The sequence below is a fragment of the Paramisgurnus dabryanus genome, chromosome 8 (genome assembly GCF_030506205.2).
Source record: "Paramisgurnus dabryanus chromosome 8, PD_genome_1.1, whole genome shotgun sequence".
Lineage (NCBI taxonomy): Eukaryota > Metazoa > Chordata > Actinopteri > Cypriniformes > Cobitidae > Paramisgurnus > Paramisgurnus dabryanus.
The window spans coordinates 29,387,577-29,641,166 of NC_133344.1; the positions used below are offsets into that span (position 1 = coordinate 29,387,577).

General features: G+C 37.5%; 14 protein-coding genes and 2 long non-coding RNA genes across 19 annotated transcripts; 11 read left to right on the forward strand and 5 right to left on the reverse strand.

The window, feature by feature from the left end:
* Positions 1-30,310: 30,310 nt before the first annotated feature.
* Positions 30,311-42,812, reverse strand: galnt17 (polypeptide N-acetylgalactosaminyltransferase 17). Its single transcript, XM_065281434.2, has 12 exons — positions 42,260-42,812; positions 41,636-41,897; positions 38,715-38,898; positions 38,228-38,394; positions 37,466-37,640; positions 37,057-37,254; positions 33,736-33,853; positions 33,417-33,602; positions 33,195-33,332; positions 31,179-31,274; positions 30,763-30,924; positions 30,311-30,663 (listed from the first exon to the last, which is right to left on the reverse strand). Exons 1-12 carry the CDS (start codon positions 42,260-42,262, stop codon positions 30,514-30,516), a joined length of 1,839 nt encoding a protein of 612 aa, XP_065137506.1. The 5' UTR covers positions 42,263-42,812; the 3' UTR covers positions 30,311-30,513.
* Positions 42,813-50,100: 7,288 nt separating this feature from the next.
* flot2b (flotillin 2b) lies at positions 50,101-61,162 on the reverse strand. Its single transcript, XM_065281436.1, has 11 exons — positions 60,946-61,162; positions 59,550-59,631; positions 59,083-59,173; positions 57,916-58,039; positions 57,700-57,818; positions 56,395-56,508; positions 56,193-56,312; positions 55,796-56,010; positions 55,413-55,596; positions 55,128-55,277; positions 50,101-51,868 (listed from the first exon to the last, which is right to left on the reverse strand). Exons 1-11 carry the CDS (start codon positions 60,992-60,994, stop codon positions 51,830-51,832), a joined length of 1,287 nt encoding a protein of 428 aa, XP_065137508.1. The 5' UTR covers positions 60,995-61,162; the 3' UTR covers positions 50,101-51,829.
* Positions 61,163-63,425: 2,263 nt separating this feature from the next.
* Positions 63,426-80,655, forward strand: fam222bb (family with sequence similarity 222 member Bb). The gene is made up of 3 exons (XM_065281435.2): positions 63,426-63,562; positions 65,205-65,329; positions 75,609-80,655. The coding sequence occupies exons 2-3, from the start codon at positions 65,251-65,253 to the stop codon at positions 77,315-77,317; spliced, it is 1,788 nt and encodes a 595-aa protein (XP_065137507.1). The 5' UTR covers positions 63,426-63,562; positions 65,205-65,250; the 3' UTR covers positions 77,318-80,655.
* Positions 80,656-85,060: 4,405 nt separating this feature from the next.
* Positions 85,061-90,959, reverse strand: p2rx8 (purinergic receptor P2X, ligand-gated ion channel, 8). Its single transcript, XM_065281438.2, has 12 exons — positions 90,271-90,959; positions 89,927-90,077; positions 89,752-89,823; positions 89,541-89,616; positions 89,138-89,234; positions 87,079-87,159; positions 86,835-86,976; positions 86,593-86,729; positions 86,420-86,513; positions 86,180-86,245; positions 86,009-86,094; positions 85,061-85,215 (listed from the first exon to the last, which is right to left on the reverse strand). The coding sequence occupies exons 1-12, from the start codon at positions 90,384-90,386 to the stop codon at positions 85,134-85,136; spliced, it is 1,200 nt and encodes a 399-aa protein (XP_065137510.1). The 5' UTR covers positions 90,387-90,959; the 3' UTR covers positions 85,061-85,133.
* Positions 90,960-91,120: 161 nt separating this feature from the next.
* On the reverse strand, positions 91,121-105,045 carry LOC135771270 (P2X purinoceptor 5-like). 2 transcript variants are annotated; one of them, XM_065281456.1, is made up of 12 exons: positions 104,891-105,045; positions 104,448-104,598; positions 104,086-104,157; positions 103,508-103,577; positions 100,681-100,780; positions 99,784-99,864; positions 96,321-96,459; positions 95,883-96,001; positions 94,671-94,764; positions 94,526-94,591; positions 93,226-93,311; positions 91,121-93,102 (listed from the first exon to the last, which is right to left on the reverse strand). In XM_065281456.1, exons 1-12 carry the CDS (start codon positions 105,007-105,009, stop codon positions 93,072-93,074), a joined length of 1,128 nt encoding a protein of 375 aa, XP_065137528.1. In that variant the 5' UTR covers positions 105,010-105,045; the 3' UTR covers positions 91,121-93,071. The 2 variants fall into 2 exon arrangements, with proteins under 2 accessions (XP_065137528.1, XP_065137529.1); XM_065281457.1 differs by having other exon boundaries at positions 93,218-93,311.
* Positions 105,046-106,948: 1,903 nt separating this feature from the next.
* On the forward strand, positions 106,949-108,373 carry txndc17 (thioredoxin domain containing 17). Its single transcript, XM_065280160.2, has 4 exons — positions 106,949-107,240; positions 107,339-107,420; positions 107,666-107,741; positions 107,856-108,373. The coding sequence occupies exons 1-4, from the start codon at positions 107,096-107,098 to the stop codon at positions 107,922-107,924; spliced, it is 372 nt and encodes a 123-aa protein (XP_065136232.1). The 5' UTR covers positions 106,949-107,095; the 3' UTR covers positions 107,925-108,373.
* An 829-nt stretch (positions 108,374-109,202) lies between these two features.
* nxn (nucleoredoxin) lies at positions 109,203-172,469 on the forward strand. The gene is made up of 8 exons (XM_065281458.2): positions 109,203-109,805; positions 159,423-159,540; positions 162,280-162,413; positions 163,767-163,867; positions 165,989-166,095; positions 168,146-168,325; positions 168,427-168,551; positions 171,535-172,469. The coding sequence occupies exons 1-8, from the start codon at positions 109,497-109,499 to the stop codon at positions 171,715-171,717; spliced, it is 1,257 nt and encodes a 418-aa protein (XP_065137530.1). The 5' UTR covers positions 109,203-109,496; the 3' UTR covers positions 171,718-172,469.
* Positions 172,470-173,217: 748 nt separating this feature from the next.
* On the reverse strand, positions 173,218-176,479 carry mrm3a (mitochondrial rRNA methyltransferase 3a). The gene is made up of 4 exons (XM_065281459.2): positions 176,041-176,479; positions 175,302-175,546; positions 174,720-174,887; positions 173,218-174,221 (listed from the first exon to the last, which is right to left on the reverse strand). The coding sequence occupies exons 1-4, from the start codon at positions 176,442-176,444 to the stop codon at positions 173,710-173,712; spliced, it is 1,329 nt and encodes a 442-aa protein (XP_065137531.1). The 5' UTR covers positions 176,445-176,479; the 3' UTR covers positions 173,218-173,709.
* Positions 176,480-176,651: 172 nt separating this feature from the next.
* Positions 176,652-179,742, forward strand: glod4 (glyoxalase domain containing 4). The gene is made up of 9 exons (XM_065281460.2): positions 176,652-176,841; positions 177,577-177,626; positions 178,032-178,152; positions 178,278-178,422; positions 178,513-178,649; positions 178,805-178,891; positions 178,995-179,108; positions 179,188-179,274; positions 179,369-179,742. The coding sequence occupies exons 1-9, from the start codon at positions 176,749-176,751 to the stop codon at positions 179,432-179,434; spliced, it is 900 nt and encodes a 299-aa protein (XP_065137532.1). The 5' UTR covers positions 176,652-176,748; the 3' UTR covers positions 179,435-179,742.
* A 387-nt stretch (positions 179,743-180,129) lies between these two features.
* LOC135771276 (bridge-like lipid transfer protein family member 2) lies at positions 180,130-214,859 on the forward strand. Of its 3 annotated transcripts, none has more exons than XM_065281462.1 (40): positions 180,132-180,409; positions 180,837-180,992; positions 181,105-181,231; positions 181,369-181,418; positions 181,718-181,859; positions 181,936-182,054; positions 182,163-182,223; positions 183,090-183,282; positions 183,365-183,488; positions 183,563-183,687; positions 183,960-184,027; positions 184,118-184,254; positions 184,349-184,467; positions 185,788-185,981; positions 186,073-186,337; positions 186,478-186,683; positions 188,382-189,420; positions 189,543-189,734; positions 189,819-190,021; positions 190,210-190,328; positions 190,422-190,639; positions 192,126-192,316; positions 192,407-192,506; positions 192,586-192,785; positions 193,429-193,726; positions 193,935-194,092; positions 194,163-194,369; positions 194,457-194,556; positions 194,626-194,808; positions 194,887-195,008; positions 195,084-195,239; positions 195,323-195,444; positions 195,827-196,007; positions 196,883-196,969; positions 200,016-200,126; positions 200,211-200,346; positions 213,429-213,550; positions 213,990-214,091; positions 214,165-214,299; positions 214,390-214,859. In XM_065281462.1, exons 2-40 carry the CDS (start codon positions 180,925-180,927, stop codon positions 214,573-214,575), a joined length of 6,666 nt encoding a protein of 2,221 aa, XP_065137534.1. In that variant the 5' UTR covers positions 180,132-180,409; positions 180,837-180,924; the 3' UTR covers positions 214,576-214,859. The 3 variants fall into 3 exon arrangements, with proteins under 3 accessions (XP_065137536.1, XP_065137534.1, XP_065137535.1); XM_065281463.1 differs by having other exon boundaries at positions 183,093-183,282; XM_065281464.2 differs by lacking the exons at positions 200,016-200,126; positions 200,211-200,346; positions 213,429-213,550; ... (1 more) ...; positions 214,165-214,299; positions 214,390-214,859 and adding an exon at positions 199,337-199,996 and having other exon boundaries at positions 180,130-180,409.
* LOC135771275 (uncharacterized) lies at positions 203,994-207,656 on the forward strand. Its single transcript, XR_010542877.2, has 5 exons — positions 203,994-204,335; positions 204,539-204,623; positions 205,023-205,097; positions 206,541-206,597; positions 206,719-207,656. It is a non-coding gene; the product is annotated as an uncharacterized lncRNA (long non-coding RNA).
* On the forward strand, positions 208,580-210,253 carry LOC135770474 (uncharacterized). Its single transcript, XR_010542638.2, has 3 exons — positions 208,580-208,759; positions 208,889-209,036; positions 209,758-210,253. It is a non-coding gene; the product is annotated as an uncharacterized lncRNA (long non-coding RNA).
* A 2,102-nt stretch (positions 214,860-216,961) lies between the features above and the next one.
* On the forward strand, positions 216,962-225,162 carry LOC135771277 (ribosomal protein S6 kinase-related protein). Its single transcript, XM_065281465.2, has 12 exons — positions 216,962-217,162; positions 217,413-217,622; positions 217,776-217,859; positions 217,948-218,016; positions 218,247-218,316; positions 219,691-219,798; positions 219,883-219,923; positions 220,018-220,045; positions 222,301-222,390; positions 222,510-222,598; positions 223,230-223,340; positions 223,731-225,162. The coding sequence occupies exons 1-12, from the start codon at positions 217,136-217,138 to the stop codon at positions 223,959-223,961; spliced, it is 1,158 nt and encodes a 385-aa protein (XP_065137537.1). The 5' UTR covers positions 216,962-217,135; the 3' UTR covers positions 223,962-225,162.
* Positions 225,163-227,905: 2,743 nt separating this feature from the next.
* aldoca (aldolase C, fructose-bisphosphate, a) lies at positions 227,906-231,743 on the forward strand. Its single transcript, XM_065281466.1, has 9 exons — positions 227,906-228,015; positions 228,749-228,870; positions 228,975-229,186; positions 229,306-229,360; positions 230,197-230,357; positions 230,439-230,522; positions 230,598-230,772; positions 230,851-231,050; positions 231,145-231,743. The coding sequence occupies exons 2-9, from the start codon at positions 228,759-228,761 to the stop codon at positions 231,238-231,240; spliced, it is 1,095 nt and encodes a 364-aa protein (XP_065137538.1). The 5' UTR covers positions 227,906-228,015; positions 228,749-228,758; the 3' UTR covers positions 231,241-231,743.
* Positions 231,744-233,597: 1,854 nt separating this feature from the next.
* srsf1a (serine and arginine rich splicing factor 1a) lies at positions 233,598-236,938 on the forward strand. Its single transcript, XM_065281467.1, has 5 exons — positions 233,598-233,733; positions 233,846-234,074; positions 234,668-234,903; positions 234,980-235,152; positions 235,532-236,938. Exons 2-5 carry the CDS (start codon positions 233,881-233,883, stop codon positions 235,724-235,726), a joined length of 798 nt encoding a protein of 265 aa, XP_065137539.1. The 5' UTR covers positions 233,598-233,733; positions 233,846-233,880; the 3' UTR covers positions 235,727-236,938.
* Positions 236,939-237,390: 452 nt separating this feature from the next.
* dynll2a (dynein, light chain, LC8-type 2a) lies at positions 237,391-239,389 on the forward strand. The gene is made up of 3 exons (XM_065281468.2): positions 237,391-237,588; positions 238,467-238,603; positions 238,703-239,389. The coding sequence occupies exons 2-3, from the start codon at positions 238,472-238,474 to the stop codon at positions 238,838-238,840; spliced, it is 270 nt and encodes an 89-aa protein (XP_065137540.1). The 5' UTR covers positions 237,391-237,588; positions 238,467-238,471; the 3' UTR covers positions 238,841-239,389.
* Positions 239,390-253,590: the final 14,201 nt, after the last annotated feature.

Genomic DNA, 253,590 nt, shown 5'->3' on the forward strand with positions numbered 1-253,590 from the left:
GAGGAAATAAAAGGAAAGAAAAACGAATGAAGGTAAACTGATACAACTTTTGTATACCTTTTTTATTTGTTATACCCAATCTCTCTTTCTCTCTCTTAGAGAAATATAAATGTGAGATTCTGGAAATGAGATCACGTTATTTTATGGTATCCGTCGGGAAACAATGCTGTCATAAGAGTTTGAGCATGTGTACTTCTAAAACACAATCGATTAAACAGAGGTATGACTTTATGAATTATCTGCAAATACCTCGCAAATACGTGAAGACGTTCAACTCTGTGATATCACAAATGAAAAGTGTGACGACTTCAGTGATTAACTCGTTATCTCTGAGTTGCAGGGGTGTGGCTGAAGTGAGTGGTTGTACACCTGAATGTAATCATGTGGCCTTATAAAAGACTGAGACAGAGATGAGAGGACGGCGGGCTGAGTTTGTGCAGATCTTGGGCTGGTTTCGTTTGTGCTGTAGCCTACATTGGAGTCCTGTTGGCTTGGAGAACTCATGAGATATGTGAGATATGGGAGATCACCGCCACCTTTTGATCCATCTTCTATGGGATGGTTGGATTGTTGACTGTCATAAGTGATATACATTTGCACATAATTACTGACACACTGTTTGTCATTTATACTGATTCTTAATGTTATTTCCTACATGTTATATTCTACTAATAAAATTCTCCCATTAATTGGAAGTGGTGTGTGGTGACTCCCTTATTCTGTTGTGACTCAGTAAAGATCATAACAAAATGGGGGCTCGTCTTAAAGTGAAATTATATCAAATGAAATTTGATTAATAGTCGGTATGATTTAGGTTTTGAGCTTCTGGTATTGTATTTTTTTTGAGACACTTAGATATTGTGTTTAAACCATCTCGTGAGTTTGAAAATAGTCATTAAAGGTAAGTGCATTTTTTTTTTCTTTTTTTTTTACAGGTGATGTATTGTTCATTTTCTCCCGGTAGGAATAAGCAACGCTTGGCGTTGATTTTGTTATTTTGCCTTTTTTATTTTTGTGCAGGCTTTTGGGTGAAGTACACCGCCGTGGTTTCTGATTGGACAATTTGTTCAGTTTGTAAACCATCGGTATTTTGGTGTTTCAAGTCGCTTTGCTCTTGGAAGCTGCATGAAGACTAGGTATATGTTAGTTTAGTGGGTCGGTAGGCAGTTTAGAAGGGGGAGAGTGAATGATTGTTTCACCTGTTTTGTTCTGAAAGGGAAATAAATGCACTTGCTTTTGGTTTTCGTGTAATAATTTGTAAGAACAGAATGGCGTCTATAGAAGAGTTTATTAAAGCTCCATCAGAGGAGAAATTAAATTCTTTTGTAAAACAACAATTATGGGACCTTGTAGAGCATTTTAAAATCAGTGAGGTCGATAAGAAAACACGGAAAAAGGAATTGCGATCTGTTGTGAAAAATTGGTTATGTAAAAATAGCCTTATGGTGGTTTCTCCACAGGAAACAAGAGGCAGTGATGCGAAAGGTTCTTCTGATATTTTTTCCGGGTTATCTTTTGAGGAAAGAAAAGAGATTTTACTAATGCAGCAGCTTCACGATAGAGAGTTGATAAAAGAAACTAAACAGTATGAATTGGAGATTGAAAAAATGAGAAATGAGAAAGTGCGCAGACAAAATGAGCTTGATTTTGAAAAAGTTAAAATAGAGGCTGAGAAATCTACACGAGATTATGAACTGCAGGTGGAGCGATTGAGATTAGAAAAAGAAGGGAGAATGTCAGATGTTGGGGAGAGAGGTTTAGGTTTATCTGAAGGGTTTGACTTGGCAAGTAATCTGAGACTGCTTCCCAAATTTAATGACCATGACCCTGATATCTTCTTTTCTCTGTTCGAGACTATGTCCGAAGAAAGAAATTGGCCGAGGTCTATCCGAGTTGTCATGCTTCAGACCGTAATCACAGGCAAGGCACAGGAAGCATTTGCAGCGCTCACAATGGAAGACAGAAAGGATTATGATAAGGTAAAAGTTGCTATTTTGAAGGCATATGAACTAGTTCCTGAAGCCTATCGCCAGCGATTTCGAAGCTGGAGAAAAGGTGATCGTCAAACTCACTCTGAGGTAGCAAGGGATCTGGTTTCTTATTTTGATCGTTGGTGCGTTGCGTCCGCTGTTGATGATTTTGAAAAACTGCGTGATTTGGTCATTTTGGAACAATTTAAAAATATTGTGCCTGATGACATTGCTACATACATAAATGAAAAGAAGCCAAGGGATGCAATGGAAGCGGCAGTTTTGGCAGATGATTATGTATTAACGCATAGAAAGGTATATAGAGAGGACAGATCAGGTCACCAGAGTGGTAATTTTAATGAAAACCGAGTTGGAGTAAAGAAATTTGAACAAATGTATCCTTCAAAGTCAGAGAACAGTGGTCGAATGAAATCTGACAGAGACTTGGTGTGTAATTATTGTTTTAATCTGGGCCATTGGAAAAATAAGTGCCCTGTTTTGGCTGCTAAGGGGAAGCTGGGGAAAAAGAGATCAGTAGTTATAGTGGTACGGCATTCGTCAAACTTTTATGACCCCCTCCCCCACCCGGTGACAGTTGCTGTCTGACAGGTTGTTTTTATGACCCTTTGACAGGGGGGCGGGACCATCAATCAAAATCTGTACAAGTTGTCAACTTTAGACAGAAAGTATTTAATGGGTTTATGACGGGTCATTTAGAGTGATTGTTTTTCCTGAGTGTGTTTTATGTCAAGCGTATGCTGTTATGTTTAATGACGGCTCGTGTTTCGACATTTGCTGTTTATTGACATTTGATGTCAGCTCTCACCCTTCCTCCCTCCTTTCGCACAAGACCTGCATTCTTTCACAGGGGTGCGTGTTGTAAAGCGATTAAAGATTTCTAAAACTCAATGTTGGTAAAACAATCCCCCATTACGGTGTCAAAAAAGTAAAATGTTTATTTTAGATTTAGACAAATCATGAACAATGCTACGATTAAAACTTTTGATTGTAACATCACAAGTTATTTAATTAAATATTCCGTATACGGGTATAGTTTAAGCAATGACCTGAGCCATTACCTTCGGAGCCGTCAATACTACAATCTTTAGACGATAGTCTAAACTAAATAAATTTTTAAACGGTTCAGGAATTCCGTGAATCTTTTCATAACCTGCACTATAGTTTCACGCGTATTAAAGATCCGGCGGTGCCTGACAAAGTACCGGGTGAGCGTTCATATCTGCCATTTTTAAAATAATGTTAATAAATGTAATTCTGTCCACTATGGCAAAATAGGATTTTATTTTAGATTTAGGGGAGTCTTTAACCAAGTCTCTGACTAAGACATGTGTATACGTGCACAGATGGTGACAGAGAAACTTATATATGACGTTAATAAACTTTTAAATGTTTTTAAGACGTATTCACCCCATTTTGGGGTTTTATTTTTAATTAAAGGCTTCTTAAAACATGTGTGAATATGTGTATATTATACAAAGAGTCTTATATTGTCTGCTCTGACAAAAATAAAGTATTTTTTTAGATTTAGGGGAATTGACTGCGTGTGTCTTATAAATACAACTTGATAATACGTTTGTTTTGTAAAGAGACTTCTTTAAAGTCACGCAAGAATAAAATATTTTAGTTGTAACTGGTTAAACTTAAATCTGTTATTATCTATTTAACTATAAGCTGTATTTTTCTGATAAGACACAAAGTTTTTGATGCTGAACTTATGACCGTGTGTGATAGATATTTCACAGCAGGGTCGGTTTGTAATCTAGGTAGAGTCTTTTAAAACTGTAGTGGTAAAACGTAATATGGTAACTCTGTCAAAAAAAGTAAAAGGTTTATTTTAGATCATAATCTATTTATGGCAAACATTACTGTATCTAAAAGTTTTTAACAACACAATTTATTTAATGAAATACGCAGTACGTGTATAGCAAGGAATTGTACCAAAACCCCCGTAGGTCGACATTTCTTTAGACTAAATCCTATTTATTTTAAACTATATAAAAGCTGATTCGCTTCACGAGATCTGTGAAGCATTTCAAGCAGGGGGTTCTGTTCAAGCCATTAAAGATCGGGGGCTCCGGTGTTTACAATAGAACATACACGGATGCGGGGACATATGGGCCATTAAGAAACTTTTAAACGATTAAAAACATATTCATATCATCTTCTGGGTTTTGTTTTAAATTAATGACATCTTAAAACCAACTGGGAATATGTGTTTATTACACAATAAAATGTAATTATGGCCGCTCTGACAAAATGAGGGTTAATATAGATTTAGGCAATTCTTTAACCAGCCTCTGATTAAAACACGGGAATGCGTGCACCAAAGTTGTCAGATAACGTAGGATGATGCGCACATATATCTGGCGTTAAGAGCCTTTTAAACGTTTTAAGACATTTCACACCCTATGTTGAGTTTAATTCATTAATGTCATCTAATATCGAAGTGTGTACATGTCTATTTACGATAAATGTAACACGGTAAACATTGTCAAAATAAAAGGGTTCTTGAACATGTTATTCCAGTGGGTGTTTTTTGTTTTGCGAGTGTTCGACATATTTATTGATGTGGAAAAAAGGCCCCATTGACAAAAAGTAATAGTTTTATTTTAGATTTCAGGCTTCATTACTCAGATACAGATTAAAGCATGTTATTTCTTATTCGTAATTTAAAGAAACTTAGAAGTTTTAAGACATTTCATCACACATCCTATGATGACATAAACCCTTGTGTTAGCCCTTAGAGGACAACAAAACGGGTGCAAATATTATTTATCAACGTTTGATGTCGTTATAAACCAGGTTGTCACATACGTGACAACAATCATTGCTTTAAAGACAAAACATTTAACAAATTTGACATTTTGTTAAACATGGTTGTGCGTCCATAAACACAACAACAGTTAGCAGTTAGGACATGGCTCTACATAATATTAAAATCACGGGCTTACGTTAAATAGGTAAACCTTAATTTTTACTAAATAAAATAAAAATAAACTATTTGAACATATTATCTGATATTAGGTAAGGTTTAAGATGAATTAGTGTCTATAGATTTACGAATTACATCGTAAAACCCCCAGCGGATATGGTGCGTGTGTGTGTGTGTGTGTGTGTGTGTGTGTGTGTGTGTGTGTGTGTGCGCAATGGCTGTTATCACGTGGTGCGGACCAAACGACCAACGCTGCGGGGGTTGTGAAGCGAAGAATGTTCTGTATAGATGAGAAGTTTTTCCTTCTGAACACAGAACCTTTACCAAAAACGTAACCCCGGATTAACACATCACAGAACAATTTGAACAACCGTGTCGGATTCGTACACACCAGAGGACTGTTTTATGTTTTGCAGAAACTGTGGAAACTTTTGATGCTGCAAAGGTGTCCGAATTCGCAAACAAACTATCAAACGCAACGCGGCGGAAACAGTGGACACGAGCCTTTTGTTGCTGAGAAGGCGATTGAACTCAGAAACAAACAAGCAAGCAAAGTTGTCTACGAAACTACAGATTCTTGAAAAAGATGGCACAAAGATCATTCGAACGACTACGCAATGGCCAGATGGGGTATGTGTACGGGACCGACCTTTTTAAAGATATGCTTAAAAAGAACTACAAGCGCGAGATGTCCAATCTACTATGTACTGTGATATACAAAGAGGCCAATGTGTGCATGCCTCCAAACTATTGCGAAGCTAACGCCGAGTGTGTAACCAGACTCAAGGAAAAAACAGATGTTGTGAAAAGTATAGATGACACGCTCAATAGCATGGTGCAGACGGTGGTACAGGCCCAAGAGGAACCCAGTGTGATTATTAGAAAGGCCCTAGAGATATTTTATGAATGTGACGAGGTCGAGTTTTACGTTGTCAATATCATAATAATGATAGCATTTGTAATTGATGTATGCATTGATATGCTTGTAAAGAAACGAGAAATTAATGTGTGGGAAATCATAGAAAATGCCGTAGATTTCATGTTTTGAAAAGGGTCTTGGTTCATGCATGCACGTTCTATGGTATCTAGACAATATCATAACTTTAATAATGATGATGCCTAAAAACCAATCGTGTGAGCCAGTGGCATATCTTACGCAAGTTTTTACAGTTGTTTTTTAGTTTTACCAAAAGTTTTAATCTGATTTTATTTTTTACTCAACATTATGATTGATAATCCATGTCCGTCAACAAATGTATACTTTAACAAAAACTACGTTCTAGTAGTTTCAATGTATGGTAACTGTTGTTTTTTCATCATTGATTTTGTATACTGCTTATGTTTTTGTATGTTTTGCTGTACCGGTTTCATAAAAACAAAATATACAAGGATTTTTTTGGTCTTAATGTCTGTTGCTACCATAAGATACAAACATTAGAACATTTAGACATCTTGTTCAGACAACGTGTGACATTGCTCATTCTTCATATGTTTTTGCAACACCACACAGAGAAACGTGAAAGATTAATAGAAATTACATGTGACTACATCACATGTCTTTCAGAGGCGTAAATAAAGTCACCAATGTTAGTATGGGATGCTAAAACAGCACAGGCACAAGCTGATCCTAATTTTGATACCTGACGTCTGTCACATAGTCAAAGCTCATATACTTCATGTCTCTACGAATCCTGACAGAGTTTTAGTTTCATATACACAACACATCAAATGTAAACCACGGTAAACTAAATACATTTGACAGCAAAGATCTCTAATTTTCTGACAACCCCAAAAAAGATGATGGGGTCATCATCAAACATCACTCACTTTTTAGGTAGCGAAAGGTTTTTGTTTATTTTAGTTTAACTCGACACTGAAATTTTAGTTAAGCACACAGAAATGCACAGATTTTACGTTTTAAGTATACATGTGTACATCACATTGCGATTTCAGTCTCAACTAGATCGATGATCTATCAATATTAGCTACAAATGTTGTTAGTATGCTTGCTCTGATTTCACAAAACATCCATATACATTCAAAACCTAGGGGTTCAACGCCTTAAAGTCATCAATTTTATTTCGTTCACATCAAACGCACCAAAATTTTGAATGTGCAAACTGTTTTACTTCGTTTTAAACATGTTTGTGCGTTTTCGGTCTAGATTTTTATAGAAAACTTCAGAACATGACACCATTTTAACATTTACAAAATGATGAAACATTTTACTTTTAAGTGGCTCCCATGAGTATGTGTTGCTGTGACAAATACCTTTGATTGTTTGGAAATTATATGAATGCAGAGAAACAACGCAAAAGTTTTGAACTTTAACATAATTTATATGCGTCCTGATTTTTAAAAACAGTAAGCTGTAATGTTTCTTACACACAGATCTAAACACATCACAAGTCTCAATGTTTAATAACATAAAAACCTGTATGCAAAGGTTTGCTGGCGTATTTTTAGACACAAGCTGTTTATTTTCATCTTTAAACAAATGTGTATGACAAAAGTTGTCCTGCCTGAACTGACACTAAGGATCGAAGCCGAAATGTTAAATCTAAGTATTTGCAAAACAACCTTCACCGTCATATAGATGTTTTCAATCTAATGGTACCTGTTTAAATGTGACCATGCTATTTCAAACATTACCAAGTTGTAGATGGTTGTGACTCAATTTACAAAGGTTTTAACACACATTACTGTTTGTCACGATGTGTTTCAACGCATTGCTGTGGCATGCAACAGACTCTCAAGTTTTATGTTAAAAGGATTACTAAATAAAAACCTAAGCATTCTGTATTATGTTGTCACTGATGATTTTACAAGTTTTACAGTTTCAAACATTTTTTGCTATATTCGCTGTGAAAGATTTAGTAAATAAATCTAAAACATAAACAGTGTTGAAGCGTTACCTTAATCTTCTAGCAACAATTTTCAAGAGATTACCAACATGTATGATGTACTAACTGTCAGGGGATCTGTGATATTATTTTCTGAAGTAATTAGCTATCTAATGGCTACTGCACAATAACTTATGCGATAAAGAGTTTGTTACATAACCTATAGAAACGAAACAAGATAAATTACAAAGTCACTGGCATGAGGTTTACACTTCAACAAATCACGCAGATGTTTAAAGTGAAGTTGTTACCCCCAGAGAGGAATGTCCCTAACTCCAGGACTCCTATCTCCGCCTATCCATTACAGTCATTAAATCGGCGCCAGTATGATTCATTCAAACACAATCGCCTAACAAGTTTCAAGAAACTATGGACCAACACATTCGCGCTACCCCACCCCAGAGCAATATGTATATGAGAGAACCTACAGCTGGACCTGTGCACTCAATAAGTCCACCATAGTATCTGATGGCGGACCATCAACCTACAACAACAACACAACCCTTTGTACGACTCAAGTAATGTCTGATGATGTTCCAATGGACCGGAGCCCCCAAGAAGGATCCGACAAAGCCTGATGAATCGATACACATTGCGTGTATCGATTCCACAGACTGTTTGGTTTCAAGATCATGAAATAGTCGTAGTGATACATCTGTTACAAACTTGATGACAAAAAGCTAATTGCTTTCTATAGAATCTTTAGAGACTATTACCTGTGTGGTTTGTGTGTATTTACAATATCAAATAATAATCAAATTGCTGTTGGTGAAATTATTGAACCGATCGTGAAAAACGTTGTTATATTTTTACACTACAATGATAACATATGATGTATTTCTTTTACTTGATGAGAAATAAAAAATATGTACCACTTTAAACATCTGCGTGATTTGTTTAAGTGTAAACCTCATGCCAGTGACTTTGTAATTTATCTTGTTTCGTTTCTATAGGTTATGTAACAAACTCTTTATCGCATAAGTTATTGTGCAGTAGCCATTAGATAGCTAATTACTTCAGAAAATAATATCACAGATCCCCTGACAGTTAGTACATCATACATGTTGGTAATCTCTTGAAAATTGTTGCTAGAAGATTAAGGTAACGCTTCAACACTGTTTATGTTTTAGATTTATTTACTAAATCTTTCACAGCGAATATAGCAAAAAATGTTTGAAACTGTAAAACTTGTAAAATCATCAGTGACAACATAATACAGAATGCTTAGGTTTTTATTTAGTAATCCTTTTAACATAAAACTTGAGAGTCTGTTGCATGCCACAGCAATGCGTTGAAACACATCGTGACAAACAGTAATGTGTGTTAAAACCTTTGTAAATTGAGTCACAACCATCTACAACTTGGTAATGTTTGAAATAGTATGGTCACATTTAAACAGGTACCATTAGATTGAAAACATCTATATGACGGTGAAGGTTGTTTTGCAAATACTTAGATTTAACATTTCGGCTTCGATCCTTAGTGTCAGTTCAGGCAGGACAACTTTTGTCATACACATTTGTTTAAAGATGAAAATAAACAGCTTGTGTCTAAAAATACGCCAGCAAACCTTTGCATACAGGTTTTTATGTTATTAAACATTGAGACTTGTGATGTGTTTAGATCTGTGTGTAAGAAACATTACAGCTTACTGTTTTTAAAAATCAGGACGCATATAAATTATGTTAAAGTTCAAAACTTTTGCGTTGTTTCTCTGCATTCATATAATTTCCAAACAATCAAAGGTATTTGTCACAGCAACACATACTCATGGGAGCCACTTAAAAGTAAAATGTTTCATCATTTTGTAAATGTTAAAATGGTGTCATGTTCTGAAGTTTTCTATAAAAATCTAGACCGAAAACGCACAAACATGTTTAAAACGAAGTAAAACAGTTTGCACATTCAAAATTTTGGTGCGTTTGATGTGAACGAAATAAAATTGATGACTTTAAGGCGTTGAACCCCTAGGTTTTGAATGTATATGGATGTTTTGTGAAATCAGAGCAAGCATACTAACAACATTTGTAGCTAATATTGATAGATCATCGATCTAGTTGAGACTGAAATCGCAATGTGATGTACACATGTATACTTAAAACGTAAAATCTGTGCATTTCTGTGTGCTTAACTAAAATTTCAGTGTCGAGTTAAACTAAAATAAACAAAAACCTTTCGCTACCTAAAAAGTGAGTGATGTTTGATGATGACCCCATCATCTTTTTTGGGGTTGTCAGAAAATTAGAGATCTTTGCTGTCAAATGTATTTAGTTTACCGTGGTTTACATTTGATGTGTTGTGTATATGAAACTAAAACTCTGTCAGGATTCGTAGAGACATGAAGTATATGAGCTTTGACTATGTGACAGACGTCAGGTATCAAAATTAGGATCAGCTTGTGCCTGTGCTGTTTTAGCATCCCATACTAACATTGGTGACTTTATTTACGCCTCTGAAAGACATGTGATGTAGTCACATGTAATTTCTATTAATCTTTCACGTTTCTCTGTGTGGTGTTGCAAAAACATATGAAGAATGAGCAATGTCACACGTTGTCTGAACAAGATGTCTAAATGTTCTAATGTTTGTATCTTATGGTAGCAACAGACATTAAGACCAAAAAAATCCTTGTATATTTTGTTTTTATGAAACCGGTACAGCAAAACATACAAAAACATAAGCAGTATACAAAATCAATGATGAAAAAACAACAGTTACCATACATTGAAACTACTAGAACGTAGTTTTTGTTAAAGTATACATTTGTTGACGGACATGGATTATCAATCATAATGTTGAGTAAAAAATAAAATCAGATTAAAACTTTTGGTAAAACTAAAAAACAACTGTAAAAACTTGCGTAAGATATGCCACTGGCTCACACGATTGGTTTTTAGGCATCATCATTATTAAAGTTATGATATTGTCTAGATACCATAGAACGTGCATGCATGAACCAAGACCCTTTTCAAAACATGAAATCTACGGCATTTTCTATGATTTCCCACACATTAATTTCTCGTTTCTTTACAAGCATATCAATGCATACATCAATTACAAATGCTATCATTATTATGATATTGACAACGTAAAACTCGACCTCGTCACATTCATAAAATATCTCTAGGGCCTTTCTAATAATCACACTGGGTTCCTCTTGGGCCTGTACCACCGTCTGCACCATGCTATTGAGCGTGTCATCTATACTTTTCACAACATCTGTTTTTTCCTTGAGTCTGGTTACACACTCGGCGTTAGCTTCGCAATAGTTTGGAGGCATGCACACATTGGCCTCTTTGTATATCACAGTACATAGTAGATTGGACATCTCGCGCTTGTAGTTCTTTTTAAGCATATCTTTAAAAAGGTCGGTCCCGTACACATACCCCATCTGGCCATTGCGTAGTCGTTCGAATGATCTTTGTGCCATCTTTTTCAAGAATCTGTAGTTTCGTAGACAACTTTGCTTGCTTGTTTGTTTCTGAGTTCAATCGCCTTCTCAGCAACAAAAGGCTCGTGTCCACTGTTTCCGCCGCGTTGCGTTTGATAGTTTGTTTGCGAATTCGGACACCTTTGCAGCATCAAAAGTTTCCACAGTTTCTGCAAAACATAAAACAGTCCTCTGGTGTGTACGAATCCGACACGGTTGTTCAAATTGTTCTGTGATGTGTTAATCCGGGGTTACGTTTTTGGTAAAGGTTCTGTGTTCAGAAGGAAAAACTTCTCATCTATACAGAACATTCTTCGCTTCACAACCCCCGCAGCGTTGGTCGTTTGGTCCGCACCACGTGATAACAGCCATTGCGCACACACACACACACACACACACACACACACACACACACACACACACACACACACGCACCATATCCGCTGGGGGTTTTACGATGTAATTCGTAAATCTATAGACACTAATTCATCTTAAACCTTACCTAATATCAGATAATATGTTCAAATAGTTTATTTTTATTTTATTTAGTAAAAATTAAGGTTTACCTATTTAACGTAAGCCCGTGATTTTAATATTATGTAGAGCCATGTCCTAACTGCTAACTGTTGTTGTGTTTATGGACGCACAACCATGTTTAACAAAATGTCAAATTTGTTAAATGTTTTGTCTTTAAAGCAATGATTGTTGTCACGTATGTGACAACCTGGTTTATAACGACATCAAACGTTGATAAATAATATTTGCACCCGTTTTGTTGTCCTCTAAGGGCTAACACAAGGGTTTATGTCATCATAGGATGTGTGATGAAATGTCTTAAAACTTCTAAGTTTCTTTAAATTACGAATAAGAAATAACATGCTTTAATCTGTATCTGAGTAATGAAGCCTGAAATCTAAAATAAAACTATTACTTTTTGTCAATGGGGCCTTTTTTCCACATCAATAAATATGTCGAACACTCGCAAAACAAAAAACACCCACTGGAATAACATGTTCAAGAACCCTTTTATTTTGACAATGTTTACCGTGTTACATTTATCGTAAATAGACATGTACACACTTCGATATTAGATGACATTAATGAATTAAACTCAACATAGGGTGTGAAATGTCTTAAAACGTTTAAAAGGCTCTTAACGCCAGATATATGTGCGCATCATCCTACGTTATCTGACAACTTTGGTGCACGCATTCCCGTGTTTTAATCAGAGGCTGGTTAAAGAATTGCCTAAATCTATATTAACCCTCATTTTGTCAGAGCGGCCATAATTACATTTTATTGTGTAATAAACACATATTCCCAGTTGGTTTTAAGATGTCATTAATTTAAAACAAAACCCAGAAGATGATATGAATATGTTTTTAATCGTTTAAAAGTTTCTTAATGGCCCATATGTCCCCGCATCCGTGTATGTTCTATTGTAAACACCGGAGCCCCCGATCTTTAATGGCTTGAACAGAACCCCCTGCTTGAAATGCTTCACAGATCTCGTGAAGCGAATCAGCTTTTATATAGTTTAAAATAAATAGGATTTAGTCTAAAGAAATGTCGACCTACGGGGGTTTTGGTACAATTCCTTGCTATACACGTACTGCGTATTTCATTAAATAAATTGTGTTGTTAAAAACTTTTAGATACAGTAATGTTTGCCATAAATAGATTATGATCTAAAATAAACCTTTTACTTTTTTTGACAGAGTTACCATATTACGTTTTACCACTACAGTTTTAAAAGACTCTACCTAGATTACAAACCGACCCTGCTGTGAAATATCTATCACACACGGTCATAAGTTCAGCATCAAAAACTTTGTGTCTTATCAGAAAAATACAGCTTATAGTTAAATAGATAATAACAGATTTAAGTTTAACCAGTTACAACTAAAATATTTTATTCTTGCGTGACTTTAAAGAAGTCTCTTTACAAAACAAACGTATTATCAAGTTGTATTTATAAGACACACGCAGTCAATTCCCCTAAATCTAAAAAAATACTTTATTTTTGTCAGAGCAGACAATATAAGACTCTTTGTATAATATACACATATTCACACATGTTTTAAGAAGCCTTTAATTAAAAATAAAACCCCAAAATGGGGTGAATACGTCTTAAAAACATTTAAAAGTTTATTAACGTCATATATAAGTTTCTCTGTCACCATCTGTGCACGTATACACATGTCTTAGTCAGAGACTTGGTTAAAGACTCCCCTAAATCTAAAATAAAATCCTATTTTGCCATAGTGGACAGAATTACATTTATTAACATTATTTTAAAAATGGCAGATATGAACGCTCACCCGGTACTTTGTCAGGCACCGCCGGATCTTTAATACGCGTGAAACTATAGTGCAGGTTATGAAAAGATTCACGGAATTCCTGAACCGTTTAAAAATTTATTTAGTTTAGACTATCGTCTAAAGATTGTAGTATTGACGGCTCCGAAGGTAATGGCTCAGGTCATTGCTTAAACTATACCCGTATACGGAATATTTAATTAAATAACTTGTGATGTTACAATCAAAAGTTTTAATCGTAGCATTGTTCATGATTTGTCTAAATCTAAAATAAACATTTTACTTTTTTGACACCGTAATGGGGGATTGTTTTACCAACATTGAGTTTTAGAAATCTTTAATCGCTTTACAACACGCACCCCTGTGAAAGAATGCAGGTCTTGTGCGAAAGGAGGGAGGAAGGGTGAGAGCTGACATCAAATGTCAATAAACAGCAAATGTCGAAACACGAGCCGTCATTAAACATAACAGCATACGCTTGACATAAAACACACTCAGGAAAAACAATCACTCTAAATGACCCGTCATAAACCCATTAAATACTTTCTGTCTAAAGTTGACAACTTGTACAGATTTTGATTGATGGTCCCGCCCCCCTGTCAAAGGGTCATAAAAACGACCTGTCAGACAGCAACTGTCACCGGGTGGGGGAGGGGGTCATAAAAGTTTGACGAATGCCGTACCACTATAACTACTGAGATCACATATTAGTCCTGTGTTAGTGACTGACATTTCTGAAACTACCAATGACCTTGATCCTAGTACTTCCATAGAGGTGGGAAAGGAAGTATGTGACTCCAAATTGATAGCCATGGAAAACTTTGTACCGTTTATTACAGACGGTTGTGTGTCATTGCCAAACTCTGAGATTAAAATACCAGTTAAAATTTTGAGAGATACAGGTTCATCAGAATCTTTTATTATTGAATCTGTTTTGCCCTTTTCCCAGGTATCAGGTGAAGGGAGGAGTGTTCTAATTAGGGGAATTGGATTAAACACTCTTTCTGTTCCTCTACATAGAGTACACTTGACCTCCGACCTGATTTCTGGAGAGGTATCTTTGGGAGTTCGTCCATCTTTGCCAGTGGATGGGGTTGCTGTCATCCTGGGTAACAATTTGGCTGGAGGTAGAGTCTGGCGAGAGGTGATTCCTCCTCCTGAGGTAGTACATATTCCAGTTACTGAGAACTCTGATGTTCTGAATCAAAATTTTCCTGAAGTATTTAAAGCTTGTGTTGTGACTCGTGCAAGGAGTCGTGAGATGGCATTGGAGAAACAAGAAGTGTCAAAATATGTGGTGCCTGGTTTATCTACCCTTTCACCAATTTCTCATAGGGAGTTGGTAGATGCGCAGCAGGAGGACCTGGAGTTGCAGAAGTTGTTTGATGCTGTTATTTCGCCTCAGGAGGTAAGAAGTGCTGTGAGTGGATGTTTTATCCAAGATGAGGTGCTTGTAAGGAAGTACGTTCCCTGTAAAGAGACTTTAATGGAGGAGTGTATCATTCAAGTGGTGGTGCCAAAAAAATTTAGAGATGTAGTGTTACAACAAGCTCATGGTGAAGTGGCTGGACACTTAGGAGTAAGGAAGACCTATGATCGAATTTTACGACAGTTTTATTGGCCCCGTTTGAAAAAGGATATATCGTCTTTCATTAGAACATGTCACACGTGCCAGTTGACTGGGAAGCCTAATCAGTTGTTGAGACCAGTGCCTTTGAGTCCTATTGTTGTTACAAGTAAACCATTTGAGCACTTAATAATTGATTGCGTGGGACCATTGCCTCCATCAAAATCAGGGAATGCATATTTGTTGACCATTATGTGTCAGGCAACTCGCTATCCAGCAGCTTATGCTCTCCGGAGTATTACCACCAAAGCGGTTGTCAAGGCCCTAACTCAGTTTATATCTATCTTTGGGATACCGAAGATTATTCAAAGTGATAACGGTACAAATTTTACATCGCGTATGTTTGCTGAGGTTTTGAGGGTGCTTAAAGTGAAACACAATCAGTCAAGTGTATATCATCCTCAAAGCCAGGGTGTGATAGAAAGATTCCACCAGACTTTAAAGTCACTTTTGCGTGCTTACTGTGTGGAGCTAAGCCGTGACTGGGAGGAGGGTCTACCCTGGCTGTTACTGGCTGCCAGGGAATTACAGCAAGAGAGCTTAGGATTTAGCCCAAATCACTTTTAACGTTTGAAAGGAACCACATTTAGTGCTGTGTTAATTATCATTAAAAGCAAAACGGGAGTCTCTGTGCCTCCGCGACAGACGCAATTCTTCTGGCATCTCTCCTCATCATCTCCTCCTTTTTTCTTCTGTGTCTTGAACTTGGAGCTCGAGTCTGACCTAAGGTTCGAGCTGCCTTTAAGAACAGCAAGCTAAGTTCGTTTACCGTTAATTATTAAGACTAAATGGGCAGGCAAACTCGTGAAACAATGAAAGTAAAATAATCCGCTATAATATGGTTTTACACGTCTATAGAAAATATACTATAAATAAAGCAGTTATTAATTTTCCTAATGCATGGTTGTTTGACATTTACTTCTGTTTAAAACGTTATACATTTGGCAAAGGAGGTTTTTCAGCACTTTGTTCGAACAGCAACTCAGCGTCCACTCACCCCTGCGAAATATGTTTAAAAGCTGAAACGGGTCCGCGGTGTAAAAAAAGCAAAGGTTAGGGATCCCTGCTCTAGTTGAATGGATTTTGACTAACAGCGCTTTGATAAGTGAACAGACAAATGCGCTAAATTAGAGAAAAAGTGGGTGGGTCCATTATCATTGGTCTTAAAAAGTGGGTGGGTCCTGTCCCACCCACGTATAATGGTTCCGACGCCCATGGCCAATGGGATTTTTTGGGTGGTTTTTCGCGCCCCTTTTTGAAATCCTGCACCAATTGCTTATAAAAGTCTAGCACCCCATTCCTCAATAAACGGGTCTATTTGGGTCTACGTTAAACGGTGTGTTGCGAGTTACGCGCTGAAATTTTGTGCAGAAAAAGAAGAAGAATATCCCTGAGCAATAATAATAGTGATGCTTTGGGTTACTGACATTCGATGATTGCCCAGAAAATTATTGGACATGAAAGACATAATTTCGGAGTGTGATAAGAGAACTCAATTTAACTGCCAGTGAGGAGTTAGAGCTGCTCGTAAAGTGGTTCGGGCCAGAATCATCACAATAAGTCAAAAGAATCAGGTCAGAACATGTCCATAATAGGTGTTCAGATGTCGTGGCAGAGAATCAAATAATCCTATGGTAGCACTGAGGTTATTGAGGATGCTTTGTTAAAAAAAACTGGGAAATTTTCCTAAAATACCTATTAAAGACAATGTAAAGTTGCGAGAGCTAGGAGACCTTTTGTTAGAAATGAATTCAGCAAAGTCAGTAGGCCATTTACCAGGGCTGACTTATCTAGACACTGCCCGTGGAGTGAACCATTCATCGAAAAGCTGGCTCCAAACCAGCCCATAGAGTGCCACGTTTGGAGTTATTTTTTCATTTCAAAGATATGAATACCAGAATTTTTGTGACCTTGTGGGGACATGTTGAGGTCCCCATGATGAAACAAGGTTATTAATCAAACAGAATGATGTTTCTCGAAAATTTGAAGTAGCAGAAAGTTTTCTGTGATAGTTGAGATTAGGGTTTGGATTAGACTAGAGGAAGGGAATAGAATATACAGTTCGTATGGTATAAAATGCATTGCATCTATGGAATGTCCCCACAAAACCTTGAAACCAGAATGTGTGTGTGTGTATCTGGATGCTGTAATATAAACCTTGAAAAACATTTGTTCTAGCAGGTTGGAAGCAGTTTCTCCCATTAGATCAAAGAGATGACATGAAAAACCATCAGCACCACCATGGTATGACCATTAAATCGCAGTCCTTAAAAAGGTAGCTAGGAAAATGGAGCGTAATTTTAGGAGCACAGAGTTAGGGGTATGGCATGCAGCATGGAAAGGGAGTGTTCAACACAACAGATATAAAACCTGCCAGATCTACCTATCTCAACAAGCTCATAGAAGAATCGTTACCATAAAATACAGTTAATAAATATTGTATTACCCGGTATTAAATACCGCCAACTCATCACTAGAACTACGTTCCAATAGCTTTCAAACTAGCAATTATTAGACCACTCATTAAAAAGCCACACCTCGACCAGGGAGAGCTTAATAAGTTTAGACAGATCTCAAATCTCCCTTTTCTTTCTAAAATACTAGAAAAAGTAGTGGAAGCCAATTATGCACTTAATGAATAATAGTACATATAAAAAGTTCCAATCAGGAGTCAGGTCCCACCATAGCACAGAGACAGCACTGCTTAGAAGTTACAAATGACCTACTTTTAACATCTGATCGTGGTGAAATCTCAATTCTTATATTACTAGAACTTAGTGTAGCCTTTGACACACTAGATCACACAACCTTACTCCACAGACTAGAAAACTATGTTGGCATAAGTGGTCAGACGTTAGGTTTAGATCGTATTTAACCAACCGCTATCACTATGTTTATTTAATAAAGGAAAAGTTGTGTCACTCTCCTGTTAAATATGGTGTACCGCAGGGATCAGTTCAAGGTCCTTTCCTTTTCTCGCTATATATGTTACCTCTAGGAGACATTATCAGGAAACATAAGATAGTTTATACTGCTATGCGGATGATACCCAGCTGTACATCGCCTTACATCCTAGCGAAACACACCAGTTTTCTAAGCTAACGATATTTGTGACTGGATGGTAAATTATTTCCATATTCTAAACTCTGATAAGACAGAGATACTTATTATTGAACCGAATTGCTCCAAACAAAATATTACAATAAGATTACAATTTGCCCATAGACGGCTGCACTGTTGTACCATCTTCCACAGTCAAGAACCTAGGTGTGATGTTCGACAGCAATCTATCTTTCAAAAGTCATATCTCCAACATCTGCCGCATAGCATTCTTCCAAAAATACGCAAAAGTGCTTACTCAATCTAAAAAGTATGATCACATAAGTCCAATTTTGGCATCTTAACACTTTGTAAACTACTATCAGAATACAATCCATCGCATACACTGCGGTCGCAAATTTCTGGTTACTTAATTATTGCTAGAATATCAAAAGTGTCTGAAGGTGGTCAATCCTTTTAATACTTAGCCCCTAAGCTCTGGAATGATTTACCAAAGCTTGTCCGGAATAAAGCATTCACATAATTTGTCTGGGAAATATACTTATGCTACTATAGATAGCCTGTCCGAGACTGAGCAGATATTCAACCATTATACACTTGCATAACATTTTTATGTTTTAATTCCCATAAAATTTTATAAAATAGTATCTAATATATAGTATATCCTCTATAAAATCAACCATGTCTGTCTCTCTCTCAAGTTTTTTTCTTCTTTTTCTCCTGATTTAATTTTTTGCTTCTTATGTTGTCCACCGATTTTCCTGTGTTTTCTCCTGCTTTTTTAATGTAAAGCTGCTTTGAAACAATGAAAAAATTGTGAAAAAAGCGCTATATAAATCAAATAAAATTGTTTACCAAATGCAATCATCTTCTATAAGAATGACATTGTCTTATTTGAGGCTCTTTTTGTGGATAATTAGATATTTAGAACACTGAGCACCAGAACACAACGCTCTTTTTACCATTTTATTCATATCCATCAAGACAGTACATTTAAAGAAACTGTACATCTGCAGTTCATGACTCATTAACAGTGTTCTTATGTAACAAATCCCTGTCCATCATTATCACATATTCCCTTCACCTACAAACTGGCCATGTGTTGCTTCAGAGGTTCATTTCTACAATATGATCATTTAATAGCAGCTCAATATGGTTACCATAGTTACTGTTACATTGTTTCCTGCACACGTATCATAATGTTGTTATCTGTGCACATAATGCAGAAAGAATGTATTCAATAAATGACCAGCTTATTTAAATGTGCACTTAGTAATCTCTCTATTATTATTATGAACCATATGTTTAAATCATATGCAGAGTAATGTCACATACAGTAAAAAAAGCTTTATTTTGAAAAAATAACTGAAAACCGTTGCATGAAGCTACATTCACTTTAGCCTGACAACTAAGTGCACCTTTATAAGTAAACTAAGAATCTTAAAAATAGAACAGAATAAATAAAACGTAATAATGCACAAAAAATATTTACCAGCATTTGATTTGTTTGTCCCATGATAGTAACAAAATTTGTATATTTTCTACATTTAAAAATATACTCAAATTATGCAAACATTGATTTACAGCAGTGCTTCTCAAACTGGGGGGGGGGGGGGCATGGGGGGCCCTAGTTGTATGACTTTTTATAAAATACATTAATTTATCATAAATTCTGTGTAAATAATTCTCAGAAAAATAAGGCTAATAACCATTAGCACTAAATTGTAGCACTAAATAGTTTTTTTACTCAAACTGTTTCATTCAAAGTTTCAGATCGTTTAATGTCATGAATTTTCTTTAGGGGTGCTACAGGGGTGGGGGATCATACGCCGAAATGTCTGAGAACCACTCATGTAGAACATAGTGCAGTGGTAGGCAACGACGTCCTGCAGATTTTAGCTCCAACCCTGATAAAACCTTGCCTACCTGTAGTTTTCAGGTGACTCTTCAGACCCTGATTAGTTGTTCAGGTGTGTTTGATTAGAGATGGAGCTAAACTCTGCAGGACATCGGCACTCCAGCACCGACATTGCCTACCCCTAGTATAGTGCATGGATCCACAACACTGTTCCTGGAGGGCACCTGTCCTGCAGATTTCTCCGTTCCAACCAAATCAAACACAACTGAACTTGCTAATCAAGTTGTTCAGGGCTACCAAAAAATTAGAGGCAGGTGTGTTGGAGTAGTTTTGGAACTAAAATATGCAGGACAGTTGCCCTCCAGGATGATGGAAATGGAGACCCATGATACAGTGCATGGTAACTGATAGCAATACAGTATCGATAATCTATAGCGTTTAATTGTTATTTTGATTTCAGCAGTCATGGTCCCTTAAAAAAAGACAGTTGACTAATGCCGTTTACACACTTGACTTTTCAATCTGACTTCCATTCATACACATGCAAATGTGGCAGACCGGAAACACAAGCTTATGTAAAATATTGCACTTTGGCGCGTTTTTTAAAGTTGCTAAGTCGTGTCACGTGAACGTGTGACCAAAAGAATGACATTTTCAGGTTGAGGATAAACTGAAAATAACAGTATTGAATAATCCTGTTTTGTTCAATAGCAATGCAAGCATGTCAGTATCCACAATGTGTAAATTATAAAAACAAGACTTTAGTGGATGATATCATGTCTGGTTGCTGCCCATGCACAGGTTTGCGTAGAAATTTTACGTGCTTAAAGTCTAGTGTGTGATTACGGCATAAGCCATAATGTAATATGGAGTACACTCTAAAAAACAAACGGTGCTATATAGCACCAAAACTGTTGATTTGAATCGTAACCATAGAAGAACCGTTTTTAGTGCCATATAGCACCGGTGAAGAACCGGTGAAGCACCTGTGTAGAACCATATAGGGGCCATATAGCACCACATTTGGTTCTACATAGCACTATATGGTTCTACACAGGTGCTTCACCGGTGCTTCACCGGTGCTATATGGCACTAAAAACGGTTCTTCTATGATTACGAGCAAAGAACCACTTTTGGTGCTACAGATGTGGCCTTTAAAAATGCGCGTCTCTGAGAGCAGAATGCCGCGGAGACTTCCGAAATTCTGCGAGATCCCGCAGAAGGGGAGTTCGGTGGGGGACGCAGGAAATATAAAAACCTGTAGAGGGCAGGCGTGTTTCATGTAGGCCATACTGACGACAATGTGTGTGCTCGACTTCATGCTTAGCGTATACTGTATGATATTGAAGTAACATGACACGGATTATCAATGTTTAGGCGATAGACTTTGATGTCATACAAATGCATGCTTTTTGGCAAACATTTTGTTGGCGAAGTTTTCTTTTGCCAGTTACATAAACAGTCACATATTCTTCATAAAAATCGGACTCAAACGCGCATCATTTGTCTTATTTTTTTCAGTGTACTTACAGTAGAAGAGACGTGATGTATGATAATCGAGTCTTATAACAAAATAATTCGCGAAGACCTTTGAAGAGACCGAGCGCATTTACGCAATATCATTAACTAGTTTATCTAATTTTACATTTAGTTCATTTTTGCATCTGAACGTTTTAATAGCTTTAACATGGTTGTGTTGCACTTTTCTGCATTACTGAACAGTAGGCTACTTTTTATATTATCATGTTTCCCTTTACATGGTATGAAACACGATAAAAAGTATGTAATGGTGTTTAATACATTTCACTGAGAATTTGTATAATATGTTATACTTTTGTACTAAGGAAATAAAATCATATTGTGAGTGTAAATATTCATAAATTGGAGGAGTTTCTGAGGTGTTTGTCATCGGCAAAATTTGCAGTTTCTTTGTTGCTGATTAAAAACCGTTGGCTATGTGATTGTTTAAAATTGACATTTTTTCTACTTATTATTAATTTATTTTTTGCCTACATTTACTCAAATAATATCAATGTGAAAATATAAGTAATTCATACTTCAAGTTAGGCGTAAAACTTACACATTTTTGATGTCAAATAGAAATAATAATAATTTGAAATATGCAATTATTAGTTTAAAAAACTTAAATATATTACTCTGACCTTTTTAAATATATTGACTAAAATAATCTGTAAATGTAATACTTATATTATTAAGGCGTATACATCAAATAATATATGTACATTTTACACAAAATATCTGTTCTATTTTAAGTAATTTATTTTCCAACTAAAAAAATCGCATAACTGCATTAAGAGATTTTATTAAGTTACTTTAATCATTTATTTTAGAGATATTTACAAAGCCACTGAATCATTTTTAACAGTGTGTACATTATGACCTTACGGTAGACTATTATTAAATGCATATAAATAAAAATATGTAAAACTAAATAAAAAATATATCATACACGGACTGTATGTAAGCATACGTTTTCTTGTTCGGTGCACGTGGGTTTAAATGCCGTTTTTCTAAAGAAGAATTTTAAAACTTTATTGGTGGTAGTTGAGAAGAATTCCTTTTTCCATTTCTAAATCATTTTGAGCGCAATATAAATATATCATATTTTTATTCTTATTATATAAGAATACGCAATTTTTACAACATTTTTAACATATGGAAAATATACGTTAAGCATGTTGTGTGAATTTCCTAATTACAAGCTTTTGATGAAATTGCACCAAAACTAAACGTGCATAAAAACATAAAAAAGTAATTTAAATAAGCGAAAAATCTTTTTTATGAGCTCAAAATGTTGAATATAATGTGCTATTGCTGAAAATTGCCCATCTCTAAAGGAGAATATTCATCTTTAAAGTTGAGGAAACAAAAAAGTACTGATAAGCATTCTCAAATATATATATTCTGCAAGCACTCAGTTGAGAAGAATTCCTTTTTCCATTTCTAAATCATTTTGAGCGCAATATAAATGTATCATATTGTTATTCTTATTATATAAGAATACGCAATTTTTACAACATTTTTAACATATAGAAAATATACGTTAAGCGTGTTGTGTGTATTTCCTAATTATAAGCTTTTGATGAAATTGCACCAAAACTAAACGTGCATAAAAACATAAAAAAGTAATTTAAATAAGCGAAAAATCTTTTTTATGAGCTCAAAATGTTGAATATAATGTGCTATTGCTGAAAATTGCCCATCTCTAAAGGAGAATATTCATCTTTAAAGTTGAAGAAACAAAAAAGTACTGATAAGCATTCTCAAATATATATATTCTGCAAGCACTCAGTTGAGAAGAATTCCTTTTTCCATTTCTAAATCATTTTGAGCGCAATATAAATGTATCATATTGTTATTCTTATTATATAAGAATACGCAATTTTTACAACATTTTTAACATATAGAAAATATACGTTAAGCGTGTTGTGTGTATTTCCTAATTATAAGCTTTTGATGAAATTGCACCAAAACTAAACGTGCATAAAAACATAAAAAAATCATTTAAATAAGCGAAAAATCTTTTTTATGAGCTCAAAATGTTGAATATAATGTGCTATTGCTGAAAATTGCCCATATCTAAAGAAGAATATTCATCTTTAAAGTTAAAGAAACAAAAAAGTACTGATAAGCATTCTCAAATATATATATTCTGCAAGCACTCATTTATCCATAATGATGTAATTTATTTTTTAATAACATATTGTCGCTGTCGGGCAAAGATACTCTCTGGACACCAAGACCATGTCTATGGGTTCAAGAATAACAAAATATTGGCCATTTGAAACTCGAAAGTCATCACTTTATTTTGTCCCATTGTTTTCCATTTTGCGGGTGATAAAACTCCTGTGCGCGTCGTTCAAATTCATTGAAATTTTGTTCACTTGTAGTTTAGCAAGTATGTATAATACAATTTCAATAATGTTTTTACACTGCACATCGTCTGAGGAAATCCGAAGTTGCGTCGAGGGGAACCAAGCTGACAGCCGCGACAGCAGAGATTGTCACGTACCTACAAAAGGGTACCTGCAGCGATATCATTCTGGCTTGGTGGGATGTCAGCCAGCGAGAGTCCTCTGATTCTGACCTTGTTCTTTTACTCCTCAGAGTCTAAAACCAGGAGGGCATATTAAGTATTCATTGTATTTTCATTTTAACAGAGCAGCTATGGTTGCGCGTTTCACACACCTCTCCAAACCACGTTGTTAACACTATGCTTGTTCGACTTCATGCGGCGCCACAAGAACCGACAGCCGGATGACGTCAGAGTACCGCGAGAATGATTCAAGAAATCATATTTCGCCTCGCTCTCGCGATACTGTGACGTCTTCCGGCTGTCGATTCTCGGGGCGCCGCATGAAGTCGAACAAACCTATTGACAGCAGCAAAAGCTACGCATGCGCTTTTAACTTGTAAAACTCAAAGGTGTATGGGTAATGTAGTCTCTGCTCTCGGTGGGACGAATTAGGTAGCTTGCATTGTGAAGGGCGCTTTGAAAAGCGGCAGCGCAGCCAAAGGATTAAATTAAGCCTCTGATTTAAACAGATGTGCAAATGAGCGTTCTGGTACGCTAGAAGTACGTTCTGGGCGCAGGGAGAGGTGGTGGTACGCAAGAGCTATATTTGGAAGTGGCGGTACTGAGTACTGGCGCCTACCGGCCCACATTAAAGCACTGGCGGTAGCAAAGGTAGACGGCCCTTTGAAAAGCAAAAGAAAGCTAATAAAAATGAGAAACCCACACTGAAATAAATTGGAGTATTAGGCTACTTAACAAAATCTAAACATTTTTCACTCAGAAAAGGCTAGTAAATATAAACAAAATTATCAGCAGCTTTAACTTTATTACTTTTTTAATTTTAATTCACTCTTTGTTTCAGCGATGTTTATAAATATACTATATTTTTGCATTTTGATTACAAACTGTTCTACACTGAAAAGAAACTAATGTAATCTTCATGATTTAATCACGTAAAACACAAGTCTAAACACAAGCACCACTTTTCTGAATGATGATAATCACAAACATCCCAGAGTTTGTAAACCAATTGTTTGTAAACATATTTAATGCTAACTACTTAAAAATTCAGAAAATATTTTTTACAGTGTATAAATAAAAAGACATGAAGGAAGTTAATTCCAAAATGTAATTAATTGTACATGGTTTTGCTGCTTGTTTTAGCAGCTACCAGTGACACAGAGTCAAGAAATTAAAAACCACCCACCCCTAGGTCTGCCAATTCTTTGCCAACCCCCAATGCTAATCGATCACCTCATCATCAGGGAATCAAAAGAAAACCGGTTTATCCAGTTTTCACCAGCGTGTTGGGTTTTAATTTCAACCCTTGCAGTTTCTTTTTTAAAATGCAATTTAAGCAAATAGGCCTAATACATACGCTGTATGTTATTTTAAATGAATGTTTATAACTTATAAAATTAAGTGGATATCAGGTAACTTAATTTGACATATGTTGATATAACCTAGGCTCTCAAGTCCCACGCATTCACTATGAGACAGACGCATTTCTGTCAGTTCACACGCTCACACACCAAACCTTGTAAGCTATTTATCACGCTGAGAAGTAAAATAGAACTTTTCCTGCTATACAAGTAATAAAGGAGGTGCTGGTATACAGAGCATTTCTGTCGAGTTTAGCAGTACATTTTTTAGGTGTGGTCAACTTTACGCAGCGCCACAAGAACCGACAAGCAGATGACATCAGAGTACCGCGAGAAATAAAGCGGAGGAGGTTGGTTTTAAATCGCCCTCGCGGTACTCTGATGTCATCCACTCATGTTTGAGTCTGTATCAGATGAAAATACAGATTTTGAGGAACAACTTATTGTTTGGAGATTGTCAATGGACGTTTCTGAGTGGTATGTTTGTTTTTTCAGTGTGGACCTGCAAAACGCCAAATGCATAAAAATAAATTAATATTGTAATGTCTTAGCATGATATGTTTTCTAAAATGTTTAAAAATGAACAAATCAGTTGTGCGAAACTACACAGAATTTTTTTTTGTTATGAAACATGTTCAATGGTTACAGTGCCTCATGGTGGGGTTGAACCCCTGGTTCAGTTTACCCCATCTGGTTCACTTTGCCCCACAGCCACCGTTTTGGGAAACTGCCTAGCTTAGTAATTCAGGCTAATCTTTAGCTAAATCATTCACATGGTTTTATACATTAGCCTATCACCAATATTTATGGTATAAATATTTAGACCTGGATAAATCTACTCTGACATAACAGCCATTATACCTGGTATGTATACATTTTACTTTGATAGGATAAAAACTGTTTTTTTTTTTTTTAAATCATACTTTAATCATAACTCTTTAATTTGTCCTTCTCTTTAACATAGCCAAATATAAATGATGGTTGCTACCTGTATTTGTGGTCACACGGCTACAAATCTGTATGGTTGCCTAGATAAAGGGGGTGGGTCAACTTACCCACTGGCTCACTTTGCCCCACTCTCCCCTACTTGGTATTGAGAAACGGGCATTGTTTATCGAAGCCGGAGCGCGAGCTACAAACTACAGAGCGAGTGCGCGGGTGCACAATGGTGAAAGAGCAACTCACGATGTAAATAACTAAACCAGTGCTCGCAGTACAGACACTTTATATTTTAGCGTACTGCGTACCTTCACTTTCTTTTGCGTGCCACCACTTCTCATGTTGCTGGTACTTTGCCTTAAAGAGTCAAAGGGCGTTTCTATGTGGCGCTGCGCAGACAGTTCGGCAACGAAGACATCAAAGTACCGCGAGAGCAAGTCGAAATGTTACAAATGGTCCGACTTTACCTTTGCTCTCGCGGTACTCTGATGTCATACGCCGACCAGTCAGCGCCGCACCATTTAAAGTCGAACACACAAAGCGTCAAGGCAGGGCCGCTGGAAGTCATTTTGAACAGGGGGTGCTGTGAATTTTTTTAACCAAAAAACCTATGAGCCTATAGGCCTATTTAAAATACATTTTAAAAATAAATACATTGAGATTTACTACTTTATTGTCATACACTTCAGGGCACACAGCCAGGGTCTGAAACACACAGACATCATCAGTTCTCAGATGAATATGCGCTATTAATCAGAAGCAAAAATACTTATCCCAGGGGGAATTACTTTCGTTACAATTTACATACAACATATAATATTATAACAACATATAATATTAATTAAACTTCACAGTTTTCAATGTCCATGCGGACGAACATATTTTACTTTCGTTTTTAAGTTAAGATCACACGTCGATTAACAGATGTAAAATATTCTCACATTAACATACCTAGTATATTTTTATATAGATCTTTTTTTACTAAATAGTACTATTACTGTCTTTTTTAAACATATAAATAATTCATAATTTGAACAAAAATAATAATGGGTTTAGTTCTGATATTGTATACTTTTATAAAGAAAAACATGGTGTATAATTACATTTTTAGAATAGGCTTTATATAAGGTTTGTACTGTAAAAATACTTTATTTGTTACAAACAAAAGATAAAGAATTTACAAACGTGTGGAGAGCCATTTCAGCACTTGGACAGCGAAATGTTTTTTTTTAAAAGCATTACTTAAAATGTTTTCTCATCTCACCATATCTACAGGTGCAGAGTCATTATATACAATAAATCCGTTGGGTAGCATTTAAAAAAAAAAACATTTAAAAGTAGATGCATTTGTTTAAAGCAAAGCATTTATTTACTTAGCTACAGATGAAGCAGCTCTTTGCGCCTTCTAACGTCTCATAATTGGTCATCATTTATGTCCAAGAGACTCAATAATAATCTGTTACATTTTAATCCTTTAATTTTTCATATTAAAAAGCGTTTTTGTGCTGCTGCGCATCCATGTAATAAACAAACCCGCGTTGTCATTCCGTTAATACGCATATTATCAAAGCGCTCTTTACTCGAACAGAAAAAACTCGCCTCGCGAATTGCGCCGGTTGTATAATAGAGATTCCAAAGTCTCTCATGAGCTAGAGGACTAATATCCAGGGAGTTCAGTATTTCTGTGTGGGCATGCATCAGGGAAAGGTGTGTGAGTCTTTTCTGGGTCATGGTGCTGCATACCAATGTCTTCAAAAGATGCAAGGCGGAGAAAGTGCGCTCGGATGAGGCCACGGATAGGCACAGTAATGAAATTAAAATCCAAAATACACGTAATAACCTACGTGTGTCAAAAATAATTTCCTAAAATATTTATAAGTAATATATCAATTGTGCAAAATATTTTAACTTAAAAAAATATATTTCTCGCCTTCCCGCGACCATGCGTCAAGGTCTGGAGGAAAATGATACCTGCCCGGATCCCACGCACGCATCTGCAGTTATATACATTTTACAAAACCAGTATTCATTAGATTTTAAGAACTTTTTTGCCACTTTTAAAACTGTAAAACTAAATAAAAAAGATATCATATGCCGAATAAGCATGTAAGCATATGTTTTCTTGTTCGCTCCACGCAACACGGGTTTAAACGCCGTTTTTTTTCTAAAGAATAATGTTTACACTTTATTGGTGGTGGTTGAGAATAATTTATATTGCTTGCAGAATAATGTATATTGCATTTTAGCGCAATATAAATGTATCATATTGTTATTCTTAAATTAAAGAATACTAATATATTTTTTACAACATTTTTAACTTTAAAACATACATATAAAGATGCTTTGTACAATAGCTTTGCTTCTGACAACAATTTTCTGTAATAAATCAGTAAATGAATCACAAAATGTGTTGAAAGTGGCGAATAAAATGCTTGTCAATTCAAACAAAGGTGTATAAAACCGCTTTAATTAACAATAACTAAACTGTGCTCTTTTGCATACCTCTACTTTTCTCATGTCTTTCTTTATACCACCTTTTTCTTTTTAAAATCTTGCCACTTTTAGAAATAATTTGTTTGCATTTTTTGTATACTGCACACTTTATTTGCATCAACTATACCCATAATAACATTTTCTACGTTTTTCTTTCAATAAAAATAAACATATTTATTATTGTCTTAACTTAAAACTTTGTTTTTTAATTTATAAATTAGATTTTATATAAAAAAGTTTTAAAAGTGTTGACTGCGAACGTCTGAGATAAGATATCTGGAAGGACAATAATAACAAGGATAATATACGCCTATAATATATGTACATTTTTAATTAAAATGACTGTTCTATTTCTAGCCATTTATTTTGTTTTGACCAACTAAAAAATACATAAGTGACATTAAGAGATTTTATAAAGTTACTTTAATCCATTATTTTAGTAATATATTTACAAAGCCACTGAAAAATATTTTTATTGTTATGAATAACGGCTGAAAGGATTAAAAAAAAATCATAACACTGACTGCCTATATGCGCAAGAAAGGTATTATTAAAGTTTTAAATATGTAAAACTAAATAAAGATATCATATGCCCACTGTACAGTATGTAAGCATAGGCCCATGTTTTCTTGTTCGCTCTGCGTGGGTTTAAACGCCGTTTTTCTAAAGAATATTTTTTTAACTTTATTGGTGGTGGTTGAGAAGAATTCCTCTTTCCATATGTATAGCATTTTAGCGCAATATACATGTGTCATATTATTGTTCTTAATATATTAAGAACAATAATACTAATATATTTTTACAACATTTTTAACTTTAAAACATGTATTTTTATACCACATGAATCTCTTTAAAATATTAATACTTTTAGAAAAACGGACATAATTATTAATATTATAAACAAACAATGAAACGGTGTCAAAATTCGACAACACAAATAATTAAGATATTCATTGTAAATAGAGTTAAGGGTATTAGGCTCACACTAAATTCTTTGTTGCACTAAGTATAAATGCCCATTGCACGTACAGTCATCTTAATATATGTATGCGCTGTTATGCTGGCAAGAAGGGGTTGACGTCACTTTGCTGTTTTAATAGAAATATTAAATATTCAGCAATGCCCTTATTAACTTCTGGAAACAACCGCAATGACAACGCATATAAAAATGTAGTTTTTTATGCGCCACCTGGTGGATTTTCTGTGAAGCGAAACACATTAAGGGAAAAGGGAAAGTAGCCCCCCCGAAAACACTTGCAGAATTCTGCGTGACTCCGCGAGACGATTTGGCGAATGCCGCGGGAGAAAACGCGCGTTTTTAAAGGCCACATCTGTATATAGCACTGTTTGTTTTTAGAGTGTAGTAAAAAAAAACTCCTGAGACCAACTACCAACTTATACACAATCAGCACCCCTTTGGCTAAAGTTGGACATGTGGGAGTCCACACTGGATCCTACTTCAAGTTCCTAAACATTTAATGAATGCCGAAAGTCCAAATATTCAGCATGTTGAAGTCTTACCGAGGGCCATTGGCTCACTCGCCTTATTCGAGATCTACTGTATTCTTAATGTTCCACTTCTGGCCAGTGCAGGAGCGCAGAACCAAGTCATAGCCGAAGTAGAACGTTAACCGAAAGTTAACTGGCACTACTTCGAGACATCGTCCTGTGGCTCGGTTGACTAATGACCCATTCTTCAGGGCAGAAATAAAAACATGTTATAGACCAAAGGGTAAACAGACCTTTTAAACTGTGTACTACTGTATATAAAAAAATAAACTACAGTACTTCACCTGTACAAAGTTCCAAGTTTTCTGGCTTACGCTGGAGACCGTTTCGCAGTTGAGGAGCTGAGGGTGGCTGTTCATTGTATCATCCACCATACAGCGAGTCTCTTCAATGCTGCTTCCCAGAGCACCCAGGTAAAGATATCCCTCCTTAGTGTAGCGGCTCAGCTATAAAACAGGCCACTTGGATCTTCATTCATAGCACAACTTCTGATTTCATCAAACACACTATATAAACTGCAAATATTGAGCTTTTCTTATTTCACAGTCACTCTATGATGTTTCTGAAACGTACAAAACTGTGTGACGAAAAATGTGTCCCTGTAGACTTAACCTATTCTGTCTGCAGACTGATCTGAGGTTTAGTAGAGTACTGAGCTTAAGTCTGTGAAGATGTGCAGCTGAGAGTTGTGTAGCTTTACCTGAGGCATCCAGCCGTGGCAGGGGTATAATATTGCTGAATTGTTTTCCTTTGTGCCCTGGTCCACACACAGATGGGTCATATTGGCATTGCGTAACTAGCACAAATTAAAACAAAAGGGTTAAACAAGTTGTAGTACTTCAGCCTGCTATTTGTTTCAGAAGTTCTGATCAGAAGGGTAAGTTCCTAGCTGAAAATAAACTTGATCCAAATTGTTATCATTTAGTTAACTTCTTGTTGTTCCAAAGACATAACAAGTCCTCCAACTCATATGACCATAACATATTAGCATTTACTAAATTACACACCCATACTCTAATATAAATGTTTTAATCATAGGGGAACCATTTTAGTGCTACAGGGATCCTACTGTACCTCTGTAGAACCATAAGTGGTGCTAAAGTATGACTATAACCACTCATGGTTCAATCTAGAACAATATGGTGCTTCACAGGTTCTACATAGGTGCTGTTTAGCATTTAAAATGGTTCCCCTTTTATTACGAGCCAGTGCGTGATAGCTTAGTTGGTAGATCATCGCATTAGCAGCGCAAATATCATGGATTCGATCCCAGGGACCACACATGCTGATACAAAGTAAACCTTAAATGCACTGTTATTTGTTTAATCCAAACCATCTGCTGTAAAAGCAAATTTTGTGAACTAAAATATTGAGAAAATGGTGGGTAAGGGACCATGTGCAAAGTTCACACATTACATATAAACTAACTCACATTTTGGTTGATAGCGATTGTCAAACGACAATGCATGCAACATGTCAATGTTGTTTATTATGCCGGGGGCCCTGAACTATAGGTAACTATAGACATTTTGCGTGTTTGCAAACAGAGATGACGTTTTTTGTGGGCGGAACCCAACTGGTGGCAGGAAGTGACAGCTCCGCAGTAGCGGTGTGAAGTGTTTTAGCGTTAAACTGTGATTTTTATGGATCCAGTGTTCTGTCAAAGCTTGTTCCTCCTATATTTTTCTTTAGTGTAGTGTTTCTTATAGCGTTTTCATAAAGTTACATTTATTTTTTAGATAAATTAAAAGTTTAAATGACTTGGCTACTGATATGTGTGCATGTATGTTATGTATATCTATTGTTCTTTATTGGTAAATAATAATTTTTTACACTATGAATCGCTAATATACATATAAAAGCAATACTATCATGTATTCTACATAATACCATTTATTAAACATTTAATAATTTTCCTCCCTATAAACCGGAAGTCGCGATCGATTTCCATGTTGTGACATATTTCCGAGTGAAATTGAATATCATGTGAGCAAAATTGGCTTGTGCTTTAATTGGATAAAGAAAAGTAGGTGTTTCATCCGAAATGGAACTGGCAGCAGACTGACAGTTGGAGGAGGCGGAGTTAACGTTTGCTCCCGCCCAAGCCGTCTAGCTGACCTCATCAGTGAAGGATTAGCAAAAGAGGGTGGATTTCATTGAAGTTTTTAAAAAAAACTCATAAACAGAATTTTTTTTATAAAAACACTGCAGTATAACATAAAAAAGTATTGTCAATTTTATTGGGACTTTAAAGTGAAATGTATCTGGTTTGGTTCTTTTTTTAAATGAGATTTATGGAAGCTACTATGGATTTCAATAAAAAATGTATATTTCAATTTACTCCTTGTAATACAGACTCATTTAAAATACTTTTAAGATGTTTTTCGATATTGTCCCCGTTCATTACAATTATATTTACATTTCGGCATTTGGCAGATGCTTTAATACCAAACAACTTAGTGCATTATAAGAGGTACACATTTTATTAGTATGCACCTTTTGTGCTACTGACCCAATGATCTATCAGTTGGGCTACATGCACACTATTCACTTTCATTTTATGGTAAATTCTTTTTTTATTTTGCTATTAGACATTCATAATGGGATGACATGAGGTTGAATAAACACTGACAGAATATTAATTTTGTGTAAACTAGCCCTTATACGTTAACTAATCAGATAATGTTGTTCCAGACAAACTTTCTGATCCACTTACTTCTCCATAAAACAGAGTGTCGTTGTATATCTTCATTTGTGGATAGATATTGTTGAGGTACCAGTCAAAGCTTTTACACTGAAGTCTTTCCCTGAGCGCTACTCTCTGGGAAATGTCTCCGTAATGAATCCCATGATTCTGCAAGAATGAAGAAAGTTTTGGTATTGTATTTGAAAATGGATACATTGTTACAGTATTGTAACCACTGTTGATCTTCAGTACCTTCATTGGGAGATTCCATGCCATATAGACACTGGATTTATGTTGGTCCATCCAGACCTCGGCAACACGAAGGGCGTTTCGTCTGGCATGGAAAAAGATTTTACTGTCGTAAGGCTTTTTTGATCTTGTCATGTGGGCCACTCTGGAACAGGGTAAAACCTCCATGCTGCCCCCACATGTCCAGACCTGGGATTTAGATACACAACTTCAGTCTTGATATAAATAATACTTTTGTGAAGTCATATTTTAAAGTAAGGCTGAGTTTCTGGAGACTCAAATATGAGTGCTCTACTTTAGTTGCAGCATACGGCACACTAACCCTGATTCCCAGCTCTACATTTTCACCTCCGTACACATCCATGCCCTCATCCAGCAGTCCCAGTTCCTCAAAGTATTCCCGGTTTACCACGAACGAACAGCCTATCATTGCGGGTGTCCTGAAAAACAGCTTTCCACACTTGGTATATATGCAGTGCTCTTCTTTATCTAAATACTGACAATCTGAGACATTAAATATTGTCCTTTTGTTATAAGTCCAAAATGTGCTGCCATGTCATGGAGATGCTGTGTTTTTGGTTGCTAAAGGCAAACTACTTTACTTGCTTGGCATTCCAAAAGAGGACACAAGAAGAAATCAATGGTTAAGTTTTATTTGCAACACTGTTTCAGAACAGTAACAACCCAAATGTTCGAGTGTGTGCAGTGTATTTTAAAGAGGACTGTTGCCTGAACCTTGGAGAAGTCTGGTTCACAAAGGCTTTTTCTAAAAATGGGGCAATTCCAACTTTCCAAGTAGTTCTCTTCTGATTTACAGCCTGTACGTAGCCTTTGTTTTTATATTTAAAGAATTTCCTGACGATTCAAACTCGAGTTTTGAGCAGTGCAAAGAAGCGCTTGTTGTTTGTCGTTTGGGTCATTCTATGAAAATGGTGGCTTTTTGAACAGACAACTTTTTATAAATGTAATTCTTTTTTTATACCAAAACTTATAGTCAAATAATAGTTAACCTCTTAACATTATAAATCAGCTTAAATGACAGCTTAATGTATTTTTATATTTTTACTACATTACATTAAAAAATGCTTGTACTGCTTTTTTGTCACTGATGTTACCTATATTTTAGATGACAATTCCGGCTTCCCAGAATGTAATTTGACCATTTAATTTGCATACATAATCAAAGACAGAAAAAGTTAATGTAATATTGAGAAATTGTCTTGATTAATAATAATTTACTGTAAATAGGCATACGTAAAGTTCTAATGTGTGACCTTTTTCTAATTCTACCATTGTGTTTTTTGTTGTAACAGTAGAAATAATTGAGGTTGAGTGATGAAAATTGAATGATGATATCCTTAAAATGCTTACTAATGAATGCAGCAACAGTTGGGAAGATACAAAAACCATATTCTATGAAACCAATATGCCATGCGGTAACACCGGTGACGCAATGTAACACCATTGACGCAAAGTGAAACCAATGACAAAAGGAAAGCAATATTATGTGTTTACACTATTAAAACAGTAATGAAATGCAAACAAGTCTTTATTAATATAATTTTTGAGGCTTTTATGAACTCTTTCCCCGCCATTGACGAGATATCTCGTCAATTAAGAGAAAACGCTTCCCCGCCAATGACGAGATTTTCCGTCTTTCCGCAATACCGCTATTATCCACCGCAACTTTTTAAACCCGGAAGTATTGCCCTATGGCAAGCTGCTGCATGTCCGTGTCTGTTTTAAAGATCGCTCTGAATGGGATCTCTATGAAAAGTCCATCACTAAAATGGAATTATTTCTGCTTTTTGATCAAAATATGGTGTTTTTGCAAAAACCTACCCATATTCAAAACTGATTGCAAAAGAACCACTAAAGGTAGGATGAAACGGTTTTTTTTGTTTGAAAGCAGAGGGTCTGATCTTTCATTTAGTATATTGTATGTTTATATATTTAAAGAAGAACATTTTCTGGAAGACATTAAACTTTGGTGAAAATCATGAAAAACGCTGGCGCTGGCTGGCAACTTTTTTTAAAAATGCTGGCGGTGAAAGAGTTAAACCTTATGTTGATAAAAAGTTAGTGGTGTTATTGATTGTCACTGGTGTTATCGTCATGTCACTGGTGTTACCAGCAGCAACACCAGTGACGATAACACCAGTGACAAATCTGCAGACAAAATGGCATATCTAAGATTGCGGCCAGAGTAGCTCAAACCACACTTCTTAAATTGTAAATAAATCACTTAATCATGCAATTTGAAAAATTAAATTAATAAAATTTACTTTCCCCTTACTATAAACTGTAGTAACACCAGTGACACATCTTAAGTCACACATCTTCAACAGCCATGCCTACAATGAACCTTTGACCCAGGAAGAAGTTGGCAAGGATGTTGATTTTTTTCAAAGTGATGCTTTTATAAATTGTAACACCAGTGACATGAAATTGAGGGACAGGTATTCCCTGTAAATTATTTCTAATATTTAGTTGATATTTTAGTTTTTTAAGTAGTCCACTAAATAACTGTACTACTTCCCTTTGTATTATGACATTTAAAGGGGGAGAATAATATATTTTTTAACTAAAAATATGTCACTAAACCACAACTCCTGACCCGAGGGACAAGCCAATTTCATGGTACTGACCGTGTTCTACAATATATATAAAAAATGGTTTGCAATATAGATGTCTTACATACGTTTTTTTTTTATAATAAAACACTTAAATTAAAACAAAAAACATATATTTTGTGTCACTATCTGACAATTTTAAGTGTTTTCCTGGTGGTTGGGACTGGGACAGGAAAGCCACCATTTTCATAGAATGACCCGTTTCTATGATCACAAATGCAGACATGGTTTTATGTTTTAGTATCCTCACCATACCAATCTGTTACGTCCTGCTCAAGCCGCGCTGGCAAAGTTAAGCGATCAGCTTAGTCAACTGCATTTTTTACCTTTTTTGATAAGGTAATAAGATGATATTATCTCCTTTCACCAGGGTTGCCAGGTCCGTGGCCTTTCGGGATAGTTCTAAATTACTTTTAAACTGTTTCTGCAGATTAATGTTTTTCTGCTGGTTAGAGATGGAAGGATTTTGTTCATTATTTGGGCTGTGAATAGTCATTGGGTTGCTTTTGGATTAATTTTGAATGGCCATTGGGCTGTTTTTGATACACAGATCTGGCAACCCTGCCTTTCACTATTGTTTTAGGAGTTGATCTTTCAAATATGGTAAGAAACGTCACATTTCCTTTTTTACGCGCTTGAGGTATTCAGCCATTCAAAATGCACTGGATAGCTGGCCAATTGGATCACACCGAACTTTCTCAGAACAATGAGCTTTTTACAAATGGGCAGGTTTCAGAGAGGCGGGGCATAGATAAGCAACGATTATGTACAGTATGTGAAAATTTTTTAGTTTTTTAACCATAAACCATGCAAACACATTGAATTACACATAATAATGTGCTTTTAAACAACATCATATGGGATCTTTAACCCAAACGTACAGGGTAAAATCACAAACCTAGCAACGCAGGATTATTTTCAATGGTAAAGTATAAACAGTAAGAAACGATCCACCAGAATAACGTTAATACAGGATTAGAGTACCAATGAAATACCCAGTAGGATCATACCTGATAGGTGCACAAGGGTCTCCTTCATTCCACCACTGTTTGTGTGGACTAATATACAAACACCAGAGCTCCCAGTTAAAGCCATGGGCGGAGTTCTCATAGTGTTCCAGCTCAAATGTGTCATAATTGATGTTATCTACAGATGGCAGAATGATCCTCTTACGGTCCTCCTTGATTCTAGACAGAGCTGGTTCAGCCCTGTAGTTGTAGAGGTTAAATCATTATAAACAAACTGAGTTTCACATTTTTATCTATAGTGACTTCAAGTGCATCCAAAGTATACATTATTCATCTGGCCTGAAATGTACTCATTCTCCTCACATTAGACAATTGCATGAAGATATGAACTAAGAAGACTTCTTGTTTATAAACCGAGTTGAGAGTAGGAGCACCTATGCCCATTTCTCACCATAAAGGCGTGAATTCAACATGGGCATCAAAGATCCCGATCACCTCCCCAGTGGCCACTTTCCAGCCCTCGAGGCGAGCACGGATGAGCCCTTCTCTCTTCTGGTTGCGCACTATTTTGATAAGACCCGGGTAGCGCTTGTTGATGTACTCTTCTAGCGGTCCTTTCAGCTGTTCTGCAAAGACACAAATACAACCACAATCAACATAAAGAGAGAAATCTTGGTGCACGATTGCTCTCTCGCTGTGTTTAAACCACACCGGAGGGAGGGCGTATCCGATGCCAAAACGTACGCGTTCCTTTGATGTGCGATACAGGGTACCATCTACTTTATTGAAAAGTGCTTGCTTTCCCCAAGTTAAACAATGTCATCAGCTTGCTAAGAAACAACTGGTGATTCACTGACATTAGGACAGAAATGGGTGTGTTAGCTCTTAGCTGTCTGACCCCTCATTTTAGCAAGTCTCTTGCGCTGATGATGGGTAGCTTGGCATGCCCCACATACTGTACTCATGCCAACAATGTGATTGCAACTGTCTTTCTAACAAAGCTTGAAGACATATTCTGATATAACAAACAGCATGGCCATGAATGACATAAGCAAGGGGTGCCTTTTGGCGAGCTGCACCAGGTTATCTGTTTTGACACCCATGGTCAACCCTGTAAGGTTTATTTGACCTTTATTCTCTTTTTCGTTTGCTGCATTTTACATCGTAAGCTTATTTTGGTTAATAAAAACATAGTCAATTGAATATTTCTCACCGTCGTCACTATTGTCATCCACCAAGATGATTTCCTTTAAGAGATGGACTGGAGTGTGATTGACCGCAGAATGGACAGAACGCAGTATGACAGACAACGCCTCATTTACAAAAATGAAGATGATGGAGATCTGCGGTAAGTCATGAGAATAAACGATGTCTCTGCATCTACAAAAACACAGATACAGTACATGGATACACGGAATAGCTTTTCATTATTAGTGAAATGAATCAACAGACTCCTGTAAGAGTGGTGTAGTAAAGGTATGACACCGTTCTTTTCGTAACAGATGAGAGGTCATTTCTTGCTATCTTGCACATTTTAAGTGTATCAATTACAAAGCTTAGACATAACACTTATTTATATTACCTTTCAGGTTGAATTTAGTAACAGTAAATGTCACTTTCCTCTCCTACACTAAATATACCGTTAGTTCAGATTATAAGAAGACTATCAGAAGAAGCAAAACAATATATATGTTTCTTACTTTCTGGGCCGAAAGTCTGGTATAGTCCTATCCAGAGAGATTTTGTCACTTAGAAATGCATTGTAGCCATATTTCTCCTTTAATGTTTTGGCCGTCTCTTCTTCTGTTGGCAAAAGTGTTGCTGGTACTCCTCTTCTACCTCGACCTCCAAAACCCTCAATAAGTCCAAGAGACCTGGACAAACCTGTTGAACATATTTGGGTCAATATATTTATTGTAGCTATTAACTGTCTTTCAAACTACAACTTTTATTAAAAAACTACATTGCTAGTTTGATCTATCATTCAGCATGATCCTTCAACTGATCATTCAATCTATTTCAGTGTGCCGATTAAAGTTTATTTTCACATATAGTAATGATAATGAATAATATTAATGATTTTCACAAAAGTTTAATGCCTTCTAGAAAATGTTTTTCTTTGATATATAAACATACAATATATCCAATGAAAGAATAGACACTCTGCTTTCAAAATAAAATAAAAAAGTTTCATCCTATCTTAATTTGTTTTCTTTTTATCACCTCTCAAATATGGGTAGGTCTCTTCAAAAATACCAAATTTTGACCAAAAAGCTGAAATAATTGCATTTTTGTAAAGGACTTGTCTTAGAGATCAGATTCAAAACGATGATCAAAACATACACAGAGTTTTTACTGTTTTGGATTAGTGGATGCTTCAGTGTTTTGTAAGTTGGGTAAGAGCGCCACCTAATGGATAATAGCAGAAATATGGATTGCCTTAAAAACTCAGCATTTTCTTTAAATTGAAGAGATAACTTGTCAATGGCAGGGAAGAACTTAAGTTAAATCCTGGAGAACCCAAGAACCCTTTTATTAGTATCAATTATCATTGGCCAAATTTTAACCCATGGGTTCTCCAGGGTTAAGCATTCCCACATGAAAACATATATTGTAGTATAAAATAGTATTAACTAGGGATGCACCGATATAACAGTCAGTAATAAGTATTGGCATATAAAAGCATTTTCCCACTTTTGGACATCTGCCGATTGTTTAAGACAGCCAACGTCTTGGGTACCAATATATGGTGTAAAAACATCTGAGTGCTGCCCTCTTCAGGTTGAACGGTGCCCACTGCAGATGAATTTTCCTATTGGATGTTGTGGTACCGCGTGACGTAAGCAGGTTCAAGCTTCCCACGCCCTTGTAATGATCTCACCACACCCAAGCTCAGTTCTTCCCCTCTACCTCCTTTGGGGTCTGCACACTTTTCTTGCATTTTTCAAATATTGCCCGTGGGTGGAGTCAGGCTCTGACCAGGGGTTTAGTTACGTTTAAAGGAACAGCATGTAGGATTGTGGCCAAAACTGGTATTGCAATCACAAAACTTGTGGCTAAAACTGGTACTGCAATCACACAGCTGGTGGCCAATACACAAAATGACAACATAAACATCAGTTGAGGGCTGCAACTCCACTTTTTAAATGAAAATATCCTGGCCAGACCACTGTTGTCAGTGATATAAGTATTTGAAATAAAAATGATTTCTGTATGTCTAGTGACATATCAGGGCCATTTTATGATTCATTGATATGATTTTCTTACATACTGTTACTTTAAGTAATCGAATATCGGTACCAGTACAGAAATGTTCGTCCCTACTATTAATTGTAGTATAGTATTTGTTCTTTAGTATAATATAATTACTTTAGTACACTATAGTAGCCTATTCTGTATTACTGACTAAAGTAAAATGATAAACTGTAGTAGGCTATACTTAAAGTTGCAGTGTGTAAATTCAAGGAGGGTCTCTTGACACAAATTCAATATAATCTACATAACTATATTATCAGGGGTGTATAAAGACCTTACATATGCCATGGGTCCCCTTACATGAAAATCGACCTTTTTTGCCGCCATGTTTCTACAGTTCCTTAAAGGGACACTTCACCCATTTGCATTAAGCTTTGAACCCCAGTCATGTATTTGAATGGTCATGCATCATTTCCTCAGTTGCCGCTGAGACAGGAGAAATACAGATTTTAGTGTAGCACTTCCTTCTTTCAATGATGTAAAAATCATCATTTTGCACCATTGAAAGAAGGAAGTCCAATATCTTTGTTGAGGGGGTGTACAAACACCCCTTTTTTTGGTCAAATAGCCACCAAATTCTAAAAGTATGTTACATTTCGACTACAAATATTAGATACTTTCAATAAAGATGAATGTTTCTATGGGTGAAATGCTCCTTTAACAAAAGTTTTTTTTTACTAACACCCAATTTAGACAGCCAGCGACCAGCAATAGCAGAGCGACGCAATCTCATTCATTTCAATGGAAACCTGTTGACTTCTGGCGGTGCCAGCAAAATTGACCAGTGGCGACCATGTGGGCGTGTCCAGCAACGCGAGAAAGTTAAGAAAAGTTTAACTTTATGCAAATGTTGAGCGAATTTCGGGAGCGAATACCAAAGAGAACGAAGCAGTGGAGTTCACGTCACCCTTCTCTCGTCAGTTACTGGAGTAAATGGTACTCATTTGTTTATGACAAGCAGATTTAGAAAAGCCTCATTGAAAGAGACGGGCGACACACAGTGATTACATCGCCGGCTGTCTGAATGGGGCGTAAGTTGTCTCAGACAATGACGTGTTTGTCCTGTGGCGGTTACCGTAACTTCTCTATGCATTTCAAAAGCGAAGGGTGAGCAGTAGACTGAGCCGTTGGTTGCAATTTGCAAATTCACCACTAGATGCCGCTAAAATGTACACACTGTACCTTTAAATATTTATTAAGGTTCAAAAACACTATTACACTTTGAATTTGCTTAATTTAGTAACTAAATATTATAAGCTATTTTTCATCTGGGTTTGGCTATAGTGATGGGCTACAGTAAGCTTTGTAACCACTAAAATACTTAAACATGAAATTTCTTTGGTTACAAAATACTTTGGGTAGTTACCGTTGAGTTGCCTGTACACTACATCTTCCAGTGATCCCAGTCTCTTTAAGAGGACATCATGAGAGATGCCGGTCCTCTGAGCAGATCTGATGACCGACTGCATTCTCGTATCGGCTGCTGGTTGGTGAGCTTTGGTTACGTGCAAATTGCACCTGCCCCAAAAAGTGATGAACCCGACCATCGTAAACACATTTATCACCAGCAGGATTTTCCATCTTCTCATCACAAAGGCCATAACATATTTTGATGTCCTGAATCGCATCTTCAAAGACACAGAGATTTAACTCATGTTGCATATGGAAACTGATAAAAACACGAGATGCCGACATGCAGCGTGTTTGGGTATTTAAGCGGCATGCCAATCAAATGCCGCTCCCAACGCTCTTGCAGCACATAGGTTTTACGAGACTGGATTTTAAACTTAAAGACTACTATAGAAAAAACAAACCAGAAAAATATCAGAAAATCCCATTAACTAGCATATAGCACAGTTACGGTAAGCTATTACGCAAAACACAACTGCTTTTGTCAGTAATTAAGTTATACGTCATTTATCGATAGCCTACACAGATATTTGATTATAGATATGGTATAGTTTATTCAACGAAAGCCATAAACACCTACCATTTCGAATTATTGAAATACATTCCGCTTTTTAACATAGTTAAGTCAGTCCGTCCGTGTGATTTCATCCGTATTAGTTCAATAAAATCCACATAGAGAAATATACTAATATAGGCTACTTTGAAGAGCAACGGATCGTAAACTGCTGTCATTTATCGTGAGGGCACCTGCCATTTCAATCAAAAACGTCTTCAATGAAAAACAGTCTGAAAATGATTTAGGAGGTCAAGTTGAAGCAACGATCTTCTCTTGCTTTAGGAAACGTGCGTGTATGTGCCCTGGATAAGCAGAAGTAGTCTATGTAAGTATGATGCTCAGCTATGAGACTCCGCAGACGCAACATCTCCAACAGCATTTAGTCCTCACATCACACCCAACATTTATCAACGCTGTTACCTAACCCTCCTGTATGGGATCGTTTCAAATTAAATCGTTGATGTAATAGCATCTCCTGACGTCCACAGTTATTTTTTTGTAGTTCAGGTTCTCTTCTCAAATCGTTTTGACCAAATAATGCTGGATAGTGCACCAGAGGAGACTGATGACAAAACGCGGAGTGGATGGCGTAAGCGGAGTGGAGTCTCTCGTGCACACTTAAAGGGGTCATATTATGAGATTTTTTTTGAGATGTAAAATAAGTCTTTGGTGTCCCCAGAGTGCCTATGTTAAGTTTAATCTAAAAATACCCCACAGTTCATTTATTATAACATGTTAAAATTGCCGTTTTGTAGTTATGAGCAAAATGTGCCATTTTGGGGTGTGTCCATTAAAATGCAAATGAGCTGATGAAATGCAAACACTGATCCCAATGATGGTGGTTTGTTAAAAATTGAAACTCAATTGTGCTGTCAAATATTTTTTCTCTTTCTGTCTCCACTAAATGGCAGTGCCTTGGTTGGGTAGTTCAGATTAAGGTGCGGTATTATTGTAATTGGACTTGCTACCTACGTCACAAAACAGGCAAAATCTGACTGACCTATTTTTTCACATGTTTGCAGAGAATGATTTACCAAAACAAAGTTCCTGTGTTGATCTTTTTCACGTTTTTTAAGTTGACAGAAGCACTGGGGACCCAATTATAGCACTTAAACATGGAAAATTCAGATTTTCACGCTATGACCCTTTAACTCTTTTTCAGATTGTAAACATTGTGACTTTTTAGTAGGCGGAGTTTAGGTGGAGGTAGAAATACCACTTTCCTAACGCTAGCTAGTTAAGTTTTGTTCGTTCTTTTGGTAAAACTTTACAAAAAAAAAAAAAATGTACGTAGTGTCTGTGACGTCACCCATAGGTTTCTGAAGATCGTTTTTGAAGCCTAAAGTAGACGGTGCCTGCCGTTGCCATCTTGACCACGCGTCACCGGGCATCACTCGTGGAAATACGAAAATGGTTAAAGAGGTAGGACGTGGGTGAAGCTGAGGTGGTTGGTTGCTGAAACCACGCCCCCCTAGCTCGACTCTCGTGACATCAGTGGCTGTTTAACCATCACTCAAGTGGCCACGCCCTTAATTATGCAGAACTTTAAGACTTAGTATAATTTAAGCGGATGAGTTACAAAAAAATTCACCCCCCTCACAGTTGTCATTTAGCTGTACAGACCAAAAACTATTTTTGTACCAGGCTGTAAACATATTATTCTCTACTGTAAAGTTGGGTATTTTAAGATGGGGGTCTATGAGAATTGACTTCCTTTTGGAGTCAGCCTCTAGCGGCCAGTCGATGAACTGCAGTTTAAATCACTTCCGTATTGGCTTCATTAGAGAGATCGGAAGGTTGTGCCTTCTGTTTTTCCTTTTGTTTTGCCTCCAGGCCAGCTAGCACAGTAAAGTGATCGTGATGCTGGCTCTATAACGGTCTAGGACACCAAATAATAAAAATGTTTACTTACCCTCCCAAGGTGAAATGTTGTTAAACACCTGAAAAAGACAGTAGCGTCCTAGAAGGCAAACACTTTTAATAGAAAGCAAATGTCAATGTAGTTTATCCAGTCCGCATGTGCCAAACATTTAATGGGACAATGTGTTAAACACAAAATTAAAAATTAAATTGAATGATAAATCCACTGAGAAAGTGTCAGGAAATTGTGTATACTATGCCACCACTTATGAGTTTAATCCTTTAAGACTTCTTTTTCATATTTACCAGATATGAGTAGAAATATAAAATAAACAAATATAAATATAAGCAAATAAATAGTTTGAAAAGCACTGTGTTTACAAGCAGTTCCTTTGTGTAAATCTAAAAATATTTGTTTTTAATACTCCAACAGTAGCAGAAATATTTGTTATTTGCTTTAACAAAATTTGACACTGATGGAAAACACGGAACGGATCATCCACGCAGACAGAGTTGATATTCACTTCAGCTATGAGGGTGGAAAAAGCTTTCTCACACACGCCACATAAAGCTTCCCACACACTTGAAGATTTTAAGTCCAAATCTGATCCTGTTTTGCACCACCAGGCCCCAGCCATCCTTGGAGGGGTATATGGGTGGCCAGATTCAAGGATATGGGTTTCACATAACATTAAACTTAAGTCACACAAACTCTGAATTAATGTTGATTCTCAATTCAGAGTTGTTAAAACTTTAAAGTAATGACTAGAAAGCTAATGAAATAATTGTATGCATGTTATGTAAAGTCAAATATGGTCTTGCTATGTAGGTCGTGTATTGATTACTACAATAATTTATGTATTTAAAAGGTCTTTCTGTCTCTCTAAATGTACGTTGTTAATATAAGAGTGAAAATCCTCTCTGTTGAATCTTTAAGTTTGTGAGAAAATAGGTCACCCAGATAGCCTGAGGTGCTAATGTGCCTGGCTGCATAGATCTCAGTACACTAATGCATATCCACTCCACACTAAATTGCATCATGCATGCAACCTGTGAGTCTTTCCCATTACTGATATTCCTCTGTCTGATGACTTCATAAACAGGAAGTGGCATAATGAGGCTGAGATAAACTGAGACAAACGTGTAAGCAACAAAGATGCAGAAGCCAAAACATGAAACTGCACTAAAAATAATGCAGTGAGCCACACCCATAACATCATCATCATCCTTTAACTCAGATCAATTCATGTTTAGCATTTCATGAAAGTGTAGCAAATCAGACCAAATACAGTACAAATAAAGCTTAAATCATTTTGTTGCCTCAGAAATGGATTTTCTTTTCAAGTAACTCTGATAAATACTTGTATGTTTTTAATTATGCATTTGTCAGATGCTTTCATGACAATGTATATATAACTTTCATCAGTAACTTATAACTTTTAACTTAGCTACAGAGCATTTTAATTTCTCTCCTCCATTCACATTGCTTCACTGTATTATGTAATTCCCAATTCTAATAAACAGATGGATAAATTCATAACCTGGACAGCCCAAGCAGGAAGAATTTCTGCATCTATGGTATACTGTTCAACATGTTAAACAACACTGTTAAAATGGTTAAAAAGTTTTTAGTGATGTTGTCCATGTTTTCGTTATCAGCGGTGGTGGGTCCACAAATGATTTCTGTTGCCTTGGTTTTTCCTCTTGTTGAGCACAGAGTACTGAGACTAAACATTGTTTTACCCCAACACAACTCATTAGCCTGAATTGTTGATTGCTGCTACTTTGTTCTTAAAGTAGGTGTTGAGATAAGTGGTAACAACACAAGTGTGTAGGGGCGGATGTAGGGAAATAAGAAGACGTAAAAACGTATGCATGGGATGGAGAAGCTAGTGTTGATTTGGGAAAGGAAATGCAAAAATAGTGCTGACTGATATCAGAAAAGGCATCCAAAAAGTTTTGTGCCCTATGATGTTATCTGCTTGTAGCTTGGTGTCCACAGAGATTTATGAACAGCACAATGATTTTTTTTATGTTGTGTTATATGCCATATGCCATGTCATGTAAGGAATAATGTATAGGCAGACGGTTGTTATCGCAGAAATAAGCCCCGACAGTGTGATCAGGACCCAGAGCGTAGAGGAGGACAAGACACTCAAATGTCACAAACATTTTGGTTTAATTATTTGTAAAAATAACTTCAAATATGTTATTAGAAGACATATTCACATTTAATTATTGTGTAATATAAAATTGTACCTTTCAAAATTATTTGCAGCATCCAGGTTACTGTGTTTTATGTATGTTATGTTATGTTTATAGTCTTATGACATATAATGCTCACATTGATGTTCAATATTAAAATTATGTATTTATTTTATAAATAAAAGACATAACAATAAAAACAAACAAAATGAATAAACAAACAAACAACCCTTCATCATTTTTAGGTTTAATACAAATTTGTATTTGTTATTAGTAAATGCATTAGATATTTACAGTAGTTTCTCAGTATTTATTAATCTTTGTTAATGTTAATATGCTAATGCTAATACTGTTGTTCATGTTCAGTGAAAAAAAGGATTCATTACATTTGCTCAATGTTTTTATGGTAAGTGCATATCGTGTGTTTTAAATCAACCTATGTTGACTCATTTAAGTTGGGACTATATAAATAATTTGTGTTGTATAAAAGCAATATTTCCAGTTCCCAGCATGCTTTGCATGAGACTAAATAATGAGAGTAAATCTTAAAATAAAGGGTTATTTTATGGATTTTTAATTAAGATAAGAAAAGAACACACTGTATTGAACACAGACATATGAGATTATCTAAAGTGCTGCAAGGTTATTTAAATATTTTGCAGGACTGCTGTTCAAACAATGGGAACATAGGATTATTGTTAAACGAGTCTTCAAAAGTTGTTGAAATAAAAGTTTTGTTTCATAGCATTTATGACAAAAACTGAGAACAGTGGGTTCATGCACTTCATTTGCTTTGTAACACAATTATTTTAGTATATTATACGTGACACTGTTTGTGAAAGTCTAGTTATAATTTACAGTTTTTCTGAATTGCTAAAACACTAAACCCCAATCTCTGAACCAAATGCATAGTGGCCTAAACACATTTGTCAAATCATGCACTCTTTTTGCAAAATTCTAAACACAAACTTCTCACTAAAACACACATTTCACACTGCAATGCACTTGTTTTATAAATGCTAAACACAGGCAGGCAAAAGTTGAACACAACTACAACACTGTTATCATCGAGTAAACACAACAACTCAAAATTCTTCACACTTTTATCTAATGGTGTTTTTTTACCAATTGTGTGGATCGGAAACAGTCTGAGAGGCAGATGAAGAGTATGAGGAAGAAAAGGACACCAGAGACGATGCAATTGGCAAAATTTGCAGTTGGATTGTTGAGTTTTTACAAAATACAAGTGCTGCTTACAGTAATATTGAAAACTTACTATTACTTGCAGTACTTACAGTAAAGTATTCACTATATTCACTGAACTAAACTTGTGATTACAGTAATATAGATTTTTAACAGTATTTGTCAAGTGTGTTGTTATGGACAGTAAACATGTATTTTTCTGTAAACAGATCTCCTGGATGTTGTGTTTTCCATTTTTTAAGTTAGTGTCTAATGGATGCTTGTAGTGTTTTATATTATAGACTTATGTGTGTATGATTTGAAAGCTTATTTTGATTTTGAGTACAAGTGAAATGGTTTTGAAGCAATTGTTTGATTTTGCTGGAAGAGTCAAGGGTTCTGTAAATTTTGTTTGAAATTGTGATTTGTGTTTAAGGTTTTGAGAAAATGAGTGATGGTTTCTAAAAATGTGTTTTAGCATTTCAGAAAAACTGTAATTAGAGGAGCATCAAAGTTTGATTTCAATCATTGATTTCACGTAGATTTTTTATCTTTAACATGACCTTACTCAGTCAATATTAAATATATCAAGGTTATATTAAAGAGATACGTGCAGGGTCCCAGAAGGATAAGCCTGATGTCGATAATGATATCTACATCAGATTCTCCAGAAATGTCTAGTTGTGCCACACTAGCTCATCTCTGCTATAGGCTTACACAATTCAAACATGAGAGGATATACATTTTTAATAATGATATGGATAATGACAAAGGATTTTTTTATCCACTTTGCATTAAGTAATTGCATAGAGGTATGATTATAAAATGTAACATGCTTGGATCCTGAAGAAACTTGTATTAGCTTTCTCTCTATTTATTAGCAATATTTTTCAATGTTTTACAGCATTAATAAACCTAAAGTCTGTTTTAACAAAACTTGCTTAGTAAAAAATTCAAATATAAACCACACCTACATACTTAAGATGTGCTGTTTGTCCTGCATGGTCAAATTGAATTCGAAAATTACATCTTGTGCAAGACTTGGAAAATCCTTAAAGGGGCCATGTAAAATAAATCTTTGGTGTCCCCAGAGCACATATGTGAAGTTTTGCCTCAAATATCATTTAGATAATTTATAATAACATGTTAAAATTGCCACTTTGCTTTGTAGGTGTGTGCAAAAATGTGCCGTTTTGGGTGTATCCTTTAAAATGCAAATGAGTGGATGAAGGGCAAACACTGATCACAATGATGGTGGTTTGATGCATTTCAAACTAAATGGCAGTGCTGTGGTTGGATAGTGCAGATTAAGGGGTGATATTATTATAATAAAAGCTCCTTATGACATCATAAGGAGAGCCAAATTTCAATGACTTAATTTTTCACACGCTTGTGAAGAATAGTTTGCCAAAACTAAGTTACTGGGTTGATCTTTTTCAAATTTTCCAGGTTGATTGAAGCACTGGGACCCAATCATAGCACTTAAACATGGAAAAAGTCAGATTTTCACGCCATGGCCCCTTTAACCCCCCAGTCACATTAGCTACAAGCGACAGAGACAGAGCGACAGGCTACCATTCATTTTCAATGGAAGTGGCCGTTTGCCTGCGACAAGCGACGAGCTCGGCGCTGCGCGAGCAAGGCAGGGCCAAAATAGACAAGCAGGCTATTTTATGCAAATGCTGAGCGATGCGACAAAGCGACTGCCAATCGGAGTGAAGGAGCAGCGTGACGTAGGTCTGTGGTCGAGTCTGAGAAAATAATTCAAGATGGCGGAAAATGCGCATTTATGTATATATCTGATAAGTTTGGCATTTTATCTCATATATTTTGTTACTTTTATCGAGAAATAAATACTTTTAAATCCAAAAACACCGTTATTGAAACTTAACAATACCTCTAAAGTGACTTTTGATACCGCTTTTGGAAACTAACCAAGGAACGCCCATCAAGCGAGTGCGTGTCGCTCGGTGTCGTTCACTTTTGTAGCTAATGTGACTGTAGGGTAAGTATAGCTCATGATAGCAACTCTAGGGGCATTTTCCCGAACAGGGTTTAGATCAGGGGGCTGGGGCCAACAGGGGGGCCTCAAGATGACTTAAAATTATTAAAAACTGGACAAAACAAGCATTAAAATAAGAATCAAGATGTTTCTTATTTTTTTGGCCATTTTAGTAGCTAATATACATATGTACAACATTTGAGTGAGTGTGGGGCCTTCAAATATTGTTGTGGGTACCTAAGGGGCCTTGAAGTGAAAAAGGTTGGGAACCACTGGTTTAGATGGATCCAAAGGCCTTAGTTATATTAGGACAATTAAACAGTTTTTACAAACGTCCCTCACAAAAAACAATACTGGTATGCATCTTGAAACAAAACAATGGTGATATATTTTGAGATTCAATGCAAGCTGTTTTCAATTAAGTGAGCTTTAAAGGAACTACACTTGAGCCCTGTCCCGGAAACACCCCTTGTGTTTTATAATAGAGTAACTCTGCAGTGCATATTGTAACCACCAGGTGACAGTATAAAACAATAAAGATCTCACCTGTGAGATTAGTCATAGTTACATAGTTTTACATGAGCACTTGATTAAAATGAAAGAATATGGACAGAACCATGTTCACATTACATTTATTGTATTTGGAGGTACATGCACCATAAACATGCTGACATTTGTGTAAATTATGTATAAAACTTCTCCCCCTGCATTGTCAATGGCATTTGGATTAGTGTGTTTATTAAATAACCCACAAAAGCTTTGCTTTGTCCTCTTAATCAGTTTTAAGATTCCTATGTTTATCCAATACACAGCAATACAGTACATTTATAGCAATGCTATACAAAGCACAATAACGGAACAGTCTCTGGTGCTCTAATGCTAAATGGTTAAATGTGACATGGCTTTAACAGGTCTGAATAAGTCGAACATAAAACTGGGTTTTAAAAAAATTGAGGTTTTATACTTTAAGTCAGAAAACTCAGAACTCCTTGTTTGATTTAAACTGTTTCGTCAGGAAAATAAGGGGCTTATTATTCACTTTAAAATAAAATAAAAAACAATAAAACATACATTTTTACCACAAATAAAAAAATAAAAAAGACAACAACCTCCCGGCTTTGTCAACTGGTGCGTATGTTAGTGTATGAAAAATAAACGGAAGGAAAAGTAACAGCCCCATAACAACACAAAACACATACAATACACCGTAAAAGTACAAACATATTAAAATCTCTATTGCAAATTGTCACTCACTCTCAAAAAGTAGAAGAAAAGAGGTAATGTTAACTTTCACAGTGTACACAAACTAGATAAACTATACAGAAAAGGATGGTATCATCCATAAAAGGTCAATTCAATTTCTCTGATGATGACAGATATTAACAATTACTGTATCAAGTGTAATTTGTGTTAATATCTTTAAAAGGTTTCACTATGCATATCGACTGTCATCGGAGATTAAAAAAAAATGGCTCAAAAGCATCAAACTGATCAGATATCCAGACAGTCTGTTAACAATAAATGATAATATTTCATAACTCAATTTAACCTAACAAATTTTGTCCAAATTATTTAACAAAAATAAAACACATATAGATTGTAAAAATGTATAGGCAAAGTAGTGCCACAGAGTGATGAGCTCTGAAAACCTATGTAAAAATGTTGTCACTGAATCAGTTTCTAAAGGGCATGTGAAACATTTTAAAGTAAAAAACTACTTAGCTATTCTAAGTTGACACCGATATTTACCCGTAAGGCAGTGCTACTGCCAGACAGCTCTACTGTAAAATGCTACTCTACAGCTTACATCTTCCTGAATGTTTGTTATAAATCATGGCAGGATTAGTAAAATAAACTGCTTTTTTGTTAAATAGATGTCCTACAACAAATTAAAATAATGAAAGACTTTTAACCAACAAACTATTTGATTGTAATCTAAAGCTAAATCACCGTAGGAAGTGCTGAAGTGTCACTCTAGTCTAGTGTATAAAAAAGTATGACAGGTTAGATTTTATTAAATAAATGTGATGATACCACAAAGAAAATATAAAACATACTACAAAACAAAAAACAATATTGCATGGTCTCTGACTTGCTGTCTCCAGCAGATGCATGCAAAGGCAAATGAATAAAAAATAACTATGAATTGTGGAATATGGAAGCAGCAGTGCATGCAGATATTCTGGTCCTATAAAACATTAAGGCACCAGAGGTATCAAAAATCTGTTTTTGTTTTGTTTTCGTTTGATGTTTTTCCAGTAAAAACAAAAGATCTTCCAAGTATTCTAAAGGCAGTTTCAGTGAGTGCATACAACAGATCACGGAGGAGATGGGACGAATTGCCTTCATGCTTGAGCACCTGTTAACTTCTGCAACAGAGGAACCTGTGAAGGCAGAAGATCTCATTTTAAACGGTTTGTGGAGATAAACTGCAGAGACGGCAGGAGACAATGAAAAGATGAAGACTGATAATAGTGCAGACACGTAAATATGAAGAGCTGAGACGCAAAAGCCGCTAAATACCACCTCCGTCAAAAATGAGATGATGATATAAACCGAATGCTCTTGGCACATATTATACGTTCATAAAATACTTTTGCTCCAAATTCGCTTAATCCCAGCCTCAGGTCATTCAGAAATAAGTATAAACGAGTCGGATAAATGAAAACATGTCAGATGCACTTAAAGGGTTTTGCATCAGAGTTCTTTATATTTATTTTATTTTTAGGGGGGCTCAGATAAACACCGATATACACTAATAATACGTGGCTGATACCTATTCTGAATCGCACAGCCAATCTTATTCACAGCTATTTCATGTACTACAGGATCAGTAAGTCCTTATCGATCAAAAATCACTGTTAGTTTGACTCGTTTAAAACATTTGCATTTGAAAAAGCAATGGTCGTCAAACATAATCATTATACATATTCTTTACTATCATGAAAATACCTGAAAAGCTTTAAAGAACAGCAATATAAATATATCCTTAAGCCATTTCCTTGAGCTGCGTGTCATAGCTGCGTGTGTATGATTCTTCATCTGCAGCGCATATTAAGTTTCTGCACGAGAGCGCCCTCTGGCTTTTGGATGTAGCAACATTTCACCGTAATTCATTGGCCCTGTCCCAAATGGCACAATCCGGATTTGTGGACCTCTTCAGAGTCCACACTTTGATGACGTAATGCAGACCTTAGGGACCGTTGACGCGAGTCCAAGATGGCGCACCGGAGTTGTATTTTGGGACAGACTCGAGCGTCACGCCAGAAATAGGAAGAGAAGTTGGCCATCAATGTGAACTCCTCCTTTCTGTTGTCTGATTGCTTTGTCGCAAGGACTTCTGGGTTGGTAAAGTGCGTGAAGCCTGCTGCAGTGCGGGATTCGCTGAAGACTGCATCAAGGGGGTGCAGATGAGCACACTTCGGAGCTTAAAAATGACAGATGGGACACCCTATGGACTCGTAGGCTAAGCAAGCACGCGCAATTTACGGCCACGAGACCGAAAGTCCACATGAAGTGCGCAATTTGGGACAAGGCCATTGAGAAGCATAGCAAGCATCACTGGCTGATCGATCGAAGGATCCCCATTTATTTTATTGGTTTATTTGATACGGTCCATAAAATACACCATGTAAATATGCCAAAATTAGTAAACTTACTACTTTTCATCTGTAGTCCCTTGGTATTTGTAGTTTATCTTTTGATTTTTGTTATGATTAATTTAGTCACAGACTTTTAGACCCCAATATACACTCTCGGAAAGAATTAAGAGACCACTCCAGTTTTGTCTTAAAAATACACCTTTTGTCTGATTCACATTTTTACATGTCATTTGGTGTTTAAGTGCGTGTTAGTACATGTTAACAATATGCAGAAGTACAGTAAGTAAACAATGACGCAAGTTATTCTCTCCAATGTAAATCTCTTTTCAACATTATTTTCCACATACCGTACATTTTTGTAGCTCCAGATTTCACTCTCTTCCTAAACGCACGGATTTGAAAAGCTCTGTGTCCGATTTGCCATCTAATCTGTACGTTGTGATTGGTCTGAATACCTCTGACATCAGCCGGAAATGTGACGCTCCTTACCATGTTTGAAAGATTCGTTGCTAACAGGTGTTAACTTACAGGCTGTGAGACCGAAGTGTGAGGAATTATGATAATGTCGGTCTTGTCTACATCACCAATCCCAGGAAGTAAACTGTTGCCTACAATCCATGTGTTTGTTGTAGTCCAAGAAAAGAGATTTATGTTGGAGACAATAACTCACACCATTGTTTACTTAGGGGTTTATACATTTTACATATTAATAACATGTACTAATACCACTGATCTATATTAATGACTGGATTGCGCATGACGTCACACTTGTGAAGCCACCGCGCCGCCATGTTGGTATACCCAAACGTTCTATTAAATCAATGGACGTTATCAGATTTTAATGATAAAACATCACTTTACTCGTCTTCGGTTTTATATCTGAAGTTACCCTGTACATTATTACAACACAAACGTTCAAAGCATGTAAACAGTTATTTACTGAAAGTTGTACATTTTGCGTTTTAAACAGTTATTATACATTCATCTTTATTACAGTATCAGATCAGCAGACAGACCGCAGCATATTTAGTATTAATGACAATAAACGTGCTCATTCTGAAATCTAAATAAATAATCATGCTTTGTACCGTATGGGCATGCAATAATTTGCTAGTTTTGTAATTATGTTATCTAAACTTACAAGTTACCTAAACTTATTTAGAGTAATAACGCTGACCGTGTAGCTGAATGTCAAACAAAAACTTTATATAAACCCGTGTCATTAACAAATGCAGCAGACACACTCACCTTAACGTTTTTTTATAAATCCATTATCCTGCCCGATTAAAACATAAACATTGCAAATAACACCAGAATTAACAAATAATTAATGTACACATATCCTAAAAATTAACCTTGTGTAACTGATACGCTGTAAAGGGGGTAAATTTTGAAAGGAAGTCAATGACGCCCTCTGCCGGGTGGGTATACCAAGATGGCTGCTCGAACTCTGCGCTAGCTTCACCTCACGCAGTTACGTCAAGCGTTCTATGCGCAATCCAGTCATTTATATAGATCAGTGACTAATACACACTTACACACCAAAGGATTTTTAAAAACGTGAATCTGACAATAGGTGCTCTTTAAACACATACCTATAAATAGTAAATAAAATTAAAAAACTAAAAATATTTTTTTCTGAGGCTGTATCACTTTGGAGATGTTTCTCAAAATATTACACTTTCCCCACTCAGGCAGATAGGAGCATGACTATAGCAGCTGTAGACACTACCAAGATGGCTGCCAAAGGAGCTGACTTCTTTTAAATGAACATTAAGTGTCTATTTTTGGTTATTTACCAGTTACGCTTAAAGCCTGGAGTATAGTCTGTTTTTTACATGTATGCAAATGTACGCACACAGTAAAAATCTGGCAGTGGGCATACAGTAAGCACGCACCCTTGTGGTGACAAAAAATGTGTAACATGTGCTGTATGCGTACCCTAGCGTATGTGTAAAAAATTCACTATTCTTTGGCATTAAGTGAATGTTACCTCCTACAAAACAGCATCTCATTAAACAGACTCTTTTCAGACTCTTACCTTTGACAGGTCCACACCCGTGAGAGCATTAATGGACACGGGAAGTTCAGCAAGCAGACGGTTGACCTCGCCGGTCACGCGGCCGCCCTCCCCACTTAGAATAACAATCTCATTGGTCCTGGCCAGAGGAGCCGCCACCTTGCTAGCGATCTGTGGGTGGACAAAGGGTAAAAATTCAAAATGTGCTGACCCTGCAATGAGAATATCTATCAGGATAAGCAAATGTTTAATCTCTACTATCAGTAAGTAATCTAAGCGGTCTGTGTAACAAGTGTAACAAATTACCTTGGGCAGTGCTTCTAGGACGAGGGCCGTTTTGGCAGCTTCACCGTACTGCTGGTAGGCCTCGGCCTTCAGCCTCATTCTCTCTGCCTCAGCTTTTCCTATAGCTGAGATGGAGAAGGCCTCTGCCTCACCGATCTTCTTGATCTTCTCGGCCTCTGCCTGGGCAATCAGCACTTTCTTCAACCTGTTCAGTGCCACAAATGTATTGCAGTTCAATTCACAAATCAGATGCATGATAACTATTTAATCAGATACAATTTTTGTGATTAAACCCAAAACTGTACTAAATTGGGTTTACTTCGGAGTATAATAGCAAAGACAACTAAGATGAACAAATATAATTCCCTAGCAATCTTATCAGAGATCAATGCATGCACACTGACTTCTCTCCTTCGGCCAGCTGCTGCATCTTGTAAGCTTCTGCCTCAGCAGGACGCTTGACCGTAGCAGCCAGCTCCATCTCTGTTCTCTCAATCTCTTTCTCCTCGATCGTAATCTGCTTTTTCCTTTGCACCACCTCAATTTCGATCTCTTCCAACCGGATCTTCTGCTGTTCTTTAGCTGCCTGCAGTTCATAGGCCAGCTGAGACTCTGCTTTCTGTGCGAGAGAGAAACGTGCCACATGGCCACATTCATGAATCAGATTAGCAGGGTATGTGGTTTGTCAATGTTTCCGGACCATCAATAACATACATCATATACTTCAATGTTTAAGGTCACGTTCAACCGGCTAAAAAAACTGCTGTGAAAAGACGATAATTTTTTTTTACTGAATCAGACCTTTGTGTTCACTTCTTGATTGAAAGAGGCTTTCTGCAGTTCTAGCTCTCGCTTAGAGTCGGCCATTTTAGTGTCTGCCAAGAACTTCACATCCATCATTTCTTTCTTGCACTCTGATTCCTAGGGAAATGGGAGAACATGGAAGTTAATGAATGACTAAGTGCATCAGCTCTATTAAAAAGCCAAGCTAAAAGTCTCTTACTCTAATCCCAGCATCTCTCTCCGCCTCGGCCACGCCGATGTCTGCGTCCCTTTGGACGGCTGCGGTTTGTGTCTTTCCAAGTGAGCTCAGGTAGTCCAGTTTATCATAGACGTCCTTTGAAGAAAAACAAGGTTTAAAAAAAATTTGTTTGGTTTTTGATTATTGCAGATGGGAAGTAGCTTTTGCTAACTCTGGTACAAAACATGTTTTCGTAAGATTAATGTATATTGTACATCGTACCTGACAAATAAACTAATTAAATAAAATACATTTCAGTGATTAAGTCGTTATAATCATATTTAACAATATTAATATGTTTTCCTGTTGCTTCACAAAACTGTAGTGATCAATAATCAATAAATCTAAATTTACATTTATGCTTTTATCCAAAGTCACTTACAGTGCATTACAAGCCAAACGTTTTATCAGTATGTGCCTTCCCTGGGGATCAATCCAACAATCTTTTTGCTGCTAATGCAATGCTCTGCCACTTTCGCAACATGAACACTAATCTGAATTCATGACTACTGGATAGGGATCGACCGATATGGATTTTTCAGTGCCGATGCAGATACCGATTTTTGTTTCATCAGCCTTAGCCGATGACCGATACAGGCCGCCGATTTTCTTGAACCGATATTTGGAGGCGATACTGCTTTTGCTCACTCAATTTACATCATAAAAATGACACGATGATGCCAAATGTTACAAGTCTCAATTTTAAAAAAGTTACATTTATTGAACTTAAAAAAATCTATATTTAACAAATAGTAAAAACAGGTGAGGGTACTATGGAACTATCTTTCGATGTTGTCATGGAAAGGTTGGTTGTTTTTAGTCACATGAACTGCAATCGCTTGCGGCTTCCAGCACTCTGTCTGTAAATAATGCCGGAAAAAAATCGGCCAATACGGCAGCCACATATCATCCGATGCCGATACACATAAAACTCGCAAATATTTGCGAGTTTTATGTGTAGTCTATCACTACTACTGGATAGCTTTAATTACATTATTAAAAAACACATTGTAATTTTCATTGAAAATATAAATAGCCTGTATATTTTCCCAAGTATCACTGTTGCAGGAAGAAGGTCCCCGGTTCGAGCTTTAGAGTTTCTGTGTAGAGTTTGAATTTTCTCCTTGTGTAAGCGTGGTTTTACTCAAACAATCAAGCAAGTTAAGTAAATTAGAGATGCCTGTCCTTTCCCCAACTTGTGTATAGATTAACTGGTTCTCGCCATGAATACACCCTTGGATGCTGAAATGGCATTAAAAGATAAATAAGCAAACAAACATTACTCACTTTTATGGTGAAGCTGAGAATCTCGATGCCCATCCGACCCACATCAGGAGCTGCCACCTCCCGTACAAGCTGGGCAAACTGGTCTCTGTCCTGGTAGATCTGCTCCACTGTTAAGGTGCCTGTTATTGTGAAAACAACACAACGTTAGCTTTATACAGTCACATGTGATCAAATGACATTTTTGGAGGTTATTATAATACTCAGTAATCTATTAACCTAAGATTGACCGTAAATGTCCCTCCAGAGTTTGGAGAACAACACCCTTGATTTCCATGACAGACTTTCCAAGAAATTGTTCACAGGCAACAGCCAGCAAGTCTTGGTCAGTCATAACCTTGATCTGACAAAACACAAAGCAATCATGAATAATCAAAATGTCTTATATTTTAACATAATGTTAGATATTAAAGGGCACCTTTAATGCAAAATCCACTTTTCGAAGGTGTTTGAAAATAATGTGTGTTGGCAGTGTGTGAACACAACCACCCTAGGAGGAAGAAATTCAACCCGCTACTTGTTTTTTAATCCCCATTAAACCAAAGCAGTCTCATTAGACATGCTGATTTGATTCTCTCATCAAAGTGAGGTCACATTGATAAAGGCCGCCCACTTACAGTCCTGCATTACTATAGTTTCCACCCTAAGCGAGCTGTACTCTGTCCACTAGATACTATTGTCTCAGTCTGTATTAATCAGATCTATTTTAACTGAAAGTGCTCACTGTCTGTTTGTAAGGGAGTGAGGAGCTGTAGCTCATTTGCATTTAAACAGCGCGTTTTTGCTCCCTCCCAAATAGGACATGATATAATAAATCATCTGTAGGATATTTTGAGCTAAAACTTCACAGACACATTCTTGGCACACCAGAGACTTATATTACATGTTGTATAAAGGCCATAGGTGCCCTTTAAAGTATACTTTATAAACTCTAAGCTTTCTACAGAGATCAAGCAGATTTAGCGTTGATTGGTTTTCGACAGTGAAATATGACGTGGTAATTTAAACAAGCTTTTATTGAAGCATGAGTGCAAACTATATTGTACTTAACGGTCAACCTGCAACCATTAGCAAGCATTATTACTTGTTTCAGTCACAAAGAAATCAGCCAATCATTACAGAGCATTTAAGTTAAAAGTCTTAGATGTACAGATTTAAATGGCTCGCTTTATGTTTATGTCAGAGAGAATATGAGGATATTAGAAAACTTTATTATGAGCGTTTTTGGTACAAGGAACCTTAAAAAGGGAGTTAAAAATGTATATTTCCATGAGTGAAACGAATCACCCTGACATATAAATGTGCATTTTTTATTTAAATCAAAAAGACAGAAATGCACATTTGAAAACACTAAAAATAAATGAGCTGAGGGTGGGCTGTGAATACCTGAGCACATCCTGTGACTGTGATGGCGACTCCCTCCGCTGTCTCCACTTCTTCACACTTGGGCTGTAGTGTCATAATTTCTAGTGTAATTCTGGACAAAAATACCAGAGGACAAACATGACCTTCAAGCAAAAATAAACTATTGCTAAAGACTTTTCAGGCATTGTTCAAACAATGTGGAAAACTGCCAAAAGCAACAATTAAGCTTACAGGAACTATGCAATGAGAAAGTTGTATAAAAGAAAATCTTAAAGCAAATGTTGAATAGAAAAACATGACCGTGACGGATCAGCTCACAGATTGGCCAAATCACGTTATCTCTGAAGGTTTGCACAACCAAACTGGTTTGACAAACACACCCGACAAGGTTGAAAACACGCATTGTTGTACTGAACTTTTGACAACTTTTACTGTAACACACAGTGAAATGTAACTCTGTGATCCACGATTTCATTGGCTGACATTACCTTTGAGTGTCTGTTATACACCACCATGCCCACGCCCAGCCTCCCACCACATATTTCTTCTCATCTGATCCACAACAGGCACCTGGAAAACAAAGACATTGAAAACAATGTTTTAAAACTTCACAAAATTGTTAAGCTTGCAAGAGTATGATCTGTTTAAATTGAGTTCGGTCGTGACTTATTTCTTTCTTTTTAAATGAATTCTTATTATATAAAGTAAGACTAGAAAAGATGTTAAAATCGTAGAACTATGTTTTGATTAAAAACTTTTTCAAAGGTACCTAGTGGTGACTTGAACACAGATGATGATATATGTTTTGATGCTAGGTGTTCCTATAACTCAAATGGTACTGTAACTTATACAACGGGCCTGTTGAATGTTTTAATCTGATTGGCTAAGAAATGTTGCACGGGTGTTGATTATTTTTCTGTAAACCGCACACACCTAACCTGTTAAATGTCTTAAAAATAGGCACTAACGCAATGTTTGTGGTAACCGTGGTATAAGAGGAATAATTTACTCTGGTCCTTTGAATTATTTGAAAATAATGCACACATGTGGTGTAACGGTACTCTGTGCATTACCACCTTGGGTGTGCATTATTTTCCAATAACTCAATGGCCCGTCATCAATTATTCCTTACTTAATAGAGTTAACGACACAAATGTCATGGGTTTGATCCTCAAGCAACACAAATTCTGCATACACAAATGTTTCGTTTGAATAAAAGTGTCTGCCAAAATGCATAAATACGTAAATAAATGTACTGTAAATTTTCCCTAAAAATCGTGGTTTATTTTGATACTTTAATCATGGTAGACTGTAGTTCCAGGTACCTTAAAGATGATCAAAATAAATGTAATGTAAGTGTCATTTCTCAAAAAGGGATTTTGAAAAAAATCTGTAAAAAATTATCATAATAAGCATAAAAGAAAGTGTTTATTAAATGTATGTGAGATTTGATAATAATTAGTAATAATAAATCTATTTCTGATTAATATTTAATAAATGCCATTAAATATTAAACCACAATACAGTGTAACGGGACGTACCCAGAGATTTATACATGAAAAATAATAGATCTCATTATTTCATATTTTAACACAATAGAAGTAAATAAAAATATTAAAATATGTTTTATAAAACCTACACAAATGCTGAATGTGAAAAATGGGTATGTTTGGGTCTCATGCGAAAGCGGAAGAGATGTGCTAACGTGACTAGCTAAAACACGACTGTTTGACATTTAACTTATACCAGTTATTCTCAACACATTTAAAGCAAACACTGATACAAAAACTTTAATTTGAATAGAATGCAAAAACATATGTTTTTAAATGTAAAGGCCCTACTCATTTCTAGCTATAGCAAACCCACAAGCATTTATCACGTTACCTGATACAACGAGCGCTTCATTCGGTCCAACAGTCAGGCAGCAACCCATATTTGCATTTAATACTGATGTTTAATCCTTCCTGATGTATTCCTATATCTTTAAGCAAGCTGTAACAATTTATTTATCGTTCTTTTTGCCTCGTAAATATAAAATGTCCCGCGCCCTAGTAGAGAGAACGAATGTTAGTCAACACAAGCGACCCTGCCCACCACAGGAAGGGAGGGAGCGAGGTGCGTGACACTATATGGGCTGTGTCTTAAAACCTACTGAACGGCTGCCTACTAGACAGCATTTGTGATGCGCTTACGCTCCCAACATGTTGTCTAGGTAGGAAGCGTACTATTTTATAGACACAGACAGTGTGTTGTCATGATTACGGTAAATACTGACTATAAATTATATATTTATGTCTCACGTTATTTGCGAAATTTTGTATATGACATCAATCATATCATGTTTTATTAGCTCTCAAAAAAAATTCATCGTGTTTTCGTTTTAAAGGACAAGGCATGAATGGAAAGCCATCGTTCATTTACATACTTTGAGTAACGTTATTTCTATAATTTAAAAACATATATACATACATGCTTTTTCTACAAACACTGTAGTATGTAGTAATCAAGTATTTTAATAACTGTATTTACAGCAGTAATACTGCGTGCCCCAACTGGTGCTCGTGCTCTCATCTCTGTCCTATGAAAATAGTCACGTGATCCAGTAAGCTATTTTGCCAGCTAGCTAATACAGCCGGTTTTTTAATCGAGGCATGTAAGGTAACTGCAACAACAAAAATTGTATTATTCTCAAAATGTGCATAATAAATTGCTAATCAAATCTGTTGTAAATCAAGTCTAACCATGTAATTTTAATTAATTCCAAAATAAATAGCATTATCATTAAAGTTTTAAGTATTCTGAAACAAAAAGTTAGGGTGGGGCATATTGAATCACCCCTCCTCTTTTCAAAAAGCTAAAAGGGTTTAGTTTACCTCAAAGCCTAAAAAAAAAAAAAATTCATATTCATAAAGCCAGATCCATTCATTCTAAACCTAACTTTAGAATGTTTGCTACAGACATTAAGTCCCTACACAAAACTTTTGACAATATGACAAAGCCTTTGAATTCAAAAGCTCAAAAAACTTTTAATATACTTAACTCTGTTATAAAGTATATTTGATAAAATAAAAAAAATAAAATAAAAAAACAACCTCACAGCCTGGATTTTTTTAATGCTTAAAGAAGACATATCATGAAAATCTTACTTTTTCCATGTTTAAGTGCTATAAATGGGTCGCCAATGCTTCTATCAAGCTAGGAAATGTGAAAAAAGAACAACCCAGTAATGGTAAACCATTCTCCGGAAGCATGTGAAAAAATAGGTTATTGAAATTTGGATTCCCCTTGTGATTTCAGAAGGGGATAATACCGCCCCTTAATCTGCACTATCCAACCACGGCACTGCCATTAAGTGCAGAAATCAGCTCATTTGCAGTTAAAAATACATTTTTACTCACACCTAAGTGGCACTTTTATCATTCTATAATAAATTATCTATATGGTATTTTGAGCTAGAACTTCACATACCGGTATGTACTCTGTAGAGAGTAAAGATTTATTTGACATCTTAAAAAAGTCTAGTGAAATGTCCCCTTTAAACAAAATAATAAAACATACAAAATGGCAAAAGAAAAAATGCATATATTCACATAGACATATATTTACACAAACACATAAGGCACATGACCCTTGAATTATTAGTTAATTAATCTGACTGCAGACACACCTCTTAAAAAATACTATCTCTCTCTCTTAACAGGTACTGTCTCGGAAATAGTGAAAACTTGTAACTGGGTATAAGCACTTCTGGTGGTATCATTGCTTCTGTATGACAAATCGCTTTATTGTTTCCTAATCTTAGTCGCTTTGGATAAAAGCGTCTGCTAAATGCCTAAATGTAAATTACTCAAAACATTTGATTATAGAGAATATGTATGCTTTCTATAGTATTTTCTATTCGTACTAGTTATATTTTCTCACATTCTTTAAAAACTACCAATCAAACTAGTATACTAATAAAAAGACAACTATTTCTTTGAAAACTTACATTTATCAATGTAAATATAAATTATAAATAAATAACTTGATTAAATAGCTTAACGTTACTTTTTAACAATGCTATCAAACTTAAAATCCCCTTAAAAGTCCAAAAATCATATCATGGAATCTGATCATTTTGTCAGTGTTTTGAAGCACACGACATAACGTAATTACTGATTCACATTAAAGCAAAATAATTACATTTTGTTGTTGTTGAATTCAAAGAGTATGTAAATAATATCATGGTGTTCAGATTATATTAGAAAAATTCTCGACGCAATACATTTCCATTCCAGCAGGTAGCGCGTGCAACCCTAGTTCCCTTCGCGTATCCCCGACCTCAGCGAGGAAGACACGTGGGAAAACCTCAGTGCGCATGCGCGGACAGGCTGCAGCAGTGGGCACTGGGCAGCAGCGGTGACTAGACAAGCGCTTTATCGACACAACAAGAGCACAGGTGCCGAATAACCCAGCAAAATGCTATTTTAAACCATCGCACGTCTCATCCCGAAGCCAGAGAGTAAGTTTCGCTTTTGACACCTCCAATCTGATCATTTTTACGTGATTTTAGGAAACTGTGAGCTTAACGCCGGGCAGTGGCTCGCACAAAGAAGACAGAGGCTATATGCTAGTGGCAGTAGCAAGTGTAGAGCAGTGATCTGAAGACAAGCTGAAATCTCACACCATTTACCCTTTACTTTAGCTTTAGCCTGTTGGCTAGTTAGCTATCAAGCGGATAAACACAAGAATCTTCGATCAAGTACTAGCATCCTGTCTAATAGAGTAGATGTGTGTCCAGTGACCCATATAATCTGTGTGTTAATCTGTTTAGAGATTATTTATATGCACGTAGCTTATGGCTAAGCAAAGTTTGGTGGCTAACAGATTTATTTAGGGTGGCTGATACAGCAAAATAAATGCCTTAAGCATACTTTAAACTTAAAGTGTTTCAGTTTCATACTTGGCTTGTTGTGTTGATGAAATGCTGTGTTTTCACTGTGTAGTAGTTAAGTCTGTATTTCATGAAGAAAGTAGATTTTAATGTGTAAATGTAAGCCAAATATGTTGCTAGCCATACAGCAATATTATGACTGTAAGAGCTGTAAATGTGTTTTTGTTTGATATTAGGCCCATGTCAAAGGTAAAGATCACCACCTAAATAAATACCCCCTTCATCTATTGACACTTTTTAAGGATGTTGTGAGAAACATGGCTCGTCCCTCCGAATCTTTAAAGATCCAATGTGTCACAGTTTTAAAGGTATTGCGGGTCTTAGCTTCAGCTGATAACACCATCATCACTGAGATGAAAATGTAAACCAGCTCCCGGATGAAAATAGCTGGGGGTTGGATCATGGCAGGCTCTGTCACGACTGCACTTTTTGACACCTGCACATTTCAGACCGGAGGAGTCAGCTGGGAGCGTGTGGCCTGTGGTCGCGTTGCCGCATCCCCTGCCGTGCCCCTGGGCACCTGCCAGGCAGACGAGAGCATGCGTTCGCATTGCACTCCTGACACTTAAACTGCAGGGTGTGCACCATGGGCCCTGACACCAGCTGTTTCAGAGAGCTATTTAAAAAGGTCATGGATGAATGCATGATATTTAAATAAATGGCTACAATAAGGCAATTACACAGATCTATTGCTCTGGCGTTTGATGGATGTTCAGGTAAATTAGCAAGGGTAGGGCCTTTGTATACTACGGTGAATGTCGTTTTTCTCGCTCCCGGCAATAAATCATGTCATTTGTGAGTAGTGCTTGCCTTGTTTGGATATTCATGGTGTGGTGATTTCCATTCTGCAGATGTGCTGGTGATTTAACAGTAGGAGCAGAAACGGCTTTAACCAGCCTAAGCAGCTTTCCTGGTCTTAGATGGTTCAAGGCAGTTTAGTAGGTTCCTAGCTAAACCCAGCTATGACCAGCTTCAGCTGGTTTTTGTTTTAGCTGGGGTTACTGCTAGAAATTTCCCGGTTATAATTTATTACCCTCATTAACTCTCATTGTAGCGTGTGTTCCATTACACCTACAGGTAAAATTAGATCTCTTTAATGTCCCTGCCAATGCTCTCTGAAGAGAAAATGGCTTATGTTTCTTTTCACACCATGTATTTTAAGAGATGGATGAGACCGTTTTTGTTCCTGACGCGACTGTTTCTTTCGCAGTGTGATGAGGAGTATGAGTCCAATGTTACATTAGTCTCAGCGTGACATGCTGGCCTGTCTGCCGGTATCAGACCCCTCCCACCAGCTTCTCTCTCACACGCAGATGAACACTGGACTTCAGAAATGTAAGCATCCATTTACATTTAACCAAAATCAAGCATGACATGAACTAACATTAAACAATACTTCGACAGCATATTATTATACAAAAGTTAATACTGGTGGTAGCATTAGTTAATGCAGTTACCTAGAATAAACAAATATGATGGTTTTCAAACTTTGTCGGCATGCGGCATCCTTTATGCCCCCCCCCCCCCAATAAAATTTAAGACGTAAAACATTCCAAAACTTCAAATTTGAATTAACAAACAAAAAAAAATAGTGCTGTTGGTTAGTAGCCTTATTTTTCTGAGGTTTAATTACACAGAATTTTGGATGAATTAATGTATTTAATAAAATGTCATTAAACTTGGGCCCCCCTGGCACCATCTCAGGCCCCCAGTTTGAGAATCACTGAACAAATGTATTGAAGTTAACTAAAATGAACAGGTTCATAAATGTTAATAAAACAATATTGCTTTTTGTTGATTCATGCATTGACTAATGCCGAGTTCAGACTGCATGATTTTAGCCCTGATTTTGACTCACCGACAGGTTTTGAGAAATCGCATACAAATGCCCGAAATCACAGGCAAATCGATGCTCGTGCACGCGAGTGACAATCACACAGTGTGAATTATCAAAGACGTGATCTGAAAGAATCGCCGACAAGTCGCCAACACCCGTGAGATATTTGGCATGCTATATATCTGAACCTGTTGGCGATTCAAAACCATGCCTTGTGAAATGTGTTTTGACTGAAAATAACATCGGCGATGACCTACTGCCAATGAGAGAGCAAGACAAGATACAGGACAACTGGAAGTTCAAGGAAGAGTCTCTCCAACCATTTCCCTTCTTCATAATCTTAATTAGGGCCCGAGCACCGAGGAGCAGGCCAGGATGGCCTGCACCGAAAGGTGCGAAGCCCTATTGTTTTTGCTCGGATTTATTAGGGCCCGAGCACCGAGGAGCAGGCCAGAATGGCCTGCACCGAATGGTGCGAAGCCCTATTGTTTTTGCTCGGATTATTATTATTATTTTTATTTTTTTTTTTTTAACACTTTTGGCCCTTTTGGGTGCCTAAACATACTCGAAAACTCTTGCAATTTGGCACACACGTCAAAGTCGTCCGTCATTGCGACCTGGCAAAGGCTGGAACACGGGCGTGGCACGGGGGCTCTGTAGCGCCCCCTGTAATGCAAAAACAAACATTGTTGCGCAGATCGGGCAAACATGTGCGCACATGTACGAGAGTTGGTACGCATATAGATCTCATCGACCCGAACAACTTTCGCCCTCTAACATTTAAGCTCCGCCCAACAGGAAGTCGGCTATTTTGGATTGTTTAAAAAATGCAAGCGTTGAACTTTTAAATACTCCTCCTAGAGGATGCATGCGATTGACACCAAACGTGGTGAACAAGATGTCGAGACATTGGACTTGCTAAATTGCGAAGGGATTTTTGATATCTCGAACGGTGTTGCCATGGCGAGGCGACAAATTTATGGCGACATCAGAGAAACAGGAAGTGTCTAATATCAAAGGCAAAAAATGTCTTATTGTGATGACACGCGGTGTGTTTGTTCGTCTGAAGATTCCGATCGCATCGATGTGCCTATTGTAACTCCCGGGTATAGCGCCACCACCAGGCGCCAGGAAGTGTGTCAGTCACAAAGGTGGATTTTTTTTACAGTTCCATGCGATGTTCTTTTAAATACTCCTCCTACAATGTTTATGCGATTGACACCAAAAGTGGTCAACATGATGCCAAGACATTGTAGATGATAAATTGCGAAGGGATTTTTGATATCTCGAACGCTGTTCCCATGGCAACCTGTCAAACTTTACTTTCATTTTTAAGGCATATTTAAACCTTACAGCTGCATGCGGTAAACTTTTAAATACTCCTCCTGGGGAAATAATGTGATTGACTCCAGAAGTGGGGAACATAATGCTGAGACATTGTAGATTATAAATTGTGAAGGGATTTTTGATATCTCAAACGCTGTTCCCATGGCAACGCGTCAAACTTTACTTTCATTTTAAAGGCTTATTTAAAGCCTTTAAATTCACGCCGATGTTCTTTTAAATACTCCTTCTAGAATATTCATGCGATTGACACCAGAAGTGGTCAACATGATGCGGAGACATAGTAGATGATAAATTGCGAAGGGATTTTTGATATCTCGAACGCTGTTCCCATGACAACGCGTCAAACTTTACTTTCATTTTAAAGGCTTATTTAAGCCTTTAAGTTGACGCCGATGTTCTTTTAACCTCTTCAACCCTGAGGACCCTGTCCCGGGTCCAGAATTTCGTATTTTGACTTAATATAAAATATACTTTTAATCTTTGATGCTCCGTCATGGACCCCAGTAACACATATGAGATACTGTTTGAAAGCTTAGAGTCTCTACTTTCTGCAGATATGCATCACTTTGACACATCTTTTACTGTAAGAAAGTTATTTACACTTAATTTACACTATCACCCCCCCAATATTTTATTATATCATTTAATATTTACATATTTCATATTTTTCAAAAATGACAAACATGGGCAAGTCTTATATCAAATGAAAGCTCTCATTCTCAGGAATAAGGCTACAGTGTTATTTTTGCTCTATTATTAACACATATCCAACAATCGCAGAATGAATAATAAGGTAAAAAATGGTCTTTTGTAAACATATGTGAAACTTGAGTGTGAGCTGCCTCAGATAGCACATATAGCCACAAATGATACACCATCTTTTATCTTAGGTCCTACTCTAAACAATGAGTCCATTCACAGCATTTTCTTTGGTTGTGTGCATATATAATCCCTTGCTATTTATTATATGAGCAAAACAAAAAATTAATATTTATATGAAAAATGTATTTTCACACCCTTTAGTAAAATGAGAATAACTTTTGAATGCGACATGCTAAAGAGTTCATTCTTTTTTTGGGTGTTTACTGTCTGCTGCTGCTAACAACCAGAACTGTCTGCAGTCTGCTAGAACACCCAGAACCAGAGTTCCCTTTCAATACGGTTCACTTCGCATTGCGTCAGTTAGCTGACGCTATGGGGGGAAACTCCTGTTTACTCCGTGACTGAAGCCTATTGGTTAACGTCTGTACAAAGTACAGACCAATGACGTTTGAACCCGCGCGCGGGAGGAACGCGTCCTTATATAAGCGCGGTTCAATCGTCAGGAGCTCATTATTTTCTCCTTCAGCGCGAACCTCTCGCTGCTCCGAAGAAAAAGAAGAAGCCTTACCTCGCCGTTGACAAAAGCCCTGCAGCGGAGTCCAGGCCTAGCGTCTTCCCCTGCCGTTTTCCGGCTGAGAACCGAAGATAGCAGAGTCCAGGTCTAGCGTCTTCCCCTGCCGCTTTCCGGCCGAGAACCGAAGATAGCCTTCGCTTGCCGTGGTTTGAGCCCTGTGCAGCGGACACACGCCTGACGAGGTCTCCCCTGCGGCCGCCCGGTAAGATCAATATTTTTAATATAAAGGCTATAAGCTAAAAGAGCAGGCGCTGTTGTAATAGCGTCCAGCACAGCGGCTCGATGAGCCTCTCTGCTATGAATTTCCTCCGAGCGCGTTACCGGTCTGGCACCCCCCACGCCGGGACCGCGCTTATGCTTTGGTTGTCTTATCCATGTTTCGTGCTCCCCCTGCTGTTCCTCTCTCGCCGGGATGAACACACGGCGAGCCATGAGACTAGATGGATGCATAGACAAGCACACACGGACTAACCTCCCCTGTGTTCTGTCACACCGCAACCGTTCATGCTTACAGTCCCTTCGCTCCTCTTACATTCAGTGGCGAGATCTCTGGCACATATATGAATCCCCCGAGTGCATCGGGTGATACCGTCACGACGCATGGCTGTTCTGTCTGTGTTGCTGCTCCCCTCTGCCGTTCCTCTCTTGTTGAGATGAACAAGCGGGGAACCGTAGACCTGGATAGATGCATACGACAAGCAAACACGGGCGGTCTACCCCTGTCTCTGTCATAGCACAGCCACTCGTGCTCCACGCTCGCGGAGTCCCTCGCTCCTTTCCCCACAGTGGTGAGGTCTCTTAACGGCTTAGCTAGCACGCGGTATTACGGCTCGCTGCCTCTAAATGCAGCTGTCCAGTGTTCAACGATTACAGAGCTTCATGCCCCTCCCCTCCTGGAGCGGCGCGATCTCATTCGTCTGCTCGATAGGGCCGATTCGTCGCTATTGGAGCACCAAGAACACTCATTATAAGAGAGCTTCATGCCCCTCCCCTCCTGGAGCGGCACGATCTCATTCGTCTGCTCGATAAGGCGGACACGCCTCTATTGGAGCGCTAAAACACTTATTATAGAGCTTTACTGGCCTGAGCCGATCTCACTTCAGATAGCTCATTTTTCGTCTGCCTGGTAATTTCTCTCTGGTTTAGACGGAATCAGAGGCAGAACGAATTTGTTTATAATATACTGAGGCCCGAATACCTCCCTTTATTCAGTCCCGTCCTATATCAGTGCGCTGAATATTGGTACATTCTTATATATATATACCCGGTTTTTCTGCCCTTTTAATAAACGGCAAAACCGCGGGCCTCGCGGCAGACTTCCTCTCTGCGATGGGTTCAGTCTGACATTAAACTACCTAGACATACTACCCTGCTCCGTGAGCCGTTCGGTCACCGTCACTACTGAGGCTTGTGCACCTGAACGGCTGAGCTCTGGTCTCCGCAGCATAGCTGCATCAACAGAGAACGAAACTGTCTGGGAAAAAGGGGTTATGTCGCGCCTCGGCTGGACTGCCCTGAAATGTTTTCTGTGTGCTGTTTATCCAAACATAATGTGTAATACTGTCGGCTATGCGACCTCACTATAGTGGCGAACGGTATTTAATTCCTCTAAAAAGAGTAATTTCCGTGCTTACTATACTGTGTATTGACATCCACGATTGTACGGTGTCTCTAAACACTTTATCGCCTTACTGACAAGCAATCAGTAATACGCACACACGGCCCGCTGTCCATAATTCTATCGACGCTAGCCGAAAAAACCCCGGTTTGGCCATATACTGTGTATTGACACCCCACGACTGTACGGTGTCTCTAACACCTTTCTGCCAAATTCGCTCGCAGCCCACCTCAGTTTCTCCGCTACGATGCTGATGGCGCAAACGAGCACGGTCTTACGGCTGTTATTCTCTCTTCCTAGAGGAAGGACAGCCTCAGACTTTTGCATGGCTCCAGGCGTTTGAATCGCGCCCTCTCCGGACGGCCACTCAAAGGCTTACAGCCAAGCGGTTTATGACGTTTTTCGGCCATATAGCTGATTTATATTAGCGGATCCGAAGACGCTCACACCTCCGCTCCAATACTCGGAGATATTAAGGGTAATATCAACCTCAAGTGAGCTTGCTACCCGCCACAATAAGTTTCAAAGCTTAAAGCGCGCGCACAGTCAGACGCGCGCGGCATCTCGTTTAAGACGGGCGCACGTACCCCTCTAACGAGCCTCAGAAAGCTGAATATCGTGGCATATGTTCATAAGTCCACTTCAGTTTGACTAAGCAAAGGTCCCGCCCCGAGCTGACGGCCGGGAAGCTTGCTTAAGTTACACACTGCTGCATGAAGTGCTGTCATTACGAGCTAGCCCAGCATTTGCTGTGGATTGAACACGCTTTACGACGGCAATCAGCCTTCGGCGCGTGGAACGCCGTTTGTCTCATATAAATCACCTTGTACTGTGAATACGGTACATTAAGAGGATGATTTAGCACTGCAGCACGCTCGACCGTGTTATTGTGATAATGCGGTCGGGCAATCTACGGTGGTTTCATTATTTACCGAACCAGACTGAGATCTCGCCCCCTGAACAAGCTGACGAGTCATCTCCTTTATAAACTCATTGCATCGCTTTATAAGCTATGTTCAATCAGAGTGATACGCATCTCATGCTTAAACTACCAATATATTTACCCATTACGATGGGCGTGCGGAGATGGCATCCGTGGGACACGACCTACATTACGTGCCTTATGACACATTGACACAAGCTGCTAGGACCCCTTTCACGAGGCGTCCTTATGCAAAGTCTGATCCATTCTGTCTAGTGACATTTGAAAGTCAATACCCCCCGCGAATCGTGGGTGGAACACTTTTCTCCTCACTACAGAGGCACGGCGGCTCTCTCCCCTACCTATATCTATGTGGCCGTGATAACAGCGAACCACGCTTTTACGACCGACCATTCATTTAATTCACAAGCCTGTCATCTCTCAGATGCGGACGGCGGCGGTAACAGCGAACCATGCTTTTACGGCTGGCCATTCACTTTATTCATAAGCCTGTCATTTCTCAGATGCGGACGGTGCCCGAGGCACAGCGCTCTGGAACTGTCCAAGGTCCTGGATGACACATACGTCTGACATACATCAGACGATCAGCTGTTCATCTGCGTCACAGATCACTCACTAGAGCACCTGTCAATACAGGCTATTTATGGATCGTTGACGTTATCACCTCCCGTGACAATTATGCTCACTTGTCTTAGAGCATGGGCATGGTCTTAGAGGTTTCTCATTTGACAATTGTGACACGGCCGGCTGGTCCCCGCCGTCCACGTTGTCAGTTTACAGCTTCGACATCCCTGCTTCGCACTACTGAGGTTTGTTGCATTAAAGGTGCGCCCATTAGCTCACCTGTATGCACGATATGGTTTTTAATTATATGCGTCCACCGTGCGCTTAGAGAAGCTCACATGTACACGCTATAACATTTTGGTATACAATAAGATGCGCTTGGGAAAGCTCACCTGTATACACAGCTGTGTTATGATTTGTGACACATACATTGTTGTTCATCTGTGTACGTTCACGGTGCGTTGGGTGCCCACCGTTACGTTCATCAATCATATTTGTACACATTCACGGCGCGTTCTGTGCACTGATTTATCTATACGCATTCACGGTGCACTGAAGAGTTCACCCGTGTGCGCACAATTTATTATCAGAACACATGACGGCGCGCTCGAGAATCTTGCCGGCCTGTGCATTATAACACTCTGATTCATCTATATGCATTCACGATGTATTCAAGTGTTCACCTGTACCCGTGCAATTTATAGTCAATACACATTTACGGCGCGCTTGGAAAGCTCACCGATCTGTGCACTATAATACTACCTATATGCATCCCGATGCGCTCGAGGGTGCACCTGGGTTCACACTATTGTGGTATCTGTATAATCCCACGCTACGAACCGTTCTGCCGCATATTATAGTCAGATCGGCCGTTCGTGAGCTTCGCAGATCACTCACTACGTATGTCTGTTGCTAACAGTGGTTATTTAGATGGATCGTTGAAACCATCGCACTGGCTCACGCCCCTCTATGAGCTATGTCCTATATAGAGCCCACTCTCTGCGAGTTTGGCTTCTTCATGAACTTGGTCTACAGGGGTATCTATATCTATATTTGATATCTGCTACGCGGCCGGCTGGTCTTTGCCGTCTACGTTGTCAGATTGTACAGCTTAGACGTCCCTGCCCTACGAGCGCAGGTTCTCTCGGCTCAATCATGCACGCTCATGCGTTTTATGTGTACACCACGGTGCGCTCAGCGAGCTCACCAACGTGACTCTGAATTTACTTATCTCGCACAGCCGCGGCGCGCTCGGTACCTCGCCGTCTTGTGCTATGTTATGTGCCCCCGGTGCGTTTAAAACCCCACCGTGTGCGCGTCAACAATTTATATGGTGCTTACTCATTTGCTTTTTAAGCTGTGAATATGCCGGGTATAGGGCCACACGCAGTGTCTCTCCGGTAAGGCACTTCAGTACGTTGTGTATGCACGGCGTGATGGGATTACGTTCCCCCATAGCGTCAGCTAACTGACGCAATGCGAAGTGAACCGTATTGAAAGGGAACGCTTAGGTTACTCACGTAACCCCGGTTCCCTGAAATAACGGGAACGAAGCATTGCGTCTCTTGCCGTGCTACAAACGTCTACGCAGCGAGTGTTATTCGGCTGCGCGCTTCAGTCGAATATAATGAGCTCCTGACGATTGAACCGCGCTTATATAAGGACGCGTTCCTCCCGCGCGCGGGTTCAAACGTCATTGGTCTGTACTTTGTACAGACGTTAACCAATAGGCTTCAGTCACGGAGTAAACAGGAGTTTCCCCCCATAGCGTCAGCTAACTGACGCAATGCTTCGTTCCCGTTATTTCAGGGAACCGGGGTTACGTGAGTAACCTAAGCGTTATACACTATCAAAGACAGTATTTACAACATAAAAAAGAAAATTTGGTGTTTCATCATATGAAAAACAACATAAATAACCAAATTTGTCACAAACAGCAGCTTTTTATGTAACTTCAAAGGGTTTTCTTTAAAATGATATAAAGAAATTGCATTTATTCCACTGTATGTGGTTATGGGGACACTTCAAATGTTCTTAGGCAGAAATTGTATACAAAAAGGGTATTATTCCTCCCTTTAGTTGGAGTAAAATAACTTTTGCATAGATTATGATAGAGAAAAAATTCCTTTTTCCTCTGTAAGCTGACAATTGTTGGAATCAAACAAAACTGTCTTCAGGGACCTGAGATACCCAGGGCCAGAGTTATATACTTTCAAATAAAAACTTTAGAAAAATAACATCAAAAAGCGCCTATTTATTTTTGTGTTTATTAGAGGCCTGACATCACATACAACCATGTTGAGCACTTTTAACAGTGTTTTATGTAATTTCAAAGGGTTACCTGTAAAATGATACCAAACTTTTGTATGTAAACCTCTGCATGTGGGTATGGGATGCTTTTGAAATTGGGTAGGCCAAATCCAGGCGAAAATCCCCAAAATAGCTTCAGGGTGTAAGAAGTTAAATACTCCTTCTAGAATATTCATGAGATTGACACCAGAAGTGGTCAACATGATGTCGAGACATTGTAGATGATAAATTGCGAAGGGATTTTTGATATCTCGAACGCTGTTCCCATGACAACGCGTCAAATTTTACTTTCATTTTAAAGGTTTAATTAAGCCTTTAAGTTCACGCCGATGTTCTTTTAAATACTCCTTCTAGAATATTCATGCGATTGACACCAGAAGTGGTCAACATGATGCCGAGACATTGTAGATGATAAATTGTGAACGGATATTTGATATCTTGAACGCTGTTCCCATGGCAACGCCACAAACTTTACTTTTATTTCAGGCATATTTAAGGCTCTTGGCGTGATTAGATTAACCTTAAAGTTGGCCCACACATCAGAGTTGTCGGCTGTTAAGGGTGCACAAAAAGGTCAGACATAGGTGTGTCTCTTAAGTGGCTCCCTAGCGCCCCTGTTTGTCTAAAATGTGGGTTTTTTTTAGCTACAGTCCCCAAATGGCTAAGTAACAACATTAAATAGCCCACTGATATTTACCCACTTGATGCACTTGCCCACCGTGCATCGTTTTCTCGGACGCACCGTGTAGCGGTAAAAAAACGTGCGAGGGCCCGCCATCGCTGCTTGCAGCTATATTTTCTTCTTCTTTCTGCTGCAAATGAGCGTACATGCACTTTGTATTGTAAGCTTCTTGCGGGCTACCATTTTTTATAATAATTCCAGTTTCACGAGAGACTTTGGTTGTGAGACGTAGTTTGTGGATCGGTACAAAGTTGCCTGCGATTCTTCCTACGGTAAAGTCATGCAGTGTGAAACCCCCTGTCTCCAATCCATCATGCAGTCTGAAACATCAGCGACTGAACGCTACCCCAGATAGTCACGCAGTGTAAAAACATCTGTGACCCAACTAGTTTGAAAATCATGCAGTCTGAACTCGGCATAATGTTCACAAATACAACCTTTTTGTAAAGTGTTGTTTGACTGTTGTATTTGTAGGAGATTCAGTCCTAGATGTGTTATAACTTAGATGTATAATATGTTGTTTGAATATTTTACAAAAGACCGGTAGCATATTTCAGCTTTGATTTGATGTGATTGTGAAATACAGCTGCCTTATTATATAGTAGAATTACTACTTTTACCAACATTATTAGTTAAGCTATGTTCACTATGAGGCTGTTTGCATGTAAATGTACATGTAAATGCAACAAAAGTGACAGTTTTTATTGTATTTACTAGCAGGGGCTCCAAGACCTTTTTCATTACAGGATTCACTTTACTTTGTTTAATTCTTTTAGTAGATGCCCACAATTTGAAAATCCTTGCACTTAGTTATTCTGCTGTGTGTTAGATGGTGACCCTCTTTTGCCTCGTGAACTATAATATAATCTCACCAGTTTTTGTAATACCCTTTGATTTTGCCTTTTTCTTGCTCACAGGGGACACTACACAGAGGATGAGATCAGCACACTATCCTACCCCAGCGGAATTGGATGCCTATGCTAAAAAAGTTGCCAACAACCCACTGACTATAAAAATCTTCCCGAATAGCGTTAAAGTACCTCAGAGGAAGCATATCCGCCGCACCGTGAACGGTCTCGACACCTCCAGCCAGCGCTACAGCCCCTACCCGCCTCAGGTCAACACACGGACGGGCCTCTTGGCCATCGTCAAAGTCCCCGTAAAAGGGATCCTCAAGGACATTGAAGGCGGCCGAGCCCGTTTTCTCCCCAAGCTCATCATGAACCCGCACGGTGGGCTTTACGCTAATCCCAGCACTTTAAATGTTCCTCACACTGTACCACACCTTCAGACTCTGCCTCAGTCGCAGGCGGCTTTAGGACAAAAGAACCTCGGTCACTCTCAGGCCTTGCAGGTCCACTCGCAATCCCTGCAGCAGAAGACTAGTTTACAACCGCAGCAGAGCCTGGCCCATCAGGAGGTTCTGCATCAGAGCCAAGCTCACCACGCCCTCAACCACCAACAGACTCTTATGCAGCAGCAACAGCAGTTGCCAGGCCCACAGGGACTCAGACATCTGCCTGATATGGCCCAGTCCATAACCCTGCAGCACTCCCAGGGTTTCTCTCAATCCCAAACGATGCCGCAGGCCACTTGCGCAGGCCCCCCGGCACCTGGCGTTTTGCAGCCACCCCTGGCAGGCCTACAGATCCCACGCAAGCTGCCCGATGCAGACGCCCCTCCCAATGTGACTGTGTCTACCTCAACCATTCCGCTGTCCATGGCTGCCAGCCTGCACCAGAACCGCCCCAGTGACCTGAGCAGCATCGTCAATCAGATCAACCAGTTCTGCCAGGCTCGGGCCGGCATGGGCTCTACCTCCGTGTGCGAAGGACAAATCGCCAACCCCAGCCCCATTAGCCGCAACCAGCTCATCAACGCGAGCTCCCGGGTGTGCACCCATAACCCCGTAGTGGGCCCTTTGCCTTCTTGCATTCTCGGTAACTCCGACAATGCCGGTCCTGCCCCTGCTTTACCACTGCCTGACATTGGTGTGTTAAATAGGATGCAAGTCTACCATAATGACATGAAGCAGCAGCCACACTTACAGCAACGCCAACAGGGCCCTTGGGGTCAGCATCAGCTGGTGCACCTTCAGAACCTTACAGAGGGAGGTCACCAGGCCAAGAACCTGACCAGAGAGGGCTTGGTAGGGCCCGGGTTTATCACTAAGAGCATGAGTTACCCACAGGACGTGTGTATAGGTCAACCTTACAACTTGAAGCCTCCTTCCGACAAGCCAACGCCATCTCCTCCGGTCAATGGAATGCCGGGGGCCTTGAGTTACAGCAACGGTCATTACATTCAGCCTCCTTGGAACAGCATCTTGCCCACGCCAAACAGTGACAGCTCAGGGTCTCAAGACCTGGCAGGGCCTTTTCACGGGGGCCTGTCAGGGGCCTCAATAGACTGCACCCCCGGAGCACAGTACAGGACCGGGGCGTCCACCTCTGGTCAGACGAACCTGATGCAGGGAATGGAGTACATGGGAGGAGATTTCCAGCCACCCTGTTTCCGACCGCAGAATCCAGGCACAATGGCAAAGATGCACAGAGCCTCAGTAAGCAGGGCCACAGATTCAGGTGATGGTAGAAACGTGCACATTCACCACCCAGGGTACAGATGAGCTGCGGCCAGCTCATATTAGTCCTGAGTCAGTGTTAGTCAGATATGACACAGCCCCCTCCTATCTTTCCATCTTGTTTTGTTCTCAGTCCTGCAAGTGATCTACTGAATGTTTCCTGTACGATGATTACCACAAAGCTGAATCCGTATAACCATGTGCCACTTTGCATCCTTCTTTGTTTTTGTTTATTTTTTAGTTCACTAGTTTAGATTGGTTAAATAACTAGCTGTTGGAAAATGTAGGCTTGTATTTATTTAATTTTTTTCTCTTCAGAAAACAGCCATAATAGCATCGGTTTGTGAGATCGACACTGTTTATATCCAGTCCTGTCTGCTCTGTATTATATGAACGGAAAGATGTATCACGCGGCACGCGTTTTATTTAGCTCGCTTTTTGGTTACGCATCTACAAAATGTCTATCAAGCAGAGAAGCCATTCTCTCCAAATGTCATCTGTGTGTAGTTTAGGCCTACTTGAGATTTGAAGTACTAACTCTTAACACGTTGACTTTATTTACTGAAGATGTTAATGGGGTGCCATGATACTGAAATATTTCGTCTTTCTAACAGCTTACATGTACAATGTATAGAGGTTGATTTGATTATTTCCTTTCCTCTCAATGTTTACATAATGTGCTTTTGTAACTAGTTCCGAGTCGATATGAAAGTGCAAACTGATACTGGGATATGCACATATGACAAGACTGTTTCTTTTTCAGACTGTTGAACACGAATCAGGTTAAAGTCTTATAGATTGAATCGTCACACTGTGGCGTCTCATGCCACATACTGTATAACGTCGATCCTCCCTCAGAGTGTCATCTAACGCTCCATCCTTCATTTTCGGTTATTTGTTTTTCAATATCCTATTAGGGTTCGGTTTAAACTGAGAAGGCTGTAGACTGAAATTGCTTCGGGACTTGCACTGCGCCCTAACTGCGTAGCTTAGAGTTTTATGTCCTCTCAATTTAATTGTTACTACTTGAATTTCATTGGAAGGTTTTTGTAAAGATGGTGCTGGCAGGTTTCTACTCACTACTCGTCTTACGGCGGACCAACGTTTAACGGATGACCCAAATCTTCATTTGTTTGTCATTAAAGGATGTCCTTGACCATAATTAGATGATGGAGGTGTTGGCGTAAGCGCAATATAAGCGAGCACCACGAGGGAGCCTGTGGCTTCACTGCTGTGCTACTGTAACTGAGAGGTGCGATTAGCCCGTGTGATTGGCTCCCTGCTTTTGCTCCATCATTAACACCATACTGCTCTTCCCCGGCGGGATCACTTCCATCTCTGTCACACGCTGTTGTCTGTCAACTGAACCCTGCTGATGCATTTTCCACCCACCGCAGGCTCTCCGTGTGTCATGTTTGTCCTTATATAAAATAGCTGAAATTCAGCGCCAATGACAGTGTAGGTCTCTTTAACAATGGGGAAGTATCCTAAACAAAGTGTTTTTATAAGCAATAGTTTATTTAAATGGTCCTCATGTCGTTCCAAACCTATATGCTGCGTTTCAATGAAAGCTTATAGTGACTTTGTTGAAGATTAATTCATGGTAAATGTTGTGCTTATAAGCTCACATCTAGCACAATTTTTGCATCCTAAACTATCCTTTTAAAAGTATAGTTTCACGATTAGTTAACACATACGTAAAATAAAAACAGTGCTGATTTAGAGACTATATTGTGCATAACTTAAACTGGAAGTGAATATTAACACTAATGTTTCCTGCAAAAAACTAATATGGATTTAATTGCTTTAGGAGAAGGAAGTTTTTCGCTGAAAAAAATAACAGCATATGGATTGGTTACAACATGAGGGCAAGTAAAAATAACAGGATTTGTTTTTGTTGTCGTTTTAACCATTCTTTAAGTTCGCATAAACCCTTTGTAGTGTTTTTCTTTGTTGTTTCACTCCAATTGATTTGTGCGTCCTCCATTGTTTACCTTCCATGAAGAGTATCTCTCTTTCTCAGGTCTACCTGTGCCTCTTTTACTCAAACCTTCACATACGTCTCTCTACCTTTATCAGGCAAAGCATGCGTACTGTCAGATTTGGTGTAGTGGGTGGAGCAACTGCAGAAGAGCAAAAGGGCGGAGCTGTGACGCCCGGTATCGTAACCTTCCTCTTTGCCCCTCAAAAGCCTTAAATATTTGTTCCTTGAACTGTCCTTGGCAGTAGGCATGGTTTAGAATATAAATTAATGATATTTAGCTACATTTGTTTTTGTGAAACTGTAAATTGGGAGATCAAACTCTCGAAAGGAGGTTTTTTGTATTTAGCAATTTATTGTATGTGTAGTACTGGGCTGTAACAATAGTCGCATTCAGACCGTGTCACATTATATTCTCCAAATTTGCATCTCAGTTTACCTTTGCAGCAAAACATATTCTTCAAGTCCTAGATCTGTTTTGTTTCATGGGCAAACGCTTTACGATAAGCAAAAATGCGAAGAAATGTTTTGCGACTAGGCCGAACGGCACAGACTTACGTTTTTAAGCCTCTGTCGTGTCACTATATTTTGCCCACGAAGCTGCTATTTTTATTCCAACTACAAAAAGTTATTTCTTATAAATGTTGTGAGGATAGAGTTAAGATCTAATTTATATTATGCCTTTTTTGCAATGCAATATTGTTAATAGTTTGAGCATCTGCAGACGTAATAAGTTATTCAATTTGCCTGTCAACTGTGTCGTTGTAAAGCTTGAACTGTATTTCTTTCGTTCCTCATTTCATGCCTTGTTACAGCTCGAGAGTACAAAGTCAGGTTACTCATTTAATAGATACTATCTCTATGTGAAGTGCCTCCTCTGGGCTGACATGTATGTGACCATCGGGATGGGCAATGGACCGGCGCTAGTGCACGTTAGGTAGACGTAGTGCACTGCTCACGAACGAGGAACCAAGCTACTTTAAAACTACTGATAAAAAAAAACGAACACCGTTTGCTGCTCCAGGTGCGAGAAGTGTTGCTGCTGAATCACTAGTTTAGGTGGCGAGAGCTACGCTGCTTAACTCCTTAGTGTCCTTGAAACATTCGAAGGAATGCTCTCGAAAGTTCTTTTGTCTTTTGGAGCACATGCACTCCTACCCCCATCACCCCCCGACCCTCCCCTTTATGGAGTGTGTGTTAGGAGGAGTTGAGTGCGTTTCATCTTGTTCCACCAAAGAACAAAATGTCACTTGAATGGTAGCAGTGTGCACCTGTTTTGTGTAACCGAAAACTGTCATTCCAGATACACATTTTTTCAGGAACGTGTTGCACAAACATTCCCCTCTAACCAAAATAAAGTTTGACTTGCATTTGCAAAGTGTGTTCGTGTCATCTGTTTCCTTGCACTGCTGGGATTTGATTTCGGATCTGGGAATAAATCAAAGCCTATTGTGAAGTCAATATAAAATTAAAATGGACTCCATTTACTTAATGAAAGTTTTTGGTTTTAGTATTTGTTATCATTATTCATTAAACATAACATAATTTATTTATGTTAACAGTCAGATACTCTGATTCTATTCTGGCATATGAAATGCAAACACTTCACAAATCTTAATTGAGTTTTGCCCTAAATTGTTATTTGTTGAAAATTTCACTAAGAAATTACCAAAGTTGATTCTGTAGCTACACCAGCGTGATGCTTCCTATTCCTGTGGGTTCAATAATAATCTTGTCACTGGATTTTAAAGGTGTCTACCGTCTGCAGGAAAACACTATTTTTACATGGATTACCACCCACAGATGTTTTTGACAGATCTGACACTTGAGTCTTAGCTGAGTTAACCCCAGGGCATTTATCTGACACAGCTCTAATTGGCTTTGTACAAGATGTGCCATCTTCAAAGGATAAAGAAGGAAATCAGGGACACAGATGATATGTATAGCCCGTTTTTGGTGCATTCTGCCTTTGTTTGCAGTTAATGCTTAAACATTAAAATATTGTTTTATGACTATATATTGTTTTGCATATTGTTAAACTAATTTGGCCATCAGAAAACAAAAAGTTGATTTGGCCAAATGCAAATCCATCTCAACTCGATTATAGAAAATATGAGCTCCCTGGGTTTTCATGAATGATAAGAGTTGGCTAAATCGTAAGAATTTGTATGAAGTGAAGTGATTATAACGCTGTAAAACTTGCTTATTTTCTAGTCAATTGAACCTACATTTTTAAGTTTTTGACTAGTATTTAGTTGAGTATGGAAGCCCATTTCAGCCACATGAGAAAAAAAATCTCTGGTAAATCATAATTATGGGACAAAAAGAAATATGACTTTTAAAGTTTAACTTTATATCTTATAATTTTTGACACAAAGTCATATCTAATAAATATGGTTTACCAGAGCAGGATTTTTTATGTGGCGGAAATGGGCTTCCATAGGAGTTGCAAATTGAAATTATTTAACTTCATTTGTTAAGTTCAAGTAAAACAAAAACTTAGGTTGATGATATGAGTTTTTACAGTGTAGAAAAAACTAATGATGGTTAAATGATTGTTTCTTTTTTTGTTTTTTTACAAAAACTTACGAATGTGGTCGTATGAGTTAAAATATGTAAAATACGAATTGCCATGCGATTGTGTTGATATATTATGGGGCTGTTTCCCATTCCCTGTCTCAAAATCGAATTATTTCACTTGTTGATTTCAGATTAATTTCAATCTTTGTTATGACCTTACTCAGTCAATTTTTAAAGATATTAAGGTTATTTTTCATAGAATGTTCTTTACATTATGTAGTATGATTTTATGTAGGAAATAGTTAATCACAAACATGGGCGTCGGAAGCAAAATCTAAAATGTGGGTAGGTCCCCTGTCCACCGCAAACAAAAAGAATCCAAGGGTATATGTGCCATGTTTATATTATTTTGCTTTTACATTAAACAATTGCTTTTTATGAATAAAAGTAGTGGTGAAATTCTGGTGTAGGCCTACTTTGAACAGGAGCAGGCTTTCTGACAATAGCAGGGTATCCTCACTACTCTAATATTTATTTTCATTAACTGACCACCTGTACAGACCAAGTGTGCCTCATAAGTCTTGAAAAGTGAAGCTGCTGGCTCTTTGATCACCCCCTGGTGGCTGGCTGCAGTACAAGTCATAAACCCCGCCCTCTCCAATCAAACGAATGTGAGTCCGCTCTAAATAAAAAAATATTTACACTTCCAATAAAAGTTTCCGAAAGATGGTTTTGGTCGTTTAAGGTAGTTGTTATCACGCTGATATATGTTCAAGTGTACATTTTTGTGATAAGTTTGACGTTTTTACATAACATGGCGGCGAACATGGTCGGACATTTTTTGCTTCAATTCATTACAATGGAGGGAGACGACGGTGCGTCGTCCATATTTTTTACAGTCTATGGTACAGACGCATCTGAGGAGCTGTTCGGTACTGAAACTGTTGTCAGTTTAAGGCCCAATCCCATTTCTCTGTCTTACCCCTACCCCTTAGTTTTGCCCGTTCACGTGAGAGTAAGGACCAATTGGGATAGTCCTTTTGCTCTCGTGAACGTGCAAAACTAAGGGGTAGGGGAAAGGGGTAAGACAAAGAAATGGGATTGGGCCAAAAGTAGTTCAGTAAAATAGCCTACTTAATCAGTAGGCCTAGCAAGTATATAGCAAATAAAGGTAAACTAATAACATTTTTGTATACCCTACTGAAAAATCCAGCTAAGACCACAGCATAAGCTGTAGCTAGTTTTAGCTGGTTTAAAGTGGCATTAGCTGGTTTAAGCTGGTTCCCCCAGCCTGGCATTTAAATTTAACGAGATCCGTCGTGTCATGGACAAAAATAATTTTTAGCAGATAGCGGGAGTGATTACATATTTTAAGCAGGAGCTGGAATCAACCTTGTGGTAGAGGGATGAAAAACAGTCCTGCGCAGACCTTTAGTGCAGGCGAAAGTAGTGAAAACATGAAATGGAGTTTAGTTGACTTTGAATTAGCCAACTGTAATGGATTTGAGCAGGGGTGTCCAAACTTGGTTCTGGAGGGCCGGTGTCTTGCAGAGTTTAGCTGAAACTTCTCTCAACATTAGGGTGGGGGGAAAAATCTGCAGAGACACAGCCCTCCAGAAGAAGAATTGGACACCCCTGGGTTTGAGGAAGCACCAGCGTGGAAGTCTGTAACTAAAATGTGGAACAGAGTTTAATTTATTAGGGCATTCCTCTAGTGCAGGGGTGTCAAACATGCGGCCCGCGGGCCGGATACGGCCCGCAAAGGTGTCCAATCCGGCCCACGTGATGATTTATACAGTATTATTAAATATTAAATACATATTTTAAAAACCCTTTTAGGCGGGTGTCTAGTTCGTTTTTAATATGAGAGACTTGCGGAAAGCAGCAAAATGCGGAACATAGAGTAAACACGGTGCCCAAAAATCTTGCCGTTTTATTGTTACCGCTCCGCTAAAGATCCACCGATTCTGGTAATCCACTTCGTGTTTTCCCGCCCGCTCCGCAGCATCTCTGTGCCCACTCTCTGCCTGGAGAGCGAAGACGACAGTTTCCGAAGTTCGTTGCATTAACAGGTAGATTCATTACATTATATCAGTTGTTAAACCGCCGAATTAGTAATTTGTAAGTATGTTTATGTATTTCTTCCGGTAATTATTTGCTGTCAGTGTTCTAAAAGTGCTAACAACTTAGCAAGCTAACAAAAACAAAATATCCACATTCTTATTAACGTTACAATGTTTGTCTAATCGATTTAATGTTCCCGATCAGATCTAAGTTAATATAAACACTAAATTAGCTGTTGTTGGCACTCTTTGTAGACAAAAAATACAAAAAACACCAATGCCTTCACAAAATAACGACAGAGAACGGAAAGAGAGGCTTTTAGCAGCAGTTCAACATTGCAAACATGGATTCAAAGCTCCATCAAGCCAGCAGGTAAATCATATTGAATATTTAGCAGATTGTCACACTTTAATTCTTATTATATTTCCCATTATAATCACTTGTCTAAGTTGATGCTAGTAATATAACACATAATATTTATAATACTTTATTAAAACCATAATAATAGTACCACCCCCAACAGTGCCATTTTTGGTTTGGGCCACTGCCCCATCTAGCATTTTCAAAATGAATGGTTTATAAATAATTTTGGCATTAAGGCAAAAGAAGTTAAATTAAAGCTTTTCAACTTATAAGGCCAGTGGGTTTTGTTCAGATGTAAATTTGTGTGTATAATATATAGTATGAGTGTGACCTTATGAAATGTAGTTTTCAAAGAGCTGTGTGTTTCTCTGGTTTTCTTGCTAAACAAACTAATTAATTGATTTGTTTAGTTAATTTTAACACAATTATCAGCACACTAAGGTTTAAAAAAAATTATCCGGCCCGCACTTCATGGCGTTATTTACCATCCGGCCCTCAGCCTAAAATGAGTTTGACACCCCTGCTCTAGTGGAATGGATTTGACTGACAGCCCTCTGACAAGCACACAGACATGGGCCCTAAATGAGAGAAAAAGTGAGTGGGTCCAGTATCATTGGTCTTAAAAAGTGGGTGGGTCTTATCTTATCCACATATAATGGTTCTGAAGCCCATATGACTTTATAGCTGGTTTTTACATTCAGGGTCACAAATTCTGAATTAACATTCCTGTGTTAAACATTAATAATATCCACAGAAATTAGGAGTACAGATCATCTCATTTTTTGTTAGTCGTTTATTGTTTCACAACTTGTAAACAAAAAGAAAATGCTTATTAAAAAGTCTTACAGCACTTACTGGAATGCTACTAATAAAAAAGAAAGAATTACATCAGTGTTGTGTTTGTGGCATTTCTTTATTCCATCACTATATCTATTAATCAGTTGTTATAGGAGACATAAGCATGTCCTGCTGTGATGGCTTTTCCTGTTTCTGTTTCTCTGATCTGATGTCTTTCCTAAGGAGATACAGGTAAGATGAAGGTAAGTCCTCTTGCATTTTAATGTACTATGTAACTTTGGTAAATAACCAGATTTACTCTTTATAATCTAATGCAGGGCTTCTCAAGCTTTTTGAGGCTTACATGTAACACGTGATGTACTCTTAAATGCTGTTGAACTATTTGTATTGTACATATTTCAAACATAAAATACTTTCAACATGTTTCATATAGTGATACACAAGAACAAATTTCAATTTGAATCACGTTAATACCACTTTATTTGTACTTTCAAACAGAGGTCAATTTTGTTCAAATCATATATAGACACAACACTGTGTATACTTTTCAAACGCTTTTAAAAATCAACAGTAGCAAAACTGGCATAGTTTTATTAAACCAAGTTTAAGGTTAAGTGCTCCAACCTCCGTCAATGTTCTCAATAAAATATCTAAATATATGTATATAATATTATATCTAAATATAATAGTCACTTCAGATATATAGCTTTACTTGTGAAAACAAAATATTTCTCCGTGTTAGAAACAGGGACGGTTCATGTCAAGTGAATTGAGGGTTTTTGTTTGAAGTCATATAGGCCAATGGCTTATGATCATTTGTTTTAATATATCACAATCATTAGATGGTCCTTATATTTAAATATGCTTTTAATAATACATCACAGTTTTTTTATATATTAATTCATGGATCCCTGTGGCTACGGATTGCAGACCACCAGGGGTCCCTGGACCTCCGTTTGAGAAGCCCTGATCTAATGAAAGCTTTTGTTACATACAGTGTAACACAGTACCTGCTTACTGTCTCAAATTTCTTCTCCCTGTACAGTGTGCTCTCTTTCATTAAGTACAGTAGTAAAATGTCACAGATTGTCATGCCCTGGGGACAAATAATAAAAATAGCTATGCATATAAAGCAATGGCAGTTAGGACGCAAGTGATTGTATATAGTCAGTCATACTTACAGCACCCATTAAAGCAAGACCTGAGCCTATGTTGATAACAGTGGGAATGATATTGAACATTCCTGCCTGAAAAAGACAAGATTTAGAGGCAATGTGGCTCAAAAGTCTGAATCATGCTTGTAATTTAAATTTGAACTGGTTTCCATTAACAATTTCTGGAATAACAACTTTTATTCCAGAACTCCACTGACTGTACATTTTACATATAATATATACATATAGACAGACACTGCTTCATACCGTTCCATAAACAATGATGTCGATATGAATTCCATACACTTTATATAAAGTCCTGTGGACCTCTCCATCAGCATTTTTAAAATAGCGAGCATATCTGAATAAAGAAGTTATAGAGTTACAGTTTGTTAAATAGGTGATTACAGAGCACTAAAATAATTTTATTTTTTGGTTACCTGAAGTTATATCCGGCCGCGACCGAGCTGGTTGTTGTGCCGGTTTCCATACTTGTAAAGCTGTATTGTGGATGACACTTCGAGTATCCTTTATCAAGATCACAGCGCCATTCAATAAGAATCCCAATTGAACCACCCTGGCATTATATAATGATACAGAACAGTAATGTACAGTTAAACGCTTTTAATGCAAATACATAAATAATAAACAATAGACATTAAAAGATGATGACTATCCTCACCAGCACAGCCATATCCTGAAAATTGTGTCCAGCTTTGTGCACAACATCGCCCAACCGAAATATAGGACAGTATGGATGATGAATCTTGTCATACAAGCAGGTCTTTAGGTAGGTTTCATTATGTGTCTCTAAAACATTTGATCTTAGAAGAAAAATATTCAGACACAATACTGTTAGAATGACAAATTCAGTAAATTATTTTAGTGATTACTCGAGGACTTGCATAAATCAGTGCAGGTCTTACTTTGAGAAGTTAAACTTGGAAAATCTGATGAAGTTCTTTATGTACAAGGTGAAATTTTCAGCTTTAGTCAGCAATGGAACCCTAAAAAAGACATTTCAGATGTGAGTGTGCTATCTGTTTAAGCAGTAATATGAGAGCCTGAGCTATATTGTTATATATTGTATACATTGTAATTTTAATAGAAAAAATTTAAATGCTATGGTCAAAACCCATTGACATACACAGTTAAAATCTGCAAAAGGGTTAACAAAACATTACATTTAATTTTATGGTTAAATAAAGTGAACTGTACTGTTTTTGAAATAAAAGGTGTGAATTATATATTTTATGTTAAAAATCTTTATTTATTTAAAGGGATTATACATGCACCTTTATGGTAAAATATTGTTAAAATTATAAATACAAGATTATAAACACTAAACTATAAATATAAGTCACAGTAAAATGAGTAAAAACAGTAAAAAAAGTAGACATATGTTCAAACAAATACCTACATGACTCTTCACATTTGATATTTTAAATAATTAACCCCTTAACTGGCACAAATCCCTTTTGAGTGGGGGGAAATTAATATAACTCTGGCATTTTTTGATCTAGTAGTCTGATCTTTTTTAAAGAAAACAATTTAAGGTTTTTCAAAGAAGTGTCTGAGGTGAAAATATTAAATAAAAAAACATGTTATAGCAGTTCCAATTTATTTTAAGAAATAAAAATAATGCAATAACATTTTATTAATACAATTATAAAAATGTAAATGTTTCACAAAAGTAATAATGGAAACAAGAAGCCCCAAGTCTTAAGTCCAAATTTCGAGTCCAAGTTCAAATCACAAACAATGAGGTTTGTGTCACACTTTTAATGGTTTTAACAACAACGGCCACTAGGTGTCAATGGTTTGCTGCATACTCTTGTCACAAATTAATAAATTACTGTCACTGTATTATTATTAATGCGAAAAGGTTTCAAAATATGAAAACTACACTTTTAGAGCTTTCCGATGATATATAATTTGTCAAATTTTTGAAGATTTATAATAGGATATAGTGTAATTAATAAATAATAATTAATATGCATATGGGGGGGTCATGTAACAAAATTCTGTCACTACACTATTTCTATCGTCAGATTTTGAGGCACACTCTTTTCATAAATGAATCAATTACTCTCCCTACATAATTTATTTTCATAAAACACTGTTGAAATATGTATTCTAGAGGCTTAGACCTTTCCAATGATACATAGTTTGTCGTGATAGATTAAAATGTACATGCAAAATATTGAAAGTAGAGTCAGGTGTCTCGCTCACAGGATGGTGCCAGTTAAGGTCCTCATATATTTTTACCAGTTACATACATTATAGGGTGTCTTATGTTACACTTAGGGTCAGTTTCCCGGACAGGGTTTAGATTAATCCAGGACTAGACCTTAGTTATATTACGACATTTAAGTCATTTTTACAAACATATCTTACAAAAAAAAACAATACTGGTGTGCATTATGAGACAAAGCCAAGTGATATTTTAAGATATGTGAGTGCATGCTGTTTTCAGTTAAGACAGCTCAAACATGCATTTTAGTCTGAAACTAGACTTGAGCCCTGTCTGGGAAATCACCCTTTAGGCGCCTTGTGATAAATTGTGATACAGGATGTGTCCGTCTGCTTTACCACTTGTGTTATGGTGGTAAGCTGTATGTTATTAAGTACAAAGCAGCTTTATATTACACACATATCAGTTAATGAAATAAGAATAGTAAAGTTTACGAAACCTAACCATGAAAAATACAGTTCAGAATGGCAAAATATACAACACTTTGCTGTAATGAAACAAATGGCACCATATTTCTACAGTTGTTAACAAGTTTCCACAAATGTTTTCTGGTAACCACAGCTGTCAGTTTTTTTTTACCGTAAAAACGATGGATTTTTTACAGTGTAGTTTGCCAAAAACGACTCATTCATGGCTATTATTTAAATATTTTTCTTTCCAATATTCTTTACTGCCATCTAGTGGTGTGTTTTCAAACAAAACTTGTGGGAGTGATAGGAAATGCTCTTTACTCAGGCCGTTGGCTGTTTTCAATGGGACACCAGCCATATATTTCACAAGTGCCAGTAGGATTTCTGCTGTTTTTCAAACATACGCCAGTCTGTATCCCTGAGGAGGATAATAAAAACTAATTAGGGGGTTTTAACCCAACAGCCAACATTAGTTTACACAGTGTGGTCAGTGAACTTTGTTCTCTTCTCATAAGATAAGGTGGCTATATTTGCTTTGCCTTTATGCAAGGTGAAAACTACAGACAACACAAACAGAGCTATCTAACAGAATTTATCTGTGACATGCGAGGGAAGGCATAAAATTTTCCTTTTTTTATTTCAGATTATAAATTAACTAATTAAATTTTTTACATCTCATTAAAAATGTTTGAACAATGTAAAAAGTTTCAAGTTAAATTTATACCATTGCCGATCTGAAAAGCCTCTCCCTGTGTGCAATCTTCATTCTTAGTGCAAATAGCATCCAAAACTTTAGAGCTCTAAAGAAAAACACAAACATAAAGTAAACGTTTCGAGCACACATTTTTTGCTTATATATTTGAAAAAAAAATAAGTAAGATAAAAAAAATAAGTTTTACAAAAGTGACGTAAATATAAATCAACAGTTGTTGTACCTCAGAACAGGTGCCTAATTTTTGGTTCGGGGTCTCTATAAAATTGGTTGTTATGAAAAGGACACGCTCACCCTGAAATATACATCCAATATAACAAAGCTAATGATTATTAGAAACAGTTTCCTAGTAGTTCATTTTTAATGCTAAATATCTCAAAGATGACACAGAGACTCACCTGTTGTGGTATAACATAGTCCTCTGGTCCCCACAGGTGTACACCTGTACCTGTTGTGTTTGTGAGTGCAACCCCTTTAACTTTTGTAACTACAGAGCTATCAACCGTTTCATCTATAGCCTGATATCCTTTCTTTATCACAAACACCCACCTGTTTATAAAACGCACGATTAAAACATGAAAACAGAAGAAGGTATAATGAGTCTGAAATGATATCCTCTCTGTAACAGCCTTGAAACTTTGTGTTTTAACATATCATGTCATTCACTTTGAAAATCATGTAAACTTCAAACTTAACCTACTTCTAGATAAGATATTTTATATGGGTACGATATCTTACTTACCCGATTAGATATCCAATGACAGTGAGCTGAAATATTCGATATAAAACTCCAATTTTCCTATTTTTGGCGACCATATATTTAACGGTGCTATAATTAAAGAGAGACTGTAGTGCCATTGCTGCTCGTATGCACAGATCTATAAAGCTATAAAGTGCTTTCACCTGCTATAAAGTGTGACAGGACTTGCAAATTTACCTACAGGTGTGATCTGTGAAAGCTTCACACTGAGCAGAGAGATTCATGATAAGCATGTCAACTTGAAATCCAGACTAAAGTCTTATAAGTAGCATCAAAGTTTGATTTCAAAGATTGATTTTATATTGATTTCAATCTTTGACATGACCTTAGTCAGAATTAAAGGTGCAGTGTGTAACTTTAAGAAGGATCTTTTGACAGAAATGCAATATAATATACATAAATATATTATCAGTGGTGTATAAAGACTGAACTGTTATGGGTTTATTACCCTTGAAAGAGACGTTTTTATCTACATAGGCGCAGGTCTCCTTACATGGAAGTCACCATTTTGTGCTGCCGTGTTTCTACAGTAAAAAGCTCTACAGAGCACGTTTTGTGACTACTGTTTTTGTCTTAGCTGACAACATGTTTGTCCAGTGGCGGCTATCATAGCTTCTCTATGCATTTTGATGAACGGTGGACTGAGCCGCAATTCACAATCTCACTGCTAGATGTCGCTAAAACTTACACACTGCTCCTTTAAAGATATCAACGTGATATACAGAATGTTCTTTACATTACGTAGGATGATTTTACGTAGAAAACTGTAAAAAATGACTTGAGCTGGGTTTTCACAAACTCTTTATTACGTACTTTATATAAAGTAGTCATACTCTTAAACATTATTTTTTAGATCAACGTAAATACAATACAATACAAAACAATACATTCAAATATATGCCAATTGATTGTGAACTGCTAATATGAAAAACATCCATTTTGAATTGTTTCATTGAATTTATCATGGAAAAACAGCTGATGGATATGTAGTGAAATGACATCATTTAGTAAAAATAAAATGACATTATCTAATATATGACACATGTTTTTGATTAGATTTTGATTCAACATAGGCATGTTCATAAGTTTAAAGTATAGTAAAATGGGCAATGAAATGTAAATGTTTATAATCAAAATGACGTGGTGATTTTACTTTTACTGGTCTTCATGTAAAGTAGACAAAAGTAGTTTTTTGGACTAATGTTTATTTTTCTGACTATTTCAAAAGTACTTTACTAGGTACACATTGTAATTCCTTATACTTAGCATGCATACAGTCAACAGTTACATGCAGTTTTTTAAAGCAGACATATCATGCTTTTAAATCTGTCCTTTTTACATATAAATCATCTATTTGTGGTCTATATAAAGCGAAACTGCAATGCTTGGGTCTGAATTCCTCATTATTATAGCCCCACAGGCCCCCTTTCTACCCCTTTTCTGATGTGCAGCTGAGAGCAACTCGTTTTGGTACTGTCTTTTTAAATGCACGTCATACCCTGCCCCCTCTCCAGGTTGCAGAGGTGACACTCGGTTAAACTCCACCCCGTTCGGCCATTTTTGTAGTTTTATAGCAGAGATACGATTATCTAGCTGCACAGAAACTTTTTATTTACTCGTTATTCACAAAATGTCAACAACGGAAGACTTGTCAATCCAGCCTTATATGTTCGCGCCAGAGTCGGAAATGGAGCGAGATGAAAATGAAGACGACGAACCTGCAGAACAACGTTTTCATATGGAGGTATCGCAATGGTGTGTTAATGCCGGCTGTCTTATTTCAGAATATTATCAATTATAAAGTTGACTATTATTCTTAGTTAATTGTAAGTTGTTGTAATATGCTATAACTTAATCCCGGGTTGATGACCACATGCGACATCCACAGGCTGCAGACTTCGGATTGAGAAACAGCACTGCTAAACCATGACCACCGTGTACTTTACTGTTTTTAAAGTTATTTACAGCTTACCGAAGTGCTCTGCTCGTCGTCTCCAAAGATAGAAGTAATTGACCCCTCAATCAGACGAAGTCTATCGGCAAATCCTTCTTTATACTGGCGGAGGTTGGTGAAATAGTTATCCTTGAAGTGCTTCGCGCACTAAAAAATGAGATTTCCGTGAAAAATAAAACTCAACCAGGCACAGGTTCAACAACCGAACATTTTGATTTACTCTTTCGTTACTTCTGCATCCTTGAGCTTGGACTACAATATCGCAGCGAGAAATTGAAAATGGCGGATTGCTCATAGTGTTGGGCTTGGAGTCGATGTCCTTATTTGGCAGTTCTGCTGCAAATGCTGTGACGTAATTGTTCAAAAAACGTAATAGATAATAGAAAAATCAGAACAGGTTGGAAAATATGACCAAAACAGAATATAAAGATATCAACAAAGCACCTGAAGAGACTAATTTCAACTTTTATGTACTTCTAAACACTACAAATATACAACAAAATGCATTTAAGAGCTAAGAAAGTGGATTTAGCATGATATGTCTCCTTTAAATAAATATTTAACCACTTTAATTATCATTAATAAATATGAACACGTATCTCATGGCAATTCATATGTATTTATGAGGTGGCAATTTGTACTAATTCTTACGACCAGACATTTTGTATGATTTGGCTTTACTCCTTTGACGTTGGGTCATGGGGTGGAGTTTTGCTATAGTTTTTTTTAATGATGATCATACGTTTTTGCACGATTAACTTACAAATTCATATGAATTAGCCAATTTGTAAAATAGGTACAAATTCTCATGAGATCAGGCTGACATATTTTATACAATTTTCTCTATGTTCTTGTCATTCCTATGAAGATAAACAATAATAAAGGGTTATTAATGCATTTTAAGTATACCAAAATTTGATAAAAAATAATGCATTCACATAAACAACAATTCAAGTACATGGGTAGCATGCATACTTCCATACTTTTTCACGGTCTCAAATTTCAACACTCTATAAAGAGTGCGTTTCTTCATCATGTACAGTAGTATTATGTCACAGATATAAGCACCCTGGAAAATAATATTTTTATCAGTTATTAACTTGTGATTAGGGCTGGGCGATATGACTCAAAAAATTATCGAGAAAATGTTTTCCATATCAGTCGATATCGATAATTATCATGATAAATAACAAATCTTTACTCCTGTCAAATTTAAAGGCAGATTTTTGCTCCTGAATGAAAATTGTAAAAACCAGACAGTTAATAATGGTTTTAAACTACTTTTTATTCAGAACATGACAAATACAAAAACTAAAATCTTGTTTTAATGCATCTGTATTAAATGTAAATCTATTTGTTATGAAATCAACACATTTCTGACACAAAAGCAGCAGACTACTGTCCCTTTAAGACCCAAGACAGACTGCTTTAAGTTTCAATATACTGAGTAACAGCTGTTTATGTTCACTTAAACAAGAAAGAAAACTTAGTTCAGTGATCACGCGTGTGTTATACATATACGAGCTATACACGCTGATAAATGGATGTCAAGGGTGTCACTTTGCTGTGGGAGCGCACATACCCAAACACTATATTCACTGCAGTGGTGGATCTGCTGCTTTTCCTCAGTTTCCTGAATTTGTGAATGTCCTGTAAATATACTTTTAAAGCTGGGCGGACGTGTGCGTGCGCAAGGCGGACGCTGAATGAAAGTAAAGTATACTGCACGCACCTGTGTCTGCTGTGTTTGACGAACCCTGTTTGCGCGTCCAACATTACACACAAGAAAATGTTTCCGCGCATTTGGATTCCGTGATTCCGTCCGCGTTATCCGCATCGCGAAAATCATAGGTCTCTACTAATAAATAAATAACTTGCCTCATCTTCCACTCCTTCAAGTCTAACTGACACTGTGATTGTAAACCAAGAGCGCGTGCCGCATCCGGAAGTGCTCGCGCAACATTACGCACAGTGCTTAAACATTATCGATCACTTATCGAACTGTCCTTATCGTTTTATCGAAAAAGTTTATATCGGTAAAATTATCGTTATCGAATTATCGCCCAGCCCTACTTGTGATCATTTTTTATTTTAGCATTAAGAATTTAGGCAGATATTAATTTTGAATTTGAGTTTTATTTATTACAATGGCTTCATTTGAAAACATGTGTAGCTGCAGTCAGCTCTTAAGGTACTATTAATAGCATTATACAAACAGATCAATAATACACTTGCACAGGGACACTTTTAATAATTCTCTAAATATTAACTATACATACTTACAGCACCCATAAAAGCGAAACCTGAGCCTAAGTTGACAATGGTAGGAATAATACCAAACATTCCTGCCTGGAAAGAAAAATAATAAAAATTTGTTTTAAATATTTTTCATTTTTCATGTTACATCATTAGTATTTAGATAGCATACCATTCCGAAAACCATGACGTCAAAATGAATTCCAGACACACTATAATGTGTTCTGTATTTCCCTCCATTAGCATCTGTGAAATAGCGAACATATCTGAAAAGACAATTGTCTAAGAAAGTTAATAATAATAATAATAATAATAACAACTAGATAGTAAAGTTTTAGGACATACTTTATGGTGGCTTGAGTCCACAAGTTTCAAATTGTTTAAAAAGTAACTCTGAAGAAAGCTAGCAAGGTTAAACAATGCAACAAGTCTAAAACTAGCATGATATAGCATGAAACTAACATGATTTAAATAAAGCTTGGCTGGCTAGTACCATTTAGCATGAAGTTTGCTTAATTTTACATAAAGCTAACAGGATTTAGCATGAAGCTAACATGATTTACCAAGAAGCTAGCATGATGTTAGTTTAATTTAGCATGAAGCTAACATGATTTATCACAAATTAGCATGTAGCTATTCACTGCTAACATGCATAGCATGTTGGTAGTGTTGTTTTTGAACATGAATCAAAAGAGCCAACCCCCATGTCTCTTGTTCTGATGCAGGGTACTGTCTTTGGTTGCTAAGCAGTGGCTTGGCGGCTGCCAATGTACTCCAAAGGCAGCTTGCCAGATATAAACCAAACTCAAGTCTCTATTACATTCAGATTTGAATATATAACTGTTTGGGTTGTGGTTGCTTGGATGTTCAACAGTGTTGAGGGTAGGAAGTGGTGAATGTGATTTGTGATTGTCTGTTTGGTGGCCGGAAACAAACAAGCCAACATTCTTGTCTCTGTACAATTCTATCCAAAGATTTCCCTTTGAATAAAAGTCTATTAAACTTGTGTCTGTGGTGCTCTAAATGGTGGCTAGGGCGTGACTTGATAGATCCATGATGATCCTGAGAGACTGAATGGATGCCGTAGTAAAATGAGCCCACCCCCTTGTTTCTATGACATTGTGATGTAGTAATGTTCCATACGAAATCCCTAAACATTTTAACATAGTAGGATAAATGCATTGATTTATGGCGATGTTGGGTTTTCAAGATAACAAATAATAATTATAATAATTTGTATTGTATTTGACAGCTCTTAACAAACATAAAAATTCATCTTAAAGTAACAGGTAAAAATAAATAAATAAAATAAAATGATGAATTACTACGACAGAAAAGAAAATGAAAACGGGACATAAGTGCAGTTTAAATGTTGATTATTTACCTGAATTTAAATTCGTGTGTGGGCGAGTTGCCCAGACGCGCAAAGCTGTACTGAGGATTGCAATCCCATCCTTTATCAAGATCACACTGCCATTCAACCATAATTCCAATTGAGCCACCCTGGCAACAATAAATTGAGATAAGCTTAACATCGGCTAGGACAAAACTGAGAAGCATGCTTAATTTATAAGCACATAAGCAAGTATATCCTTACAACAGGTTCTTTAAAGTGACGCCACAGAAGAATATTTTTGATCCCCCAAATAACCATGCATTTTTAAACAAATCTTTTCTTTCTTACCTTTTTAAAGTCTGAAGAACATTTTGTTAAAATAGAAAGGCTCTGCATGTTAAAGGTTCTTTATGGAACCACACAGATAAAAATTCTTCTATGGCATCATGTAGCACCTATATTTGAGAGTTTTTAATTTATTCTTACATAAACAGCCATCTCCTGAAAGCTGTACCCAGCTTTCTGTACAATATCTCCCAGGCGAAATACAGGACAGTGTGGTTCTTTGATCTCATCATAGAAGCAAGTGTTTAACTGTTTAATTGATTTCCCTTTGAAATTTGAACTGAGAAGAAAAAACACTTGTTATTTGAGACATACAGAATGGAATGGTCATGTTAGAGAGTTTGGTAAAAGTGATATATTACTTTCATAAAGTTTACTCCATAGTGGCCAAAACACTAATGTTGTAAAGGCTCCTGCAGACAATGTTAAAACTATGTACCCCATCTGTCACTGTGGGGCAGTACCCTTTAAAAGTACAGCTTTGCACCTAAAGAGTTCATATTAGTGCCTAAGGGGTACAGCATAACACGACGACAAGGATACATACAGACGAGATCAGACAATGGACAAGCACATTAGGGCATACTATAAAGGGTTAATGATAATGACAAACAGCTGTAACTAATGATAATTGTTGACCTAAACAAAGGTGAGACTAACTAAAGGTAACAAACACAAAGAGTATTAATAAACAATGATAAAAATGAACTAAATGAAACCAAAACCCTGACAGTACCTAATGGTACATATTAGGGCATTTTTAAAGGGTACTGCCTGGAGAGAATCTGAATATGGTGTCATTTTTGGAGTCTTTATATAGACGGTTTCAGCACTAACAACATAAACAAGCGGCTGTCGTGGTCTGCACGTAACTTCCGGTAAACTCCGCTAAGAAGATATAACAACAAAGTTCTTTAAACGTAGTTTATTTATGTAAAAAGCAAAATAACAACACATAGATTACCTAGGAAACCAAAACATTTGTTATTTTCGACAAGGCATTTGTTCAAGAGATCAGTTTAGTTCGGATCCAGATGTGTATCGCGTCAGCATACGTGCGTACGATGAAACCGTCTATAATAATAAGAAGAAAATAATTTTGTGCAACACAAGTACTTCAACAGCTTTTCTCAATAAATAAATAGGTCAAAAAATTTTCAAGTTAGCCAAAAGTTCCTAAAACCTGTGTTTTTAGCCATGTAATTTTAGCCATGTTTCTTTTCTTCTTGTTCCAAAGTTTTTAATTGAGATAAAAACTAATTAAAACCAGTCACATTTGTAATTCAATTGAAGTCAAATAGGAACTGAATCTGTTGATTCGAGGCCCTGATATTTTTTCATATTAAAGGAGACATTTCATGAGACTTTTTTAATATGTCAAATAAATCTTTGGTGTCCCCAGAGTACATAGAGGTTTTAGCTCAAAATACCATAAAGATAATTTATTGTGGCATGTTAAAATAGGCACTTTATGGGTCTGACCAAAAAATGCATCATTTTTGTGTGTATCCCTTTAAATCCAAATGAGCTGCTCAGGTGGGCGGAGTCTCAAGCGCTTGCACTGTAGACAAGACAGAGCATCAAGAGGGAGATTCTCTCACGAAAGAAGTTAGTAAGCGATGTTCAGCATTATATATTTGAACAAGTTTAAAAAGTGAATCATCTGTTTTGTGCATACTAAATACGTGTTTATCAGCAGATGGGGAACATTGTGGAATAAAAATAAAGACTTATATGTCTCATGGTGCCAGTGTTTTAAACAGGCACAATGCTTTTCAGCATGTTACAATAAAATCCACTTCCACAAACACTCAGAAGTTTACTTTTTAACCAAACCACACGAGCCCTTTTAAATGATCTGTAATAAAACAACACGTTTAATGCTTAAACTTTAGAGAAACAGATCAAATGACATGTTTAAGTTTATTGTGTACACATATTGAACACATGCGCGTTTCTGTCAGTCTCTCACTCTCTATCTTGTAACTCCTCGTATTCATTTGAAACTTGAGAGAAACATTAAAAAACATATTTATGCTTATTGTGTATGATAGTGAATACGCGTTGTTCTTTCACTCTGTCTCGTGCAGTGCATGAATCCTCGTGTTCATTCATATAAACTTCAGAGAAACATATTAAACAATATACTTGAAAGCGAATCGTCGTGTTGCTCTCTCTCTCTCTCTCTCTCTCTCTCTCTCTCTCTCTCTCTCTCGCACTAAGGTAACGTTAATCCACATCTTCAACCTTTAGAAATAATCATTAAAACTACAAGTTTTAAGATTGTAGGCTACTGTTTGTGTTTGAGGGAAAATATACAATAATACAAATGCGTTGTGCTGTCAGTCATTCTTTCTCTCTGTCTCTCACACAAAAATTTTGTGCTGGGCAAATTATTAAAGGTGCTCTACGCGAATTCACGCATTTTAGGCCATAAATAATTTTTTGTTTCATACAGTTTACATCTCCTCACTATCTGCTATCTGCCTGTCCTCTGAACACACTGTAAAAAAACGCGGTCTCTGTAGACAGCCCAGGCTCCACAAACTGCAACAAAAACAAAGTGGTCAAACCTACCACCACGAAACATAACAAACGTGTTCCAGCCATTAAACGACAAGAAGGATTTGGGAGTGGGGGTTGGGCGCGTTCATGACTAGTTCAGAAAGCACGGAAGGGAGGGGGAGAAGTTAGCTACGCTCCATTTTGTTTGAAAACACTTTGAACGTCAACAAGAAGTGACATCACACAGATTCGCTTAGAGCACCTTTAATTGCAATTAATTGCATAGAAAATAAAAGTACGTTTTTGCATAACATATGTGTTTGTACTGTGTGTAATCATTACACACACACATTCATGTGTATTTAAGAAACATTTACATGTGTATCAGTGACGGCTGGTGACTTCTTTTTTTGAAGCGCACGATGCAAAGTTCGTCACAACATGTATGTAGCTTGTCATGTGTGTGGTTCGTCATTTCAAAATATGTGTTCTGCGCTTTGAGAGATCGTGTGTGCATCACGTGTCATGCCAAAATAAGTGTCTGCTGCCTTGAACTTGAAAAGAGACGCTTGCGTTTGCCAGATACTCGCATAATCTCATGCGTAATCAGAGTTTACTGTTAAGGGAGTGTCTTGCGTGTATTTAGGGAACGTGAGGGTCTCTTTTATCATAAACGGTTTTGACGCGTCTCCAGCAGGCACTTATTTTGACAAAACACGTGATGCACACAGGATCTCTCCACACGCAGGACACATATTTTGGAAAAGGGAACCACACACGTGACAATCCGAACACTTACTTTGAATTATCGCATCCTTGGAAGAGCGGTCACGAGCCGCCACTGATGTGTATATATGTTTATTTATATTATTTATATTTTATATATATATATATATATATATATATATATATATATATATATATATACATATATATATATATATATATATATTCTGAAATGTGTTTAAATATATTTATATTTACACACAGTACACACATATATTATGCAAAAACTTATTTTGTATGTAATTAATCGCTTTCAATTACCATTTGCAAACTATATTTACTACTAGATTTGCGTACAAAGAGAATGTCTTACCCTGTGAAGTTAAACTTGGGAAATCTAATGTTGTTCCTTATTTGCAAGATGAAGTTTTCAGCTTCACTCAGCACTGGCGTCCTGAAAAAGGATATTTATCTAATATAACTATATAGAAAAAATTACACACAAAGTAGAAAGAGGGCATGCAAAATGAAATATGCTGGATAACTACTTATGAGATATTTGATTCTGCCTTTGAAATCCAGGCTAAAGTCGAATCTTATTTTGAGAATCTTATTAGAAGCATCAAAGTTTGATTTCATTCATTATTTTTAATCTTTGACATGACCTTGATATGACTTATATTAAAGATATCAAGGTTATATTTTTACAGAATGATTTTTACATTATGTAAACAGTAAATCTCATGATAAAACGACTTTAGATGGGTTTTCAATAGTGGCGGCTGGGACTTCTCTTCCGAGGGCAGCAAATTCTAAATATGTGTTCAGAGTGTCATGTGTGTTGCTCGTGTTTTCAAAATATGTGTTTGTTGCGTAATGTTAATCATGTGCATCACGTGTTTTGTCAAAATAAGTGCCTGCTGCACACGCGTCAAAACCGTTTATGATAAAAGAGACGCTCACGTTTACAAAATACCTGCAAGACACTCCCTTAACAGTAAACTCTGATTACGAATTAGATTATGTGAGTATCTGGCAAACGCAAGTGTCTCCTTTGTCATAAACCCTTCAGAGGCGTCTGCAGCAGGCACTTATTTTGACAAGACACGTGATGCACATGTTCACATATTTTGAAACTACATACATGTTGTGATAAGCTTTACCTCATGCCCCCTCAAAAAATAAGTCACCGGCCGCCATTGGTTTTCACAGATTGTGTCACCTGTGTGCATTTAAATAAAATTTAAAAAGTGAAAGAAAATGTCCTTACTTTGGCCGGTCTTTTGTTTTAGGTGGACACCAACCATATATTTCACAAATGCCAGTAAAATTACTGTTTGTGATGTTCAAACATATGCCAGTTTTTTTCCCTAAGGTGAAAAAAAGATTCAGATTTCAGGATAGCAATATTGAAGATGCTAACAACAGATCAGCCCTTACGAAAATTAACCATGGTTTTATTGTGGTAAAAGTGTAGTAACCATGGTTTTTGGTGTATTGATTACTATCAGAAAAACCATGGTTTTACTACACTAACCATGGTTTAACTATGGTTTTGAAAAACCATGATTGTCAAAACCATGGTTATTTTGTGGTTACCATGGTTTTACTACAGTAACCATGCTTTTTTGGTTTAAACTGTAGTAAAACCATGGTAAATTTTCATAAGGGAGGCTTTGGCTGGCTAGCATGAGCCTCTTGTAAAATGGATAATACAGCTACCATGTTGGGTGGAAAAACATCCGTGGAGAATAAAGATTATTTAGTGTATACTCTAAAAACAATGTGTTCCTTTTAGGAAGAAAAAACTAAATGTGTTGTCCCAAATAAGACAGATATCTGTGTTATTATTGGAACATCACATTTTGTGTTATTTTTAACTAAATCAACACAAAATGACACATAGGGGCGGTTTCCCAGACAGGGCTTAAACCTAGTCCCAGACCAATTTAAATGTTAGTGTTATCTTGACTGAAAACAACTTGCTTTGACATATCTTAAAATATATCAGTGTGAGTGTTTTGCCTCAAGATGCACACCAGTAATGTTTATTAACAAATAATGCTTTTAAAAATGACTTAAATATAATAACTTAATGATGTTCAAATGTTTGTAATTGTTGTCTGTTCCTTGGGGTCAAAGTGACCATTTTGTTTCTTTAACAACATGTATAGTGACTAAAATAAAGCAATAAGCCCCAAGAAGCAGTGGGTTACCAGTGTTGTTAGGCACAACGCACTTAGCTGTTATAAAATGCACTGTAACACCACTGCTTCGTGGGGCTTATTGCGTTTATAAAACGGTTACTTCATATGCATAGCAGAATTTCATAAAATGAAACACAAATAAGTTGTAATTATATAAGTCAAATATTACCCGCCCACCAAACAAAGTAGTTCCTTAGAATCAAGTGTGGCTGCAACAGAGCGTAGTTCTCAACCAACACAGACGCAGCAAAGACACAATGAAAATATGATTTCTAATTTATACATTAACATTTATATCGTGCAACTGAAGCATACTTAACTCTTTCCCCGTCAGCGGTTTTTTTTTTTTCGCCACCCAGTTTTAGTTTTATGCCTTACAGAAAAATTATCTTCTTTAAATAAACATAAAATATCAAATGAAAGAACAGACCCTCGATCCGCTTAAAAACCTGTTTAATCTTACCTTCATTTGTTCTCTTATCACCTCTCAAATTTTCAGCTAAAAGTGGAGATAATTCCATTTATGTGAATAACTTTTGTAAGAGATCAGATTCAGAGCCTGATCAAAACAAGGTGTTTTTAGTATTGAGTGAATGCGTCAGTGTTTAAGTTGGGTAAGATCGCCACCCAGTGGATATCGGAATTTGAGGTAGAAACTCCTCAGGGAACGTTTTCTCTTTATTGACGAGATGACTCAACAATATTTATTGACATTTATCTGGATATCCCCATTAATTGTGAAATTGTAGACAAATTAAAATATGATTAAAGACTGGTGTTTATTTTCATAAATCAGTACGCAGTAACAGTGGTGCACTGGCGCAGTGATACTAATGTGATGCGGTCTGAACCGTGGGTTTACCCAGAGCCATAGATAAACTATCTATATGGCTCTGGGTTTGCTGGGGTATTTTATCACGGCTTAGAACGCGTTTCAACCAATAAGAATGAAGAACCAGAACTGCCCGTTTTATAATAACTCTATTATCACAGTAAAGTGACTTTTACTTGTAATAGTTGTGCTTATATTTTCATTGCCTCTGTTTGAACCAGTTTTTCCTCAAAATTCCGTTTCTGAAAATCACAGCGATCAGCCAACTTTAGATAACCATGATTTATTTTAACTTTTTTTAAATATGGTAATATCATATTTAAACCTAAAATTTCCACAAAAAATCATCATGTGATGGGTTTTCCCAGATCGCATCACAAATATGTGATAAAGATTGGTGAAACATTCATGCATTTAAGGGTTAAAGAAAAATGGGTTTATATTTTCCTTTCACATCAGAGCTCTGTAGGCGCTAGTGAAAGGCTTGGCACCATGCTCATTTTTGTGGTTCCATTAGCCAATCAGGGCCAACCACTGCCATTTACTATGATTGTCATTTCCTGTGGCTATAGAGTGATTAATGACTTAAAGTGATAGTTCACCCAAAAATGAAAATTCTGTCATCATTTACTTACTCTCAGGTTGTTACAAATACGCATTAATTTTGTTGTTCTGATGAACACAAAGGAAGATATTTTGAGAAATGTTTGTAACCAAACCATTCGTGGACCCCATTTACTTAGTATTCTTTTTTCCTACTGTGGAAGTGAATCGGGTCCACGAATGGTTTAGTTACAAACATTTCTCAAAATATCTTCCTTTCTGTTCATCAGAACAAAGAAATTTATATAGGTTTGTAATAACATGAGGGTGAGTAAATTATGACAGAATTTTCATTTTTGGGTGAACTATCCCTTTAAGTGATTGGCTAAAATCTTGAACTGAGTGCCTATTTATAGATTTACATCCCTTCCCCTCTCAAAATAACCATTAAATGTCAAACTTACTGTATGTTACATCTCAGTTTAACAATTTTGTACAATGTGAGAAGTTCATACCGTTTCCAAAAAACTTGCTCTGTTTGCAGTCTGCATCTTCTGTGCAATTAAAACCAATTGCGGATGGACTCTAATAAAGACATACTGTTAGTAACAAGTAAACCTGTTTAACCTGTAAAAACTTAAATATTGTGTTGTGCACAACTCATTTTTCCAAAGGAGGTTATGTGTTTTGTTTTATAATCAAATGTCTGATATGCATAATTCAAAACATTTGTAATGAATTTGTATGTTTTTCCACATTCAGACTGCTTTCCAACCACAAAGCCTATGAATGTGATTCAGTGTACATTATAAAAGGAAAGTAAAAGGCCTTTAATGTTTTATCATAACTGTATGATGTATTGTACATTAGATGAAGCCAAGAAACCGCAGTTGCTCCCACCCCCTAATGGTCTGCATTAAAGGCAAAAAATAGGTGCAGAATAAATGCTTGGTAATATGCATAGAAAAGGTAATAAACATTATTTATTCATAACAAGCAGTAATATGGCACGATTTAATCAAAGTAAATTTGTTTGGTATAAAGTGTTGTTGAAAGTGCTGATGCTGATGTCACAAAACGAGATCTTTCTTACCTCTGGACAGTAGCCTAACGTTTGGTTTGGGGTATCTACCAAATTGGTTGTTACAAAGAAAACATTGTCCCCCTGCAAATAGATTTAAATTAAAAAGTCATCATTACACACTGAAAAAAAATTATTGCATCCTTAAGTTTTATCAAGTTGTAAGTCATTTCAACTTATTATTTAAAAATTTGTCATTAACTTAACAAGAGGGTTATATTGCTTAACCTATTCTGATGGGTTAATGTAACATAACAACATACTGTATATTGATTTGACTTTTTGCTGACATCCTTTTTACAGTGCAATAAAGAATTTAATTAAATATTTCAAACCCAAACTTTAAAATTTTGTTGCCATTTATTGAGACTCACCTGTTGTGGAATGACATAGTCCTCCGGCCCCCAGACCTCTTCCTTACCATCTGATGTTGTGATGGTCGCATATCCTTTAACTTTTGTTTTCACTGAGCTCTGAATGATTTCATCTGTTATTTGGTATTTTTTGTTTTTCAGGAACACCCACCTGTTTAAATATTGGATTTGCATAAGCAATACATCATAATGAGTCACACACTGTATTGTTCGTTGCCAGTAACTGTAGAAGATAAAGACTGAAAATGTTTCATGTTCATTTAACTTTGAACAAACTGTTGCGAGTAAATAACATAAATGTAAAATCTACAGTAAGTTACTGGCAGCTAGTTGCCAGTAATACCCAGTAATACTGTAATTTCTACAGAATTTTTTTTACAGTGCATGATGTATTGTCCTTCTTATATTTTATTTAAACTAAATGAAGTAAATATTTTTCTTACCCAATTAGATATCCGAGGACAATGAGTTGAAACAGTCTGTATAAAATACCGATTGTTTTATTCTTTGCCACCACATATTTGGCTGTTTTATATGCAAATAAAGATCCCACTTTGTCCATTGCTGCTGATGTTGCTGATGTGACTCCAACACCATGCACTCATATACGCCCTATACACAGCACTCTCCTGAGGTTACAGGCATCACATCATCTCGATGTACACGTCACACAATCTACATCAATGTTTTAATTCTGCTGCTTCTTTCTTAATGTTTACATATAGACGGTTTCAACAGCAACAGCATTAATAAACAGCTTTTGTGGACCAAATGTAATGTCCGGTAGACTTAGCAAAGAATCAATAACAACAGTGCCTATATTGTAGATTATTTCTGATAACAAGCTAATTAAATAATCAGCAAATTACCTTCAAATCATAACTAAAGCATATTAACCATTACACTAAGCTAACGTTACTGTGTAAAATTAATGTACAATGTTAGCTGTAACTTACAGATCGAAAAATTCTTGCCTGGCAGCCAAATCCACACAGCGGTGATCCATCCTCACTGTCTCCCTTGTCTTTTGAACACCTATTTTTTTATTTTCCACAAGATATTTGATTCAGGGTCAGTTAAGCCGCTAGCAAGACCGATAAACAAACACAGACCGGAAGTTAACTTCAGGTCAGACGTTTAACCGCGGCTACGCGTTTGGGTTCGATAAAACCGAAAGCCATGTTTTCAATCTGAAAAATAATAATAATGGAATAAATAACCTATAAGGCAACCCCTTGAACTTTAATATATTAATGAAATTAATCAAACACATTTGTTTCCTCATTTTTATGTAAACCTTGTGTATTCAAAAGACTGCTGGAAAACAGACCTATCTCAACATTACACCAACTGTGATGTACACGCCAACATGTTTACTAATGTGAGCTACTGGCATGAGCCGCAGAGCAGAGCCAATTAGAGCAGAGCTCAGTATTTTTATTCATGACCCTTCCAAATAGAGCAACAATAGGGCATTTCATTCATAGGGCAAAACTTAGGGTTGGGCATGTTGGACATGTAAAAACGTTTCCGTATCATTTTTGCATTTAATAAAGTTACATACCTTCTATGTAAATATCAAAGAACAATTTAACAGATTATTTTAATGCATTCTTTAGCACCTTTTATTATTATTTGAATATATTTTATGTTGTTTAATTATGGACCACTGCTTAATTTATAATTGTGTGTTTACCAAAGAAATATATTTTCATATTGATTTTAATATTTGACATGACCTTACTTAAACAATATTAAAGATGTAAAGATTATATTTTTACAGAATGTTCTTTACATAATTTAGGATGATTTTATGTAGAAAATAATCAATCAAAAATAGGACTTTTGATGGGTTTACAGACTGGGTGAAATATTCATTCACTCTCTTAAATTATTACCCGGTGCCGTTGCGTGAGCGGGACAGCTGAGTTTACTTGAATATTTTGCATGTAAATTTTCATCTAATCATGACCAACTATAACGTTTTTTCATTGGAAAGGTCTAAGAATACATATTTCACAGGAAGAGTAATGGATTCATTTATAAAAAGAGTATGCCTCAAAACATTTATATTCTTGGGTGAAACATTTTCATTTTTATAATTGTATGTATACAAAATACATTTCATTGCTTTTTTTAAATAAATGTAAACTGCTATGAAAACAAATTATGTAATAATTTCACATCTTCTTCAAAACAAGACCAAGATTAGGCTTCTATACCAAAAATGCCAGAGTTATATTAATTTGAATGTGTACATCACGTTACACAAATTAGCCCTTAGTTTAATTACCCTCAAGCTATTCCAAAGCTCAAAAGAGCCAGGACATTATTTAGTATAACTCCAACTGTGTTTAGCTGAAAGAAAAAAAATCATATAGAGATAGGATGGCTTGAAGGTGAAAAAAATATGTGCTAATTTTAATTTTGAGGCGAGTTATTTATTTAAGCAGCTGTGAGACTTTTATTTTGAAATGTCCTACTCTTGTTTTAGCGGAAGCACGTGCACTTTTTGTTCACACTTCACACTTCGGTTTTGCTCTGCTGTCATTTGCACACTTTACACATTTCACTCCCTACACAACAGCAACAATTTCCTGTAGTGTGCATAAATTTGTCCCTGATTTCCAGTAAATGCCAAATAAATAATGGCGAAATACGAGGAGGTTGCTGTCCATGGTTACGAGGAGTTTTCTAAAGCTGTGTCTGAACGGAAGGGTAAAGACATATTCGTTTACTTTTCAGGAGATAAAGATGAGCAGGGCAAGAGCTGGTGTCCAGACTGTGTGAAAGGTACGGATTTTCATTCAAATACCTAAATATTTTACAGTAATAGGGAATAAAGTATATGTTTATAAGCTGATTTGTTTGTTCCTCTTTATGATTTGCAGCAGAGCCTGTGGTCAGAGGAGAGATGTCTCATCTCCCAGATGGATCTGTCTTTATTTACTGCCAAGTAGGAGAAAGACCCTAGTAAGTGCACCATTTTTGCTGGTTTGTCAATCCATTGAACCAAATAATTTTCTCCAGGTGCTTACACATTCATTATAATTACATTTATGCATTTAAGTGACTTACAGTGCATTCAAAAGACTAATTTGATCAGTATGTGTAAGAGATACTAAATCCCACAAGGTCTGTCTGTCCAGTAAAATATCAGAATATGAAATTACAGATTCACTACACATTTGCATTCACTATCATTTTGTTCTTGGCAGCTGGAAGGATCCTAACAATGACTTTAAGAAGAATCTAAAGCTGATTGGTGTACCCACACTACTGCGCTACGGCACGGTAAAGATCAATAGATAAATTATTACAGTATGCATGCTACTTATAATATCACTATACAGCAAAATCCAGAGTTATGTTTTAGAGCTTATCTTGATGTGTTGTTTTGTTTTTTAGCCCCAGAAGCTGGTCGAAGAAGAGTGTTTTAAAGCGGACCTGGTTCGAATGATGTTTACAGAGGATTAATCTCCTAAAATAGTGCTGTACATATGCAATACTAGCCAACACATTTCATGGGGCCTAACTTACCTTTCCAATTATCAATGTGATTTTTGGACTGTTTCAATTGCAATCTATGATCTTGAATGTTAAGCAAAACAAATTGAAGTCTGTCTTATGTTAACTGTACATGTTTTAAAGCATTTTGCACATCATACTGCGTGAATAATATAGAAGAAAGCTTTAAACATACTTTGAAGACATTTAAATAAATTAAGGAAATTTTGACACTAAGACTTATAAACCATGGGACGTAAAATCTCAGCACACATGCATAATGGAAACTGCTTTAATCCTAATCTCGGAGGCATTTATGACCGAAAACATGATTGTTCTTTAACGGTTTTCATTTTCTTTTGCCATGTTGCTTATTTTTGTGTAATCAGCACAAAATAATAAAGTGCATTTTAAAAAGTTTATCTGCTTCATTTTTTTGTGTGTGAACTTTTTTCTCAGTTTTATCAAATACTTGCAAATGGTGCATCTGTGTTTCTTTAAAGTACAAAATGTTTATACGTGTGTTGATGTACTGTAATATGATAACATATAGTTTATTTTACAAGATCTGGTTTTAGTTTTGGACAATATAAAGTGATTTTTCACAGGACTGATCTGTTCAATTTCTTCTGCTTTACTAGTGATTCAGGTAAACATGGTATGCATGAGATAATGCTGATGACATCATTGATCTACTAAGCTCACATGCAAGTTGAGCACAAGTGCATAAAGTATGCACGTATTGACATACTTAAAATGCTGCGATAAATTACATGATCAAATGTCTAATAAATATATTTCCTAGATTTCAAAATATATGTTTAATTAATATTCAATCAATTTTTAATTGGAATATACACTACTGTTCAAAAGGTTAATCACTTGACTGATTTGTTTTTCAATCGTTTAATATGAAGATACATTGAAGACATCTAATGTTTAAAAATACATTATATAGGAAAAAAAATTGTCAACAGCAATTTCTTTCATTACAAAAATAAAAATTGCATTTGAAATGACGTGGTCTAAATAATGAATAATGAAAAAATGATAAAAACTCTTTCAATTCATGTTGATAAAATGCCAAATGTACATTTTTGCTAATTCAAGGCAATGTAAAGACGCTAAACACAGATTAGTTTTTCACATTTAGTCACAACATAATCCTAAAGTTACGTTTGCTATTATTCTCAATTGTAATAAAAACATAAGAATCTAAGTGGTACAAGCGCAATATATTTTTTAAACCCGTAATTATGGAAGTGTGTTGATATGCGATTGCAGCATTCCTCCAGTAGATGTCAGTAAAGTGTCGCGGCGCTGTTGCTAAGCGCCCGTTTATAACAGTAGCACATTCCTGCACACCGCTCACTGTGGACACAAGCGACGGCCGCTGTCCTCATAACCCACGCGTGTACTTCAGGGCGGCCGAAACTGAGAGTCAGGGCCCGCGGATCTTCACAAAGCACCTCGGATTTCATTTCAAACAGCCAGAATAAGCGAACGAAATCAGAATCGCTCGGCTTCCACAGCTTAGCAGCGATGTCGGAGTTTCTGGTGGATCTGCTCGGAGAGCGTCTCGTCAACGGCGAGAAAGCCGAGCTGGATGTTCACGCGCTGGGCAGCAAGCTGTCGCTGCTCGGGCTCTACTTCGGCTGCAGTTTGAACGGTCCGTGCAAGCAGTTCAACGCGAGTCTGAGCGAGTTTTACAGCAAGTTTAAGAAATCGTCCGAGCACAAGGACAAATTGGAAATCGTCTTCATCTCATCGGATCAGGACCAGAAACAGTGGCAGGACTTCTTGCAGGAAATGACATGGCCGGCGTTGCCTTTTAAAGATAGACACAAAAAGGTGAGAGCTTTATAGATGATACAGTATATAAACAGTGGGCTGGAGATGTGATAAATTGTTTGTTTTTTCTTTATAATAAACTAATAGACATTGTGCAGGTGTAAGGTACAAAATGAATGAAATTAGTGAAATCAGATTTACTGATGTACATACACTATATTAAATCATATAAAAGCTATATTAATAATAACTGCACTCTTAACAAAAGCAGGTGTAAGATTTTTTTTAAGAGAGAGATGTTTGGTTATTATTAGAGATGGATTTTAGTGTTCTTATTGAGTATAAAAGTGAAAAGCACAGAATCCAAACCAAAGCCACACTTTGACTGATTTGTATACAGACCTCCATCTAACAGTATTATGATACAGTTGTAATCCCCCAAATATTGAAGCATGAGTGGGTGTCTTCTTATTTTTAGCTGGAGGCTGTGTAAATCTCAGCTACTGAACCCTGAGCAAGTTAAAACACAGCCCTTAAAACCACAGTGAACCCCTGTTAACCATTACCACATCAGCTGTCTCAAAATCAGCTGGCTGTACATCAACAGCACTTTCTCACCGGTGATCCCCCTCTAAATATTATCTAGTAGACAGCTCAATAGGTTTTGAGATGAGAACTAGTCACAATTAATTATATGTCATCTAGAAATAATACATTTCCCTTTGTATGTTTTTACAATTTAATGCTGACATATCCAGGATTTACAATAACACAATTGCAATACTACATGATTTATAAAAAAAATCTAATGCTTTAAATCAAGATTTTTAACTGCGCCTCGTTTTTTATAAGGTATTTCATTATTGAAAGCACATTTACCATTCAGATTTTCAGCAGGTCTGTTTTGTGTCATTTATTAAAACAAACCTGGAAATTATTACTGCGTCTCAGGGCACTTTTAATTGAGCTATTCCTCTGTTTATAGAAATAAGATCTTGTGGTTGTAAATATTTCAGGTTTACATCTCTGGCATGCCAAAAACTAAAAGATAACCTTTGTTTAATGTGCAATACCATCAATAAATGGTAAATAAATCATCTTAGCATTGCATAAATTGCATTGTAATTACTGCTGCGAGTCGAGTGTTTTGTTCCCACAGAATAAAATGTAATGTTGTCTCATTCGCACAGTGTAATATCATTCGATTGATATTTCAATGCAGTATTGTTCTTGAGGTGTGCGTGTTTGTTTTAGTAGATAATATCATTTGGATCATATTCAGATTTGCCCTTTTATGCTGGTATCCATTTTGGTCCATTGCATCAGCCCCACCTCCTGCCGCATGCTTTGGCACGTCTCGCTGAAGAGCAGGTGATGGACGTTTAATGGCTCGTACTGTTTTACAATGGAAGCAATACAAATGTTTAAGATAAAATCTACATCTGTCACCCTGCAAAAAGCCGCATGGATCACATCCAGTGTTGCTGGCAATACAGACAATGATTGAAAAATGATGTTTGTGTGTAATTGGAGCAGACTATTGGCATGTGTTAACAGGCAGATTAAAGTTTATTTGGAATACTTTTTTTACCAGACATAATTCATAAAAAAAAATATTTAGAGACAATAACCTTTCTCAATCTCATTCAACGTTATTTGTTAATGGGCCAAACCTACATTTGTGTTTGTCGTTTCAAGCACCTAGTTTTGTGTCATGTAAGTAAAGTCTGTATATTTTGGCATATAAGGTATCGTATACTGTGTTTGTACTAACAGTTTCTCAAGTTTAAGAATACAAATGTGCCCCTAAAATGTTTATATATCCAGATAATCATCAGCATTCCAGCTGTTCTCTAAACCAGTATTGTTTTTCCATTTATCCTCCTTAAATGCATAGTTCCCTCGAAAATAAAAATCTGTCATCATTTACTCACCCTCGTGTTTTTCCAAACCTGTATACATTTCTTAGTTTTGCTCAAAACGAATTAAGATAATTCGTAACCACCTAGGGCACTATTGACTTCCATTGTGTTGTTTTTTCCTACTATGTAAGTCAATGGTGCCCCAGGTCATTTTTCAAAATATCTTCACAAATATCTTTATCAGAACAATAAAATATACAGGTTTGTAACAACTTGAGGGTGTGTAAATGTTGACAGAAATGTTATTTTTGGGTGAAGTATCCCTTTAACATATGATAGGAATTATAGGCTCAGATGCTTAAGCTGCTAAACGCCTCCTCCGTCAATAATTTAAGAATTATATTAACCAAATACTCTCGGCACATATTATACATTCATCAAAAACTTAAAATCCACTTAATACCAGCCTTGAGCCATTCAGAAATACCATATTGTTGGCACAATTCATTAAGAGTCTGATAAAAATGCTAATTTACAAGAAAACGACAGATGCACTTAGAGGGTTTTGCATCTGGGCTCCTCATATATTCTTTATTCATTGAAATAAATCAATAATGTTTTTGTATCAAGTGATACATTTCAATTTCATGCAAAAATGTATATCTAATTTTTTTTATAATATTTTATATTATAATAATTGTAATCATATTTTAATTGTAATATTTGTTATACTTATACTTATTTTTATTAAATATTTTATGTATAATATTTGTGCTCCTGTATAGCTTAGTGGCTGAGCATTGCGTAAGCAGCGCTTAAGGTCATGGGTTGGAACTCAGGGAACACACGTTAATAAAAATGTATATATACCTTGTAATGCACTGTAGGTGGCTTTGAATAAAAGCATCGGCCAAATGCATAAATATAAATTAATAAATATAATTATATTTATGCACAAGTGTGCATGTTTGCACATATATCCAGTCAGACACTTTTGTCTCTTACAGCTAAAACTGTATTCCTGTTTCCACAGTTTTACATTGTACATCTAAATGCTGTTGCCATTGGCAGGACAACATAAGCCGTAATGTAATATCATGCCATAAATAATGCTAAGCCATTGTACGATTCTAGTATATGGATGTCTTGGATATCTACTCGAGGCTTATTTAGTCTAATCTTCATGGGGGATTTAAATGACCCGAGCAGGCCCAGAAAAGAGTGTTTGTCTTGAAATAATAACATCTTGGGTCCCACAGAGAGTTGATCTTTAAAGATTTGAGCCAGCCAATGTCATGTTTCTGTTTGCAATCACAGCATGAGGATGAACCGTCTTTCCTTTCTTCATGGGAGACCGAATGCAGTGAGACTTTTGTGTTTGCGTTCTTTGTAAGGCGTCAGTTGATGTGTGATGTTGGCCTGCTGCAAAGCCGAGCCAAGGCTGTGGTACTGCGGGGTATAAAGTGGCACATTTCCCTCTCTTGTTGTGTATTGCTCTTTTAATGGGCTGAGGGGCATCCCACTTATAAACAACTGGAAAACAAAATTGACACAATTTATTTTATTAATAAATGTACCCAACCTTGAGATTTTTGGCTGATGTAACCAAGGTGGCATGGGCAGAAATATTTGTTTAACCAGTAATATCATAGTCTGCTTAATACAATCCAATGAAATCATTTACTACATCTCCATGCTCCAGTTTAATCCTTTGACTCACAATGCCCTGGTTTTGGCTTCAATAGTGTTAGCACACCCATCATCATTATTTGTAATGTCTGTATGCACTGAAGCATATCATTTTTGTTTACCAAATTTTATTTCTAGCTCTGTGGTCCAATAAACGGAGGACTAGTGATTTATATATTTGATCTATTCTAGTCATTTTCTCTCTATCACTCTCGCTCTCTCTCTCTCTCTCATGGTTGGTCTGCAGTGTATCAAGGGACAGTCTGTGCGTTGGCACTGCCTTACAAGGACACTTGCATCAGCCGAAGCGGAGAAAACCGCTCGTAAATCAGTTACAGGCTCTGCCCGGTTCCTGCCAAAGCAGTGTCGTAAAGTAAATATCTGCAAAGGCTGTCCAAGAGACAGATTTTTTTGGGTTGGCTCGAGGAGATCTGCTATGCCACCCATCTTAACAGATTCGGGCGGGCAGCTGCTCTGAGCTTTAGAGATTGCTAAGGGGGTGTTGTCATCAGGGTGTCAGGGATCTGACAAAAACCTGGCGCTCTTCGTTCATCATACGGTCCGGAGCCGTGCCGCTCCGCACAGCTTTGATTTCAGTGCTGGCGGCTAGACAGAGATGGCCTTATCTGCAGGATATTATACAGGCGTCCCTATCATCGAACAGTACATTTGTCTCTGTGTGACGAACACAGATTTTCTGTCTGCTTTGTGCTGATAGTGAAACAGCTCAGTGGGAATCATTGAGTTCGGGGAAATTCGGATTCACTTTCAAAAATTTCCTTTTTGGCCTGGTTTTACAGACAATACAATTAAAATGTTATGGTGCTTTGTCATTTTCATATGTAAATATGTGTGGTCTGTTTTTAATGTGCTCATTGTGATGTCACAATCTTAGCATTTCCAGATTAAAACATTCTATAAACTGGTCCGGGTGGTCCGGGGATAAACTTTGCGTCTGTAAGCATTGTACATCAAACTCTTACTTCAAAAGACCAACGGAAATCCTGTTTTCCATGTCAGCCTAATCTGTAGCTGCGGTTACAAGCGAGGAGTCGGCTGTGCCTCTGTTGTGGCTACATATGCTTGCAATTGTATGCAATGTGTGACAAGGCAGATTATGCGAGGAATGTGGGCATACATTTGCTAAAGAGATCCTATAGCGTTATAAACACCCCGTGTGCCAAACTTAACTCCTTACACTTGTACCTTTTTTAAGATCTATTGTGTGTCTTTCAATAGACATACTGTAATGCGAATAGTGACAATAGGAGTGCGGACGTGGTAAGTCCTAGCGGAGGACTGACTTTTAAGGTTTTTAGTTACGTGTCGAGATAAAAATGAGCCAGAAAAGACTTAATCTCCACCGCTTTTTAGAGCAACTTGAGAGCACTCTGTTCCCAGAAGTCTGTAAAGGGAAAATAGCGCACAATAGCTGTCGAGCTGTGACCCTGAACAAATCCGTCGTCCAAGTACAAGTTTTATGTGATAGTGTACTGTAGCTTGACTGTGTAAGGTCTTTCCTTTTGTTTATTCAGGACGTTTATTCCATTGTTAAGGCGATTTTGGACAGGAATAGGGAAGAACTTTGGAAAGAAGAGATTTTGATGTCATACTTTGACGTTTAGAAATCACATTAACGTTTATAATGATTTAATAGGCCATATTTATTACTATGTCTGCAGTCTTTTAATAACATTATCTCTACTTAAGTATGTCTATTGGTCTGACATTACTATGACAGCTACAGTAAACGCTACAGTCAGATTATTTTAGGCAAGCGTGAAAGCCAAAGGCTAGAAAGATACTTTATGCACAGATGTGAGTGCTCGGCCAATGGATTTCAAGTGTCTGCATATTTACTGTGCCACTATTGTGGCAGAAACAAATTTGGGTGCTTAAGGAGATGATAGAGTTATCTTCAATGTCTGGGCCATTAAACCAGATGTGGTTTTGCGGTAGCTTGCTGTAAACATGTTGACAGTTTAACTAACTTTAACTTCAAACTGTTGACGTGGAAGAGAAACCGACCAGTCAGAAAATAAAAACCAATGTAAAAAATAGACGTTTTATAATGAAATGAGCATGTGTTCATTTTTCATAAAAAAAAAAAATTACAATGGGGGTACTGTAGTTTTTGTTTGGTAGATGCTATGTGTGGACTTGTTGGCTTATCTTTATTTTTTATTTAATAATGGCACTTTCCTTCCACATATTTGGCTTCTTTGGGTATTCTTGATTTTATTTTTGTTGTTTTTTCCACCTCTGAAAATGATAGGGTTGCACAAATTATATTAAAATATTGCAATATGCATATAGTTGTGGTTTGCTTTAAAGGGATAGTTCGGCCAAAAACGATATTAAACCCATGATTTACTCACCCCCAAGCTGTCCGAGTTGCATATGTCCATCGTTTTTCAGACAAACACATTTTCGGATATTTTAGAAAATATTTTATATCTTTCAGTTGATTAAATGTAATGTTACGGGGTCCAGCAATAGTCCACGACCTTCAAGTCCAAAAAAAGTGCGTCCATCCTTCACAAATTAAATCCAAACGGCTCCAGGATGATAAACAAAGGTCTTCTGTGGGTAATCCGTGCGGTGTTGTTGTAGAAATATCCATATTTAAAATGTTATTAACGTTATAAACTACCTTCCGGTAGCGCCGCCATCTTAGAGTGATGCGCATTCAGGATGAGAGCTTATGCAGCATACAGCGGTTTCTCTGCTGCTGCTCTGTGCCCCCGCCCTCCGAATTTGTCATACGTCACTAAGAAAAGTGCGTACACTACGCTAATACTCTCTCCTGAGTCTAAGATGGCGGCGCTACCGGAAGGTAGTTTATAACGTTAATAACATTTTAAATATGGATATTTCTACAACAACACCGCACGGATTACCCACAGAAGACCTTTGTTTATCATCCTGGAGCCGTTTGGATTTAATTTGTGAAGGATGGACGCACTTTTTTTGGACTTGAAGGTCGTGGACTATTGCTGGACCCCGTAACATTACATTTAATCAACTGAAAGATGTAAAATATTTTCTAAAATATCCGAAAATGTGTTTGTCTGAAAAACGATGGACATATGCAACTCGGACAGCTTGGGGGTGAGTAAATCATGGGTTTAATATCGTTTTTGGCCGAACTATCCCTTTAACTTGATATCTTATTATTTCAGAATTACATAAAGTTTAAATTTTCAGTCGATGCAGATAGCAGACAGTCTGGCACACAATGTGACCCTAGACCACAAAACCAGTCATTTTTTTAAATTGAAATCATCTAAAAGATGAATAAATAAGCTTTCCTTTGATTTATGGTTTAGGATATGACAATATTTGGTCCGAGATACAACTATAAAAAAATCTGGAATCTGAGGCTGCCAAAAAATTGAAATATTGAGAAAATCGCCTTTAAAGTTGTCCAGATGAAGTCCTTAGCACTATATAAATCTCACAAACTAAAGTTTACGGTAAGTTATTTACTAAATATCTTCATGAAACAGGATCTTTACATAACATCCTAATGATCTTTGCCATATTATGTAATAATATCGATAATTATCAAATGCTTTTGACCCATACAATGTATTTTTGGCTTTTTGTACATATATACCCATGCTTCAGGTTTTGTGGTCAAATATTTTGTGGTTTCTTTAACATTTAATCAAATGTTAAAGAAAGAAAGTATGTGGAAGAATGCTGATGTTGCTTATAGAATGTTCCTTTTTTAAGGATGTTTTATATAGGCCTAGTTTAAATGGATTATACAAACCTAAAGCATTATTGTATCACATATCAAATATCAAATTATTTAGAAAATTATTGCATGTTGAATTTTCTTCAATTATATGCTGAAAACCTTTCTTTATATGTATGTCAGTGGATAAGATATTGTGGTTGTGCCGACAATTTCCCTTTTTATATGGAAGGAATCTTAAGTGAATGTGATACAAAGTAAAGGGCACATATGCAAAATCTATGCAAAGTTTTTGGACATATGTGTGTTGGCCATTGGGTGAACACCACCACCCAACACTGAAAGAAATCCACCCACTCCTTCTTTTTTAATTCCATTTAAACCAAAACACTCTCATTAGACATGCTGTTTTGATTTACTTGTTAATGTGACATCACACTGAAAAAATCCTCGCCCACATTCACTGACTAACTGGTTCATTTTACCCCAAAGCTTTTGTAAATGTGTTTGTTAGTACATTGTAATGCTAATGTGGCTAAAGATACTATTGTCTCATATTGTATTTACAGAAATCAGATCTATTTTTAACCGAAAGTGCCCACTGTTTGCTGTTAAAGGAAATCCTGATTTGCATTTAAAGGTACAGACACAAAAATAGGGGCATTTTGGACATGTTATAATACATGATATGGGGGGTATATGGGCTGAAACTTTAGAGACACATTCAAGGTACACCTGAGACCTATACTGCATCTTGTAAAAATTGGCACACTATGTGCCCTTTAAAGTGTCTCTCGATGCACACTTTACCTTTTGACCTTTATTTACCTCAGCTTGTTTGCGTACAGGTTGAAAGTGTGTCTGGGTTAGTTTGTTCTGCTGGGGGCTCTTCAGCAGTCGACGTCTTTAAGAAAAAAACCACAGCGTTCTGTCAGCCGTGTTTAGTCACTGTGGCTGGTTGCCCGATTGTTTATTACTAAAGCGTAGCACAGACATGTCGACTGTCTCTTTTGGCAGCCTTGCACCTACACACGCTGATGCAGGCCCTGCTGTGAATCTGCTTTTGACTTGTTTGCTATATGAATATATTATTGGGGTTAGTTTCTGTATGAATCATACCAATGTCAGTCAAAATAGTGTTTCTGTCAATTTAACATTAGTTTCAACTTGTAAAATGTACTTTTAACAACCTGTTTCTTAAATGTATGTAGTTTTTTACGATCCTAAAGGTTAAATAAATACTTACAAGAATCAAAATGGTCTCATAATTTATTCGCCCTCATGCCATCCCAGATATAAATCTCTTCCTTTTATTTAGTTGACTACAAATGAATGATTTAAAGGGGACATTTCACAAGACTTTTTTAAGATGTCAAATAAATCTTTGGTGTCTCCAGAGTACATATGTGAAGTTTTAGCTCAAAATACCATATAGATAATTTATTAAAGCATGTTAAAATTGCCACTTTGTGGCAAATGAGCTGATCTCTGCACTAAATGGCAGTGCTGTGGTTGGATAGTGCAGATTAAGGGGCGGTATTATCCCCTTCTGACATCACAAGGGGAGCCAAATTTCAATGACCTATTTTCTTGCAGAGAATGGCTTACCAAAACTAAGTTACTGGGTTGATCTTTTTCACATTTACTAGGTTGATAAAACACTGGGGACCCAATTATAGCACTTAAACATGAAAAAAATCAGATTTTCATGATATGTCCCCTTTAATATTATAAGGCGGCCATCAAATTATCTTTTTCTAAGGGGTGTCAACATGTCAAAGCTCAAAAATGCAAATCCATCCATCATTAACTCTTTCACCGCCAGCGTTTTAAAAAAAAGTTGCCAGCCAGCGCCAGCGTTTTTCATGATTTTCACCAAAGTTTAATGCCTTCCAGAAAATGTTCTTCTTTAAATATATAAACATACAATATACCAAATGAAAGAACAGACCCTCTGCTTTCAAACAAAAAACCGTTTCATCCTACCTTCAGTGGTTCTTTTGTCATCAGCTTTTGAATATGGGTAGGTTTCTGCAAAAACACTACATTTTAAGCAAAAAGCAGAGATAATTCCATTTTTGTGACGGACTTTTCATAGAGATCCCAATCAGAGCGATCTTTAAAACAGACACGGACATGCAGCCGCTTGCCATAGGGCAATACTCTCGGGTTTAAAAAGTTGTGGAAGGGCGCCACCTGGTGGATAATAGCGGTATTGCGGAAAGACGGATCTCGTCATTGGCGGGAAAGCGTTTTCTCTTAATTGACAAGATATCTCATAAATGGCGGGGAAAGAGTTAAACCATTAATCCAAATGGACTCCAGTAACATAACATGAAACTATATGTTTATGACGCACAATACACTATATGATACACGTTAAAGCATTGTGTTATTGGATTTTAAAAATATTTTCTGGTGTGTAGATGTTGCTACATTTTCAGTCATATTTTGGGAAATGATGATTCATCCCATCACAAAAGCACCATAAATGCCATGCAATGTTTAAATCGGTAGCTCACGCCGTAAATCATTGTGCAGATGTTGTGGGTTCATTCCCAGGCATCAAGCATACTAATAAATATGTACTGTAAATCACTCTGGATTAAAGCATTTGTCAAATGCATTAAATGTAAAACATAAAGTAATGACTTGCTGTACCAAGTTAACCCACTGTAGCTCTCAGATCTGTTCCCATGGATCATAAGGTACAAGAGACAAAATACTTGTGAACTCCAAAACCACTGACATCTTAATTAAGGGTCTTGACGCCTTGGATGAGGATCTTCGTTTTGAGGTTTTGTGATCAAAAGACCCTGAAGTGGAAATATGTAATTAAGGGTTTATTATAGTTTACCCACTGCTAAACTCCTCCTGAAAGCATTAATCTGGATAGGGTTTTTGTTTGTCAGAATCGCCCAGAACCATAAAACTGGAGTGCATTTGTGATTAACAAGAACCGAAGTGAATGAATCACAGGGTGATGAAATGTTATACAACACTGATGCTCAAACTCTGCCATAGCCTGCGGAGTGAACCGGCGAGCAAATTTTTCCTGCGGTAAGTGGTAGGAATTGGGACCGGGCCAAATCCTTCTGATCATCTCAAGTGGATTATTATACTGTAGATGATTTGTTCCTTTTAAGTCATTGGTGCGACTCCCTGCTTCGAATGCTCTTATCTGTCCGCTTAGCTCCAAAAAGGACCCATCCTGACCTGAAATGACTCCTTAAGTCGGTCAGACTCCAGACTTAGCTCTTGGTGCCCTAAAAGACAGATGTTAGTTTTGGAAGGAAACTGCTAAGCTTGTGTAGCGAAGCGACTGTGTCTAATGGATCCCCACAAAATGATCTGCTGTGGCACTTCAGCGTATTATCCAAATGTTCCTTTAAGGCACACGCTGAACCTCGGCCAATAAACGGGAGATTTGAGAGCTGTTTTCTTGAGGCAACGCTTCTGTTTGCTTGCGTTTAGTCCTGCTGGTTTTTCTTTTATTTCAGCCAGACAGTTGGAAAGGTTTTACATGCTGTTGATGGACTGAAGGTACAGGTGTGTTTAATAACAGGATGAAGATACAGACCCTGAAATTATTTTTGTTTTATAACATCGCCCTGAAAGTGCGAGTACAAACATATCCAATAAAGTAAAACATTAAAGGCTGTTTTCAACGCCTGCCATCACTCTTGCTTGCTTTTTATGAGTATGTCATCCATTGATGTGTGTTTAACGTTTGCGCAAAAAGTGCTCGAAGATCTTGGAAGTGCTTAAAACCCCATCTGCTTTTTATTGACCTCTGTTATATCCGTGGTGCTTTGTCAAATGTTGTCCTGCACTCATTGTGGCTAGCGCACACATTAGACGCTCTTGAGCTGTGTCTTGGACTATCTTTTAATTTTGAAGTTTGTGAAAACAAAGCCGGTCCTCTTGTGTAATGTGTGTATTTTCTTTCATATTTATGTAATTGTTAACAGATTCCAGAAAACTGCAGAGCTGTCCTTTGAAATATGTTGGCAAAGTTTCTGTGAAAGTGAAGCAACAAGGATGTAATTGAGTTGTTGTGCAGCGTGGGCCTGGGAAGCTGACAACTGTGAACTTCAGTACTTTACAATTAGTGTTTTGTGATTGAGGAAGTGACTGAGAATGACCAGAATGCTTAAAAAGTATTGTAAGTTGAAAACAGTTTTAGCAGGAGGTTATTTAAGGGGATTGCGGGTTGGCTAAGACATTTTACTATGAAATGAGCTTTCACGGGGTGTGCATTGAGACCAGAGAAGATGGGTTACAGGAGATGAATTGCTCCCCTCCAGCTGTTTTTTTCTGATGAGGTGTTACTTGATCAGGATTTCTGGAAACGTAAAGAATGTTGAAAAAGATCCAGAGATTGTTTAATAACACAGCCAGTATGAACATCCCAAATACTGTATAACGCATTTGTCTAATGTTATAATAAACACTCAAAAAAAATATTTGTTGTACTTATTTTTTTAAGTTTAAACAACATGAATTAACAAATCATTTCAAATTTCTTGACTAGTAAGGAGTTGAGATAAATAAAAGAAATAGGCTCAAAGGAAAACACCCTCGTTTCTCAATATTTGACTATGTTCTTACCTCATTTTTAGATTAATTAATACCATTCCTTCATTCCTTAGGATCCAAACAGGGATGAATTTAGAATCCACTAAACACTTCTATGTTTCCCCTATTTAAAGACCGTTACATGAGTAGCTACATGAGTAAGTATGGTTGCACAAAATAAAATATGGCGATTTTCTTTTAAGCGGATAGAAACTGAGAACTATATTGTATGGCGTAAGAGCACTTAGTTTGCAACACTTTGACCTCGGCACGCAGTAACATCATCCCTCCAGACTATTCCCGCTCTCGCTCAAACTTCCATCAATATTACTGTGCCCGAGGTTGAAGTGCTGCAAACTAAGTGCTCTTCCGCCATACAATATAGTTCCCAGGCAATTCACGAGAGTCACTGCGCAACGTACCCAGGGCATCGATTGCTCACTATGCTAAAACTGTTTTGGGAACAGCGTCCAAGATGGCGTTGTTACCAGAAGCTAGTTATTCCAGTTTATAAAGTTTGAAATCTGGATATTTTTCCTTACAATGTTGAATTGGTTACTTGCAGAAGACACACATTAACACCTTAGAGTTTTTCCTCTAGGGGAAATCCTTCTGTGAAGGATGGATGCCCTTTTTTGGGTCATCAGTTGTTCCCTGTTCCCTGTTTTCTACCATTATAAAGCTTGGAAGAGCAAGGACATTTACTAAAATAACTCCCAAATGTGTTTGTCTGAATGTTGGTGGATATATATATCTCAGATTGCTTGAGGGTGAGTAAATCATGGGGTAATTTTGATATTTGGATGGAGTATCCCTTTAACCCCTTAAAATTTCAATGTACAGTAGGAGGGACACTGCATTATTTAACAGAAAACTTCATCAAATACAACTAAAAAACTAAAAGCTAAACATTTCACATATCTTTGAAAAGTTGAAATTCTTGGGATTCGAATGATGTAAACAATTTGTGTCCTTTTTAGGCATTTTTTTTTAGCCTTTTTCAGGAATGCTAAGGGGTCTTTACAACTTTATTTTTATAATTTATAGCAATTTCTACTAGCCCAAAAAGTTTAAATGACTTATTAATTCAAGTTGTTTAAAGGTGACATAGAATGATTGAACGGGGTATTTATCCTTGTTCTGTGATGTGACATGTAGACCAAACATTTTTTGTTTGGGTCTGTAATGCCTTAGAAGCTTCCTAAAAACCTCTCTCAGATAGCTCTATTAGGGTGGGGAATTTTAAACAAGTGGTTTTGCATCTATTTGGCTCCCCCTTCTGGCTTAACTTGCAATCTCATTACTGATTGGCTGACTTTGCTGCCACTCAAAAAATTTAGCCAATTTTTTTAAAGTGGAGGGGCGGTGAGATGCCTGTGATGTCATAAGCATCAGTTTTTCAGATTGGGCCGTTTTCTGACTGACATTTCTAAAAGAGGAATTTCTATGAGACTGAGATGTTTAGCATGTCTAGCACTTTTTGTATGTTCGTAAATGCGGGTAGACTACCGTTATTCAACAAAGTCCCCTTTAAACTTAAACATTTAAGTGCATAAAGGAATTTTTACAATGTACTGTTAAATATAATGCAAGTTTGTGAATGTTTTTTTTTAAATATAGTTTTTCCTCTTCTGTTAAAGGCACAATATGTACAATTTTTGCAATTTTTGCAATAAAATATTTAAAAAAATTACTAATACAATGTAAATATATTCACATGTGTATTTGCATATCATTAACAGAATGTTTTGAGTTGTTATTATTATTCCATTATTATTATTATTACATATTGTGCCTTTAAAGACAAGATGATGTCTCAGTCCGAGTTTACTTTTATTACATAACCATCATCAATATTCTGCTTTCGTGTTTTATATCAAAATCAGTAAATGGAGTCTCCGATCATAATTCTAGGATATAACAAAAATCATTTAAATATATATATAAAAAATTGAAAAATACAGAAAAGTCTTTTTCATGTCGGTTGAATTTCATGCTAACATTGTGTTAATGTAATTTTCTCTGACCAGTCATGGTGTATATAATTGCAGTTTGTCGTCTGGTTTGGTTTACAGTGGAGCTTTCTCAACAGCATTCTCAAATTGCGTGTAATAACATCTACCGTCAGTGAAGCATAAAAATCGCAGGCTTTTTCCATGAGAGCTGTGGCGATGGTTAGCAGTCGTCCCCCGCTGTGAAAGAACAGTGGGGAGTCTCTGTGACTTTGTGGATTGCTGTAATCGCTGTTTTGATTCATCATTTTCTTAGCAGGTTTTTGAAACCGAGGAAGGCTTTTTGAAATGAAAGGGTTTATCAGCTTAAGGGTTGTAAGCGCACGAGGGGTCGCATCTTTTGAAAACGTTTTGGATAGATGTGTCCGGGCAATTAGAGACCCTCCATACGGCTGTGAGATTACTTCCATAGAAAAGCGTAACGAGTCCCATTTTATCATTTAGCTTTGGTGTGTGTTAAGCTTTAATCCAGACATCAATGCTCACTGTGTGGATCTGACAGGCAGATAAGATAAGGGCAGAAGATAATATAAGAGTTTGTCAAGCTCGCCTTGACTTGGAAACAGGTGCTGAAAAATTGATTTGCGCAGTCTATGTTTGTTTATGTATGTATGTGGATCTGTATATCAGTTTTGTCTAGATCTGTCAAACTATCTAGATGACTATGTATTATGCCTGTCTGTCTAGAAATGGTTAGGTCTGTGTAACTGTCTAGATCAGATCTGTCTCTGGTTTGTATATTTAGATCTGTTTATATATCTAAATTTGTCCTTGTTACTGTCCCGTCTCTGCCCATCTATCCAAGTAAATATCATTCTAGATGTTATCTAGCTAATTCTGTTTATCTGTCTGTGAAATTGTTAAGTTCCATCTATCAATCAGCATAACTTATGAATATACATGAAACACAAACACAGAAACTGCCATTTGTCTCTTGTAAAAGTCAATCAAGAGAGACCGATGTTAAGCTTGACTAGCAACAGGTCACTCATTAACCTGATGGCTCCTCCTCCCATCGCAGGTGAGTGTGTCCTTCACCACCTGTTCATTCATTCAGGAGCTTAAAAAAGACCCAGGAGCTTTGTCTTTGTATGGTGATTTTGCTTTTTTGGCCCATGTGCCCTTTGTTCCCCACACGGTTTCTGTATGCATCACTAGGTGCTGATGGAGCAGAGCCTCTGCTTCGGATGGGATGAACGCATGGCTTGTTTGTTTATAGAAGGAAAGGCTGTTTGACTGCCAAGTGCCGCTTCTCCCGAATGGGTTGGCCTGATGCTGGAGCAGCGTGGTTTAATATGAGCGTCGGCTGGTTGCGAGGTTGAAAGCAAGTTTAGTATGTGAAGAGAAAATTATGTTCATGACGGGCGGTACTCATTCTACAGAAAAGTTCAAATGAATCGTTCACCCGTATGAAACTCTTCACAACAAAATCATACTGACAACAAACGTCATTTTTGTGTCGGATATCATGAATGTGTTTGTTAATAATCAATGTGAATATAATAAAAAAGCAAGAATTAAGATCCACCTCTAAAAATCCTGTGTCGCTGGGGCAAAGCAGATCAACCTAAAACACACAAAATTATGAATGCAGTCATATGAATTCATACAAAATGGTTATTTTGTAAAATGAGAAAATCATACTGAAAACAAACTCCAGTTCTGTGTAGAATATACTTGTCCCAACTTGATCTCATGGGAACACCTAACTATTTTACGAGGTGCTGATATAGTATGAAACTGCACAATATGAATTTGTACGATGTAAAGAAACAAACAATTATTAGAAAAATGCTAAAATGTTGCTCCTACTAACCGAATGTCGCTAGGGGAAAAGCACATCCTACTAAACATACAAAATTACAAATGCTGTCATACTGTATAAATTATACCTGCAAAATAGCTACTTCGTAAAATAGTTACGAATTGCCATAAGTTAATAAAAAAATCATACCAATGAAAAACTCCAAAATATTTGACCCTTACAGAAAAATGTAGCTATTTTACAAGTTGATGGTTTTGTATGAATTTGCACAATGTAAACTGTACAAAACTTGATCTCATGGGAACACCAAACTTTTTTACGAGGTGGTGATTTCGTATGAAACTGTACGATATTAATTGGTACGAAATACATTTTACAGAAACATACGATTATTAGGAAAAAAGCAAAAATAAACTCCACCCCTAAATCCAATGTCACTAAGGCAAATCAGATCATAATAAACATACAAAGTTACGAATGAGGTCGTACGAATTTATACAAAATACGAAAAGTAGGAATTTATGTAAAATATGTTTGTCCCAACCTGATCTGATGGAAAGGATAGAATTAACTATTTTGTGAGGTGGTGATTTCGTATTAAATCGTAAAATATGAATTTGTATAAAGTAAATTGTACAGAAACATACTTTACTATAAAAAAGCAAAATATAAAGCTCCACCCCCAAATCCAACATCACTGGGGTGAAGCAGATCATAATAAACATACAAAGATACGAATGAGTTTGTACGAATTCATCCAAAATAGCTGCCTCGTAAAATTGCTACGATTTTCCAGTAATATTCATGACAAAAGCCTACTGAAGACAAACTCCAGTTCTGTGTAAAATACGCTTGTCCCAACTGGATCTGATGGGGATACCTAACTATTTTACAAGGTGGTGATTATTCTTTGCAATCGTACAATATAAATTTGTCCAAAGTAGATTAGAAACAAACAATTATTATAAAAAAGCAAAAATGAAGCTCCAACCCTAAATCCATCTTCCCTGGGTGAAGCAGATCATAAAAAAAAATCAGAAGTTACAAATGAGATTGTACAAATTAATACAAAATAGTTACCTTGTAAAATACTCCAAACTGGCACGAGACGTTCTAAATATTTTACTATAAGGTGTTGATTTGTATGAAAACATATGATATGAATTTGTACAAAATAAATTGTGCAGAACAGAGCGTGGGAGCGAGCGGGAAGCGGAACGTGCGAAATATAGTCGGTTTGTATCCAAAGGACGGTTCGATTGCTCTGTCTCGCTCCAGTTCCGCTCTGATACTGCTCACACCACGACTCTAGGGCATTCACAAATCTACCCAGAATTCACCTGTGCCTTCAACAATTTACTGCGTGTTGATTTTCCTTTCTATGTCTATGTTAACAGACACACTGCCTGCAGAATACGCGCGTATCAGATGCGGTCCAACCACACCGAAAAAGCGGACCCGCGACTATAGAAGTGAATCGTTTTCCGTAGCAGTCACGAAACAAACCACCCCACATTCGCCAAACGGGCAGTGTTTCCCAGGCGTAACGCTTCAGTTGAAAGTGGCAGGTGTTAGGCAGCAGAGAAATTTTAAATTTGAGCGAGTGTGGAGCGATTTCACCGGAGCGGAATGAAATTGTAGGTGAGCGGAATTGAGTGAAGCGGTCTGGTGCGACTTTGAGATATTCCCACCACTCAGCTCCGCTCACATGCTTTGGTACAGAAACAGCTGGTAATTTTGTACAATATAACCATACATTTCTGTTTAAATGAAGTTTGCGCACCCAACACCATTTTAACTTTTTAGTGTTAAGGGATGTTAAGTGAAGAAGTGCTGGCTTCATAGTGCTCTTCTTAAACCCACATCCTTATAGACGGTTTATAAGATAATCACTGTGCTTAGAAGGTTGTATCAAACAGACACCACATTTTACAAGCACTGCTTGACAGAGGCAGGTTTAACCGCATGGGTGGCTCTTTGTGGAGGAGGACGGAAATGTATTTGTAACATGCCTTAATCCTCACTTTAATAGCCTATAAGCCCAAAACACTAATTACAACATGACATTGCATTCCTTCTCTGACAACTGTTATAAATACTAGCATAAATTGTCTTTATTAAATCCGAGTATTATTTAAAAAATAACGAGGTGTCAGGCTTCTACATGCCCGCATTGCAGCCTACAGTGTGTTGAAATCTACACCCAGATATGCAATGGGCAGGGCTGTGTACTTACAATACAGTATATGCCAATCTGAGTTTTATATTTAAATATTAAATGCTGTTCTGAAGTTTAACAAAATGTAACAATACGTACTAAGGTATCTAACATTGTAGGAAAAGCTACAATTGTTACATTTCAGTCATAAATATGTCACAAAAAAGTGTGTAATTTCTTGACCACTGGCCTCATATGTTGTTTTTTCGGTTCATAACCGCTATAAACTTTTATTTTGCTCTGTGTTATACTGTCTGCAGTTTCATGCACATGATAAAGTGGTGTCTTTGTGTTGATGTGAGTACTACTAAAATGAGTGATAGTCTATAGAGCGGTGTAGAAGCCATTGTGTGGGTGAAAACAAAGCCCCCTTCAGTGAATGAGCGGCTATTCTTTATCCTGCTTCATTCATTTTATTCGGTCTCCTTATCCCCAGCTGCGAGCCGGGCCAAACTAAATATCTGCCTTGGCCTCAATGCATGGAATATTACTGAAGGGAAAAAGCAAAGCAGTTTATGTAAGTGCAGGGATGGTCATATACAGTCAACGGCCCTTTGTGGCATATTTTGTGGATATTACATTTTGTCTTAAGTACTTTTCCTGTGTGCGGTGGTGTGACTCTGTGTATCAAAGACCTGCTGCCACTTATTATATAATCGCCTGGTCACATTCTTTTAACGTTTGAGTATCTTATAATTTATTGTTGAATGTGAATAAATGATGATGTAGAATAGATCAACTGAGCACTATGTAGCAATGAGATTGCGAATTGCAACCAACCTCAATTTCGAAACGCAATGAGACGCTACGGTAGCTGCCACAGCACAAACATGTCTTCGTCTGAGATAATGTAGGCACGAAACGAATATTACTGTTTGAATGTAAAATACCACATTTGACACGTTTTGGAAGCGTGTCTTGCATACACAAAACCACACACACACACTAGTGTGTTAGTTTTGATCTTTTGAGATCTCACCACAGGCTGCAGGTGTTGCCGCGTTCTCTTTCCTTCGGCAATGAACTCAACAATAAAGGTTTCAGCGGTATTGTTTTGGCTTCCAGGCGCCTGCTGTGCAGTTTCATTCTATTCCCATTTCCAGTTCGCCCTCCCCTCATTTTTTGAAGAGAGACCCGTGAGTGGATTTGGTCTTGAAAAGCGAGGCGGCTGTCCTAGAATAGTCTTTTAATTGGACCACTGCAGCCTCACAACTCCAGTTTGCGAAGGCGTCTATGGGAAAATTAAAATCAGAGGCTGCTAAAATCAAAGTCACGTGTCAACCCAGCTTGAAGGGTGGCCGGAGGGGGGCGAGATAATGAAGCTTACCAAAGACATCTCAAACTTTAAGCTTTAAATTGCAGTGACTTCATGTCATAATACACCATGCTAATTCTGTCAATTGACATTCTGCTGTTAGCAATAGCTGTAATTAGCAGATGAAATATGTCTTTGTGGCGGTTTGCGTGGATGCCTCATCTTTTGAATAAGCAGCTGTGCTATTTCGAGAGTTACTTTCTGCTGAACCGCACTTGCCGTTTGTTTGACGGAGTCAGGAAACTCAGGCTGAGCTTTGTGTAAGTGTCTTTTCAAAGAGTAGATTGGGTTTTTGGTTTGGGATTTACACTCAGTGGTGGAATTTGGGTTTGTGGGTTCAGGTTTTTTGCGTTAACTTTGTGTGAACTGCAGGAAGAATGGTAACTTAAACACAACAATGAAGTGAGGGTCACATTTAGTCAGGGAATTGGTCTGTGTTGAGATGATTTATGTGGCATGGAAATGGATTTTAGACTTTGAGAGGAAGGGACACCTAAACTCTGCAGTGTACTCATCTTTTGCATTGTTCTAAACCAACAGCGAATTCACTACGATGGCATAAAATAATGTGATCAAACGTACATGTAAAAACATTAATACATTTTCTCATCCATGATGAACATGATAAGCAAATTGCAGAAGTCACTGGATGGTAAAAACAACATCTACCGTGGTCTCCTCTCCTTCATAACGTCATTAAACTTCGCCTTTGTTATTGTGAAATAGAGGTGGTGAAAATTTTACATATTGTTGCTTTAAATAGAATTTAATTCTTATGAGTTCAGATTGGTTTAAAGTTGAGTAAATTATTACAAAATGTTAATATTTTTTCCAATTCAATTTTGTCTTAATGTTGCATATGGTCATTACAGTATTTCAATTTAGTTTTCTGTGTGCACTTTGTTTTACAAAACCACCTGTAACTCCTCCTGGCCTACCCATGGTGGTTCCAGAGGGCCCGTGCCATTTGAAACATAAATGCTGTTAAAGTTTAATGGTCTGTAGGGGTGAGACTGTGAGAGTATGAACAGACACTTGAGTGTGGAAAGAGGGCCGCTTTAAGATTTACTATGCAAGAGTGAGGTGAAAGGGCCAAATGGGGAGACCTGAACACCAGCTTTGTCTGCCCTCGATCACCTACTGTTCAGAGTGTCTATACTTTAACATGGACATAAAGACGCAAAAGGCCAGATCTTAGTCCAATTACCTCTTTATGTTTCTTCTTTTCCTAATTGTTTCTTTGAAGTCTATTTTTGTTTTTACATTTTGCTACTTCTGTCACATTGCCACCACTTTGACAAAATTGGCATTTTCTTAACACTTTGAGAGAAAAATAGGGTAGTCATTCTTAACAAACAGCATTGTTGGACATCAAAATAGAATTAATGGATTGGTGATCAATAGGTGTGTAACAATACACTGATATGGATGCATGGATACATCAATCAGATGAGTAACACTATTATCTATCAATTACGGATGTCAAAAGATTAATCTCAATTAATCTAAATAAAAGTTTGTGATGGATAATATATTTGTGTGTGTATTTTGTATAATTAGTATGTATGTAATATAAATACACACATTTACACACATTACACACAACCAGAAAAATTGTGTTTATGTATAATTTTTTTACATTTTATATATAATATAAAAATTTTAAAATCTAGATAAATATATATACAGGTAAATGTTTCTTAAATACATACATGCATGTGTGTGTATTTATATATAAACAAAATAATTACACACAGTACACACACATATATTATGCAAAAAACAACCATTTATTTTAAATGTGATTAATCACAATTAATCTTTTGACTGTCCTACTATCAGTGCAGTACGGTAAAAATTTTGTCATACATATTTTTAAGAGGCACCTTTATTTTGACACACTACACATCCTTATGCTATGTCCAGATGCATATGCGCCAAATCACACACTGTAAAAAATACTTAAAATATTTTGTTAAATCAACTCAGATTTACAAGTCATGTTAACAGAGAATAGTTATCACAACTTATAGTTGAAATATAGTAAAATATAGTTGAGAAAACTTAATTTTATTAGATATAACAATTCACCTGTAGTTATAACAACTCATCTCTATTCAAGATTAATAATAGTTAGTTGAAATGACTTGTAAATTCATGTTGATTCAACAAAACATGTTAAGGCAGCAAAGTATTTTTTACACTTGCTTTTTAAAACTCGCTTGCAACGTGTGCATCTGCGGCAGATTGCAGCCTAACAACAAAGAAGTAGCATCTAAATATACAAACATTAAATTTAGTCAGAAATCCGGTCTGACGCAAGTTTGTAAGGTATCGATAAATATTGTATCGCTGGCTAGGAGAATCAATCAGATCATATTTTGATAAATTTTTTGACTTGCGTTACATTCCTAGTGATTGGTGTTAGTTGTTAGTTACAGCCCAAGTGCCTACCATCCCATTTGTTTCTTCTGTAAAACTGCCATTTTTGTAAACATGACACATATGGTGCAAAGAGCTCAAGGTCTGTAAGATAATTGCTTTTGCAGACTTAAGGGATTCGCTTCTCGGCAGGTTCCCTTAGCCATTTCGTCTGTGAAAAGCAGTTCACAGTTGCTGTTGTCCGGTCTAGCAGCCAAAAAAACCCCAAAACAGAAGCAGACCTTTCCAATGCGAAGGCACCTTTTCACAACAATGGCCTTATTCCTGTGAAAGGGAGGTCTCTTGGACCTTTAATAGACCATCGAGAGAGCTCCACGGGACTCTTCTAACCAACTCTTTATTGCTAGAAAGTTCCCTGTGGCTCTAAGGAGTTGATGCTCTCTTAGTCTATGAATGCAACTGTGCCACCATTACACACTTTCTCAGGCTCCAACAAAAGACCCTCATGGCCGGCCCCCCTAAATCCCCTCTTCTTCTGTCCCATTTATCTACCACTAAACCCCCTCCAAAGGCCAGGCACCCTGCAGTCCTGTCAACATCAGCGGATACCTGCGTTTGTTACCAGCCAGTGACCTTGATTTCACATTTTTGTTGTTCGATTCACTGCATTTGGCTGTAAGTCAAGTCAAGTTCAAAGCCGGGGGCAGCACAATTGACTGGAAGTGGAAATCTTGTGTGTGGAAACAATTAACTCTACATGCCAGTTTATTGATCCAAGCAGCTGGTTGGTTGGTTGGTTGGTTTGCAAATTTGGGGGATGGGCAATGAAGAATGTTTCAGGGCTGAACATGCCAGCTGTTTTAGCACCAGCTTTTGGTTGGGGAGTAAGGGAGTTCAGACCAAGGCCTTTTGCATCCCGCTGATGTATGTGTGTGTATATTAACATCCTGTTCAATTCCCTCATCTCATACCGTTCTTACTAACTTGAATTCTATCATTCCATGATTTATTTAGGGTGGGACACTATGTTGACTTCAAATACAATAATTGGTGTTTCCATTAAAACAAGCCTACCTATTTCTGTTGCACATAGGGTTAAAGGCAAGTTCAAATCCCTTACCCCAAATTGTGAACATGGGTGCATATCTTACACCTACACATTTCAAATGATATATTGTGTGATTATATTGTGTGACTCTTTATAGTCATTATATGCACAGCTTGGTGGGTGTTTGATAGACTTCTTTTGCAGGAGAGACCCAAGCCATAACGAGAGACCAGAATATCATAAGCCCTTTACACGCAGAGATTATGGAAAATACACGGAAAATGCGTCCCGGATTTGTCCGGGATCATTTCACTTTTCCAAACCTACCAATTGCAGAACTTTAAATACGTCACATGTCTTTACGGGATCTTTACGATAGGTATGTGAATGCACGCGCAGATTCCAGAAAATCATTGGCAGTGTGAATTACCCAAAAATCAAATGATCCTGGACGCATTTTCCATGTTTTTTACGTAATCTCTCTGTGAAGTTTGCTAATTATACGTGATTTCCTTTTGTTTCTCACATGCATATGACAAGATCATAAGGAGCGCGTGATGCGCTGTTTTGTCATGCTGGTGAATGATCTCAGGATCAGCGTGGATAGTGACGACGAGCTTCCTGATCCCTGCATCATGTGCAGTTTGCCGACATTTCTTGTTATGAATGTTGATCTGCGTTTAAATCCCTGTGTCAAAGAGCTGAATCATAGCTTCTTCTTGTGATGACACGTGTTTCCACACCACGGCACCCCCTTACGGCATTGTTTCTGTCTCTTGTTTACACAGGATGTTTTCCGTAAATGTTACTCCAATGTTAATAGGTCCTCTTTACGGGAGCAATCCCAGAACATTTAAACGACGTGTTTGTGTTCACAAAAAGCCTCTCTGCCAATTTTACGAACATTTTCTGGAACCAAAATGCTGTGTGAACGGGGTTAGAGACTTTACTAGGGATATTTTTGACTTGGGCCACTAGAAACTACTGAAGAACCACCTAAACACAATGGCAAAGTATTGCCATCCACTTAAAACACCATAGCAACCACATAGATAATCATTTTGAACATGCAGTGAGTTTTGGCAAGCACCAATCAGTTGTGTCAAGTGTCAAGCAGCAGTCAGTTGTGGCAAGCACCACACATTAATCAGTGGTGGCTTGCACCAGTCAATTTTGGCAAGCGTCACTCACCAGTCAACAGTGACAAGACCAAGTCAGTTGTGGCAAGCGTCAATCACCAATTAACAATGACAAGCACCAGTCAGTTGTGGCAAGCTCCATGCACCAATCAGTTTTTGGCAAGCAGCAATGTAGTTCACACAATTGCTTGTTGTTGGTTAAGGCTCTTCTGTTTTCCACAGTCTTACCTTCTGTATCCACTCTCTGCTGTGTGTAATGCTGCTCCATTAGTACAGTTAGTGTGTCCTGCATTAAAATGTATTTACTTGATCTTTTGAGCGCTCTGCCAAGACCATTGTAAGCGCTAGGAGTGGGTTTTTGGCAATAGTTTCCCCTGCTCAGCCTCTCGGCCGACAAATTTGGATTTCGGATTGTCGCCCACATTTTGTCAACAAAAATTCTTTTGCGCACCATGGGCCAAGAGAGAATTGTGGACAGTTGTATTGTGTCGAACTTGGAAGTGGCTGGATTAGACAGTGATTGGTACTGTGAAATGCCAGATATCTTCACACAACCTAAGATGCCTGTGAATAGGAGTAACATCCCACGACAGGAAGATTTGCATAAATGGCCTCATTTGAAACATGTGTACTTGCCTGAGATAAAGACAGGTGCGGGTAATGAGCATACCAGTTTTGACCGTGATTGGAATGGCATTGGAAAGCCATATTTCAGATCTATAAGAATTTGTATACTTTGTAAACTCTTTTTAATATTTAAACCATATGTAAATAAATCAATATAGAACGTGAAGATAGGACATTGTTATTGGTACACGAGTCAAACAGAATTCGCCCGAAACCTCTGTGAGTGACTGATTGGCAGTCACCGCAACAACCATGAAAAACATTAGTAAATGCAAGGAGTGCCGGCCAAGCAGATGTGTTCTTGATCGTAAGGAGTGCATCTTTGGTTGTGTGCATGTGTCTTGTTGTGTACAGTATGTGGATCACCTCCCTCTGGGCTGAGTGGTCTGTATGAAAGCAGAGGCTCATGGGTTAAGCCTTTCTGTGCAACTGCAGGCTTTAATGAACCAGGGGGTATATACGCCATCTGAGCGCAATGACAGGTGTCGAGGATTAAACTCGCCTTCTGGACACGGGCAGATTGCTCTCTCACTTTTTCCGTTCTCCATGTTTTTCCCCAGTTGGGTTGTTTTCAGACTTCATTAAAAATGTAATTATTCAATCATTAACCCTTCTAAGCATTAAATTGCCTCTTTTTCTGTTAAAACAGGAGCGTTAGCACTGATAACTGTAGATCAAGGCCAGGGGCAGGGGGTTGTGGGAATTGGGGGGGATTAAGCGTGCACCTCCTGATTGGCTGTTGGAATATTTGGGGATTTTGTGACTGGAGGCAGGGATAATGCTAAGTTGACCCTGCTGGAAGTCGTCTGCCGCAATGATTTGTGCCCGATGTGGAAGTCACAGTGTCGTGACAGCATCCTTGCTGGTAAAACCAAATGTCACTCATTGAGAGCATGTGTTACCCCTTCATTATTGATATAAAGCTAATTCTAGTGCCAGAGCTTTTATATTTGATGCATTAATGTTTGTATGTTGGCACCTTAGGCAGTCGGTAAAGACAGATTTGTTGATTTTAATGGGAGCAATGTAGTTGTTCAGTATGAAGTCCTTAGATCATTTATTGTCAGCAATTGTCAGCATTCAATCAATTCAGAACCAGAGTTGGATTCATGCATTAATAATTGCTTTTGTTCGTGGTATAATTCATTATGCATGCTATTTTTATGCAACCACTTTCCTCCCCAGAATGTTAAATTAAATGAAAAATGACATTTTATTTTTACTAGGAATATATGTAATTTGTTTCAGATTTCCTTTCAGATTTTCAAATACTACGGACACTAGTGCAGCTCAATAAGGGTAGGGAAGTATTTCTTATATCAGGTCCTGGTCTCTGACAGGCTCAGTCCATTTCATGAAGATCTCTAGTTGTAATGAGCTGATCATTTGAATCAGATGTGTTAAATAATGAAGACATACAAAATGTCCAGAGCAGTGGGTCCCCATGACCTGATTTGAGAACCATTAGGTTAGGGTACCAAGCAATAGGATGCTTACCGTTCAGTGACCTCTCAACCTCTAACAGTAAAAGTGCTGTATGTGTAAACGTGTTATAAGTCATTGTTTTGAAACCATTACATAGTGAGGACATTACAACCGGCAAACTCAGAGTTGGGGATATGTTTATGATTGCATGCCGGTGGAGCCGTCTGAATATTCCTACATCAAAGTCATTACAACAAGTTGATCTAGAGCTTTAGAGCTTAGAAACCAAGTCTGTCATTATAATTACGTGCTATTGATTGCTTGCCGAGCTTACATCTAAGGAAAGTCTCCTTCTCTTAGATACTTGCGGTGTAGATTTCCTTTTGGCTGAGGTCAGATGGGATGTTAGGCTATGGGCATTTATTGAAATTGTGACCTGGCAGGAGAGTTTGGGCAGAGATCAATTCCGATCTAGAGTTTTATAAAGCCCTCATCCTTGACTGAAAGCAGTGTATTGTTTCTTTTCTTCAGCATCCAGCTAAAGAGACCACAATCTTCAGACCAGGAATGCGGCTTATTAAAGAGCAGAATAAGTGCTTACAACTTCTCTTTCTTTCTGTTTGGCACGTCTCTCTGTTGCAAAGCCGCAGGGATACTATAGGGCCCAGGAAAGGACTAGATTTCTCTTGTATGGTTAAAGGAAAGCTCTTTGTGAATAGCCACGGTTTTAATTTGGAACCGATTGTGTCTTGGCTTGATGTCTGTTTGTAAAGGGTGGGGGCAGGACTCAGGAGTGTCGGGTTATCTGAGTACAGGTGTAATCTCCCCTACGATGAGCGCAAACTCCCTGAAACGTGAATTTGATACTCATATGGCTGTGATTTGTACAGGGAAAACTGGTTTATTGGAAAGGGTTGCACTGCAGTTTTGTCGGTGCGTTATTGGCGCGGTTAGCAGGGTATCCTTGCCTTTATTTTTACCCTGCATAAAACTCGCTTTGTCTCGATCGTGTCTGTGTGTGCCGTTAGCTAATAGAGCACAGCACAACGGTAATTAAACAGCTGTTTAAATGAATCAGATAAAGCTCTTAATAGCTCATACGAAATGGCAGTGTGCCTACAGGGTATTAAATAACATTTAGGGATAGGCTGTTTCGCATGTTTCTTTCTGCTGTTCATGAACTCGCAGAGGATTTACAGGAGATAAAGCCAGTTAGCAAACATCCTGTCAGTGACCCAGGGACTTAAAAAATGACTTCAGTCAGTTTGAGGTTGGTCTGTCTATTCATGCACTGTAAAAAGTTGGATGCATGTCTCCATAGACCTACATTGTAATTAATAAAAAATGAAGCAAAAATATCTCAAAAATGGCTGATGATGTCATTTGAAGCCAGGGTCTGCTGCCATATCAAGGCCCCGCCCATTTGACCATATTTAATAGCATCTACTAACTAGGGATGCACCGATACCACTTTTTTGGAATACGAGTACAAGTACGAGTACTTGCATTTCAGTACTTGCCGATACCGATACGGAGTACTTAATAAAAAAACATGATTTAAATTTACAGGAAACAGCTTTAGTCATATAATTTAACAAAAAAACAAAGGACTAGTTTTCCAGTTTGTTTTAAACTCTGCCTCTTTGGACAACACGAGGCATTAACCCCTTACACGCCGCTCAAACATAGACATTTCTCAAACCGTGGTATCGATTCCAGGTATCGGGGGACTTTTAACGAGTACCAGTACTTTAGAAAATGTGGTATTGAGGCCGATACCAGTATCGGTATCGGTGCATCCCTACTACTAACTAACTTAAATAAGCACATGATAAGAAATAACTAAAATAACAGAACATTTTTATTGAATTGTAATTGTTTGGCTAACGTCCCAATTTTTTACATGGAGAGGGCAGGGTTTATAATGGACCTGTGTAGCACAGTTTGTCCTTGTTATGAATAATTTAAGGAATAGTTCACCCAAAAATGAAAATTATACAGTTTTTCACCCTCATGTATTTGTAATTTTTACATAACTTAAATTATTTTGTGGAACATAAAAGGAAATGAAATGCAGAGTGCAAAGAGCTTACAGCCTCATTCACTATTCAGATTTACTCTATTTAAAGATGAATGTTAATGGTGATTGAAGCTTTTTTCATCAGACTATACAAGCCAAATGTAAATTTATGTACCAAAAAGTGGAGGTATTGGAATCATGATGGCCATATCATTATAAAATGCAAATGAGGCGCAGCTGTTTTCTGATGCTTGATGGATTTAGAAAATAATTTTATTTGGATGGCCTGCATTCAGCAATTATGCAAGATGTTTCATTACGTGATTTTACTGTGAAATTGCTTTTATATCAAGATTTATTTGCGTCTGTACACAACTCTAGTAAATGGTTTTTCTTTATGTAGAACGCACACATTATAATCAAACTTGGTCATGGAGACTGAAATAAGATTAGACAAAAAACTACAGTCAAACAAAGACCAGCACAAATTAAGTGATAATGGACCAGAGCCTTCATGATCTTGTATAAGAGCTCTTCCATCATTTGAGAAGACCGTCTTTTGTCTGATTCTCGCAAATGACACAAAACTGTCTCTGGCTTTATAGCGTGTATGCAGTTGGCTGACGTATTTTCTCAATTAAACAGACGGGCCATTTGTTTGGTCTGTTAGCTCATTATAGGCATAATGGTGACATTCAGCATTTGGTTTAGGTTCTTTTCACTGAAACTTGGCAAATGGACATAAAACCTCTAAAGAGTGCCTTGTGAAGTCCAGCTTGAGCTGAACCGGTGGCCCATTAGCTGCCCGCTAAGAATGAGTGAGACCACCTCAATATTACACATTTTGTACGGCTGGGAAATGATCAAAAAAACTAATGACATGGTTTTCAGTCATCCCATTGGCTGAGATCAAACTAAACAGTTTCTACTGTTGCATGGTTGGTTGATCGGTTAAGAAATGTGGTTCAAACCAAAATTTACTTTCATCATTTTAGGTATAAAGTAAAACATCCCATATGCAGACTAAAATGCAGACTGCATCTGTAGAACTATGAAAATATTTATTTATAAATAAAAATTAAAGCTCATAATATCCTAAAATGTATCTAAGAGCAAAATCTAGCATGCACTTCTAAAATACAAAGCTAAAATGGAGTTAATAAACAGATTAATTCTTTGATTCGATTGACAAGTATTGTGTTTTTTCAGTTGATTCTTTGCATCCAGCCTTTGTGGAATTTTCTTGGCATTTGCACTATCAAACATAAGTGGCTCCATCCTAATCTCAGTGATGTTTGAAGTACTGCTCACCAGGAAGTGTGCATGGGATGTGATATGCATCCTGACAGATAATTTTATTTGATGTTCTCGCTCAAGCCAGAATTCCTCCTAGACTTCTGTAGCATAAACAGAAGCAGATGTACACTCAGGACGGTACCCTTTCAAAACAGTCCTAATATCTACCATTTAGGTACAGTACTTATTTGGTTACCAGTATGAACTTTTTAGGTACTAATATGTACTTTTTAGATATTAATGTAGTTTTTTATAATTTTGGTTTACCTATAGAACGCTCATAAAATGGAACGAATAAGAAGATGAAATAAAAAATGTCACTTCAAAGCTATCTCAAGAGTGTAGAAATGTAAAAGTGACATCATGTAACATCCGTCCCTTCCCCCAGTACTCCGGCATGTCCCACCATCCACTGGGAACAATATAGCGGAGGCGGTGTAGATGTCTAGCAGTAGATGTGTATAAAAGGAAACATTTCATTACGTGGCTGCTCGTGTGCATTAACAGCAAGTGGCGTTGAAATGCTTGTTGGGGGAAACGCACAGAAAGCGATAAGTTAATCCTGTTAATGTGGAACAGTGTTTAATTAGATCCGCTTTAAAGCAAATAAGACTGACACTTCAATTTAAACGGCTTGGATGTGATGTTCAAGATTTCAACACATCAGATCTCTGTGTGGTCTGGTAGTTTTAATTAAAGTACATTTTCTAGGGAAAATTTGTTGTTATTATGCATGGTACAGGAAATGATTAAATTTTGCCCCAGGGCTGTTCTCATTGGTTATTTGGAAAGGTTTCGGTGAAACAATCATGTTTTACTAATATAGGGTTATTAAAGGAATAGTCCATTTCTTAAAAAAATCCAGATAATTTACTCACCACCATGTCATCCAAAATGTTGATGTCTTTCTTTGTTCAGTCGAGAAGAAATTATGTTTTTTGAGGAAAACATTCCAGGATTTTTCTCATTTTAATGGAATTTAATGGACCCCAACATGTAACAGTTTTAATGCAGTTTAAAATTGCAGTTTCAACGGAGTTTCAAAGGACTCTAAACGATCCCAAACGAGGCATAAGGGTCTTGTCTAGCGAAACTATTGTTATTTTTGACAAAAAAAAAATGCACTTTTAAACCAGAACTTCTCGTCTATCTCCGGTCCTGTGATACGCCAGCGCGACCTCACGCAATACGTCATCACGTCAAGAGGTCACTGATGATGTACTGTATGCAAACTACACCCCAGTGTTTACAAGTGTGGAGAAAGAGACCGCTCCGACTTTGTTGTATGTCGTATGATACTAATGTCTTTGTGTCAGTTTATTGTTTAAAATTGTCCGCAAATGTGCGTTTCGTATATGTAACACGTGACCTTTCAACGTCATTACGCAATTACGTGAGGTCGCGCTGGCCCAGACCGGAGATAGACGAGAAGTTGTGGTTTAAAAGTGCATATTTTTTTATTTTTCTTGTCAAAAATGACAATCGTTTTGCTAGATAAGACCCTTATGCCTCCTTTGAAACTCTGTTGAAACTGGAATTTTAAACTGCATTAAAACTGTTAAGTGTTGGAGTCCATTAAAGTCCATTAAAATGAGAAAAATACTGGAATGTATGCCTCAAAAAACATAATTTCTTCTCGCCTGAACAAAGAAAGACATTTTGGATGACATGAGTGAATTTACTTGAATTTTTTATTAAGAAAATGGACTAATGCTTTAAGCTTAGATGCATTATGACACTTGATGTCATATAATAGCGTAGTCTGTTTCTCTATTACTCATTTTTTGTAGCTTGTCTCGGCAGGTGAGGGTCACAACGATTCTCAGCTCATCTCTCGCTGGTTTTTGAAGGTAGCAGACAGTTGTGGCAAATCATATTATTTCTTGCATATCCAGCACCACATACGACGAAACATAAATTCCTACACTGTACTATCTAAACTGTCTTTCCAAAATAGTTTCCTTGTGTGGTCACACCAGTTTAGCAAATTAAAGTTTGTAGTGTTAATGCCAATAGAGAGGCAGCAGTGATTTGTATCTGAGATGGGAGTCGTAGCTGTGTGGAAAGATTTGACTGTGGCTCGATTTACATTTATGTTTTAAGCAGACGTTTTTATCCAAAGTGACTTGCAGTGCTGGACTAAGTTTGATGCTCCAATTGTCGAAGTTTTGTTTGTTTTTAAGTATGCATACTTCCACCCCCCACCAAAAAAAGACAGGAACACATACGCTTGACCCCTCTTGCCCCCTCATTATGAATATTTTTCATAGAAAACTGAATCACTGTTGTTGCTAATTTCATGGATTTTATGCCTAAATTTTATGCCTCTCTCTCTGTCTCTCTCTCTCTCTCTCTCTGTCTGTCTCTCTCTCTCTCTCTCTCTCTCTCTCTGTCTCTCTGTCTCTCTCTCTCTCTCTGTCTCTCTGTCTCTCTCTCTCTCTCTGTCTCTCTGTCTCTCTCTCTCTCTCTGTCTCTCTGTCTCTCTCTCTCTCTCTCTCTCTCTCTCTCTCTCTCTCTCTCTCTCTCTCTCAACCAAACACAGCTTTTTGCTGACAGTCCGGTTGCATTGACATGCTCTGATTTGTTGGCTAACTGTAGTGGTCAGATTTGCCAAGTTAAAGCTTGTATGGCTAGAGCGACGCTGCGGTAGACAGGACTCAACAGCAAAGGCCTTTGTGTCTGTCTCTTTCTGCTGGTTATTTATAAATTGCCACACTGAAGTGCATTCCTACCCTCTGCCAACAGAGCTCTGCCACTTTCTGATGTGTGCTGCTTTTGTGCCACGGTTTCTCTGGGGACTGACAAACACATTTTTAGGTGTGAAGGTGGGTTATTTAAGACCTGCCACAGTGACATAAAGGTTAAATGTGGGCCAACTACGCGTCACATTGACTTGTGTTTTGTATTTGTTGTTTTCTTGCGGAGCGAATGGCGTCTGCTGTAAATTTCCTCATGAGCTGTGATGTAATGTGTTGGGAATGTTTATGAGGGGCGTGTCCACAGATGGGTGACTAGTCACCCATAAAATTCTATGCCAACCAAAATCCTATGATTTGGTTGGCTATTATCCAAAATTAGAAGTTGGACTTTTGGATAAATTGGGGATTTTTTAGTTGACTTAAAGGGATAGTTCCCCTAAAAATGAAAATCCTGTCATGATTTACTCACTCTCATTTTGTTACAAACCTGTATAAATTTCTTTGTTTTGATGAACCCTAATGAAGATATTTTAAGGAATGTTTGTAATTAAACCGATCCAAGGCCCCATTGACTTCCATAGTGTTCTATTTCCTACTATTGAAGTAAATGGGGCCTCTGATCGGTTTGGTTACAAACATTCATTAAAATAATATTTTTTTTTATATTTATTATCTTCCTTGGTGATTATCAGAACAAAGAAATTTCTATAGGTTTGTAACATCATGAGAGTGAGAAATTGATTCATTTTTGGGTGAACTAGGCCTTTAATTTATCTACAACACCAGACATTTATAAGATAAAAAAAGAGCGAGATCCATTTGAATCCCTAAAGGCATCTATCAGAGATGGTTAAATAAAAAATGTGCCACACTCCTGGTCACTGCCATAGTGTTTATAATTGTGACTTTTCCTATACGACTAAAGACATTGTACTGACATTTTTATGTCTCGTTGCAGTTTTACAAGCACCAATTGTGGTCATTTCGAATTGAGACCTTCAAACACATTTACGGCCGAAGGTTTTAGCACGGCAGCCAGTATTTCATATGGACTTTATGTGTAACACACATTTTGTAGGCCAAAAGCCACAATATCCTTCTTTCTCTTTTTTACATCCTTCCCTGTTTTCTTTTTCTTTCCTTTCACGTCTCCAGAGAGCTCTTTATCTCCAGCGGTGGAAAACATTAATCACCTTTCAGATGAGAGTTTAGGCCCAGTGGCACTCTGAGCTGCTCTATGAACGTCCTCCGGCAATGCAGATTACGTAGAAAGAACCTTATGTAAACAATTGGCGAGTAAATCGTGGTTTATGGTTTAATGACTCTTTACACAGTGCATAAGACATCATAAAACAGTATGTTAACGTTTCTGAAAGGCCACGGCATTGTTAAAGCTTGGGCAGAGTTAGCACGTTCAGGTACTGTAGTAGCTGGAAAAGTTTTTGCAGCTAACGGAAGGAATTCTGGATCGAGTTGGACCGCAGCACACGGCGCTCCCCTTCCTTCCTGCGCTCTACAAGGTTCACAGAGCAAGTACACAACGCTTAAAGGAACATGAAGGCGAAACAATTGAGTGTTTATCTGTGCCTATTTGCTCCCATTTAAGGGTCCAGGACTCACCCATACCACTAAGAAAAATTGCTTTCAATCCACTCCAGAAGACTATTAAACACAGTACAGTTCTTCGAACACTGGTCAAAACCATGTCTGTATTTATGATCGTAGAAACGACAAACAGTAAGCGCTTGCTTGCAACTTGCTGCGAAACTAAACTGTTGCCTACAATTATTGCATTCATTGTAGTCTATGAAAAGAGATTTTAGTTAGAGATGATAACTCGAGTCATCATAGACTTTGGGATTTATAACATTGCAGATTGTTAACATGTACTAACACACACTAATACTGTTATTTTAATAGTCATGTAATAGTCATTAATTGAAATGGTTTATTTTCGCAAATGTCACTTTAGTCATTTCATTAGTAATTAACAAATTTGACTGTCTTTTGCAGCAAAACTCTCTAAGTGCATGCAAAAAAATCTCTAAAAAAATCTTCTAAAAAGTCTCCAGTCACTCGTCACTGTTCTTTCTGAATGAAGGTAAAAGTCTCAAAATTCAATCAATATCCTAATATATTTGGTTAACCTCCTTAGTGTGGGTTCACACCAGCCATGTCAAATTCGCGTCTACCGCGTCTAGTTTGCCACTCTAACATTTTGAGTTTACTCGCTTCATTTTCGCTTCACTCACTACAATTCAAATTCTAGTCATCGAGACATTCGTGCGGAAATTCGCATCATGGGAGGGGCTTCTGCGACTTTGCTCATTTTCTGTAATCACATCACTACTAGAGCAAGTTCCTGATTGGTTTTTCCGCCAAAGTTCAAAATGTTAAACTCGCGCGTTTCCCGCGGCAACGCTCAACTAGACGCGCGAATGAGGCTGATTCATTTATGTCGCGAGACCTCCAGACGTGCGTCAATTCGTCTTCACATTGACTTAACATTGAATCACTCGCGCTTGACGCATCTACCGTGGTTAGTATGAACGCAGCATTAAACTGGGTAAAAAATCTCTTGCACCTTGACGTACGTGCGCCATCGTTCATTCATCTCTTTTTCCATACACTTATAGGACTTTTCTGAAAATCTCTTTTTCGTTTAACAGCTAGGCCTATTTCTCAAATATAGGTGTTAAGATGCTGTCATAATGCTGTTTGGTAAATAATTTGTTGTGTTATGTGAATAGGTTTGGTAAATTGGAAAAAAACATTTGATCAGTTAATCACTGCTGTAATACAGATTCAAATAATAAGAAATGTCATAGTTTTAGCAAACCTTTGTTGTAAACCATTTTAGTTTGAATTATAAAACATTTCTTTTACATTTCTTCATCCTTCACTTGTCATATCCCAGGTTTGGCCATTTGACAACTCGAAGGCAAAGGTTACGTCAGCTGTAAAGATATATAGAGTATCACGCAAACGCAGCTCCATCAATCTCTCTACTACTTTTTACACTATTCTGCCTAAGTGGGTTGAGACCAAAAGATGATTTATAGGGATAGGGAAGACCAGTGAGTCAACTAAGGACTCAGGAGAGAACTTAAACGGGAACTTTTGCTCTCCCAGCCATGAAACCGACAAAACTTGCCTCTCCTGAGTATCCTTTTTATTTTTTGCGTAGACATTGCATATGAAAACTATAAAACATAGTTGATTAACAGGACTTTCTTACATGTTTAATTTTTTTTTATTTGGCAGAAGCTTTCATCAAACGTGTCATTTTAAAAACAGCATAGCAACAAGAACACTTTATCACTAAAATTGAATACAGTAACAGAATAGAGTTTTGTGTTTTTGTAGTTGATGAATCACCAATCAGTGTTTTACTGGACGTCTGTTGATTTCTGCTCCATTTGTGTTTTTCATGCTTGTCAATCTCAATCACTGGGGATAATCTGTAAAACTTAAGGGTTCAAGGGAATTGCAGACCGACATTACAGATAATGAGTTTACAAGAAAACAAAATGATTTACTCCCCTAGCAATAGTTCAAATTAAAACGTATCCGAGCTACTTTTGTAGGGCAAATGTCAGGGTTTTAGTGAGCACCAATTTAAGTTCAAAGCACTTGAACAAAAATATAAGGCTTGGTAATAGTGCATGGGCCAGATGGACTACTTTGGATACTTTTGAATGGCGCTTTTATTTTTAAGCTCCAGTCCCTATTCATTATAATTGCATGGAAAATCTACAATTTTAGAAATGTTCATTTCATGTTCCCTAGAAGAAAGTTTTACAATTTAGGCTTGAATTATCCCTTTAATAATATTAGTCCATCTCGACTGTCAGGTCACTGAGCCTTAAACTGAAGATGTTACAGCAGAGACGCAGGTTATCCTGAGGTCGTTGACATATGACCCCGACTTTAGGTGTTGAGAGGTCGTCCATGCTGAGCTGCAAGCTCATCTTCACCATGCCACACTGCCTTTGAAGTTCTTACTTTTAAGCGGACTTCAGTGGTGCTCATGTTACCCTTACGAAGACTACATGTTTCACCATCATATCTCTTTACAGCTGTGTGAGACATTTGAGCGCTTAGCTATAGAGGGTGGTAGATCTTTAAAAGCTGATGTTTGCCTCGTCTTTATTTAAGGACGGCTCCGTGTCTCACACATGAGGCTTGGGGGTCATTGTGTAGAGTTGAATATGTATGTTTCAAGGCCCTGCTTTTTCATGCTATACGCCATGATCTTTGACCCCCTCTGCCAATGTGGCTCACAATGGACCAGAGCCGAACGGTTAACAGCTGCCTCAAGTGACCCTGAAAGTTTGACTCTCAGCTGTCTTCATCCTTCTCCTTATAACACACACTCATATAAATTCACAGCTTCCCCACCCCTTGAAACCGACACTTAAATTTCGAATGCCCCTTTTGCATCGTTAGGTAGCAACCAATGAGCCTTATTGGTTGGCTTGAGTTCTGTTCCTGAATTTGTTACGATAATCACAAATATCCTACATTTAAATTCATTATTTAATTTATTTGTAATAGTTTATGACCATTTGGAGCACAAGCTCTGACACCATTTTGGTGCTGGTTATAAAGGGTAACAAAAAGGGCTTAGCATTGCCCCCCACCAAGAAAATCCAGAAGTAGGTCAAGAGGTTGGGGGGTTTTAATGATTCGGAAATTTGTAGGGATGTTTTTCCAGTGACCCTCTGAAAGATGTCTGTATAATCGGTGTCCAATCCTCACTTATCTGATGTAACAGCGTTTTACTCTGATAAACCTGCTCTGGGATCAGCGGTTTGGAGGACATAAGAATAAGATAAGATCTGCCCAGATGTACATTTCAGCAGTGCTTCCTTGCAGCCGTACAAAACAGATGTGCTGTTTAATGAGCGAACGAATATAGGAGGAAATAGTTTAATGGACAGATAAAATGTCACAGTGAAATTTAATGTTCCTGTTTGGCACTAATGCCACACAGTCGCACGGTTCCCAATCGCAACAATCCCTGCTCATGAAACAATCTTAAAGGAATTATCATCCAAGTTCATGAAGGTATAGTTTTACACTGTGCCAAATATAAAGTGCTTAACACTTAAGAGGTCTCTTATAATTCTTATCCAAACTTGAAGTTTAATGTGCTTGTAGTTTCCACTTATGTAACACTCTGAGCCAAAGGCCCTCCTGTTTTCAGAGTTCTCCGGTTGCTTTATGAAGCACCGAACAACTCTCGAGATTTACAGCGCCTCTGGGATTTTGAAATGGCCCATATGTTGAAGATGGTGGGATGGCCCATATGCTGAAGTAGCTTTGGTGGGTTTAGAGAGAAATCTAAAAATAAAGCCGTCTCTTTTAGATTGATGGGTATTTGGTTTTTTATGTGTGCTACTATGCAGAGATACAGCATTGCGTTTTCTGCTGTCATTATTAACTAGTTTTATATGATTTATGAAAATTATATGTCATTCTGCAAGTCTTCTTAATGTTGGGAACACAAATGTTTATCTTTCTCATTTGTGATGTAAGGTCAGCGCGTCATCTACGCCGCAGTGATTTACTCTCAGATCAGCCTAAATACCTCAATGGATCTTGCGGTCGTGATGTCATTATGCAGTCTGATTTTACCGCATGGGATGTTCTCCAGTGACTCTGTTTTTTTTTTTTTTTTTTGAGACAGGAACTAGATGTTAGAGATTTTCTCTGAATGAGTGCTAGGGCTGCACGATATTGAAATAAGCTGCATAATACAATAATGCTAATTTTGTAAAATCAAGTTGAATTCTAATAAATTCTATTAAAAAATAAAAATGATATACAACATACATGTTTCACTTTTTTTTTTTAGAAACTCTTTCTTTCTTTTTCTCACATTTGTCTATTTTTGTCTGCATCGATCTAAAACTCTGCATAATTTTTTTAAGTATTAAAATCATTTTGCTATTGCAAAACATTGCGATATACGCATTGCGGTATTCTTTAGGTTTCGGTATTTCTTGTTGCCCTAATGAGCGCGTTTCGTGCCAGTTACGAGAATTTGTGAGGCAGATTAATCCTTTAGTGCTAAATCATTCCCATTCCTTCCCATTTTCTTTTAGTTCTCCCAAAGTAAATAAGTGGGTTTTAAAGGAAAACACCACAGTTTTCAATATTTTACTATGTTCTTACCTCAACTTGGACGAAGTAATACATACCTATCTTTATTCAATGCGTGCACTTCATCTTTGCACAGCGTGTTGTGAATGTGTTAGCATTAAGCCTAGCCCCATTCATTCCATAGGATCCAAACAGGGATAAATTTAGAAGCCACCAAACACTTCCATGTTTTTCCTATTTAAAGAGTGTTACATGAGTAGTTAGATGAGTAAGTATGGTGGCACAAAATAAAACGTAGTGATTTTTAAGTGAATAAAAAATAAGAACTATATTGTATGGCGGAAGAGCACTATGTTTGCAGCACTTCAACCTCTGGCACAGTAACATAATCAAGTGCTGCCAACTAAGTGCTAAGCGCCATACAGTACTTAGTTGTGTAACTACTCATGTAACAGTCTTTAAATAGGGAAAACATGGAAGTGTTTGGTGGCTTCTATATTCATCCCTGTTTGGATCCTAAGAAATTAATGGGGCTAGGCTCAATGCTAACACATTCACGGCGCGCTGTGCAAAGATAAAGTTCACCCATTGAAAAAAGATAGGTATGTATTAATTTGTCTAAGTTGAGGTAAGAACATAGTAAAATAGCAAAAAACTGTGGTGCTTTCCTTTAAAAAATAAGGTCAGGTTGAGGTGACAAGAAGACTCATAAAAGGTGTAATAGGTGTATTCCCACTCCCTCATAAACCCCAACCCATTTCCAGCATCCAGCTCAAAATTCACCTTGGATTGTCTGCTTTTGCAGAATCATTTTATCTGTGCTTGGCATCTGTGGGTAAGCTTTTACATGAGCTCTGGTATTCGAAAGGGGATGGATGTGTGGAAGGCTTAAGCTCTCGTTTCTGCCGGCTCTTTGCCACCCACAACTGCAAACCGTATTGCATTACCTTTTCTGCAGGGTGTGATGTGAATTAGTGTTGGCAGGAACGAGGAGCTATGAAAAGCATGCACTCAGTCAGTCTCTTCTGCCATGAGAGGGCCCATTGTGAAAGCACAGTGCCAATGGGAAATGGACTGCGTGCCCAGTAGCTAGGCCTGGTCTGGTTGGTGCTTTGCCAACTTAGGCGGCCAAAAATTGTTTGGGTTTCAAGGCGATGAGAGGAGAGTATAAGGATTTCTACTATTCCTTCTACTAATATTGTTTGGCTCTTTAGTACCAAAGTAGAGACCCACTTTTTCAATTCATATATCTTGCAGTATTAACAGAAGTTGACTACAGAATCCTAAAGAGAGTCCATAAAGCAAACCATTTCGTTTTAGGCTGCGTCTCAAATCAGCTTTCTTGTTCAGTAGTCAGGGCACTGATCAGGGAGTCAGACATTTTAAAGGGCAGTCTCAGTCGCAGAATCCTTCCAATGCACTGGAATTACCTAAAAATTCCTGCAATGCAAAAACCAATGAGCATCGGTGGTCCCAATGTTCCCTTAACGGAAATCACATTACATTTTCTGAAGCTCTCCAACCGAAATTGTGCGAACCAACTCAATAAACTTCATGAAACGTGACATAACTTTTAAAAAGATAAATGTTTGTTTTAATATAAACACAGATTGCTAGACAGGAAGGAAACACAAAACCTAATATTTAAATATAAATTATTAATAATTTAATTAATTAATAATTATTAATAATAAAAATGTATGCATGGATATGTACAAGAATAATGAAGTGTTTTTCATAATATACTTTAAGAAATGTTTTAAAAATTAAGTCAGAGAGATTTTTTTGCCAGTTGTTGATGTCAGGTTTTGCCAGATGTTGATGAACAACAGCTGTGAATTATAACAACGCGCTTAAGCAGTCAAGTCACAGGAAAATAAGTGAACAATGTCCCAATGGGAAGTGAGCTAGGGTTCTTACCAGTGCCCGAACCTGAGTACGATATTGCCTACTGATTCACGACCTCGGGAGCTAGGGAGCAGATTGAGACACACCCCAAGGTTACTTCTCTTTATGTTGGTTAAAGTCATAGATGTCAACCTGACATTTCCCATGAAATCAGACCTGACAGCTCAAATTATAATTGGACATTTGTTCATAAAAAGACGGATTGCAGCTTTATGAAGGCACTCAGTTCTAAAGTGCAGAAGTGCAAAATTTGATACACTATCAAAATGCAGGTATGAATCTAACCCAATACTTTGTAATTTAACCTACGCTTTGTTGTTTTACGATTGCCCCCCTCCCTACTCCCCCAGATGCCTGGACTCACACTGTACTTTTATCGATCCGAGCACGGGCACGCTTTCATCATTAGGATGCAAAAAGCAGAAAGAAAAGCTCTCTCTTAACACTGGAACCCATCGTAATGTTAAGTCTGTGTTTTTTGTTCAGAGTCGTTTGGTGCGCGATGACACACAGCCCTCTCACATGTCTATCACATTGCTTAGTTGATCTGACGCGTGTGCAGTAGGGCTGCAACGATTAATCGCGTGTCCCATTAAAAATGCCTCTGAAATCAATTTAGAATCGATTTTGAATCCGTTCTGTGTTTCATGCACAGCTTGTGCGTGTACTACGGCGTTTTGTCAGTAGGAAGTCCTTATCCATCTAAAATCATTATGAGTCGGAGTCATTTATAACGTGCATTTAAAAAAGCAACATTCGTTAGACAAAATCATTCAAAATATTCTTTATTATTATGAAAATACCTGAAACAATTTGTAGAACAGCAATATAAATATTTCTATAGACATTTCCTGGAATACCGTTTGTAATGCTACTTCTTCTGTGCCACAAAGGGAGTTTCTGCACGAGAGCGCCCCCTGGCTTTGGGATGTGCCGGGATTTCACCGTAATTTATTAAAATTCATTCATTGAGAAAACGCACATTTGCACGATTGATCGTTGCAGCCCTAGTGTGCAGCGTAGTTATTCATGTAACCCTGCTGTGGGAATCATAAGGTTTTAACGAGGGTAGATGGAGGCGAGTGGTCGCGCAATTGAAGTCTCTCCTTTTAAAACGCGCTTTGACGCAATTGCGCTCACACTACAGCCTTTCGCGCCCCAGCCCAAGTGAGCCGTGCCCCAGCCCACCTCTGCAAGTGGGCCCGGGCGCGTGTAATAAAACCATGCCCGGGTGTGGCACAGGCATCACGCTAGTCAAACGTACCAGGCTTTGGGGGTCAAATGCACCCGAGCGCGGTTTGGATAGTGTGAGTGCACCCTAACAGAAAACATGACTTAACTTTAAACAAGACAACGTTCCATTGCTACTACTACAGCATAAATGTATCTTAGGTGTGAGCCAATAATATAAAGAGGGCACACAAAAAAATGCTAAGAGTTACGCATGGTTAAGTAAAATTTGGACAAACCCCACTGATGGGTTTAAATTCAGTTTCCAACCCCTAGTTTAGTAAAATATGGACATTTTCCAGGATAATGTAACCCAGTGGTTGGGTTTGTCCATATTGTAAACAACCAATGGTTGAAACAACACAACATTTTTGGAATGCAGGATAAGCGTGTGAAATCTAACTACTGTATGTTAGTAAAATTTCCACACGGTAATATTTATTATGATCCTGGCAAAGCTACCCAGACTGCAAAAGCTGTGGGTCCAGATGTCAGGCCTGCAGCAACACTAAACCATGTGCCATGCAATGTGACCCATCTGTGAAATGCAAGCTAAAGTCTCATCATTTTGGAGCATCAAGATATCAAGGTTAAATTTTCACAAAATGTTGTTTTACATATTGTAGGATCACAAAAAATGGCTATAGCTGTTTTCACAGGCTTGGGTCTGTTGTGTGAACCGAAGTGATGGGAACAAATCTTGCTGTGACTTCTAACCCTGCTGCTCGGAGGCCCAGCAAATGGGATTTGTAAGAGACAATGCACCGTATCGATATAAAGCTTGGTTTTTACACTCCTAAAATGCGTTTAGCCAGCATTCTTTGGTAAAATCATGAGCTAAAGACCCCTGCTATTGAGAACGCGAGTCAGGATTAAGCTTGCTTTTCAGAAAATGGCTTTTGTATGGGTGCGGTTAATGCTGGAGGAACAGCCCGCTCTCTTTTCTCCGTCTCCATCTGTGTCACTTCATTTCACTTTTTCCGTCATGTCTGAGCGAGCGTGTCTGTCTCCTTTTTATATTTGGTTCCCCTTTTGTAAACTCCCTCGCGACACTCCGGCACCTGTTTTCCTCGCTGAGGCATTAATTTATCACTGAATTATTACTCTAAATCCCACAATGTGTCTGCCACTCTGACATGTCCTGACTGGGCAGTTTCCATGGCAACCAAACCCTTCTATCCAAAAGCAATTTAACCTGCGCTTCGGCGCGTATGACGCCTCCGCCCGTTAACGGTCGGCCCAATGAATATTTTAGTCAGTAAATATTATACAGCAATATCACGCTGTGTTTAAGAGGCGGGGGTGAGATAACTGACCATGAGCAAAAAATCTTCTTTTGTTGAACGCTGATCGTCCCTCATGATGGAGGTCAGAAAGGCCTTGCGGCTTTGTGATGAAGTTAATGCGGACGAAACAGGCCTGCTATGCTCATCAGCGAGTAAGCAGGGCAGAGAGGTGAAATGTACACCGTGTTCCTCTCTCTCTCTCTCTGTCTTTCTCTCTTTCTCTCTTTGTATGAATAGGAACTATTTCCAGACTTTTATTTTACTCATTTTTTGCCATGAGACCGAATCCTTCTTGCTAAATAAAATGCAGGATGTTATTTAAATTTGCACATGCAGAAACTTGAGGCAAGAGGAAATCTGTATCTCTGTACATTCTCAATGAAACCGATGGGTTGAGAAGATAAAATCTTGCTGCTTTTACCAGATGAGGCAATGAAATCATATCTGGTAGGCACACAGACACATTTGCTTTATTCTAAAGCATAGTGAGCAGAAAGCCCATTCATTTTTCCCATAGACTTTTGGATTATCGCTAAATCTAAGGTTCGTGTTTAACAAAGGTTTATGACACTTACATGTTTTGTCCATTTTTTTGTTTTGTTGTGTTTGCTGCATTTATAAAGTGTGCTTGCCTTTCACTTTATGCTGCTTGCTATTTGATCGTGTCATCGAAGCGTCACTGTTTTGTAAAAAAAAATGTGTCTTTTCACTTCTGCCAAAAATGTTTTAACTCAATTTTTTTGCAGGCTATTTTTGAAGAATAATTTTAAAAAAGTTTTTTGATTTTTCAGCCAAAGTTTTCTGGTTGCCGATCATTCGGGGCATCCCTATTTAGAAACAAATTTAATTTATTCAAGTGGAAATGTACTGTTGATGTCCAGTCCTTAACTAAAGTAAAAGATAACTTTAATCTGTTTGGATAAAGCCATCTGTACTACTCTCTAAAATATGCTGGGTTATTTTTAACCCAGTGTTTGGTCAAAAAGGGACAAGCCCTCCGAATTTTTTTTTAGATTTGACCCAACAATGCATCCAACCCAGCATCTTGGGACAACCAAGGATAAGTTAAATTACAACCGATTGGGTTGGTTTTGTCTCTTTTTGACCCAACGCTGGGTTGAAAATAACCCAGCATTTTTTAGAGTGAATGGACTTAACATGCCTCACATTTTACTTATTATCCTGCTGAATGAACTCAAGTTATTAGGTGATAATGATATTTGCCATAGACATAATAAAGTTAGACCCTTTAGACTAATAAGATTTAACTTTTTCGTTTCACTCCAGCCGAGGCTCATGTCTCCATTTAAAAGGTGAAAATCAAATCCAAAGGAAGAATGACTGCGTTTTCCTGTCCATATGCACTTCTGCTTTTATTACAGACTTGAATGTACTGTATCAGCCTTTCTGAGTGCATGACGGCAATAAATCGTCGCCAATTGTGCATTAATTGATGGCTTAATCTTTGCTAGGTAAAGACTGCCATGTCTTCAGGGACTTAAGAATTGAAATCTTGGTTTTAATGCTGATTATTTATAGAAAGATTAAATAAAGAGGAGTCATTTGTCAAGAGGATTTAAAAAAATTGGCAACCCTCTGGCTTAACTCTACAACCTCCCAGAAAGTAATACGGTGTCGGCTGAGTCACGATATCCATGCGCTTATGTGGAAGCACTCGAGGATGAATTGTGTTGCCAGCGTTATTGTCTGACGCTGTGGTGCTCCAGCATTACCTTTTATGCGTTTGCCAAAAACGTTCATGCTAACGTTTTCATTTTCTTTTGAAGTGGAAGAGCGCTGCCTTTCTCTCAAGGGATGGATGAGCACTGTACATGCGTTCCTTTGTTGTCTGTATTGTAATCGGGTGTTTCAGAAGCTGGTGCGTAACGCTGATTCTTGGCACGTGCCCCTTGTTCTTTCTCCTGTTGAAAGTGGATCTTCACAGAGTCAAAGATTAAACAATGAAAGGTCAATAGTATCATGACGGGAATGACTTAACATGAGTGGTCTTAGCAGGCAGACTCCATTACTTAAAGTTAATTTACCCTCTTATTTTATTATTTAATAGTTTTTTTTCTGATCATGACGAATTGTTAAATGGTAGTTGGCCTTATTATTTAACTCCTTAGGCTGGTCACACATGTGAATATTTTAAGCACGATTTGAACACTCGGCGATCGAAAGGCGGAGTGACCCAATAAGTGTTTTACCGCAGCCAATTTTTTATCAAAAAACATCCAGTGTGTGTTGTCATTGCGATTATTTTGCTGCTAAAATAGTCCAGTGTGTCCCAGGCCTTAGTTTCTTAACTGCAACATTTTTGTCTTTTGATTTTTTTAATTACACATTTGACGTGCAGTTTGTATTGTGATGAAACATAAATCATGTTGTGTATACTTCACACTGTCCGATCTGCAAACAATATTTTTCTTCATCTGTCTGTTATTATTCTCGCATGAACTTCCAAAGTCTTTGCTTTGTTGCTTTTCATTTGTTCTCTCCATCTCTTTCTCTCACTCTCCTCTCTCTTCCTCTCTTTTGTAGCTATTTTCTTGTTGTTCTGTCATTAATGTTCCCACAACCATGTTTGATCCATTTGTGGTGGAAGAAAACTATGCTCGGGTTTGTGTGTGCGAGTAAAAGTAATGTATGGTTACTGTGCACTGTGGTTGTTAAAAGGGTCACATCTGGGAATACTGGCCTAGCTCTTAGTAAAGTAGACAAACAAAAATGTGAACAGCCATAGATGAAGGTTATTAATGATGGCTGTGACTTGTGTTTGTTGTTTTTGCCAATATCACATCTCTAGGGCCAATACAGAAAAAAAATGTATTTCTTGTGCACACAGCAGATTCTTCAGCTTTTTAAATGAGTGCGTTACTATCCAGAGAGTTTGCAAATGTTGCCATTACATAGAAATTAAAAAAATGTTAATAAGGCACTTCAAAGTAAACTTTGAACGTTTATATGCACCCTTAGCCGGCTTTTAAAATAAGGCAGTTGTGTTTTCCCGCACCCCATCACCGCAGTGTTATGAAAGCAGTCAAATAGTTTTCTTTCCGCATCACTTGCCATGGAAAAAGTTAAATTTCAAGGAAATTGAAAGTGATTTACTGTAAATCTCTGTTATTTTGGTAAGCTGCCATTGATGTGGGTTATAGTGACTGATGAAAGCAGGTAATGTAGCCGCTGTGATTACCAGCCATCATCTCCTGCAGGATTATGCTAATCGGGTGAATTATGATCCTCTCTAGCATGATGATGTCAGCCCGCACCTCTGTGAATGAGTTGAATGCAATCTACATATGTAACTGTTTAAATCATCAGGGTGGAAGTGAGCTAAATTAATGAGCTTGCTTTTTATTCATTTCATCTTTAGTTTTGTGATTTTTGGTGCATATGCAGGTGCACACAGAAAGCACGGTTTATCTTTACCAAATAGAGCTCCATTAAGGGGGCGTATACACCAATTTATACGCGGCTGAAAGCGGCAGGCGGACGCCGACTGTGGGCGCTTGCCAGCGTTTCTTCAGCTATCATTCGTTGTACGTAGGGCTGTCACGATTCTCCAAATCCTCAATTTGATTACATTTTCGACTCTAAGGTCACATTCGATTCAATTCTCGGTTTTTACTTTTTTTTTAAACAGTTTGCTATGTCATTTTTAGACTTTTATGAAATATAATATCTGACCTTGAACCCGGAGATGCCCTGCCATGTTTGTCGTGCTGCCAGTGGAAACATATGGTACACGCTAGGGATGCTAAACAATTAATCGCGATTAATCGTTAGCAGAATAAAAGTTTTTGTTTACATCATATATGTGTGTGAACTGTGTATAATAAATTTGTATAAATAAATGTACACACATGCATGTATATGTTTTAGAAATGTTTACATGTGTATATACATTTGTATATTTATATATAATTTATATTATATATAAATATACATACTTAATATATACATTTTTTTCTTAAAATTATACATGAATGTGTTCATATTTATATATATATATATACATATTTATTATACACAGTTTACACACATATGTGATGTAAACAAAAACTTTTATTCTGCTAACGATTAATCGCGATTAATTGTTTAGCATCCCTAGTACACGCACATACCTGATAAAACAAAACTTCCTGTCAGATCTGTCAGTACTTTGCACCTTTAAAACGCCCTTTTATTACCGTCAGACAAGATTGTGTGACTATACAACAATAAGTCATGTTTAAATGCTGTTTTCATAACTCTTAAGCAACTAAAAAAAGTTGTTGTGAAACAGATTTCAGTTCAAAGAAATGACCGGTCCTGGCACAGATGCCACCCTGCTGTGCACACGTGCGTGCTCTTTTCTGAATGAGTTCAGCTGAAGGCGGGAGGCGCTGGCTGTTTTTTTGTTTTCCATGTAAAGAGCAGCTCGCGTGGTGTCTCCTGCATCTGCCATGCTATCTTTTGACTGGCTGTAGCTAGCGAAGTTAGAGGAAAACAGATTGACTCGCAGCACTCAACGCGTGTGTTTTTTCCACTTGGCAAGCCGACCGGACGTGACATGGGGGCGTGGCAGCATAGACAATAAAATTTTTGAGGTTGTGACTTAATTTCGGCCGCGCCGTTCTTAAAAATCGAACACATTGTTTTCTATGACGCCCCATTCAGACAGCTAGCGACCCGCAGTAGCAGAGCGACCCGATCTTATTCATTTCAATGGAAACCGGGTGACTTCCGGCGACATGAGCGAAAGGGACCGTTGCCGGATGTATGGGAGTGTCCAGCGACGCGAGAAAGTTAAGAAAAGTTTAACTTTATGCAAATGTCGAGCGAATTTCGGGAGCGAGTACCAATGAGAACAAAGCAGTGGAGTTCACGTCATCCTTCTCGCGTCAGTTACTGCCGTGGATGGTACTCATGTGTTTATGACAAGCAGATTTAGAAACGCCTCATTGAAAGAGACGGGTGACACACAGCGATAACGTTGCTGGCTGTCTGAACGAGGGGTGAGTGTACGCACACCGGCGTCGACAGGTGGCGCCTGTCTGCGGCGCCCAGCTACGACTCAGGAAGTTGCTCAAATCCCTGTCGCGCCACTTACATAGTATAACATTAAATAACATCATATTAGTCCCAAATTATGATTAACATTGGCTGCTAACGTATATTTAGCATTTTGAAGGAGACGCTATCTGACCAAGCTTGCGCTATTTAGTGTGCACTTCCAGTTCTACGATACCTCCGAGTTGTCCTAGACGCAACTCGACGTGGCGCTGAGCTGCGCGTCCAGTGTGCAACCCCCTTTAGTTGTACGATGCGCTGGTTGGTTGTTGTGGTATTTGTCCCGCCCCTCCTCCACTGCTACTAGACGGTTGAGTAAAAAGTGACAATGACGAGCTGAGTGTTTAACATTTTTCAACTCTGGGCGCGGACAGAACCGGCCAGCTGCTGGCGTTTTTGAAAAGCACGACGCTTCCATTGGAAACAATTAAAAACATATGCCCAGGCGATAACGCTTTGGTGTACACGCCCCCTTATTTGCGTGACTATATACATTTATTTGTGTGACTATACATTTTTCCGTTTAATACTAACAAGACAAGTTCATGTGGGTTTCTTTTGGGAACTCTGTGACCTCTTAAACATGTCAACATTCATCACTGTACATGTCCTTCCTTAATTGCAGTTTTCATTAGTTTAAGACACCTTGTGTTTTAGTCTTAAAAAACTGATGGAAAGCCGTTGACACGGTTGATCTTGGATCCGTCTTTCATTTCATATTACCTGTCACCCTCATCCCCTCACTCACATGGCCTGCGGCTCGCCTTTGTTTCCACCTGGCCTCTCTTACAACTCAATATCGACAGTCCGAGCCCAAACACACAGCTGCGTCAGATGCACAGGTGCAGGAGGAGTGTTGTTACTTGAGACCGCCTCGGCTCGTGGTCTTTAACCTGACTGATTTGCAGCAGGGACCAGTAATGTTTTAGATGTTATACAGAGCAAGATATTTGGGCGTTTGAGTGAGTAACTAACAGGATTGTTGACACTGGCAGCGCTGCTGGTTTGTTTTGGAGCTGTTTTCTGGACACAACCTTTCAACCCACAGAAACAGACGAAAACTTTTCGACTGCACATTAACTTTCAAATATTCTTCAGGGGGAAATAATTTCATCACCTATGCATTAATGACTGTGCTGAAAATGGGGGAACTTTAGACCTTTCAACTGCTCTCTTCATCTGTGTTTCATTTTTCACTGTTAATTTAACATGTACATTTAATTTAAGCAAGAAAAAAATAATCTTGTGCCTACACTAGGTAATATATGTGACCCTGACTGGGAATTTTCATTTCATTCAAACACACTTTGACTGCATGTAAAAAAATTCCACTTAAATACAAAGAAATTTATAGCATATCGACATTCATCCCAAAATTACAGAGATATAAATTTTGGTCATTATTGCCCAGCCTTGCTTAACTGCTGAATTATCTTTATTCCAATTTTTCACAGTTGATATTAAGGTGTGATTCAAGGTTTGGCAATGTAATCTCTTAAATAAATCTATTATCAGTCCCTAGTTTCTGTCAAAATCCACAATTCATGTCTATAAAACCTCTCTCAGATACCTGAAAAAAGTACAGTTTTGTTGAATCATTCATGTCCGTAGTACCTGCGTTTCATGCGGTACATGTTTCACATCAGTCAGCCGCAGTTACTGTAGTTTACTTTCACAGTCGCCTTTTATCCCTTACACCTTCACAAGTCCACATCCTGAATAATTTACCAGGTTCGTTCTCGCCGGCAGAGGATGAATGCGGCAGCCGCGAGACTACACACAAGCGAACGTCTTTGTCGAGCGAGCGTTTAATCGTTGGCTTTTTAGCCCGTGCGCTGCGGTTTGAGAGGCAGCACAAAGAAACGCCGCTTCCCTCGAATTTCGTCAGATGCTCAGATGTCTCTTTAAAGTCGAATCGGGCCTGTAGCTGTTTGATTCTGGCCCTCGCTTCATTTCCAACCGTCTCGTCTCAGCTGCAGCTAGCACTTAATTCATTTCGCCACATTTGCAAGTCTCTTTATTCTTCAGAGGTAGTGGAAGCCGTTTAAACTAGCCCGCTTGTTTTGTAGTCTATATTTAAGCCTCACAAGTTAGTTTTTGTAAGTATGAGAAGTTAGTGACTGCATCACTGATAGTTAAGAAGACAATTGATTTTAAAAAAGATTATTGGAGCTTAAATGACCTTTACATTTTGTATGTGGAGCGACAGCATTACATAATCCCTCTAAACTTTTTTTGGGGGGGCCAAAACCACATTAAGTTTCTTTTTTCTAAGTCTCGGTCAATATCTTTGCTTTTTCTGTTTGTAGATGAAACTATGGAACAAGTACAAAGTGACCAGTATTCCCTCTTTGGTGTTCATCGACGCAGCTACGGGGAAGGTGGTATGTCGAAATGGTCTGCTGGTGGTGCGAGATGACCCAAAAGGTACCGGTTTTCCTTTTCTTCTCCATTCAGTTTATCTGTATAACACATTTCAGATTTACAAGCCCAATGCATAACTGATTGAAAGATTGATAGGTATTCAGACTGTTGATTCAAGATGAGCATGTCAGGGTGTGGATGGAGAAACGGAATCGACTGGATTTATAAAATGATCATGAAAAATGGAAACAAGATTTACCAAAAGCTTTCAGCATACACAGATCCAGTCCAGCATGATTAAAAGCAGGCTATGGGGGTTTAGTTATATAGTATGCCTGGCAAAAGAGTCATTAGTTAATATTTAAGTTAAAGGGGCCATGTCATAAGGCTTTTTTAAGATGTCAAATAAATCTTTGGTGTCCCCAGAGCACATATGGGAAGTTTTAGATCAAAATACCATATAAATAATTTATTATAACATGTTAAAATTGCCACTTTGTAGGTGTGTGCAAAAATGTGCAGTTTTGGGGTGTGTCCTTTAAAATGCAAATGAGCAGATGAAGTGCAAACACTGATCACAATGATGGTGGTTTGTTGAAATTGAAACTCAATTGTGCTGTGAATTATTTTCTCTCGTTCTCTCTCTCTGCACTAAATGGGAGTGCTGTTGTTGGAAAGTGCAGATTAAGGGGTGGTATTATTATAATAAGAGCTCCTTATGACATCCGATAACTTTGCCTTGTTTTATCCTAGATGTCTAACTTGGTTTAACTTGGTATCCCATTGCATGACTGTCCTTCAATCCCCTTCACCTATCTAAACAGTAACCGTATTTGAATACCTCTTTGCATTCGATAGCACACGGCTCCTTGATTTTTGACAGTTCGTGATGCAATGTGCCATGGAATCAGCATGACAGTTGTTCCTCCCCCTTCCCAGCTTAATGGCTCCCCGTCAGAACTGGGAACAAATTAAGTCTGTGGTTCATGAAGCACAACTTCCACTGAAAAACACTGGCACGCAGATTGATGACTTGACGTGATGACACGGAGGCTTAACTGGGAGTTTTTGTTTAAAAGCGTGTGAGAACAGAATATGCGGCATGCGTGTGGGATTGTGTTTGCATGTGAACATGTAAACATTTGTCAGTACAGGAGATGGTTCAGAAGCCGCAGTGTAAATGGGCCTCTGGCTGAATGTGTGGGAGTTTAAAACCACAGCAGCAACAACTCTTTGTGCTTTGTGCCCAATTCAGCTAATGAACCATATAACAAAGAACCATCCTTATATAAAGACCTCTCTTGATCCTCTTTTGAGCCTTCAGCGTTGGACCTGAAACAATGGGTGTGTCTCAATCCCATTGTCAAGTGCACTGAGACATGTCTTCTGTAGAAATTCCCAAAACGCACCATTAAGTAGTATTTTTGTCTTGTTTATAGTAAAAAAATTAAAAAAATTAAATTAAGATGTATTTTCCTGATATGCAAAATCACCTAGGAAAATAAGTCTAGTTTTTAGGCCAAAAATATAAACTTTAAGTAAAGTAGTGCTTAAAGCAAAAATTTCTGCCAATGGAATAAGAAAAAATTTCTTGAAATAAGTTTACTTTTTTCATAAACGCGTAATTCAAGAAAATTTTTCCTATTCAATTGGCAGATTTTTTATGCTTGTATTAAGCAAAAATTCGCTTAAATTTGATATTTTTTGTCTAAAAACTAGAATTATTTTCCTAGATCATTTTGCTTATCAAGAAAACACATCTTTATTTAATAATTTTTAGATCTTTTTACTGAAAACAAGACAAAACAAATATAAAATATTAAAAGAAAGTCATTTTATGCAGTGCTTAAACCCTTTACATTTTAATTTTCTCTCTTTTTATTAATATACAAACAGAAAATACAGGAAAAATGTACACATCAGTTATCCGCAAGTGATTTGTGGTGACAAGTGGCCAAGATGGCGACGGCAGGCTCCGCCAACTACTGGCTTAAAAAAAGCTCTTCACAAACCTATAAGTGACGTTACGGACACTACCTCCATATTTCTTGACGCGCGTCTAGAGTTCTCGCGGCGCGAATGAGGCGATTCAGCCTCATTCGCATGTTGCCGCGGGAAACGCGCAAGTTGAAAAATTTTAACTTTGGCGGAAAAACGCACCGCGTTAACCAATCAGGAGCTTGCTCTAGTAGTGACGTGATTTCAGAAAGCGATCGGGGTCGCAAAAGCCCCTCCCATGATGCGAATTTCTGCGTGAAAGTCTCGAAAACTAGAATTTCACGCGTCTTTCACACATGAATGAAGCGAGTAACCTCAGACTGTTCAAGTGGCAAACTACATGCAGAAGAAGCGATTTTGACGCCTCAAACACGGCTGGTGTGAACACAGTTACAGTCTCTGACTTGTTGCATTTGAATTATGTTGCATTCTCACCGTTTCCACAAGGGGTGCTGTGGCATGCATTCATTTTTCTTCTATAGTCTGTGTTTCTCGTTCAGGTTTGAAATTCATTTTGCTAAATCTTTTAAACACGATTCTTCATCCATTTCGTTAGAAACAAACAGAACAAACGTTGCCCGGCGTTACATCTGGTGCATTGTGGGAAACGGATTATAACCAGAATTTACATCTGCTCCCATTGGCGACAGTCGTTTGTTTTAGTTTGTTATGCCATGTGCTTTTGGCATACAGAGGCACAAGTGGATTATAAATATATGAATGACACATGCATGTGCCGGCAGTGAATGGAGGATTGTGTGACAGTAATGATAGTCATGCCTCTGTTCTTGTCGTGTCCCGCAGGTCTGGAGTTCCCCTGGGGGCCGAAGCCCTTTGCGGAGGTGGTGGCTGGACCCTTGCTCAGGAACAACCGACAGACAGCAGACAGCAGTGTCCTGGAGGGATCCTACGTGGGGGTTTACTTCTCTGCACATTGGGTGAGTTCAACGTGTGTGTGTGTTTCCAACCTAGCCATCATTTGTATACAAAAACGTCTGCCAAACGTTTCGGGTATGGTATTGTGCTTTTGGATTGTGGTATGCTCCTGTTTAGATTGGGTTTGTTAAATCTGTATATGTGTGTGTGTTTAGAGACATACCAATTGTCGTGGCTCTCCTCCAAAATGGCAGCGGTAGATCAGGCTGATAGCAATCCAGTGATGGGCAAGGGTGTTACTGTGGGCACCACTGTTTCTTTTGGGCTTCCCACCATATGAAAACTTTTCCACAGACACCCTGTTATTTCCCACTATAAAAGTCATTTCCTCACCCTGTAAACTCAGGCCAACACATGACGCACTCGTTCACATTGACAGTGAAACCGTTTCTTGACTAGCAACGTTTAGATTTAGATTCAGCCGTCCCAGGGCACTGCCTGTGCCAGCCCACAGCGGCACGATCTTGTTTTTCCAGTCTCCTCTGTTTCCAAACCAGACAAATTGTAAAGATGAGCCATAAAACCAGGCTATATATTTCAGTTTATTGTTCCAGGACCACATTCCTTACTCCTAACCAGCGTAAAGCGAAGCTCTATTAAAGTTACATTAAAATGCAAATGGGTGCCAGTAGGGTGGTATTGTTATGCCGTTGATTTAGTTAAGCTTTGTTTTCCCCATTTTAAACACAACCTCGGATAACCTCAGGGAAAAAGGGGAATGCCTTGTAGCTTTGTGGCTTTGTACAGAGAGCCATTGTCCTCTTTTTTAGAGACATACACAAACATACAGAGCTAAAGAAAAGATAACAGCTGAATTTTAGTCAGGGTCTTGTTAGGAGGACTGCCTACAGACTGAAATCTGATTGGATGCCGGATAAGTGAGATACGTCAATGGCCCTACCACGTTAATTTTTTGCCTATGATTGCCGCTATATGTGCCACCCTGCCTGTGAAAACCCGCTAAAGAAGTATTTTTGTGATTACCTTCATAATGTAAAGACTGAAATCAATATAAACATAATGGTCACATATGAATGAGCTGTTAATTTAATTCAGACTTTATGGCAATATTCAGCAATGGTTATGCAAGATAAGAGTCTCTTAAAGAGCGCAGAGTGAAGCATCTCGACTATGTGTAGCACTGGAAAGCCATTAAAGAAAGGATGAGTATGTTTAAAAGCTTTTCTAGCCCCTAGTTACATTTGTTATATTTATTTTTTCTTGCCGAACTGCAGGGAGAGCAATATGAAGTGCTCCGGGGCCGCTAAGTGCTGCTGTTTATTATCAGAAATCCTTTAGGAGATCACGTCATTACTTATGTATGCATTTGTGAATGTGTGTGCGTTCTCCCGCAGTGTCCCCCGTGCCGCAGTCTAACCCGAGTGTTGGTGGAATCTTACCGAAAAGTGAAAGAATCAGGACACAAGTTCGAGATTGTGTTCGTCAGTGCTGATAGGTGAGACGCACACATACAAGTTCATGCTTGTACACATGTTATTTTATATGTAGATGATACTTGTAGGTGTCAAACCACCCAAAAACCAGTTCAGCCAGGCACTAAATATGGTAAAATTGTGTTCATTGCAGAAACATGTCGTCTTTATATGTAAATTATCATAATTATAGATTGCGTGATCTACAATGTGTAATTAAAGGAATAATTCACCTATGTTTTTTCATTGTATAGTACGGTACGACTTACTTTTGAAGGGTTTCCACTGTGTACAGTACCTGGGTACTATTTTTAGTACCACCACAGTTGAGGTTCCAAGAGAACATAGCGATACTAAAACGCGATGTGTAACACTGCCGATCACTGATTGGTCGGAGAGAATCGTTACTATTAAGGGCTCGTTATAGTTGTACGTAGGTCCTACGGCGTAGGTTCCGCGTCGGTTTTCATTTATACTTTTGCGTCGTCGTCCGCGTTGACGTGCAAACACACGCGCCTACCGCTGGTAGACAGTATCCACGCGTGTAACCACAGTAGCAGCACGGCCGTCAAAGAAGAAGAAGCTTGGCAAGATTACCCACAGACGAAGAAGAAACAGCAACTTGTGTATGATTTGAGAAGACCAGCAATGATGGAAGTAAATAAGCAGCGACATTTGTTGCAGTTTAAGTTAAATCACTCCCCAACTTGGCTCATCTTTGTTTTCTCGGTCGCAAACGGAAATACATATGACGCCGTTTTTTTACCTGACTGGAGGGGTTCTGGTGGACAAATCACAGGGCTTGCAGTCCACGTAGAACTGACGCGTTGTTAAAAATTTTGCAAAGTGCACTTCAGGCTACGCACAGGCTACGGATAACCTACGGCGTACCTACGGCATAGAGCTTACGCTCGACTATAAATCGGGCTCGGGAGCGCCACTAAATAGGAATTATTTCTCGTGGCTTTCGCACCTCATGCCATTCCATGATTTTATAATGAAATGCCGTCATGTTATCTTTTAATACAGGTCTCAACATGGCGAAGCTATAAAAGCACATTTATTTATATTAACAATTAATAAAAAACATATATATTTTAACCTTATTATTGATACGTTGCATTCCCATGGAAATCAGATACAATGTAGCTTTGAGCACTTTAAATGTTTTTAATGTGTGGTTTTTAGTGGCATCTAGCTGTAAGATTGGGAATTGCAACCAACCTCAATTTTAAAATTGAATGAAAAGCTACATTAGCTGCCACAGGACAAACATGTCATCGTCTGCGAAAACGTAGGAACAAAACGCGTTCTTGTGAACAGTAAAAACAAGGTGGCGACTTCATGTAAGAAAAATTGTGGTGTTTGTCGACAAAAAAGGTTAATTCTAATGTAATTAAAAAAATACAGTACAGTCTTTATACACCACTGATAATATAGTTATACATATTATATCCCATTTTTTGTCAAGAAATCCTACTAAAAGTTACATGTTGCAACTTTAAAGGAAAACACCACCGTTTTTCAATAATTTACGATATTCTTACCTTTACTTAGACAAGTTAATACATACCTATCGTTTTTCAATGCGTGCACTTAATCTTTGTACAGCGCGTCATAAATATGTTTATAAGTATTTAGCCTAGCCCAATTCATTCCTTAGGATCCAAACCGGGATAAATTTAGAAGCCACCAAACACTTCCTTTAAAAATCGCCACTTTTTATTTTGTGCCACCATACTTACTCGTGTAACTACTCATGTAAGAGTCTTTCAATAGGGAAACATGGAAGTGTTTGGTGGCTTCTAAATTCATCCCTGTTTGGATCCTAAGGAATTAATGGGGCTAGGCTAATGCTAACATATTCACAACACGTTGTACAAAGATTAAGTGCACACATTGAAAAAAGATAGGTATGTATTAACTCATCTAACCTGAGGTAAGAACATAGTAAATATTGAAAAACGGTGGTGTTTTCCTTTAAGGTCACAATTTAGCTGCCGTTACCTGGTCTGCATTATGTCTTTAGACAGCACGTGCAAATAAATTATATCACCAGACACGGTTCATTCTTGGTGAATTCCCCCTACACAGGTTTTTCCACACACACACTGTGCTGAGATCTGTTGTGTCTTCTTATGTAGGTCAGAAGAGTCGTTCACACAGTATTTCAGCGAGATGCCGTGGTTGGCGGTTCCATACACAGATGAAGCCAGAAGGTCACGGCTCAACAGACTCTATGGAATCCAAGGTACGTCTGTCAACTTGTTTTGGCTCAGGTGGAAGTGTCTCCAGGAGGAATGTTGTTTGATATAACTGTATGTGGTTGGATGTCACTTTGGCCATCGCTGAGTGCTGCAGAAACCGCCAGGAACTGCAAACTGAGCTGTCAGACCTCAGGAATGTGGGCAGCTTGTCAAGTTTACTTTACTCTTACTGTTCCCTTACCTCTCTCTCCGAGAAGTAAACAGAAGTAACAATTTTGTTTGTAAATGCTGCAAATGAAGAGCGTATCTAACTACCTAAGCATCCGTCTGGCAAAAACGTAAGCGGTGATGTCCATATCTCCCTTTATCATGCTGTCTTCTTCATGGTACCAAGTGGGAAAGACCTGGCTTTTGGCCGATCCTGCCTGGAATGTGTGGAATTTTTCTTGGATGGGATGATACTACACTTCCTACAGCCTTAAGTCTATGTGTGTGTGTCTGATAAGGCCACTAATACAGCAAGCAGATTTCTATCTCAAAAGAGGAGTTATGTTTGTATGGCCATACGGAGGGATTAGTGACCACATGACATTTGAGGTTTTGTCTTTGTGGTTAAAGTATGGATGTGATGCTTTAAGAGTGTAAGACCTTTATGCAGATGAACGCCACTGATTAGCCTCACTTACGCCACCTACCTAACCTTATATGAAAAGTTATATAAATGAAAACTAATGAAAATGTGCTTATTACGAATTTATTATGTAAACTGTAGGTGTGAATCTTACATTTATGTATTTGACAAACGCTTTTATACAAAGCGATTTGCAGTGCATTCAATCTATACATTTTTTATTAGTATCTCTGGGATCAAACCCATTACATTTGTGTTGTTAGAGCAATGCACACTAATTAAAGGGGCCAGAGAATGAAAAACCATTTTTACCTTGGCTTTGTTGAATAATGGTAGTCTAACCGCATTCACGAACATACAAAAAGTGCTAGACATGCTAAACATCTCAGTCTCATAGAAATTCCTCTTTTAGAAATGTCAGCCAGAAAACGTCCCAATATGAAAAACTGATGCTTATGACATCACAGGCATCTCCCTGCCCCTCCACTTTAAAATAATTGGCTACATTTTTTAAATGGCAGCAAAGTCAGCCAATCAGTAATGAGATTGCAAGTTAAGCCAGTAGGGGGAGCCAAATAGGTGCAAAACCACTTGTTTAAAATCCTCCACCCTAATAGAGCTATCTGAGAGAGGTTTTTAGGAAGCTTCTAAGGCATTACAGACCCAAACAGAAAAATTTTTGTCTACATGTCACATCACAAAACAAGGATAAGTACCCCGTTCAATCATTCTATGTCACCTTTAAGCTACAATAGTAAAATGGTAAATTTACTAGACCTTCATATCCTAACCAGTTTATGGTAATGTTACTCAAGAAAGCCAAGCGAAATGTGTGACAAAATGGCAGCCAATCAGAACATATTTAATGTTTAATAATTAGCTATGTGGGGGATTTTGATCCAATGAGAATGCAGTGTGGGCGGGACTACCCAGCATTAAATGATTACTTACACGTTGAGTTTCTGTCCAGCCCAAACATTTCAGTCTTTTATTGTGTCGTGCTGAGATGTGACAGTCCCTCCAGAAAAACGCGATTATGCGATCGCATGATTTAACCCATAATCAGCCAAAGTCCGCATATTTAATCAGAGTCCGCATTTTTTCAAATACGCCGCACTTTCGCAGCATAAATTGCAGATTTCCGTGCGCAAAATATGCGGGGCTTGCATGATTTCATAACCCACGCATTTTCGTAGCAAAATCACATATATCTTAGCAGAAAGTTAAAAAATGTTGCATTTACTTTACACAAGCGGCATGGGAACGTTATGAAGTGACGCGATTATGTGACATGAACATCACTAAAAAGTTCCCGCAATTTCACCACATTTAAATATTCTGCATATTCCATCGCATTTTTTAAGAAAACGTGCCCCAAGATCAAGGATTTTTGCCCGCAACAATCACAAAAAAACTTTTGGAAGGACTGATGTGAGGATTGTGTATATCTTTGTACACTTCAGGTATTCCCACACTGATCCTGCTGGACACAGAGGGTCACATGATCACGCGACAGGGCCGGGTGGAGATTCTCAACGACCCCGAGTGTCAGCTTTTCCCGTGGCACCCGAGACCCGTACAGGAGCTCAGCGAATCAAATGCCGTGCAGCTTCACGAAGGGCCCTGTCTGGTGCTGTTTGTGGGTGAGCTATGTTAATTCTTGCTGTGTCGTCTTAAAGGGATGCTCCAGTGGACAAACATAATGAATGTTATAAAAAATGTAATTTAAAGTGTTTTGTTTCAGACGCAGAGGAAGAGGGAGAGCTTGAGCCGGCTAAAGAGCTCATCCAGCCAATTGCTGAGAAGATAATGGCCAAATACAAAGCCAAGGAAGAGGAGACGCCACTGCTGTTTTTTGTGGCTGGGGAGGTACGTTTATTTGTGTAACAAAACTTGTAAGTTGGATCTGATTTGGAGTTTGAAACTCTTTCATTCTTGCCACAATCTCGTGTTTGCTTGCTTTTACACACAAGTGTGATGTGTCATCGGTTTTTGTATATTTGTGTAAAACAATCCTGTGGGGAAACGGCTTGCTCTCATCAACATGTACATGCGGTAAACAAGAGGAGCTCCGGATGAATGGCAAGCACATGTAGCACAAATCTTTAACCCAGAGGGGGCCAAAACAGCTGTGCCCTTTACCATCTCTGTCATCTCCCGCGATCGTCTCTATCTTTCAACTCTGCATGTCACTAGGGAGAAAACCCAACGTTTCCATAACATTTTCTCATTTAAACTTTAGGTTAATCATGAAGATGCCACATTTAATAATTTTTCTCACTTCCTTTCTTTTCTCACTTTAACGTTGCCACTGCTCATTGTTCGTGCTTGTGGCACGCCCAAATATGGCAGATCCTCAAAATGGCATATTGCTATGACATGGTTTGAGTTTCAGGCATTCCCCACACATGTCCAAGACTGACTGAACCCTCTGCACTACACAAACCTATAATGCACTGTTGACTTTAAGACAATTTGCAAGGAAAAAGCATAGCTTATACATGTACACTGTAAATATATGCATTATTAAAATAAATAGTGGAATTGTTGGGTTCCCCATGTATTTTAATAGCGACATATAGTGCATTTAAGGTATACATGATCTTTGTGTTGCAAGCGTAATGCTCTACCAATTGAGCTACAGGAACAAACTGACATATGTGTCTATATTAATTTGTGTAATAATAGGCAGCATGCCTCAGATGGTGTCACACACCCTAAAATTTCATTTCACCTGGAATGATCTTTTAATAATTGACACATTAAGCCCTGCAATACGATGCACGTTACTGCACTGATGCCTTTTATTTGTCTTCTGTGTGTGATTAGTCGAACCTAATGTCCAGGAGTCTATTGCGGCGCTTTATAAAAAAACAACCAATCAGCACAGTCCTTTCGTAGCTAGGCTAACCAATCAGAGAGTCTCATCTTTGCTTGCATGAGCAGATGGCTAATGCTTATGGAATGCTACAGACCCACAATAGGCAGAATAAACTTCACATCGTGGAGCTTGGTGCAATTCGGTAAACACACTGGACCTTATCACGCTAGCAGCTGGAGGCAGCCACAGTCTGACCTATTGTCTGCATACAGAGCTCAGTGCTGCAGGCGGCATATATATGTGTGTGTGTGTGTGTGTGTGTGTGTGTGTGTGTGTGTGTGTGTGTGTGTGTGTGTGTGTGTGTGTGTGTGTGTGTGTGTGTGTGTGTGTGTGTTGTGTGTGTGTGTGTGTGTGTGTGTGTGTGTGTGTGAAGGCCCTAGGTTGAGAAACAGTTTACATAAGGTTAGCTGCAACACAATAGATGATGCATGGCTAACCATGAAGAGGCAGACAGCCTAAGAGATGTAATCTTTTCATATCTTAAAGCCTGGAAGGGTTATACTGACAGACTCCATTTCTCACTGTTTGTTTCTTCTGAAGGACGGCTTTTGCTGATTTTATCACTTCACGATTTTTACAAGAGAGGATTTTGCACAAATCCCAGCAGCAAGATTTTTAGCAGCATGTCAGATTTTGTCAGGCATTGTCTATCCTGAAGCAGTGCAGTTACCCTATGTGAGATACTTTATAATGTAAGAAAAACACCTTTTGGTAATAAAAACTGTTTGTCCCACTCTTAAAGGAATAGTTTACCCATAAAATAATATCACCCTTTATTATATTATATAATAATAATCATAATACCCTATGTCAATATTCAAAAAGCATCCCAAAAAGTCACATTGTTACACATGTACTATTTTAAGTATTTTAAAGCAGTATAGCTTTGTGTGATGAACATACATGCCATGATTCATTTAAAATGTCATTTAAAACATTGCTTGACACCAGTCATAACCTTTTGCTTCAAAAGTTCAAAAGAATTGTATTACAGGAAAAATAATTTACTTACTTTAGATAAACTATTTTGTATTGAATACATTTTTTATATTTATGCATTTGTCAGACACTTTTATCCAAAGTGACTTAGGTATATTTTTAGCTTGTGTGTTCCCTGGGATTGAACCCACCACCTTTTGCGCTGCTAATGCAATTCTATACTGAGCTACAGGAACAGTGATTGTATCTTTTGGTAGTTAAAGTTAACTATGGTTCGCCTGTTCAATTTGTATTCATCCACTGGTGAAATGCTCTGTCATTACCCGTAATGTAACAATAAACCTCCATTTCATCTGTTCGCAGGATTACTTAAAGTTGAGGTCACAAACTTTTTGATGGCATTCTTGTCCTTTTTAGGTAGCAAAAAGAGCATAGCGATTCTTTTACAGGCCTGAGATCTGATTGTGCGGTTTAATCCATTTACTGCTGTGCTCATAGTTTAGAAACCAGTCATAAAATGAACCAACTGAGATTTAAAACTCAAAATGTTGTCATACTGTCCTCTTGTGGTCAAAAGTGTAAACGCCAAATTGGGTCGTTATCATATAATTCACCATATAAATTCACTATTTAGAAGGATTACATAAGAAATGTATGATCATTTGTAATAAAATTAAAACATTTGATGAGTAAAGTTGTATTATTAGAAGAAATTAAGTCTGTGTAAAGTCATTGCAGAAAATTGTTTCAAAACACATAATTGTTAGAAATGTATTTCAAAGACTGTGAACTGTGTAGTTCAGAATTATGGAGTTGCACCAATAAACAGTTTTACACATTTCTATGTTCAGAATTATTTGTAAAAAACCAAAATTTCAATGTTAGCGATTGTTTTAGGGGCGGGGCCATGCTCTGTGGCTTCAGTGGATCATCGATCCACCGTTTTAGCCCCGCCCCTAAATCATTGAAAGTTACATTTTTTTCCCCAAGTTATCATCTTTTTGTTGTTAAAATTAAATTGTCTTCTTACAGGACGATATGACCGATTCACTACGGGACTACACCAACCTACCTGAGGCCGCACCACTTCTCACCATTCTGGACATGTCGGCTCGGGCTAAATATGTTAAAGACGTGGAGGAGATCACACCGAGTGTGGTAGAACAGTTTGTTAGTGACTTTCTGGATGAGAAGCTCAAACCAGAGCCCATATGAAGTGGGGTGAAGTCCTGGACAGCAGCACTAAAATTCCCTCACCCTGCTCTCTGAACCTCCGTCTGACCCTTGACCTCCAGGCGTGCTCTCTTTCTCTTCCTATCAGACTGTTCAATAAGAAGCCACTTTGTATTGACATTTTACTCATTTTAATATGTGCCCCTCCATCACGAAGCGGCCGCCTCCGCCTGTGGTGCCTTGCATTTATTACAGCGCCGACAGTGTAATGCAGATTTTTATTATGTTGATTGTCTTTTCATTGAGAGATTAGATGCAACGCTACAGCTGCAGATGAACAAAACGTTGTCTTGCTGTTATAAGTGTTTCCTTATATCCCTGAATATCATTTGAGGAATTGGAAGCTTTGAACATTTATAGCTTAGTTATTATTATTTTTCCACAGATAATGCACATTTTATGTGGCCATATGTTTTGTACGGCTGTGATTCTCTTCTGTGGGCGCTGATGATTACAAGATGATAAGTAAAATCCATGTACAAAAGGCACTGTATATCTTTGTGTAGCTAACGCTGTTTTTTTATGCGGTTTAATGACTTAGCCCATTTCTTGTTGATATTTGATGTTGTTGAATGACTGATCTGTTCCCATCTCAGACGTGTTACATGTAAGTGGATTTTCTGTGAAGGTCCCCTGTGTAAAAGCGGTCTGATCTTTTTGAAGGCACAAAAACAGCATTTAATTGAAAGCTTTGTTGCTAAATGTAGCCAATTAAAGCACAGTGTCTATCTCTCCTTGGTTATGTTTTTACGTCTACCTGTGGCTTTGTCATGAATAATATACCTACTATATAGCAGTAGATTTACTCACCCTCAAGCAATCCGAGATGCATATATCTATCATCTTTCAGAGAAAAACAACAATTATTTTAGTAAACGTCCTTGCTTTTCCAAGCTTATAACAATAGAAAACAGGCATCAGGGAACAAAATTTGAAACCCAAAGTGCATCGATCCTTCACAGAAGTAATCCACAAGGCTCTAAGGGGTTAATCAGTGCAATTTTGTAAGAAAAATATCCATATTTTAAACTTTTTAAACTATAATATCTAGTTCCCGGTCATGACACCATCTCGAATTCACGAGGGATCCGCAAAAAGACCTTTATTAACCCCTTGGAGCCATGTGGATTACCTCTGTAAAGGATGAATGCACTTGTTTGGGGGTTTAAAGTCAGAAGTTAATCTCTGTTTTTAACCATTATAAAGCTTGGAAGAGCAAGGACATTTACTAAAATAACTCCAAATGTGCTTGTCTGAAAGATGATGGACACATGTATTGCTTTAGGATTAGTAAATCATGGGGTAATTTTGATATTTGGCTGGAGGATCCCTTTAATAAAAATGCGGCTACCAATGGGATTACATTGTTAAATATACAATTAATTGCATTAATGTTTTTGAACTCAAAGCTTTACATGGTAAAACTGATAAAAGGCAAGTGCATAACTTTAATTGTCAGGGTTTTTTTTATTTTCCCCCCAATTTTCCCCAATGGTGTGGTGCAAAATGATCATGATAAGAACACTGGGCAGTATTATTGATGTCTTTCATACATTTTATTAAACAAAAAAACACATACCCCTGGTTTCACAGACAAGATTTAAGGCTAGTCCTATACTAAGACACATGTTGGAAACAAAAATAAGCCAGTGCCATTCATTTGTCTCAAGATACACACACTGAAAAAAATGATTCATTCAATTTACTAAATGTTTTAAGGTTAGTGGTTGCAATACATTTATTTAAACAAAAAAATTAGAAAAATAAAATAAAAACGTTTGTTAAAATGTCGCTTTAATAAATTGATTGCAACAACTTACCTTAAAAAAAAAAAAAATAGTACATTGAATATAATTTCTTTCAGTGCATCAGTAATGTATTTTTCTAGGGCATGTTTATGAAAGGTGCTTCAATCTTAATTTAACTAAGGCCTAGTCCTGGCTTTAGCCAAGCCTCGTCTGTAAAAACCAGGCCTTAGTATAATTTAGATCTTTTCTGTGATCTTTCTTTTCTATTTTCTAACAACAGAAGTTGCCTTCTGCCTTCAAACAGCAGTATACTAGCAGCCATTGCAGAGTTCAGACTCTGTACTCCTGCAGCCATTGGCACAAAGAGTCTTCTACCCCCAGTTTTCTCAGCCAATCGTAGTGCCTCCATACTCAATCCGTGCGTTTCTCCACCAATCACTAGTGCTGAGTTTTTCTGAGCCCACCCCTCATAGTACATCTTATGCTTCACACATGGCAGTAAAAGTTCATCATCTGATTCCTCATCAGAGTCGCTTTCAGTGTATTCATCTGAGCTGCCATTTTCTGGTTTTGGTTTTGCCGCAAATGCAGGGTTATAGTTATCTGCTACGTGAACGGTCACATCCGTGGACAAGTGGTTGGAAATGTCATCCCAATCTAAATTAGAAAAGACCGGGAGGCGAAAATGAGCTCCCATTGCTGCACGTAGAACCTTTGGTTCCCAAGCATCCACACAACCTGTAAAATCAATGTTTGATGTGAACAGCATAACTATTTAGTTAAACTTTATTATTGTGCAGACAAGTACTGCACAAATGAAACATAGTTAGCATCAAACAAATTCAAACTTATGTAAAGAATAATTGACAACAAGCTGTTGAATTTTTCGAAGATGTTGCACAGCCAAGGTGGTAATGAGGCGAAATGCAAAGTGAAATTAATAAAATAATTTAAAGGACCATAGTTGATTATTCCGCTTATACCACTGTTACCACAAACATTGCTCTGGTGGTTATTTTTAAGACATTTGACAGGTCAGGTGTGCGGTTACCGAAAAATAATGCATACTGGTGGAACATTTCTCAACCAATCAGAATAAAGCATTCAACAGCCCTGTGGTATAATTAATGCATTACATAATGCATGTTATAATAAAAAAACTAGTTTAATTATAATAAATATGTAAATATTCTCTTTTAGCAAATCATATGCTATATAGGTATTTACATACTATACCTTTGGTAAGGAGAACCCGGTCACAGCCTGCAGCTGCGGCACACCGTAAGATTGTCCCAATGTTCCCAGCGTCCCGCATATTGTCACATATTAGGTACAACGGAACCGACTGAAGTCTTGAATCCTTTGGAAATGCCAGACGAGAGGCATCAGGTTTTGAAAATATGGCTGGAAGAAAAGTAAAGTCAATTAAACTTTCTGATGAACGCTGAAGAAGATGTTCTGAACACTTTGGAAATTGTACCACAATTAATGCTCTTCCTGATTTTGCCAACTGGGAGATGTTCCTGGGTCAACACAGTTTGCTGACCCTGGAACAAGCATTTTTGTAGATAAACTCTATCCCAAACCACAACTTGTGCATAAAATCTGAGTGAAATTCTATATGGAGAACAAACAGTGTAGTTCCTAAACTTTCCATGACATGCAGCCCTCAAATCTGATTGGTTGAATGAATGTTGTCCCAGGGTCAACAATGATGTTGATCTAGGAACATTTCTCACATGGCAAAATCAGGAAGGCCCACAATTAATAGTGTTTGTGTTTAAGTAGGGTGTGTGAAAATTGTATTCTGCCACTGACCAATAACACCTTGTGGAGTGACCAGGTCAGACCAGGTCTTCATGTCTTCATACTTGACTTTGATTAGTTTGGCCTGTTGTAGTTTATCTAGAGGGAGTTCCTGCAGTCGCTCCAGTGAACTGAAGAAGATCATCTGAGGAGATGCACCAGCAGCAAGAGCATCACAGATCAGACGCCTCCCCTCCAGCAACACCTTACCTTCCTTATCACGAAACGCTCTGGAGTGTCCAACACTGGCCACATGCCTGAGAAGATATTGACAAATCTGATGTCTTGATTTTTAATCGTGAACCTATATTTGACTTATGATTGATAACAACGCATGTTATCGTACTTACACAGACTCAATTGATTTTTTTGTGTGTGTGTGTTTGTGTACCTATATCGTACATTGTGCCTTCTGTAACTGCTTTGCAATAATAATGTAAACTGTGAAAATTCCTATAGATACAAATTATATACAATTTATACGAATACTTGGAAAAGTTTCATAAAATAAACACAATGCATTAAGATGTTAAAAAATATATTCTTCCGCCAAGCAACGCAGACGCAGTGGCGCAGTAATACTAATGTAATAAGGTCAAGTGTGCATGTTTCTAGACGAGCGAACGCAACACATCTACCCATAATCAAGAACCGAAACTGTCTCTTTAATTAAAACATTGTTTAATATAATCTTCAATCATTCATTCTCCATCAACACTTATCTGCATGCTCGGACAGCTCGTGTACTTACGCGAGTCTGTTATCCCCTGCAGGGGCCTTTTCGAAGCGCAGTCCACCAAGTTTGTCTTTGGTAGTGTGCGCAGACTCGTCTACATACACACGGCTACTATACTTCTTGTTGACAGCTGCCTCTGTGATTTTCTCCTTAGTGTATTTACCACCAACACTTTTGTTAGTCTTTATAACACTGTCTCTTAAGAGCTTCTCGTGATTGCTTTTAATATTAGCTGGTTCATTTGACTTAATTCGTGTTTCTCGCTCGCCATTTGGATATAGAACAGCCACGGGTCTCCGGCGAAGAGCTCGGGCATACCTTCTCGAATCCACAAAGGTTTGGTTATATCCTCTTAAAAATAAACAATGTTCCCTTAAAATGATACATCCACGGCTCACGTTGTACATGAGCGCTGCCATGTTAAATGACAGTTACTACGTCATCGGCAAATGGACTGTACCACGGCATAAAGGGGATGTAATAAATCAGATTAAAAATAATAAATAATTGATTTTGATTGACAATATATAAATATATAATTTTTTAATGTGTGAAACTGTGTTCTTATACATATCATTTCAATTATAAATGCTGAATGAAAATGTACATAAAAGTTTTTTTTAAATGGTTTCGTCTGTATGCTGTCGACCAGAGCAATCGAACGAATGGACGCGAATGGCTATGTTATGATCGTATTTCTACAGCTGAAGTCTTTTAAACATTATGTTGCCAGTTAGAAGAGCTCTGCATTTTGTGTTTAAAGTAGGAGATAGGACCAAAACCGCCACTTTTTACAGAGATGTCTTAGGAATGAAGGTAGGTAGGAGAGCTGTCTCCCAAAAATACTGTCATTTTTTTCGAAACCCATGAGGACTTTGCCTCCTAATTGTGTAGATTAGATATTTACATTTATGCATCTAACAGACGCTTTTTCGGTAGCGACTTTGAATGCATTCACGGGATTCTTGTATGTATCAGGGTGTTTTCAGGGAATCGAACCCATGGCCTTTGTATTTCCAACACTGTGCGCAAACAATTGACCTACAGGAATAGACCCTTTTACTGTTTGTGCACAATGATGACGTACCAACGTATGCGCGCGCATATTGGCAACGGAAGTATGGCAAGAATCAGCAGTAAAGCAACACAAACAAAGTTATTCAAAAAAATTAACTTTATCTACTTATTCAACCAGAGTAGAGTGGATAAGAAGATGATAGCAGATGGCCAAAAATAAAGTTGCCAGATACATATATAAGTATATTAGTATATTATATTAGTGCAACCAAACGCAACAACCAAACGTTTTGATGCTGAGAAATCGTTTTGATAAACTTTCTGAGTTGCAACACGTTAGAACCAATGGGCAACAACACCACTTCCATTGCCAAAATGCGTGCGCAGGCTGTTTGATCACGTGGGCTGTAAAAGGGTCTACTACAAGGCAGTAAATGATGTAATTGCCAAACACAGTTTTGGCACGTCGCATGTTTCTTTCTATATACAGACTGAGAATCTAGATGCATAAACAAAACAAACTTTAATCTACAGGTTCTGCGTCATGAAGAATTTGAGGAGGGCTGCAAAGCGACCTGCAATGGGTTAGTAACATTTGAATATTTACTACATCCACCTGGTGTAGTGCTGAAACGGCACCCCTGCCAGATTTGAACCCCACCATGCCTAATTCTAACCCTTAACCTTGGGAATAATGTCTGAATTAAGCACCATTAAAATGATTTAGTATCATATTACAACTTATTTAGTCAAAACATTAACATTTTTAGTAACAATAATTTAGTGCCGTTTCAGACATCATTTCCAAATTGAGGTGGGAAATAACTTAAAAGAGTTGTCTGGACCATGGCATAACAGATCTCGACACGTTGCAGCTGACCAATCAGAATCAAGCATTTCAGAGAGCAGTTTACTGATTGAATAGAACAACCTAATTACCATCAATCTTAACATTGCTGTGTTATTTTGTGTTGCATGCATGTTTTTAGTCCATATGATGGAAAATGGAGTAAAACCATGGTGGGATTTGGACCAGAAGATGACCACTTTGTTGCGGAGTTGACTTATAATTATGGAGTGGGTGAATACCGCCTCGGAAATGACTTTTTGGTAAATTTCTTTATTTGAAATGACTGTATTTTTAAAAAAAATTCTGTGAAGTGAAATAAGTGTCATAATGATGTAAATCAGGAACTCTTGAGTCTTGACTCATATTCCCACTATGCATTGTTTAGGGTTTAACTTTGCAGTCTAGTCAGGCTGTGAGTAATGCGAAGAGGTTAGGCTGGCATCTTACTCCAGTTGGAGATTCCCTGTACGTGACAGAAGCTCCAGGAGGATATCGCTTTTACCTTATAGACAAAGATCAGCCAGACTGTGGTGGGTATATAAGCGCATTTGCATGCAACTTATGTGTTTGATAAAAGTAGCAATTAAGTGTGCCAATATTTTGTTTTTTCCATGGTAAAGATCCTGTCCAGAAAGTTTCCCTGGCTGTGTCTGATCTGCAAGGTTCTGTTCATTATTGGTCTTCCCTGCTGGGAATGAAAGTTATTGAGAAAAATGAGGACAAAAAGACTGTCTTGATGGGATTCTCAGATAATCAGGTTTGGCTGAAATGATCCATTTATTATATTTTTGGCAATAATTAAATTTTGAGGACATGCCATTCACCTAGATCTCAAAACTTATATCTCACGAGGAAATTACTTTGCATTTTTACACATGCATATTTATGTAGCGAACTGTTACTTTTTTGTAGTGTAAGCTGGAGCTTCAGGACATTGGAGGCAAAGTGGATCATGGAACTGCTTTTGGTAGGATCGCATTCGCTTGCGCCCGAGATCAAGTGAGAAAATTCACACGAACAATAATTGGTTTAAATTAAGTTCGTTGTTCTTTTGTTGCATAGTTTACTTGTTATAATTCAACAAAAATCCTCATTTTGGCAGTTACCAGACATTGAGGGTCTAATAAAAAAAGAAAACCATAAAATCCTCACCCCACTGGTGAGTCTAGACACACCTGGAAAAGCCACAGTGGAAGTTGTCATTCTTGCAGATCCTGTGAGTCTTTATGGTCTAAATCTAAATGCTAAATCTTTGGTGTAATGTATTTTTAGCTGACTCTGATCTTTACATGTAGGATGATCATGAGATATGCTTTGTGGGAGATGAGGCATTCAGACAGCTCTCTGCCATGGACCCCAAAGGAAATGAATTACTGGATAAGGTAATGATTCTCTCGACATTACCCAGAAAGGAATAATGCTTATGTTGTACTTTTAAACCTCATTCGGGTGTTTTATATTTGGTGTCTTTTACAGGCAATGGCTGCAGATAAAAGTGACGAGTGGTTTGCCAAACACAACAAACAGAAAGCCTCAGTATAAGACTATAAGAGTGACACAGAATTGAGACTGCTTGAAAAGAATCAAGATGTCCAGGCAGTCAGACAAATGTAGTCACTGTTTTCTAATTAAAATTCAGTTTTGTTTTGTGAAACTGAAAAAATATTCAGTTTTTCGCATTTGTTAAATCCTAAACGCATGAATGTTTCTACTTTTTGTGTATTGTGTATAAATAACTAAATTAAGTATTTAGATACGTTATGTTAAAGCAAATATAATTCGGTAATTTTTCTCTATATGTAAATATGTTTGCTGGAAATGACAATAATAAATTATAAGTACTTTCGCAAGCACTGACTATTTCATATGTGTAGTATTCACAGAATTCCTGTCATGTCCCAAGGGGCAAGGAAAAAGACAGAAACCTTTCTTATTTCTCATTTGGTTGACCTCCATAGATGAGCATTGTAATTCTTGAGAGACTTAAGACAAACACAGTGGTTAAAGCTATTGTTTTAGTGCAAGATGAGCTGTAGTCAGGTGACATACCCTGAGATAAATTGACTGTCCATGTTATAAAACTGCAAATCGTTTATAACACTTAAGATTATACATCTTTAAATAAGTTTTTGTCTCAAAATGAAAATTATTACTAAACAAACTTTTGTAACACATCAGTTCCATATATTTTTTAATTAGTGCTAGACTTTTATTATGAAAAACTCACAAAAACATCGCGATAAACTTAATATATCTGGCTTCGCACTGGAAATAGGAGTAGTGCAAGTAGAAAGCCCATTAGATAAATTGTCATCTTAATAAAATCAGTCCTTATCATATTAATAGCACGTGTTTATAATGCTGTGCGTTTTAGGAGACATTAAAGCATCAGTAACGATGTCAGTTTGTTGACAGTGAGCTGTCATTTTCCCGCAGCTAGCTCATTTAGCCTAGCATGAGACTGAGAGGGCGGTGTAAACCTAAAGATCCATTGATCTGCATTATAAACGATTTCAGGTAGGTAACAACATTTAAAATCTGAATGTTAAAACGAACATCTTTATTATGAAGTTAAATGATTCTTTGTTATGGGACTTGCAGTAGTTATTTGGCAGCTAACTGCCTAATGTTGCTATGATCAACATTGCAAGTTCCACCCAAGTTGTTTGCATTGCCAAAGTGGCATAGCACACAGTCTGTGAGTGAGGACTGAATAATTAGATTGTTTAAAAAATAAGTAAATATAATAATATTGATATAATATAATTGAGTGCACTTAAAGCATTGTCTGTAAATGTGCTTTTTTGACAAATTATTAAACTACTGCGTTACTCAGTAATGCATAATAACGTGGCCTTTTGTAAATCTTATATTTTGGAATAAAAGATGTTATATATATATATGATATTGAAATAAATAAATAAAAAATTATGACTTTTGACAGGTTTTCTGGAATCAGCCTTAACTGAACACCAGGGTCAAATCTGTGACATGATTGTAGGTTAGATGTGAAGAAACATCACTGCAGCACAATGTCTGCTCTGGTGGTTGCCATATTAGTATTTCTGGCTCTAGCTGTTTTATTTATTGCAATCTTTAGGTAAGTAACCAATATGGAGAATTTCCTGACAAGTTTCTATTGTTTAATAAACATTGTAAAGACATTTATGATAAGCAAAAAGTTTTAACATGGTGTCTTTTGTCTTTACAAGATGGTTTGTCCGCAGTCTGGCTGTACGGTTTTTCAACAATGTCCTGAATGCAGAGCTCAAGATTAAATCTGTGGGTTTGTTCTCAGTGCGAGGAATCAGTGTTCAGTTTCAGCCTCAACATACTCTTGTAGGTTTTGTTTTTGTGCGCTTGAAAGTTATATTATTGTAAATCTTACTACAAACATTTAAAATGCATAGCCCAAATTTGTTGAACTGAATGAGTGTATATTAGAAATGTTAAGCCTTTTTATTTTCTTGTTCTAGGAGATTGACAAGATATGGATTTCTTGTAAAATAGTTAACCCGGATCTGCCGTAAGTTGAACTGTGGGATTGTCAAAACAGTACTGGTCAAACGTTTGGAAACACTTGACTGAAATGTTAAATCATTTAATTTGAAGGTCCGTGTGTGTGTTTAAATGTTTGAAATTACTTTTGTAGACAAAAATATACGCAACATGGTTCCTATAATGTTCCTATAACATTTGCGTTGTTCCATTTTTTCCAAGTGTTTCAAAACTTTTGACCCATACTGTATATGCTATAAATTTGGTGAAATTAAATATTTTCCTCTCATGGGTTTTATATATCTGTCATAATAATGTGTTTCTCAGGAGGTTCTTGGCATTGTGTGTGGGTGAGGCCCGGGTCCGATTTGACCTTCAGGAGCCCTTCAGGCCTCGAGCATCCAGAATCAGAGATGAAAATTCAACGAGATTGCCTGTCAGTCCGTCTACCCTGCATTTCTTGTCTCAGGTATAAAACCCCCCACTTATAAAAGAAGGAACTGGACTGTGTGCATTTGGACTAATACTCAGATTTTGTTTTGTAGCTGTTTTCTTTTCACATCGACTCCATTAACGTGATGGTGTTGAATCTGGTCCTGTCTGAGTCTCTCTGGCACATGACTTCCTCTGCCATCACTTTGCTGCTGGATCATCAAAGTAAAAGGTGGTTATCATGTTTCGAAAAACGTTTCTCTGGTCTCTAAAGAGTTGTAGCACGAGTTATGATTGACACATACAAGTGCACTTAAGAGTCATTATGATGTCTTGTCAGATTGGCCTGGGATTTCTCAGTGGGACAGCTTAGCAGCAAAGTTTTGAAGAGCAGCAGACTGGTATGTAATCTGATTTGAAGGAGGATTTGTATGTGCTAAGGTTTTAAAGGCACAATATGTAAGAATTTAGATATATTCAAAAATGACTAACACAGTAATATTTTATTCATTTCTGTCCTCAAGTTATTTCAAATGTTTCCACCAGAGCTTGAATCCAAAAGTTGGCTTACATTAAAACCTAGTTATAGAACTTTTGTTTACATTATCCGTGAAGATGATTTGTGGATTAATTTCCATTCACAGTTGAGGTACAGACAACAACTCCTATTATTCCATGTTTTTTGCAGCGACATCAAGCTACGCCTTTGTTATTGTTTTGCAACCTCTAGTGGCAGAAATTACATATTATGCCTTTAAAGTCACCATAAAACAGAAGTAGTAAGTATCTTCTTTTCATATTGTGATGTATATCCGAGTGAAACAGCGTCTGAAATGAGAAGAAAATGTAGGGCGGGACTTGTTTTCATCCTTTGAGAATGAATTGGATCGTTGGAAGTTTGGCCATGTTGCTAAGTGCCGCATTTTTTTATCAGGCAGAATCAAGTCTCTGTTAACCTCGAACTCGCTCTCCCTTGCGCCATTTTTAGGGGGTGTGCACAACAAAGCTTTTTTACGCAGCTGAAAACACCCGGCTGGCGCTGATTGTCAGGTTTATTTCCACTGAATGCCAGTTTTCTTCAGATGAGCACTTTGGTTGTCTTCTTTGTTTATCAGTTGTTGTACGATGTGCCGGTTGGTTGTTGTGATATTTGTCTCGACCCTACTCCACTGTGATTGGACGACCGTGTGAGAACTGACATTGACGACCTTAACTTTTTACCCAAAAATGCTTATTAATTATGCTTATTGAGCTTTGCACTCTTTAGCAGGATACATGTCTGGCTGAAGTGTCCCTGAGTTTGGCTCTGAATGGTGACGTAAGTTTGCCTGATCTGAGGCCAGGCTGGCTGGGACTGAATGTGAGAACCCTCCTGGCTGAGCTTCATGAAGGCCTGTTCCTCAGCCAGTTATCCATACCTCAAGAAACTACCCCACCAGACTGCACCAGTCACACATCAGGTTAGACCAGACTAGGTGTGTGGATTGAGAGACATGCTGTATGCTCATTGTTCAACTGACAGCCTTTCCTTTTATTTTGAAGACGATAAAGAGGACTCGTATATCCAACATGGGGTAATTGAGAACCTTCACAAACTGGTTCCACAGAAGGTCAAAGTTGATTTTGAAAATACTAACATCACACTGTCCATGCACAGTCAGAAGAGGTGAGCAATGAGACGAATATAAAGGTTATTGCGGTCAAGCTTAAATGTCCTAACAATCTGTGTTTGTTTTGCAGACATTTAAATTGGACTTTAAAGTCTCTGAAGGTGGGCTATGATCGTGATGATGAGCAGCTTCCTCTGAAGAGCATCACACCTGAGTTCAGTTTCCCTCAGAGCCACCTGGAGCTTCTGCTGGAGGGTGGGTGAGACCGCAGGTGCACAGAAACACAGTTTCAAAGGCCAAAACCACACTGCAACCTCTTAACAATGTAAAAGCACTGCATTCAAATCATCTTAGAAGCAACCTGGCAACCACCCAGTTCACCCTAGCATCATGGTAACGAGTTTAGCAGTTTTGGCAGGCCAATACAGTGCATAGCAATCTTTTGCATTGTAGCAAACTTTTTTTTCAGAAAATAGTAAAATCGAGTTTTTTTACACTAATGTTTGACTTGTTTTTTTTTTTTTTAGATGGTCTTCTGCTGTCACAAAGCAGACAAAGAATTATATGCCTCAACGCCCTAAAAACTATACTACAGGTGAGCTGCTTGAATTTTTGGTATCAATGTTAGATTACATCAGATCTTCATTATTGTTTTCTGCCTTCACTCCTTTTTTTTTTTTTTAAGGTGACTTCTGTTGACATATCCAGCACAGTCACCATCAACACGTGCATCATCCACTATCGTCACCAGGAGTTCTCTCATTGGCTGGACATGCTGCCATGGGACCATCTCTCCAACAAAAAAGCAGGGCGTAGAAAAAAGTACAAATCACCCTCTCGCAGTCAGACAGCCATGGATTGAGCCGTAATGGAGGTTTTGTTTATTGTTCTCATATAATTGTCCTTTGTCTGTCAGGCGTTTCCCTCAGCTGGATGTGCCTGTGATGATAAGCTCCACAGTGTCCAATGTGAATGTGTCCGTGCAGTTGGGAGATACGCCACCTTTTGCAGTGGGCTTCATCTCAGCCAACACTGGTAATTGATCACTAAGGCAGAGTATTAGGCTACGTTTACACTTGTGGACTAAATATTAGCTAAACAACTTAAAATAAATGAGAATTAGAAATGTTATTTTATGAATAAACTGAAATAAGTTTTAGCTGATCTGTTTACAATAATTTAAGACTTTTAAAGCAACACCAAAGAGGGGTTTTTTTACCTTAAAATAACGTTTCCAAAAAAGTCTCAGTCGTTCATCCACTTGAAACAGGGTGAACGGCACTTTCACATTCGCTTTGCAGCCCTCTATCGGCCAAAACCGCACTAAAGAAGTTTCCAACCGTCGGGTCGCGGTCCTGTAGTTCGAGTGAAAACTACAAAAACTTGCTTTACGGCAGACCTACAATCCAATCAGAGCCAGCTTTGCTGCAGTAGGCTAAATTATTTACGACAGTGGTAATGGACAATTCCGCTTCCAACCTGTAGGGGGAGCAAAGAGCGAAAACTCTTTAGTCTTGCTTTAATTGACTTTAATTCTTTGATGTTGACAAAGTTAAATCACTTTTGATCATGTCAAAACTAATATACAACAAACAGTAGCAGCAGGTATACTTGCACTGTTAATGGAACACGCCGACTTTTTGGGATTTTAGCTTATTCACCAAATCCCCCAGACTTAGATAAGTCCAAGTAGCAGTGCTTTACCTTCTGAGAATATAGTTTCCAGTATGTATACTGTTAAAAGATGGCTGTGTCTCATATGACCATGTACACGCTGTCACTATACAAATCACAACTTTAAATAGGAAAATGTTGGCGTTATTTTGTCACTTATTGGGAGCAGTATGCTAGCTGGAGCCATTTACTTCCAGTCTCTGTGCTAAGCTAGGCTAGCGGTGGGTGTGTCAGACAGAGTTACGGGACGCACAGAGATGAAAAGGGTATGTATGGACTTATCTAACTCTGGGAGAAACGGTAAATAAGCTAAAAACACAAAAGGTCAGCGTGTTCCTTTAAGGCCAAAGTATACAGGCACACAGGATCTGTGTACTGTACGCACAATGCCTAGATTTTTGAAACCTAATGTATATTGTTTGCGTTGGTCACATATGCGCCTACTGCAGAATGTAGTTATGTAGGCCTCGGAAGTGCATTGCATTTTGTCACAATGCACATGCATCGAACGTCTGTGTAAATGTTTGAGACAAACAATTATACTGTGCGAGGCTCTGCATTCGTTCACATACACACATAAAACAGACTTTACTACGTGCTTAATAGTAAGGATCAGTCAGATAAATTTTTATGTGAGTGTTTGTCTTCTCAAAGTGTAATTAAACCTGCTGTGTCCGACAGAACTTCAGCACTTGTTGGACTGTCACCAAGAAGAGGATGTCGTGACAAGTATGACTGTGACTGAGAAAACCTCTCTGACCCTGGATCATTTCTGGTGGCGCGTGGGCCAAGGTTCCCACATTCAGCAAGCTCCACACCCAGCTGGAAAGCACGTCTGGGGGGAAGCCCTTATACTAGACTCCCTTACACTGCAGGTAATTTGCATGCTCTCGAGTGATAACTCACTGATGGATTAAGGTTTTTCTCATATTTTGCCTGATAAAGAATTGATTTGTTCTTTTACAGGGCAGTTATAGCAAGCCAAGGGCGGTGAACTCCAGCCCATCTGGGGACGTTTGTGTGGAGTCCAGTCTGAAAGGCCTCCAGCTTGAGGTATCAGAGACCTGCACTATGTGTCTCTCGCGTCTGCTTTCTGTCCTAAAACTAAACAGGGGCGAGGACATCTCCTTGCACTCCACTCTGGAAAAGCCACAGGCATGCCCGCCTCCGCTCTTTAAATTCAAACTCGGCCTTGAAGATGTCAACGTCTTCACACTTTCTAATGTTGCAGGTGAGAATGCCTTTAAGATGCCAGTTGTCTTGGGTGTGTCATTCAAATTCAGTGTGTCTTTAATAATGAATCTTTAAAAAAAATAGCATGTTAGTTTGTTTTGTTTTCTAGCACGTAAGAGTGTATTTCTGTTTTTTTAGGGGCTGTAGCAGTAAGAGTCGATACGGTGGGAGCTGAGGGATCGGGTGAGAGCTCATCCATTTCTGTTCAGGGTGTTTCTCTGGCTGTGGTAAAAGCACTTACTGAGAGTTTGGAGCCCTGCTGCCAGGCCGCCCAAACACCCAACCCCATACTGACCCTCACTGCTATCAACTTTGCTTACCACATCAGCACCCGTTGTCTGGAGGTACTACACTATTATTGGGATATCATTAATTGGATGCTTATTTGATACCAAAATTAGGAAAAAAACTGGCATGTGGGTGGGAAAATTACAAATCTTACTATCTTAGCGTAACACCGACTGTGACATTACAGTCGGGATGTACGTCTCTAACATTAAATTACACATTAAAGCGACACTCCGCTTTTTTGAAAATATGCTAATTTTTCTGCTCCCCTGGAGTTAAACATTTGATTTTTACTGTTTTGGAATCCATTCAGCCGATCTCTGGGTCTGGCGCTAACACTTTTAGCATAGATTAGCACAATCCATTGAATCTGATTAAATCATTAGCATCACGCTCAAAAATAACTAAAGAGTTTAGATAGGAAAAATATTTAAAACGTGACTCTTTTCTCTAGTTACATCGTGTACTAAGACCGATGGAAAATTAAAAATAGCGCTTTTCTATGCTGATATGGTTAGGAACTTTTCTCACATTCTGGCGTAATAATCAAGGACTTTGCTGCCGTACCATGGCTGCAGGAGGCACAATGATATTACGCAGCAGCCGAAAATAGTCCCCTTAGTAACTTTCAATAGCATAAATAAAATATTTTTGGGCACTGCATAATATTATTGCGCCTCCTGCAGCCATGTTACAACAGCAAAGTCCTGGATTATTACGCCAGAATGAGAGTATAGTTCCTAACCATATCTGCCTAGAAAAACACAACTTTTAATCTTCTGTCGGTCTTAGTACACGATGTAACTACAGAAGAGCAATGTTAAAATTGGTAGCGCCAGACCCAGAGATCGACTGAATGGATTCCAAAACGGTAAAAATCTAATGTTTATCTCTGAAAAAATGGAGCTGGAAAATGAGTATATAAGTGTCACTTTAAATTATTACAATGTTGTTACAATGCTAAAAAACAAAGTTGTGATTGTTGAGTTAGCGCTATATATGCTATATGCTAGCGTTTAGGCTGAAGTTCTACTATTGACGTTGTAGTTACGTTTTGCAGGTCCATACTGAAAAAGACAAACGTACCATTCAGAAACATCCATTTCCAATCTCCGAACAATTGGTTGTTCCTCAAAATCTGTATTTTTGTCTGATACAGGCTCAAACATATAAGGTCTGTTTACTTAATGTGAGCTGCTGACATGAGCCTCATGAGCCTTGCTGTGAAACAGCCAATCAGAACAGAGCTCAACATACTTATTTAAGATCCTTTCAAATATGGTAATAATAGACCATTTCATTCTGGGTACAAAGCCTAGTGTGGTAAATGGACATGTAAAACTGTTTCTGGATCATTTTTGCACTTAATAAAATCACATACCTTCTATTTAGATATCAGAGAACTATGTAACAAATTGTATGAAGGCATTCTTTGGCACCTTTAATATACAATAATGTCGTGCCAGTCTTTCACTATAGTGTATTTCTTTTATTTACCATATCTTTGCTGTATTAAGTTATAAGTCAAATGTAGTAGAATTGGTTCATTCTCGTCCACAAAGTAGTGTTCAACTTGATGTAAATAGTCCAAAAATAGAAAGAATCTAGATCTAAATTGACATGAACTGATTTTATAGATGAGTCTAGGTATGGAAAAAATAAAGTTATATATAAATTATATTATATATAAACAAAAAATAATATTTGTTATTAAATACTATGTTGCATTGTTCTTCCAATCTTCATATGAACAGGTTCATAGCGAAAGTGCTCTAACAATGCAATGGACCCCATCCGATCACATGTTCTTGTATCAGCACGTTACTGAGAGCCAAAGCTATTGGGATACCTTATCTGCTTCTCTAAAGCTACAACAGGAGGATGGAAAACAGTCCGCAGGTTCTTCCACCAGCCTGTTGGTGTGTATAGAGCTGGCATGCACACGACTCACTGCCCATGTGGCCGAGAAGAACTTCATCATCTTCAGTTCAGAATCTCTGTCCATCTCCAAAAGACCTGGAGCTGTGATCATGAAAAGTCCATATCTAGTCTTTAATTTTGATGGCAATGACATCTTTACCTTTACTGGAGCGGAGGTGCAGATGCTGGACGACCTTGAGGAGATGCAGCAGCACAGAAGTTCTTTCACGTTCCTCCAAACAACTCGAAATCGTACCTGGCTTTTCTCAGCCCCTAGCCTTTCCATCGAGTTCCCTTACCAGTACAACTTCTCAGAGACTTTCGACAAGGCCATCGGTGTGCAGAAGTGGCTGAAGACCCTACACAGAGCTGCCATCCCACCATCAGAGCCACAGAGGTTACCTCCGGACGTCCTCGTCCGCATCACCCAGTTCTCCTTTGTGTTCCTGGATGACGTCTTCGAAATCAAACTACGGGATAATTACGAGCTGATGAAGGATGAAAACAAGGAGAGCGCCAAGAGGCTGCTGTTGCTGGACAAGAAAGTGGCCGACCTGCGCAAGCAGCACGGCGAGCTGCTTCCCGCCCGTAAGATCGAGGAGCTCTACACCTCCCTTGAACGCAAACATATTGAGATCTACATTCAGCGCTCCAAGCGTCTCTACGCCAATACGCCCATGCGGAAGTCCCTGCTTACCTGGACGGTGACAGAACTTGAACTGGTGGCTCTGGCGGATCAGTCGCTGCACGGGCCGGAGCGGATCCGGGAACAGCTGAGGGACATTGATGGCATCAGCCCCTTTCCTAGAGACGGTCTACAGCTGGTGGTGCAGTGGTGTCGTGCTTTTAAATTCAAACTTAATGCATATCTGGGTAAGTAAAGCAAGCTGTATTAAGATAGCAAGTATAAGTTCCCAAACTTTGAACTTCCTTGCTGTCTACTGTAGAAAGGCAGCTCATTATATCTTTTATGTGTTTGCCACGCTCTGGTTCAGTGCGGATCCGGGACTACCCCCGGTACCTGTTTGAAATCAGAGATTGGGCGCTGTCGGGGCGACTGATGGGCACCGAGCAGGACGGACAGCTAAGAGCGAAGCGCAAACAGATCGTTCAGCTCGGCCAGCCGTGGGGTGACGTGACCGTTTACAGGAATATGCCTCCATTAAAGTTCTACTATGATGTTCATTGTAAGTTATGGGGTGTTCTTGAGATTGTAACCTAGCCTGTGATGGTACAACGATGGGATTTAACCATTCAAATTGTTTGTACAGCAAGCATTTCCCTCTACACTATTGTATGGGGGCCATGCTGGGATCCTGCTTGGACACTGATTGGCCAGGCTGTTGATTTACTGACAAAGCCAACAGCTGACCCCTCCCCACAGCTGGCCTGGTGGGATAAAAGTAGACTGCTTGGACATGGACGTTGGGTCATGGACATAGACCAGGCCAACCTGCACCAGCTTGCTACTGAGGTACATGCACTCTTACTTCACCATGACTGCAGAAATAGGAAATATAATGGTATACATTTTCCTGAAAACACTTTGTTGCACATTCATCGTTTGAGCCACATTAGTTGTGTATATTATATTGTATTTCTGTCAAGAGATCCTTCTAAAAGTTACACAGTGCACTTTAAATATGTAAAAATCTGTTTTAGGATCCTTACAACACCACAGAGAACCTTCATTGGGAGTGGAACAAGCTTAACTTTGACTGGAACCCTGGACAGTTTGTCTTCAAGGGTGACCTGGATGTTAACGTTAGAACAGCATCTAAGTATGTGCATTTTAGATGTTCTTTGAGTCATATAGCTTTGTATAACAATATGACCATATGTTATAAAGTTAACTTTGCTCATTCTGTCTAAAGGTATGATGATATCATTTTCCTGCATCTCCCAAACCTGTGTATGACCCTTGACCTCCAATGGCTGTGCCACGGCAATCCACACGACCACCACGCCGTAATGCTCTGCGCTGCCGAGAACGTTACGGATGTCACGTCAGGACAGCCGCATGACTCTTACAGGGCCTTCCGCTCTGAAAACCTCAATCTCTCAATCACCATGGACCTCAACTGGCACAGGGGTAAGGGGGCGTGAACACCAAGGCATTTTCGCTGACGTTTGTTTTCAATTGTTTCCAATGTAAACAGTTGGTAGGTTTTTTTGTGTTTTTTCCTCGCTCAGCTTTAAGCACCCAGAGTTGAAAAATGCTCAACTTTGAGTGAAACGCTTAGCTCATCAATGTCACTTCTCCCTCGGCCGTCCAATCACAGTGGAGGGGGGCGGGACAAATATCACAACAACCAACTGACGCATCGGTTAACGACTGATAAACAAAGCAAAAGTATCACAGCAACCAAAGCGCTCAGCTGATAAAACGGAGGCAAGCGCCCACAGTCGCCGTCCGCCTGCTGTTTTCAGCCAGGTTTAAACCCTTTGGTGCGGACGCCCCCTAAAGGTCAGAATCTAAAGCTCTATGCCGTAGGCTACACGTCAGTGCTCATTCATACCTCTGCGTCATTGTTCACATCGACATGCAATTACACATGCAGATCGCTCATAGGCAAAAAGAAATGCGTGTGAGGAAATATGATGGTTTTTTTAACCTGACCGGAGGGGTTCTTGAAGACCAATCACAGCGCTTGTGGTCTGTGTAGGACTGACACGTTGTTACTTTTTGTGTGTGTGGTGCATCAGTCCACTGAGCCGAGTCCACAAGCGAACCCTACGCCCTCAATCGATGCAGAAGTATAAATTGGGCTTAAGCGTTTTCCTTCTCGACTTAGCCAAATAATTTTAAAGCATCACCAAAGAGGTTTTTTTTACCTTAAAATAACGTTTCCAAAAAAGTCGTTCATTCACTCGAAACAGGGTGAACGGCACTTTCACATTCGCTTTGCAGCCCTCTATCGGCCAATACCGCACTAAAGAAGTTTCCAACCACGGGTCGCGGTCCTGTAGTTCGAGTGAAAATTACAAAAACTGGCTTTACAGCAGACCTACAATCCAATCAGAGCCAGCTTTGCTGCAGCAGGCTAAATTATTTACGACAGTGGTAACGGACAATTCCGCTTCCAACCTGTAGGGGGAGCAAAGAGCAAAAACTCTTTAGTGTTGCTTTAAAGAGTAACTAAACCACTGGTCAGAGCCTGACTCCACCCACTGGCAATATTTGAAAAATGCAAGAAAAGTGGGCAGATCCCAACGGAGATAGAGGGGACGAACTAAGCTTGTATCAAGTGTGTGGTGAGATCGTAACAAGGGCGTAGTGAGCTTGAACCTGCTTACGTCACGAGTCATTTTTTGGACCCACCATTCAATAGGAATTCAACTGCAGTAGCCACCGTTCAACCTGAAGAGGGCAGCAATCAGACGTTTTTAAACCATATATTGTAGTATTGAAACACTTTATATCCAAATGTCAAAAAAATTACTAAAATCAATGAACAGCACTAATAAAGCATCATTCTTACAGATCATTAACTAAAAAAAGTTGGTTTAGGGTTTAGTTACTCTTTAAAGGTCATTAAAAGTGATGAAAATCCCATTTTAAGCTATTTTTTTCTTAGAACCCTGTCAGCCCCGAATCCTCCTCTACAGCAGCACACTGCGCTGGATGCAGAACTTCTGGGCCACTTGGACCAACGTGTCCCGGCCAATCTGCAGAGGCAAGCTCTTCCACAGTCTCAAACCCAACCGCAGGAAGCTCGGCCAGCACTACAAACAGATGTCATACACAGCATCTTTTCCTCAACTACAGGTAAGACACCTGTTTCCGTACGAACGCGTACTTTCGTCAACTAGTAAATGCGTAAGACCACCTTGTCTTAAAATTGTTTCTGTTTTGCAGGTTCTTTACTGGGCTTCTTTTGCTCAGCAGAGAGGTATTCAGGTCGAGTGCAGTAATGGTCACGTCTTCACCAGAGGAGCACAAAGACTCATTCCACAGGGTGAGAGATCAGACATGCTTCATCTACTGTATCTTCTTCACGCATTTTGTGCTTTAATGGTTGGCTTTGTGTTCGGCAGCTGGTACTGTGATGAGGCGGCTGATCTCTGAGTGGAACGTCACTCAGATGGTCAGCGAGCTCTCTCTGGTCACCGTCCACCTCATGGCATCCACGTGGGACGAGACGGCTGACCATCAGACCAACGCCCAGGTGAAGAAGACCCACCTGCTCAGCCTGTCTTCACTAAGCTACCAAAGACAGAGTCAACGAATAGAGGAGGTAAAATATAAAACAGATTTAATGTGGGGTTTTTCGTTGGCGACATGGCCAAGCAGTTAGAAATAATTCCTGATTCTAATCTAGGGCTGCAAAATGATTAAGAAATATATATAATATATATATACATACATACACACACAGACACTCACACACACACACATATATATATATATATATATATATATATATATATATATATATATATATATATATATATATAACACATATTAATGTTTGTATTTAAGAAACATTTACATGTATATTTGTATATATTTTGATATATTTTATAATATGAATATAAATGAAAAATATACCGAAACTTTTTTCTTAAATTCAAATATATACATAATATATACACACAGTAGACATGCATATATTATGCAAACACAAACTTTTATTTTGTATGTGATTAATCACGATTAATCTTTTGGCAGCCCTAATTTTTATATTATAATATATTATAATTTATATGATATGTAATTATTAATACTTAATATATAAATCATATTTTTTCTTAAAATTATACATGCTTCTGTGTATTTATATATATATTATTATACACACTACACACACATTTATGATGTAAACAAAAACTTTTATTCTGCAAATGATTAATCACGATTAATCGTTTTGTTTGTCATAGGAGCTGAGCTCCAAAGACGAGGGCAATGCTTCATACACACACAAGCTGTGTTTAGTGGACCTGCGAGCCTCCTGGACCACCACCAACAGGAACATCGCTTTCGGGTTGTACGATGGCTACAAAAAAGCATCCGTCTTGAAGAGGAACCTGTCCACTGAGGCTCTGAAGGGTCTACGGATCGACACCCAGGCACAGACGAAAAAGCTAAAGCGATCCATGTCTAACTATTCACCAAACACCGCTCCAGCTACACCAGTTGTCCCCACTGCCACCCGCCCAGAAAAGAGTCAGAATGAAGGTAATGTCTTATTTTGAGGTCTGGTCGTAGCTCGTTCTGGACAAGAATTGCAAACTTATAAAATAATGGACCATGTGACTAAAATGTGAAGACACTAGCAATTGCTGGTGTGATGTAATGTAAGGTCCAAATCAATCTGAAATAACATAGATTCAACAAATTCGTAATGTTTTCAGTGTCACAAAAATGTTAAATTTTTTTGCTCAAGGGACGTCAATGTTACAGAAGTTGATCGAGGAGACGGATAAGTTCGTAGTGTTCTCAGAAGAAGATGCAGGTGTGTGCGATCAGCTCTGTGGAATCGCCGCATGCCAGACGGATGACGTCTACAACCGCAACTGCTTCATAGAGCTAGTCAACGGACAGGTACGCATTCAGTTTCACCAGCAGGAACTCGCTGCTTTTTTGGGTCTAAATATCTCCTCACTTTGTTTAGATGATGCTGCGTGGCACGGAGACTGCAGGCTGTGTGTTGGTATCTGCCGCTAAGGCTCAGCTACTGCAGTGTGAGCATCATCCCGCTTGGTACAACGACACCCTCAAGCAGAAGACCACCTGGACCTGCCTACTGGATGGCATGCAGTACTTTGCCACCATGGAGCAAAATCCCTCAGAACAGGAAGACTGGCAGCTGTGGCTGGAGGTTGGGTTTAAGATGCAAATTGCACATCATTTATAGTCGATCAAACATGGCTGTAATGCAGTCGAATCCCACTTTGTGCTCATGCAGGTGAAGAACATTGAGGAGCACAGGCAGAGGAACCTGGATTCGGTACAAGAGCTGATGGAGAGCGGTCAAGCTGTTGGAGGCATGGTCAGCACTACCACAGGTGAGACACTATAAAGATGACATTTTCCATATAGATGACAGTTAACTAACTCGTAACTCTTTGATTTAGACTGGAACCAGCCGTCCCAAGTGCAAGAGACTCAGCAAGTCCAGCGTATCATCTCTCGGTGTAGCTGTCGTATGTATTACATCGGCTACAGTCACGACATTGACCCTGAGCTGGCCACATCCATTAAACCTCCCGAAACACGGGATTGCCATGAGAAAGAAGACTTACTGAAGAAACAGGCTGGTATGCAACTTTTGGCCTTGTGACTTTGATATTGTTTAAGGACCTTCCAACATCATTTGTTTTGTTTGTTCACACCAGGAGCTGTAGACACCTTCACTCTCATCCACAACGACCTGGAGATTTCCACTAATCCAGTGCAGTACTCCATGATCTTGGATATAGTCAATAACCTGCTACTCCACGTGGAACCCAGACGCAAGGTTTGAGCCTAGATGAGAAATCTTGAATGATTGCCCGTCTCATGAGCTAATGTGAGATCTTTTTTTTTTGTTCAGGAACACAGTGAAAGAAAGCAACGTGTGCGATTCCAGCTGGAGATCTCCAGTAATCCTGAGGAGCAGCGTAGCAGTATTTTGCACCTCCAGGAGGCAGTACGACAGCATTTGGCTCAGATCCGATGTCTGGAGAAACAGATCTACTCCAACATGAGGGTTAGTGAAACGTTTTCCATACGAGCGCCTTTTACAGGCGATGTCGTCCTTGCTTATGCTGGTTTTTGTTTTGACCCTTGCAGTCCCAGACAGAAGAGTGCAGAGGAGATGAGTTATCTGATATCAACCTACGTCTGCAGAACCAGCTCAACCAAGAGAAGACAGACATGCAGATGAAGAGCGAAGAGCTTAACATTCTCATCCGGTTGGTTACCAGAAAAGTTGATTATTTAAACCCAGTTGCAAAACCTAGTGAGCTGCAGGCAGTGGTCTACTAGTTTTTTTAACAAAGTCTCTCAATACAGAAATCCAGTTGTACTAATAATAGAGAAAGTCGCATCTTTTAACCCGAATGAGTTTATTTGACTCGTACGTGTATGCAGACGAATTGCGATAAAATGTGATGCATCTCCTGGGCTACATACAACATTGTCCTGCAGGCACATGTGCGACCTACACGTACAAAATACGCAGGTTTTAATCAGGCGGTAAAAATTGCATCACGCCCACTATACGCGGACCCTCGCGTACATGTAAAAAATGGACCATGCTTTGGCTTTTCATGTGCAACCACTTGGTTCTCTCAGGTGTTTTAAGGACTTCCAACTACAAAGGGCAAACAAGCTGGAGCTGCGGAAACCGCCGGAGGATGTTAGCGTGGTGCGTCGTACCGAGATCTACTTCGCTCAGGCCCGCTGGTGTCTCACAGAAGAAGATGGACAGTTGGGCATAGCTGAGCTCGAACTACAGAGGTTCATGTATGGCAAGGTGAGTCTGCAAAGACCTTACAGTGCGTTCACACCAGACGCGGAAGAGGCGGCAAGCGCGAGCAGTGTTGGGGAAAGTTACTTTTAAAAGTAATGCATTAACTTTTGCGTTACTTTTTCTAACTTGGCTTGATCTCTTTCAGAAATTGCATGACTTTTTATGAATGAGAAGTTGGCATATTTCCAGTGCAAAAATGTCAAGCTCTGGCCTGCCATCTTCGTTCAACTGTTCCTGCTCGTCATGCATGCATAGAGTGTGTAAATCTACGTGACTACGTTCAGTTAAATTCAGTATTTTTTTTTTATCGTATTCAGGTTACGTTACTTGTAATGCGTTACCCCCAAAAATGAGCACGAGTGATTTACATGTTAAGTCAATGCAAAGACGAGAATAGGCATCCTGCGATGCGAATTGAGCGTTGACGCGTGATTTGCGAAAGTTGAAAAATCTGAACTTTGGCAGATTTTCACACCGGTTAACCAATCAGGAGCTTGCTCTAGCAGTGACGCGATTACAGGAAGCGAGCGGAGGCAGAAAAACAAAACAACAATGGAGGACATCATCGTACTTTTACAGGAATTAAAAGGATCTTGTTTGGAAGAAAGTGAGTGAGGAGGTCGAACAATCTTGTAAGTTTACTCAATTTGAGCTATATAAGCCCCTCCCATGACGGGAATTTACGCGTGAATGTCTCGAATGACTACAATTTCACACGTCCAACTACGCGCAAGTATTTTTGCTACCTCTTCCACGTCTGGTCTGTAAGAGGTTCGAAATTGCTTAATGGTTTTTTGGTAATCATTACAGTGGGTCAAATGTTAACTACTGTGTATGTGACTATGCATAGTGGGCTAACAGGATGTTTTTCTTCACAGTTAAATAAGTCTGATGACACAGCAGAACATCTCCTGGAATTGGGCTGGTTCACCATGAATAACCTGCTACCCAATGCTGCTTACAAGGTACGGCTCTCATTAAAGATTTATCTTTGTTGCATGATAGGACGACAATATCATGTGACTCAGTTATATATGAAATTCTGCTGTCTTTGACCTTTAGCCTCTGTGAAATGTCTTCACATTTACGTTTAGGCCAGGGGTGGGGAACCCTGGGTCCTGGAGGGCCACTGTCCTGCAGAGTTTAGTTCCAACCCTAATTAAACACACCTGAAAAATCTAATTAAAGTTTTCAGGATTACTTGAAAATTTAATTCAGGTGTGTTTGATTAGGGTTGGAACTAAACTCTGTAGGACAGTGGCCCTCCAGGCCCCAGGGTTCCCCACTCCTGGTTTAGGCAAATGTACAAGCAAGGGCAGGGCACAGCTTTGCAAAGCATAGTTTTTTTTTTACTCGTACATGTACCGTATTTTCCGGACTATAAGTCGCTCCGAAGTAGTAGTCGCATCCATTAAAAATAAGTAATGAAGAGGAAAAACATATATAAGTCGCACTGGACTATAAGTCACATTTATTAGGAAAATTATTATTCCTTTTGGGGGCATTTTGTTTGTTAAGTCTTTCTCCGTTGTCTTTAACTCTTTCACCGCCAGCATTTTTCATGATTTTCACAAAAGTTTAATGCCTTCCAGAAAATGCTCCTTTTTAAATATATAAACATATAATATATAAAATAAAAGAACAGACCCTCTGCTTTCAAACAAAAAAAACGTTTTATCCTACCTTCATGCGTTCTGTTTTTATCACCTCTCAAATATGTGTAGGTTTCATCAAAAACAGCAAATTTTGAGCAAAAAGCTGAGATAATTCCATTTTTGTGAAGGACTTTTGATAGAGATCAGATGCAGAGCGATCTTTAAAACATACACGGACATACAGCTGTTTGCCCTAGGGTAATACTTCCGGTTTTTAAAAGTTGCGGAAGAGCGCCACCTGGTGGATAATAGCGGCATTGCAGATTGACGAGATCTCGTCAATGGCGGGGAAAGAGTTAAAGGCTTAGTCAATTTTCTTTAAAAAAAATCCAGATAATTTACTCACCACCATGTCATCCAAAATGTTGATGTCTTTCTTTGTTCAGTCAAGAAGAAATTATGTTTTTTGAGGAAAACATTCCAGGATTTTTCTGATTTTAACGGACCCCAACACTTTTTATGTTTTAATGCAGTTTAAAATTGCAGTTTCAAAGGACTCTAAACGATCCCAAACGAGGCATAAGGGTCTTATCTAGAGAAACCATTGTCATTTTTGGCAAGAAATATAAAAATATGCACTTTTAAACCACAACTTTTCGTCTTCCTCCAGCTGTGTGACGCGCCATCGCAACCTCACGTAATGCCGTGGAAAGGTCACGTGTTACAAATATTAAAACGCACATTTGCGGACCATTTTAAACAATAAACTGACACAAAGACATGAATTAGTATCATTCGCCATACAACAACGTCAGAACGGTCCTCTTTCTCCACACTTGTAAACACTGAGGCGTAGTTTCGCATACGTCATCCGTGACCTCTTGACGTGATGAAGTATTACATGAGGTCGCGCTGGCGCGTTACACGACCGGAGGAAGACGAGAAGTTGTGTTTTAAAAGTGATTTTTTTGCCAAAAATGACAATCGTTTCGCTAGATAAGACCCATATGCCTCGTTTGGGATTGTTTAGAGTCCTTTGAAACTGCAATTTTAAACTGCATTAAAACTGTTGAGTGTTGCGGTCCATTAAAGTCCATTAAAATGAGAAAAATCCAGGAATTTTTTCCTCAAAAAACATAATTTCTTCTCAGCTGAACAAAGCAATACATCAACATTTTGGATGACATGGTGGTGAGTAAATTATCTGGATTTTTTTAAGAGAATTGACTAATCCGTTATGTTAATGTTTCAGTTAACAGTTTTTTTCAGGGGTAGGCTACAGGATCAACATGTATCGCCCTCTTGTGGCTGTAGAAGGTAATGTTTTCTTTTGGTTAATATTAGTCAGTGTGAATTAATTTTGACATATAAGTCACACCTCACTATAAGTCGCAGAACCAGCCAAACTATGAAATAAAGTGCAACTTATAGTCCTGAAAATACGATACACAGACGTTCGACGCATACGCATTGCGACAAAATGCAACGCCTCTCTTGAGCTACATACTACACTCTCCTTTAAGCGCATGCGTGACATACATGTACAACGTACGCGGGGTTTCAAAAATCCATTGATGCGCATGCAGTACATACGCACTCTACTGATAACGAAAATTGCGTCACCCTCCCGTACACGTAAAAATACTTCATACCATACTTCAGTCCAGTTTTGAAAATGTTGAGTTTTAGACATCTCTTTGTAGTCTTAAAACCTTTTGCTTGGTTTCTCTTGTGCAGCATTTGAGGGTAGGTATGGTACGGGTAAAATCGTACTGTATGTTTGTTAGTCAACACATTTCCTCTTTCATACATGCCTGCTAAGAGATTTCATTGTTTGTTGGGACAAACCTCATTTGATCACTTGCTACTTGATCATCCATACACATTTACTTTTGACATACAGTGTTTATTTATTTACTGCGTGATTTGTAACCCTGGACCACAAAACATAAGGGTCCATTTTTAAAATTGAGAATTATACGTCATCTGAAAGTTGAATAAATAAGCTTTCCATTGATGTATTTTTGTTGGGATAGGACAATATTTGGCCGAGATACAACTGTTTGAAAATCTGGAATCTGAAAGTGCAAAAAATCTGAACATTGAGAAAATCACCTTTTAAATATCTGATGAAGATATGAAGATTTTTACTTAATATCCTAATGATTTTTGGCAAATTATGTAATAATATCGATCATTTTGACCCATACAATGCATTTTTGGCTATTGCTACAAATATACCCGTGCTGCTTGTGACTGGTTTCGTGTTCCAGGATCACATTTGTCTTTTTCATTGATGTTTTTACATTCATTCAGGTTTGACTGCCAGAATATGCAATGATTGCTTTCGCTTTGCATTTTTATCTAAACTAACGCAATGGATGTTGTGTTCTTAGTGTTGGGTTTTGTGTTGTAGGTGGTTTTGCGTCCTCAAAGCCCCTGCCAATCAGGACGCCAGCTTGCACTGCGCATCTTTAGTAAGGTCCGCCCCCCGGTAGGCGGGATTTCTGTCAAAGAACACTTTGAGGTAATTCTCATAAAGCCTACAAGTTTTAACATTGTATATTTTCTGTAAATATTTGTAACTGTATACAAATATTTTCCTTCGTAGGTTAATGTGGTTCCACTCACCATTCAGCTCATGTACCAATTCTTTAAAAGGATGATGGGATTTTTCTTTCCTGGAAGAAATGTGGAAGAAGAGGAAGTTGGGGATGAGGAAGATAAGTTCAGACTGGTTACTACAGGTTTGTTAACTTACAAATTACAAAAGGACAAAATTACTAAGAGATAGCAAAGACACAAATAAAATTGTTAAAGTTTTGTGTTAAATTGTCAGCTGTCAAACTTTCAGTGCTTGCGCTTGACACAAATGAAGAGTTTAGATGCAAAAGCCACTTAATGCCACCTCCGTCAAAAATTAGATAATGAATGTAAATGAATGCTTTTTTAGGATGAATACATTGAAAGTTTGATCAAAAAAATGCTAATTACCTGTACCAGGAAATCATTCCAGACGCACTTAGCGGGTTTTGCATCTGAGCTCTTCATATATTTGCAAATAGATGGTATGCACCACTCGCAGTGTTAAAGGTGACATAGAATGATTGAACAGTGTATTTATCCTTGTTCTGTGATGTGACATGTAGACAAAAAAGTTTTTTGGGGGGTCTGTAACGCTTTAGAAGCTTCCTAAAATCCTCTCTCAGATAGCTCTATTAGGGTGGGGGATTTTAAACAAGTGGTTTTGCACCTATTTGGCTCCCCCTACGGGTTTAACTTGCAATCTCATTACTGATTGGCTGACTTTGCTGCCACTCAAAAAATGTAGCCAATTATTTTAAAGTGGAGGGGCAGTGAGATGCCTGTGATGTCATAAGCATCAGTTTTTCAGATTGGGCCGTTTTCTGGCTGACATTTCTAAAAGAGGAATTTCTATGAGACTGAGATGTTTAGCATGTCTAGCACTTTTTGTATGTTTGTGAATGCGGGTAGACTACCATTATTCAACAAAGACAAGGTAAAAATGGTTTTTCATTCTCTGTCCCCTTTAAGATCTTAGCACACTGAAATCAAAATTTTTTGTTTCTATTTTGTTGTATTCCTCATCCTTAAAATTTGTCACGTGCACAAACCTTGCATACTTAAGTCTGATGCGTAATAATTAATTAATTGTGATAAAACAATAAATAAATGACATGAACAGCAAGCTTAGTTAACTTGAGCTCAATACTATATAGTGTTTTGTACACCCTTTGTTTTGAAATCAGTACCTGACATCCTGTCTTCCTGGCTGTTTCGCAATTATCTGCCTTTTCTTTGTGCTGCGAGCAAGGCCGCGTTATCCTAATGGGCAACATGGGCTGCAGCCCAGGGCCCCGAACACTAGGGGGCCTCCGAGACAATTCTTTTTTGAGTTTTTTTAAAACATTTTGATTGACGTAATTATGCGTAAGTGCTACCTAGAGCAGAGGCCCCCAACCACTGGGTCGCAAGAATGTTCTGAAAAAAAATTGTATAATAGCTACGTAATAGCTTATGGGATATTTTGTCCTTTAAGAGGCGACAAATAACATCGATCATTTCCACTCTTGTACAAGGCCGCGGTCTCTCTGGGACCTTCAGCCCACCAGGAAAAATTATAAATGGAGTACTAGATTAAAACCTTGGATACTGTACATAATCTATGCCGACAGCATCCAAGACATAATCTATTAAAGACTTCTCCCTGTATTAATTTCGTGTAAGAAGGCTGTGTCTTTATTTCTTGTTTGTGTATGGATCGACTTTTTTTTTAGTTTAACTGTTGGATGGATACATGAATAGACATCTTCTGTGGTAAGTCCTTACATTAAAAAAAATGTATATGCAAAAGCGAAGTTGTAAGATAAGGCAACATGCATGTTTATTCTGTTTCATGTTTATTTCGTTTCGTTTTGTATAGCCCTTTTTATTTTTTTATTTCTGCACCCGTTGCAACTGCGAGCAGCAGAGCAACCTGCCTTCGCTTTTTAAAAATAGTATGTGTTGATAATAAACGTTTAAACTAACATTGTGATATGCTGAAAATATTTATTTAAATAGTTGTTATTATAGGCAAGTGTTGATTTGAGAGGCTCAATTCCTCATACATGTCGTCTTGCTGTCGGCCGCTAACCACTAGTTATCATAAAAATTTTAACAAACAAAAACTGCTCTAAAATGTAAATAAAAAAGAAATATAACTATTTTGCAATTTAAAACAAAACTGAACTGCTTTAATTGCTGCAAGAGTACAGCTGTACAAGCTGTGTAAGCAGTTATGTTTTGCTATTTCTGCGGATTTCTTTTGCAAAATCTATGCGGAATTTTGCAGAATAATTTAAAATGTTTTAAAACGATCCGAGAGAATGTGTGCTGTGAATATTACAAAACAATAAAATATTTTATAACATATTATACATTTTATTAAAGGATTACCCTGAATTAAACTAGACCAACATGAACCAACAGATAATGGATAATGTGCTTTCACGTCCATAGAGTTTTATATAATATACATATATTACTCTCTACAGTGTAACAGTAAAAAGAAAAGGTTTCTCATAATAAATGTAGCGTATATAGCAAGATAATTTCATCAGTTTAACAACACAATGTATAAATATTTATCTTGTAAACGGATTTGAAATAATAAATAATTGTCACGTCACGTAGCAAGAGAGACGATAGAGATCTCATTAACTTTTCCGCAGTAAGTTTTATTTCAAATTCAAGTTTTACATATTAAATAGGCTATTAAAAAGTTTGTGCTGCTCTCATAAAAACCTCACACCAGACAGCACAGACTTCTACTCACAAACATACACTGAAAAAAATGGACTTGGTGGGTCTTTGAATTTAAATAAAATAAACATGTATATGCAACACAAAATATTTATATTCCTTGTGTAAACATAATTTAATTGATTATGATGAAAATGTTTTGTTTGAATGTAAAATGAACACATTATCCTCACATTGATTAAAATTGATTGAATTGAATACTTAAAGCAATAAAATTGAGTTTGCACACAAAATGGCACCTCCTAAACAGAAGGTGGCAGTAACGCTCAATAAAAAGGATGTCAATCGCCATAAAGGAAGAATAACCCAGGTCAAAAAGACGTAGTATTTAATGTATTAAAAATATACTTAAAATACAAATAGTATGTTTATAATACATTTGTATTTCCAACATACTTATTTGAAGTGTATTAAAAATACGTTAAATTGCATTTAAACATATTTTTTAAAAGTATACTAGAAGTACACTTGTAATAAATATATACTTAAGTACATTTTTAAGAAATATGCTAAACTTAAGAATATTTTAAATGTATTTATATTAAGTGTACTAGAAGTACATTGGTAATAAATATATACTTAATTACATTTTTAAGAAATATGCTAAACTTAAGAATATTTTTAATGTATTTATATTAAGTGTACTAGAAGTACATTGGTAATAAATATATACTTAATTACATTTTTAAGAAATATGCTAAACTTAAGAATATTTTTAATGTATTTATATTAAGTGTACTAGAAGTACATTGGTAATAAATATATACTTAATTACATTTTAAAGAAATATGCTAAACTTAAGAATATTTTTAATGTATTTGTATTAAGTGTACTAAAAGTATGCTGGTAATAAATATATGCATAATTACACTTTTAAGAAATATGCTAAACACAAATGTACTTCTAGTGAAGTTTTAGTATATTTGGATAAAACATACTTTTTTCAAAACATGATTCATTAATTGTAATAAGCTAACATTGAACTTTCCTCAAGCCTTTCAACATTATATCATTCCGATTGCACAATAAGCTATTTTTTCAAAGATTTGCTTAAAATTCTTACTTGTTTAATTTCAAAATCTTACTTGTTTAATTTCAAACAACACACGTGACACACGTGACTAAACCTGATTGGTTGTTGTCATAGTAACACGTCACGGTGCTATTTGAAACTTGTTCAGTTTAGTTCAGTTGTTCACGGTGCATGCGGTTGCTTGCATTAAACGTATAAACTGTTAAATTAGATGGCGACTCTGCATTAAACGTATTTATTTAATTAATCGGCGATCATATTTCACCAGAGGACTAAGATAAAACAACTCGATTTAAAATATGAGCAGTTTTAGTGGATCTGACGTTGAGGGAAAAAGTATTTCGCTTTTTGTTTGGAGATGAACGAGACAACACGAGGGTAAGTGATGACAGATTTTCACATTTCTTTATTTAGTTAACTATTAAATAAGTAAAACATTACATTACATTTAACCCAGCTTCTTTATGTAACGTTATGTCTGTGTTGCGTGTGGTAATTGGAACATCTTTATTTTCTGACTAACGTTAGGCATTTCTCTTAAGCATTTCAGAAATCATTAAAACCTTTCTTTTTTTTTTTAGCACAGCGACATAAATATGACCAACCAGATCCCAAGTAGACAGGAACAAATGAAGATATAGCGCATAGAAAGACTTATTCTTGGTGGTAAGTTTGTTGTTGCTATTTGATTTCACGTTTAAGGTTTTTCTAATGTTTCTCTTGCAACGCTAACGTTAGTTTAAAATGATGTTTGAGCTGTCTTACCGGAAAATACCATGATATGACCATATGGTTATTATAACTCCAGTAATGTTCAATGGCTAATGTTTATATCAGTTCAATCTTGACAACCTTATTGTCTTTTTGTTTATTTTTAAATGTATTTCTAATTACATATGGACACAAAAATGACATTGTAAGAAGGGATACTTTTATGAGAGATTGTAAAACTGCCGAGGCTGGGTTTGATTATATTATATTGTCTTAATATATTGTACTCGGGGTAAGTAAATCTTAAAACGAAAAAAATCATTAATCATCATTTACCTGCCTGTTGTTTTTCAGATCAACTGCTATTGACATTTTTGAATCGGGGCAAATGTGGAGTGAAGAAAAACGTTTGCAACACATCCATTCCAGGTGGCTAATTTCTGTCCTTTTGAATTATTCTTGTAAAAAACGTTTTTTTATTGTAAAGCTGTAAGGGACTTGGCCTAGTCATCATTGCACCATTTGGCAGGGCACCAGACTAACTTTTTTTACTAGGAGCACAGTGGCCCCCAACTGAAAATTTTAGGGGCGCAACCAGAAAATTTAGGGGCACACACGGTAAAACAACATGCTAACCAAATATTCACATGTCTACTAATTTAGACTGTATTACTAATAAATACTTTAATTATAGATTCAGAAAGTACAATGTGCTGTTTCAGATTAGTGTCATATCCACTGATCTATATAAATGACTGGATTGCGCAATTGACGTCACACTTGTGAAGCCACCGCGCTGCCATGTTGGTATACCCAAAAGTTCTATTTAATCAATGGACGTTATCAGATTTTAATGATAAAACATCACTTTACTCGTCTTTGTTTTTATATCTGAAGTTACCCTGTACATTATTACAACACAAACGTCCAAAGCATGTAAATAGTTATTTACTGAAAGTTGTACATTTTGCATTTTAAACAGTTATTATACATTCATCTTTATTACAGTATCAGATCAGCAGACAGACCGCAGCATATTTAGTATTAATGACAATAAACGTGCTCATTCTGAAATCTAAATAAATAATCATGCTTTGTACAGTATGTGCATGCAATAATTTGCTAGTTTTGTAATTGTTATCTTAACTTACAAGTTACCTAAACTTATTTAGAGATATAACGCTGACCGTCACAGTGTAGCTGAATGTCAAAAAAAACTTTATTTATACCCGTGTCATTAGCAAATGCAGCAGACACACTCACCTTAACGGTTTTTTATAAATCCATTATCCTGCCCGATTAAAACATAAACATTGCAAATAACACCAGAATTAACAAATAATTAACGTACACATATCCTAAAAATTAACCTTGTGTAACTGATACGCTGTAAAGGGGGTAAATTTTGATCATGATTTTGAATGGAAGTCAATGACGCTCTCTGCCGGTTGGGTATACCAAGATGGCGGCTCGAACTCTGCGCTGGCTTCACCTCACGCAGTTACGTCAAGCGTTCTATGCGCAATCCAGTCATTTATATAGATCAGTGGTCATATCACAAAAAAAAGGTCAAATTTACTGGTTGCACATGTGCGACCGGATGTAAAATTCAGTGGCACACTCTCAAATTTAGGTGGCAAAATGCCACCATTTGATAGCAGTCTGGAGCCCTGTTTGGCATCATTTCTGATTTCCTTAAATCTCCTTAAACAGAGGTGAACCTTAAGTTTGCAAGACCACAATAGACAAACAATGGAAAATGATCTAGGTTCAAATAAAACACAATTATCAATGTAAAACATATCCTGTAATACACACAGGTTGCTTTATTTCATGAGCCTGTTCTAATCCTATCTTCATTCCCACTTGTAGAGTGCTCTGACAGATAAAACTGACACGCTTGATGAGGACACAGTCAAGCTTTAAAAGGTAAACTGAGAAGTTAACAAAACTTCCATACATGCATATCTATGCCAATTTATTTTAAACATGGATATCCAAATGTTCATTCATTATTGGTTAATTGGTATATTCTGTTTCCTTTTCACAGACCGTGTGATAAAGCAGTCTTCAATTACTACGGTGTCTGAATTGCAAGAAGAAGTCACCCTCCACTTAAACATGTGACATCTAAACTGTTTTGTGTTTTAGTTCAGCTTTTTATAGGTTTATCTTAAGTTGGTTAAAGGCAGAGTGCACTATTTTTGAAAGCCAATGTTAACATTTGAAATTACCTAAACAAACATGCCTCTACCCCAATAGAATCTGGACCTTCTTTTGATAGAGCCACCACACACATACGCAATCCCGGCAAGGATGTCAGTTAGTAGACACGCCCCTTACTGCTGGTTGGCTACAAGTGTGTTTTGGTAGTCGGCCCAATTTCCTTTTCCAAAGCGTTTTTCAAACATTGTGCACTCCGTCTTTAAATTGCACTTAAACATTTTTTTTCATTAACTTTTTATGCAGAGAATTACATTATGATTATTATATAATCATTGCTTATGAATATTTAGTGATTGCATATTCATAGTGTACTTTTCATTAATACATTTAATGTTAATGTTGTACAATTTGATAGAAGTAGCTCTGTAATTGCATTTCTCTGATATTTGTTTTATATGTTTCTCTTTGGTCAAGAGATTATGTATGTATCTGTGCTTGATTAATTTACTTTAGGTATTTTTGTAATGTACACAACACAATATGAAGTATATTAAATTGTTCTGTATTCAAAATCTGTGTATGTGTCTTAAAATTTAATGATTTTAATATAACATTTTAAATATTAAAAACAGCTTTATAATAAAATAGAAGTGTAATGCTAATACATTTCTATTAATGTAATGCTAGTATATTTCTAATATGCTGAAGTACTATTAAAGTGTTCTTAAAGCACAGTTAAATTAAGCTTTAAATGTATTCTAACTGTATTTTTAAGTGTATGAGAAGTGCATTTCAAATGAATTTTAAAGAAGTACACTTAAATTGCACTAAATATATTTGAAGTTGTTCCAATTAAACACAATTTCAATATATTAAATATAATGCAAATAGATTAAAATTGACTTTAAATATATCTTGAAATGCATTTAATATATTTGAAGTGGGTTCAATATAATACATTTAATATGCATTTAGTATAGTAGCTTTTAAATATATTAAGTATGTCCCAAAAAATACTATTTAAATATATTTCTTTTTCACCTGGGAAACATCGTTTGTTTTGGGCGCCAAAATGAAGACTCAGCAGCAGTCAGTCAGAAGAACTCTCTCAGACGGACACCACGTTATTAAAGTAAGTTCTATTATTTATTTATGTTCACTTTATACGTGATACATCTTCACTAGATAGACAGTTTTTTTACAATATGTAGCCATTGCAATGACTTGTAGTAAAAATGAGTTTGGAGGATGTTGGTGGAGTAAGTTAACGTTACAGTCAGTCAGTCAGTAACTTAAGTGTAAGGCTCATAAAGAAAAACAGCGTTTTAAAAATGTCAGCTGTATAACGTTATTTCACGTTTGGTAGTTTTATCCGAGTTGAAAACTGTCAGATTTGAGTTGACTTTTGAGGCACTTTTTACTCAGTTGTTCTATGGAAACGGTTCAGGACAAATAAAACGCTAACCAAACGTTATTCTGTCCAGAGTAACGTTATCCATGTAAGTAATTTACCAGATGATATCAATTGACAACATTAATAATGACATTGCGTATGAAACAAACTGTCTGCTTAATCAGATGAACAGACCCGCGTCAGTTATTCGTGACTTCACTACGCCATGAGCAACACTTGATTCAATTAGAAAAAGCTTTTTTTAAATGCCTCACGTGACGTCTGGTATATTAACTGAAAAAAATATCGCTTTGAAGTGCCACACCTTAAAGCTGACGTTTTCGGAAGAGAACCTTGTTTTAAGATCTCATTTTGTCCAAAATTGCGTCCTATGACAGATATAATACTTATTTCATTATTGCTCTGTGTATGTGTGACCTTAATCATTTGAGGTTGTGTGTTGATTTCACCTCTGAATATTTCCTCTTATAGGTCCATCATCCTTGCATGCGCTACACACTCAAAAGCATTGGTAAGTAATTCCTTTCACTGTTTTACTGCTGTTAGAAGCTAAATCTTATTTTTTTTTTTACTAATATACATGTATTATTCTTTGACTCGCAGTACTCAAATATACAATGGTTGGTTAATTTGTTTTCAGATAAATGCTGAATTTAAAAGAATCACTACTGTCTTATGTTCCTGCGTGTCACCTGGACCTCCAATCCAAAAACCTGACGAAACTCTTCTATCAGAAAGGAGGACAGCTAGCAAAAAGACTTGGAACAATCAATGATCAAATGACAGAAGTAAGTAATATAGATTCATAGACATAAAAATGTGTAAACAATGTTGGAAGTACAGAAAATGTAGTATGTTTTAGTTACATCTTTTGGCACACGGGTCATTAAACCACCTGGGAAGATTTAAAGGGGTAGTTCACCCAAAAATAAAATTCTCATCACTTACTCCCTATCATGTTGTTACAAACCTTTATAAATGTCTTAGTGCTGATGAACACTAAGGAATATATTTTGAGGAATGTTTGTTCCCAAACCAATCATAAGCCCCATTCACTTCCATAGTGGGGAAATATAATACTATGGAAGTGAATGGGGCTCATGAACAGTTTGGTTGCAAACATTCCTCAAAATAAATGTCTTCCTTCGTGTTCATCAGAACAAAGACATTTATACAGGTTTATAACAACATGACAGTGAGAAAATGAGATAATTCACTTTTGCTGTGATTGTCAGGTATGGTAGCACACACTCGAAATGTGGCCTCTTTATTTAACTCATTCCAGTCTAGTAAACGCGCACACACACACACCCAGAGCAGTGGACAGTGCAGCTGCCTTGCTTTGTAACCCATATATTTGTAACCAATTGTAATATGCTGTGGCAATGCACATGGGTCTGTATTCTTACATTTATATTTGTTTGCATTGTACTAATTTCCAATGACACTTTTATTGTAACAGTAACCTTTTTTTCTGTTTCTTTAACTACATTTGTCTGTTTTGTACAGGGCATGAATGAAGTCAGCATCAGTGTGGTCATTTGAAGACACCACTGTTGGGATTTGTGCTCTCAAACAACATGCTTCTTGTGATGAAGAAGAGGATCTTTGTATAGTCCTGGAAGGCATGAAGGTGTTGCAACATCGTGCCATGTTGTTTGAGCTGATGTATGCCTTTAACCTGAGCTATCCTGATCTCTGCTTTATTTTTGAGGAAATCCAAAAGATTTTAATGGAACTGCATTGAGCGTAACTTTAACGAACAGTTTCTTTCAGTGAAAGGATCAGAAAGACTGTGCTGCTTATTTATGTTCTTTTTATTTATCTGTTTTAAGTGTTTTTTCTTATTAAAACATTAACAGTTTGCTGCTCAGAGTTGATTTTGGAAATGGTTGTTGTATTTTGTTTTTGTTGAATCTTTGATTATCAGTTTATACAAATGCTGTAGCTCTGACTTTCTGAAGGATTGATATATTCCAGTTTGTAAATCCATTTAAAAAATAATAGTACTTATGCTGCGTTCCAGGCAACCTGTAACCCGTAACTCACGACTTCAAAACCACGACTCACGACTTTGAACTGGGAGTACATCGATCTAGTACGAGTTCACGGGTGGGAAGTCACGGGTTTGACTGCCGTTCCAGGGCACTTTCACCGGTAGAAGGTTGTAAAAACACGAGTTACAGGCTGCCTGGAACGCATAGGGTCGTGAGTCGTGGTTTTGAAGTCGTAACTCACGGGTTTAAAAACCTGCCTGGAACGCACCATTACTGTTTTGCATGTCTCTTTGGAATGCAGTGTTTGTGCTTTAGCACTTCTAAATCTACTGTGATAGTAACTATTTTAAACATTTGGGTCAGTTTTACAGATGGGGCTTTTTCTAGTCCCAGACTTTTGCAATGCCTTAATTTGAAAACATATTGCACTGACATATCTTGACATATATCAGTGCCATTGTTTTGTCTCAAGATGTACTCCAGTTTTGTTTTTGTAAGGTAGGTTTGTTTGTAAACTTTTTTTGTAAAAAATATCCTAATATAACTAGGGCCTAGTCATGGATTAATCTACAACCTGTCTGGGAAATTGCCCCTTTGTATGTACTGCATGTGCTGATTGTTGTAATAGTTATTGACTGTTGTTGAATTAATGTGTAGTGATTTAAATGAATTGATGATCTGAAAGCAGTGGTTTGCCTCAATATTACTAAACTTTTGTTTAAAACTCTTTGCTTTTTATGACAATGCAAATGTATTTTGTATTTAAAAACGAAATAAAGAACATTTGGATAATTATGGATGATTATTCTGGTGCCAGAAACATAATGAAATTGCTTTAGAGTTACATAATCCCATAATATAAGCATTAAAAAAGCATGTTGGAATTACAGATGAAAATCTAGTCCCCTTACATAATAAAATTACTTAAACATTACAAAATAAATGTGTTATAGTAAAGAGAAATAGCACTTTGAGTCAACATATTTATATTAGACTACTTGAAACAATTAAAATGTTTTGGTCTGACACATAAAAATTAAATGAGGAAAATTATGTTGGTTTAACACAATCGGATTATGTGGGACCGATGTACACATTAAAATTACGTAAATTGAAAGGATTTTTTTTTTCAGTGTACGCAATGCAGTGACTATATCTGCGGACACAGATTCCTAATGGGGAGAATTAAAAAGTTCGGACTCGGGTCGGACTCGGGCTGAGAATTCTGGGCTCTACTACTTTTGCGTCAACTTGATTTTAATAATTTAAATGAGGAATTATATTTAAAGAAGAACAGACAGAAGCACTTTTAGTTGAGTTGCATTTAATAAATGTTATTTTCTGGGCTGTTTCTGATTGTACAATTATTACTTGATAATATTGGTTAATTTATTTAAATAATTTCAGCCTACTTTTGCGTCAACTTGATTTTAATAATTTAATTGAGGAATTATATTTAAAGAAGAACAGACAGAAGCACTTTTAGTTGAGAGTTGCATTTAATTAATGTTATTTTCTGGGCTGTTTCTGATTGTAAAATTATTACTTGATAATATTGTTTAATTTATTTAAATAATTTCAGCCTACTTTTGCGTCAACTTGATTTTAATAATTTAATTGAGGAATTATATTTAAAGAAGAACAGACAGAAGCACTTTTAGTTGTGAGTTGCATTTAATAAATGTTATTTTCTGGGCTGTTTCTGATTGTAAAATTATTACTTGATAATATTGTTTAATTTATTTAAATAATTTCAGCCTACTTTTGCGTCAACTTGATTTTAATAATTTAATTGAGGAATTATATTTAAAGAAGAACAGACAGAAGCACTTTTAGTTGTGAGTTGCATTTAATAAATGTTATTTTCTGGGCTGTTTCTGATTGTAAAATTATTTCTTGATAATATTGGTTAATTTATTTAAATAATTTCAGCCTACTTTTGCGTCAACTTGATTTTAATGATTTAATTGAAGAATTCTCTTTAAAGAAGAGCAAAAAGAAGCACTTTTTGTTGTAAGTTTTATTAAATAAATGTTATTTTCTGGGCTATTTCTGATTGTAAAATTATTTGATAATATTGTTTAATTTATTTAAATAATTTTAGCCATTTAATGTTGCACATACGCTGTAAAAAACACTGGATTTACTAAAAAATATAGACAGTGCATCATTTTTGCATCCCCTTTTTTTAGTAAGTTTTACTAAAAAAAAGTTCCGCAATGGGGCACTTAGTAAATCCAGCCTTCATTTTTTTCAGTGTATATTGGGGGGGGGGCCTCAAACCAGCGTTAGCCCAGGGCCTCACAAAGGCTTAACCCGGCACTGGCTGCGAGACAAAGTGAATCAATTTCTCAAACACAATTGTGGATTTTGTCAAAACACCTCTCAAAATGCTTGCTACAGATGCAGAAAACACAGAAAATTTTACCTGATCTAAACCTTTTTTTATAAAGGATGAATGTTTCGTTGTCAGTGTGTAAACGTGATTTACACATTGTGAGCTGGTATTTATTTTTTAACATATTTTTTTATATCAGACTAGAATTTCAAATCAGTGTGCAAAAGTCCCTGTGAACCGAAAGTTGTGGTGGACTTCCGTGTTGTGAAGCATTTCAGAGTGAAATGAAATATTATATGAGTAAAATAGTGGGGGTGTCTTGTGTTTTCCACTGTGAGTTGATTGAATATTGGAGGGGGGTGGAGTTAACAATTGCTCTGCCCAAGCTGTCTAGCTTACGTCATCAGGGAATGATCGCCACAATAGGCAGAATTACTTTTTTCAGGTTTTGATTACAGTTTATGAGGGCACATGGATTACATTAAAAAATAAGAGTTGTCAGTTTTGATTTCCTGGGAACTTTAATGTGGAACTGTAACTGGATTCTAAAAAAATCCAGATTGCACTGGCTTGACTGACGTATTTTTAACATTCCTGCTTTTACCACCGCAATCGTTGCACTGACATAAATAGCACAGATCAATATTAGTTTATATTGATTTCTTTTTGTCCCTCTCTAATGCTCATGTAAAGAGTATTAGGTTGCTATCCGATGTGTGTTATGTCATACTGATGGCTCGATCTTGGCTATTAAAAGCTCTTCCCTCCTTTGACATTCAAAGGTTTGCTTCAGGGTGACTTTTGGTGTGCAGTATAGTGTCTGAGACTTTTTTTCTCAAACACAGGCGTGGTGAAACCCAGACAGCTCTCTGAAGACTCCATAGGTGGACTTGGGCCTGGTAAAGGGGTCACACAAGGGTTAAATCGAACAGCTGGAGTCAGGAGGTCATTTCGAAAACCACCTGAGGTATTTTTTCCATATATATGATAATTGAACAAACGTAAAAATAAACGTTGATTTACTGTAGACAAAATGTCTGTTTACATTATTTGCTTTACTTTTCATGAGTACTTTTAAAGGGACATTCCACTTTTTTTGAAAGTAGGCTCATTTTCCAGCTCCCTGGAGTTAAACATTAGATTTTTACCATTTTGAATCCATTCAGCTGATCTCCGGGTCTGGCGGTATCACTTTTAGCATAGCTTAGCATAATTCATTGAATCTGATTAGACCGTTAGCATTACGCTCAAAAATAACCAAAGAGTTTCGATATTTTTCCTATTTAAAATTTGACTCTTCTGTAGTTACATTGTGTACTAAGACTGACGGAAAATTAAAAGTTGCAATTTTCTAGGCTGATATGGCTAGAAACTATTAAAGAAACATTACATTCCTTCATTTCCAGCATCCAGTTGATGACATTGACAAGATGAAGGAAAGAGCAGCCATGAACAACTCCTTCATCTACATCAAGATTCCTCAGGTTCCCCTATGTGTCAGCTATAAGGTGTGTTCATACTGCCAAATTCACCGATGTTAAAAAGGTGTTCCTGTATACTAACAGTTCACTTGTGCCGTAGGGTGAGAAAAGCAGTGTGGACTGGAAGGATCTGAACCTGGTTCTGCCCTGTTTGGAGTATCATAACAACACTTGGACCTGGCTGGACTTTGCCATGGCTGTGAAGAGAGACAGTCGTAAAGCTCTGGTTGCACAGGTAACCCATAAATAATTTTTTTTAGTTATAAGCTGTAGTCGATTCCCGTCCAGAACACACACCGTAATCAATGTCCATGCTTTTGATCAGGTGATAAAGGAGAAACTACGGTTGAAACCGGCCTCAGGCTCAGAGTCTCGAGGTAAACCCACAGATGGTAAAGCAGACAGCAGCGTCCAGCAGCAGGTGGAGGATGAGAAGGCCCGACTTTTGATCGGTCTCAGCACGGCAGACAAGAGCTCGACCAAAAAGAGCATCTTCAGTCGGCGCAAGTGAGCGGACCACGATAAGTGACTCACGTCCACGTCACCACCAGTGGTGCCTTCGAACGTCCATGCTGGATGTGGACGGGCAAACCAGCACTGTACACAAGCCACGGCTCCAGGCGCTGGTCCTCCTATGGGATAAGATTGTCATTCTACTGTCTGAAATGAGTGCTGTATACCTTGCTTTGTGTGTTTATGTGCTTCCGTTGTGCCATAACTCATTTCAATGTATTCAAATGCACTACATACACATTTATCAAGTAAGATAACAGCTTAAGTTAAATGGTGTGTCTCACAAGTTTGTCTCACAGGTTTATTTTGTATCTCAGCAGCAGATTAGGAGAGCTGTGCTGCTCATGTCTTTCCTGCTGGTTCAGGAGATTCCCAAGTGACTTTCAAAGAGGGAGGCACCTGGAACAGCTAAGGGAGTTTGAAATTATGCATACTGAAAAGAAATCATCACAATTCCATTAAGTAGGGTGCTTCATTAATGATAAATAAGGAATTTATTCCTATAGGAGATCAAGATTAAAGATTACATTGTACATGATATACAATTAGTTGCCCTTTGCTTTACTGTACCGTTCATTGTGCAATACAAAAGCAAAGCATACTGAAGATTTTCTGCTAGTGAAGCAGCTGTGTTGTGACGTTGACAGTCATGAGAATCATTTTGTTGTATTTCATCTTTGTAGCCGATTGATTGATGCTTTGTAATTTTAACACTGTGGCACTTTTACACAAAGTATTTTCTGATATTTTTGTATTTGTGGTTATCGTTTCAATAACATCTTCAAATGCTGCTGATCTTTGCGTTTCAGCTTCAAAAGATGTGGATTATTTCAGATTGTTCCCACTGTTTTGAGGCCTAGTATTGTTCTTTGTAGACATGGGAGGTATTAAATGTGTCACCAAGCATGTACATTAAAATTTCTCAATAAAAGCAGCCAATAAGCCTTTCGAAGTCAATTAGGTCTCTTTGAATTTTAGCCGTTTATTCATGATGTCTTTTCATGTGACTATCTGTGAACACAAACAGGGTTCCCACGGGTCCTTGAAAGTTTGTGAATCTGGGGGGATTCAAGGCCCTGGGAAGTTTTTGAAAATATATATACATAGATACAGGTCATTGGAAGTGCTTGAATCTATTTAAGTTTTCTGGAAAAAAATCCATATTATTCCCTGTGTAGTGTAGGATAATATCATAAAAATTCTAGACTTTTTAACAACACGTCCTAAACTGTTTGCTTTAAATGTTTATGTCTTCTGTATGTGAATGTTGATTCATACCAAAATGCTTTTTTGCATAGTTGTGTTTGACACATAAAAACGTCTCGGGTTACGTATGTAACTGTTGTTCGCTGAGAGGGAACGAGACGCTGCGTCTCCCTTTCCATACTTCCTGCGTCCCTTTAACGCCGTCTTTGGCAATATTTCAGATAGCGATATACTTCCTGGCTCACGCGTCACCCTGTCTTTGTCGTTAAGCCTCACCATTGGTTGAATTTGATATACACATTCAGACGCACTTACCACTGGAGGTGCCCCCAAAGTGTCACCGCAGTGATGCAGCACGAGTTCCCTCGAAAGGGAACTGTAACAATGTATCTTTCTTAAAAGGTAACACGATGTAGCCTTGCTCTCACTTGAAATGTGTCCCAACATTTAGTCTTGAATTTTATGGTATTGGACCTGGAAAGTCCTTGAAAGGTCCTTGAATTTGAAGTTAACTAAGGTGTGGGAACCCTGACTCAGATATACATTTAGTAAGGTCATGTAAAACATTGAAATCTATGACTGAAATCAAACTTTGATGCTTTTAATCTTAAATAATATGAAATTTTAGCCTGCATTTCACAGACTGGGTCATATATTTTTTAATATTTGTGATTGTGCTTTTGCATTCATTTATTAGATGCTTTGCAAATAAATTTTCATAGATGAGTTAAGTCAGTTTACTTTATGTATAGAGTTTACAAACAAATAAATACCAACTGCAAAACAATATTGAGTACATACAGTAACATACTAGTATATGGAATTGGAGATGTTTCATCAAGTTGGCTAAAAAATACAGGATTGTTTTTCCACAGAACATTAACAGCCACTGACGGCACAAAATGCCCTGGAGCCCGCGGACTGACGTCATCAATCAGTTATGACGTTTATGCTCTTTAAGCGCTGTGTGTTTCGCTTTATGCAGCGCTACCACGCAGATCGACCAGCGTATGACATCAAAGTACCGCGAGAGCGAACCACTAGCACTGCTTCGCGATACTATACGCCGATCGGTCTGCGCAAACCGGCATGAGTTCAACCACGCCCGATTATTGTGTATTAATAAATATTAATGAATGGGCGGAGCAGAATCTGAAGCGTTTCTGCATGTGCATCAAACCATTGGGCAGTTGTAGAGATGTGACTTCTGGAACAGCTGTGCTTCTTGTGTTAAATAAAAATGGTGCGTTGAATAATGAAACTGGATTTGATTGTATGGAAGACTTTTGTAGAATAATCTCTGGGCTTTTCGTTTTATTCACTTATTGTTTGCAACATGTAATGGGCGTGCGATGGGCGGAGACGAAAGTAAAAATAAGGTAAGAGAGTAATTAAATAATCATGCAACTCAACGATCAAGTCATTTGCTGTGCAGTTTAATATTATTGTTACATGATTGTTGTCAATACACATACTATAAATACACTTTGTAATGTACACATTGAAAATGAATGCTTTAAAATTGAGGTGTTTCTTTTAAAATATCCAAAGTGTCTATTTATTTTGGACCATTGTGTAATCATAAATGCACATCCTTCTGAGTACTGTGTGGTGTCAATTTTCCTGCAGTCACCAGCATCACAGGAGAAGGTGAGATCCCTGTCCTGTCGCAAGAGGTTTCTGTCTCTCCCCACTCAAATTCCTCATAGTCTGTTTAGACGCAATAGATTCTCCAAACCTTCGCAGAAAGACTCAAACGCACAGTGGACACTTCCAGCTTTCATTTCTGTTTTCCTCCCCGAGTTTCCACAGAGGTTTACAGGACATGTGCATTTACAGGTAGATGCCACAACATCTAAAGAACATCACTTTCAAACCATTGTGTTTAAATGAAGAATGCTTATTTCCTTTATGATTGTCATTTATGTTGTCTATGAAAAATGACTTTGAATGACATGACTAAATCTTTTTTTATATACCTAACACCTTCAGATTCTTGGGTTTATAGCTAAAGGCTCATTTGGTCCTATCCTAAAGGTGAAGGATGTATGTAAAGATGTGACGTATGCTATTAAGGTGATTTTCTTTTTATATTTTTATTCAAAATTTGATGTTTTCATTATATTGCGTCTCTTCATTCTCTTCTATTGTCACTACTGGTTAGGTTTTACCCAAAGCTGAGGTTTTGAAGCACAGAGTTCTCCAGCAGTCAAAAGAAGAGGTTATAATTCAAGTGAGTCACACTGGACCGATGCTATCTGAGTCTCTGTGTCAGCTACAGCTCGACTGATCTGGTTCTAACCGGGCTACTGAAACATGGATAGCACTGACGTCCGCTTAGTTCACGTCTCATGCACACGTTATAACATTTCATACTTCAGTTGTATTGTTTAGCTTATTCCTCTCAATGCCTGCACTCATCTCCATCTCATTATTTTTGTATTGTGGACTGTTACATTATAGCGACAAGTCAGACATCCTTTCCTCCTCAGTCTCCAGGACTGCTGGCAGAGTCCGAACAATCTCTTCATCAGTGAGTCACAACACATACATGGGCATTTGCAAACCTATCCTCCATCGCTTTTTTATCATCCTTTTAAGTCACATCACATTACCTTCATTTTTTTATTTTTTTCGATTGACAGTCATGACAGCATTTCTGGTGTTGTTTCTAGGATATCATGCACACACTGGGTTATTTTCAACCCAGCGTTGGGTCAAGAAGGGACAATCCCAGAATTTTTTATATTTGACCCATCAATGGGTTAAATTACATCACAATGGGTTGGGTTTGTCTCTATTTGACCTGATGCTGGCTTAATAAATAACCCAACATATTTTAGAGGCAATTCCACAATATAACTATGTATAAGATCATGACATGAGCTTAAAGCAACACTATAGACTTCTTGCTCTTTGCTCCCCCTACAGGTTAGAAGCGTAATTGTTCATTACCACTGTCGTAAATACTGCAGCATGGCTGGCTCTGATTGGATTGTAGGTCTGCCGTAAAGAAAGTTTTTGTAGTTTTCACTCGAACTACAGGACCACTACCCGATGGTTGGAAACTTCTTTAGTGCGGTTTTGGCCGATAGAGGGCTGCAAAGCGAATGTGAAAGTGCCATTCACCCTGTTTTGAGTGGATGAACCACTGAAACTTTTTTGGAAACGTCATTTTAAGGTAAAAAAAAAAACTCTTTGGTGTTGCTTTAAAGGGATAGTTCACTTTAAAATAAAAATTCTGTCATCATTTATTTATCCTCATGTTGTTCTGAACCTGTATGAATTTTTTTTCTCTGATGAACACAAAAGAAGATATTTTGAGAAATGATGGTAAACACACAGCAGTAAGTGACCATTGACTTCCATAGTAGGGAAAAAATATTTTGGAAGTATTGTGATAAAAGAAAATGTTTTGATAAATGATGGTAAGCACACAGTTGACGGTACCCAATAAATTCCATCATATTTTTTTATTCCTACTATGGAAGTCTATGGTCACTTACTGCTGTGTGTTAAGCATCATTTCTCAAAATATCTTCTTTTGTGTTCATCAGAGAAAAGAAATTTATACAGGTTTAGAACAACATGAGGATGAGTAAATGATGACAGAATTTTCATTTTAAATATTGCATCATTCTTGTATATACAGTAATATTTCTAATAAATATCTGCATAATGCTGTCATTTGTTCACGTCCTCCTTTTCCTTCTAATGTATCCATGTTGCCAAAATGTCTTTTTTTCATCTGTTCATCATCTCATGACTAGAAGACCCAAAAATGTAATTTTTTTTCTTTACCAAACAATATCCCTCGCATGTTTTGAAGGTTTAATTTATTTAAAGCTGGCATCAAGGTCAAGATCAATCAGTTGTTTTCTGTGAATTAGTCTCTTTTTCTTTCTAGTGTGTGATTATTGCAGTACTGGGGATCTGTATACTTACTGGACACTGAAGGGCTGTTTTGATGAGAAAGAGATTCAAGTGTTTGCTGCCGAATTGGGATCTGCTTTGGGTCAGTGTTTAACTGAGATAAGTTGGTTAGTATCTATGGTAATAATCTATAAATAAAGTTATAGCTATATTGTTTCGTTTGCAGGTTTTCTACATGACGTTGGAATAATACATAGGGATGTGAAGGTATTGAGTTTAATAAGGCTAGTTCATATAATATTTTTGTCATGTTCATTTCTCTTTTTCAATGCATTCTTTAAAATTCATTGTTTTCTAACAGATGGAGAACGTCCTACTGACTGATGAAGGTAGAGCTCATCTTCATTTACATTGTGACATCAGTAAAAGACATGTCCCAGATAGCATGCAACCATTGAAACAATGTTAAAAATAGTTGATTTGTCAATGTTAACTGCATTGAATCAATATCACGTTTGCACCCTCCATTAATATTGAAAAAATATTGAAATTGCAACAAATCACCGTTATCGTGATCAGTGTTTGCTTTAGTTGGGCCCTTTACTCTTGTGTTTTAATGTTAAGTTCTATTTGCCTGTTGAAGCAGTGTTTTAAAATACATCTGCTATTGCAAAGAAAACAAAGATCTAATGTTATCAAGTAGTTTAATTCTTGTAGATATACCTAAATAATATGAATGAAATACTGTTAAAGTTGTGCAAGAAATGGATATTACAGTACTAGTGCGAAACAGTGTCAGGTCTGTTATTTTGAGGATTATAAAAACACATTTAGAAGTTTAGACTACTGAATCTATCTCTGACATCATGAATCAGTCTATGAATCTCATCAATGGTGACGATCAACAAAAGAAAGCTTCATGCTGCAATGCATGCTGGGTATCATCGTAGTACTAAACTTATTTATAACTCCCAGCATGCATTGCAGTTGATCGTTTTATCTGAATTTGTTTGATGATTGTCACCATTGTTAAGATTTGTAGGATGAGTAATGATATCTGAATGTGTCAGCATTTTTTTCTGCTTATCTTGCCACAGTGGATTTACAAACCAGAACAATTATTATGGTCAAAAAAGGATCAACATAATCATGTAAAGCAGCCTAATTTTATATCACAAAAAGAAATCAGTTTCAACTTAACTTTGAAACACATCTTTCTTTTCCAATGCACATGAGTTTCTACACAAATACATACAAACACTAAAAAAAGAAAGATTTAACTTAGTGAATGTCAAGAGTCAAGGACCCAACTAAAGCAAACACTGAACACAATAATTGTGGTTTGTTGAAATTTCAATATTTTTTCGATATTAATGGAGGGTGCAAACCTGATATTGATTCAATGCAGTTAACATTGACAAATCAACTGTTTTTAACATTGTTTCAATGGTTTGCATGCTAGGGGTACTTACTTCAAGGACCAGGGTTGAAGAACACTGATTTATCATATTTATGAAATTATAAAAAATCGATAATAGAATATTTGGATCTCCTATTTCAAAACTATTCAACCTAAATTGGCTTAAGTTGCATTAAAGGTCTTTGTAAAATGTTGCACATTGTTTTTTTTAAAGTGATAGTGTTATTTGTCATCTTGTAATAGACTAATGGTAAACACCATGACGAATTATGTGATCAGAAAGTCATGCAGTTACATGACTTACAAAGTAAGTAAATAAAAATCTCATAAAATTAAGGATTTTTTTCTTTTTATATAGATTATGCAACTTTATTAAGAAAAATATTTTAGGCAGCAAAAATTTTTTTTACAGTGCACAGTTTCTGAAACGCATAAAAATGTAGATTAGGACATGAAAAAATTGGTGAAAACGATTTGAACAGAAATAAAACTGCATTTATGTGCAGTAAATAAAGTACAGTAGCCTATAGTTGGACCAGTATAGTTATTTCAGACTTTTTTCAGGTTTATACAATTATTCATGCATATTTGTGTCTGTTTGTTGTATTTGCAAACCACATCCTACTAAACTGTAAAGCATTTGTTTAGCTTGTGAAGGAAATGCATGTGTAAATGTGAAATCTGACCCTGTCTGTAAAAAAAGTATTTTTGGTGTGATTTACCGTTACATAAAATGATACTGAATAATGTAAAGATCATTCTGTGAAAATTTAACCATGATATTTTTAAAGGTCCCGTTTTTCCTGATTCCATTTTTCCAACTTTAGTTAGTGTGTAATGCTGCTGTAATAGCATAAATACCTGTAAAATGATAAAGCTCAAAGTTCACTGCCAGACGATATAAATTTCTTTAACAGAAAATATGAAGTGTTTGCGTTTGGGAGGAGTTATGAGCTGACAGATGTGGTTTCATCAACCAGATGTATTTAGACGTTTTTTTACGTGAAACAGGAACACATGTCATATTGCTCACTGTAAACATAACCATAGCTTCAAAAACACAGAAAGAACGCGACCTTTAATATTGACTGAGTGAGGTCATGTCAGAGATTGAAATCAATGGGTGAAATCAAACTTTGGTGCTCTAAATCTTATCATTAGATCATGAGACTTTAACTTGGATTTTACAGGCAGGGTCACAGATATTACTGCTGTCTGATTTAGGTCACCTCCGCTTGACTGATTTTGGGCTGTCTCGTCGCCTTGAGCGTGGGGATAGAGCCTTCACTATCTGTGGCACAATACAATACATGGGTGAGATTGTACAGTATATTTATAGTCATGCTGTGTTTATCATCTGGCAGTAACTAAAGGCATGTGTAGCTCTATTTTTGCCCATTCTGTAAATTAAAATGTATTAATTACATAATCAGCTCCTGAGGTCCTTTGTGGTGGTCCCTATGGCCACGCGGCAGACTGGTGGTCTCTTGGTATTCTCATCTACGCTTTGGGCACTGGAGGGGTAAGATATGTCCAGAGGCGGTGCACACCCATGGCGTCAATATTTGACGACACTTGACCATGCGTCAATATGTTGACGCGGAGGGTATACCTTTCGCGTCACTTTTTGACGAACTGGGGACTTCAATACTATCAGGTACGCGAAATTCTCTTTCCTATTTTCTTACCATTTTCTACCATTTTTGCGTCGGTTTAGGGTTAGATTTACATAATGACATCCCTACCCAAACCTATCCCTAACCCCAATGTCAGTTGACAACTGTTTAATTTCGCGTACCTAATAGTATTGAAGTCCCCAGTTCGTCAAAAAGTGACGCGAAAGGTATACCCTCCGCGTCAACATATTGACGCATGGTCAAGTGTCGTCAAATATTGACGCCATGGGTGTGAGACTGTGTTGCATTGGATGGATGTGTTATAGTATAAAACCTACAGTTCATGTGTGGAAAGAGAAAAGGTTTGCAGATCTGGTGAAAGTATACAGTGCACACAAAAGATATGTTTAATTTTGTATGATTGTTAGTTTCCTATTCCTGCGGAAGCAGACCACTGTAAGATGCTGGCCGGTTTGCAGATCTGGTGAAAGTATACAGTGCACACAAAAGATATGTTTAATTTTGTATGATTGTTAGTTTCCTATTCCTGCGGAAGCAGACCACTGTAAGATGCTGGCCAGGGTCAGTGAACATCCTTATGACATGCCTGCCGGTATCAGTCCAGATTTGGCCTTTCTGCTCATAGAGGTGATGTATTATGCAATAGCATTCTCAGCAATACCAAATTTATTGAATTGCACTTCAAAGATTTTTAGGAATAATCAACATTGATAGCAAATCTGAATCTATTCAGAATATATTGGGTAAATTTAAGCATTCTGAGAAATGAAGTGTTCTGCTGCCATAGTCCATACAATAAAGGTCTATTTAATAAATAAAATTATTATAAAGCAAATAAATGCACATTTCAAACACTGTTGTTAATTTTTTATGCTTCTGGAAATACCCTGTATGCTGTGTGTGATGTAAATTGTAATTTCATACTGAAAATATTTGTATGTATTAGTATTATTATATGTATGTCACATACAGTATTTAAACCACTTCCTAAAATACTCTGACCTTGTTTGAATGTAGCTTCTTTGCAAGATCCCCACACGACGCTTGCGTTCCCTGGAGCTCTTCCAAAACCAGAGGTTTTTCCACGGCATGTCCTTTGATTCCCAAATGTTGCAGAAAAGTCCCGTCGAGCCAATCCTGGAGCTAAAGGATCATCCTGACCGACAGGAAAAGTCCACGAGAGGTCTATCATTAGATCTGCTTCAGAATTTTGAGTGTGACCTGCTAAACTCTTCATCCTTTTCCTAATAAAGATTGGGGTGAACAAAGTTACCTCACAGACTGGAGCAACAGGAAACACGTTCTCTATAAATAAACACTTCGTATTCTTTCTGAAACTCTAGTGCTGTCCTTCTGCCAAAGACCAGTGCTTGAATTGAGGGGGGGCTGGGGGGATCCGGGACCCCCCATAAGGCATTAGGGACCCCCTATAAGATGTCAAAATTAATCTTAGGGGGGTCCCTCAGATATTTTTATTTTAGTACAGATAATGCTGACAAACTCAAATAGATGATCAAGGTCAAATTAAACAAGCAGGTATTTCTGTGCAAAATAATAACGTATAGTGTCTATAAAATCATTAATTTCGGTATTTTTCTTGTTATAAATTAACATTTAAGCAATTGTATATAAAGTTTAGTTTTTATCATTTACAGCAACAATCACAAATTATATGTATTATTTGTCTGTTTATCATAAATACTTTGACACATTAAATTTTAAAATTAAATAAGATTGCTGAACTTAGCCGGGAGTTCCCAGGCAGGATCACATTTGTTTTTTCAGGTTTAGTTATCAAAAATGCTTTTTTGTTAATTCTTTGTGTGATGTTCTGAACATTGTGGCTTTAAAATGTTATGATGAATCATTTAACGAATGTTTATCCTGCCTTTCATTTTAACTTAAAAGTGTAAAATACCACACGAACATAAATTGGATGCATTTAGGTTTACTTGTTCTTTAATAATTTCATAATTATTGTCAGTGGCATCACTAGGTCCTTTTAAAATTTCTGCCCAGTCCACCTAAAAAAAATCTGATTTGTACACAAATTCGTGGTCGCTTTTAAGTCCTATTTAAATCTTAGCGGTCTTCGGCTCCGCTCTGTCATTCAGCAAATTTTTTAATTTTTTTTGGATCCTGCAGCCATGGATCAAAGTATAGTGTACATTAACTGATGACATCTGCATCTGTGTAGTTCTTAAATAAAATAAAAAACAACACTTACAAAATGTGATGTTGGAGCATTATTTTTATATATATATTTTTGCTTATGTCATGTTGCATGGTGGGGACCCCCCATAAGACCTGATTCAATTCGAGCACTGCCAAAGACTAAATGAAATATATTTATATATTGTATAACATGAACATACTTTTTAATGTAATGGTATGCTTTGATTATATTTTTCGTTTCGAAAGAGCAAACAAAATTAAATGTTCTAATATGAAAGAAAATTAGTTGACACTTCTTGTTATACATGTATTACAACTAAGTCACTGGAATCAATGGAATCAACATAAAAGTCTGTGTAAAGTCATTTCAGAGAATTGTTTCTAAACACATTATCAATGTTAGAAATGTATGGCTGAAACAAAATATAAAGACTGTGAACTATAGTACTGAGGCAGATGGCCCCGCCCCTACAGCAATCGCGAGCATCCATTCAGGTTGCAGCAGCAGCATTCCCGCGAGTGGGCGTGGTTTCAACGCTGACACCGGACACGCCCCCATCGTTTGAGAACAGAGAATCTTGCGTGTTTTTCCAAGAATTTAATAACTTTTTTTTATTTACTTAAAAGTTTTTTAACAATTCAAATTTGTCTGGGTGGTTAAAAACTAAATTTTCTGTGGTGTGACAAAGAACACATTTAATATCAGACTTTACATGGAATTTAAAATAGGCTACAGAGTGCTTTTGACCTAAGCATGCTACATGTGTTAACTCACAAAATTGCGTTGGTGACACCAAACCGTAAAAAATCTGAAGAGTAGCCTAATCTAGAACATGAGTCAATACCAGAACAATTGAAACAGCTTTACAACTCAAATAACACAATAATACAATATAATGACAGTTTATGATTATTTAAAGCTTATTTATTTGAATTATTTTTGCCTTCACCAATGTATACGGTTATAAAACCTGTTGAGTTTTGTTCATCAGTTCCTGTGGTTCTTAATACGTGTACATCATCAGTTACAGTAATCAAATACAATGGTCTTTTTCATATAGCCTACATTGATTTACTGATCATCAACCCAAAACAGATTTTGGAATAGAGGAGCTTTGAAAGATTACAATGGTAAAATATATATCTGTAGACAATTATCCAACTTTGAGACTTTGGTGTGACCTATTTTTGAGAACCATGACAAACCCAAATGGGAACAGCCTTAATAGGGTTGAAAATTGAACACCAGATAAAGCATCATTATTAATGTTTTTAATTAGGTATCAGGAAAAAAATCACAGTCCCAGCAGAGGTGGCTTAAAATATCTGTAACTCTTAACAGTTCTCTTGAGAGTCTCCTTTATATGGGTTTTGAATCTGCACGTAGAGTGAAACATTGGGTATCCCTCTATACCTTCCATTTATATCTTATTGCTTTCATATAATGCACTCGACAACATGAAGATCCTTTACATGTAACCCAGACATTTCTCAGCATGTATTTGATTCAGTTCTGAATGGGTGGTGAGCCTCATTCAAATCTCAAAGTATCTCAGCAGCAGATTTCAAAACAGATGTTTTGTGTTGCAACAACTCTCAATCTTCAAACTTTGATTCTTTGAAAAGTAGATCATGAAGTCATCTAAACTCTACTCACCTGTATTGTATATCAGCAGAAATTGTGCCATGACCCCACCTAATTTTTTACCACACATGCTTGAATCCAAGTTGCTCCGTTGCCCTATATGGTGGAGTCACATTAGATTAATTAATTTGCCCAGGAAATATGTGACCCTGTCTGTAAAATCCAGGCTGAAGTCTCATGACCTTACTCAGTCAGTATGTAAGATATCAGGATTATATTTTAACAGAACTATGACTATTAATTAAATACTTTTAAAAAGACAATTTAAGTACACTGTAATAAAAGTAAGCATGAACTTAATAGAACTTGGTTTTGCAAGCCAATTCAAGATACTATTTTAAGTTTTGACCTGTGCATAGTTGACATAACTTATAAAAACTATAGTTCAACTTGTTTAACTTAATTTTTAAGTTAAAGTTGCATAAAATATATGTTGATTTGACAAAAATGCAGATTGTTTTACAGTGTATTATACCTTATAGATAAATGATCTAACATACATATAACAAATTATTAACAGAATATCATTTCAACTTTAGCCTCTGAACATCCTCTGAACTATTTGCCATCTATGAAAATTTTTTAAATCCACTATTTTAAATAGTGAGTGTGTTATTTATTTATTTATTTATTGTTTGTTTCGAGCAATATCTATGACAATTCACAAAACCAAAACAGCAAAATCAAATGCATACATTGACAATACAGCAAGTATTAATCATCATACAGCATCAAACCCTCTATTGCTCGAAAAGGAGTGGGTAGAAGTCGAACTTATTTAAACCCACCCCCATGAATTACAATTTATAGGAAAAACAACAGGAAATAAGAAAAAATGGTATGTGCTTCTATAGAAGTTAAGAAAACCCTAACATCAAAAAAATATATATGTTCCTATACAATATCATAACCCAAAAAGTACACACACAAAAAAAGAAACACAACAAGAAAAAAACTAATGCAGATACCACATCCCTTGCAAATTGCACACGCAATTGACACTATTAATACCAGCAATGGTAAACAGAATACCTGTACGGTAAGATATTACAGCCACACAATATACAGCCGTGTTAATACACTTCTGATAATACCAACAATGGTAATCTAAAAGGTAAAATACACAACCTCATCAACCCATAAATATTTCCATACAAGTCTCATAATACCAACAATGCAAACCAACTATCCATAGGATAGAATAACATAACCAACAACTAATGCTACGCACACAATTACGTGTTTTGTGTGTAGAATAAGGAGTATGCTGCTAGAGAAATGGGATCAGGTGGACAACCTTTGATGGCCTTTAACCTCCTCTAATAACTTAAAGAGGGCATGATGTTAAGCTCCGCCCCACAAGTGTCAGCATCCTCTGGGATATCACCTTCATAAAGAACTGGGACAGCATCAAGAATCAGTCACGTCTCTCCTCGTCTGTAGGAAAAAGCCCTTCGGTCTGAGATCTTCGGTCTGCTCTCGGTGAGTAACTTTGTCTTTCCATCTGTTGAAGTTCCTACCACATATCTTTTTTTGCAATTTGTAGTGCAGAAAATTAACTTATTTATTACCCATTTTTACTTTTACAAGTGAACATGAAAACATTTATTTCAGTAATTTGGTATTTTTGGTATTTCCGCCCATGTTTAACAGACAGAGTTGTTGCAATCTTTGTTATGCTTTTGTAAAAATGAATTTGTAGCATTTAAAAAAAAATATATATATTACAAAGATCAACCAAGTTTTAAGAGAACAATTATTTTATTTCATTTATAAATTAATTTATTCTCAGAATATTTAAGTACACTCTAAAAAATGCTGGGTTGTAAAAGGGTTGGGTTGTAATTTAAACTTTACTGGGTTGTTTCAACCCAAAATGCTCTTTTAACCCATCGGTGGGTCAAACATAAACATGTTTTGGTCTAATTTAACCCAAAGGCTGGGTTGTCCCTTTTTGACGCAACACTGCTTAAAAATAACCCAGTACATTATCTTAAAAACCTTTATTAAGTGAGTGTAATATTTGTATTGCATTGTATAATTATACATTTTTAGTTTCATTTCAATTTAAATATACTCTAAAAAATGATGGGTTGTTTCAAGCCATGGTTGGGTCAAATATGTATAATAATCAAATGTTCCATAATCGAATGCTCTATAAAGGTGGTGATGCTGAATCTAGATGATATTGTATGCATTATATTATATGCCTCAGGGTGTGCAGGATGACCCACCAGTTTCCTTCCCTCACCACTGAGCAAAAGAAAGAGCTTCATGGGATAGCTCTTCGCATAGTGTCTCCAGGGAAAGGCATCTTAGCTGCGGATGAGTCTATAGGTTGGTGTGATTTCATCCAGTTTCTATGAATATTTTGTTGTGTCAGCTAGAACGTAGTGATCTGGGTGTAAAAACTCACTTCGGTTCTGTGGATGTTCTGACAGGCAGTATGGGGAAGCGTTTGAACCAAATAGGAGTGGAGAACACAGAGGAGAACCGGCGTCTCTACCGTCAGGTGCTCTTCACTGCCGATGACCGCATTGACAGCTGTATTGGTGGGGTTATCTTCTTCCACGAAACGCTCTACCAGAACTCCGATGATGGCGTCCCATTTGTTAAGATGATAAAAGAAAAGGGCATCACTGTAGGAATCAAGGTAATGTATTTAGAAAGGTAAACTGTGATTAGTGCACAGAAATGTGTTAGTTTGAGTCCTGATTGCAAAATATTTTCTACAAAATCTCTTTTTTTTTTTTACAAATTTTTTTCTTACAGGTTGACAAAGGTGTAGTTCCCTTGCCAGGGACTAATGGAGAAACCACTGCACAAGGTAAACCAACCCATAAGTGTTCCAATTACTTTCTATATGTCTATCTAATTATAGGCCATATTGCTAGGTATGAACACATTTCGCATACATTGTCAGAAAAACGGTCCCTATAGCTGTCACTGGGGTAGTACCCTTTAAAAAGGTCCTAATATGTATCATTTAGTATAGAGAGATGCATGCATTTGTTACTAATATGCAGTGTTGCGGGTAACGCATTACAAGTAACGTGAATTACGTAATCACTTTTCTGAAGTAACGAGTAAAGTAACGCATTACTTTATAAATGTACACATTAATATTTCAGTTACTTTTTTTAAAAAGTAATGCGAGTTACTTTTCAGTTTAATTAATTCAATAAAAAAATTATGTACTGAATTAAACTAAACATAGTCACGTAGAATTACGCAATCTATGCGCGCCTTAGCGGGAACAGTTTGAGTCAGAAGCGAGATGTCAGGCCAGAGCTTGACATTTTTGCGATGAAAATATGTAATTTCTGAATGCAGAACTCATATAAAACACATGCAAGGCCTGAAAAAGATCAAGCCTAAGCTATGTAAGAAAAAGTAACGCAAAGTAATGTATTACTTTCCGTGAAAAGTAACTAAGTAACGCAATTAGTTACTTTTTGGGGAAGTAACTTAATAATGCATTACTTTTAAAAGTTACTTTCCCCAACACTGCTATGTATCTTTGAGGTACAAATATGATATCTTTAGGTGCAATAATGTACTTTTTTAAAAGGGTACCACCCTTTCTGGCAGTGTAATAGCTTTTTGATTCTGAAGTCAGCTTTGAGGTGTTTTGAAGTAAAACTCGACTGACTGTCACCACAGGTCTGGATGGCCTTTCAGAACGCTGTGCTCAGTATAAAAAGGACGGAGCTGACTTTGCAAAGTGGCGCTGTGTCATGAAAATCAGTGGCACCACACCGTCCAATCTGTGTATTACTGAAAATGCAAGGGTTCTTGCCCGCTATGCTAGTGTCTGTCAGCAGGTAAGCATCAATGAGAGCAAATTCGGTAATAAAAATTATAAAAATTCAAAGTTTAAGATCGTGTTGATGCTATATTTACAGCATGGGATCGTACCAATAGTGGAACCTGAGATCCTGCCTGACGGAGACCATGATTTGAAGCGTTGCCAGTTTGTCACAGAGAGGGTTAGTTAGTTTCACCCCTTGACACACATTAAAAATAGATGGGTTCTGACTTTGATTCATGCATCCTTGACTCAGGTGCTTGCAGCGGTGTACAAAGCCATGTTTGATCATCATGTGTATCTGGAAGGCACACTGCTCAAACCCAGCATGGTGACACCCGGACATGGCTGCCCAACCAAATACAGTGCAGAAGAGGTTGCCATGGCAACACTCACCGCTTTGCGGCGTACTGTCCCACCTGCAGTCACAGGTACTGTTGTATTACAAATGTATCCCCCACTAGTGCATTTTTTTTTATGTAAACACACCTCATGACTTTTACTTGCAGGAGTGACATTCCTCTCGGGCGGTCAAAGTGAAGAGGAAGCTTCCATTAACCTGAATGCCATCAATAACTGCCCGCTGGTCAAGCCCTGGCCTCTCACCTTCTCATTTGGTCGAGCTCTGCAAGCCTCGGCACTAAAGACCTGGCGTGGACAGAGAGAAAATGAGACCGCTGCAACTGAGGAGTTCATCAAACGGGCAGAGGTATGCTAACCAAACTCCTTTTTTTAAACTAGACACAGACAGACAGATAGATTTTTGTCGCTGTTATCTCTAACTTTCTATTTTGTCTTCTCAGATCAACAGCCTGGCATCTCAAGGAAAGTACACGACTGGTGGGGACAGCAGTGGAGCTACAGGTTTATCCCATTACCTGTCCAGCTATGCATATTAAAATGCCACTGATTCTTCTCATTGTTCAGCATTATCTGAAAACTAGCAAATGTCATTGCCACTTCCATATAAAACACTTTAACATATCTAGATTGATCATGATGCTGATATAAATTTGAAAATGAGGATGTGAAATTGGCTGTGTTATAAAAACATATCAATAAAAGCTTCTCTTACATAAGATAATAATTTTGTGGCAGTTAATAAAAACAGAAAGAGTAGTTTATAGGTAAGTTTTAAGTGACTGTGTAATATATATATACTTATCACTTACTGTTACTGCCAACATTTAAGGGTATTTCAATTATTTAACTTGTGCCATGCTTCTGTACTCCACCATTTCATTATTCAAAAGCTTTAATGAAGCCTTTGTTCTGATGAATTTAACAGTATGGACAACAAGTTAGTGAGTCACAGAATTGTATGGTAATTCGTGTTTTTTCTTTTTTGACAAAAGGAATACAAACGGAAAATGCTGCAATAAAATTGTTATGGTAAAAACCATGTCAGTGCTTTATTTTTATACATAATTTTTTATATAAATGCTATCATAATCTTTATATTACTTATTTAATGGTAAATTTCTTCTATATTTGTTTTATGTCAATTCCAGCCTTATAGATGTGCACTTGTAGTCAAATCAAAAAATACTTTGTCATACGTCCAAATGGTTCTTTGAACATTTGCCCATGTTTAGCATAAGGCATCCAACTCTTTAACTGTGTTAGTTGGTCTGAATGCATGAAATATAATTAAAAAAATTATGTTATGGACGTGACATTTGTTTGTTATGGATGTGACAATTCTAAAATGTGCACTTACTTAACTATGAAAAAACATAAAGTGCACCTATTTCATTGCTAAAAACAACGTTATTTTGTGTATTTCGTATAATACAATGTGTTTGTGTTGTTTATGGTTAAAAACACATTATTTTCCACATACCGTACATTTTTGTAGCTCCAGATTTCCCTCTCTTCCTGAAATGCGGGGTTATGCAAATTTGAAAACCACGCCCATTGGGGGGGAAACAATCCAACCGTCTCCATTGACTTTGTATTGCAAGAGGCTGCCTCCTTGTCATTTCTGGCTTATAACAAAAAACAGAATAATGCCTAAAAGCTGCTGTGTGACAATATGTACATCTAACAAGCCAAATAACCCAGAAATACGTTTTTAGAAGCTGTCGAGCCATAAAACCCAGCCTTTAAGGAGAAAAAAGTGGATAGCCGACTATGTTTCCCCCTAGTGGACGCAGTTCTACTAATAGGAGTACTATGAAAAGTTGCCTGTTTCCAGTCTTGTGTCTTTAAAGCTCTTTTTTTAAGTCGACAGCTTATAAAAACTTATTTCTGGGTTCTTTGGCTTGTTAGCTGTAAATATTGTCACAAAGCAGCTTTTAGGCATTATTCTGTTTTTGTTATAAGCCAGAAATGACAAGGAGGCGGCCTCTCGCAATACAAAGTCAATGGAGACGGTTGGATTGTCCCCCCCGGTGGGCGTGGTTTTCAGGTTATGACGCGCTGCGCTCTGTCTCTATATGTGCCTCTATGGTCAGCCGGAAATGTGACGCTGCTTACCATGTTTGAAAGATTTGGTTGCTAACAGGAGTTAATTTACAGGCTGTGTCCGAAGTGGGAGGAATTATGATAATGTCTGTCTTGTCTACACCAATCCCAGGAAGTAAACTGTTGCCTACAATTGGAGATGATAACTCTCGTCATTGTTTACTTTGGGGTTTGTACCTTTTGCATATCTTTAGCATATACTAATATACACTTACACACCAAAAGAATTGTAAAAACGTGAATCAGACAATAAGTGCTCTTTAACAACTGCTTTAGACTTTAACAGAAACGTTTCATGGGTATATAAACCAAGAAATGTTCACATCTGAGATATCAGTACTCAATAGATTTAAAAACTTTGTTTGAAATCACCCATAATAAAATTTCAGTCTTACAATATTTCTCCCAGGCCTACTTTTTAATACCAGCAATTCCTCAATATCAATACGGCTTAATTAATAAATCTATCATTATTATAAAAAAATGTAACTAAAGCTAAATTGTTTCTTTTTTTCATTTTCAATATTTCAACAGCAAGACTTTCTTGTAAACAGTTTATAAAAGTCTGAAAAGCTGTTTTTTATATCCTCTGTACTACAGCAGCAGGTGCAAACAATACATAGATCAGTATCTCAAAGACTAGATTTAAACAACACCACTGTAAAACTTAAATAGCTTGAAGTAATTTGGTTTAATAATAGCAATCTATGTTAGTAATTATACACTTAAACTTACATTATTAATCGGTTTGGATGTTGCTGTGAACTATTTCGTGTCGCGGATGTAACTACTCCATTCCCCGCCGATCAGTGAATTTCCCCCAGATTAATCCGCAGCGGGTAAAGCCCGCCTGCTGAAGAGCAAAGGACCCGCGCTGCTCCAAAGGAACACGCTTTCTGCGTCCGCGTGCAGCGCTGCGAACAATAGTAAGCCTATTTATGTTATTTTTGATTCATTTATTAGTTTATGCAATTTATTTTGAACTATTTACGACATCTGTTGTATTACTTAATAGTGTAACTTTATTTCCCTTATCAGATCAGCAGGAAGGTTAAAGCTTTACCTATACAGACATGTCTGGTGGTAGTGTAATCCGCGGCCCTGCTGGGAGTAACGACTGCCGCATCTACGTGGGGAATTTGCCTCCTGATATCCGCACTAAAGATGTCGAAGATGTGTTTTATAAGTATGGAGCAATTCGAGATATCGACCTGAAAAACAGGCGAGGCGGACCTCCATTCGCCTTTGTCGAGTTTGAAGACCCCAGGTGGGTGAATTGTGCCTTTAGCCAAGATAGGCTAACATGTTTGTTTTGTTTTTGTTTAACGTTACATGGGTTCAGTTTGTAAATTATTCACATGTTAAAAACTAAACACGGATTTTCCCCACATGCTGTTTTAAAGATGATCGCAAGCAATCTAGTTTTTAGAGTTAAAGCATTTTCGTTTGCATGTTTGTGCTAGCTAGCATGCTAATTAGCTTAGCGTGCTCGTTGTGTTTTCAAACAGTACGATATATCAAGAGGATTGTCGATGTTTTGCAGACATTTTTCAATGTAAATTTTATATTATGCACTAACAGTTTGAATTAAAATTTTCAAGTAAACCTACATTTTTAATTTTGCCATTTAGATTTTAAATGCTTAAGGTCAGGATATGGAAATAAGCTTTGCAAGAAGACGAGTGACTTGGAGCGTGATTCAAATGAGCTGTAGTGTTGTTAGCGAGTACGTGCTTTGCAAACTTAACGTCCATGTATACTAATACAAGTATCACGTTTAGGTAGTTAATCAGATTAGTGGTGCTGAATTAGAACCCTGTTTACAACTAAACTCATTAAATGTTTTTTTTTCTCTACCAGGGACGCAGAGGACGCCGTATATGCCCGAGACGGTTATGACTATGATGGTTATCGGCTTCGAGTGGAGTTCCCTAGGAGTGGACGGGGCATGGGAAGAGGTGGCTTTGGAGGAGGAGGAGGAGGTGGTGGTGGAGGCGGCGGCGGAGGTGGTGGTGGAGGCGGCGGTGGGGGTGGGGCTCCAAGGGGTAGATATGGACCCCCATCCAGACGCTCGGAATATAGAGTGATTGTTTCAGGTAAGCTGTTGCCCTGTTGAATGCAGTTGAGTTTAAAGATGCAAATGGATGCAAACTTTATTTTTGCTTCCCTTAGGTCTTCCACCGAGTGGTAGCTGGCAGGATTTGAAGGATCACATGCGTGAAGCAGGTGATGTATGTTATGCTGACGTTTTCCGCGATGGAACTGGTGTGGTGGAGTTTGTTCGCAAAGAAGACATGACCTACGCTGTTCGCAAACTGGATAACACAAAATTCCGGTCACATGAGGTAGGTTTGAGATTTTAATAAAAACTTTTGGATTTGCTTGACTACTTAGCATTGGATAATTCATTAAGGTAAGCGTGTCTTTTATGTTATGGTAGGACGTAGATGCACGTTCTTCAGGGGGACCAAGTAGTCCATGCTAAAGGCAAACACTGCCAACACAAGTGTAGTTTAGTGTTTTAAATTTGAGAACTATATGTTGCAGTATAATGTAACATGTTCGGTCAAACATGTTGTCTGGCATTGTGGAACACAGGGCATTAGATGTTGAGGAAAGCATAGTATTACGTTGAGGCAACTGTTGTTTCAGAGAATCTGGTAAGTATGACGACAACGTAATCCTGTTTTGGTTTACATGCTCAATAGTTATTTTCTATGTTAGGGAGAAACTGCATACATCCGTGTGAAGGTGGATGGTCCTCGCAGTCCCAGCTATGGAAGATCAAGGTCAAGAAGTCGCAGTCGCAGCAGGAGTCGCAGTCGCAGCAACAACCGCAGCCGCAGCTACTCTCCGCGGCGCAGCAGAGGATCCCCGCAGTACTCTCCTCGTCATAGCCGTTCTCGCTCCCGGTCCTAAAATGCTCCGGTCTCACCTATTTGGCGAACTCTTCGATGGAGCTGTTGACCCATTTGTTTTAACTGTCTTTACACATCACAATACTCTGTGTTTTTAGGTTCTTACATTTTTCATGAGATAATTGTCCAATTAATGTCTTCCTGTCCTTTTCTGGTCATCTCTTGGTCAATTTTGTTTTAAGTGCATTTTTAATTTAGTTTCATTTTTGTCCCATCCCACCTTTTTTTTGTTTATTTTTAAATACAAAGTGGAAGTCTTTCATACACCACAAACAAGGGTTATGTAATGACTCCCAATATTTTTGTAAATGTCATGTTTCATGGGCTAGTGGGTTCCACAAGAACTGTATTTTATTGCGGTCTTCCTTTAGACATGATACTAAACTTATGCTTTGTAATAAAGGATTTTTGAATCCAAACTTGGTTGCATAAAACGGTAAATTGGAAAATCTCTGAAATCCTCATCCTTTTAAATGGTTTACTAGCAAATAGAAAAATGTCTTTGCCAACTGGCCTCCATTTGGTAAGCTCTCCAATTTGTTTTTGATATTGTAATTGTCACGTAGCATCTATGTGGTACATTTAGGTTTAATTTACACTCGTTGAAGTCAGAAGACAGATTGCAACTTTCAGAACGAGCTTTTGAAATAACAGTTAGGTGTAGCGTGTTAGGTTTTTATAGGGTTACGTGTTTCGATCTCTGGGATTTTGTTTAGGCTATAATGGTATGCATGCATCAAAGAAGGCAGGTTTGAGTGGATCTGATTCTAACTCTTTACCTCCTTTGTTTTGATTTAGCTGGAATTTTGTTTGGATTGGTGGAGATGCTCAGTGGAATCCGGATCACTGGGATCAATACGTAATGAAGATAGGATAGGGAATGCTGGAAACATGGAACAGGATCAGATGACCCCAGGATCATAGGATTTTTAGGATCACAGTTCAAAAGTACCTCCCCGCCCCCTTTATTTTCACTTTCCTCATTGGAAAATGTAAACATTTCGGCCCTTCTCACATTTTTAACACATTGGAGGAGCAGATGCTGGAGGAGTCTATTGGATTGGAATCGACAGGAACAGTATGGTAAACGGCAGAAAATTCGTTTGGGATGGGTGGGGGGAATTTTTTTAGATTGTCAGAAGATGCTTTAACATGACATATTTTGTTTCTTTTAGTGAACAGGTTTTGCTTCAATAAAGGTTTTGTTGGTACATATTGTTGTATGTGTTTGTGAATGTCTCAATGCTTCCCTGTTCAATAAATGAAAAATCGCTAAATAGTTGCGTTGCTTGGCAACCATAAACAGCCTACGGTAAAGATAATGAATTTAGTTATAGAGCATCAAGAACAATAAACCCTTTGATTGTTCATACAAAAATGAATAAAATATACTGATCACACAAGCATGTGAACAAATGTATGGGTCTGGCACTTCATCATCTCGTTGTAGTAAAACGTTGCGTGCTATCCATGGGCGGAATAATACATCAAAACCTTGCAGTAAGTGTTTACTCAACCTGAAGTGTTTTCATTGCTAATTTGAGCGATTTTCGCACATCCTGGCAAAAGGCCTACACAATCCTGCTGCCTACAAGCAAGCAAACAGGCTCATTTCCCTCTGGTCTCCGTTTAAAATGCATTGTGGGTTGAAATAAGATGCTGGCAGAGCGGCGCAGGGAGCGGCTGGTCTGCAGCCAATGGTGAGCGCTGTGTAGGACGGCATTGTGAAGAGCCAGGGATTTTAGCGGGCACCAGTCGGCGTTTAACTTCATCTTTATGCTCATCTCATAGCGTCAAAGGGGCATCTGGACCGACGACAGCTCTTACGAATCGAACATTTTTGTTTCTCAATATAGCTGACAGGTGAGTTAAGTAGTTGATCTATTTTAAGCAATCTACAAATGTTGTACTGGTATGGATTTCAAGCATGATGCTGTACGTACTTAAATAACGGGTTTTTAGGGTAGCAGCTCGACTTATTGTTATAATAATGCATGGGGTGGGATTGCAAATCAAGTAGATGTGTTTGTCACGTTGCTACGATTAAAACGCCATTGAAATCCTCTCGCACCTGGATTTCAAGAGTTGCATTGATCGGCTGGAGCATCAAACTCGCACGCTGTGAATGGAGTGACGTTGCATTCTCCATGCTGATCTGCCAATGACTTAATAAATACATAGAAAATGTATAATAATAAAATATTGCATGATTGGACGTAAAATATGACGATCAACATCGTTTGGTTGCTAAAATTAGCTGTGCATGGTCTATCAGCATTCCTCTGTCTGGTGTTTCCCTCATGTATCTAATGAAACTTGTTTTGCTCATTATTCCTAATGGCGGGGGCATTTTAAGTAAGGTTAAAAGGGAGGTATCACCTTGATTTTTTTATAATTTAATCATTTTTGATTTTAATAACTTTCTAGGCCCAGAATTAATATGGGTGAATGGTCTTTGTTTACTAGTCAACATACTAATTGTACTGTAAATTAAAGTGTTACACTGATAGAACCATGGTAAGGTTCTCATGGAGGTATCCAATGTCATTAATTACCTTAACAAATGGTATCCTCTTAGGAGATTGGCATTCTGTCAGGAATTTACCTGGCATTGTGGGAGCAGGGCCACACTTGAAAGGGCCCACTGTTTCAACACAACAATTAAGGGAGTGATCCTGAAGAAACGTGTTTTTCTTGGTTCTTTAAAACTTAATTGATTTTTGTTTTTTTCAAAATTTCAGGCACCATGACTGACAGGAAGGCCGTGATCAAGAACGCTGACATGTCTGAAGACATGCAGCAAGATGCAGTCGATTGTGCCACGCAGGCCATGGAGAAATACAACATCGAGAAGGACATTGCCGCATATATCAAAAAGGTGAGTTGCATCGAGATCCAATCTTGTTATTTTAGATGCATAACATTTTGTCGAGTTAGCACTTTGATGCTTAAACCACATCTCCTCCTCGTGTTACAGGAGTTCGATAAGAAATACAATCCTACGTGGCATTGCATTGTGGGGAGGAACTTCGGCAGCTATGTGACCCACGAGACGAAACACTTCATCTACTTCTACTTGGGCCAGGTGGCCATTCTCCTGTTCAAGTCTGGCTGAATGGAGACCAGACCGTAGAATGCATTTCTTTCTGAAGACTGTGATGCACTGGTGGCTGATGTTGTATCTATCAACACACTACGAATATTTAATGAGACCATACCATGACTATGCTGGTGTGTGCACAACTGCATGGATCATACCCCATACTACTTGTGTACATATTGCAGTTAAATTGCTTTTTCATTAGAAGTCCCTTTGTTAATTGGCAAAGTTTTTGTTAATGGTCCTTGCAGGTATTTCCTAGCACATATGTTGGTGAATTTAAAATAAAGAAAACGGTGTAATAAAAGTTAGAAAATGTCTATTGACCAGCACATATGTCTGCTTTGAATTGATCTATATATATTTTTAGTGACTTAGTGCTGTTTTACATAAATCCTACGCACTGCAAAGAGCAGAAGCACACACAGCTGTATGGTGGCTAGTCTTGTATAGTATGATCTCTGTTAATATAAAAATATTCTGATTACCTCGGATTATTTTTTGTTTGTTGATTTTTGATACAGGAGAGTTATTGCATTTCAGAGACCCCATATAAATATTGATAAATTTTCAATGGAATAGATAAATGTATGAACTAGGGATTGACAGTTGTAAAGTTTAGGTTTGAAGACTCTTGTGACATTAACTCGAGCAGATTGTAACACAGTATGCTGTCTTCATGTAAATGTCTGCAGAGCAGTTTTCTGAATGTAATAGTCCGAACGCACAACACATGTAGTCTGGCATCTTTGTCTTAAGTCTGTTCTGCTATTTAACTTTGTACGAGTAATTTAGTTGCATGTCTTATTTTCGTTCTGGTCAGTGGATGTCCGCACAAACATATAACTATATTTTGCACATTTGACGCTTTCTCTGTTCGTAGGACTGTGACTACATTTGCACACCATGGAGCGTCACGTGGCGCTTTCATATGAATAAAATGTGTCATCAAAATGGGTTTTGTACGGGCCTTATTTCATTAATCACTAAAACGACGATTGGCAGCCATTAAACAGTGCAAGGCCTGCCGATTCATCTCTTAACCACAAGAGGGATCTCTCTCATAATAAAACATCTCGGTGGACCAGCATGACCGCCGCTGCTATGGAAACCATCACGTATAAGAGGCAGAGGGTCAAATGTTTACCACACTGCTTTTGTGTGAAACTAGTGAGTTTAAAGAAAATACATTTGTGAACAGGCACGTCTGTTCACTGTTAATGACACAGATATATTTTTTTCTATTGAACCTTCTGGGAAATTGCTTAGTAAAATCAAGTTTACAATGTTTAGCTTTAATTTGAATAGTGGTTTGGGGGGGCATTAGCATAGCGTTCGTCTGAAGGAGATCTATAAACTACTGTGGAAGAAAACATTCACAAAATTCCAATTTAGAAGGTAAGCATTCAAAACGTACAGTCTCACTTTCGTCAGTATGCTCGTTTAGTATTACGTCACGCGTGATGATACCTCTAATTCCGGATCTAAATGCAAAAGCGATTGTAACATCACGACTTAACAAGTGCTTTATATGATGTCATTCTGCACTTTAGCTTAACGTGTGAGGTAAACTAAATGCTATTGGCGATTTTAAAATTGGTACGAGTCACTAAGATTGCCCCGCCCTAACTTCCTGTTATAGTGGAAATTACGTCAACGCATCGAACAGATCGTTGCGCATTTATTAGGTCATTTTTTTCCACACTCCATCACAGTAGGCTGCGGTATGCACCTTTAAAGTTGATTCGCAACCTGCCATTAAACCAAAAGAAGACTTCTCTTCAAATTTAGCCTACACTGAGTTTAGTAGATGTCTCAAAACTGTATCAGAAATGTATACAGTAAAGTCTAATAACTTGAAGCAAACTACAGACCTCAGGTTTCTAGGAGCAATGCTTTGGAAAAATAAACTCTACAAAGCATAAACAGCGTCCTGAAGTAAGTATCTGTATATTATCAGAGTGTTTTTCTTTTGCAAACTTTTACTTCACTACATTCCAATGCATAATACTGTACTTTTTACTCGAATACATTTCATTTACAGTGGCACAAAAAAAATATGTGAACCTTTTGGAATTTCATAGTTTTCTGAATAAATTAGTCATAAAATGTGATCTGATCTTCATCTATGTCAAGGGTATTGACAAACATAATGTGTCTAAAAATAATAATACAAATAATTCTGATCTTTCATGTCTTTATTAAAAACAACCAAAAAAACTCATGGTGTTTGTGGAAAAGGTGTGTGAACCCCTGAGTTAATGACCTCAAAAATCTAATTGGAGTTAGGTTTTAGTGCACATGGAGTCTCCTTAAGATAACACGTTTGGAGGTGTGGACTACAGCTACTTTGACCGATAAAAAAAATCCTCAAACTTTTGGAGTTTGCTCTGCACAAGAAGAACACGCTTATGTGAGCCATGCCTCACCAAAAAGAGCTTTCAGAGGAGCTTACATAAAGCTGGAAAGGGTAACAAAGTTATTTCAAAGATTTTAGAAATTCACCACTCTACAGTTGGAGATCTACAAATGTATACAATGTGGGATTGTTACTACTCCACCAAGAAGTGGGCACCCCATGTGAAAATAACACCAAGAGCATAACAAAGACTCATCTATGAGGTAAAGAAACAACCCTGAATGACAGCCAAAGACATGAAGGCATCATTGGAACTTCTCTCTAACATCTCTGTTCATGAGTATACAATACACTACAAATGAAGCCACTGCTTACTAAAAAGAACATTGCTGCACGTCTGAAGTTTGCAAAAGAGCACATTGACACTCCACAGGGTTATTGGCAAAATGTTTTGTGGACTGATGAAACTAAGATTGAACTATTTGGAAAAAACACACAGCGCTACATCTGGCATAGAAAGGGCATGACATATCATCATGAAAACATCATCCCAACTGTAAAGTATGGTGGACGAAATATCATGATTTGGGCCTGCTTTGCTGCATCAGGGCCTGGCCAGCTTGCAATCATTGAGGGGAAGATGAATTCCCAAGTATATCGGACAATTCTTCAGAATAATGTGAGAATATCTGTACGTGTAGACGGTGGGAGATGCAACAGGACAACGACCCAAAACACAGGAGCAAGTCCACAACAGAATGGCTTCAGAAAAAATCTGAAAAAGTTGGAGCCCAGACCTCAACCCAATAGAGATGAAATGGATTGACTTGAAGAGGGCCATACACACGAGATGTCCAAAGAATATGACCGAGCTAAAGCAGTTCTGCCAGGAAGAATGGGCTAAAATTCTTCCTCAGTGATGTGCAGGTCTGATCCACAGCTACAGGAAGTGCCTGGTTGAGGTAATTGCTGCCAAGGAGGGTCAACCAGTTATTTATTCTAAGGGTTCACCTACTTTTTCCACTACCATTTTAAAAGTTTAATGAGTGTGTTCAATAAAGACATGAAAGATCTGATTGTTTTGTTATTATTATTAGATACATTATGTTTGTCAATACCCTTGACTTGGATGAAGATCCGATCACATTTTATTACAAATCTTTTCAAAAAACCATGAAATTCCAAAAGGTTCACATACTTTTTCTTACCACTGTACATTATAAATCTAGTACTTTTATCTAAACCTTTACTTGAGTAAAAGTCAATAATTACTAGATATTTTTATGCAAGTATTAAAAGATTTTTATTGTGAAATGTAGTGGTATAAAAAGTATGATTTGGGCTTCAAAACGTATTGAAATAAAAGAAAGCACCTCCAAAAAATTAAAAAATCCTTGAGTACTTTACACTTCTGACAGCTGCTTACCACACTATTCACCAGACTATTCTCACTCTTTCCTTTCAAAACCCCAACCACAGAATTCTTTATGTCTCTAATAATCATATCAAAACCTTGCACAAAATCAGATAATGACATTTGTGCACTTGTTATGACTCTTGTCTGAGCAGGTTTGGTGTCCTCTGGTGTCCGGTTCAGACACCAATCACACTTCAAGCATCTTTTCTTTTACAGCCCATTATGTGTGATAAGATGTGCTAGTGCATGGCTCTTTGTTTTTTTCCTCATCCAGCTTTTTATGGTTTTGCAAGTTTATTCCCAGAAGGGTAAGGTTCTTCGGCAGGTCAGGTCTGCGTATTTAGTATTTTGTCCATGATTGACATATTTTAAAAGGCTAAAATCCGGCGTATTGTTGGCTAATAACAAATACCCATTCAACTTCAAAAACTCGTTTTGTGGTCCAGGTTCACATCATGTCTCTTCTACTGTCATTCCCCATGTTTCTTATCAAGATCACATAGTTTATTTTTATTGGTATTATGATCACATACTTTTCGAGATGATGTCAAGAAGTATAAGACAGGCAGGATTTCCCCAAAAAAGTTAATTATTGTCTTTGTTCTATTTAATAATAGTAACTGTTCCCAATTTGTCAGGGCACAAGGGAATGTAAAGATGACAAACTCATAAACTCATATAAAATTAATGTCTTGCAATTTTTCCCTTTCTTAATTTAAAAATTGCATCATGTTTGACGAAACATGCTTTAACTCCTTCATATTCTTTTTTTTTTGGATTGTCCTTGTTCTTAAGTTTGTCCTTGCACAGGGGACATTTAGACGATTAGCTTTTTAACGTCATGCCCAATCTACCTTTCTGCCCCCAAGAGCAGTTTGTTCTAATAGCTTTGCTCTAAATTGAGTGGCAGCCATGGGACCCAACAAAGCAATGCAGGAAATGTCTGAGGCAGTCACGCTGAACGACAACACACCATGCCTATAAATGCCATTAACCTGATTCATTAAAATAGAGAAGCAATTTATTATAATGCAAAATGAAAAGTTTTTATCTTATATTTAGCAAAATGACAATGATTGTATTGTACATGACCCAACATCATGTGACCCAGTCTGTGAAAACCCATCTGAAGTCATTTTTTTTGTGATTTACTGTTTTGTACATAAAATCATCCTACATAACGTAAAGAGCATTGTGTAAAAATAGAATCTTGATATCAAACTTAGATGCTCCAAATGTTTACATATTAGCAATGACACACTACTCTATTTAAAAATTGACATTCAATCCTCCCCCTTTTGGTTTTATTTACATGGACAAAATTAACATTCACAAAAAATGTATTATAGAATAGACAAATCTTTTTGAAGAAGTTTAACGAATGTGTTGGCCAACAGTGATACCTGCTATGCTAAAGGTGATCCACACAGTCTTTTATGAGGCCGCAAGAGCCTTGATAGGACGTTGTTCCCTGTTCAACCTTTACTCTGCACTACATTAACAGTAGAGAAAGGTATATAAACCAAATCTTCTACATACTTGTCATACCATAACTTGAAAGTAATTGCCTTTCATAACATCAGTCACTGTATCAATTCATCTGTTTTCATCAGTCTTTCAGGAAGAACAACAAAAAAACATTATTATTGTGTTCCTCACCTATTCCTAAATTTGTTTTCCTTTCAATTCCTGCTCTTTCAACATCTTCACTCCTTCGTCCATGACTTTATTGTTCTACATCTTGTAATCCTGCCCTTTTATTGCCGTCTCTGTGAGCTGCTGTCAAGGGTAAGGCAATTAGCTTATCACCGAGACATGATTTATAGAATCTACCAGTGACCGCGCTCCAACTCTTTGATTTTGGTGAAAATCTTGGTCTCGAGATTCACCAAATTCCTGGGATCGTTGTTTCAGAAAGAGGAACTTGTTTCTGCATGTACTTGGGTGAAATGCATTGCATAGCTAGTGTGCATTAGTGCCTATCTTTTAATGTCTTTCTGAAAGCCTCGGGAGGTCTGAAAACCCCTTATGAAAATGACTATGCCCATGTCCCCGAGTTTCCTGCTTTCTGTGTTTGTGTGGGTGTTAGGAATAGCCGAGAGGTCAGATCGGAGCCAAGCTTGATCCCTCTTGCCTTATCTCAGGTAATATGCCATCTCGCAAGGCATGTGATGTTGAGCAATCGGGTTGTAAAGCGGTGCAATGCTTTATGAGTGTTGCTGAGAAATTTGTGTTTAACTCCGATTTGCCATAGGGGTGCATTTTCTCCATTGCCAAGTCATTCACCAGTGTCATAACAGCAGAATTAGTTAAGATTGAATCGGTGTTATTCTTGTGAATTTTGTAAAGTAATAGAGGTAACCTCTTGTCCTAAAAGGAATTTTGAGTCTTGGCTGTTAGGACTATAAAAAAATGGCACCAAAAACCTTGGCACCATGACGCTGGGTTGTTGTAAGTGATTTTCAGAATTTTACAATGCAGTTTTTACACTTTAAAAAAATTGCTGTAGTTATGCAGCTGTTTGCCTGTAACATACTGTAGATTTAAATGTATGTTATTTACTGGCAACAGTTCGTTCAAAGTTAAAATAAAGACTTTTTAATGTTAATTTAACTTTGAACAAACTGTTGTCAGTAAATCACATAAATTTAAATCTACAGGAAGTTACTGGAAACAGCTACCAGTAATGCTGTAATTTTTTACAGTATGTTTAACAGTGTATGTTGTTTCTTACTTGCTCAAGTCGAACGATCCCCCTACTAAAGGTATGTTTACACAACAATATACTAAAAACAGACTTTTTCCTTTCGTTTTCTCATACAAACTGCAACTCTGTCTAAACCTCCGTTCACACAGATTCGAAAACGACTAAAAACATTGTAATATGCATGTCAGATGAGTATTTGGCGATATTACACAATGTCTGAACACATAATTTGCCTGTGCATGGCGTCAAATTTTTAAGAATTTGCGCATTTGTAGTTTACACAAAGACAATAGCGATATCGTTTTTACTTCAAACATTTCATTTCACATTTTAGTGTAAAACAGTGTTGCGTAAATGGCCCCTAAGTGTCAATAGCTATGTTTCCATCCACCTATTTTTATGTGCATTTTTGAGTATTGCATAAAATACACTGGATAGAAACGCCAAGAAAAATGCTTATAAAAAAACGTATGCTCTCAGTTGAGTCTGATAAGAAACGTGTGCATGAACTACAATGAAAACACTTTAATCAAATAAATCTTTAGATGTGCCTCAAAAAGTCACGTGACTTTTTTATGCATTGGATGGCATGATTTGATTAACCAGCTTACAGAACTCATTGCAGTTAGTCTGAGGTGTTATACATGAAAATGGTTAAATACTTTACACTTTTCTTACTGATATTTAGCAGCAGTTTATCAGGAAGTGACGTTTTTTTTTTGACGATTTTGTTCTCTTCAGCTCACTGGATGGAAACGCTGCTTTATTCGCAAATGTTTAATGTGATATTCCAATTATCTGCATAAGTTTAATACGCAACTTCTGACACATAGTTTCCAAAATATGACTTCGCTACACAAAGTAGTGGTGGGATTGCTTCACTTGCTGGGTCTAAACTGCATTAAATTTTCTCTTACTATAGTACTTTTGGTTTTTGCTGGTTCAGACTGTTGTCGCTGCTACATTAAATTCATAATATTCACATTCATGTACATAATGTGACCCTGAGGGTGAAATCCAAGCTAAAGTCTCACACTGTAAAACAATTGCTGGCTTACAAACACGTGTGGGTGATTGATTCTCACGAAATCCAGATTTAGAAGGTGTCCAACATCGGAATTTTTAAAAAGCCCTTGAAGCCTTTTTTTTGCATATAAGATTGAGGTCCGAACTTACTATAACCATTATTTTCAACATGATATTACATTAAATATATGCATTTACAAACTCATGTTTTGGTAATGAGAACTAAAAGTTGTCTAGGTACTATGACAAACAAAATATTAACTTTTATCTGGAGAGAAAAAATAAGAACGTCTTACCTGGTAGCCGTCTTGAGTGTCACAGTCAATTATGTCCCTTCCAAAAAAAATTTTTTTGTTGAAAATGTTAGTTCCTTGAGGGCTTAAACATTGATTGATAGTTGTTGCGGAGGATGAGAAAATTGGTCTTGGACACATTTATATTCCTTATTATTGTCTCTACATTTACCAATGATCACCAAATACCACATGTTTCTTTACTGTAAATGTTTATAGTATAACATGCACTGAAGCTTTTTATTTTTTAGATTTTTTAATTATAAATAATTCCATGTCAAAGAACCCAAATCCAGTCATGGACACGTTGCGGTTATGAATAGTTTCAACAAAAAAAACAACAAAATTGGTTTGTATGATGTCATTTGAAATCATGTGCAAAATAGTACATGAAGAGTTGTTTGTAACTGTATGCTTTGTATTTTGATACTCTTACTTAGCATTTACTTTTTTTATCAAAATGTTTCAGGACACCTTATAAGTCTAATTTCGCGAGAATCACCCGAGTTGATATTTTTTACTCTATGCTCTATGACATACTGATCATATCATTTTTTATAATATATAATTTAATGTGATTATGGCATTAAAGTTTGATTTCACTCATTGATTTCAATTTTTGACACAGCCTTACTCAGTCAGTATTAAAGTTATCAAGATTATTTTATTACAGACTTTTCTTTACATTATCTAGGATGATTTTATGCAGAAAACAATCACAAAAAATGACTAGCTGTGTATTTACAGACAGGGTCACGTCTATTTCACATAAGCGATTGTTTGTTGCAATCCCTTCCTATAATAATGATGACCACAGCACAAGAGTGGCATAAATTCCTGTTGAAGAAAAACTCAACATATGGGACATTAAAGATGCTGTAAAAGTCTATTATCACATCGCTGAGGTCTATATGTTTCTCCACAAGGGTCAATGGACTACTCTCAGCAGGAGGTTGAGGAAGCAATCTAGTAATAGCTGGCGATGGGGGTTTAGTTGGCCAAGCATTTCCAGAGCTTCATTTCTGGATGTAGTGAATGTAAAAATGGCATGCAAGTCTGGGGAGTGACGGGCACCCAGGAGGGCAGTTTTTACGAGTTTGGATGGACCCCCTATGAATTGTTGACAGTGTGTCATGCCTGGCAAGAGTGGAGTGAGTGATTTAAGGGCAAGAGGTTGAACATGCACTGGCACTGTGTTGAAATGCAGATGGGCCGAGACTCGGTTGAGAGGGAGGCGGGGCCGAGTTGGAAAGGTCAATCCGATGAGACTCTCCATGGTTGGAGAGGGACCGTTTTTCCATGAGGATGGCTCCGATGGTCGGGGTTAATGTGCTGGCTAAGGAATGGAGATGTGCACATGAATTCATTATCGGAGGAGCAGAGGAGCGTGGAGATGCAAGCAGGGACAAAAGTCCAACATGGGGGGAGTCAGGTTGTTGGTGGTTGTTGTCCTCGTCCCCTACAACATCACGCAACCAGCACCATAGTGACCAAATCAAACAAAACAAGACCTCTTGTTCGTCAACAGTTTAGCATCGCACAAACAGTAATCAGCAGTAGTTTTAAAGCACTTTAAAATTTTACTTGATTCATTACGACTTAAATTAATCCATGTGTGATGATGGCAAAGCTGTCTCGGGACGTCAGGACAGACGCCATGGTTGATTGAGTGTTAAGTTTTTCTCTTTACTCATGAAATAATGAATAACTTTGGGTTTAACATTAGATGGCATTTTGCCAGATATTTGCACAAGATTGTAATCTCTGGGTTTTGGGGGCATTTATGCCAAGCACTCAAAATGCAGTACCTTGCAGTAATTTAATAGCTTTAATGCAACTGGTTATGTTCTTAAATGGTAACTAAAAATAGCTGATAGGGTGGTTCATTTGGTGTAGCATTGAATTTGCACTGCAAAGGTCATGGGTTCAATTCCCCCACATATTGATAAATGTATAGCTTGAATGCACTGTAAGTCACTTTGAATAAAAGCATCTGCCAAATGCACAAATGTAAATGATGGAATTTAATGGCATATGTCTAAGGTGGATCTGGACTCATTCAGGCCATCCTGTTCATAACTGAATCATTACCTCAACATTCCTCATGTACAGATTCATACTGAAACTGTACACTTGTATTAGATGAGCCTGCTACTGGGAGGTTTTATTTGTGGATGGGTCATATCGAAGTGTGTAAAACAATACCTCTATTTAGAGCTCTCTTACAAGGACCACACCAACATTGATTAGTGTCTAAACTGAAGGGAAATGTGCTGATTCCTCACCTCATCTGTTATTCATTAACTGTTGGCAAAAAAATTAAATAAAGAGGATCTAGATAACCTGCTACTGTTGAAGGATAACAGAATTTGCTGACACAAAAAATCTTGACACTCTAGGTTCCTGATTCTGTGGCATTTTGTCTTACCTTTACAGTTTATAAGTAATACATAAAAAGCCCCATTAGGGCCTTTTGACATTGCTGAATTGTAGATTTTTTGAAAAGATCTAAAAATCTACATAAATTAAGCAAATGTTAAAAAATCTAACCGCAACTAACACTGTAGATGCCAAAGTAAATGTCTGTTCCTTTGTGTATTTTTTTACTTTTTTGGAAAATAGGCTTACTTCCCAGCTCCCCTAAAATTACATTTTACCGTTTTGGAATCCATTCAGCTGATCTCCGGGTCTGGCGGTTCCACTTTTAGCATAGCTTAGCATAATCCATTGAATCTGATTAGACCATTAGCAGAGTTTAGATATTTGTTTCTATTTAAAACTTGACTCTTCAGTAGTTACATCGTGTACTAAGACAGACGGAAAATTAAAAGTTGTGATTTTCTAGTCCGATATGGCTAGGAATTAAACTCTCATTCTGGAGTAATAATCAAGGAATTTGCTGCCATAACATGGGTGCAGCAGGTGCATTGATATTACACAGTGTCAGAAAATAGTCCCCTTGATAACTTTCAACTTTTAATTTTATGTCATTATTAGTACATAGTGTATCTACAGAAGAGTCAAGTTTTAAATAGGAAAAATATCAAAACTCTTTGGTTATTTTTAAGCGCAATGCTAATGGTCTAATCAGATTCAATGAATTATGCTAAGCTATGCTAAAAGTGGTACTGCCAGACCCGGAGGTCAGCTGAACGGATTCCAATACAATAAAAATCAAGTGTTTAACTCTAGGGAGCTGGAAAGTAAGTCTATTTTCAAAAAAGTGTCCCTTTAATGTTGTATTTATATAGTTTGTACTTTTTTTAGTTGTACTATAGAGCATACCAGATTGAACTGTAAAACGTGAAAGTTAGATCTACTTAAAAATTTACTTCAAATGATTTTGTCGACTTAAAATTTCTCAGTGAAAAAAAATTAAGTTGACTTTTTTAAAAAGGCTTTAAAGCTCACGTAACACACGCTGTTTCTGTATTTCTGATGTTAATCTGGAGTACCTATAGAGTAGTATTACATCCTTTATATCTCCGAAGAGTCTTTAGTTTAATCAGATTTATAAAAGAAAGATTCGCTTTACCAAATCTTTCCGATAACGTACGAAAAAATGAAGAAGGAGGAGTTACTAGCGCAAGTGGAGCGCGTACGAGTCATGCAACACTATACAACACTGTTTAACTTATGATTCACTACATGTTCGTGTCATTTATATAATATGTACGCAACTATTCCCAACATAAGACAGAAGTCTTACTTACCAGGTGCAACTCGTCATGACCTGGTTGGGAAAATCCACCATATCAACACACAAGCAAAACTCCGCTGCTACCCTGGATAATAAACTATATCCATTGTTTTCATAAGGCTGGATTTCTTCTCCTTACATCCAAAAACACACTTCATCTTTCGTACCATTGTTGAGTTTTGAAATTAAACAAAGCCGAGTGGCGTGATAAGATGTTTGCAAGCTCTAGCGTCTCCCGCTGATTGACGGGTGGGCGGGGTTTTCCAGGGGAAGTGCCCATATAAAGAAGTGATACGTATAAAAAACCCTGAAACGTCAGTTGGACCAGTAATCGAAAAAAACTTTCCGAAACTTGTACGAACCCTGGCGAAGTGCATTCGGCACAGAAATACTCTGTAACACGCCCAACTGCTTTTTTGACACTTTGCCTACGTTTAGCATGAGGAAACAACTCTATAACTTTGTTAATAAGTCAGAATGCTTGAAATACCATTGAACACCCCCTTTAATTGGTAAAATTACTTTTTAAGGTGTTACCAATTAAAGCATTTTAAAAAATGTCACCTTAATTTTTTAAGTTAATCTAACTTTCACTTTTTACAGTGTATATGCATAACCATGTATATGACAAATAAAAATCTTAAAACTTTAATCTAGAATCTTATATCTTAGTGTCCTAGGTGATGGGTCAGACTGCAGAAGTACAAGCTGCAGTTTTTTTTATATAAAATATCTTAAGTGGTGAAGATAATGCAAATACATAAAAGTTGCAAATTGCAATCAGCTTTTGTGTAAAACACTTAATGCACACCACACAAATATCTTTTTTTATATTGTCATAAAGCATGTGGGCTGTAGCATTATAGCCTATAAAGAATACAAACATTTGATGGTTTCATGCCCTTTGTATTTAGAGATTGTGAAAGAAATTTGTTTGGTGATGTTTCCAAAACAAAGCTTTTACATCTGGCTTTGATTAGTATACAATATATGACAGAACACACCGCTGAATTAAAGCTGACCCAATGCTGGGTTGTTTTCACCCAACTGATGGGTTATTATATTCAATGGTTGCCTAACAACAACAACAACTCAACATTTGGTAATTTTTAACCCAGCATTGGGTCATTTTGAACACACGTGTTCTGTCCAATATTTACGCATGGATTAAAAACAACCCATACATTTTTAGAGTGGATAAATGAGTCAAAATACAGTTTTTGATCATGTATAGGCCCTGTGAAATAGTTATCTTATTTGTACGAACTAAGCATTGATAAAACCCATCTTCTTCTAAAAGAACCGAACTTGAAAATAAATAGACATTTTTAGATTTCTCCGGTAATTAAAAAATATTGTATGGTGTTGAGACATAAAACTTGTTGCTTCAGGTGTATTTCTTTAAAAAAAGAAAACTATGTTTGCTTTGCAGCGTTTTGAAGAACCTTCTACTTCTCATGGCTGCTGATGGCTTTCCTGCATGCTGGTGCATTCATTAGGCTGCTCTAAACCTATAGTCTTAATCACAGAGGAAACCAAGCAGGTAATTGCCTTTGAATGTTTAATTGTGTGTGTATGTTGGGCGGGTAGGGAGGTAAAACAGTGAGCGGAGGATCAAAATCATGCACCTATGACTATAGACCTCCAGTATGTTTTTTTAATGGTGTGGAGCACAGGTCAGGTCAAAGGAAGAAACCCGGACCCTGAGATTCAAAAGCGGATGCCAGGGACTTGAAGTCAGGGTTTGAAGATAGGCTAATCAGTCAGTTATCTATTTTCATTGCTCCCATTTTATATAATTTGCAAACCCAATTGTTTTTACAGTAACTTATTTTGGGTTTTCTCAACTTATGGATGGGTCAGCTATAGACCTTTTCTACAGTGCATTATGGACACCCTTGAAACCGCAATGCCCTAACCACCCACATCACCCTTGCATTGTGCCAAAATTCAGAAATGTTTCTTTATTTTTTATTGAAAATACTAATGAATGATAAGAATGAATTATATTTTTTATGTTTTTCCTCTAATGGTAATTGTTTATTTTTATTAGCTACCTCTTGGTGGCACCAGTGAGTGAAACTTTATCAGACTGATGCCAGACAACAGACTAGTGTGCACAAAGACCACTGAAACTCCTGAACATGCAAATAACCACCAAACGTACCAGACAGAAACACTAATAACTAACTAACACACAGTATTTTGCCCTTTAGCAGGTATATGGGCCTTGGGAGTGGCAGGGTGTTGGCAGGCTAAACATAGACGTGTAGAGGGCTTTTATTCAAGTTATTATTTTAGTTTTCACTCCATACAACACAGATGTAGACTACATCATTCCAAAATAAGGAACGTTAGTAAAGCTAGTCAAAAATAAAGTAAATGGTCTTCACCTCCAACCACATGTCATCCACACCAAACACATTTGTCTTGTGTGACCTTTCACTATCACTGATGTACACTTCTAGGCTGGAGGACAAAATGGGATTTGCTTGGCGTCTCTTTCCCTTTCTTTCATGCCTCAGTGTGCCTGCGTGTGTGTTTTTGGGTCATTTGTTTTGTCGGAGTCATTCTGTTTGAATATGCGGCAGCTATTAACCTGAGCACCAGCTGTCTGATAAATTGTTCAGTTCTGGTTTGTGCTGCAGCCTCACATTCACACCACTCAGAACTGTTGAGCACAAAATAAATCATTTATTTTTCATTTTTAAAGAGCAAAGTGTCTATTTATGTTATGTTTTGAAAATATATAAATATATGTACTGGCACTTATATGTACTTATACAATATATGTACTTGAAAATCAGGCAATTTCATATTGAAATACATTTTTATGGAATAGTAGCATTTTCTGGATCAGGGGTAGGCAACTTCTGTCCTGAAGATTTTAGTCGCTTTTAGCAGAGCCCTTAAGTAACAGAGTTGCATCAAGAGTTCATGGAAGTTACTGTCAGCTCCATAGCTGCAGCAGAAAGACTGAATGTGATAAACTTGAATAAAGTTTTAAGACTTAAGACGTTTAAAAAATACACTGTAAAAAAATCCGTAGAAATTACAATGTAATTGCAGCTGGGTTGCCGGTAATTTACCGTAGATTTAAATTTATGTTATTTACTGGCAAGAGTTTGTTCAAAGTTAAATAAATTTTAAATATTAACAAGTCTTTATCTTTACAGAATAAAACTATACAATAACAGTCTCATGCAAAGCATTCTGGGAACCAGAAATCATCATCAACCTTTTTCTGTTTTTTGCTTCAGATT

Coding starts and splice junctions, on each gene's coding strand:
- galnt17 (XM_065281434.2), bottom strand. Junction 37,255..37,465: donor GTTGAATTCACGCCTTTATG/GTGAGAAATGGG, acceptor CTACAACTACAG/GGCTGAACCAGCTCTGTCTA. Junction 30,925..31,178: donor GCCACGGCTGGATGCCTCAG/GTAAAGCTACAC, acceptor CCTGTTTTATAG/CTGAGCCGCTACACTAAGGA.
- flot2b (XM_065281436.1), bottom strand. CDS start 60,994: ATGGGTTGCTGCCTGACTGTTGGACCGAATGAAGCGCTCGTTGTATCA. Junction 57,819..57,915: donor ACATTTACGGTCAATCTTAG/GTTAATAGATTA, acceptor TCACAATAACAG/GCACCTTAACAGTGGAGCAG. Junction 56,509..57,699: donor TTCTCAGCTTCACCATAAAA/GTGAGTAATGTT, acceptor TTTTCTTCAAAG/GACGTCTATGATAAACTGGA.
- fam222bb (XM_065281435.2), top strand. CDS start 65,251: ATGCTGGCCTGTCTGCCGGTATCAGACCCCTCCCACCAGCTTCTCTCT. Junction 65,330..75,608: donor GAACACTGGACTTCAGAAAT/GTAAGCATCCAT, acceptor TCTTGCTCACAG/GGGACACTACACAGAGGATG.
- p2rx8 (XM_065281438.2), bottom strand. CDS start 90,386: ATGGCACTACAGTCTCTCTTTAATTATAGCACCGTTAAATATATGGTC. Junction 89,824..89,926: donor ACTATGTTATACCACAACAG/GTGAGTCTCTGT, acceptor TGTATATTTCAG/GGTGAGCGTGTCCTTTTCAT. Junction 86,977..87,078: donor TCCAAGTTTAACTTCTCAAA/GTAAGACCTGCA, acceptor TTTTCTTCTAAG/ATCAAATGTTTTAGAGACAC.
- LOC135771270 (XM_065281456.1), bottom strand. CDS start 105,009: ATGGACAAAGTGGGATCTTTATTTGCATATAAAACAGCCAAATATGTG. Junction 96,002..96,320: donor TTCAGGAGATGGCTGTTTAT/GTAAGAATAAAT, acceptor TATTGTTGCCAG/GGTGGCTCAATTGGAATTAT. Junction 93,312..94,525: donor GTTTCGCTTTTATGGGTGCT/GTAAGTATGTAT, acceptor ATTATTTTCCAG/GGTGCTTATATCTGTGACAT.
- txndc17 (XM_065280160.2), top strand. CDS start 107,096: ATGGCGAAATACGAGGAGGTTGCTGTCCATGGTTACGAGGAGTTTTCT. Junction 107,241..107,338: donor GTGTCCAGACTGTGTGAAAG/GTACGGATTTTC, acceptor TATGATTTGCAG/CAGAGCCTGTGGTCAGAGGA. Junction 107,421..107,665: donor CAAGTAGGAGAAAGACCCTA/GTAAGTGCACCA, acceptor TGTTCTTGGCAG/CTGGAAGGATCCTAACAATG.
- nxn (XM_065281458.2), top strand. CDS start 109,497: ATGTCGGAGTTTCTGGTGGATCTGCTCGGAGAGCGTCTCGTCAACGGC. Junction 109,806..159,422: donor TTAAAGATAGACACAAAAAG/GTGAGAGCTTTA, acceptor TTCTGTTTGTAG/ATGAAACTATGGAACAAGTA. Junction 163,868..165,988: donor GTGTTCGTCAGTGCTGATAG/GTGAGACGCACA, acceptor CTTCTTATGTAG/GTCAGAAGAGTCGTTCACAC.
- mrm3a (XM_065281459.2), bottom strand. CDS start 176,444: ATGGCAGCGCTCATGTACAACGTGAGCCGTGGATGTATCATTTTAAGG. Junction 175,547..176,040: donor GCAGGGGATAACAGACTCGC/GTAAGTACACGA, acceptor ATATCTTCTCAG/GCATGTGGCCAGTGTTGGAC. Junction 174,222..174,719: donor CCGGGTTCTCCTTACCAAAG/GTATAGTATGTA, acceptor TTGATTTTACAG/GTTGTGTGGATGCTTGGGAA.
- glod4 (XM_065281460.2), top strand. CDS start 176,749: ATGTTGCCAGTTAGAAGAGCTCTGCATTTTGTGTTTAAAGTAGGAGAT. Junction 176,842..177,576: donor GAGATGTCTTAGGAATGAAG/GTAGGTAGGAGA, acceptor TTTAATCTACAG/GTTCTGCGTCATGAAGAATT. Junction 179,275..179,368: donor GAAATGAATTACTGGATAAG/GTAATGATTCTC, acceptor TGTCTTTTACAG/GCAATGGCTGCAGATAAAAG.
- LOC135771276 (XM_065281462.1), top strand. CDS start 180,925: ATGTCTGCTCTGGTGGTTGCCATATTAGTATTTCTGGCTCTAGCTGTT. Junction 186,338..186,477: donor CACACTTTCTAATGTTGCAG/GTGAGAATGCCT, acceptor CTGTTTTTTTAG/GGGCTGTAGCAGTAAGAGTC. Junction 193,727..193,934: donor AGAAAAGAGTCAGAATGAAG/GTAATGTCTTAT, acceptor TTTTTGCTCAAG/GGACGTCAATGTTACAGAAG.
- LOC135771277 (XM_065281465.2), top strand. CDS start 217,136: ATGGGCGGAGACGAAAGTAAAAATAAG. Junction 219,924..220,017: donor TAATACATAGGGATGTGAAG/GTATTGAGTTTA, acceptor GTTTTCTAACAG/ATGGAGAACGTCCTACTGAC. Junction 223,341..223,730: donor TGGCCTTTCTGCTCATAGAG/GTGATGTATTAT, acceptor GTTTGAATGTAG/CTTCTTTGCAAGATCCCCAC.
- aldoca (XM_065281466.1), top strand. CDS start 228,759: ATGACCCACCAGTTTCCTTCCCTCACCACTGAGCAAAAGAAAGAGCTT. Junction 228,871..228,974: donor AGCTGCGGATGAGTCTATAG/GTTGGTGTGATT, acceptor ATGTTCTGACAG/GCAGTATGGGGAAGCGTTTG. Junction 231,051..231,144: donor AGTTCATCAAACGGGCAGAG/GTATGCTAACCA, acceptor TTGTCTTCTCAG/ATCAACAGCCTGGCATCTCA.
- srsf1a (XM_065281467.1), top strand. CDS start 233,881: ATGTCTGGTGGTAGTGTAATCCGCGGCCCTGCTGGGAGTAACGACTGC. Junction 234,075..234,667: donor GTCGAGTTTGAAGACCCCAG/GTGGGTGAATTG, acceptor TTTCTCTACCAG/GGACGCAGAGGACGCCGTAT. Junction 234,904..234,979: donor ATATAGAGTGATTGTTTCAG/GTAAGCTGTTGC, acceptor TGCTTCCCTTAG/GTCTTCCACCGAGTGGTAGC.
- dynll2a (XM_065281468.2), top strand. CDS start 238,472: ATGACTGACAGGAAGGCCGTGATCAAGAACGCTGACATGTCTGAAGAC. Junction 238,604..238,702: donor TTGCCGCATATATCAAAAAG/GTGAGTTGCATC, acceptor CTCGTGTTACAG/GAGTTCGATAAGAAATACAA.